This window comes from Halichoeres trimaculatus, unplaced genomic scaffold, assembly GCF_033239565.1.
Source record: "Halichoeres trimaculatus isolate MK-OKI-2021-1 unplaced genomic scaffold, fHalTri1.1 fHalTri1_scaffold_2, whole genome shotgun sequence".
In the NCBI taxonomy this organism is placed as follows: domain Eukaryota; kingdom Metazoa; phylum Chordata; class Actinopteri; order Labriformes; family Labridae; genus Halichoeres; species Halichoeres trimaculatus.
In genome coordinates this window covers 13,857,576-14,137,500 of record NW_027437180.1, presented here as the reverse complement: position 1 = coordinate 14,137,500, position 279,925 = coordinate 13,857,576, and the positions used below count along the sequence as shown (strand labels likewise).

Here is a 279,925-nt window from a genome sequence, read left to right as displayed (position 1 = left end):
AACAGTCTGGAGAAGGCCCAGTTTAAGTGTAAGGAGGCAGAGAGTATCACAGCTAACTACAGGAAAGTCAAAAACAGCCTGCAGGTAAACTCTACTTGCACCTTTAACCAGAAACAAAGTTTGCGCTTATTTTTACTTACTGCACAGATTGTAGGACAGTGTTTTTTACAACTATTTTAGCATTAAAAGCGCTGTTATGCTTATGTATTATGTCACTTTAGTTACATCTTCTTGTCTTTACTTAATCTCAAATGGGTTTATTTGCATTGCAGATATTCCAGTCCAGTACCTTAGAATCATATACTTAACACTTGCTTCATGTTTCTAATATTTCAATCTTGCCTCAAGGTGCAATAATGTTTCAGCCTTTTTCCAGACAAAACAATACATTGTGATAAGTTATTACTTAATGCAAAGCCTTAGTGTATTGTTTTTCTTTTGCCAAGCTCTTCAGTGTTTCTTTGTTTGTCTCTGTGAAGCACTTTGAACAGCCTTGCTGCTAAAATATGCAACATGAACTTGCCTTGCCCTATCTTGATTTTGTACTCTACAGTTTTTCACTGCCACTCTTTCCATTGCTATTTTCGATTGCTTTCAGCTTCAGCCTCACTTTTTCTCTCTAGTATGAGGCTCTTACCTTCCAGGGCCAGCTGGACAGCCTGGAAGCAGAAATCCTGAAGCACAGGGAGGAACTGATTAGCATGCAGTCCATTAACTCTGTCGCCCAGCTTTCCAAAGAACGTGCTAAGGTGAGGTTAAAGTTGAGCTATGAGAGGCATGCTTCTTTCACATTTTCTTCTTAGTTATATTACAAAGCAAAGCTCAAATTATATTAGATCTGTGCTCTTTTTGGGGTTTATACACCTGTGCCCTTTTCATTTCCAAGCATTTACCCTTTCAAGTTAAGATATGTTTAACCACCTCTTCACTTCTTCACCAACAGCATCATTTTCCTGAAGTAATATCTAAAATAGAGAAATAAAAAGAGTCAGTATGAACTGAAATCCAGCGTTTTCTTAGTCTCCATATCTTCCTTTGGTACCCAGAGGCTCAGTGGTAGAGTGGGTCATCTCTCATTTGAAAGGTTAATGGTTAAATCCCAAGTCTATAAGCCAGTGTATCCTTGGTCAAGATCCCAAAAGACTCCTGAATATAAAGCCTTCAGCATGTGAATGTGATAAGTACTTATAGGCAGTGAGAAACTTCACATTGAGTGTGTGTGAGACACTCTAAGTGGTGCAGCACATTTATCATTACCTTGAACCCTTGCCTCCTCGCCTTTCTTCTCCCTCTAGGCAGAATTGCAGCAGCAGGAGGAACTGTTGTACAAAGAGCGCAAGGAAAGAGAGAGCATTGTAGCCTGCTACAGAAAAAAGGTTGAGGAGCACAGGGCCCAGGCTGAAAAGGCTGACAGAAGGGTGAGATACAGTTTTGTAATATCAACAAATACAAAGCACTGTAAATGCACATTGAGACTGATTGAGTTCATGGATTTACGCTGTGCCATCCTCAGGGTCAGAGAACCGTGATGCAGCCAGATGAGATGAGCAGTGAGGCTCAGCGAAGCACCCCCAGGATTGCAGGGGAGGAAGAGAAAGTCATCTCTGCTTTTGAGGAAGCTTTTCGACGCATCAAAGAGGCCACTGGAGTCACAGATATACAGGTAGAGATATTGAAAGACATATATTTGGTGAACCCAGTGTATTTATGAGATACCAGTTTGTTCATCCATGTTTTTTTTTCTTGAGTCCAGGAGATAGTGGAGCGCTTTATCTCACAGAAGGAAACACACCAACATCTTGAGAAGCTGAAAGAAGAAAATGCGACGGTGCTGCAGCAGCTGAAGGAGCAAAAAGAGCTCCTGAACCAACAGTTCCAAGACATGAAATATTCAGGCGAGGCTAAACTCTCCAGGTAAGACAGTCAAACAGATGTAGTTTATGAAATGCATAAAGCTGTGTATTGTTCATCTTCTTCAGCGTCTACTCTTTCTCTGTTTTATTAGTGACCAACAGCTGCTGGAGGAGTGTGAGCAGCAGCTACAGGCTCAGCAGCGAAGGTGTGACTCCAGTAAGGAGCACCTGGATTGTCTCATTAGAACCCTGAGCACTGTCCGAGCCGGGGTGGAGCATCTCTCTGACAAGCTGCAACACCTCACGCTGGTAGTTATGACTATTATTTGAAATTTGCCATAAAGAATAAGCAATTTCTTCAAAACTGTCACCTTTTCTTTTAATTCAATATGACAATACAGACTTTGCTTAGACTTTTTTTTACCCATTTTTGCTCAGACTGAGGACACAGAGGCTGACGTGCCTCCAGATTCTGATGAGTTTGTGGTGGAGCTGATGACTCAGTGTGAGCTGAAGCTGCAGTCTCTGCATGAGGAGCTTCAGGGAAAGGATCTGGCTGCCATCATGAAGGAGATGGAGGAGGACGAAGTGAGTCAAAAACACTCGTCCAGCATCATTGTGCCTTTAAAAACACATAAGCTGAGCCTCAACCGTTCAAATCTGTGTTTACTGTGTGCAGTTAAATGCATTACAGTCTAGATAACTTGTGGTTTCAATGCATATTTGAACTGAGTTAGTTGGCTAACACTGACACATAAACAGCTTTATCTGATAAATGTCACATGAAGGCCATGGGACCAGTACAGTTCCCTGATAATGTCTTCAACTGATGACACTAAAGGACATAGAAGCAGCATAAAAAGTCTCCAGATATTCATTCTAGTCTGATCTTAGTAATAAATGAAATGACTTTTTGCATAACCCTTCACTACAGAGAAGGGACAGGTGGGCATGGAAGCATGCATGATGCTGTGCTTTCTTCACTTATCTGGATGAAACAGCAGCCTTTATGGGCCCTGAAGTGTTAGCTCTTCATTAGTTCTGCCTGAAATCATCTTCCTCTCACTCTGAATGTATCAGGGTGGACCACAGGAAACACGTAACAGCCATTTACTAATGGCATTGACTTTTAACAGTCAGGTCCAAATATAGATGGATTAATCTTTTTAGCTGATGTAACTGACCTGATTGTTTATTTTTAGCTGTGTCTGCTTGACTCTAACACACATCAGGCATCATGACAGTCAAAGTCTACAGAAGTGACAGAACAGTTAGAGTCAATGCAGCTATGTTAGAGTTGTTTTCATCTTCTTATACCATCAAACTCTAAAGTTATTGCCCAATAACCAGGAGTAGAGATCCTAACAAAACGCTGCCATCTCCCATTGATTACATGGATGTTAAGTTTTATTTGTATGATGAAATCAAAGATGCTCTAAGAATAGAAACAACTTTATTGTCATTGTAAAAAATACAACGAAATTGAAGTCACAACAGCAATCAAGAAAACAAAAGTAAGAAAGTGTATAGAAAGGGAAAAAGGTCCATAAGAAAAAATATGATGACAGCTTGTCCATCATTGTCCAGTTTAGCCAGCCTCCACCTCCACAGGGTCCAGGACTGAGCTTCTTCAGCAGTCTGTTCAGTCTCTGTCTCCTGGATCCTGTCTGCTCACAGCAGGTGAAGCTCTTCCAATGTGGCGTTGGTGTCTGGTGTTAGCTCCGTTAGCCATGTCTGTGAATAGCATGATGCTACTCTGCCCTCTGGTATTCCCTCTGTTGCTGAGTTAGCATGACTAGCTCGTCCATCTTATTGGAGACAGATCTTACGTTCCCAATGACGATGGATGGAAGGACAGGTCCATGTCGTCACTTCTTAGCTCACACCTGAGAACCAGCACGTCATCCTCACCTCCTTCTCTTCACCTTGTGGGAAGACATCAGGCCTTACACCAGTTAGCATTGACATGCTACAGGCTGCTAACAGCTGAGTTCGCATGTAAACAATGCAGCCATGGTTACATGTAGGATCTCCAGACAAACACAGGAGAAAAAGTAGTAAAAATATCACTGAAGCCACAAAAAGTTTGGGGTTGATGACCAATAAATGAGTCGTACAAAGTAATGATCCACTCCAAATACATAATAACGAAAAAAAGATGAAAAAAAATTACAAGAAACGGACAAAGAAGAGAGAGCTGCTTCAAAAGGCAGCCATAGCCAACAGGGCGGCGCCTGTCAACCTAAATAACCTTGCTTTAAAACATGAAACGAACATCGGTATTGCACTTCTAGAAAAATGTTGTACTTACAATTTTGTCAAGTACAGTATCATAAAAACATGTTTTGTTGTGTAACAAGCATTTAATGAAGATATATTTATAGAATCAGGTAACTTTGGTGATCACATAACATGGAAAGGAATAAATCCCAATATCGTCAGTATGTGTCTTGTTTTTGCTTTGAGCAGTTCCATGTCAGGATTGAGAGAAAACTGCCAGCCTATAACACCCGTGTCAAGTTACCTGAGGACCAAAATCTGGACCCTTTCCAGGATGGTAAGTCCGGATAATGGTAGGATAATGATAAACCACACACACAAAAACTCAGACCTCTAAGATGGTGCACACTGTCTAAATCTATCCATTCCAAACTCTTATTGTGTCTCAGAGAATGAGAGTGAAGGGGATGAAGGGGACATCCTATCACGAGAGGCTCTGAAACGTCAGTCTCAGCTCATCGTTGACTCCAAGTCTAAGAAGAAACCGTGGAAGAAGGGAAAAATTTGATCCAGCAACAGGGTCTCAAGATTAAAAAAATGAAGTATGAAAGCAGCTCACTTGCATTGTTTGATTTCTTTTTTATTGTTCAAAAGATAAGCTTCTGCAATAATTACACTTAGAAGTACTTTCAGAAGTTGCAACAAAGTAAACTACTGTGCAACAACGAACAAGAAATTGTACTTTTAGACACGTTGAAAGATGAGAAGAATTTAGTCAAGGTTAAAACCTATAAATAGATATGTTTTCTCTTTCAACTCAGTTAGGTGTTGTATGCTCAAGCTTGTTTTGACAACAGTAATGTTCTCTGTCAGGTGTCAACGACACTCACTGCTGCTTCTTCTGTCACTGCTCAAAGTTCAAACCTCTGTCTCAGGGAACCTAATCAACACATTTAAAACTTGTTTTTTTTATAAACCAAATGATGTAGAAGTAGGTTATCTGTTGTAATTTATGAAGCCTGTCACTATTCGTGGATATGTTACACGGTATAATATACATAATGGAATCCAGCTAATCAAAATGTCATCTGACTGACTCTGAAGATGTGCATTCGTCTCAGTGCAGAAGTCAATGTGTCACCTGTTTTGCTTGTAGGTATGCAGTAAAGCCAAAACCAACACTTGGAACATCTCTGCTATGTGTATCATGTGAAGTGTGTCTCAGCTCTTCTTGTGAAATGTTTCTTCCCAGCAGTGCAGTGTTTCCCATACCAAAATGTCAAGTGGAACCTCTGTCATTAACACCTGCTTGATTTATCACATGGAACCACTGTGATAACCAACAAACACAGCTTCAGGATTCAAACAAACCGTTCACCCTGTAATGTCTGTGTTGTGGGTAAATGGATTTAATCAAACCTTTTTTTTTTTTTTTCTGGAAGGGCTTTAAAAAAGTTGCTTCTGTCAGACTGTCGTTTCCTGTGCTCCAACATGTTGAACTCAAACCAATTAGGAATCTTTACCGATGCATGATTAGGACAATATTTTTCATAGTTCCCTCCAGTTTACGAGTGATCCCTTGGAAAGGTGACTGGCTCAATGGTTGAGTCATTTTCTTTAAGATGGAAAGTGGGGGTTTAATTCAAGCTCCGTCAGCCACAAGGATACATGTCAAAGTGCTCTTGGGACTCTGATTGTGTATGAATGTGATTAACTAATCCTGATGGTCCATTGCTTTAACAGCTTCTTCCATCACTGTGTGAATGTGTCTTTCAGAGATCGTTTCATCTTCCACTTTTCATTAACTAAAGTCTTACACATGTTTTGCATTTTACATATAAGAAATGTTTGAGACACCACTTTTTTCAGGAATAATTGAGGTGAAACATAAATAAAACATTTTATTGATAAAATAGTTATCCCTGTGTCTAATGTTTGACCTCAGAGTTAAAACACACCTTGAATTTGAGGCCTGCTCTTAGAATGCCAGACTTGATAGTAGTAATGATAACTAGAAATTTCAAATTTTTTAACAAATTTATCAGACCTCCTGTTATAAAAATGAGCTAATGACCCAGCATCATGTAGTGCTTTAACTCTGACTCTTTGTTTTTCAGAGATTTTCTTTTGCTTCACCTTCTTGAGGCGGAGTCAGGGATTTTAAACTGATTTTATGTTTTTATGCCCAAATTTAAACAAGAAAACAGCAACTCTCTAAGAAGTCAAATATTTATTGAACAGAACATCCAACATGAACACGTTTAACACATTGAATTTAACTTATTTGTTCTTGGAAAAAATAATTATTCGCTTTATTTTTTCTTCTTGTTTGTAAAAGAACAGTACATTTTACAATGAATGGATAACAAAAGTGAGCATATTTCAGCAATAAATTTATAATTTTGATCAAAGAGCTCACACACTGGTGGAATAACCATTACAAAAACATAAAAGTCAGCAGTAATGGCAAACACCTTAATGTGGGTAGTGATCTAATAAATTTGTCAAGCAGGGTATGTGTATTATGTTCTGTCAAAAATAACATAAACTGACTTAAGTAGATTCTATTATAAACCAATGAAGAGAAAAATCTAACAATGCTTAGAGTTATTACTTATTTGGTTTGTTTAGACATGGAATCATACACAACAAGAACAAAGAGTAAAATAAAGTACAATGAAATAGTATGAAAATGAATAACTCAAAAGAAGAGCAGATAAACTGTAAGTTAACATCACAACTTTTAAGATACATCTCATAAAAGTAAGACGGATGTTAAACAACACCACAGATTTGTATTTGTCCTACATTACAAATCTTAATAAAAGTGGTGACACAGAACTTCAACTATTAGTGGCCCACTAACTCATATACCATCATATAAAATGAATCCTACACAGATACTTCATCAAGCTGGATAAATATAAGACAACAAACCTGTCAAGGAATTGCAAGTAAATACATCTGTGCATGTGCACTGTACTTTGGTTACGCAGTCTATTGTAGTGTGTGGAGGAGCCGTTTCATTGGTGTTTTGTTTGACCAATCAGACAAAGGGGGCGGGCCTACGCGGCCTGCTGCAGGTTTTGAATGGCTGTCAGCAGGTGAGCGTGCTTCCTCACCATGTGTCACCTGTCAGGTGTGTTAAAAACGTTTTTTTTATGAGTTAACTCAAGAAGAACACTGTCCCCTCCCACATCTACAGGTGAGAAACACTTAATGCTGAGAAGGTCCATCAGCAGACTTTTAAACACCACGAGAGATTTGTTTTAGCATTACAGAATGAGCGTGGGCCTCAGTACACAGCCTCTTCGTGGTCCCTTAGCAGATTTATGTGTTAGCTTCTCTGCCTGTATCCCTCTGTGATGAAGGTGTTAGTGGGGACAGGGAGGTGGTGCCTCGTCGTAATGAAGGGGGGCAGTGAACCGGAATGATTGGATGCACAATGCTATCAAAATGGGACACAATCATTTATGGGAGGAAGACAAACTGGGAGGAGGAAATCTCAGCGCACACACTCACACACTCACACATAAACATGCGCGTAGAGCATCATCCACCCCCACAAACACAGTACAATCAGTTCTTGGAGATAAATGCTAGAGTCTCTGCAGTCCAAGTTTCACACTGTCTCTACATGAATGCTCTATCTGGACAGACACAGATCTGAACATGGACTTCACTGAGACTCAGGCAGCACGGATCTAACTGGAACGAGATTACAGTTAAGTAGCTTTTTTGTTTAAGGTTTATGGGGTTTTCAACTTATTTTGTGCTTCATTTAGATGCTTGGCTCTTTAAATTTTCATCAGGAATGCTGTGAATGAAACATTTTCCTCCATGTGTATGGATGTTGGTTAGAAATTCATGATGAGTGTGTTAAATGTTGGTCTACTCTCTTTTTTTTCTTTTTACAAGAATAATTAATTTTGAGCACGGCCATGAAATGTTTCTGATTTTGATAATTTTGTGAGTCAACTTGGATAAAGAAAGATGTAAATCCTTCATTATGTGCTTTTTATTAAATTTCTATACTTTGCCGGCATTTTAATATCATATCTGGTGTTTTAATCTTAGTTTTTTGAGCTAAGAATCATTAATTATTGATTAAAGCTAACATGATTTGTTAAATGGGGCTGTGTTCTTCGGAATGAGTCAGGTTAGGCTGAATAATACAGCTATTTGTGGAAAAACATGATTAATTTTACCAGTTATTCAGCTAAAGTGCATCTGATGAGTTTTGAGGCCCTACTTTAAAGTGGGCTTCAAAGAGCAGGATTGCGTATTGCTGAACACATAATCTATTGTACTTGTGACTTGGACTCTTCTTTATAAAAGCCGAATTTAATATACATGGAAACCAAAGTGATTCAGGTGCAGCTACAATACATAATGTTTCCATGCTCCTCTGTGGCACAGATGAGGCAGCCGTTGTGGAGGAGATCTGATGAGGTGTGTGGGCCTGTAGCGTGACACAGAGTGGGAGATGAGGACCATTCTTCCTGTGTGTGGAGGTGGGGATGGAGGGGAGTCCCGCAGCCTCCGCAGCAGGGTGGGCAGGATGAAGAAGCTGCTTTGGCTCAGGCCAAGTCATTGCGTCACCGTCCATATGGACATGGAGCCTGGTGTGTGGCTGACGAGCTTCCAGCTGTTGGACACTGATGGACGCTATGAGGTGAGTGGATCATGTATGAGCATGCAAGCTTGAATCATTGCATCTCACTTTATCTGAAACTCTCATCAGAAATTAATTTAATTATACAAAAGAAGGTACATGAGCTGTGAAATATTTACTTTGATTGAGGTTGGTTGTGAAATGAGCCTGTGTGGAAACAGCTGGAAGAGGACATCAACGAACTGTGCAACAACAGTTTTGGTCCAACCTGAGAGACAGATGCACACAGATCAATGGTAGCTGCTTCATCATTAAAATATCAAGTAATCAAACTTTAAGGTGTACTCTCTGGTGCTATGTAATTATATTTGCATCTTTTAGTGAACTCGAACCATTTCAATTGTTTCATTCATTTAATTGAGATTTGGGTTTTGAATTATCCTCACAGACTGTCTGTAGTGCTGAGATGTCTGAGGCTGTAATGTGGTTAAGAGGCTGATTTTACACTTCTGTCTGAATTAGCATCAGTAATGAGTCCACATGGCCTGCTAAAGGCTGCAAGTGATAATTATTTTACTGTTTGGTAATCTATTGATTTGTTTCAAGACCCGCTGTTTGTTCTTCCAAATGAAACGGCCTGATACTTAAGACAAATGGGTAACACACTGGCCTTAATTTCCTTTCTTTTTAATCTCATATTCATGATCAATGCTGTTATCAATAAGCTGTGAACTGTTTTGCCACAAGGCTCGGGGCTGTTTTTGATTTATGACATCCATGATTTGTGTTTTTGTTTTTCTCCTTTGCTGGATGTGTGTAGTCTAGTCCCTTGATGAAGACGTCATGAACTGTGAATTATTAGGGGTAATCAGACCACTGGGCACCTGGCACCGGGCGGCTGTTGTATACAACCTGTGCTGACGTCAGGCTCCTTCCTGGGAACTTCCAAGATTGTTCTTACTGAGCTCTACATTTTTGTGTAGGGGATGTCATCCAGCTCTAGACACACTTAAAAGGAACTTTGTCAGACTCTCCAGGAAGAATACCAGAAACCTGTGACAGTGCCGGGTACTTCCTGCTGACAAGAAGCCTTTGTGATTGTGTAAGCTTGTGATAAACTCTGACCAGCAGGTTGTGGCATCAACTTGCTGGCATGCTTTTGCTTGTTGGTTGTCACCACCTCATCAACCATTCATGTGCTTAATGGGCGCTAATTGAGGATCCCTCCTGGCCTTTTGTTCAGCTGCTGCAGAAAGACAGAGTAGCCTCTGCAAACATGGTGGTAGATTTTCAGTCGAGAAAGAAAAAGCAACTCATTAGAGAAACAAAAAGCTCATTTTTTTATTTGAGCTAAAAGAGCAGTGGACAGGCAGGCTGGGAAGAGACGTGCCATGTGCTCAGCCTTTTGGTGTTCCTCACAGCATGTTGCTTCTTGTCAGCTTGAAATTTATTTCTTACACCAATTCTAAAAGCTTTTTATTAATAAATATCTTTAGTTTGTGCTTTAATTTAGTCACATAGTCAGAAGTATTTAAAGGTGTAGAGCAGACCTGCTTTATGTGGCATGTCTTCCACGCCCCTGACACTACTGGAAGGAACATCAGCTGGAGACAGGCGAGAAAAACCAGATTCCAGACTGGATTCTTCAGCGGTCGGGGTTTTCAAATGCACTGTTCACAGCTTGTTGATTTTCTCACTTCAGGGGAGATAAAACAACTCAAGTTGCACCTTGAATTTAAAGAGCTCCTGTAAAATAAACACTATGATGTGTTTGTAACGTGAGAATCAACTTTTTATGAATGAATAGACAAGTGAATGAAGCTACTACAGGCTGAAGAGTCCGTCTTTCAGCCAGAGGAATAACTTGAGGAAACTTTTATTATCAATTTGTGATGGCCCCACAGTTTGTCCACCAGAGGTCACAGTATTGTCTTTGCCATTAATTTCTGTCCTATATAAATTTAGGGTAAAATAAGTTGACATTAATAAAATCTATGAAAGTCATGACACTGCCCTCATTTGCGGGGCTTTTGTAATGTATGTGTAACTCCAAACAATTTTACAGATGCTCTCACAATTCACTTTACAGCTCAAAAAAATCTTGTAATAAGCTGCAGTTAAGACCTGCTGAGATAGATTGGTTAAAAAATGTATATTTTTAAATAAGTTATTTCGTCATACTATGACGACTGAGTAAATCCTTAAAGATTTTGATACATCTTATCTTTTGTGAATGAATTAAACAATGTCCAGGGCCCTCAAAGAGCATGATCATATCATTAGATTATACTAAATTAAAAAATAAAATAATACAAAATTATTATTTGTTGTTACACATTAAAAATGGCCTATATGTCAGTTGTGAACTACTTTTTCCTGCAGCATTCATCAAGAAAGAGGAGGCTTCTCTAACTATCTGATACTATACCAAGGGGGGAAGAAAGCTTAGGTGTCTTCAATTGAAATGCGATGAAATAGAGAGCTCTCAGGTTGCCTGTTTACTGTCTTAGTCACTAACCTACTTGTGGGAACTATGCAAAACGTGATTTTTTTTTTTTCTTCAATTATAGCCTCATATAGAAAATCTGCATTAGAGCGCCTTACCTCTCTGTCCTCATTGGCTGACATCTTAAGCCCCGCCCACACAGTGCCCAGAGCCCTGCCCTGTGATAGGCTGCTCGCGCTCAGTGTCCTGACAGTCTTTCTCCTCTGACTTTATCAGCCACTGTCACTGATTCTGTTCAACCCCAATGACTGGATACTGTCCTACTCTTTTTATTTTTTGAAAATGAAAAACTCCGACAAAAATCCGATCAACAGCTGCGGAAAGGCGGGCCTACAACCCTTAAATCTGAACCGTGCTGGGGGACAATTTCCATAGGCGACAGCAAGCTAACTTTAAACTGTTTCCAACTTCTCTGCAAGAGCTAACATGGGAAAATGGCACTTATCGATGGTAGGTTAAAATACAGATTCCCTGTCTTGTTTTGTAATGTGTTATTTTAAAAAAGAAGTTTTACTTCTTGTTGCTTTTTGGTCACATTTTTTATTTGCTTTGCCGATTCTTCTATGAGCCTTTTCATAGCTCATAGCAGGTACCTTCATTTTCATCCAGAAGTAATTTATCGTTGAGTTGTGCAGAAAAAAACTTGGTTTCTTGTCTGAGTTTCTATCATGTGATTGCAGGTGTTTCAAAGCATGGTGCACCTCTATTGTTGGTACAATATTGTGATTACATAAAGTCTCTTCGGACGAAATACCTCAAGCTTAGTCACAGGCTTATTCCATGACGGTGAAACCAATGGTCTGCTTTTATTTTGTCATCAGACCAGATATCCATCAGTTGGATGAAACCATGTGATGATACTTTTTTCAGCCCAGATTTACTTTTAATATGTTGAATGAGAGCCTGACTTGGTTTGAAAAATGATATACTTTCTATGATGCCATTGATATGTAGTTTGACTTAAAACCTCTGAATTGTTCAGATCACCAATCAAAATAATACTGGTGTCTATTGTTTTAAAGTTTTAAACTCATGACTATCAGGGATAAGTTATGATTTTGTAATATTCAGATAACATTTTTGAAATAAGACATTGGAAATTTTGTGTGAATAATTTCTAACTTAGAAATGTTATGTTTATTGTTTTCACCGGCCCATGTCCATAAAGTGATATAACTGCCAGGCGGTGGCATTTTTGCCATTAAATTGGAAAAAAAAAAAAAACTTGCTTAGAACTTAATATAACAACAACTTGCAAGTAAAACAGAACTGGAGAAGAGAGTTACTTGTGAAAAAGTTGGACCAAAATGAGGTTAACAACAGACTTTGCTCAGTAAAACTAGGCCATATGTAGCTAAAATCCATTTATAAATGAAATCTTACCAGCTTCCAACAACTTCACGCATTCATTAAATGCATCTCCATCTCCTGATGTCTGCGTTTTATTATTTAGCAAATAATAAAAAAGTAAAATGTCTATCAAATGATACTTTTGCCCATAATGCCCATCCCCACTGGCTATGTGCAACAATGTATTGTCGTTTTCAATTCTATCCGTGAAAAGAACATTGTTTCAAGTATGAAGAAAAGCTGCAAACTGTGTCACGGCTCAACAAATTGCTCCTGTGTTTGTGGACATAAACAAATCACCTGTTACCGCGTCTGCGCCGGCTCAGTGTGTGAGTCACCAGATGTCTGTGGCGTCAGTGAGCAAGGCTGGGTCACAAGCAGAATCTGAAGAATGAGGTTGATTGACGTAAAGCTCTAACCTTAATGCACATCACAATAATCAGAAATGAGATGAAGTATTTATGTTATTCTGTGAGTAAAACAGATGTAAAGAAGTCCTTTTGGTGCAGGGATTTGAAATGCTTCTCTCCAAGTTCAGCAAACATCTACATTCTGTTCTCAGCTCCAACTCCATATTTAACCTAAACGAGGTTAAGGTTGTGTTCATGGGTAATTGTTTGTCAGAGCCTGATGAAACTGCATTCTCCTCTTCCAGGATCCAGTGCAGGAGTGGGGAGAGGAAGAGGAGAATGGGGCTGTGTATGGCATCACGCTGCGCAGGGAGCCTGTCCTGCAGAATTCAGACATGACAGAGCTCCCAGCTTCATCTCACTTCGCCCAGTACCACACAGTCAAGGTTCGACGGCTGAAGGCTGGCACCCTGGAGCATCTGGTCACACACCTGCTCACTCCAGAGCCCCAGGAGCAGGACTTCACACACATCTTCTTCTCCACCTACAGAGCCTTTACGTCCACCAGCACTGTCATCGAGCTGCTGTTTCAAAGGTGGGGAACTCACTACACTGTGGCTTGATGTGTTCCTGTGTTCATGAAAGCAACAGTTGTGAGTTTATCAAATTATTCAAACTGGAGACTGAGGGAAACAGTTTGCTTGGCTCATTTTGGAGTAAACAACATTTGCCAAAATTTTCTCTGAGGCTCCAGCTTCGAGATTGTTCCTGTTTTATGAAAATGACAGTTTAAAATATTCCACATTTCCTTTCCCTTAGTTTCATTTCTTTTTATAGTTGTGATTAAATCATGAAGAGTGTTGTGTTCAGAGCTGCAGATACAGTCGATGAACCAGACTAGACCTTTTGTTTTATTTGTTTTGAGCATGTTTGTGGGGATAAGTTCACAAGTTGCAAGCTGTAGCATCAAATACAATATAAAGAGGTTGAAGTGATATACGTTTTTCCGGAAATTTTTTGACTAAATTTGACCTAAAATCTCAAACTTTACTGGAATAAGTCATTAATAGCTTAAAATTAGCCAGAAGACTGGCAGGCCCAAACAGACACCTCTGGGTTAGTGAAGCAGGTTACAGGTATTTGTTTGATAATACTTCTGCTTTGTAAAAACCTAATATAGATTAAAGTGCTGTGATATTTTTACTTCTCAACATTGGTTTGACATTTCATCTTGTGGTACTTTTTTTAAGGTTGTCACTGTTAGAATATGGGAACACTAACACATTGTTGAACATGGTTATCAAACTCTCGTTTTAGGTCACTGCAGGTATTCACAGAGCACTTCTCTTTGACGCTGCACAGGTTTCTATGACAGATGATATCGTCATAGAATAAACAAAGAAAGCTGCAGCTTTGTTCCATACCAGAGTGGTCATGACTACACCCTCCACACCCAGAGGTGCTCCTCCACCTAACCCTGTAATGAATGTGCTGAGATTTAAAGCTCATACTGACCTACTGTCAGTTAGAGCTTAGCCACAGAAAGACTTTTTACTTTTAATGCTTCCTCAAAGCAGGAAACAGGAAACGGTTTCTAATTAATTATATTTTGTAATTGTCTGACCTGTATCACCAAACTTATTTCCAGACTCAAAAGGGAATCATTGAAAGAAAAGAGTGACATCTCTGAAGCAAAAGTGCATTTTTGAACAGATTAAGTCCGTGTGCCAATCTGTACAATGTGCAGCTGTTGCTGAACAAAAGTGTTCACATGTAAACTAACCAAGTCTCAAAGATTTATGCTTAAAAAAAACCCAATCAGGTCAAGTGTGCTCTCGTTAAAGATTAGACAGCACATCAGTTTGCTTACTTCACTCTTCTGAAGCAGCACAGCGTAGAGTTATTATTCAGTTTAATACCAAATGTCTGTTATTCTCAGTATGGATTTCATTTTCTAGTATAATTTGAATTAATAATATCAATGTGGTAATCTGATATTATAAAAAAGTTGAAAATACAGTGACCGTAACTGAAAAGCGATTAACAAATCAACCACCAATCAAACCTAAACTTTTATTTACACAATCATTCAGTTAAGTACCTGTACAAGCTCAACCTGCTGTAGTGGTTTAAGCACACCTGTCTAAGCTCACTGTTTAATTCCACATGGTTCAAGTCTGACTGAAGTGAGCATTCAAACACAATCCTAACGGCATTATGACTTTTCGAACTCTAACCTGTTTAAATGTACCAAAAGTAAGCTATGAATAATCATCTTAGTGTTTGCTTTAACCCTTTTGTTTTTTTTTACCAAGTTAGACTTGGTTAGCTTGGTCTTTTGTCTCTTTAAAGAGAGGGTATTATTTTTTTTTATGGTTTATACTCTTTCTCTGGTACCACTGTAGTAGCTTTGTATGATTTATAACTCAAAACAGCTTTCATTTTCTCCTCACACTGATGTTTGGAAAGCCCTTATTTCAGCCTCTGCCCTAAACATTTTGCTTTAGCTGCTGTCTCTTTAAGACTTCCTGCTCCTCTGATTGGTCAGTTCCATGGAAGCCTGTCTGGGACAGAGCTATGTGCAGACCTTAGTGTTTGAGACCCATCTCTTCAACATTTCATGAACCAATCAAGATATCTTCATGTGAAACCTCATCATTTCAGCTTGTTAGAGCAGGCAATTTTATCAGTTCACAAACAGATTCAGATTCATTGAAAATCCCATATACCCCCTCTTTAAGGTGCCCTGTGAAACTGTGGCTTTTGACACATTTTATGAAGTATTTATCAAACAGTCACCCTCATATTCGTGACACTGGTAGCAACAGGAGCTTTGTGCGGGTCAGTCTGTGTTTCTCCTCCTCTACCTCACAGGATCTTCTTCAGGATGCAGCTTTTATTTGTGTCATTAACCTGTAAACCTGCTGTACTGTAGCTTCATTGGGGGCTGTATAAAGGGAAATTTTGAGTCTTATCAGCTGTTCAAACACAATTTTCCTGTTTATAATTCCGCCCCTGGATGTGACTGCTAACTATCCTCCTTATCTTAGGTCCTCTGACTTTTTGTTATGGTGTTGGCTTGATGAGCAGTCACAATATTGTGAATATCTAGGACATGAAGCCTCAAGTTGAAGTGTTTTGTTTGTTTCCTTCTTTCACAGAGATGATTTAGCTAACCTGGATAATGCTGTTAGCTCACGCAGGTGAGATCTTTTTACTCCATACCATCACTACAAATTGAGATTCGATCACTTGGTCTCACTCATCTCAACTCATCAGTTTTTCACCTGTTTGCTATAAATTAAACCAATGTTTAAAAATGTTAGATCTCATTGGATTCATCTGGATGACTGAAGTATAATTAGACCATCAAAGTTAAATAATTGCCCTGGTCTCCCCCTCAGCACCTTACCACCAGTGATCCGTCTGTGGCTTGAGGAGTACAGTCAGGACTTTCGTGATCCACCTCAGTACGAAGCGCTCCGGTTTTTGTGTGCCCACTTGCGTCGCCGTCTCTGTTTCCGAAGATTAGCTCACACTGCTGAGGCGCTCCTGAAGAGGCTCCAAGAGCAGGGTATGAAGAAATCATACATTAATTTGATCATTTAGGATTTATCTCAGCCTGCCAACCCAGTGAGGATCATGCTGCTCTGATGTTATGGTGACATCTGTGGACCAGCTGAAATCTGTTGACACATTTTTGACATTTATGATTTGGTGTGTTTTACAGATTGCAGCCAGCCTGCATTAGCACACCGCGATGAGTCATCTCAGCAACAGCAGAGTGATCTGGAGGACAGAGTTGAGAGGTTCACGGAGGACGAAGACAAACACAACTTTATGCTCTTCCCAGTGAGAGAAGTGGCAGAGCAGCTGACCAGACTGGACGCTGTAGGTTTCATTGTTTTCACGATCATTTCTGTGTCGTTCTGCTTGTTTGTTAACCTGTCACCCTCTCTTCTCCAGGACTTGTTTGTCAGAGTGATTCCTTTCGATTGCCTGGGCTGCGTCTGGTCGCAGCGTGACAAAAAAGAAAATCGAAACATAGCGCCCACTGTGCGAGCCACCATCTGTCAGTTCAACGCCGTCACCAACCGTGTCATCACCTCACTCCTCTGCCCGTCCTCCCCGAGCCCTTCCACCTCCTCACCAGCTTCATCTCCAGGCTCCTCCTCCGCCTTCCTTTACCAGTCCACTGCCCCGAGCTCCCCTGACTGTGCTCACACCAGCCCCGCCCACAGGGCACGCATCATCGAGCGCTGGATCGCCATTGCTCAGGTCAGAATCAAAAATAATGTTAATCTTATTTAGGGTTTGCAAAATTACACAAAAGATGCACATTGGTGAAGTTAAAGACGCTTATACTTGTATTTTTTTGTCTCTGCAGGAGTGCAGACACCTGAAGAACTTCTCCTCTTTGAGGGCCATCCTTTCAGCGCTGCAGTCCAATGCTGTGTATCGCCTCAAGAAGACCTGGGCTGCTGTCTGCAGGTCAGCAATGAATTAAATCACACAACTTCACATGAAGCCTGTAGGAGCAAGACCTTTGTACAAGCACCACTGTGGTGCTTTTTAAAGATCACAATGTAAAAATGTCAGAAAGAGATTAATATGATAAAGAGGAGACAGGTGGACAATTAGTCCCACAGTTTGCTTTTCTGACTTGTTTACATCTTTAACCTTTAACAGTAAGTTAAACTGTCTGTCCTGATAGTCTGAATTTGTTTGGTTTCAGGGAGAGCATGGCCACCTTTGACCACTTATGTGAGACTTTCCTGGATGAAAACTGTGTGCTAACCAGCAAAGAGGACTTACTGGAGGTAACTTCTTGGGTTCCTGTCATAAAACACACAAAGCAGATACAAAGATCTGTGAACGTATTGTTTTCAGTTTTTCACCCGGGGCATGGGTGGAGGTGTGAGGATGGAGGTGTAACTGCCTTGGCCTGTTTACTCTAATACAAAAGAAATCTTATAAACTAACTGGCAAAGGCACAACAACAACAAGCAATTAAAAAGTTCATTCTTGGTATGAAGCACAGCAGCTTTCTTTGACGCTCTAATGCTCATTCTCTCTAAATTTAAAACATTTTTTTTTTATATTTTTATCAAGATATTTGCAGCAGCATTAGAACATAGCTGTTTTCCATTAAGACCAGATGCAACATTTACTTGTACATACCTTTAAGGGCAGATGGGACAGGACAGATGGTGTCATCATTTTCTAGACATGTGACCAATGAAATATGCTGTGATTTGCTGAATCACATATGGAGGGAGTAGAAAAGTTTGTGTCACGTTTTATTTCTTTCTAAAAATGGCTTTTTGGCAACTAAGTTTTGACTCACTCACCCTTAAAGGAACAAACGCACTGCCCTTAAAAGTATACAAATGCAAATGTTGCATTTTTCAGTCAGCCCTTCTCAATCAGGCAGTTTAGGTTTAATCCAAGCAGCAACCTCTGGTCTAAGAATACGAGACAATGCTGAAGTGCTAAAATCTGCTGTTTCTCAAGTGTTCGCTTGAGGCTGGTTACAGAGGTACCAGAAGTCACATACACACCAAGACAAAAAAAGCTGTTTTCAAACAGAAATTAACCTATTTACAGCCTGGTTAAAAAAATGTCTCCTGCCTGAGTCGCTAATTTTACTATCATCACACACTGTACAGGGGGTGAAATTTTTTCTAACTGCAGTTCAGAGGATATCAAGATCACGCGCTCACCCAATCAGAGGCACAGCTCAGGTCATGTGACTGACAGGCGCCCTATAGCTGTACACGAAGCCCTTGCTACTCCCAATATGGCTGTGATAGCCGCTCTGCTTCATTTTCCGTTTCAGAAACAGACGGGTGACATTAGGGAGACTACGTCCATGTGTTATACAGTTTATGGTTTGATCCCAGATCCCGATATTCACATGCTCATGGTGTTAAACTTCCCAAACTGCCCTGAGTCGCTGTATTAGCAATGTGGGAATGTGGGGTCAGTGGGTAGCTGTGACTTTTAGTGTGAAAGTGCTTAGAGCTGTGAGAAAACAGGAGGAAGTTTTATAGTAATTCCATCTGAAGGTGTTTGTTTACCAAAATTTAGTAAACAAAAAATTCAATCAACAAATGGGCAACGTCAAGAAAATAGTTGATGAGTGTATAAAACAAAGTAGCACAGAACAAAATGGAGAATCAGAGTCGAAAGAAAATCGTGGCCTTTTTTCTGAGTGTGAGAATTGAAAATATGCCTCTTATAAAAGGCAAAGGAAGAATTTTACAGTATTTAGTTTTCCAGTTGTCTTATAGCAGGGCGTTTTTAAACTAATCTGAATGTGTATTTAGTGATAGCACCCATAATGAGAAGCTGAGCTCCTGTTACATAATAAAAAGGCCTTGTTAGCCTTTAAAGCAAATAAAACTTCTAATTAAAGCAGCCGGAGGAGGTCCACTGCTAATCACCAGTTATTTCATTAAATTAAGCGCTAACTTGTGGTGTTGTTTTAAACAAACACAAACAGTGCACACCTGAGGTCACAGACAGCACAAAAGGCTAAAAGCTTGTGGTTGTCTTTGTCACACAGTGAGCGGACTGCAGAGGCAGCCTCCCACGCCTCGTAGCACTCGCTGATGGTGCTCAACCCTGAAAAGAACAGTTATATAATAGGCATGCCTTTTAGTCACATTGAACTGGAGTTTTTTCTATTAACAACATGATCACAAGGCATTTTAATAGCACTAAAGTTGACAAGAGAGATGTTTTTGCTCTGCAGGATGGGAGTCTTCCTGATGGCATTTCCACACCGGGCTCCAAGTCAGCCCAGCTCTGCTCAGTCTCCAGACAGACGGTAAGGAAACGGTCGTCATTTTGTTTGAAAATAACCTCCACAAATAAAGTTCAGAGCAGTAAAAATGAAAGGCAGAGGTCAGTTTTCCTCTGCCTGGCTCAACAGTTCTGCTTCCTCTTAGTCACATGTTTTCCAGCTGTTTTCAGTCTGTATTATTGTCGCCTCAGTTCCACTTCCCTTTTCTTTTTCAATCTGCTCGTTTGATGGAAACGTTGACACAAGTCACCATTAGATTTTCCCCTGAGGTTTGAAGGGATAATAAAGCTGACATTAGCGCAAAGGTCTGATACTGAGGAAGTTTGCACAGCCCAGGTGGAGCTGTACGTTAGAGTTTTATACCCCCATCTTTCTTTGTTTAATGGGTGAAGGTGCTGTGCTGTTCTTTTGGTTGTTTACAGTCGAGTTAAAACTGACATCACATGAACCTCAGGCTTCATCTCCCTTTCTTTTATTTATCCAAGCTTGATATGCAAATATTATCTCATTGTCCAACAAGTTAAACTCACAAAGTTTAATAATACAATTTCCAAAAATATTTGAATTAAATTTTGAAGTAATTTGTTTTTTGTCTCTCGGTTTGTGTTCTCAGACGTTCAGCAGCGGTGTGGTGCCATACCTCGGCACTTATTTGACCGTCCTCACCATGCTGGATACAGCGCTGTCTGACACTGTGGAGGTGAGCACACAGCAAGGTCACAACCCCACCTGAGCTGTCTGGTTTTTTTTTCTTTGATTTCATAACACTCTGATTGAATGATGTCTCCATGTTTGTAACACTGCTTGTTTCTTGTGTCCATCAGGGTGGACTCATCAACTTTGAGAAGCGCAGACGGGTATGTGTCACCCCCTAGTGGTGTCTTCTATAACTGACTGACTGAGTGTTGTTGGTGTAAATGACCTGTTTGTAAGTTATTTGCTCTAACTCAGGCATTAATTAATGTTTTAATGCAGGAGTTTGAGATCCTCTCTCAGATTCGTCAGCTCCAGGCTTCCTGCTCTGCTTACAAGCTCCCAGTTAACACGTACGTCACCACCTGGCTGCAGGCACACGCTCTGCTCACAGATCAAGAGAGGTGAGACACACCACAACACTGTTAAAATGCAAAAATTAATTTAACAAGCAGAATCAGAAGAATTTAAAAAAAAAACACACTTCCTTTTTTTTAAACTTATCTTATTTGTCTCTTGAAGCTATGAGCTGTCTCGCGACTTGGAGCCTCCAGTCGACCCGTGTCCCAACTCCCCCAATTTATGGAGCAGCCGCCTGCTCACCAAGAAACTCACCTCGTAAGTCCAGAAAGGATTTTAGATATTAAAATCTGTTCTGCCAAGAAATCTTTGGATTTGATTTTTATGATAGTGATAGAATTATCTATGCCTAGTCTGCACCTGAGCTGTATTTGTCATATGAAAGGAAAAGCAAACATCTTCTGAAAGTTCTATCAAAACATAAAGACCTATTTACCCGCCATCTTTGGAAATGTAATTTCAGCTGTGTTGGGACACAAACACAGCCAGACTTAATCGTCTTGTTTGTGCAGGTTGCGTACGTCCTGTGACGGCCCTCACAGAAAGACCCACGCTGACCAGATCAGCGTGTCGTCTTCTGGCTCCAGCTCTTCAGACATGGAGGACCTCTCCGCCCCGCAGTCCTCTCCCCTCAGACTCAAACTCAAGGTGCGAGCCCTCAGCGGTCCCCAGCATCATGTAAAACTTAAAAATCCAGTTTACTGAGATTTACTTACTCATGAGAACTTCCCTCCTCCTCCTCACCTTCCTCAGTCTTTCTCGGGCTCGCTACACAACGTTGCAGAGAACCTTTCCTGCAGCTCCATGTCGTCCTCTCCCAGCCTCTCCAGCTCCTCCTGCAGCTCCTCACAACCAGACCTCAGCTCTCCTTCTCTGGTACTGAATCGCGAGTCGTCATCGTCCAGCTGCTCTCCTCCATCCGTAGCGCTGCCAGTTTACAACAAGCAGGTTGCCGACTCGTGTATCGTCAGGGTCAGTGTGGACTGTGTCATCAACGGAAACGTCTACAAGAGCATACTGGTAGGGACAACGGAAAGTCAGCAGGTCGCCTCTGATATGGATTCAGTCAGCTGGAAACTGCAGATGACTTTAATTTACAGTCATGATTAAACTCTTACTCAACTTGAGTAGTTATCATCTGAATTATAACTAATAAAAAAGAAGCTGATTTTAAAAATCCTCTTGGAGTCACTTTACCTCCAGGTGCAGACTTTGTGTTTTGACATGTTGCTGTCTGATTTTTCTCCAGCTGACCAGTCAGGACCACACGCCTCAGGTGATCCAGAGAGCCCTGGAAAAACACAACATGGAGGACATCAGCTGCCGGGATTTCAGCCTCCACCAGATGCTCAACAATGGGAAAGGTGATTGTTTTCTCCTCTGGGTGTCTGACGCTTCCTTACGCCAGCTCTGACCTACTCTCTGAGGAAGACTCTTTTCAAGGCCCACTTTTACCTGGCAATACTTTCCACCCCTGTTTCTTTGCTCCTAACCCTAATTGAAAATAAAAATAATAATTCTGTACAACTTTGAGCCTAATTTTGACCTAAATAACAAAGCTAATGTAATAACTTCAAACTTTGCGTAAAACTCCTCCTGACTTTGAGCCTCATAGGTGGGTAGTAGTCAGTCCTCTGGTTTATTTTTTTCTAAAAGACAAAAACCTTGAATTTTTCCATCTGACTGAAAAGTTACTTTATTGTAGTTAGATTTTTATTCTGAAACAAAAAGGCTTTTAAGGAAGCAATTTAACCTCCTAAGTGTCACAGTCCTCTGGAAACTACAGTACACAAAAACTCTCTACATTTTTTAAAATAAACTCTACCTTAATTTTAATAATAATAATAATAATAATAATAATAATAATAATAATAATAATAATAATAATAATAATACATTTTATTTTAAAGCACATTTTTCAGCACTCAAAGACACTTTACAGCTCATTAAAAACACAATAATAAAGACGATCACAAGAGAAATAAATAACACTAGGAGACAAACAGGAGTGACAAGAGGCTAAACAGAATCAGAGAAGTTGGAAAAGGCAGATTTTACTTTAGATTGTCTTAAATAATAACACATTCCTCACCATAAAGAGTAAAAATGAACTCATTTTTTAAACTTACAGCTGTGTTTTTAAACTGGAATTAAATAAGTAACATTAGTCTGACAGGAATGAATCCCCAGCCTCTAATCTTTTTGTCTTTCTTCACCAGAGCTCCGGATCCCAGACAACGCCAACGTTTATTACGCCATGTGCACGTCTTCAAACTTCGACTTTGTGTTACGACCACGCTGGAGGAGACACTTGGCCTCTTTGACCAGTCCTGGATCACACCGCAAGAACCGTCATGCCAAGTAGAAAGCGTCTGTCCTGGGTGACTGTTTTGATTATATCTTTAAGGCAGAGGAGCTACTTATCTGCTAGAGAAGTTCAGAAACTCGTCAGGAGATGTTTGTATCTCCTTGTCACAGGGACGACATGACTGGGCAGCAGAAAGGAGCCTCTGCACCGTGAGCAACAGGAAGTTTGTCTTCACCTGGACCAACACTGAAATGTTTCATTTTAGAAATAATCAGACTGCACTCAGAGAGGGGTTCAAATGTGCAGAAAAAGACATCGAGAAAAAACAGGAGCAGGTGTCGCCTGTTGGAAATCTTCATCTTTGGATAAGTGAATTCAGCTTCAGCCAGTCAGCCAAATGGGGTAGAACGAACAAAAGCACTTCAGGTTGTTTCTGCTGTGACACAGAGAAAATGAGGAGGAGAAACGAACGTGGGGGACAGATTTTAGCTGCAGAGTCGTGCTGCAGCAGACAGACTCCAGCTCGTGGTCTGGGACAGGTTACAGCAAGCGTGGGACTTTCTTTTAGCCTCTTCAACCACACAAACACAGTGACTCAGTAAAGATGCTCACTGTCAGCTGATGACTCAGCGTTCCCCAGTGGATGTGGGTCAATGTGAAATCAGTCAGTTTTCATCGTGCTGAGCACCAGAAGGATGAGACAGTGTGTGTGAAGCTCTGTGAGGACTCCAGCCTATCAGCTGTGGCGATGAAGTTTTAATCTTCTGACCAGTCTGTTAAAGATTTATATATATTTTAATTTAACTTAAAGTCATTTTATCAGTTTTAAATTATTGCATTTCAGTATTCAGCATCTAGAGCTTATATGTATATGTGTTTTTATTTTGTTCCCTCTGTTATGGATTCTTTGTCTGTATTTAATGTCTTAAATATTTATAGATAAAAACATATACTTACTTTGGTATCTGATAAGCTAAGAATGCAGGAAGCAGACTTTTTACTTTTTTTTAAATGAAGGAGTGATTTTATGTGAGCAAAGTGTGCACAAATGTTAATTGTCTCTCTGACGGACTGTGCCATGAGAGGATTCACTCTGCTGACTGTGTTTTGTTCTCGTTGCTGTAATTCAGGTAAGGTTACAGTTTTTATATTTGGGCTAATTAAAGAACAGCAGCCCTTTTCAGTGAGTGATATGTAGCTTTTGCACAAGACTGTGAGGATCTAAAAAAGGGGTTTCTGTAAGTGCAAACAAAGTGTGATGGTATGTCAGTTTTCTTTGAAATGAGAGATCAGCTCAGTGATGCAAATCCTTCTCCACAAGCTCTTGATGCAGCACTTTGGGAGCATGAGAAAGGAAAAGTTGTCAGAATAATGAGTCATTTTCTTTGGAGCATGTCCACTGAGTGACTCAAATCTCTATTAAAAACTCCACACAGCGGTGACACGTCCGCTCAGTTGGACGGAGGAGTTTGTGTCTCTGGGTGCAGCTTCAGTGCTGCTGAAGTTTTCTTTGTGACATCAGGTTACAGGTTGGTAACAAAGGTATGGCAGCTGCAATATACACAATGAAGGAGTCTCTAGTGTTACTTCTGTTATGTCCTTGTCAGATATATTATATTATTATTAGTAAACCAGTAAATTTTCTTTAATCATGCATTTGTGATATAAGCCAAGTTGTAATGGTTATAACTCGTTATCTCAACAGATTCTTTATTTTTCAAAGTCGAGCACTTACTGTTCTGTGATAAGTATCAAGTGTCCACTAATAAAGACAATTTAACGTTATCACAGTAATGTTTGTGAAGTCATTTGAGTTTTCATCAGTTGTGTTATTCATGGTTTGACTTCTCCCTGAAAATATCAGAGTTAATGTTTTATCACATCACAAGTTTTAATTAAATATATTCATCAGCTTTCAGTGCAGTTTAAAGAAAGGGAGTATTGAGAGTTTAGCAAATGGACCTAGAAAGGTGTTGTGTTAAAAAATCACCACTAGGTGGAGCCACATACTAGTGAGAATGTGTTCTGCTTTCTCCTCATTGTTGTGGTTACAGATTGAATAACTGGTTAACCTTTACCATTCAGGTCAAACTTGACCCATTTTGATGTTTAACAGCAGTAAAAATTCCCTTAACTTCATTCTTCTGCCTGAAATTTGTTGACTTCTCCTAAAGTGATCCAAAAAACACGAAAAAGAAAATCTATTTAAATACTCCAAATAGGTCTGTTGATCAAATTTTTCTGAAGACACAACACGGGATGAATTGATCTATGTCGAAATTGACACAAACCATTCTGTGAAGAAATAAATATTAAGACTTCACATCATTTATTGAGTGACCTGCACAACATAACACTTGTGATTAATTTGTAAGTCAAAAATGTGGGTAACTGTGAAAGAAAGATGTGTCGTGAGCAGCAGAAATTTAGATTACCTAGAGAGGAAGGAGGGTCCGGTCAACGGGGTCGTTCTCTGTGCTCTGTGCCCCCCGGGTCAATGGTCAATACTCAGGGTCAAAGTTCAAAGGAGCTGTGTGTGTGTGTGTGTGTGTGTGTGTGTGTGTGTGTGTGTGTGTAAGTGAGAGATCATGACCCGTCTAGCCAGCTCAGCTTCATGTTGCCCTGTGTCCGTTTCTCACGTTCTCCACTTTCACTCTGTAACACCTGAACTCTCTGTGGGAGAGTGTTGAGGTTTCTAACAGCTTAGTTTTCCGTGTGTGTGTGTGTGTGTGTGTGTGTGTGTGTGTGTGTGTGTGTGTGTGTGTGTGTTTGTGTGTGTGTGTGTGTGTGTGTGTGTGTGTGTGTGTGTGTGTGTGTGTGTGTGTGTGTGTGTGTGTATTCACATGTCTGTGTTGCAGGTTCAGAAACAATGATCACTCTGAGCTTTTTCTGCTTCTTCATTTTGACCATCTTGTTCATTTATTTCTTTCACTTCCACCCTTTAAATCTCTTTAATGGTGTTTTGGCTCATTCATGCTGGATTCATCTGAATATGCAGTATGTTGTGTTGTGTTGTGTTGTTTTGTGTTGTGTTGTGTTGTGTTGTGTTGTGTTGTGTTGTGTTGTGTTGTGTTGTGTTGTGTTGTGTTGTGTTGTGTAATGTTGGTGTTGATAAGTTAATCTTCATCAAATGACCATGAAGCTCTCGATCATATCTGTGAGATTCTCTGTATTGATTTTGGTGGATGTAATTCCACAACCAAGTCACATTTTCCTTAACTGACCGCTCTAAGGAATCCCCTTGTGTGCCTGTGTGTGTGTTTGTGCCTGTGTGTTTGTGCGTGTTTGTTCTAAAAACAGTTAATCAGACTCTTCTCCTCAGGCTGGAGCGGTCTCTTTTTCCTCACACGTGGTTTTGGTTTCTCTCTGTCCTCATCTGCCTCAGAGCCTCGGGGCTCATTAAGTCTTAAAGCTTTGAGGTGTTCAGGGCAGATCAGGTCATGCTTTCCATGAACCTATAAAACTGTTCCTGAATGGAAAAGCTGACAAACATCAATTTCACTGGTGTCATGTGAGCAACAAGCACAAATTGGCCTCTGTCCCCCCTTGGGTGGAAGAAGATAATCTCTGCTAAAATTGGTTTCAAGTGATTTGATTTGAGGTTTCTGTTTCTGAACAGCACAAATATGCCTCAAACTAAAAGAATTATTTTAAGTTTGTTTTTAGTGGCACTGTCTGTGACAGGAAAATAAAAACGTCTGGAGGGAAAAAATAAAACTGTAATGTCTCTTATTTGTTAAACTCTCAATGAATCAGGGACACTGCAGCTGTGTGCATGTGTGTTTAGATATACTAGCGTAGTATAAATAAAGTCATGTCTACATGCAGTTACTGAGTTATAAAAGCCTGTCAGGATTTTTCCTGAAGTGTTTTTATTTTCACATGGCAAGAACAAAAAAACTGTTACCACCTATGTTACCACCAAGCAGTCAGGTTCGGTTCAGTACGGTTCACCATGGTTTGCTACAGTTGAGCCTAATCCCGTTTGCGTTTCCACAGCAAACAGTGCCCTCTCGTGGTAGGCGGTGTGTAAGCCAAATGCCATAAACCGCAGCTGTTAAACAACAGCGTGACGCCGTAGCAGCGCGACACAGTGTACCATGCTAATAAATCCAACGAAGAAGAAAAACGCGACACAGTAAACAAAGAGCATAGATAGAAGACATCCAGCATTTCATCCTCTGTGATTGGCATGTAGCTCTTTGATACAAAGTGCAATCAAGCTTTGTTTCAGAGAAGTCTGTGTGCTGCCTGGACAAAATGCAGCCGCTGTCGTGGGGTAAGTGACGATTCTTTTGACCAATCAACGGTCTGCAGTGTTGTAGCTCCACCTTCCGAGAGCGGATCGGTTCAGTCTGGCACCCATAGAAGGGGTCCCAAAAAGTGGGACGACTCGCCTTGGTTATTTGGGGATCTGTCCCGGGATAAGTCAGTGGAAACGCTACAAAATATGCGGTGTATTGAGACGAGCCAAACCGGTCTGTTTGGTGGAAACGCAGCAGAAAAGAATAAAACTAGTACTGAGATGTAGCTGCATATCATCAAGTTTATTTATTTACTTAGTCAGTTAGATGGTAAAATCTAGGGTTGTTTGGGAGAGAAGGATTGACAGGATATACCAGCAGGGGGTCCACAGGTGTGGCTGTCTAGCTGTCATCTTGAAGTGAAAAAAAATGACCTGCAGTTACACTGACTGACCACTTAAAGAACCTCAATGAAGAGGATCAACCATAGACTGTAAAAAAAATGGACGTAAACTTTGCTCGGCTTGAAGTGAGGTCACTACAAAACTGCTCCCCCTGGTGGCTGGCTGCAGTATAGGTCAAAAAATCCAGCTCTCCAGTCATTCCAGATGGGCTGTGGTCAAACTTTAAAAAATTTACACATCTTGTAGAAATATTTTTCACGCCCGATTGTTGTGGTGATTTGAAGATATCATTTGGCTGCCTTGTATTCGAGTCCTCATTTTTCAGAAAAGTTTCAATTTCATTAGTTATACAAGGTTAAAAACAAGGCTTTACGCCACATTAAACGATGATTGACGGCTGCCGTTCTTATGTAATTTTTTGGGGCATTGTAAAATATATCAGGCGGTAGAGCCGAGAAGTGATAAAACTCTCATAAGAAAAAAAAAATTATTTATTATTTTTAGCACCCGGCTCCACTCAGATTTTCCCTCACAGTCTCTACAGCGCAGATACTGACTGCACAACTGCTACCAATGGCTGCACCTGTGACGGGGGTAAATTTTGGTTCCGATACCGTACAATGGTAAATGGCGGAGCCGCGCTGTCCACTCTATATACAGTCTATGGGAGCAACAGGGAGCACTCTAGAGGCTGATAAGCAGTTCCACCATAGAGACCACTGAAATTAGGAGGAAATAACTTAAATAGCTGAACACTGCAGTCTCCATTATGCACCAGATGGTTGAATAATGCATGGCTCACCAATAATTATTCATTGGATGAATAAATGCAGGATACCTCATCAAGTCCTGGACAAAATGACCTTATTAAATCAATGTAAATTGATGTACCATTGATAGAGGAACAGTAACTTCATACGTTCTGATCTGGACCACATTAGTTGCATATATATGTTTCTTTTTCTTTTTTTATGGTTTAGCCTTTTTGATTATATAAATGATAATATTAACATTTTATAACTATTTACAACATTTACTACAAGTCCCAATATTAGATTACTAGAATATTAGATTATCCGCCTTTTTCTATGTTCATTTAAATAAAAAGAGTTGAGTTTAACCACATGATTATGTATTTCTGTTTCTTGATATTGATTCAACAGTCTTATAAGTCCCCAAATAAACCCATAAACTATTTAATCATCATTACTGTAATCAGTGCTGCTAAAGCTCAGAAGAGCTTAGATGTGACATTTGTTTTTATCCACACTAAAACTTTTGAAAACTCAATTTTCTCTCATTATGAAATGTTACTGCTAAAGAGGAAGTCCTTTTTGCCTTTAGGTTGTTTTAAGTCATAGAGTTGTTCTGGATGTTTGATTTTTTTTCTTGCACATATTATTTGTAATCAGACCATCACATTTACACGTTCATAATGTATTTCCTGGTCTCTGTGATTAGTGTGTGTGAGCAGTAACTTTGTGTTTTGTCTGAGAATGTAATCTCTACTAGATTAAAAATTAAAGTTAGAAATTTCTCACCGAGTTTAAAACAAACAAACAACCAAGCAAAACTCAGGAGTTTCAGAAGATATAGATATAGATATAGATATAGACATAGATATAGATATAGATATAGATATAGATATAGACATAGATATAGATATACCTCAGTGAGGCGTCAGAGCCTTGTTGACTAAAATGTCATGTTAATTTTTTTTCTCAGTGTTTATCAAACAGGACCAAGAAATAGTGACAGTGTGGTCTGAACTCAAATGTGGTTTAGAAAGATGATAACATCAAAAGTCAGGAGTGTTTTCGTTAAGCTGACACCCAAAAAATTAAAGATTTCCCTTGATTCGACATGAGAGCATCAACAGATTTTATCGTTTGGAGAGGCACACTTTCATGTGTGCAGTAATTCTAACATTTTTTGTGTGTGTGTCTTGTGCAACTGCTCTTTTGTAACTTTGTCCCCAGCCCTGTCCCCAGTTATCCCAGTGTCACACAGACACACACACACACACACATGCCCTGACACACTTAAATATTTAATCTAAATCCCTCCTTACAGACAGCTGTGTCCACAGTCACGCGTCTCTAACTCCACCTCCGTGTGTCAGTACTGTACTGGAGCTGAACATCTCCTGTTCACTCAACTGGCCAACAGATAATCACAAATTACAGTGTGTGTGTGTGTGTGTGTGTGTGTGTGTGTGTGTGTGTGTGTGTGTGTGTGTGTGTGTGTGTGTGTGTGTGGCATGTGAGTCAAAGGCCACTGAGTGCGTGTCTACTGTAAAACATTAACATGCAGTGTGTGTGAGCACGAGAGCATTACACAGTGCGGTTGTGTTTGTGTTGCACTGCCCGCCCAGTCATGCAAAGTTATGTAGTACAGTGGGTCAGTAGGTGAGGAGTGTGTGAGATAGTGTGTTTAAACTGGTTGTTTAGTTGTAGGTCAGTGGAGTAACAGTAGGCAGATGGGGAAACAGCTGAGACAAATCTAAGAGGGTTAATCCACTTATTCACCACCACAAAGAAGCGCAGGTTACCTCACACTCTAACAGCTCCAACATGTCGTCTGTCAGGCTGCCGGGGCTTCAATAATGTCTGCTGAGGCTTATCCAGGAAATGCAGACTGTGTGTTTTTCCTGATGAAACAGCACAGTATCAGCTGTGTGCACTGTATGTGCACAGCAGTGTTTACCTATAGATAGATCTGTGTGTTGAGTAACCGGGTCTGAATGTCTACAAAAAATCAGCTCAGTAAAATACTTGTACATTCAACAAAGAATCATTCGCCCTGTACGTACTGGATATCGGGAAACCCCTCTTAAAACTGTTTTGATGTGAAACTCCTGTTTCGCTCTTTGATCACAGTAAGCATGGAGTCAGGTGCACACAACAAGGAAGAAAAAGGAAAGAGGGTTTATTTCTTCAAAGGGCCTAACTTTAGGAAGAGATCCATACTTTCAAAACCCAAACTGCTAAAGCTGTGTTGTAATTATGATGCAAGAAAAAAGTGTCAGATAGTGCAGTTTTTTGAGCTCATGGACATTACAACATAAAACCCTGATTTCACAGCAAATCAACTTGGTGGTAAATAAACTTTTTTGTTGGAGTTACATGTTAAGAGTGATAAGTAAAACATTTGCATTGTACACTCACAGATACCTTGAAGAAAAGTAGGAGATCTGAGTCAGCTTTCTCCAGCACTGTCTGTCTGCACACACAGAGTTATCATGATTGGGTCTACAGTAGATCATTGAGCTGGAATTTTCCCTTGTTATGTGTCATTTTATGGATTGTGCTCTGTAAACTTTATTTTAAATTGTGTTAAATCAAGTAGTCTTCGATTCTCGAATGTCTTTGAAAAGAAACTCCTATTTAGAGCTCCCCCAAGTGACTGACTGTAATATAGGTCATGCAGGCTGCCTGTCTTAATACAATGAAACAGAAATATATGTCATACATTTCTTTCTCAAACTTAATTTCCGACCTAAGAATTAGTTTTTCATCCTCAAAAGAGACCTGGAACAACAACAATCTGTAGGGAGGCTCAGGCCCAAACAGCTGATACTACCTTAAATAACGGTTTGTTGCAGGCTTATGTAACCTTTGCAAAATGAAATAATACAACAGCTGTATACCTGACAGTTGTTTAAAAAGTAATGATGCTCAAGGAATTTTTTTTCACTGTATTTGGGAGTGCACCAGTCAAGGTTATAATAGTTAACTAGAACGAAACTAAAAACGAAAACTGAAATCTAAAATACATTGCAGTTAACTCAAACTAATAAAACCTAGAAAAGAAAACAAAAACGATACGTAAACTAAAACTGTATCTTGTGTTCACAAAACTAACTGAAACTAACTAAAATGATAGACAAAAGTTATAGTTTTTGACAATATTAATAGCCTTTAGGATTTAAATTAATCTCACACATTTTCCCAACCAATTTTAGACAGTTTTCGGCAGTTGTCAGAACCGTACAGCACCATCACAGCGACGTACTGGGACGAGCTTGTTTACTGTGCGCTGTGCTGCGACGAAACGTAGTGGAGCAATGAATCAGAGCATCTGTAATAGTTTAATTGTTACAGAGTCCAAGTTTTTTATTGTATTTGAGTCTGCCTTTATTCTTACATAGTCCAAGTTTTTATTTTATTGAAGCTCATATTATATTGTTTTTTTTAATAATTTATGTTAATATTATTTTTATGTAATTTATGTTAACATTGTTTTGACATAATTTATGCCTATATTTTTTATACTAAGTTTATATTATTTTCATGTGTTTCAGGCAGCAGCCAACACTTCAGTATCAGCATTGACTGAGCAGTGAGCACTATGTTGGACTTGAAAATAAACAGTATGACAAAATATTTACTCTGACCTTTTTGAATCCTGCACCGGGTTAATAAGGTATGAAAAAACTAAAACTAAACTGAAACTAAACTGAAACTAAACTAAAACTAAACTAAAACTAAACTAAAACTAAGCCTTGTTGCAAAAATCAAAACTAAATAAAAACTAGAATGCTCTCTCTAAAACTAATTAAAACTAAACTGTAATGGAAAATAAAAAGTCAAAACTAACTAAAACTAAACTATAATGACAAATCTAAATCTGTTATAACCTTGGCACCAGTAAAGTCAGGGCTATTCTGTCAGCAGGGACTCTATGATGATGTTGTTGCACTTGTATCCAACTGTTCTCAATTTAAGAACTAAACAACACGAGTTTATTGATTTTTTCCAAAACACCGGCAAAACAAACACTGGCCTTTAACTGAAAGAAAACTGAGGCTCCAACAACAAACATATGGCACAGAATATGTCAACAGACAGGATAATGTTTGTAACCAAAAACTATAGAGGATCAGTGGCTGACATACTCCATCAGGGGGTGGAGATCCCGTCTGTGAAACAAAACTTCACAGGACTAAGTCCCATGAATCCATAAGCTGGTTCTGTTTTTTATACCTGATTAATCAGAAACATTTTTGGAAGAAGAAAAAAAAAGATGTGCGTGTACATTTACAAGGAAGGTATGATTATTTGTTGTTTATATACAAGTTTTGATTTTTTAAATTTACTTTAGCAACATTATGCAATCAGACCACTTTCACTGAGGTCGTATTGGCACAGCCTTATGTGAGCGGCCTGGGTGCAGAGACGACGTAACTTTTAGAAACAGCCACGAACTCTAGGTTTCCATGTCACCAACCTCAGAGAGAATGCATGAAAAATACCTTTAATAGGTGGGTGTAAAAACATCCCACACTGAGGCCTCTGCTTTGAGGAGCAGTTCTTGGAGCTCAGATTTTACTTTTTGGTATTTCACACAGATAGACAAAATGAAAGAGATGAAATATTAAATTGTTTCTCTGTGCATAAGTGGTAGCCTGAATTATTGAGAGAGAAATTGGATACTTACAAGTACAAAATGTATACCAATCAGTTTGTTTTGAAATATTTGATTTGCAAAAAAAAAAAAGTACATTTATGCTTTGCTGAGTTTTGCATGCTGATTTGTGTGCGAGAGTTCATTTTCCTAAGAAGTGTTTCTAAACATTCAGCTCCTGTTTCACTCTTTACTGGATTAGCAGAGCAAAATGAGACTGCCAAAAGAAAATGTAACAAACACACAAAAACAGCTGAACTTTTTACATCCATAAGCGTCTGCTTTGAAATCATACAGAATCTGTTCTGGAGTCCTGGAAGTCACAGTATAGCCCTCACACAGAGTCCAGCTCTTAACATGGTGTCTGTCAGGGATTACATGCAGAGACAGATGGATCCTATGGAGCCAGCATCTAGAGGAGATCTGATTTTCAACATCTCAAAGATGTTCGGAAGTTCCTTTGGAAACTTTATGCATACATACCTGGATGCAGTTTTGAAGGTAAAGGGCTGTCACACCAAATACAGCACAATATAATATTTACAGAATTGTTTGACACCTGCCAAAGACTCGTGCTATATATATTTCTGCAACTGTGCAACATTAACCAGCTACATGGATTAGCTTTGTATGGAAATCGAATCATAAGAGTCTGTATCAAATGTGCAATGTAGCTCTATGTGCTAGAAAATGTGTAGTTTATTTTCCCTGAAATGATTTTTGCTAATATGATCATATGTATTATCACCATGTCTGCGCTTTCTTCCAGAAACAGCCTCCAAGTGAAGCAGTAAGCATCAAGCAGGCACATGAAACAGACACACAGTGGGTCATGAAAGTCCATTCCAAGCAAGCTACCCTCTCTCTTCACACACACACACACACACACACACACACACACACACACACACACACACACACACACACACACACACACACACACACACACACACACACTTACAGATACATACGCAAGCGAGCTACTTCCTGTAGCATAACTGCAACAGAAATGGTAATGGGACCCAGGGGTGGTTTGGCTTTGCATAACACAGAGCTGATTCATCCCCTGCATTAACGCATGAATACACACACACACACACACACACACACACAGACAGAAAGAGAGAGAAAGAGAGAGAGAGGGACACACACACACACACACACACACACACACACACACACACACACACACACAGATAGTTATTCTTAGTGGCCTACTTTCATTTCAGAAGTTCACGAGAATCTTATGTCCTATTTTTACGTTGTGATGTAAATGCATTAAAGATGTGTGTGTTCCTGTCTTCTGCGGCTTGTATGTCCGTGTGTGTGTGTGTGCACATGCATGTGTGTGTTTGAGAGTTGGATTGTGTCACATGGTAGTCTTTCAATCATTGTTGAACACACACATCTGCAGCAGTTTACACACATGAACCCACAAGCACACCCTCTCACACACAGACATGTACTGACCTATTTAACGGAGCAGTGTGGGACAGGAGCAGCACAGACTGAATGGGTCAGGGCAGGCAGCATAACTCTCCCCTGAACCGCAGCCAACCAAGCGTGTTCGACAGGGGAGTCAGTTTTCAGCTCAGCTGGGTTTGCTCTTTCAGAGTTTTTATTAAAATGTTCATAATCAGAGTTCATCGTTCTCATATTACAATGAAAACCACACTGTGACAAACTGAGCAAACTTTTTTTGTAGTGGTAGCTTACGTGATTTTGTTTCCTGTGACTCTGAAACTGGGTTAAGCTGAAACCTAAAACATTTCAGAGGTAGATGATACAAGTGAACATGCATAACATTAAAGGTACTTGAAGTTCTTTCTCCCAAACTCCTCCCAGGTTGAAAAAAACATCCATCAGTTTGTAGCTCCCTGTACTCTGGTGTCACGCTGTGTATGAGTGGCCTTGTTTGCATTCTAAATAACCCAAATCAATATATATATATATATAATTTTTAAAATAACCTTATCTTTAGTGTCGAACATGTATGCTGAGTATTTGCATAGTTCTGATAAACACTTGAAGTTAGTATGCTACATTTCTAAGAGCACAGAGCTGCCAGCTGCGCTAAATATCAACGGCTACTGAACTACTTACAAACTGACCGTGTTTACTTGTTGTCACATTAGCCTACAGATACGTCAGAGCGCTGGGCTGATGATGTTGCCTACGTATAGCTGGCTGCTACAACGTTTTCTTGATGTCACGTTTCCAACTGTAGCACTACGTAACCAAACTGATAAATACCTTATCCCCACGCGTTGTATCTAGTAAAAGTTTTTCTTGAACAAAGAAAATTAGTTTTGATCCGATCTTCATTTAACTCCAAAACAAACACACACTTCACTAAAAGTAACTTACGACAGTGTGTGGAGACTCCAGGCCACAAGGTGGCGTGGGAGTGCAATTAAAGGGATAGTTAGGGTTTTTTGACATGAACCTGTATGGCATCCTCATCTATAGTTATGAACATCAGCGCTGTCTTACCCCTGTCAGCGTCCTGTGACCCGAGATCTGGTTTGGTTTTGGTCCAGACGAAAGTAGTCCGGCAACATGGCTGGGGTCACGAAAATAAAGCTTTTTTCCTCTCACAACAAATTGTGTTCAAAAGAGTGATAAATTTGCATCACAAAACTGCAAACCGGAAAAAAGTCAAACTCCATTATCGATTGGCACTACTTTCTGGTGCGTATCACTGCGCCACTGCAGTGATACGCACCAGCTGCCCGGCGAGCGTTGACACCGTCATTAAAACTTAAAAAAGTTAACGCTAACATGTCTGACTACGACCCTGATGAAGATGACATTACATTTAGCGCAGAGCCAAGGGGATATCTTTATGAACCCGAATAAACTGATGTTGAAATTCATCAGATGGCGTTAGAACGGGTAGAGAGAGAGACGATCACAGTCATGTCGCTACTGGAGCCACAGCTGGAGCCGTGAAAGAGAGAGAGAGTGACAGACAAATGCTGGTGCACTTGTCAGAAGTATGAAGTCATGCCGACAGAGGTGGAGTGCTACTGCTGCCACGAATGTAACCTCATCATGCCACAGATGCAAGACCTTTCAATTGATGAGGAGGCCAGCGTTGCAGCTTCTGTCTGCATCACAAACAATAATGACTTCCCTGCACTACTGAATGAGGGTGTCTTACAGAACTTTTTTCACGTATCTAGGTACGTGGAAAAAGCAGTAGCACTCCACCATCCGCTCTTCTCCCTGGAGGTATCCTCAGAGAAACTGTCATCTCTCTGAGGGTGGGGTTCTTCCCCAGACTATGGAGATCAGGGATTGCCCCTCATCTTGATGTTTCTCTGCATTGAGATTGTCTCTAAGGATGACAAGTCTTGTGTCATCAGTGAAGGAGATGCTCACCACACCATCAAATTCAAAATAATGCCACAAATTGGTTTCACAGAAAACCAGCTTGAAGCTGCTTCATCTCATGGGCCCTATCCAGATCAGTCAAACATGTCACAGAGGGCTTTCACACCGACGCGGCTCTGTGCCTGTTCTGGTACTCTAGCTTAGTATCGAACCTGCTGATGTGCTCAGATTGGGAAAATAAGGTTTGGAATCAAAATTAAGTTGGTTAGTATAGATAGAATGAGCAGGAAGTCAAGGTAACATCCTCCCAATTTTTTCCTGCTTGAACAAGATGAATGTGGGCTGGTTTTTCGAGATCTGGGAATCAAGAATGGAACCAGTTCCAATACCAGAACGGTGCAGATGTGAATGGTGCCTCTGAGTCGGTTCTTGGAGCAGACACATATCAACCACCAAGTTGGGCCCATGCTCACAGGTGATGCTGACCAGTCATCTGATCAGCATCACCTGGGGGAACCAGCAGCTCACAACAAAAGTCAGGAACAACAGCAGAATAAACTGTTTGGCAGCTTTTTATGGGTACAACCAACATACCCAGCTCTGCTGCAAACACTTTTTAAACTATGTTTATTATGATGTAAGTCTGATATAAATAAATTCAAAGGTTGATACAAATAATGTAATGTAATAGATTTTTTTCCATGAAGATGGCAAGCTTATTGAAGTATAGCTCTGTCATTAAGCAAGTTCATGGATGCAGTTAGGAGTCTGTTTCCTGGAAGTCTTTAAATGAATCATTATCCCCATGTTTAAAAAAAGAACTGTAAAGGTTAGGACAACATCTGATCATGTTCCTCATCACTGACTGCTCATCATGACTGCACGCTGTAAAGTTTCCTGTGAAAGGTCAACAAATCTTTTTTTTTTTTTTTTCTGACAGATCTTTTTTTAGTTTGTTTTTTTATTTTTACCTTCCAGCACACTGGCACTGAAACTAAAATAAGGTCTTTTTTTAAAATGATGATTTCAGCTGATGCATCGTAGGGCAAGAAGCCACCCACATACACACCTAAAGCTGGGTCACTTTAGCTTTATTTACAACAATGTTACAACAATAAGATGTCTGATGCCTTTTCCTGCTGCCAGCTTGTGAATTCAAGCTTTCCTCAGGGAACAATATTTGCCATCAGCCCAGCATCCTGTAAACTGTGCATTCACTGCTCGCAAACGAGTGTCAGAAATGATCCAAACCTGAACAAAAAAAAAGAAAAAACGTGTGAACAGATCCACTCATACATAACATCACATAGTGCAGCACAATCCTCAGCTTCATCCTCGTTACCCCATCCCTGCCTCTCCCTGTGCTGCTGACCTACATACTGCAGCATCCCAGTTACATAACCAGCCGAGGCTGTTGATCACTGCAGGCTGCGCAGGGCCAACACCCCCCTCTCTGCTGCTCATGCAACTTACACGCTTTCACACATATAACACACACACACACACACACACACACACACACACACACACACACACACACACTCCTCGCAATTATTCACTTGTTCTATTTCTCATGGAAAACAATAGGAGTAGGTTAAATTACACACTCATACCTTCACTTCTGAGAGCACCTCATGCAGACAGAGCTTTTATGGTGTTTTTGCATAAAAATCAAAATTAGGTCAGACAAAAATATGCAGAGTTTTGTACCTGAGAGACGGCTGGCAGCTGGTAACGTAACCTGTCTGTGTTCCCTTTTTTTTCTTCTCCTCTCACCCGAGCCCCAAATAATAGATGAAACCGAACAAACTGTGTTTTTATGTAGGTAAGCTAGATGTATGCTCGAAACAGAGTTTTCAAGAAGATGCACCCTTTCTAGAAGCGTTTGTCACCCTTGTACATTTTTTTTTCCATGGTTGATTATGTTTGTGTGCGTGTGTGTGTGTGTGTGCGTGTGTGTGTGTGTGTGTGTGTGTGTGTGTGTGTGTGTGTGTGTGTGTGTGTGTGTGTGTGCTACTGACCTGCCCCCTCAGGGTAGTTGACAGAGCGAGCTTCTCTGTGAGTAGTTTGCTCAGGCTTACACTGTAGAGGCATGTGATGTAACTCTTTCTCTCTCTCTCCCTCTCCTTCAGTTCCTCTCCCTCCCTCCCTCCCTCCCTCCTTTCCTCTCTTTTCACTCAGAATAACCCCTCTCTTTCTCTCTTGCGTTCTCTCCCTCTGTTTTTTTCCTCACTCCTTCCCCTCCTTGCTGACCTACTTTCACTCTTTTGGCCCATTTTCACAAGCCCCCACACAATACGCAGCATCTTTCACAGCTCAAACATGATTTGGACAAAAAGGAGGGCTAAGTAAGAGCTGGAGACATGGAACAAGGAGGGGGGGTTATGTAAGATAGGTGATAAGGAAAAGGGTGCAGTATAAAACGCTGCAGTTTTCTTCGCTTTGTCACCTCGTTGCTGATGATAGTGGTGGTTGCAGTTAATGTAATTTTTGTTGTTGTTGTTTGTTGGTGTTCAATTTTTTTTTAATTTGAGGGTCAGCTGCTACCCTGAAAGTAATCCCTGTTTCTGAACTTGAACTATCTAAAAAAAACCTTCTACTTAGGGAACACAAGACCTGATGTGCATGCAATGAATCTGCACCCAATTCTTTTTTTTTAAGTGTGTCGTACTCTTGTGAAATCTGACAAAAAAGCAAATCAAAGTGTTTTTTCCCCAAAAAAGCTTAATCCAGAATCCTGTTTTGTTGAAATTGCGACACCTCCATAGCTGCATCTCAGTGACTATAAACGCTCTTACGTAAGCCTCATCAGTGGCACACTCAGCCCTTGCCAACTTCTTGTTCCCATTGGCCATTGCTCCATTAAAGGCAGGGTCAGAAGGAGGCTGCCATGCTCGGTGTGACGCAGTTTTCTCTCAAAGTAGTTGTGTAACATGTTTTGCTTGTTTCACTCTGATACATTTTGTGATTGTTTCCCTTTTTTTAATTCAACTTCAGCACATCTGCTAAAGTAATAGTCCTCAGTGTTAAGCAATCTTGCATTCGATACAGGCCAAAAAGCAGAGTGTAGTATTACTTTGTTGTGATGTAATGGCTACTTGATGAAGGTGTTAAGATGTTAGATTGCTCCTGCTTTTAAAGCTGCATTTATGATCCCACTAATGTTTTTATGTACAATATACCCAGTGCATTTTCATTTTTAAATTACCTCTCTCCTGTTTTGTTGTATTTTAAATGTTATAAGTGGTTAACTTTGCATTATTTTACTTTTTACTGGAAGAAAACGAAACATTAAGCTTCTTATTTCTATTTTCCACAGATTTTCAGTCTTTAACTGATTTGTTTCGGGCACTAGTCAAACTTGAGATTCTAACATTTTCTTATCTTTAAACTCAGTTACAGCCAACTCCTCCAGGAGCTGTTTCTTTGACATGTTTGTCATTTATTCAGCTGTTTGGTGATGAGCAGGTAAAAAAGGCTTGATTGAGGCTGTGACGTAGGAAACCTAAACTTTAATGCAGCAGGTTATCAAACCAAACTGTTGATGCTTTGAAGACTTAGACAAGCAGAAAGGACAAAATGCATAAACTGCCTTTGTCTGTAGGTTTGTCCTTTAGCGATTCAGTAATCCATTTGTATGATAAGGGTATTGATAAGAGCAGCTTTTTCTTCAACACTAGTCAAGACTTTGTTTTCATTTCTGGACCTAAACTGACAGCTAGATTAAAAACTCAAGGGTCTGGACTCTGCTAACAAACAATAAAAATAATATATATGGCTTAAATGTTTTTAATGACTGTGTGGTTCATACTATACAAGGATGTTTCTGTCGATGAACTGTAAATCAGCTGTTTGTGTGTTGTGAGTCTCAGGATACTGCAAAAGTACAGACACATTTATGATTCAACAAACTTTTATTTTTTTTCCCCATTTTGAGTTCTAAACAATCAAAAATGAGTGTTTTTGTAACCATTTGCATATCCACATGAAGTATAGCAATACATAATCACTTCTGGACAAGCCTTATTCTTTTTTTTCCATTTTCAGAAAGCCTTTTGGCGAACAACAAAAGTTATACAGTAACACAGAGTACAAATGGTAACTGGGGGGAAAGGAGCATGGGTAAATACACAGCACAACAGGAAGAGCATAGAGCAAAATGACACAACAGGATAACAAAAAAAAATACACACGACAATAGCCAAAATAATAAATGAATATAATAGAAAATTACAATATTATTAAAATTATAATAAAATAATGACAGCAGTATACAAGAGATAGAGAGACAATTTTACATTTATACATAGTGGCCAGAGGCAGGCACCAGAAAGTGAAACAGTTAAACTCTGATGACTGGATGGTCTACCGTAGCTAAAACAAGTCAGTGCAGGCGTGAAGGGATCGTTAAGACATTGGCTGAAGTTGGGACGAGGGACAACACAACAAAAGAGGCACCTTATGTAGAAAGAGCAGCTTTGCTGGTTTGCAACTGGAGAGCCGTTTCATTTATTCCACAGACACGTGTTGTCTCGAAATGAGGGTTTCATGATTTCTTTCAGGCGAACAAGGCTTGCCCCTGTGCTTGTCAGGTTTTGCCAACAGCAACGTGTGACTGCATAGCCTTGACTGATATGCGTATAAAATGGCCTTGAGTGTTTTGACGGCTTTGAGAGTCAAAGAGCTGGGATCACCTGAATGACGCCATAGACCTGATCCAATAGTATGAAAAAAGGGTACCTTTGTTTCTTTGCCTTTTTTCTTCACAAGTTGTGGCTCTCAGTTTTAGCTAAGAAAGAAAATTTGAGGCATTTTCTAGACAAAGGGACTGTACAATGTGTCTCTACAAGAACAAACTTATCACTCCAGTCTACGACCTCCAAATCCCAACCTTCTATTTTTTGTTGTTTTTGCCACTTTTTTTCTTAAAATATATATTCCATATATGCAAATTTATATGTCACAGTAATATACAATCTAAGTGCTTTAAAAGTGAAGGGAGCTTGTGTGCAGATGGTTAAAGAGGGTATAAGATGGCGTGGTAGAGAGAGGAAGAATGTAACTCTTTGCAAAAAAGGGAGATGCTAAAGGAAGAATGCAAATTCTTTGGTTAAAGGAATGTTCCCATAATGCCACAATAAGTGCTGGCCGGCCACAGAGGCAGTTCACAATGAAGATTTGAGTAATGTTGAAATTTCCACAAGGGAAGTATCCCAGACTCCAGCTCTGCAGAGTTTCATTCTTTCCCCTCTCTTGCATGGTGAAATGTTATTTTGGCTGAGGATGGATGTATGGGTGGATGTATGGGTGGATGGATAGATGGGTGGGAGGTAGGAGAGAGTTGAGTAAAGGGGGAGCAGGTGACACAGTGAAACTTGATGGTGATATCACATCCTAACTACACCTTACAAGGATTTCTCTCCTGTCTTGATAGGTGGTGATGCGAGTCATATCTGCAGTTGTCTGTCTACAGTAGACAACAAAGAGGTGACTTAAAGAGCTGCTCATGTTTGTCCTTAATCGCGCCTCTTACTGCGCCCGACCCTACTGCTGGATCCCTTCTTTCCCGCCTCCTTTTTAGCCTCCGCCCTCTCATTCACCAGAGGCTTGGCCTGTTCCACAAAGTCAGTCTCATTCTCCACCTCTTTGCTTTCCACGCTGGCTTGGCTGCCCTGGGGGTTGCTGGGAAGAGCTAGGTAAGGATGCTGAGGCAAATTGGGAGAGGGGGACAAGGAGGTGTTCACCGGTCCTTCCATCGGCGTTCCTGCTGCTCCACTGGACAAGGCTCTGTACTTGAGGCGGAGCTTGTGGGGCAGGGCGGTGGCTTTGACCTCAGCTTGGCACTCACTGTGTGAACCAGCAGCTCCCGCCACCTTCTGGTGGTAGTTGCTAATGTCTGAGGAGGACGAGGAGGGCGACTCGTCATCTGTGGAGCCTTCCTTGTCAGAGCTACGTGGGTCTCCGTCGCTGGATGAGGTGTCTTTAGCGGAGGAGTTCTCCTGGTAGAAACCATCAGCCTGAGGGCCTCCCTCATAGGTGAGCACTGGGGGCTCTTCATCCAGTGGGTTGAGGTAGCTGTTGCGCTGTGGGAAAGAGGCCTTGCCTTCCTCAGTGTTGTGGATCAGATCAGGGGCAAAGGGGTTCTGGTGGTTTCCTGCATGCTGGAGACCGTTCTCGTGAACCTGGTAGCTATAGTTCCCATGATGGCCCTCACGTTGCTGTTGCTGTTGAGCGCTGACGAGGTACCTCTGCTGAAGCTCCTCTGCTGGCTCAGAGTGATCGTTGATGTATTCATACTGAGGGGAGTCCAGGGTCTTTGTCCTCTCCAGCTTCTCAGCGACCTCCGTGATGGTCACTGAGCAGTCTGAGAACTTGGAAGTGTGCTGCACTGGTCTGCTCTGCTGGGACTGCTGGTCTTCTGGCCTCTGGCTCTCCATCGGGTAGTAGCCGCTGCTGGAGCGGTACAGGATAACGCTCCTCTGTGCAGAAGTGGCCTGAGGGGCGGGGCTGGAGGCCTCCATGTGGCACTGCTGCTGCTGCTGCTGCTGTTGGTGGTGCTGGTAGTCCATGGCGCTTTCAGCCAATGGGGTGTTCTGCTGGTGAGTAATGTGGTTGCCATGGTAAGCCCCACTTGATACACCATTGGGCATCCCGTTAGTGATGCCGTTGCTCTCCAGTCTGGCCATCTCGATACCTGAGGGCTCCGTCTTTATGTTGTAGCCCAGGGGCTCTGGGCTGTCCCTGGAGGAGGCATCAGACAGGTCGGAGACAGAGCCGCGTGGGGAGTAGCTGTGGAGCGTGTTGTGGCGCTCTCCACGGCTTGACTGCTCAGTTTCAGAGGAGTCAGAGTTGAGCATGACCTGGGATGCACTGGAGTAGCCGCTGCTAGAGAGGTAGGCATTACTGTTTGGGGTGCCGTTGTTGCTGCTGCCGTTGCTCATAGCATTTGCACTGGCAGCACTGTTGGAGATCTGCTGACTCTTCTCCATGTAGGAAGCTGTACTGATGAGGCCAAAGCGCAGTTTGAGCTGCAGGAGTTCGGTTTTCAGACGAACGTTCTCCTCATTCAGCGCCATGACCCGGTTCTCTAGCACCATGTCATTCAGGCGACGCTTTTCCCTTGAACGCTTAGCTGCCTCATTGTTCTTCCTCCGCTTTTCCCAATAGGAAGCATCTTTCTTCTCTTCAGAAATGAACTCTCTCTTGCGACGGCATGACACATTTGGCTTGGAAGATTTGTTCTGGCGGCCGTTCCTCGCCGCACCCTCAGGATTAGGCGAAGGAAGGCCTGCACTGTAGGGCGATAAAGGGTCAACCTCCATGGAGCTTGTGTTGTTTGCAGATGGGAGATGTAAACTCAGACTTTCCATTTTTTCCCAGCTGGGGGCCAGAGTCTAACTCCGGCAAAGGGCGAGGGGGGTGAAGGGAAAAGATTTAAAACTTTGTAAGACTTCTGCTGTTTTTCACTAGAGAGTTTGACTTATGTCGCAGGATCTGCAAAAACTTCTTGATGAGGTATTTGTGCTCCTCGTAGAGATAACCTCATTGATTTCCTTTTCTTAAATTCAAGACAAAATCGTTCAAGTGTCCAAATTAGCCAAGAAGATTAAAAAGAGGTGGAACTCGACAAAAACCTCAGACATTGGTTCCGTGTTCGGAACAAGAAACCTATAAAAAGAAGCAAGTTTGTGTTTGGAGCGAAGAGTCTCTGCTTATCTCTTGGCAAATGGATCAAAGCAGTCTCTGGAGTTTTGCTGGAGGTGATACAGAGTTCAGCTGTGTCTTCCTAAATCTTTAGCAGAGCTGTGATGCCTGTCAGGCGGCTGCCCTGCTTCTGTGAACGTCTTTCAGAGGATGTAGGTCAGTCCGTCTACTTTGGGGCTCCCTGAGGATCCAGATTCAGTGCTGCTGCTTGCTGACCGCTAACTGTTAGAGAAACAAGAAAGAGGGGGAGGAGAGCAGAGAAAGACAGAGTTAGATCACACGTCGACCAGTTTACTACAGTACATGAATAACTTTTCAGTGAGGACAAACATGGTTTATGATCTGTGATATAAAGCTTTAGCGGTGGTATAATCTCTATGACATCAGATAAATACCAAAATCTATGACATAACTCTTTATGTTGTTAAAGAAACCTTTTCTGTCTGGTCTTTGTTTCCTTCAAAAGGAAGGTAGATGCACATTATGTTTGGTAGCACCACTGTGAATAAACACGCTGCATGTGCTGATGCTACTTCAGGGCTTTTGTGTGCGACAGGCTGCCGTCACAGTCACATAACAAGGTCTGAGGCAACCTGACCCTGTGCCAACCCTGCAGAGACTGACACAGGAAAGGCTGGGGATAGAAACAGCATGCCTTATGTTTATCCCTATGTTGTTTCTGTGTTAAAATGTAAATAACATAGAACTAATAATCTCTGCTTTTAAAAGTCACTTCATTGACCCTTCATTAGGGATTCAAGAAGTAGAGTTGTGAAAACACGAGGTAGCCGACCACTGAAAACAGCTCCTGGGAGCAGAAACACATCTGTGTTGTCTTTGTGTGAGTGTGTGTTTCTATGGGGGAGGGGAGACGTCTCAGTTACGGCAGCATTGCCTCAGTTTCTCTGGTAGCCGTCAAACTGTCTGAGATTACACAACAGCACAAACTGCTGAACTTCCCCATGCAGTGTTGACGATACAGCACAAAAGGAAGCTTCGCCCTCTTTATTCGCCCCACACCAGAAAATTTAACATTGCCGCTGAACGCAGCGCAGATGGATGTTGAGTCCTGCATTACGTAATAACTTCATGCTTCTGCTCTTGTTTTAGACCCTGATTCCTCTGGTTTTCTTTCTGCACATTACACTGCTGCTGTTCAATAATTAGTAACACAACATTACGCTAACCCCCAGAGTCCATTACTAACATGAAAACATCTTTTTATGACACACACACAGGGAATGTGAGAAACTAGGTCAGTGTGCCGGAGGGTAACAATGACTCCTCTGGTGTTGATTTCCCAACGCTGGAATCAACCACGGAGTAAAGAAAGACTTTAAGCTTCAGTCATTTGTTTTTACTAACCTTATTTCAAAAGAAAACATTCAAACATCCAAACATAAAAACATCCAAAAGTAAAGTCTGACTTAAAAACATCAGCTGATATTCCAGATTTAACCAATCTAGTATTTTACTGATCTTCCCCCCTGTGGGGTGGGAGTGCCTGAAGTAAAGTTGACACTGATGTCTGAGAGCAGTCGAAGCAGATCAGCACAAAGGAGCTCAACTACTCTCATTATCACAGAAAGAATTGTATTCTTCATGCATCACAAAGTGATTCTTCATAACTCCCTGCAAACAATAATCTAACTTAATGTGTGTCATCCTCTGCCTGGTTACTGCACGTCTTCCCACAGAGTCAACAATCCGGTTATGTAACACTCACAAAACCACCATTGTGACCTTGAAACAGCCTACTGCTTTGAATCATCATAACTTCATTAATCCACTTTGGTGGAGCTGGGTATGATTTATGTTTCCTTTTCCATTTCTCACTTTGAGTTTCCCCCTAGATACCACACAACAAACTCTAACCTCCTCTTTGTTTGTCTCTTTCCGTCTTAGACCTCTCGTATGGCTTTGCTGAACAGAAAAGGATTTGGACACAACTACCAACAGATGTGGAAAAATGTGGGGCCAACAGCCCTCCCCCCGTCTGGAAAAATCCCCCCCACCCTGTGCGCGCGAAACAAAGGCAGAGGGAGGGAAGGAAGCACGCACACGTCTGAGCTGTCCCACTGACCTAGAAACGACGCTAAGCAGTAAACACTCCTCCTGTCTTTGACGGTGCGCCATAAAATAGGTCAGTAGGACTGCAAGAGAGGGAGGGCAGGAGAGGGAAGAGAGTATTAGAGTGCACTCTAAAAATAGAGCAAGAGAAAGAAGTAAGGGAGGGAGGATGCAGAAAGGGGGTGGTTCGACGTGAGGAATTCAGTCGGTGAAAATGAGAGGAATTTTACAGAATCTGCAGCAGGAGGAATATAAAAGAAAGGAGCCGTATACGTCATCTGCCTCAAAATCTGATTATGAAAGCTCCAGCGATTTTCACGCAACATTAATCCTGGTTCGCTCTAGAAACCCTCCGACACCTCAGACATAATATGCATTAGCTGCAGATGAAAAACAATAGTGAAAGATAGAGATGGCATTGACGTCAGAGCACACACCCATCTCTGCAGCCAAATTCACACATAACAGGCTCTCTCCGAGGACTGCATGGGGAGGGGCTGCTGTTGTTGCTCGTAACGTACGTGCTCTGAATCTCTCTTGTTGCGGAGCTTGTGTAACGTATGCACATTACAGAGCAGCAGGAGCTACAGGTTACTGTGTGTGAATGCCTTACATGTTCTCCTTATACCCTGGTCTCTGTGCATCACATAAAAGAATATGCACTCTACAGGTCCTAAAATAAAAGCTTCACTGTGGTCAGTGTAAGCTCTTTCTTTGTGTTTCCAGCTTGGACACATGTCCCAGACACTTGCTGGATGAGGAGGAATGCTTCACCTTTGACCTCCTCTGAGGCAAGTGTGACTTAAAGTTATGCCCCCCCCCACACACACACACTCCCTTGATCTTTAAGGTGATCCAACACCACACGTGGAGGGGCCCACGCAAGGAGCCTCCATTTTGCCCCACGGCTTTGTGTCAAGAAACAAAACAGAGAGACAGGACTCCAGACATTCCAGGTCAGTCTCAGAGGTACATGGCTGAGCGCCATTTAGTGTTTCCTCTCAGAAATATTTGACTTACAACACTCTTACCTTTCCTGTCCTACTAGAGGAGAAAAAATGTTTGCCAATACATATTTGAAGAGAGAATAACAAACATGATGAAGGGTTGATCTGCTATCAACTAAGACCCTATTATGAACTTCAAAATCGCTAAATTTCATTTTTATTAGCGCTTGGACTGTTCAGATTTCTTTTTATTACATTTTTTAATGCTTTGACCAAACCTTCGAGAGGAAAGCATCACATGAATAAATTTAGACACTGGTGTAAACTGGAACAGGGAGTCATAGTGACCAAAGTGTGTGTTGTGAAATTCCTCAGAGCTAACAGCAGAGTGGTTTCAGTCATCCACAGCTTTCCTTGAATACCTTATGTGTCACCAAGCCCAGATACAGGTTTGACCTATATTCACAGAGTTGGCTGGGACAGAGCAATGCAGACCAGCTGGCAGCAGGCGGACTAAGAGCTCACCAAAACTCTGCCTGCCTTTGTCAGACAGGAGTTTCCATGGATTGCATCACATCCTGAATGCTCATTTGTTATTTTAATTTTACAACAGAGGCCGCAGCAGGACCACACAAACTTGAGACACAGGTTGTGTATCAAACCAAATGAGCTTGTTTCATCTAGGTCACCCTCAGCTCCACCGCTTCTGTTCCATGTTTTCTACCAGAGGACTTGTTAAAAATAGCACACAGACATCAAGCAGTCATACATCACCGAGAGTGAGACTGTCTCTGGTTGGGATCACCTTTCTGAATAAACTCAAGGTAAAAGTGCATTTAAATAGTTATTTGCTTGCTTTATACTGTTTCATTTCATGAAGATAGTTTGGTGACCAACTGGGTATAAATAAAGAGAATAAAGCACAGGGTGTGAACAGGAATCAATTACAGGCCTCTGTGTCCCAGGAGAGAGCTGCTGTTTATTGCTTCTCCCTGCTGCGTGCTGGTTATGTCATACCCTCTAACTCCCTCAAAGCAAAGCTCTGTGGTTTATTAACACACTTTGAGTGGGTAAAAAGAGTCATCCAAGGACTCACACTGGATGCAACCTGGCAAATTTTTACTGTTTTTTGCACTTCTACTCCAAACTTCAACATTTATAAATGCATACGATATAACCAAGAAACAGGCAAATCTGCTGCCCATTGAACAAATGGTCTACCAAGAACATTTTTTTTTTAAAAAGCAGTATTTTTTTCTGGATTTTAGTTGCACACAGTAGCCTTTACCTTTGTAATTCTCTTGTGATTTTTTAATCAAAATTCAACTTTATTTATTTTTTTGTTTATTCTATGCCACAATAAAACCTGTTATTTTGCGAAAATTCTCTTTTCTCCATATGTACATAAGTCTTTTCAGAGATCCTTTTCAGACCTTATATGAGAATTTAAAATGTTTTATTGAAAATATCATTGTTATTTGGGTAGGTTAATTTTTTTTTTATCCTGAAGCAAACCTTCCAATTTTTTTTAAATTGGAAAATCAAAAGTATCTATCAATATCCGAGCAACAAGACTGAACTAGTGACCTACATAATAGCAGCATAGGATGCACATAGCAGCATGCCACGTGCAGAAGCTAATATAATAGGCTACACTGTCTGTCTGTGTAAACCAGACAACACAGCCCAAGTGCAGCAACAGCAGCCCCCATTCCCTGGAAAACACCACCATGAGGGAAACAACCTCGCCTTGACATTGAGCACATAATGAGGGATACAGCTAAGCACGTTTTCACCCCACTCCGAGCCATACTCGCCAGAAAACAGGGCAACAAAATGCACATTTACAGTGTAAAACGTCGCGCAATAGCCCCTACGAGTCCGTGTTAATGACAAAAACAGCCGCAACCGCCTCAAAGTCACGGGAGCGCGGATCCACCGGCAGAGCCGCGAGTCGCCATGTGAACAATAACCGGCTATGAGCACCATTCTCATTTCAGGAGACACGGTCTACAGACACACAACAATTCACAACGGGTAGAGAAATTACAGTTTAACACACAAGCAAACACAAACACTGAAAGTTGATATCAGAGAAAAGGAAACGGTACCTTGCCATGTCCTGGAGGAGAAAAATAGCAAGCTTCCCGGACACAAAAGCCGTCTCGCTCTCCGTTTCCTCCTTTACTACTGCTTCAAGAAAGCTCCAAAAACCGAAAAGTTTTCTTCTCCTCTTCCTGTCGGTGTCCCGGTCAGGTGTGGTTTAGTCTGTGGGTCGGGTGGATTGCTGTTTCCGTCTTTTGGCTCGGGCTGCCTGTGTGTGGTATGATGCTGGACGCTTTGCTCTAGTTTCTCGGCTCCCTTTCTAGAAATATGTGTTAGTAGGTCAGTGGTTGCATAACAGCTCTTAGGCTGCCTAGTCACGTTTTTGTCCTCTATCCCTCCGCGCGAGACTCTCCCTCGCCCTCTCCCTACCTCTCTCTGTTCATTTGCCCTTCTGATTTTTTCCACTACCTTATATCCGACATCTTTACCTCCCTCTGTCGTAACCAATATCAAACAATACCATGGAGGAATGTACTGTGTTTGACTGTCTGAGAGCGTGTTTCATGAAACATGTTCTATGTGGAATAGAATATAATAATAATAATAATAATAATAATAATAATAATAATAATAATAATAATAATAGTTTATACATATATATATATATATATATATATATATATATATATATATATATATATATATATATATATATATATATATATATATAAATATATATATATATATATATATATATATATATATATATATATATATATATATATATATATATATAACAGCACATGTCTCTGCCATAGTGTGAACGTATTCTCTGAGAACTTCAACTCTTATGTTTTCCCTTTCTTCTGCAACTCAAGCCAAATGCTCTTTGAATGTGCAATAGTTCTGTCCACTTTATGTCATCTTTCACTCAGAATTGCTGTATTGAGTTTATGTACAGACTTAGGAGGGTCAGTCTTTAATTTTTAATTTTCCTTTTAATTAAAACAGTTACCTTAATCTCCTCATGATGGCTATATTGATGGCTATTCTTATCCTTATGTTGCATGGGTTATGAACATATCAATTCTTTCATAAGTCTATTTTTCTATTGGGCAGGTGGGGGGGGGGGGGGGGGGGTATCAGTTTTATCAGTCTTTGGGGTTAATTTGTAACTACTGCCTTAAATTTCCCTTGGGATCAACAAAGTATCTATCTATCTATCTATCTATCTATCTATCTATCTATCTATCTATCTATCTATCTATCTATCTATCTATAATATTGACTTTGTAGATATCTTGTTTATTTTATTTTGTTTTTATATTTTTTTTATATTTATTTCGTATTTATTGTTTTTAACAGACCATTTAGTTTACCTAATATTACCAAATATTAATGTTTTGAATTTTCTAAAATGAAAACTTCAACCTGGACGCTTTCATTTCCCTTTCTCTTTGACAACAAATTGGGAGGTAAAAATATTGACTGGCTCCAAGAGTACTTTCCAATTGGAACTAAGAGCAAATCTTAGCTTGTTGCTTCCCAATTAAGTTTTAATTGTGTTATTCTCGTTTAAAAACATTTGAATTTTTCTAAAAGACTGGTATTTAGCATTTTCTTCTAACTCTATGAGAATACTCTATGTAATTTAAAATTAACCATTTCATAATAAGATTTTAGTTTAAAAAATATCTTCTTGCAGTTGTTTGTTAATTCTTTGAAAATTACAATATAAAAATTTACATTGCAAAGTTTTTTTTTTCTTCATTTAGTTTGTGGTATTTTATTTTTATCCCACAAAGAAGCTTGTTGTTCTTATCACTAACATACTCCATGAGCTCCCTGCATTATCCCTGTTTTGTGTCACATTCAGCTGCAACCTATGCCCCCACCCCTTTGTCTACACACTCCACACTGCACCCGTTCAACACACACTCACACACACCATAACTATACCACCATTGTCAGACCATGGTGGAGAAACGGTAGCCTTGAACTTGTCTAGCTCCTCCCCCCACCAGTCCTCTATATTATTACTACCAACCCCCAACATGCTATTCCCTTGGCAACAGTGGTGTGGTGGTGCCTGCCTAGCAACCAGAAGCCACTCATGTTCTCCTTCATGGCTCATGGTGCTGAGTTTGGAGACTGAGCAGAAGACAAAAGATTTCTCTGCATTACTGGCTCTTACTGTTGCCTAAAGGAGTGACCTTTGGAGCTGCACCAGCGGTTACTCGGGTCATACAAATGTTAAATAAGAAAAAAAAAGTTAAACCATTAATTTTGCATTTTAAACATGGGTCTGCTGTTTGTGTGATTTTAAAACAGATGTTTTACTTGAGCAGCAGGGGGATTCATGGTGAGCAAAAAGTAGGAGAGCACTTCAGTAGTAACACTACTGGGAATGAATGAACAACTGAATGAATCTCAGGGATCCGAGTTACGTAATGAAAACATTTGGCGCCACCTGGTGTTGACAGAAAAAAAGATGTAAGAATACTGAAGGACATTCTCATAATCATGCTAAGTAACAGAGTAATGACATTTAATGGGGTACCTCACATCCCTCTATGAATATATTTGAATGTATCCACTGCAGTTTTCTGACACAGATGTTTGTTTTTATCTGATCACCTCTAACAACTGCAGACTTGGACTTTTTCCAGATGATAATGTATTCTGAACCTGTATCCTTCAGTTCCATATGGGCCAATCAGTCTCTACCGCAGCTGCTTGAGCGCTAAAAATAGCTTCATACTGCTGACGTGATAGATGACTCATGCAGAGTCTCACTCAGCCTCTCCTGCATCCCACATCACCCCACCCCACTCTCCTCTGCAAAATCCTGCACCCCATTGCCCCAGCTCACTTTAGTGACCTGTCTTACTTTCACCTGGATGGTAATTCATATTGAGAGTTTTTATTCATAAAGAACACAAATTAAATTCATGTAGTCTCCGATTAAAAACACCGTCTGTTGTGTATCCAGTGTTGTGCACAGTGCACCTCCTCACTTTTGCACTTCACTTAAGGTAACTCTTTGCTCCTGCTTGGCTCTGTTTTGTGCACCAGCTTATGATGTAATACAAAATGCAGCTAAAAAAGCTGCAGTCTCTTCTGCATGTAATTCATTAACGGCTGTACCAACATAAAAGTCATAACAAGGGTAGCTCTCAGGAGTGTATGTAATAACTGCTGTAACATCAAAATAAAGATGGTTCATTATTATTAGTGAAATAAACAGAAAGTACAGAAAACAGACACTTTTTTGTAATATAAATATGTCTTTATTTTTAAATTAAGTCACCTCAGTTTTCAGACAACAGTGAAACATGTGAAGGTATATGGCTTGCCCGATAGCTTAAATAAACCTGATACAGTAAACAACAGATACAGTAAACATGGATTTTTTTTTAATGTAAACCTCATATCTGTGCTTCTTATCACCACTGTTTACCTAAACCATGGTAAAATAAATATATAGTGTTTGTGCTGAATGGCTTACACTTTTTTATTGTCCAACAGAAGACAAAAATGGTATTTTGACATCGGTGACCTTGGTAGAAACATGGTGTTGATGTGTGTTGAATCCCTAAAATGTAATTCTAGTGTTCCTTAGTTTTTAACATTGTACAGGATCCACTCAACACCAAGGACTCACACATAACCCTGAGTGCACCTGTGTGTTGGTGGGCTGGTGTCTTTGTAGTTTTGTGCTGATCCAACAGCTCAATAAAACACATTTGTCACTTTGGAGGTAGCTATTTACACCGGAGCTGAGCTTTCCTGCGGAAACGTGCAGTCTGTAAGAGTCTCTGTTCAGAATGATGTGGGATAAGATCTCTTCAATGTGGACTTCTTCCTCTTGTGCCCAGGACCTCAGGGCCTAGTGAACAGCTGCTGAGAGAAGAGCTTCTTGAGTTGAGCTACTTCCTGAGACAAACAGCTTATCTGGGTCCTGAGATGTGTGTCCTCTGTTAAAAGGCTAGTGTCCCCAGATTTCTGCAAAGAGTTATATGACACAGAGCTCTGATACTGCCGCCCAGCGCCACCTGTAGTCAGGCTCTCTGTCGGACTGACCCAACCCACCTGTTGGTGGCACCTCTCCTGGATGTTTGGCCCCACTGTGGCTACAGGAGGTCTGCTTTGTCTGCTATCAGAGGATAGAGATACGTCCCCCCCTGGACCTTTAAAACGAAGCTTGTGTGGAAGGCTTCTCAGGATCTCAGGTGACTCTTGTTTATGTGGATACAGGCTCTCTTGAGTGCCTTGGTCCTGTTGTCCTCCTATCAGCTCCCTTGGAGAAGGTCCAACATGCTCACTCATTGTTTCATCTAAAAAGAAAGAATGGGCAGCGATGTTTGAAGGACATGAGGTTGAAACACCAAACTCAGACACACTTTGGCTTGAAGCTCTCCTCTGACCATAAATGGCTCCCTGCTGCACAGGGTGAGGGTGGAGGCTGTTGTTGCTGGGGTTGAGCTGCATGTTTGGGCACGGTGATCCATTAGTTTGAGGCTGGTAGAAATGTGTTGCAGTAAGTGATGCATGGTGGGGTGAAGAAAGAGGCAGCGCGGACACATTGGATGACTCTTTGACCAGGCCAAAACGAAACTTCAAGGCCAACAGCTCAGCCCTCAAGCGAGCATTCTCCTCCAGCAGTCCCAGAACCCGACTCTCCAGCACCATGTCATTGGCTCTGCGTTTCTCTCTGGATCGTTTGGCTGCTTCATTGTTTTTCCGCCTCTTGTCCCAGTATCCCTCATCTTTCTTCTCCTCAGAGATTAGCTCTCTTTTGCTACGTGAACTGTTGCTGCTGTCTTCATTGCAGCTACTAGCAGCCTTATCTTCTGGATGGGAAAGGTTGTCTTTACTGTTCAGGGCGAAGGAGCGACCCAGGAGGGTTCTGGCCAGTTGACTTGTGGAGGTCAGGATGGAAACAGCCTCATCACTGAAGGACCCAACTTCACCCAGATGTCTGAACTCCTGTTCCTCTGCTGCCAGCATTGAGGGCACAGCAAGGCCCTGAATCATGCCTCCGGCAGTCTGAGGTGTCATTCTTCAACTCTTAGTGTGAGACTTCAGAGAGCTGTGGCAGGGGAAGTATGCGGCAATTCCACCACCTAGTGGAAAAAACACAGAGGTACATGAGTTTAGGTGATCATATGTTTACATGATTGCATAATGTTCTACCTTTAATATGCTGTATGAGTGTTAGTTATGAAGTATTGAACATTAAGAATAGACCTTAGAGGAGTGAAGTGTAATGAAAAAATAAAATCTGTTTCAGTAATAATGGGAACTACATTTGGTTACAACAACAGAGAAAACTGACTACAATCAGTATCTCTGATACAATGAGGAAAATGTGTTATTTAGTGTATTATTGGAGTAGTTTTGAAAGACTGCTATTAGACCACCCCTTGACTATTATTTTTGCTTTGTGCCAGGGTTATCTATAATAAATAAATCACATATAACACCAAATGAATGTAGCCAAACCTGTAAGTTAGAAAGCAATATACTTTCTGGTCTTATCAGATGGATGATGGGACACTAACACTTCTGTGTATGCACATGCAGTTAAGTTCGATAAAGGGTTGCATACATGAACTCTGACTTTCCTCCGAACTACCCTCTCTTCCTGACAACACACAAAAACTAAATATAGCCTGATAATAAAATTAAGAATCTCCTCAAACTGAAAGAAAAATATTACTTACAGTGCGATCAGTTGCTAAGACTTCTGATTATTCTGCTCTTAGATAAAGAAAGGATGACGAGCTGCTCAACCAGATGAGTGCATGTTTCCGCTCCTCAGTAACTCCGCATCTCTCTGTTGTGTCTGGACCTGCTCATTGGTTCAGTCGGGGTTGGTTCCTCACCCCGGGTGACCCCCTTTCAACCCAACCCACTCTCCCACCTCGTCACACTTCCTCTTACTAGGAATTATCCAGCAGAGCCGAGCGCGTGGACGCACAAAGATCAACTGCACGAGGACCTCGTAAAAAGACCTCTCACCAAGTTATTACGGTAACTTGACTGTCAGTGGCAGGCGTCCACTCTGTTGGTAGGATACACGTTTTCCTCAAAACACAAACTTAAATTCCCGTAACGGCTGAAAATAGGTCCACTAAGTGATTGCTATAAAAAATGATAGTACGATTCTTTTCCTTTTATAAACAGACAACGTTAGCCTTTCTTTGGCAGTTAAAAATGACACGTGGTGCACCAGTTAGATAATCGGCCTATGGCAGCCAACCACTGAACAAAAATGAAAACACCAAGTAGTCCAAAGGGGTGAGTTTGAAGGGCTTAATAACTTCCAACCCCAGGGAAGCTTTTCACACTTGTGGGGACAGTACCGTAAATAGATGAGTTCAGCGCACTCTTGTTTTCCCCCCTATCTACAGCAATAAGGATAGAACAGAATAGAATAGAATAGAATAGAATAGAATAGAATAGAATAGAATAGAATAGAACTTTGTTGTCATTGTAACAAGTAAAACAAAATTGAAGTCACAGCAGCAATCAAGAAAACAAAAATAAGAAAGTGTAGGACTACAGAAAGTGCAAAAAGGTCCATAAGAAAATGGATGATGACAGCTTGTCCATCATTCTCCAGTTCAGCCGGCCTCCACCTCCACAGCCTCTAATGTGGCATTGGTGTCTGATGTTAGCTCCGTTAGCCATGTCTGCGAATAGCATGTAGCTACTCTGCTCTCTGGTATTCCCTCTGTTGCTGGGTTAGCATGGCTAGCTTGTCCATCTTATTGGACATACGTTCCCATTAACGATGGATGGAAGGACAGGTCGATGTCGTCACTTCTTAGCTCACACCTGAGAACCAGCACATCCTCCTCACCTCCTCCTCACCTTGTGGGAAGACATCAGGCCTTACACCAGTTAGCATTGAAATGCTACAGGCTACTAACAGCTGATTTCACGTGTAAACAATGTAGCCATGGTTACATGTAGGATCTCCAGACAAACACAGGAGAAAAAGTAATAAAAATATAACTGAAGCCACAAAAAGTTTGGGGTCGATGACCAATAAATTAGTCGTAAAAAGTAATGATCCACTCCAAATACAAAAATTACGAAAAAGAGACAAAATTTTTTTACAAGAAACGGACAAAGAAGAGAGAGCTGCTGCAAAAGGCAGCCATAGCCACCAGGGTGGCACCTAGCAACCAACAGGAGATGTATACAGTTAAATGGAAAACAGTCTGACACTTACTGTCAAGCTGAGGTCAAAAAGTAAGCTCAGCCAGACCAAAGACTATCATTTTTTTCTGACAACAGAAAACACAAAAGATAAACACAGAGAACAAAATTACATGTAGCAAAGCCTACTTATTAACCCTGTAAAGCCCGACCCAACAAAAAAATGGCCAGAAAATTCTTCTTTTTTTTTCTTAAACTGAGATGTTTATTACCCCTTTAACAAAATCCAGGAGAAAAATATTACTATAGGCCTATCATTTGTTTATAGAATGTTTTTTTTTCCATATCGCATCTGATCAATTGGGCAATAATATGAATTCTTTCAATGTAGAGAATGAGTTAAAAAAAACTCGAGACATTTTTCTAGGGCCACAATACAACTTCAGCTGTCCATAGAGGTATGACAATCCTCAAGGGGATGGAATACTTAAAAAACAAAAAACAAAAAAAAAAAACAGGTTTTTATGGAAACTATTCATCATGTTGATGAGATAGAGCTCTTTAAAACAATGCAGAAAATCTGACATGTTTGGTAATACAAGGTAAAGATGCTTACCATCCAACTGTTTCAGGAGCAATAACTCAACCAATGAAAATGATCCTTTTTCTACTGGGCCAACAGGATGACATTTTTTTTAAAAGATGAATCCCTACTTCTTACATCTCTCCTTGCAGCTGTCTACCTTGTTGTTTTGCTTCAGTTACTTTAAGTGATGGTCTATCCTGGATGCCTTCAAATCATGATAAAATCATTCATATCAATGATGACCTTTAGAGAATGTGAATACTGTGACCTTCAGTTGTTTTTCTTGTAGATGAAATGTCAACTAAGTGCCCTTTGTGTTTTTTTTTAGCATTTAGAATATAATAATGCACTTTCTGAGTTGTGTTGTTTTTTTTTCAGTGTATTAGATATAGAACAACAACCTTTGTTGTGAAGACATGATAGGCTGCCCTTACTGATCATTTGACCTGATAAGACACATTTTGTTGTGATGCAAGGTTTATGGTTAGATTTGATGCTCGAGAAACTTGTTCATGCTGTTGGTTTGTTGTAAAATTAATCAGCAGAACTTAATCTGTTATTTATTTTAACGTGTTACATAAAACTATTAATTTCAAAATGAACATGTGAGGAAAATTAAGGATGTAATCTTGCCAGAGTTTCTCCTACAGTTGGTTTTTCAATGGTGTAATAAGATTATTTGTTTTTTAACTGTAACCTGAAATTCTCACCAGAATGCATAGACATGCATTAAATGCTTACAACTTCCTGGGGGACTTCCTATTGTACCTCATTAAAATTAACTCTTTTCTCTGGATGTCAGGCGTTCATAAAACTATTCCAGTTCTGTAGTCTTCAGCCTTCCTGCTCAGGTTTCTTATTTAAGTTTTTACCAGCCCACTCTAGTTTTTGACAGAACTAGACTCTGAGAAAAAGAAAACTAAGCAACTTTCAAAGTAAAATGTTGCTGGAGGCAGATCTTTGTTGTTGTTTATTGTGCACTGTGCATGTGATACGTGCCTCTTTTTCCACCCCTGCACCTCAAACAGCCCGAGTACACCACCGGTTAAACCCGGCCGTAGGAAATCGTTCACCACTCTAGAGTGATATAATCTTCACCTTAGGTAAACTTTATTAATTATGTAATGAATTTTGAAACAAAGGTATTCAAAAAGAAAAAAACAAGTAGACATTTTAATATATGCTTTGTGAATGAAATATATTTCTCATAGTGTTTACACTGCATAGTTTGTTGCTTATTTAATGGGTCATATTTACAGGTTCCCCTCTTATCACTCTTTTTACATCACAGTGTTTCATGAGGTCATGTACTTTACAAAAGCCTGTGTGCACAGCCGTCAGGGTGGCTAATGTTGTCCTTATTTGCCCTGTGCAGGTGAGCACCCATAACAAGAGGTAAACCTTTTCACCGAATACACATGATGTGTCTATGAACAATTGTTTTACTGCTTCTTAACAAACACTGATTAAAATGTGGTTATATATACATGTTTTTCCATAACAACACTGCATTAAAAGCATGCCTGGTGCTGCTGTCAAAGAACTCAGGTGAGGTTGTTTAAGGTCACTTGTCTTATATTCCCATTTTTTTCCGTTTCTGAGACTGTTAGCCTAAACAAGTCAGGTGAAATAAAACCACTTGATGTGTCACTACGCCTGTGAGTTAATGTATAAATTACATAACCCTGGAGGTCATACGAGGAATGTAGAGACACCTGTACATGTGAGTCATTTGAATGCCACTTGATAGTGTGAACAGAAAAGAGAGCGGTTACATAATACGAACCGAGTGAGGGAGCATTTCAGGACTGCTTGGTGCTGGAAGTTCAACCGGGGTGAAAGCAGAGAAAAAGGCACATTGTTCCTGAGCGATCTGCTGGACAGTGAAACTTCCTCCCTGCACATGGAAACACTTCACACTAGACCTCTTTGTGTCTGTATCAATCTCACTGCTTCTTATTCTTCAACAAGCTGAAGGCTTATCACTCCATGTTTATCTAAACTCTTTTGCTTTTGAACAATTTCATAACAACATTACCACTGTGACCCAAGCAGATCAATCTGTGCATTTTGCAGAACAGCAAACTTAGAAATCAGCATCAGTAAAGAGAAAAAAAAAAGATTGATGTAAGTTTATTTTGTTTCACAAAGTAGTGCTCAAAGTATTCTATAACCTGTGAATCAAGTGTGTCATTTTCTTTAACTCAGACTTAAAAACAATGCAGATTATTGAAGGGAATTCCTCTTTGGGTCTATCTATAATTAAGGTTTTATACAAAGTGATGTCTTGTTATTGAACATAGCCTCATTAAAATGTGCTGTTAGTTAGCAGAGTGTCATAAACATGTAAGTGCACCTGAAGCTACAGAATAGAATAGAATAGAATAGAATAGAATAGAATAGAATAGAATAGAATAGAATAGAATATGCTTTATCTATCCCTGAGGAGAAAGTCAGGGAAATTCATATATTTGAAGCAAAGTATGGTGGCCGATAGGTGTCAGCAGATGTGCAAAAGCAACAGCACGAATGTTAACGCAGCAACACTATGGAAGTACAGCCACAATGGAAGTTAGAGGACAGTTTTCCTAAAGGACACAGAAAAGTTGTAAAAGTAAGTTAATGATTGTTTTCTTTTGTAAGTTAAGCCATGATAAATATAACTCTAATGCTAAAGTAAACAAAGAAATATAAGAAGGATATCACAAGGTGACACCCCTACTAAGTTATATTTATCATAGATTAAGTTATTCATTAACTTACTTCTTCAACTTTTCTGTGTCCTTTTGGATAAGTAGCCTCTTTTAACTTCCATTGTGGCCGTACTTCCGTTGCATTCATGTTGTAGCTTTTGCCAATCGTCTGACACCCACCGGCCACTGTAGGGCAAAGGATTCTGGCACAACATCAGCAACTTCCAAGGTGCACAGAGAGGAAAAATGTCTAATTGTTTTTTCTCTTAGCAATAGAGGTCTATAATCCTGCTCTGGTTCCCTCAATACATTTTAAAGACAGTAATTCAAATATTGTTTTGTTATTATTTTGTATGCTAATATTTGTGACTTTACATTAAATACATTTTGAGTAGTTCAGTGACAAGAAATGTATCAGCTAAGGAGAACTGAAGAGAAAAAAAACGCAATGATAATAATAATAATAATAATAATAATAATAATAATAATAATAATAATAATAATAATAATAATAATAATAATAAAAATAATAAAAAATTCTTTATTGTTTTTATAATTAATTGATTTTATGAATTTTTAATAAAGCCAATTTGTTGTTTGTTTTATGGCTCACAGCTGATAAGGTGAAAAGAATGGCAGTTAAACTTTTTTCCCAAAAAAGAAAAACAAAAATAATATTCCAGATTGAATTTTGGGCATTTTGGACTTAATTTAAAAGAGCAGGATAAACCATACAGGAAATGTTAGGAACTTGTCACAACTTGAGGGTCAATGATTTAAGAGGAGGACCTAAGACTAACATAAAATGTGTTTAAAAAAAAAAAAAAAAAACACAGGAGTACAACAGCACTTACTTGGTTAAACACAAGGAAGACCACTGGAATACACGAGACCATGGCAGTAGGAGGCGAACTGACAAAGACGTAGAGAAACAGATGCTGTTTCTCAAATTGGATACTTCCATTTGTACACTCACATGAAGTAACCCTGCATGCAGTGCACTGTGTACTTACTAGAGCAGTGCACAAATTTTAACTTAGTCTCATTGCCTCAAATCAAACACTGTTGATTCACACTTGTTGGAAAGGACAATCACATTTCTCAACCTTTCACAAGTGTTCCTCTGCCATTCATAAATTGCAACTGTCCTCCATTGTTTGATCTGTTCCTGCTCCTTCATCTATGAAACCAATATGGCGACTGCTGATTGTGAGAAGTGTCCCGCTCAATGTTTTGACTGGTTTGAATGTTCCAGCTGGGAAACCAGAGTGCAATGGGGTTTATCCAGACTGCCGGCTTGAACACAATAATGTACCGAAGTGAAATTAGGAAGTACAGAACTCAACAGTGGCACTAACAGAAGTATCTGATTTGTGACACAGCAGAGCTCTAAAGCAGGAGACCAAGGGTCAAATCCAACCTGTGGTGTTTCCTCACTTTCATCCTGTTTCCTGCTCACTGTCCTCTTCTTCCTGAAAGCATAGGAATCCTGAAAAATAACTTTGGAGAAAAAAAACCCAATATGAGTCAGTTGCAACAGTGAAATAAGACATTTGGCATTGGCAAAGAAGATTTGGCAAATTTTCATACAGAGCTCTGCTGCTCATCACATGAATGCACTCTTCTTATAAATGTTGCTCAGTTTTAAAGGCAAATAAACTGGTTTTCCACAAGGATAAGATTGATAAATTTACTGATTAATTATGTTTATATCATACTTCTGGAATGAAGTTAATTAACGCTGAAAAGGACAATGATTAAATTTTTACTTTGATGGCTATTTGAGAGTAAAGACCAGGATTTGGCATAATAAGACCAGGGTATGATTAACGTTGTTAGTAATTTGTACTTCATTGTTGTGATGATGAAAGGATCCCAGTGTCACAACTAAACTCCACAAGGTGTAGTTTTCAGCCAGTGAAACACTTGTTTTGTGTCACTGTAGCTCAGGAGTAGTTTTAAACAGACTTTAAATCACTTTAAGCAGAAACAGACCACTTAGACAATAAAATAGGCTGATGTAGCAGAGTTTTAATGATCTTCCCAACTGTAAAAGTAAATCATTGCACTACCTTTATGGTTAAGGTCCAGGGTTGTTGTGCAAAAACAGGTTTGAAAGGTGGAGTTCATCAGATTCTGGAAAATGAACGTAACTGAAGTACCTGACTGCTGGAGCAGAGAACAGACAGTGTCCTCGTATGACCCGATGTGTTCACACAAGTTCATCTGAGGGGAAATTCTCCTCACCCCTCCTCTCCCCCTCTTTCTCTTTTTACATCACTCGATCCACTTGGACTCACACTCAGCAGCCTCGGTGCTGCAGCAGCTTTCACCATTCTAATCCTCATCCTGCTTTGGGACAGAAAGCCAAGATTGTAATTATGTGAGGTTGTATAATAGCAAACAATCATCCACACAAAGTTTCTGCTCTTTCAGTTTGATGACAAGAGACTTTGAGTCAGAACAGAAAGTTATACAGACAAATGTTTATTAAGTAATCCTTACCTCTCCTACCATATGGAGGGTTGCTATTGGCTGTCCATGGATTGACTCCCACAAAACACAAAGTAGGTACATGCAAATCTCAGCTCTCAGGTTGGTACCTATGCTGTCCTGAAGTGGCTAGATAAAAGAAAATCCATTTATGGATGCTCGCTGAAGGGCCCAGAGTTTCTTGAATATTAATGCCACAGCATACAGTGTCGTGATTGCTGTCTGAGTGTGGGTTTCTGTGTGCCTGTGTGCGGGACTGATGTTTGTCTGTTGTACCCAAGTGGTCCTGTGTCTGTGTCTAAGACGTCCCTGCTTCCTTCAGTGACTGTGGTTGGGTTGAGTAAAAACTCTGCTGCTTGTCACTGTGTCTGTGAGATGGAGGAACAATTTAGTGTTTAAGGGAGCTGCATAGATTTAACAATAACATGGGGGCAGCTTTTAACACGACCTGCATAAAGCATACAATGAACATACCCATGTTGGTTTTTAAGTTACTGTATTGACTTTATATTGCACCCTCTGTATTCTTGAGTCAGATCCTTCTTACATCAGATCATCGCCGTATTTATACAGTGATGGCAGAGACTGCTATAGATCCATCAGTAATAACCAATCCCATTCACACATCCCTGGCACAGCCACACGGATGATCATTTCTATAGTTTGAAATGTGTATTTTATGCACACCTGGTGTTGTAACTCTGGTGCCCTTTCGGTGGGAAACACAAACTTTTTCTTGTTGTGTCCCTTTCAGTTGAGAAAATGTAAAAAAAAAAAAAAAAAGTAGATAAGATGTCGGCAGGTATTCTCAGGGTGCCCTTTTACCAAACCAATAGTAAATAAAGCGCCCTCTGGATACCCCTCCAAAGGATTAAATCCAACAAAGTGCCCACTTGATGCCCTTCCAGCCAATAAAAACAAAGTGCCCTCATGGTGCTTCTTTGGTGGATTGAATATTAAAACGTGATGTCTGGATGCCTTTTCATGGAGTCATTCTCTTGATAACATGCAGTGTTTAACAAACTGATGAGACATCCACCCGGTGTCAGGTGTTACTGTTGCAACCCTAGGTTAATAGTATTTTGATGCTTCAGTAACAGTTAATCCACCATCATGCACCAGCTCTGTTATAAAATGATATTTTGAGCTCTCTCGCATATGGTGAAGTCATTTTCTTCAAATTGCAATGGTCTTTGATTCTTTGATCAGATTTTTTTCTTTATTTTATATATATATATATATATATATATATATATATATATATATATATATATATATATATATATATATATATATATATATATATATATATATATATATATATATATATATATATATATATATATATATATATTATTTATTTATTTATTTATTTATTTATATTCACTTTTTCCCCCAGAAATGTGCAGACATGTATAAGGGGGCTAAATTGCTCATTAAATATTAAGTACAACACATAAAGTTCAATTTTGAGAGAATGTTTTAAAAGCATAAAAATAAATAATAATTCATGCATCACCAAAAACACACATTTTTACATGATTGCAACTTCTAAAAAACAAGTATTTGTTGTAAATTCAGTTTGAAATTGGTTATTCCTGTTCAAACAATGAGGCATTTCATTAAGCCAGATGGCTTTCTTGATTTTTACAAAGCACCAGTGTTTGCACATTAGGTTGTCATTTGATATTTATGAGTTAAGATTCCAAAAAGGCTCCAAAAAGCAGTTTTCTAATGAGTGTATCCTGAATATTTGACTGGATTCATATTAAACTATTTGATTTGAAAACAAAAGTAAAATGAATTAGATGTGAGCTTCATTCAGGGAGCTAAAGTCTCTATGTTAATTATGCATCACTGATTTTGTGCTTCCCTTTAACCTCACTAATATTCCACAGACTATCACAAATGTTCAGGTATTATGGAGGAAGACTAGAGACCCACTTCTTGATGCCAATTAAGGTGCCAACATGTTTTGATCTACTCTGAACTGTGAGTGTCAGCTGTTTGACAGAAGGTGCCCTTCCCATTTTTGTTTCACCCTTGCCTCTCAAGCAGCCTAAATAAGCCACAGACCCTGAGCACTCCAGTTCCAGTGCACACAGTTTGGTCTTTTTTCATGTTTTAGTGTGTGTCCAGGCGTTGCTGTCAAGCAGACCGTCATCATACTGGGCAGCTGTGGGGATACATCAGGATACAGTTGACCCAGGATCCTGGGTCATCAAAAAAGGGAGATAGTGATGGGTTCTCACCATGTGTTGGGCATCATCAAAGTTTTGACAGAAGTTGCTTCAACTTATGGTTTTCTTTGTAAAAAACACTCCAGGTATACACTCACTTTGAGTGGTGCTAAAATCTCTGCTGATTTTAATAATGTGACACCATGGTGATCTGTATGAAGTAAGGTTTTGACTTCTTCCTCGGTATAAATGATAACTCCATTTGTGGGTGCAGGGGGAGGTGTCATTTATGTGTACCCTCTCTTGTAAAACCATCAAATAAAGATACAATCAGAATGGGTCCATATTGCCAATGCTTTGTATACAGTGTTATACAGTATAGCAGCTCTTTGGCTGTGGTTACACCATAGACTGTAAAAAAATTGAAGCCATCTTTGCTCGGCTCAAACGTAGAGGTCGCCACAAAAACTGCTCCCCCTGGTGGCTGGCTGCTGTATAGGTAAAAAAAATCCATCTCTCTGGTCAGTCCAGATGGGCTGTGGTCAAACTTAAAAAAATTGATACACCTCGTAGAAATGTTTCTTACGTCCAATTGTATTCAAGTCCTCTTTTTTTTATGAAAAGTTTTGTTTTCATTAATTGTAAGAGGTTAAAACGAGGTTTTATGTCATGTTTAACAATGATTGACAGCTGCTGTTTTTGTGTATTTTTGGGGGGAATTTAAAATATGTCAGGAGTTAGAGTCAAGCAGTGAAAAGACTCTCTGAAAAAAAAATTGCTATTTTTGTCACCCAGCTCCACTCAGATTCTCCCAGAATCCCTCATCGTCTCTACTCTGGCTGCACAACTGCTACAATAGCTGCGCTTGTGACAGGGGTATTTTGGCTTTGAACCCAGACAATGGTAAATGGCAGAGCCACGCTGTCCCCTCTGTATACAGTCTATTGGTTGCACAGATAAAGCACAAAACAATCAAAGCATGTAGCATTTAATCTCCACAGCTTAAGGCACTTAAGTCAAAAATGCTCTAAAACTACATGCAAGAAGGTAGTAGGTAGCAAAAAGGTCTAAAAATGCTCTTTCCATTAAACCTCACAGCTAAACGGTTCTGTGCATGAAACCTGTAAGTCTACACAGAATCTGTGACTTGCTCTTAGTAAGTGAATTAACACTAAACATTGCAGTTAGAACTGTCCATGCATTGTTGTGACAACATTTAAAGCCTCATTCAGGTTATAAATACTCACACTCCATCTGCCTTTGTTACCTTGATCTGTTTCCAGAGCCCTGTTCCTCTGCTCGCAGACAGAAAGGACACTCATGTATATTTAATGCTCATATATTTAATGTCTGGTTCATGCCTCAGTGCTTGTTTTGAATAGAACTATAATTGCGTAAGGGCTGAAATGTACTCTCTGTGGAGGTAAAGTATTATGTAAACAGGGAAGGAGGAACTAGAAAGTGGAACTAGAAAGGAGTTTGCTAAAAAAGTTTGTTTGTTCTGTTTCGGGCACTGGAGGACAGAGATCCTGTCCTCATATCACCCCTGAATCGTTTACCTTTGAACACCGAGGTTAAAAAAAGAGACACCGCTGTTGAAGCTTCATGAAAGTTTTGTGGATGAAACAGCTGATGTGTGATGTCTTGTCTTGTGTGATTACAGTCTCACTTTATTATTAATAGTGTCAGCAGAGGAAATTTGATGTGTTTATGTGACGTAGGGCAGCTGAAGTGAGTGTGTGGCGGTCAGTTCAACCACGGCCACACTGGTATGATGAAAAGTTAGACATAATCTCTAGACCAGAGTGTTCATAAATCCATCTCAGTGGGAATGAATGGACCCTTTTATACCTGCTGTGACCCTTTTTTCCCAGAAAAACCCTGGAGAAATTCTTAAAGGGGCACTGTAGTGTGTGTGCTTTGCATGCTGATAAAAAAGGGACTCACTTTAGACACAAGAAAACTTATGAAATTCACACTTCATCCATATAAAATAATTGTTATGGGACAACTTTTCTTGGGCCCAATGAGCAGCTCTTCTGAGGTGAAATGGGGGAAATCTTAAACATCGTTCAAACTAATCTCTCAGTGATGCTCCGCTCCTTTCTTTACATGCAAACCATGAAAATTGAGTCCCTGTGTTTGAAACATGTCCCTTAATGAGCTCTCTGTCTTTCACTCTACATTAGTCTTCATGGTGAGTGTGTGTGTGTGTGTGTGTGTGTGTGTGTGTGTGTGTGTGTGTGTGTGTGTGTGTGTGTGTGTGTGTGTGTGTGTGTGTGTGTGTGTGTGTGTGTGTGTGTGTGTAGCGCCGAGAGCTCCATAATGTGATGACCGCCTCCATCATCTGACATAATCAGGATGAATCAGTGGGTTCTCAGTTGCATAAGCAGATTCTTGTCCTGACCTCACCCACACCCAGATTAGAAACACAGTAGACAAAGCAGCCAACAGCCGGCTGAGACGGCCTACGGGCATGAGGCCTGATACTTTGACCAACGACCGCCCCCTAAAGCCTAAAGAATGACATTACACTCTTTACGAACCTTCCTCACTTTCCTTTAAGTCCCTGGGAAGACTTTTTTAGTGATCGAGATGGATGGATGGATTGTCAAAAATAAAAAGGAGGTCAGGGCTGAAGAGAGCTTAACAGGAGATTGACAGAGCACGGGCTAAAACATCAGTTAAACTGTTAATGATAATGTTGATTCCAACCCACAGTCAGCAGTTATTCTGCAGTGGTCTGTTCAAACCTGAGAGTCTATCAATAAAATGAAGAGTGAGGTTATGTTAGCTCTGTTTGATGAGGTTAGAGTTGGTCGATGAACATTGGTAGAACAAAACCAGGATTCACTAATGCTACACGTTACAGACACATCTCAGAGCACCAGACTGTGAGGAGCATTAAACAGATAGTCTGCTCACCTTCTGGATACTACACTACACTATAAACTCAGTTAACAAAGTTTGATTGCAGTCAGGTTTTAAAACAGTAGCCAACCAAGGTAAAAACACATAAGCACACTACCTCATTGCTCTTTATCCTGATAAAAGTTGTCTTGAACAAAGAAAAGTGTTAATAAAAAGACCTACTCTCCATTCATTTGCTTCAAAACAAATGTACACCTTGGCAAACGTCACATTCTCACAGCATTAGGTGCTAGTGCTCATGGGAAAATGAGTCTTAATATCAGAAAAACACTAACTTAACCAGATAGTCCTCACAGCTCCTTTAAGCTGTTGTGGAGAACTCGATAGATCTCATTTCTATCATGATCATGTCCTGGACATGCACAGTGCGATATTTTCTAATATTTTTCATAAACTCGTTGATTGCTTCATTCTCACTGTGTAATGTGTAATTCACCTTGAACTTTGTCTTTAAATACACATATCAATGCTGATTTTTAGCTAGTTCAAAGTTACTTGCAGGAACTTCATCCTTTGTCTGTGATCTAAAATAGCTAGATGGTTTCAGGTTTTATAAAACAAATCAGGTGTAAAGATCTCAGCTGCTGTTACAGGCTACTGACTGGCTCATATAGAGTAAAGTCTTAAGTCTAGTTTGACTATTGATTTTTAACTCCTTAACATGATAGTGCATCGTATTCAGTTTTTACAGCGTTAAAGGTCTTTATTAAAATCATGACATTGAAAACAACTTAGACTTTGAAGCGCTCTTATTATGACAAAAAAAAAAAAAAGAATTACATTCTATCAATAAAAAAGCAAATAAATATGCTACTCATTGCTAATAAAGAAGTGTGAAAGTTTAGGATTATTTACAGTTTTGAATTCTGCTTGATGAGAATCAAAAAAATCTGTGTTCTATAAATTAAAAAAGCCCAAACAATCACAAATAAAGTTAAAGTTGTTTATATTATGATAAACAATCTTAAAACTTCTCATACAACAGATATCAGATCATCTAAACATTAATGTTTCTAATGAGTCATGATATGTTAAACGTACCATATGATCATACAGAATACATTATTACTCTACTGTGTTTTAAAACTTCACATATGACACACATTTGAAAGCGGTCTTTTGTCAGTGTTTAAGTTTTCTGCCCACACGCACACAGTGTGTACAGCGTTTGTCAGTGTGGTCCTTACTTCCAAAAGAATTCAAATGTTGTCACCTTGAGGATGTAACCCTCATAAAGCTCTCCCACTTTGAGCAGAAGAGATGAATATTTAAGCCTGCTGTGCTTAGGTCTGTGTGTGTTACTAACCAGCCAGACAATGCTGGAGACATTTTTAGGAGATCTCTGAGATTGCAAGGTCCCATATGACACACAATCAGAGTATGTCAGTTATCACAATCTTCTAGCTGTAATTCTTCTGAGTAAAAAGCAGTGTTATGAACACATGTATGTGCATATGTCTGTGTTTGTCAGCATCATGTGTGTCTCTTCATGTGCAGAGCCAGGTGGTCAGAGCGGGAGAAGGCCCTCTGGCACAGCAGGCACTGGTACGGTTTTTGGCCTGTGTGCTTGCGGTAGTGGCGCGTCAGCTCATCTGAGCGGGCAAATTTCCAGCTGCAGCCTTCCCAGGAACACTGGTAAGGCTTTTCACCTGAAGAGGGAACACCAAAGCTATTTGTTAATTATTAGAAAGAGAAACTGTGAAAATGCATTATGGTTATTATTATCATCATGATGATGTTAATTCTCTGTTTAGTGGGGTTTACCTGTGTGTGTACGGAGGTGAGCCTTGAGGTGTGAGCTCTTGGTGTACGTCTTACTGCAGCCCGGGTATTCACAGCTGTGGACGGCAGGCCTCTTTTTACTAGCAGGCCTTCGGCTACGCTTCCCCTCAGTGCCACCAGGGGGCAGCTGTGGGCTGATCAGCAGGGGCTGCTGGTGAAGGGGCAGATGAGTGGTGACCTGACAGTGGGTATAGTCACAGTAAAGGTTGCCGTTGGGGTTAAAGTGAGGCATGTAGCTGTAGTGTCGGGGGTCAGAGGTCACAGCTTGTGGTGGTATGAACCTACTGCTGTGGAAGCTAACCATGGAGGCTGTGGGGTAGTAAGGGGTAAAGTCACATGAGGAGACTTTACTGTGATTTTCTCTGCTGTGCCTCTCCATGTTGCTGCCCTGGGAGAGGCCAAACTGATCTACACTGGGAACACTGGGGAATGAAGTGAGACCTGTCTGGTCTTCATGATAACCATGCTGGTAGAGCTCAGAATGTACCACCACCGGTGTTTCAGGAGGGAAGAGGAGCTCTGCCATGAGGCCACCACAGTGGTCCTGTCCTTGAGGGTCTTTGAACAAAGCTGCCTCCTGGTACGCTTTGTTTGGATTTAACTGCAGGAGCTGCTGCTCATTAGTGTCCATAGAAGGATTGACGTCAGATGATGGGCTGCTCCAGTCAGACAGCAGGAGCTCAATATCCCAGGATACTTGGCTGTCACTATCCAAGAGCTCCTCTGTCGCTCTTTGAGAAACCTGCAGCTGCTCTGAGCTGAGCGGTAACAGTTTGTTACTCTGAGAATCCACAGGAAGAGAGCCATCCTCAGACTGCCACACCTACGTGATGATACAAAATAAATAAATAAATAAATAAATAAATAAATTATTATTAATATTATTATTATTATTATTATTATTATTATTATTATTATTATTATTATTATTATTAATAATAATAATAATAATAATAATAATAATAATAATAATAATAATAATAATATCTGTTATTGTCTATAATGATTTACATCATTCAAACCAACCACTGAGAGGTGGTGTCACAAAGAAATAATGGATAACAGGGTACATGGCTTCATTACTGCAGTCAATGCATGGAGACTGGTTAAGCTCCAATACAAGTCAAAATTGCTCTGGCAAAGTATTATTTGAGTTTAAGTTTGGAGTACTTTCTTATAAAAAAAAGAAGCTAATTTATTCAAATTAATTTTAAAGAATATGAAAATATTGAAAAAACAAAAAGAGTATCTCTGCTTAGTTATACTGTATTTATTTAGAAAACATGAGTCCAAATGAGTCTATACCATGGAATAACAAAAGCAACTAACTTAGTATAAGAAGTGAAAACTCAGTTTAAAATGTTCATTTGGGATAAAACATATGTTAAGCTTCATATTTCAACATGCTTTCTCAGCCCGGACATTTCAAAACTTCATCCTCAAACTTGAATGAAGATATGGTTCTCATAGAGCTTTACTGGTCAGCATTATCAAACCATCTCCAGAAACGCTGTTATACCAGGAGTTTTGTGCTAAAAAAGACAAAATTGAAAGGAAACCTTCATTGTGTATGAATGTCCGACTGATAAAGCTTCATTTTAGATTCAGTTAAGCTTAAAACATAACTACAAGAAGGACTGTCAATCCTGTTGTTAACATCCTAACTGTACTTTAAAGCAATATTTAATACTTTTTGATAAATGAAAAGCATCTACTTTGTCTCTACCGACCGTCTTCAGTTTCTGATCTATCATCTTTAGCTGACACAACTCTGAGGTAATGTCCACGGAAGCAAGAGCAACATTTCCAAAACAGTTTCAAGTGTGTCCTCAAAAAACCTTCCATTAAATTTAGTTTTAACGTCCTGTCTGAGGGATATCTAAACTATCTTTTTGAATAACTCAAGTGCCACAAGCACAAGTGGAAAAGCTCCTGAGACCTTGAACTAATAAGAGCATGGTATTTTACAAACATTACAACAGACACTCTAAATTATATAAGTTTGCTGTGTGGTTAAATAATATTCATGAGCAGGACTTTCTGCCAGGAGCTTTACTTTGGAGGATCTCTACTTTCACAGATGTGTTTACGTCTTCAACTCTTAAAAACCCAGGACATGCGTGAGACTCATGGTTGTAGCAGGTAAGGTTTGAATGTTTAATTATTAGTCATATGAGATAAGTAATAAAGTACCCAGTCTTGTGTACAATGATGTAAATGATACAAAGAACACTTTGGAGGAAAATGGGATTTCAACCAAATACTTACTTGCATGTTGTCTCTGGAATGAGCAAGGCTGGAGAAGGAGCTGAAGGAAGGGAGCACCGTCTGTGTAACAGCCATCAAGGAGTTTGAAATTATGTGGATTCACCTTAGATGTTACAAAACTAAAATTTCTTTTTTCAAACTTTATCACCAGACAGCCCGCTTGCAGAAAGTCATAACCCAGTTAACAAGGCCACCTTTCACCAAAAGGCCACAGAAGCAGGTTTTTAAAACTGTCTCTTTTCCTCCATTCCCCTCCTGTCTCATCCCCTATCTCCCCCTTCCCTCTCTTGTCTATCTTTGTCAGCTGCAGGTCTTACTTCAAATCTCTCTTTCTCATGTAGGTTTTGACCGTTGGGAGGTGGAGCGTAAGCATGGGTTACGTAGCTGTCCCCCTTTTTTTTCTCTTGGAAATAATTCAATTACGATAACTAAAATACTCTTACAACTATAAGGTATAAATCATAATAAACATTTTCGACAGGTGGTAAAATAACAAAATAAACCAGGATATTTGAATAAATAACTACACAATATACATTTAAAGTATTTAAAATGTTAAGAATAATGTCTCTGTAAATTAAGTTGACTGATCTAACCACTTTGTTATGCATAAAACTGGAAAAAAAATCCTAACCCTGTACAGCAGAGGAGGCTCCTATGTTTGTCATTCATCACTCGTCAGCTCATCCAACACACCACAGGAGCAAATGTGTTGAGTGTCATTTAGAAAAAGATACAATAAACCAGCAGAAAGACATGTCAAAGATTTTTTTTAATCACTAAGCTTCTTATGGATACTTAACATTTACAAAAACTAAATTTTGGTAAATAACAAGGATTGAGAGGTTTTGTTTGATTGTTTTATGAAGTCTGCAGTTCAAATCTCATCTCTTTTATTTTAATGGGAATAGTTCTAGTCAGCCACACACCAAACATTTGACTTTACATGTCAGCCTCTGTCCTGGTAAAGGCCTGCAGCTTTGAGTTCTGAGAAAACCTGTGTTGAAGGTGATTATACTCTGGCTTCTGTTTATCTGTTGACGTGTGTAAGAGACAGACTGCTGTCTTCATACAGATAATGAACTTCTGACTGCTGCTGATCCTTGATGACTTGCCCACCACTGATAAACACTCTCTCTCTCTCTCCCTCGGAGACATAGCCACAGAAGACCGAAAGCTGTGGTTATCTTTTTTTAAAACCATTTTCACACTCAAAAAACTTTAAGATTAAAACTTGTGCGTATTATTCAAACTTATCAAGAGATACAAATTTTGCCTTTGGCAGAAAAGTCTTTCTCAGGGGGTCTTGGAGTAACATTGGTCTTGTCCATGTGTGTGTATGTGTGTGTGAATACAAAACAGGAAGCACGGAAGGAAAATATGTCTGTAATATTTCCGTTTTAAACTGAAAAAATAAAAGCCCCTAAATGTAAAGTTGAACTTTTTAAAAACATAAGGAAATGCAGATCTAAGGGCTTCACATAGAGCCTAACAAATCTTTCATACACACAAGAAGTTTATCTTTATCTGTGACTTATATTCATTTATTTATTTTTTAATACTTGCATTGGTTTGTATTGATCAAATAGCTTATTATTTTCTTTTGTATTTTTTTTTTTTTGGCCTCGGTTTAAGGAATGATCACTGACAGGAGGATGTGGATAGACAGTAAAGGTGTTTGTTTTATTTAATGCCAGGTGACATCCATAGACTCGCATGAGGAACACATTAACACTTGGTTGAATTCAGAGCTCATAAAACTTATAAAGTTTACTGCGTAAAATTGGTTCTATATAATATTTGTGCATGTTTCTATCATGTGGGATGTGTACTCACTGAAGGTACTACATTATCTTTGTCTCCCTCTAGTGGTCATTTGTTGTAACTGTGTTCGGCTCTTGCTGAAAACAAAGTTGTTTTTTATGTTCCAGGCACTCTCAGGCACAAAGTGTTAGAAATTTTGTCCTCGGCTTTTGACGGTATCTTTTTTTAAAAAATCCGTAACACGTGTGATAAAGGTCTTGTTACGCTAAATGACGGACAACGGTGTTGCTATAGCAACAGACATACAGTGCTGTTTCAGGAAGTGGACCTCGAATAAACGAAGGCCAAAATTACATTTTACGAGGGACTACACAAGGAAAGAAGACTTTGCGTGAGTTTTCACATTTTTACTTAACATTTCTTTAAAAAAAAAAAATATTTGAGCATGACCCTCGATTTTAATCTTGTCAACTAAACATTGAGGCAGTTTGGTTTCCTGTAGACAGTTCGCCTGTTGTTTGGTAGCTATATCAGGAGGGAATTTCTGAATATAATTTTGTTGAACGTTTTCCTTTCAACTTTTAATCTGAATATTTCCCTTGACATTCAAACACGATTTCTCCATCGTAGTCAAATAATTATGGGTCTTTACTTCAGACACAAAGAAGAATTTAACCGTAGGGACTGATGGTTGTCACGTGACTCCAAGGTTACAGATGGAGGCCTCAGCAAAGAACAGGACTGGCGGGGGACTGTGGAGCAACCCCAGAGTCACCCAGCACAGCAGAGAGACCCAGGATATGCTGAAATGTGAGCTCGCTGTGTTGATTTTACAGTGTAAATTGTAATAGAGCAGCTTGTATGTGTAGGTAGACACACAGCTGTTTGCATTCTTGTAGTGTGAACAGTAAAATGTTTATCCTTCTCTCCTGGTGCTCAGTAATGAGGCAAGAATCAAAGCTCAACAACCTACAGAGAAAGAAGACCAATGAAGGCCTCCGGAGTAAGTTTGGCAAGTTTGACGTGAAATTATCGATCCAGCTCATGTATGTGGTTGATAATCCAGATGATATATTTGTGATAAGGTAAAAGATTCAAGTTGCATTTGTACCTGCTTCTACTTAGGAATAACCAGCTGACCTTCTCTGTGAATATTCAGTGAGCTTTATCTTCATGTTGCTGGGGCACTTATCCCTTAACACACATTTGGACCATTTAACACAACTTAATGTTAGTTTGACTTTAAGTTTTTGTGTTGCTTTCCCTCACAGATGGCACACCACTCCAGCTGACCTCTGATCCTACATTATCAGCTTCCCCTCCCAAGGCTAAACCCTGTAGACCTGCTCAGAAAGGCTTTCCAGGCATGCCTCAGAGACGAAGTGCTGAATCTTGTCGCTCTGGAGACAGCTATACAAGAGAAAAGTTCCGTCCTGGTCCTACAAGTGCGTTTTTCATGTGGCATGCCTGTGTTTCTCTCCAATAAATCAAAGTGCCATCATAGAATCTAGAGGACCATTTGTCATGTTTCTTCTTTGAGCCATATTCATATACCTCTTTTTTTATTTCACCCAAGGAGACTTAGAGAAAGAGAAGAGGAGGCTTCAGAATATTTTGGCCACAGGACAAGAAGAACCCAAAGCTGCAATTTCCCAAAAAGTCTCTGCATGTCAGGAGCCAGAGGAGAAGGACAGGTGTCTGGAAGGTGAGGCTGACTGCACCATAACAGATGAGTTACCGAACACATGAAAGAGGATATCCTAAGTGAAGTTGTTCTTCTGAAAGGCGTAATTCATTGTGCTCACTTTAATGTTGCGGGTTGCTTTTATTGAAAACAACTTGTGTATTTTGCAGTGCTGGATGAGATAGAGGAGAGGAGACAGTTTCTGGCAGATATGGCCTCTCTGGGCCAGGAGCAACAGTATATCAACCTGATCAACAGTGAGATATCACAGGTAAGGAAAAATAGGTTTACAGAGCTGTTTCATACATTTGTGTTTGGATCTGAGAAGCTTCTAGAAACACATATTTGTTTGAAACTTGAGTGTCCCTGGATATTAAAGATCTCATCACAACTGATAAAAAGGCCATATTTCTTAACTTGCTTGTTCTTCCTTACTCCTTTGCTCTACCAATAGTTGGGTCATTTTTGTTAGCTTGTTTTTTGTGTGTATTTGTGATTAACTGTAAAATTTTAAATGAAACGACAATTTAAATTCTTTATCATTTTATGTCCAACAATAGAAAATTCGGGAACTGGAGATGTTGGAGAGGAAACCAAGTGCAAAGATGGATGAATGACATCTGAGGACAATGAAAACTGTGGCCTTAAAGAGACAGTGATCGAGCGTCACTATGAGTGACTATGGACATGGACATACTTGGAAATGTGAGATGCATGAGTGATCACTGTTAACAAAAGCATAACAATAAAACACATTCACTTATTGCATTAAGTTATTTATTACTCGGCCCTCCAGTGTCAGTATTCTTTAGAAGCTTACTACTGTTTTAGGACAAAAATTGGCGCGACAGAAGCCTTTGTTTGCAGCTGCACATGAGGGCAGGCACAGAGAAGAATCAGATAAACCATTTAAAATGGAGGACAGAAAGACAATGTTGACGTGAGAACAGAACAAGTTTACATATTAACATTTACAGGATCTTAAACACATGAAGCTCAACATAAGCAGTTAAATAAATGGCACTTTACAGACAATCGTAACATGGTTTCCTACCCACCTAAAATAAGGCAAAACATGGAAACAGAGAAAGGCAGAGTAAAACATAAATTAATGATTGCATATTCAGGTTTTTCCCAATAGCTGAAACTGTTGTTTTGCTACTGCTGTTAGAATACTGTATATCTTTAGTGTAATTTAAAAACACGTTTGACCTTCTATAACTTGAAACTGCCAAAGTTGACAGTTACTCATTTGATTTGGAGGAATACGTCCAGAGCTCGCAGTTTTTACACAAGCTGATTTGAGTCTCTGGATTTTTTTTCTTACATAAACTGCAAAAACTGAAATCTAAGTAAGTGTTAGTGTCTGATTTTGGGATAAATAAGAAAAAATGGTCTTACTAGATGTTATATGTAACCTAAACGCACTCACTTCCTGTGTCATTCCCTTCTGCCCTGGCATGCTCACACCAGCCACCGGGCAGAGTCGAGAGATTTAGCCACTACAGCACATAAGAGGCGATCAAGGAGTATCACGCATAGTCAATTTGACCAATAATCTTCAAATGTGTAGAACTAATTTACTATCATGAAAAGCTTCATGGGATCTGTTCTGTTGTTTGGTAATAAATGACAGAACAATTTGGTCTTCTGGTTATCATGATGTAACCAATGTAGATTTATTACGCATAAAATTAAATCCCAAACTGAAAACATTCAATACTGAACAAACGCATTGTAAAAAAATTCTGGTTCAAAGCCCTCACAGGAACATATCTTTAATTAGGTTATTACACCTCTGTGCGCTGCAGGACTGAGAGATATAGAAGATTGTTCCTCCCTGCAGCCATTAAAGTGTATAATTCTTTAATCGGAAGATGAGCCCAAACTACATGAATTTCCCTTCGGGGATGAATAAAGTATATTTTATCTTTATCTTTTATTAAGAACAAATGGTGCCTCAGTTACTTGTAGGGAGTTTAAAAAAATTGTCAGGGGATACGAAAAATGTCCCTGTTTATTTGTTTGCATAAAGACATAATTTTTATTTCACCAAAGGTATCAAGATTTTTTTTCTTACCCCAGCAGTAGATTTTTTTACTCTCTTTAAGCAATTCAGGCATTATTTCTGTTTTCTTCTATCTTATATCTATTATTTTGGACTTGTCAGGTGAGTGCGACTCATATTGAATCTAATAAGACCAATTTTTACTATAAATGAGACAAAAACGTATTCAGATTTTAGTTTTTGCTGTGCACACCGACACACATACACACTTACATAAGCTCTTCCTCTCTCTCACACACACACACACACTGACACACACAGGGTAGTATTTCATCCAGGGTGATATGCATTTACAGAAATGACTCCTTCGTGAAGCTACCACCAAAAAAAAAAAAAAAAGAGAAAACAAATCAAACCACCGTCCTAATATAGCAGCAACAGGGGCGTTAACTCTTGCAACCGTTTCAAGGGTAAATGTTGAGAAATAAAAAGCAGAGTTCATCAGAAGGCAGAACTTTTTCATCTGTACCATAGTTTTAAAACATGAAGTGAAACCTTGTCAGATATCTCTACTGACCTTTGGAATCAATGAGGAGACAGGTTTTCAAGGAGTGCCAGTCAGAATCAGGTAAAACAATGTTAAAATTAAAAAAAGTTAAAAGATATCAGGGATGAACTTTATCCAAAGGTATATAATGGATCACACCTTCGGGGAACTTTGATAAAAGGCCTACAGGGCAGAGGTGCGATGCAGTTTGTACAGCAAAGCAACATATCAGTGCATTTACCTTGGTGTACTTAGCTTGTGTCAAAGGCTGGTGAACAAGCATGTCAGTTCATGAAGCAGTCCACTTGTTAAACATCTCTTAAAAACAGAAAGGCGACTGATAATAGTCTTTGAAGTTAGATGTGAGGCAGGGCTGGACTCTTTAAGTCATTAATTACAGCTGAAGGAGGTCATCTTGATGTATTTTTTTTACCTCACATCCTTTATATTCTCTCTAGTTCTGTTAAAACTAAAAGCACATCCTCTTGGAGGAGTACTGGTCTTTTCTATGGGGACTTTTCTTTGCGGGGGCTGTGGCTTTTGCCTGGCTCTCCTTTATGGCTCAGCCTCTTGAGAACTTTAATGGGTTTGAACTTTGCACTTTTTTTCTTCTGCTGCTCCACCTCAGGCTCCTTATGGAAGTCTGACAGGGACAAAAAGAAAAAGACAATAAGCTTAAGATTGACATTCTGAAAACAATTAAGTTGGAGAGAAGCATTTATATTTTCTGCATAAGCACTGCTTTCATTTCAAACATGTTAAAGCTGCTGCAGTGGCACTGCTCTTCATCTCACCTTTTTTCTTTAGCATGGCCTCCATGAGTTTATCCTCCTCTTCTTCCCTGTGGCAGAGTAACTGTTAGTAATTCAAAGTATAATGACAGTGACAGCACAGGGTTAGGATTGTCTATCATTTATTGGTCACCTCTGTCTGTCCTGGTCCATGTTGTTGACAATTTGGTTTCGTTGTTCAATGATGGTAACCAGCTCAGCCATCAGCTCCTGCTCCCGACTCTTGTCCTCCTCTGTCCAGTCTTTATCTTTAGGAGGAAGGGATGATAGTTTGTTATTTCTTGAATTTTCATTGCTTTTGTTGCGTGGAACAGTGTTATAATTCTTTAAGTAAAAGAAAATCATCAGTATAACATAAATGTACTAATTTCACCAACCTTTCCATCAGGAATAGTTACCCTTTTTTTTACAGAAGTTCAGGCAGTGTACAAAAGAACTATAGTAATGGATCCAATCTTTAAGGAAGTTTTCTTTAAATATCAGCAAAAACACCTTTACTTGTACCATGGTTTTACTATAATATCTTATTTTAAGTATCTTTAAGGTCTTGATTTTACCTTATCTTTGGACAGTTTCATATGCTACAAACCATCTGTGGGCCCAGTCTTACATTCTTTGTTTACTAAGAAAACCATCTTGTGTCAAGGTTAAACTTTCCCCAGTTTTTACTAACTTTGTCAACAAAAGGCTTGTAGGTTTTTTTCCTTTTTGAAACATAAAAACAATATTGTGCAAAAAGTAAAAAAAAAAAATCGTACTAATTTATCTTTGTAATTGCTTTTTTCTTCTGGTTTTGTTATTCCCTCTGAATGCATTGATTGTTGGTGTAGTTAGGCTGTCCACCTGGTACAGCATAGACTACAAATCTCTGCTTTAACAGCAACAGATGAAACTAGCCACCCTAGTCATAATGGAGTGTGAACCAGTGAGATCTGCTTTTGCTCAACAAGCAAACAAGGGAATGCAGGAATTACATGATGTTTTCCCTTTTTAACAAAAGCACAGCCATCAGCCATCTGAGAAAGAAATGGATCATTTGGTACATTTTCAAACTAAATTAAATTACTGGAATGTAAAAATGAATCGTAATTAATGTCTGCTTGGTCTAAAAGTTTTAACAGCAGAAAAACATCTATGGAGAGCCTTATATGACTTGAATCTACTCACATTGCCCCAAACTCACCTGGTTTGTTGAGGAGGCACCTCAGCTCATACTCCACATCTGCTTGCCTCTCTTCTAGATTCTGCTGCTTTGCTCTGGAGAAAAAACAACACAGCACTCTCAAAACACTCAACTCTAAACTAAAATCTTTTTTATTATTCTTGATGTTAAGTAATGAACTGTAATAGAAATGATTGCAAGCAATTAAAAAAGCTCCCTAACCGAGTAGTCATTCGCAGTAACTCTGTTGCATCACTGAGCAAAACTGTAGACCTGACTTAGAGTAGATCTGCTCTCAGGCACTGATCCTTTCAGTTTTCAAACACTTACGTGTAGACCAGTTCAGCTTCTCGTCGTACCAAAAGGTGTTTCTCATGGATAAGAGTGAACCAGTCCACCAGCAGGTTCTCCTCATCCTCATCTGTAAACATACAAAAGAAACGGATGCACTTGTTTCTATTATTCATCTGCTTTAACTGCACTTGTACCTCTAAAGGTTTCTGAGATAATATTCCAACACTTTCTTGAACTCTTTACTCTTTAGAGCAGACACCATATGTTTCTAAAACAGTCTGTTGTGTTACCATTAGGATTGTCTCTCAGCTTCTTCTCCAGCTCCACTCCTCTATGCTCCAGTTCATCCAGCTGCTTCTCCAGCTGACTCATCTCCCCGTGGATGTCCTCCACTGGGATGTACTGGTCTGACTGAACCTGGACAGATGTTGGGATCATTTAAGTTCTTCTGGGCTTGACACACAGATCTGAGTTCATGTAGTGTCTATTTATTCATTTGAAGCTTTTGGGTTCAGTGCGTTTCTTCCAAAGAGTTGTACCTTGCGTTTAATCAGAGGGAAGCCGTGGCCTGGTGCAGGGGGTCTGGCAGGTCTGGGGCCTTTAGGTGGTTTGGTTTTGGACTTAGAGGGAGAAGGAGAAGCTTTCCTATTAAACGGATTCTCCTTGCATATGCGCTGAGATGAAAAAGGGAAATACAGCTGAAATGTAGCAGGCAATGTGTGTTGCTTTGAACTGTTTCACTGGTTGTTGTATGTTACCTTGTTGTGCGAGTGGCTGGCTCCAGAGGCCAGTGGACTGGGTGTGGTGGGAGGTCGAGGGGGGGCTCCGGTCCCTTTGGTCCCAATGCTTCGACTTGTCTGTGGTGTAGCTGGAGCTGAGCTGGCATTTAACGGCACAGGAGAAGGCTGATGGCCCTGGGAGGGCTGAAGAAGATGCTCATTCGAGGAGGAAGAGGGGGCTGTGGGGTCACTTGGGGAACAGATGGAAGGCTCTGAAACACTTTTGGTGAAGGCGTGCTGCTGGTCACTGCTGGCGCTGCCTCTGGATGGGGGCTGGGAGGAGCTATGGTCTGAGCCAGAAGACAGGCTCTCTGTGCTTAGAGCTGGAGAGGGAGAGCAAGAGGAGGGCTGAGAGGGAGAGAGAACTTAAAGGGGGAAGGTTTGGTACAAAGCAAAGAGCAGATGGAGCCCAACAGGAACAGAACAGGAACAAAGAAGTAAGAACAGGGTGAGATTGAAGGCGTGGGAAAATAAAACAAAAAACAAAATCAACACCCATTAAAAAAACACCTCGCACTTTCACTTTCACTTCTTCACTTTACACAGCTGTACTTTTAAACTCAGAGGTGTTTAACGAGATCAGTACTAGATGTATTTCTTCAACAAGAGACAGTGTGAAGGGTGTGATCTGAAGTGTGATGTTTGTGGGTGTAAGGTAGCTGTTGCTGTGTGTCAGCAGAAGTTCATGTCAGTGGAGAGCAGGAGGAAGTTGTGCTGTCAACAAAGCAGAATATGATGAGGTTGAAAGATTTAAAAAGCTGATATAATACCATAATCAGTTTAAGAGGACTTTTCTGTGTCATGATGAAATCTATTAAAACAGCCTTGGCATGAAAAATATCATTATGTCAAAAAGTTTTGTCAGGGCAGAACAAGTCGATCATACGACCTTAATCCGATAAAGACTGGATAGCATTGGCTGGACTGAGAGACTTTGATCATTCAGATATTTATCTCCACCAAGAAGCTTATGTTTTTGGGAGCTTGTCTGTTTGTTTGTTTGTCCGTGAACGACATAACTCAAAAAGTGACAAACAGATCTTGATGATATTTTCAGGTAATATTCAAAATGAGATAATGAAGAAGTGATTAAATTTTGGAGGTGATCTGGATCGCCGTCTGGATCCAGGACTTTTTAGGTTTCTTTATCATTGTGAGATAGGGCCATTTTCAACATATGTTTATATAAATCTATGATAAATGGTTGGATTGCTTTGCAAAACAATACAAGACAAGATCACCATAATTTCTGACAGATTCAGTCAGGTAACAAATTAATGGTACAAACCTGCAACTAACACCAAATTGTATCAGACAGTCTGCTGAAAGGGAGTATAACATTAAAGTAGGACTAAAGTGTCGCACGACAATCATAATATGCTTGTCGGAGGTCTGCGCTCTATGAGTGCCTTTCTAGTTGTATAGGAATTTAGAAGTTGACACTTTTTCTTCAAAGTTACTCCAACAAACCTGATGTGCTTTAAACATTTACATGTTACAAAACATACAAACAAACAGGTAAACACAGCTCTTCTGGAACAGGTAGATCCGGTTTGGAGAGCTAAAAAGAACATGATTTTACTTCAACCAGTTTCAAGCTTCTACATTCTCACTGAGGCTTCATCTCTTGCACGCAGGTAACTGCTTGGGCAAAAAAAAAAAAGGTCAAACTGCTCATCTCATGAGTGGAAAGTCAGAGTAGTTTGTGTTCAAACTGACCTTGGCTTCCTGCAGGTGGCCGTGGAGCTGGAGGCGCCGGCCGTTTTTTACTTTTGCTGCTCCCCGGGCTGGCAGAGCGGGACGAGCTTCCTCCACTTGAAGGACTTTCTGCACCTCCTGCATCAGCCGCCCGGGTGATGCTGTACCATGGGTGAGAGGCAGCGACTGTAGCTGGTATCACACTTCCTTCTGGCCCCTCTTCTTCCTCTGCCTCGTTATTTTCATCGTCGTCATCGTCAAACGGGTTGGAGGGTGGAGGGGGCGTGCTGGATCTGGAACCCTCTCCTTTAAGAGAGGACACAGAGCCTGTGTTTGGGGGGGTTGCCAGTCCGGCTGGGGGAGGGGCAGGGGCTTTCTTCTTCTTGGGTTCTGATTGGACCAGGGCGAGCCAAGGTGGGTCTTTGGGTTTATGGGTGCCACTGGACAGGCTGGACAGTGATACACAGACAGGGATGGAGGGGTCACAGTGGGGAAGACAACAAAATGCAGCTCAATGGAAGCGTGAAGGGGGAACAATGATAACACATGCTGTTAACAGGTCAGGAATGTGAGTCATGGTGTCAGATAAAGATGACAGGGAGATGGACAGAAAATTTTTTATTTACAAGTCACTCTGTACCTTCCAGGAGACTGCGATCTCTCTCGAGGTTTGGGAGGCATAGGAGGCTTCTGGTTTTCACCTGTGATTACAATCAAACCCAAACGGTTATTATCAGCTGACCCTTTTCATCAATACTCCTTCATACTCCTGTTTGAGGACATACCAACTGAAAGACTGTCTCCTGTACGCTGCAGCCGTCGAGGGGCAGGCCGAGGAGGAGGGGTGTACTCTGAGACCTTGCGGGGTGCTGGAACCGGCCGAGCAGGAGCTTCATGATGACTGATGTTGGCAGAGGGCAGGTCCCCGTTTGTTGTCAGTTCAGCTTGTGTTTTGGTATCCTGCTCTTTCTCTTCCTCTTCCTCCTCTTCATCACTCTCATCAAAGGGGTTAGGAGGAGAAGAAGAACGTGGCGTCTCTTCTGTCTCTCCAACACCCTCCACGTCCTTTGCTTCTTCCAGTGAGGATAATTGGTCTGTTGTAGTAGCAGAAACTGCGACAGAGTCATCCTGATGTGTGTCAGTATTTGCTTGTCTAACTGGAGAAGGAGTCTTTGCCTGATCCCTGTCGGGGGGCGACATGTGAGAAGCTGGGCTGCGACCAATCCTGGCAGACTGAACCACTGCTGGTTTCCTGCTAAGATCTGGTCGGCCATTCTGATTGGCTAAAGGGTTCCTTGTAAGGTGATGAGTGCAAACCAGGGCCCCAGAGTTGCTCCCTAGTTTGTAGGATCCAGGAAGCAAAGTGCTGTGACATTCTGTGCACCTGAGAAAACATTGAAAACAAAGAGCAGTGTTAATATCTTCAACAGCCAAGACTGTTAAATTTAACAACAGGAGCACATAAAATAAAATCAAGAGCCAGCAGTTTCTCAGGTATTTAAGAAACACGCAGGTCGGTTTTCACCTGAAGCAGTTGCGATGGTAGAGCTTTCCTTCCACCAGATATCTCTGCACCAAGTGGACGTGTTTCTGGCAGGCGGCACACGTGCTGCTGAGTGTGACGCGAGTGACTTCTGCAGCCGCTCCCACACCTATCTGCGCAGGCTTGCTTGGCTAGAGCGAGTGAGGATGTTGTTTGCAGACAGAGGACAGGGAATAGACATCAGGGGAACAGGGGGAGGAGATGGCCGAGTAATGGGGAGGGGGAGATCAAACACGGAGTCAGGATTTCAGGATGCGGATCATTCATTTTGTTGAGCTAGCTACATCTACAGCGCTAATTTAACATCTACAGCTCAATGAATTGCGTTGTTCATCACTACATTTCTTCACAGCCAAAGCGTCATTTGACGGATACCAAAATGTATGTCAAGATATAAAAAGATGCATTAGTGAAAGTTCTGCAAAGCTTGGGTTAGTTACTCTGGGAATCACACATTTTGGGCATGATTGATTTAGGATTGGCATATTTCTTTCAGGCATTCCTTTGGTAGGTAAAAAAGGGATAAGCAGCAGCGTATTCCAAAATTGGCACACAGTGTTAGCTAGCACTAGTGTTAGTATTCTATATTCAAGAGGTGGTTAAAAAAGACTGATCCTATGGCTTTGCATTTACCTCCAAAACACCCTCACCCCCACCCCCACCCTACTGCCTAGGCTCAGGACCAGAGAGCGGAGGGGGGATGAGATGTGAAGAGGAAGAAGAGCAGGAAGAGGAGGGAGTGGAATGGATTTCCATCTGAGGAGGGGGGTTGGGGGCTGATTGTTGAGGATGCTAGTACAGTGGAGTATGTGGATGGAGGAAAGAAGTTGAGGGCATGCAAAGAAAAGAGAGACAGGATACAAAGGCTATCTTTACAGACTTGCTCTACCTCTGTTGCTTCTATTTTCCCCTGCTGTGCAACACAAAGCCCACGACAGGAAGTGGTAGTCATAATGCACTTCTATACTGTGCATTGTTGTGCTGCAATGGCAGGATGGGGTTTGTGTTGTCCAGATGTGATGACTTAATACCCCCATAGAGCGCATGCAGAGTTATGCTGAGATAATCCAAGGCTTAATATGGGCACCAATTTCCAGAAACCAGGAAATAGAGGAGGCTTCAGTGGACTTATCTAGTTAACATAAAAGCATTGTCCACTACATTTTCCTCAAAGCATGAGGCTATTAACATGCAGTATCAGTGATTCACTTTGGACAGTGATAGAAGAGCATTTTAACCGGTACATGCTCATCGCTGTGTGTATTTGCACATTCTCCTGGTGACAACTGTATCTTACCTCAGACTCAACTTTATCCTCCAAGAGGGCTGCAGACCTTTTCTGCGCTGGTTCAGTATGACCTGCAGAACTTAGCCTCTTCATGCAAGGAGGGTTTGCTGTGGAAAAAGAAATAATCATTTAATCATGTGGCCTAATTATGCAAGTTGTTGCAACACCCAGAGTTTCTCATTCATGTGCAGGAGGTTAAAAGTTTTTATGCTGCTAATCTCATATCTATATACAACCAGATGAAGGACTTCTTGTCAGTCAAAATCATCAAATGGATTTATCAGTAAAATACAGGATTTAGTTAAAGGATAAGTTCGGTTAATACAGCTTTTACATTGTTTATAGAATGAAGTAGAACAAAATATTCACCAAGAAGGTTTTCCTGATCCAAGCAGTGCTTCAGGAGATATTTAGATCCAAAATCGGGCAGCGGACGTCCGTATAATGGGATTCATCGGGGCTTAGACAGTGCCGCTCCTAAAACTGCATCAATTGTCCAAAAACTCGTGTTTTTCATCAATATTCCATCATGGTCCACTCAGGTTTAGTCCTCTGCTGCAGTCTGTGTCACTCCAGACAGTGCTGTGTAGCTGTACTGACCCCTGAATATTTGTTTACATTTGCCCCTCAAAGAAAGGAGGAAGTGGAGTCAGCTCTCCAGAGAATACTGCAAATGCGCGGAGGGGCAAACGTAAACAAAGTCTTCGTCAGTTCAGAGCTCATTACAGCCACACAGCGCTGTCTGGGGTGACACAGACTGCAGCAGAGGACTAACCCAGAGTGGACCATGATGGAATATTGGTGAAAAACATGAGTTTTTGGACAATTAATGCAGTTTTAGGAGCAGCGCTGTCTATTCCACGATGGATCCCATTATACGGACGTCCGCTGCACGATTTTGGATCTAAATCTCTCCCGAAGCACTGCTTGGATCAGGAAAACCTTCAGGGTGAGTATTTTGTTCTACTTCATTCTATAAACAATGTAAAAGCTGTATAAACCGAACTTATCCTTTAAAATATAAGTACATCAATGTGTGTCAACATTGTTTGAAATGTGTTCCTAAAACTGGTGGTACTGACCTTGGGACTTGTTGTTGAAGAAGTTGTAGTACTGAGAGACATATGTGATGATGCTGAGCCGGTCGGGGACCTTCATGGACACCATGTCTTCTGGATCCAGCAGGGCTGGAATCCCCAGCTGTGTCTCAGCCACTTCAAACGCCTGTGACAGAGAAACAACAGAGAGAGGAGGAAGAGGAGCAGAGAAGAAGAGTTCAAGAGTGAAAATTAATTCTACTTTAACTCTAAAATATGACAACTATTACAATAATTGTTATTCCAGAGTTGTTATAAGAGTTATTGCTAATCGATTATCATCATCATGGAAATGACAATACATTTACTGCCCATCATAACAACTCAATGATTGTTTTACTGAAACCAGCTAAAAAATACTTAATTAGGAAGCATAATTGACTATTTATGACTAAACAAGCCCGGAGAATGCCTCTGCTTTTTAACTTCTCTCATCCTCTTCAGTGGATTTAGTGAACTCCTGTGGAGTGAAGTGGCTAAATGGGGGAAAAACAGCTGGAATAAACAGAAGAAGTTGAAGGGAAAAGAAAAGTCTGTGTTGGCTTTCAAATACTTGAATATGTCATCGTCTAAAAGCACACACACACGTGCCCTTTTACCTCAAAAGTTATCTTAAGTTAAAACCTGATAAAGGTATTGAGCTCAGTAGCACAAGAGGTGAGTGCAGGTGTGCTATGTTTGGGAAGCAGAGTGACTGCACACGCTGAACATGTTTTACTCAAACTAAACCCGCCATCTAGTTATTTTAGGTATAGTCTCATGTGTGCAGGTAAAAGAGAACGATGCCTGCCACAGGTACACAGCTGGTACATGCTCAGTGCCCTGAATAATCTTCCTCTGCTGCCAAAATATCAGTCATTTGATGATAATGTCAGGTTTTGTCCTTTTGAGGATAACCATCAGCATAATGAAAAATTCCACAGCAGAATGAGAGAGGAGCAGGGTTTACAGCACGGAGCACTGAGATAACGCGTGCTGAAAAAAATCAAAAACTTTACATAACTCAGTCCTGGTTGACAGACAAACACTCACTTAGTTAAGTCTTAGTTTAAATGACTAACTGTCCTGTAGTTTAATAAAGAGAAAGTAGTTATCTATAAACTAAAAGTGGTCAGTGGTCTAGACTAGGGATGTGCGCGACTAGTCGTTTAATCGATTAACCGCCTACTCATTTATTAAACGTTTAGTATTTTACTAGTCGGTTAATCGCTGCACGCTTCTGCCTCGGCTGCTTTGTATACAGGGAGAGAACTGCTCCTTCTCTCCTCCCCCCATGCTCTCCCCACACGTCACGTAGGGGGCAGGGCATCAAAGTTTGGGGAAGAAAGTTTGGAAAGGTGAAGTGGGGCTACCGCGCAAGAAAATCAGCACAGTTTGTCTGTATTACGACGCAGCAGATGACAACAAGGTCGCCTGTCGGCGGTGTAAGCAGACACTCGCTTATAACCACTCTACCGGAGCGATGAGAAACCACATCCATAGTAGACACCTCGATGTTGACCTGCAGGGCGAATATGGTGAGACCGGGCTCGGTCACACGAAAACACCGCTAAATAAGGCTCCAGTTCTCATCGTGTCTCTTCGTCCTGGCAGACTACCTGCGTTTGTTTATATCTGGCACGCCGCGCGCGCGGACTGATAAACTAAGCGGCGAGCGCCTCGTAGCCAGCTGTGGCTATATGGCTATCTGCGGAGGTAGCAGAAACCGGCAGAGGAGCAGGGAGGGGGTGTTTGGTGCGAGCACTCTGGGCTTCTGCTGCACAAAAACACTGCTGTAGGGGTAATTTCTGCCCTAAACCTTGTGATAGGACCTAACTTGTTCCATCCCGGAGGATCACTTTAAGTGCCAGGGTTTTCAGGGAAATTCTATTCTAGGCTACTATATTGTATGTTTGGAATTGTCATGCTGCTGCATCCAAGTTTCATACTGAAACAGAATTCATAATAAATGCCATGCATTGCATTGGCAAACGCATCAGAAATGGATTTCTCTTTAATTTGTTCAACTTTATTCAGTCAGTTGTTGTTACATCAATAAAATTTAAATTAACAGTTTGTCCTAAAATAGCTCCTAAATACACATTTGCATTTAAAACTTTTAACTTAATATGTGTATTAAATTGCAAGTTTTTCTTTTTTATAGACTAGTCGACTAGTCGCAAATAAAATTTGAGACTAGTCGGCTAGGAAATTAGTCGAAATTCCCATCCCTAGTCTAGACTAACAGCATAGTTTTCAGTCCCAGCACAGGCTGCTCAATATGAGTCTGGTGCTGCTTGAGGTTTCTACCTGTCCAGATGAAGTTTGGTCTTGTTCATCGTGGATTAAGATAAGACTGAATCATGATGTTTGGTCTTTGTAAGTAGCACTGTAGGGGACCATTTTCAGATACCATTCTTATATAAAGTGATACTCCGGGGTGGAACAAGTTGGGTCCTATCACAAGGTTTAGGGCAGAAATTACCCCTACAGCAGTGTTTTTGTGCAGCAGAAGCCCAGAGCGCACGCACCAAACACCCCATCCCTGCTCGTCTGCCTGTTTCCTCTGCACTCAGACGGGGCCATATTTTACTTGACCAAAAACACAAATAAACAGACTCCCACAGAAAAAAAAATCTAACATCGGTCTGCATTCACGCTTTATTTAGAGAATTTTCAGCGAGTTACTTTCACACAAAGTCCGCACGCGCGGACTGATACACTAAGTGGCGAGAGCCCCGTAGCCAGCTGTGGCTCTGCAGCAGAGGTAGCGCCGTTTTACGCCACAATGAGAACTAGAGCCTTATTTAGTGGAGTTTTTGTGTGAAAGTAACGCGCTGAAAATTCTCTAAATAAAGCGTGAATGCAGACCCATATCAGATTTTTTCGGTGGGAGTCCGTTTATTTGTGTTTTTGGTTAAGTAAAATATGGCCCTGTCTGAGTGCAGAGGAAACCGGCAGAGGAGCAGGGAGGGGGTGTTTGGTGCGAGCGCTCTGGGCTTCTGCTGCACAAAAACACTGCTGTAGGGGTAATTTCTGCCCTAAACCTTGTGATAGGACCCAACTTGTTCCATCCCGGACTATTACTTTAATTGGCACTTTATGAATAAAGATTTACTGGTTGATTCATTGATCCATAGTCAAACAGTAATACCTTCAGAAAGTCTTGATTTACTTTCTCTTAACAAATCAGGATGCTTCCATGTGTCAAACTTTATCTGTTCAGACAGAGTGAAGTGGGTCCAAAGTAACATTTGACAGTAAAGACAAATGTCAAAGGGTCACCTGCGTTATGACCCTCCATCAGACCTCAATGTGTTTGCTAGTTAGAGGTCTGACCTTCTGATAAAAGACATTTGAGGACTGAAGATAAGAGGGTTGTGTTTTCATTTGAAAAACAGAGTTAAGATTCATAATTTATATCTATAATAATCAATGATATCACAGAATTTTCTCAGTGAGCACTAGGACTAAGATTTTCTCTTAAATGAACATGCTGAGGGCACTCTCGTCAGGCTCTTTAATATTCTAAACTGGATGATTCAGGCTCCTGCCACGTTCACAATAACAGACTGAATAACTGCCTCCACAAGGCATAAACCTAAATTAAAGCTGCAAGCAGCGTTGGACGGGTCCTCGGGGCTCATGCCGGTTTTACCCCACTGTCACGATATTAGCCCCAGTGTGTCCAACAGAACAAGATGAACATTTTGGTGGTGGTTTTATCTCTCTAGGACATTCCTAGCCCCAGTTAGGGCTATTTTGCTGTGCATAGGTGGAAGTGAGCCTAATGGCTCTGAGAGAATATTATGGGATGTCAGGGAGTCAGTTGATACCATGGCAACGTATCCTCTGCTATGCTGAAGAGAAATAGCCAACTTCCTGTCTGGGAAAGGTCAGGGTGTCAGCAAATAATTTGTTCGTCTTAATGAGATGAACATTTTGATGTTGGTTTGATCTCTCTAGGACATTCCTACTGGCTGCTATGGCTGTTTGAATGTTGTAGATGTGGACAGAGAGCATATTATGGGATGTTTGGTATTATATTGAAGAGTTTGATGCTTGAAATGTGTGTGCTGATTTTGGTGAGTTTTTGAGCATGTTCAGGGGGTCTAATAAGCACTTTAATGGAGGAGAGAGTCATTGTTTCCTCTGCTGAGTCATGTGACCAGCTGTGTGGAACCCCTAATCAGTGTGTGACATCATCACAGAAGTGCAGGAGGATGAAATTGCCTAAATGAAGAAACTAGATCAGAATGTTGACCTAATCTGTGTAAAAATACAAATCTCTTGTATGAAATTTTGTGAGGAATCCAACCATGTGAATTTTAAAGCTGTGCGACTTTTACTTTTTTGTCTAGAGGCCCAACTTCTTCACTGAAGCTCCTCTCCCATCTGTTTACATTGCGTGGTCGGCGACTTTGAGGGCTCGCCATTCGAAAACCGGGCCCGAAACAACAACTTCCTCCACAACTTTTGTAGAACAGGGTCTGGTCTATCATGTGATGCAATTTTCAAACCTGTACCATTTTTGGTTATTGACAAGTTAATGTTTGTAGAAAGGGTAAAAATTCTGAAATCTCTTATTTTGGCGGGCAAATTGCCGGCTTCCTGTTGGAGCTACGCGAAAATACCTCCTATATTTTTTGTGCGTCTCAATGAGATGAACGTTTTGGTGTTGGTTTCATGTCTCTACGACATTCCTAGCCCCAGCTAGGGCTGTTTAAGTGTGTGTTTTAGAGGTTTTTGATCTAGAGAGATTATTATGGGATGTTGGGTGTTAATTTTTTAATTTATCAAATTTTTTGGCAGTCACAATATGTGTGCCAAGTTTGGTGAGTTTTCGAGCATGTTTAGGGGGTCAAATTAGCGTTCAAAGCGCGTGTGGAATAATAATAATTAAAGCTGCAAGCAGCGTTAGACGGGTCCTCGGGCTCCTGCCGGTTTTCCCTCCAATGTGTCCATCAAAATAAGACGAACATTTCGGCGTTGGTTTCATCTCTCTACGACATTCCTAGCCCCAGTTAGTGCTGTTTTGGTGTGCATAGGGTGAAAGTGAGCCTAATGGCTCTGAGAGAATATTATGGGATGTCTGGGAGTCAGTTGATACCATGGCAACGTATCCTCTGCTATGCTGAATGACATCACCTGCTGCATGCTTGGAATTCTAATTAGCGTGACACCAGTGTGACTAGAGGCTGGAGGGAGTTTTTATCAGCCATGTAATGTAAAGAAATCCTCACAGAGTCCATAATTTTACCCCAATCTGTGTCAAAAATATCATATTTGATAGTAGAGCTTGTCAGGAATCAATTTTTGGCATTTTTAAAGCTGTACGAGTTTTACTTTTTTCTCTAGAAGCACAAATGCGTCACAAGACAGATGGAAGAGTGCTGGAAATGGATTTTTTATTTATGAGAAACGTTCGAACTACTTGTCCTGTAGGTCACAATGTTGGCTTAATCTGTGTAAAAATATCATGTTGTTGTAGGGGATTTTGTCAGGAATCCAACCATGTAATTTTTAAAGCTCTATGACTTTTAGTTTTTTGTCTAGAGACCCAAATGCGGCACAAGTAGAAGTACTAGTAGTGAGTGTTTTGACCTGAAATCTGTTCTCCTCATCTGCTAACATGGAGAAATCCTAAAGCGGCCAAAAGCGGTCGGCGACTTTGAGGGCTCGCCATTCGAAAACCGGGCCCGAAACAACAACTTCCCCCACAACTTTTGTAGAGCAGGGTCTTGTCTGTCATGTGATGGTAGTCTCAAACCTGTACCATTTTTGGTTTTAGAGGAGAAAATTTTTGCAGAAAGGTTTAAAAAAAATTTTTTTTTATTTTTGCGGGCAAATTGCTGGCTTCCTGTTGGATATAGGTCCGGGGTAGCAGCGTATGATTTTTGCGTCTCGATGACACGAACATTTTGGTGTTGGTTTCATCTCTGTACGACATTCGTAGCCCGAGCTAGGGCCGTTAGCGTGTGCCTAGGTGGCACTGTTGAGCATATTATGGGATGTCTTGGGGTCATGTTTGGTATCAAAACGTAATTTCACGCGATCCTGATGTGCGTGCCAATTTTGGTGAGTTTTTGAGCAGGTTTAGGGGGTGTAATTTGCGTTCTCGGGGCGGGTGGAATAATAAGAAATTAAAGCTGCAAGCAGCGTTAGACGGGTCCTCGGGCTCCTGCCGGTTTTCCCTCCAATGTGTCCATCAAAATAAGATGAACATTTCGGCGTTGGTTTCATCTCTCTACGACATTCCTAGCCCCAGTTAGGGCTGTTTTGGTGTGCATAGGGTGAAAGTGAGCCTAATGGCTCTGAGAGAATATTATGGGATGTCTGGGAGTCAGTTGATACCATGGCAACGTATCCTCTGCTGTGCTGAATGACATCACCAGCTGAATGCGTGGAGTTCTAATTAGCGTGACAGAACCCCAAACAGAGTGGAGACTGAGAGTTGATCAGGCATGTAATGTAAAGAAGTCCTCACAGAGTCCACAATTTTATCCCAATCTGTGTCAAAAATATCATATTTGATAGAAGAGCTTGTCAGGAATCCATTTTTGGCATTATTAAAGCTGTACGAGTTATACTTTTTTGTCTAGAAGCCCAAATGCGTCACAAAAACGCTGTAAAAGCGCTGGAAAAGTGCTAGAAATGGATTTTTTACTTTAGAGAAATGGCCGAACTACTTGTCCTGTAGGCCACACTGTTGGCTTAATCTGTGTAAAAATATCATATGGTTGTAGACAATTTTGTCAGGAATCCAACCATGTATTTTTTAAAGCTCTATGACTTTTAGTTTTTTGTCTAGAGGCCCAAATGCGGCACTAGTAGAATGTGTGTTTTGACCTGAAATCTTTTCTCCTCATCTGCTAACATGGAGAAATCCTAAATCGGCCAAAAGCGGTCGGCGGCTTTGAGGGCTCGCCATTCGAAAACCGGGCCAGAAACAACAACTTCCTTCACAACTTTTGGAGAGAAGGGTCTAGTCTGTCATGTAATGGTAGTCTCAAACCTGTACCAATTTTGGTTTGAGAGGAGAAAATTTTTGCAGAAAGGGTTAAAAAAAATTTTTTTAAATTTTGTGAGGCAAATAGCCGGCTTCCTGTTGGAGATAGGTCCAGGGTAGCAGCGTATGATTTTTGCGTCTCGATGACACGAACATTTTGGTGTTGGTTTCATCTCTGTACGACATTCGTAGCCCGAGCTAGGGCCGTTAGCGTGTGCCTAGGTGGCACTGTTGAGCTTATTATGGGATGTCGGGGGTCATGTTTGGTATCAAATCGCAATTTCACGCGATCCTGATGTGCGTGCCAATTTTGGTGAGTTTTCGAGCATGTTCAGGGGGTCTAATTTGCGTTCTCGGGGCGGGTGGAATAATAATAAGAAAAAAAAAAAAAAAGAAACGCAGCAGGAACAATAGTGCCCTCGGCCTTCGGCCGAGGGCACCTTCTAGCCCTGCTAGAAGGTGCCCTGGCTCAGGCCGAGGACCCTAATTAAAGCTGCAAGCAGCATTAGACGGGTCCTCGGGCTCCTGCCGGTTTTCCCTCCAATGTGTCCATCAAAATAAGACGAACATTTCGGCGTTGGTTTCATCTGTCTACAACATTCCTAGCCCCAGTTAGGGCTGTTTTGGTGTGCATAGGGTGAAAGTGAGTCTAATGGCTCAGAGAGATTAAAGCTGCAAGCAGCGTTAGACGGGTCCTCGGGGCTCATGCCGGTTTTGCCCTACTATCATGGTATTGGCCCCACTGTGTCCAACAGAATAAGACGAACATTTTGGTGGTGGTTTCATCTCTCTAGGACATTCCTAGCCCCAGTTAGGGCTTTTTTGCTGTGCATAGGTGGAAGTGAGCCTAATGGCTCTGAGAGAATATTATGGGATGTCAGGGAGTCAGTTGATACCATGGTAACGTATCCTCTGCTATGCTGAAGAGAAATAGACAACTTCCTGTCAGGGGCAGGTCAGGGTGTCAGCAAATAATTTTTTCGTCTCAATGAGATGAACATTTTGATGTTGGTTTGATCTCTCTAGGACATTCCTACTGGCTGCTATGGCTGTTTTAATGTGTCAGAATGTGGACAGAGGGAATAATATGGGATGTTTGGTATTTTATTGAAGAGTTTGATGCTTGAAATGTGTGTGCTGATTTTGGTGAGTTTTTGAGCATGTTCAGGGGGTCTAATAAGCACTTTAATGGAGGAGAGAGTCATTGTTGCCTCTGCTGAGTCATGTGACCAGCTGTGTGGAGCTCCTAATCAGTGTGTGACATCATCACAGAAGTGCAGGAGGATGAGATTCCCAAAGGGACAATTTCTCATCCTGTAGACCAGAATGTTGACCTAATCTGTGTAAAAATATGATTTTCTTGAAGAACATTTTGTGAGGAATCCAACCATGTCATTTTTAAAGCTGTGCGACTTTTACTTTTTTGTCTAGAGGCCCAACTGCTTCACTGAAGCTCCTCTCCCATCTGTTAACATTGCGTGGTCGGCGACTTTGAGGGCTCGCCATTTGAAAACCGGGCCCGAAACAACAACTTCCTGAACAACTTTTGTAGAACAGGGTCTGGTCTGTCATGTGAGCCACTTTTCATGCCAGTACCATTTTTGGTTTCAGTGGGTTTAATTTTTGCAGAAAGGCTAAAAATGCCAAAATCTCTTATTTTGGCGGGCAAATTGCCGGCTTCCTGTTGGAGCTACGCGAAAATACCTCCTATATTTTTTGTGCGTCTCAATGAGACGAACGTGTTGGTGTTGGTTTCATCTCTCTGCGACATTCCTGGCCTGAGATAGGGCCGTTTAAGTGTGATTTTTGGGTTTTTTGGCTCTATGGAGATTATTATGGGATGTCGGGGGTCATGTTTGGTATTAACTCGCAATTTTTCGCAATTCTGGGATGCGTGCCAATTTTGGTGAGTTTTTGAATATGTTTAGGGGGTCTAATTTGCGATCAAAGACGGTGCGGAATAATAATAAGAAAAAAGAAACGCAGCAGGAACAATAGTGTCCTCCGCCTTCGGCGGAGGACACCTTCTAGCCCTGCTAGAAGGTGCCCTCCGCTCAGGCCGAGGACCCTAAATATTATGGGATGTCAGGGAGTCAGTTGATACCATGGCAACGTATCCTCTGCTGTGCTGAATGACATCACCTGCTGCATGAGTGGAACTCTAATTAGCGTGACAGAACCCCAAACAGAGTGGAGACTGAGAGTTTATCAGGCATGTAATGTAAAGAAGTCCTCACAGAGTCCACAATTTTATCCCAATCTGTGTCAAAAATATCATATTTGATAGAAGACCTTGTCAGGAATCCATTTTTGGCATTTTTAAAGCTGTACGAGTTATACTTTTTTGTCTAGAAGCCCAAATGCGTCAAAAACGCTGGAAAAGCGCTGGAAAAGTGCTAGAAATGGATTTTGTACTTTAGAGAAATGGCCGAACTACTTGTCCTGTAGGCCACAATGTTGGTTTAATCTGTGTAAAAATATCACATGGTTGTAGACAATTTTGTCAGGAATCCAACCATGTCATTTTTAAAGCTCTATGACTTTTAGTTTTTTGTCTAGAGGCCCAAATGCGGCACTAGTAGAATGAGTGTTTTGACCTGAAATCTTTTCTCCTCATCTGCTAACATGGAGAAATCCTAAATCGGCCAAAAGCGGTTGGCGACTTTGAGGGCTCGCCATTCGAAAACCGGGCCCGAAATAACAACTTCCTTCACAACTTTTGGAGAGCAGGGTCTAGTCTGTCATGTGATGGTAGTCTCAAACCTGTACCATTTTTGGTTTCAGAGGAGAAAATTTTTGCAGAAAGGGTTAAAAAAATTTTTTTAAAATTTTGTGAGGCAAATAGCCGGCTTCCTGTTGGATATAGGTCCAGGGTAGCAGCGTATGATTTTTGCATCTTGATCATACGAACGTTTTGGTGTTGGTTTCATCTCTCTACGACATTCCTAGCCCGAGCTAGGGCCTTCAGAGTGTGCCTAGGTGGCGCTATTGAGCATATTATGGGATGTCTTGGGGTCATGTTTGGTATCAAATCACAATTTTTTGCGATCCTGGGGTTCGTGCCAATTTTGGTGAGTTTTTGAGCATGTTTAGGGGTTCTAATTTGCGATCAAAGACGGTGCGGAATAATAATAAGAAAAAAGAAACGGACGAAATACAATAGTGCCCTCGGCCTTCGGCCGAGGGCACCTTCTAGCTCTTGCTAGAAGGTGCCCTGGCTCAGGCCGAGGACCCTAAAAAGAAACGCAGCAGGAACAATAGTGTCCTCCGCCTTCGGCGGAGGACACCTTCTAGCCCTGCTAGAAGGTGCCCTGGCTCAGGCCGAGGACCCTAATTAAAGCTGCAAGCAGCGTTAGACGGGTCCTCGAGCTCCTGCCGGTTTTCCCTCCAATGTGTCCAACAAAATGAGACGAACATTTCGGCGTTTGTTTCATCTCTCTACGACATTCCTAGCCCCAGTTAGGGCTGTTTTGGTGTGCATAGGGTGAAAGTGAGCCTAATGGCTCTGAGAGAATATTATGGGATGTCTGGGAGTCAGTTGATACCATGGCAACGTATCCTCTGCTGTGCTGAATGACATCACCAGCTGCATGCGTGGAGTTCTAATTAGCGTGACAGAACCCCAAACAGAGTGGAGACTGAGAGTTTATCAGGCATCTAATGTAAAGAAGTCCTCACAGAGTCCACAATTTTATCCCAATCTGTGTCAAAAATATCATATTTGATAGAAGATCTTGTCAGGAATCCATTTTTGGCATTTTTAAAGCTGTACGAGTTTTACTTTTTTATCTAGAAGCACAAATGCGTCACAAGACAGATGGAAGAGTGCTGGAAATGGATTTTTTATTTATGAGAAACGGCCTAACTACTTGTCCTGTAGGTCACAATGTTGGCTTAATCTGTGTAAAAATATCATGTTGTTGTAGGGGATTTTGTCAGGAATCCAACCATGTAATTTTTAAAGCTCTATGACTTTTAGTTTTTTGTCTAGAGGCCCAAATGCGGCACTAGTAGAATGTGTGTTTTGACCCGAAATCGGTTCTCCTCATCTGCTAACATGAAGAAATCCTGAATTGGCCAAAAGCGGTCGGCGACTTTGAGGGCTCGCCATTCGAAAACCGGGCCCGAAACAACAACTTCCTTCACAACTTTTGTAGAGCAGGGTCTAGTCTGTCATGTGATGGTAGTCTCAAACCTGTACCATTTTTGGTTTCAGAGGAGAAAATTTTTGCAGAAAGGGTTAAAAAAATTTTTTTTTAATTTTGTGAGGCAAATAGCCGGCTTCCTGTTGGAGAAAGGTCCAGGGTAGTAGCGTACGATTTTTGCGTCTCGATGACACGAGCATTTTGGTGTTGGTTTCATCTCTCTACGACATTCCTAGCCCGAGCTAGGGCTCTTAGCGTGTGCCTAGGTGGCGCTATTGAGCTCATTATGGGATGTAGGGGGTCATGTTTGGTATCAAATTGCAATTTCACGCGATCCTGATGTGTGTGCCAATTTTGGTGAGTTTTTGAGCATGTTTAGGGGGTCAAATTAGCGTTCATTGACGGGGCGGAATAATAAGAAAAAAAAAAAAAAAGAAACGGACGGAAAACAATAGTGCCCTCGGCCTTCGGCCGAGGGCACCTTCTAGCTCTTGCTAGAAGGTGCCCTGGCTCAGGCCGAGGACCCTAACTAGAAGGTGCCCTGGCTCAGGCCGAGGACCCTAAAAAGAAACGCAGCAGGAACAATAGTGCCCTCGGCCTTCGGCCGAGGGCACCTTCTAGCCCTGCTAGAAGGTGCCCTGGCTCAGGCCGAGGACCCTAATTAAAGCTGCAAGCAGCGTTAGACGGGTCCTCGGGCTCCTGCCGGTTTTCCCTCCAATGTGTCCAACAAAATGAGACGAACATTTTGGCGTTTGTTTCATCTCTCTACGACATTCCGAGCCCCTGTTAGGGCGGTTTTGCTGTGCATAGGTGGAAGTGAGCCTTGTGGCTCTGAGAGAATATTATGGGATGTCCGGGAGTCAGTTGATACCATGGCAACGTATCCTCTGCTGAGCTGAATGACATCACCAGCTGGATGCTTGGAATTCTAATTAGCGTGACACTAGTATGATCAGAGTGAAGAGGTGGAGTTTATCAGCCATCTAATGTAAAGAAATCCTCACAGAGTCAACAATTTTACCCCAATCTGTGTCAAAAATATCATGTTGATAGGAATTTTTGTCAGGAATCCATTTTTGGCATTTTTAAAGCTGCACGAGTTTTACTTTTTTCTCTAGAAGCACAAATGCGTCACAAGACAGATGGAAGAGTGCTGGAAATGGATTTTTTATTTATGAGAAACGTCCAAACTACTTGTCCTGTAGGTCACAATGTTGGCTTAATCTGTGTAAAAATATCATATGGTTGTAGGGAATGTTGTCAGGAATCCAAGCATGTAATTTTTAAAGCTCTATGACTTTTAGTTTTTTGTCTAGAGGCCCAAATGCGGCACTAGTAGAAGTACTAGTAGTGAGTGTTTTGACCTGAAATCGGTTCTCCTCATCTGCTAACATGGAGAATGGCGAAATTCGTCCAAAAGCGGTCGGCGACTTTGAGGGCTCGCCATTCGAAAACCGGGCCCGAAACAACAATTTCCTTCAGAACTTTTGTAGATCAGGGTCTGGTCTGTCATGTGAGGCAATTTTCAAACATGTACCATTTTTGGTTTCAGAGGAGAAAATTTTGGCAGAAAGGGTGAAAAAATGTGGGGAATTTTACTTTGGGGGGAAATTGCCGGCTTCCTGTTGGAGATAGGTCAAGGGTATCAGCGTATGATTTTTGCGTCTCGATCATACGAGTGTTTTGGTGTTGGTTTCATCTCTCTACGACATTCCTAGCCCGAGCTAGGGCCCTTAGCGTGTGCCTAGGTGGCGCTATTGAGCTTATTATGGGATGTCAGGGGTCATGTTTGGTATTAAACGAAAATTTTTCACGATTCTGGGATGCATGCCAATTTTGGTGAGTTTTTGAATTTGTTTAGGGGGTCTAATTAGCATTCAAAGCGCGGACGGAATAATAAGAAAAATTAAAGCTGCAAGCAGCGTTAGACGGGTCCTCGGGTCTCATGCCGGTTTTGCCCTACTATCATGGTATTGGCCCCACTGTGTCCAACAGAATAAGACAAACATTTTGGTGGTGGTTTCATCTCTCTAGGACATTCCTAGCCCCAGTTAGGGCTATTTTGCTGTGCATAGGTGGAAGTGAGCCTAATGGCTCTGAGAGAATATTATGGGATGTCAGGAAGTCAGTTGATACCATGGCAACATATCCTCTGCTATGCTGAAGAGAAATAGCCAACTTCCTGTCTGGGAAAGGTTGGGGTGTCAGCAAGTAATTTGTTCATCTTAATGAGATGAACATTTTGATGTTGGTTTGATCTCTCTAGGACATTCCTACTGGCTGCTATGGCTGTTTTAATGTGTCAGAATGTGGACAGAGGGAATATTATGGGATGTTTGGTATTATATTGAAGAGTTTGATGCTTGAAATGTGTGTGCCAATTTTGGTGAGTTTTTGAGCATGTTCAGGGGGTCTAATAAGCACTTTAATGGAGGAGAGAGTCATTGTTTCCTCTGCTGAGTCATGTGACCAGCTGTGTGGAACTTCTAATCAGTGTGTGACATCATCACAGAAGTGCAGGAGGATGAGATTCCTAAAGGGGACAAACTTCTCATCCTGTAGGCCAGAATGTTGACCTAATCTGTGTAAAAATATGATTTTCTTGAAGAACGTTTTGTGAGGAATCCAACCATGTGAATTTTAAAGCTGAGTCACTTTTACTTTTTTGTATAGAGGCCCAACTGCTTCACTGAAGCTCCTCTCCAATCTGTTAACATTGCGTGGTCGGCGACTTTGAGGGCTCGCCATTCGAAAACCGGGCCAGAAACAACAACTTCCTCCACAACTTTTGTAGAACAGGGTCTGGTCTGTCATGTGAGCCAATTTTCATGCCTGTACCATTTTTGGTTCCAGAGGAGAAAATTTTGGCAGAAAGGCTAAAAATGCCAAAATCTCTTATTTTGGCGGGCAAATTGCCGGCTTCCTGTGCGAGATAGGCGAAAAAAGACCACCCCCGAAGTTGTGCGTCTCAATGAGACGAACGTTTTGGTGTTGGTTTCATCTCTCTCGGACATTCCTGGCCCGAGCTAGAGCCATTTTTGTGTGGTTTTGAGTGGATTTTGGAGGTTTTTTGGCTCTAGATGGATTATTATGGGATGTCGGGTTTAACTTTTTTTATTTTATCAAATTTTTTGGCAGTCACAATGTGTGTGCCAATTTTGGTGAGTTTTTGAATATGTTAAGTGGACCTAATAAGCGTTCAAAGCGCGTGTGGAATAATAATAATAATAATTAAAGCTGCAAGCAGCGTTAGACGGGTCCTCGGGCTCCTGCCGGTTTTCCCTCCAATGTGTCCGACAAAATAAGACGAACATTTCGGCGTTTGTTTCATCTCTCTACGACATTCCTAGCCCCAGTTAGGGCTGTTTTGGTGTGCATAGGGTGAAAGTGAGCCTAATGGCTCTGAGAGAATATTATGGGATGTCTGGGAGTCAGTTGATACCATGGCAACGTATCCTCTGCTGTGCTGATTGACATGAGCAGCTGCATGCGTGGAGTTCTAATTAGCGTGACAGAACCCCAAACAGAGTGGAGACTGAGAGTTTATCAGCCATCTAATGTAAAGAAATCCTCACAGAGTCCACAATTTTACCCCAATCTGTGTCAAAAATATCATGTTGATAGGAATTTTTGTCAGGAATCCATTTTTGGCATTTTTAAAGCTGTACGAGTTGTACTTTTTTCTCTAGAAGCACAAATGCGTCACAAGACAGATGGAAGAGTGCTGGAAATGGATTTTTTATTTATGAGAAACGTCCAAACTACTTGCGCTGTAGGTCACAATATTGGCTTAATCTGTGTAAAAATATCATATGGTTGTAGACAATTTTGTCAGGAATCCAACCATGTAATTTTTAAAGCTCTATGACTTGTAGTTTTTTGTCTAGAGGCCCAAATGCGACACTAGTAGAATGTGTGTTTTGACCTGAAATCCGGCCTCCTCATCTGCTAACATGGAGAAATCCTAAATCGGCCAAAAGCGGTCGGCAGCTTTGAGGGCTCGCCATTCGAAAACCGGGCCAGAAATAACAACTTCCTTCACAACTTTTGGAGAGCAGGGTCTAGTCTGTCATGTGATGGTAGTCTCAAACCTGTACCATTTTTGGTTTTAGAGGAGAAAATTTTGGCAGAAATGGTTAAAAAAATTTTTTTTTAATTTTGTGAGGCAAATAGCCGGCTTCCTGTTGGAGATAGGTCCAGGGTAGCAGCGTATGATTTTTGCCTCTCGATGACACGAGCGTTTTGGTGTTGGTTTCATCTCTCTACGACATTCCTAGCCCGAGCTAGGGCTCTTAGCGTGTGCCTAGGTGGCGCTGTTGAGCTTATTATGGGATGTAGGTGGTCATGTTTGGTATCATTACGCAATTTTTCGCAATTGTGAGGTGCGTGCCAATTTTGGTGAGTTTTTGAGTATGTTTAGCAGGTCTAATTTGCGTTCAAAGACGGTGCGGAATAATAAGAAAAAATTAAAGCTGCAAGCAGCGTTAGACGGGTCCTCGGGCTCCTGCCGGTTTTCCCTCCAATGTGTCCCACAAAATGAGACGACAATTTTGGCGTTTGTTTCATCTCTCTACGACATTCCTAGCCCCAGTTAGGGCTGTTTTGGGGTGACTAGGCTTTAGTGAGCCTACTGGCTCTGAGAGAATATTATGGGATGTCAGGGAGTCAGTTGATACCATGGTAACGTATCCTCTGCTATGCTGAATGACATCACCTGCTGCATGCTTGGAATTCTAATTAGCGTGACACGAGTGTGACTAGTGCCTGGAGGGAGTTTTTATCAGGCATCTTATGTAAAGAAATCCTCACAGAGTCCACAATTTTACCCCAATCTGTGTCAAAATATCATATTTGATAGTAGAGCTTGTGAGGAATCCATTTTTGGCATTTTTAAAGCTGTACGAGTTATACTTTTTTCTCTAGAAGCCCTTATGTGTCACAACACCGGTGGAAAAGTGCTCAAAATGGATTTTGTTATTTTAGAGACATGTCTGAACTACTTGTCCTGTAGGCCACAATGTTTGCTTAATCTGTGTAAAAATATCAAATGGTTGTAGGAAAATTTGTCAGGAATCCAACCATGTCATTTTTAAAGCTCTATGACTTTTAGTTTTTTGTCTAGAGGCCCAAATGCGGCACTAGTAGAATGTGTGTTTTGACCTGAAATCGGTTCTCCCCATCTGCTAACATGGAGAAATCCTAAATTGGCCAAAAGCGGTCGGCGACTTTGAGGGCTCGCCATTCAGAAACCGGGCCCGAAATAACAACTTCCTTCACAACTTTTGGAGAGCAGGGTCTAGTCTGTCATGTGATGGTAGTCTCAAACCTGTACAATTTTTGGTTTTAGAGGAGAAAATTTTTGCAGAAAGGTTTAAAATGAATTTTTTTTTATTTTGGCGGGCAAATTGCCGGCTTCCTGTTGGAGATAGGTCCAGGGTAGCAGCGTATGATTTTTGCGTCTTGATGACACGAGCGTTTTGGTGTTGGTTTCATCTCTCTACGACATTCCTAGCCCGAGCTAGGGCCCTTAGCGTGTGCCTAGGTGGCGCTACAGAGCTTATTATGGGATGTCGGGGGTCATGTTTGGTATCAAATCGCAATTTCACGCGATCCTGAGGTGCGTGCCAATTTTGGTGAGTTTTTGAGCATGTTTAGGGGGTCAAATTAGCATTCGTTGACGGGGCGGAATAATAAGAAAAAAAAAGAAACGGACGGAAAACAATAGTGCCCTCGGCCTTCGGCCGAGGGCACCTTCTAGCTCCCGCTAGAAGGTGCCCTGGCTCAGGCCGAGGACCCTAAAAAGAAACGCAGCAGGAACAATAGTGTCCTCCACCTTCGGCGGAGGACACCTTCTAGCCCTGCTAGAAGGTGCCCTCTGCTCAGGCCGAGGACCCTAAAAAAGAAACGCAGCAGGAACAATAGTGTCCTCCGCCTTCGGCGGAGGACACCTTCTAGCCCTGCTAGAAGGTGTCCTCCACTCAGGCCGAGGACCCTAATTAAAGCTGCAAGCAGCGTTAGACGGGTCCTCGGGCTCCTGCCGGTTTTCCCTCCAATGTGTCCAACAAAATGAGACGAACATTTCGGCGTTTGTTTCATCTGTCTACGACATTCCTAGCCCCAGTAAGGGCTGTTTTGCTGTGCATAGGTGGAAGTGAGCCTAATGGCTCTGAGAGAATATTATGGGATGTCAGGGTGTCAGTTGATACCATGGCAACGTATCCTCTGCTATGCTGAAGAGAAATAGCCAACTTCCTGTCTGGGAAAGGTCAGGGTGTCAGCAAGTAATTTGTTCGTCTCAATAAGATGAACATTTTGATGTTGGTTTGATTTCTCTAGGACATTCCTACTGGCTGCTATGGCTGTTTTAATGTGTCAGAATGTGGACAGAGGGAATATTATGGGATGTTTGGTATTATATTGAAGACTTTGATGCTTGAAATGTGTGTACTGATTTTGGTGAGTTTTTGAGCATGTTCAGGGGGTCTAATAAGCACTTTAATGGAGGAGAGAGTCATTGTTGCCTCTGCTGAGTCATGTGACCAGCTGTGTGGAACCCCTAATCAGTGTGTGACATCATCACAGAAGTGCAGGAGGATCAAATTATCCAAAGGACAAACCTCTCATCCTGTAGGCCAGAATGTTGACCTAATCTGTGTAAAAATATGATTTTCTTGAAGAGCGTTTTGTGAGGAATCCAACCATGTCATTTTTAAAGCTGTGCGACTTTTACTTTTTTGTCTAGAGGCCCAACTGCTTCACTGAAGCTCCTCTCCCATCTGTTAACATTGCGTGGTCGGCAACTTTGAGGGTTCGCCATTCGAAAACCGGGCCCGAAACAACGAATTCCCCCACAACTTTTGTAGAACAGGGTCTGGTCTGTCATGTGAGCCAATTTTCATGCCGGTACCATTTTTGGTTATTGACAAGTTAATGTTTGTAGAGAGGCTTAAATTTCAGAAAACTCTTATTTTGGCGGGCAAATTACCGGCTTCCTGTGCGAGATAGGCGAAAAAAGACCACCCCCAAAGTTGTGCGTCTCAATGAGACGAACGTTTTGGTGTTGGTTTCATGTCTCTCGGACATTCCTGGCCCGAGCTAGAGCCATTTTTGTGTGGTTTTGAGTGGATTTTCATGGTTTTATGGCTCTAGATGGATTATTATGGGATGTCGGGTTTTATTTTTTTTATTTTATCAAATTTTTTGGCAGTCACAATGTGCGTGCCAAATTTGGTGAGTTTTTGAGCATGTTTAGGGGGTCAAATTAGAGGAAACGCGTAGGAGGGAATAATTAAAGCTGCAAGCAGCGTTAGACGGGTCCTCGGGCTCCTGCCGGTTTTCCCTCCAATGTGTCCAACAAAATGAGACGAACATTTCGGTGTTTGTTTCATCTCTCTACGACATTCCTAGCCAGAATTAGGGCTGTTTTGGTGTCAGTAGGCTTGAAGTGAGCCTTGTGGCTCTGAGAGAATATTATGGGATGTCAGGGAGTCAGTTGATACCATGGCAACGTATCCTCTGCTATGCTGAATGACATCACCACCTGCATGCTCGGAATTCTAATTAGCGTGACACGAGTGTGACTAGTGCCTGGAGGGAGTTTTTATCAGGCATCTTATGTAAAGAAATCCTCACAGAGTCCACAATTTTACCCCAATCTGTGTCAAAAATATCATGTTTGATAGGAATTTTTGTCAGGAATCCATTTTTGGCATTTTTAAAGCTGTACGAGTTTTACTTTTTTCTCTAGAAGCACAAATGCGTCACAAAAAAGATGGAAGAGTGCTGAAAATGGATTTTTTATTTATGAGAAACGTCCGAAGTACTTGTCCTGTAGGTCACAATGTTGGCTTAATCTGTGTAAAAATATCATATGGTTGTAGACAATTTTGTCAGGAATCCAACCATGTAATTTTTAAAGCTCTATGACTTTTAGTTTTTTGTCTAGAGGCCCAAATGCGGCACTAGTAGAATGTGTGTTTTGACCTGAAATCCGGCCGCCTCATCTGCTAACATGGAGAAGGCCCAAATTCGGCTGAAAGCGGGCGGCGACTTTGAGGGCTTGCCATTCGAAAACCGGGCCCGAAACAACAACTTCCTTCACAACTTTTGTAAAGCAGGGTCTGGTCTGTCATGTGAGCCAATTTTCATGCCGGGACCATTTTTGGTTATTGACAAGTTAATGTTTGTAGAGAGGCTTAAATTTCAGAAAACTCTTATTTTGGCGGGCAAATTGCCGGCTTCCTGTTGGAGCTACGCAAAAATACCTCCTATATTATTTGTGTGTCTCAATGAGACGAACATTTTGATGTTGGTTTCATGTGTCTACGACATTCCTGGCCCGAGCTAGAGGCATTTTTGTGTGTTTTAAAGGTTTTTTGGCTGTAGAGAGATTATTATGGGATGGCGGGAGTCATGTTTGGTATTAAACGAAAATTTTTGGCACCCATAATGTGTGTGCCAATTTTGGTGAGTTTTTGAGCATGTTTAGGGGGTCTAATTAGCGTTCAAAGCGCGTGTGGAATAATAATAATTAAAGCTGCAAGCAGCGTTAGACGGGTCCTCGGGCTCATGCCGGTTTTCCCTCCAATGTGTCCATCAAAATAAGACGAACATTTCGGGGTTGGTTTCATCTCTCTACGACATTCCTAGCCCCAGTTAGGGCTGTTTTGGTGTGCATAGGGTGAAAGTGAGCCTAATGGCTCTGAGAGAATATTATGGGATGTCGGGGAGTCAGTTGATACCATGGCAATGTATCCCTCTGCTAGGCTGAATGACAATACCAGCTGCATGCTTGGAATTCTAATTAGCGTGACACTAGTGTGATTAGACTGTAGAGGGAGAGTTTATCAGCCATCTAATGTAAAGAAATCCTCACAGAGTCCACAATTTTACCCCAATCTGTGTCAAAAATATCATATTTGATAGTAGGGCTTGTGAGGAATCCATATTTGGCATTTTTAAAGCTGTACGAGTTAAACTTTTTTCTCTAGAAGCCCTAATGTGCCACTAAACCGGTGGAAAAGTGCTCAAAATGGATTTTTTTATTTTAGAGACATGTCTGAACTACTTGTCCTGTAGGCCACAATGTTGGCTAAATCTGTGTAAAAATATCATATGGTTGTAGGAAAATTTGTCAGGAATCCAACCATGTAATTTGTAAAGCTCTATGACTTTTAGTTTTTTGTCTAGAGGCCCAAATGCGGCACTAGTAGAATGTGTGTTTTGAGGTGAAATCGGTTCTCCTCATCTGTTAACATGGAGAAATCCAAAATCGGCCAAAAGTGGTCGGCGGCTTTGAGGGCTCGCCATTCGAAAACCGGGCCAGAAACAACAACTTCCTTCACAACTTTTGGAGAGCAGGGTCTGGTCTGTCATGTGATGGTAGTCTCAAACCTGTACCATTTTTGGTTTCAGAGGAGAAAATTTTTGCAGAAAGGGAAGAAAACGGGAGGCATCTTATTTGGACGGCCAAATAGCCAGCTTCCTGTGTGAGATAGGTCAGGGGTAGCAGCGTATGATTTTTGCGTCTCGATGAGCTGAACGTTTTGGTGTTGGTTTCATCTCTCTACGACATTCCTAGCCCGAGCTAGGGCCGATTTAGTGTGTTTTTTAGAGGTTTTATGGCTCTAGAGAGATTATTATGGGATGGCGGGGGTCATGTTTGGTATCATTACGCAATTTTTCGCATTTGTGAGGTGTGTGCCAATTTTGGTGAGTTTTCGAATATGTTTAGCGGGTCTAATTTGCGTTTTCGGAGCGTGTGGAATAATAAGAAAAAGAAAAAATTAAAGCTGCAAGCAGCGTTAGACGGGTCCTCGGGCTCCTGCCGGTTTTCCCTCCAATGTGTCCAACAGAATAAGACGAACATTTTGGTGGTGGTTTCATCTCTCTAGGACATTCCTAGCCCCAGTTAGGGCTGTTTTGCTGTGCATAGGTGGAAGTGAGCCTAATGGCTCTGAGAGAATATTATGGGATGTCAGGGAGTCAGTTGATACCATGGCAATGTATCCTCTGCTATGCTGAAGAGAAATAGCCAACTTCCTGTCTGGGAAAGGTCAGGGTGTCGGCAAGTAATTTGTTCGTCTTAATGAGATGAACATTTTGATGTTGGTTTGATCTCTCTAGGACATTCCTACTGGCTGCTATGGCTGTTTTAATGTGTCAGAATGTGGACAGAGGGAATATTATGGGATGTTTGGTATTATATTGAAGAGTTTGATGCTTGAAATGTGTGTGCTGATTTTGGTGAGTTTTTGAGCATGTTCAGGGGTCTAATAAGCACTTTAATGGAGGAGAGAGTCATTGTTGCCTCTGCTGAGTCATGTGACCAGCTGTGTGGAACTACTAATCAGTGTGTGACATTATCACAGAAGTGCAGGAGGATCAAATTCCCAAAAGGGACAAACTTCTCATCCTGTAGGCCAGAATGTTGACCTAATCTGTGTAAAAATATGATTTTCTTGAAGAGCGTTTTGTGAGGAATCCAACCATGTCATTTTTAAAGCTGTGTGACTTTTACTTTTTTGTCTAGAGGCCCAACTGCTTCACTGAAGCTCCTCTCCCATCTGTTAACATTGCGAAGTCGGCGACTTTGAGGGCTCGCCATTCGAAAACCGGGCCAGAAACAACAACTTCCTCCACAACTTTTGTAGAACAGGGTCTGGTCTGTCATGTGAGGCAATTTTCATGCCGGTACCATTTTTGGTTATTGACAAGTTAATGTTTGTAGAGAGGCTTAAATTTCAGAAAACTCTTATTTTGGCGGGCAAATTACCGGCTTCCTGTGCGAGATAGGCGAAAAAAGACCACCCCCAAAGTTGTGCGTCTCAATGAGACGAACGTTTTGGTGTTGGTTTCATCTCTGTCGGACATTCCTGGCCCGAGCTAGAGCCATTTTTGTGTGGTTTTGAGTGGTTTTTAATGGTTTTATGGCTCTAGATGGATTATTATGGGATGTCGGGTTTCATTTTTTTTATTTTATCAAATTTTTTGGCAGTCACAATGTGTGTGCCAATTTTGGTGAGTTTTTGAATATTTTAAGTGGACCTAATAAGCGTTCAAAGCGCGTGTGGAATAATAATAATAATAAGAAAGAAACGAACGAAATACAATAGTGCCCTCGGCCTTTGGCCGAGGGCACCTTCTAGCTTGCTAGAAGGTGCCCTCTCCCGTTGGCCGAGGACCCTAATTAAAGCTGCAAGCAGCGTTAGACGGGTCCTCGGGGCTCATGCCGGTTTTGCCCTACTATCATGGTATTGGCCCCACTGTTTCCAACAGAATAAGACGAACATTTTGGTGGTGGTTTCATCTCTCTAGGACATTCCTAGCCGCAGTTAGGGCTATTTTGCTGTGCACAGGTGGAAGTGAGCCTAATGGCTCTGAGAGAATATTATGGGATGTCAGGGAGTCAGTTGATACCATGGCAACGTATCCTCTGCTATGCTGAAGAGAAATAGCCAACTTCCTGTCTGGGAAAGGTCAGGGTGTCAGCAAATAATTTGTTCGTCTTAATGAGATGAACATTTTGATGTTGGTTTGATCTCTCTAGGACATTCCTACTGGCTGCTATGGCTGTTTTAATGTGTCAGAATGTGGACAGAGTGAATATTATGGGATGTTTGGTATTATATTGAAGAGTTTGATGCTTGAAATGTGTGTGCCGATTTTGGTGAGTTTTTTAGCATGTTCAGGGGGTCTAATAAGCACTTAAATGGAGGAGAGAGTCATTGTTTCCTCTGCTGAGTCATGTGACCAGCTGTGTGGAGCTCCTAATCAGTGGGTGACATCATCACAGACGTGCAGGAGGATCAAATTCCGAAGGGACAAACTTCTCATCCTGTAGGCCAGAATGTAGACCTAATCTGTGTAAAAATATGATTTTCTTGAAGAGCGTTTTGTGAGGAATCCAACCATGTCATTTTTAAAGCTGTGCGACTTTTACTTTTTTGTCTAGAGGCCCAACTGCTCAGTGAGGGCTGCTCTCCCATCTGTTAACATTGCTTGGTCGGCGACTTTGAGGGCTCGCCATTTTAAAACCGGGCAAGAAACAACAACTTCCCCTACAACTTTTGTAGAACAGGATCTGGTCTGTCATGTGAGCCAATTTTCATGCCGGTACCATTTTTGGTTATTGACAAGTTAATGTTTGTAGAGAGGCTTAAATTTCAGAAAACTCTTATTTTGGCGGGCAAATTACTGGCTTCCTGTGCGAGATAGGCGAAAAAAGACCACCCCGAAAGTTGTGCGTCTCAATGAGACGAACGTTTTGGTGTTGGTTTTATCTCTCTCGGACATTCCTGGCCCGAGCTAGAGCCATTTTTGTGTGGTTTTGAGTGGATTTTCATGGTTTTATGGCTCTAGATGGATTATTATGGGATGTCGGGTTTTATTTTTTTTATTTTATCAAATTTTTTGGCAGTCACAATGTGTGTGCCAATTTTGGTGAGTTTTTGAATATGTTAAGTGGACCTAATAAGCGATTTACTGGAGTGCGGAATAATAATAATAATTAAAGCTGCAAGCAGCGTTAGACGGGTCCTCGGGCTCCTGCCGGTTTTCCCTCCGATGTGTCCAACAAAATGAGACGAACATTTTGGCGTTTGTTTCATCTCTCTACGACATTCCTAGCCCCAGTTAGGGCTGTTTTGGTGTGTGTGGGGTGGAAGTGAGCCTAATGGCTCTGAGAGAATATTATGGGATGTCGGGGAGTCAGTTGATACCATGGCAACGTATCCTCTGCTAAGCTGAGTGACATCACCAGCTGCTGCATGGAATACCTAATCAGTGTGTGTCATCATCACAGGAATGCAGCAGCCCAAGGGGAGGATCAAATCCCCACAAAAAAAGGAACAAACATATCATCCTGTAGGCCAGAATTTTGACCTAATCTGTGTTAAAATATGGATTTCTTGTATGAAATTCCGCGAGGAATCCAGCCATGTCATTTTCAAAGCTGTGCGACTTTTCCTTTTTTGTCCAGAGGCCCAACTGCTCAGCGAGGGCTGCTCTCCCATCTGTTAACATTGCGTTGTCGGCGACTTTGAGGGCTCGCCATTCGAAAACCGGGCCAGAAACAACAACTTCCTTCACAACTTTTGTAGAACAGAGTCTGGTCTGTCATGTGAGCCAATTTTCATGGCGGTGCCATTTTTGGTTATTGACAAGTTAATCTTTGTAGAGAGGCTTAAATGTCCGAAAACTCTTATTTTGGCGGGCAAATTGCCGGCTTCCTGTTGGAGCTACGCGAAAATACCTCCTATATTTTTTGTGCGCCTCAATGAGAGGAACATTTTGGTGTTGGTTTCATCTCTCTACGACCTTCGTGGCCTGAGCTAGGGCCGTTGAAGTGTGTTTTTTGGGTTTTTTGGCTCTATGGAGATTATTATGGGATGTCGGGGGTCATGTTTGGTATCATTACGCAATTTTTCGCAATTGTGAGGTGCGTGCCAATTTTGGTGAGTTTTTGAGCATGTTTAGTGGGTCTAATTTGCGTTTTCGGGGTGCGTGGAATAATAATAAGAAAAAAGAAACAGACGAAAAACAATAGTGCCCTCCGCCTTCGGCGGAGGGCACCTTCTAGCTTGCTAGAAGGTGCCCTCTGCTCAGGCCGAGGACCCTAATTAAAGCTGCAAGCAGCGTTAGACGGGTCCTCGGGCTCCTGCCGGTTTTCCCTCCGATGTGTCCAACAAAATGAGACGAACATTTTGGTGTTTGTTTCATCTCTCTACGACATTCCTAGCCCCAGTTAGGGCTGTTTTGGTGTGTGTGGGGTGGAAGTGAGTCTAATGGCTCTGAGAGAATATTATGGGATGTCGGGGAGTCAGTTGATACCATGGCAACGTATCCTCTGCTATGCTGAGTGACATCACCAGCAGCTGCATGCTTGGAACTCCTAATCAGTGTGTGACATCATCACAGGAATGCAGCAGCCCTGGGAGAGGATCAAATTTCCAAAATGCCTAACTACTCATCCTGTAGGTCAGAATGTTGACCTAATCTCTGTAAAAATATGATTTTCTTGAAGATCATTTTGTGAGGAATCCAACCATGTCATTTTTAAAGCTGTGCGACTTTTACTTTTTTGTCTAGAGGCCCAACTGCTTCAGAGAAGCTCTTCTCCCATCTGTTAACATTGTGCGGGCGGCGACTTTGAGGGCTCGCCATTCGAAAACCAGGCCCGAAATAACAACTTCCTTCACAACTTTTGTAGAGCAGGGTCTGGTCTGTCATGTGAGCCAATTTTCATGCCAGTACCATTTTTGGATATTGACAAGTTAATGTTTGTAGAAAGGCTAAAAATTCTGAAAACTCTTATTTTGGCGGGCAAATTGCCGGTTTCCTGTTGGAGCAACGCAAAAATACCTCCTATATTTTTTGTGCGTCTCAATGAGACGAACGTTTTGATGTTGGTTTCATGTGTCTACGACATTCCTGGCCCGAGCTAGAGCCATTTTTGTGTGTTTTTGAGTGGTCTTTAGAGGTTTTTTGGCTGTAGTGAGATTATTATGGGATGGCGAGGGTCATGTTTGGTATTTTATCGAATTTTTCCGCGATTGTGAGGTGCGTGCCAATTTTGGTGAGTTTTTGAGCATGTTAAGGGGTTCAAATTAGCGATCATTGACGGGGCGGAATAATAATTAAAGCTGCAAGCAGCGTTAGACGGGTCCTCGGGCTCCTGCCGGTTTTCCCTCCAATGTGTCCATCAAAACGAGATGAACATTTCGGCGTTTGTTTCATTTCTCTACGACATTCCTAGCCCCAGTTAGGGCTGTTTTGGTGTGCATAGGGTGGAAGTGAGCCTAATGGCTCTGAGAGAATATTATGGGATGTCAGGGAGTCAGTTGATACCATGGCAACGTATCCTCTGCTATGCTGAATGACATCACCACCTGCATGCTTGGAATTCTAATTAGCGTGACACGAGTGTGACTAGAGGCTGGAGGGAGTTTTTATCAGGCATCTAATGTAAAGAAATCCTCACAGAGTCCACAATTTTACCCCAATCTGTGTCAAAAATATCATGTTAATAGGAATTTTTGTCAGGAATCCATTTTTGGCATTTTTAAAGCTGTACGAGTTTTACTTTTTTCTCTAGAAGCACAAATGCGTCACAAGACAGATGGAAGAGTGCTGGAAATGGATTTTTTATTTATGAGAAACGTCCAAACTACTTGTCCTGTAGGCCACAATGTTGGCTTAATCTGTGTAAAAATATCATATGGTTGTAGACAATTTTGTCAGGAATCCAACCATGTAATTTTTAAAGCTCTATGACTTGTAGTTTTTTGTCTAGAGGCCCAAATGCGGCACAAGTAGAATGTGTGTTTTGAGGTGAAATCGGTTCTCCTCATCTGCTAACATGGAGAAATCCTAAATCGGCCAAAAGCGGCAGGCGGCTTTGAGGGCTCGCCATTCGAAAACCGGGCCAGAAACAACAACTTCCTACAGAACTTTTGTAGAGCAGGGTCTCATCTGTCATGTGATGGTATTTTCATGCATGTACCATTTTTGGTTTCAGAGGAGAAAATTTTTGCAGAAAGGGGAAAAAAAAAATTTTTTTTATTTTGTGAGGCAAATAGCCGGCTTCCTGTTGGAGATAGGTCCAGGGTAGCAGCGTATGATTTTTGCGGCTCGATGACACGAACGTTTTGGTGTTGGTTTCATCTCTCTACGACATTCCTAGCCCGAGCTAGGGCCCTTAGCGTGTGCCTAGGTGGCGCTATTGAGCTTATTATGGGATGTTGGGGGTCATGTTTGGTATTAAACGAAAATTTTGGGCGCCCATAATGTGTGTGCCAATTTTGGTGAGTTTTCAAATTTGTTAAGAGGACCTAATAAGCGATTTACTGGAGTGCGGAATAATAATAATAATAATAAGAAAAAAGAAACACAGCAGGAACAATAGTGTCCTCGGCCTTCGGCCGAGGACACCTTCTAGCTCTTGCTAGAAGGTGCCCTCTGCTCAGGCCGAGGACCCTAATTAAAGCTGCAAGCAGCGTTAGACGGGTCCTCGGGCTCCTGCCGGTTTTCCCTCCAATGTGTCCAACAAAATAAGACGAACATTTCGGCGTTTGTTTCATCTCTCTACGACATTCCTAGCCCCAGTTAGGGCTGTTTTGGTGTGTGTAGGCAGGAAGTGAGCTTTATGGCTCTGAGAGAATATTATGGGATGTCAGGGAGTCAGTTGATACCATGGCAACGTATCCTCTGCTATGCTGAATGACATCACCATCTGCATGCTTGACATTCTAATTAGCGTGACACCAGTGTGATTAGAGAATGGAGGGAGTTTTTATCAGGCATCTAATGTAAAGAAATCCTCACAGAGTCCACAATTGTACCCCAATCTGTGTCAAAAATATCATGGTGATAGGAATTTTTGTCAGGAATCCATTTTTGGCATTTTTAAAGCTGTACGAGTTTTACTTTTTTCTCTAGAAGCACAAATGCGTCACAAAAAAGATGGAAGAGTGCTGAAAATGGATTTTTTATTTATGAGAAACGTCCGAAGTACTTGTCCTGTAGGTCACAATGTTGGCTTAATCTGTGTAAAAATATCATGTGGTTGTAGGGAATTTTGTCAGGAATCCAACCATGTAATTTTTAAAGCTCTATGACTTTTAGTTTTTTGTCTAGAGGCCCAAATGCGGCACTAGTAGAATGTGTGTTTTGACCTGAAATCGGTTCTCCTCATCTGCTAACATGGAGAAATCCTAAATCGGCCAAAAGCGGTCGGCGGCTTTGAGGGCTCGCCATTCGAAAACCGGGCCAGAAACAACAACTTCCTTCACAACTTTTGGAGAGCAGGGTCTAGTCTGTCATGTGATGGTAGTCTCAAACCTGTACCATTTTTGGTTTCAGAGGAGAAAATTTTAGCAGAAATTGTTAAAAAAAATTTTTTTTAATTTTGTGAGCCCAATAGCCAGCTTCCTGTTGGAGATAGGTCCAGGGTAGCAGCGTATGATTTTTGCGTCTCGATGACACGAACATTTTGGTGTTGGTTTCATCTCTCTACGACATTCCTAGCCCAAGCTAGGGCCCTTAGCGTGTGCCTAGGTGGCGCTATTGAGCTTATTATGGGATGTCGGGGGTCATGTTTGGTATCAAATCGCAATTTCACGCGATCCTGATGTGCGTGCCAATTTTGGTGAGTTTTTGAGTACGTTTAGGGGGTCTAATTAGAGTTCAAAGACGGTGCGGAATAATAAGAAAAAAAAAGAAACGCAGCAGGAACAATAGTGTCCTCCGCCTTCGGCGGAGGACACCTTCTAGCCCTGCTAGAAGGTGTCCTCCACTCAGGCCGAGGACCCTAATAAGAAAGAAACGCAGCAGGAACAATAGTGCCCTCGGCCTTCGGCCGAGGGCACCTTCTAGCCCTGCTAGAAGGTGCCCTGGCCCAGGCCGAGGACCCTAAAAAGAAACGCAGCAGGAACAATAGTGTCCTCCGCCTTCGGCGGAGGACACCTTCTAGCCCTGCTAGAAGGTGCCCTGGCTCAGGCCGAGGACCCTAAAAAGAAACGCAGCAGGAACAATAGTGTCCTCCGCCTTCGGCGGAGGACACCTTCTAGCCCTGCTAGAAGGTGCCCTCCGCTCAGGCCGAGGACCCTAATTAAAGCTGCAAGCAGCGTTAGACGGGTCCTCGGGCTTATGCCGGTTTTCCCTCCAATGTGTCCAACAAAATGAGATGAACATTTTGGTGTTGGTTTCATGTCTCTATGACATTCCTAGCCCCAGTTAGGGCTGTTTTGGTGTGTGTGGGGTGGAAGTGAGCCTAATGGCTCTGAGAGAATATTATGGGATGTCAGGGAGTCAGTTGATACCATGGCAACGTATCCTCTGCTATGCTGAAGAGAAATAGCCAACTTCCTGTCTGGGAAAGGTCAGGGTGTCAGCAAGTAATTTGTTCGTCTCAATAAGATGAACATTTTGATGTTGGTTTGATTTCTCTAGGACATTCCTACTGGCTGCTATGGCTGTTTTAATGTGTCAGAATGTGGACAGAGGGAATATTATGGGATGTTTGGTATTATATTGAAGAGTTTGATGCTTGAAATGTGTGTACTGATTTTGGTGAGTTTTTGAGCATGTTCAGGGGGTCTAATAAGCACTTTAATGGAGGAGAGAGTCAATGTTGCCTCTGCTGAGTCATGTGACCAGCTGTGTGGAGCTCCTAATCAGTGTGTGACATCATCACAGAAGTGCAGGAGGATCAAATTCCCCAAAGGACAAACTTCTCATCCTGTAGGCCAGAATGTTGACCTAATCTGTGTAAAAATATGATTTTCTTGAAGAGCGTTTTGTGAGGAATCCAACCATGTCATTTTTAAAGCTGTGCGACTTTTACTTTTTTGTCTAGAGGCCCAACTGCTTCACTGAAGCTCCTCTCCCATCTGTTAACATTGCGTGGTCGGCGACTTTGAGGGCTCGCCATTCGAAAACCGGGCCCGAAACAACGAATTCCCCCACAACTTTTGTAGAACAAGGTCTGGTCTGTCATGTGAGCCAATTTTCATGCCGGTACCATTTTTGGTTATTGACAAGTTAATGTTTGTAGAGAGGCTTAAATTTCAGAAAACTCTTATTTTGGCGGGCAAATTGCTGGCTTCCTGTTGGAGCTACGCAAAAATACCTCCTATATTTTTTGTGCGTCTCAATGAGACGAACGTTTTGGTGTTGGTTTCATCTCTCTACCACACTCCTGGCCCGAGCTAGAGCCATTTTTGTGTGTTTTTGAGTGGTCTTTAGAGGTTATTTGGCTCTAGAGAGATTATTATGGGATGTCGGGTTTTATTTTTTGTATTTTATAAAATTTTTTGGCAGTCACAATGTGTGTGCCAATTTTGGTGAGTTTTTGAATATGTTAAGTGGACCTAATAAGCCTTCAAAGCGCGTGTGGAATAATAATAATAAGAAAAAAGAAACGCAGCAGGAACAATAGTGCCCTCGGCCTTCGGCCGAGGGCACTTTCTAGCTTGCTAGAAAGTGCCCTCTTCCGTAGGCCGAGGACCCTAATTAAAGCTGCAAGCAGCGTTAGACGGGTCCTCGGGCTCCTGCCGGTTTTCCCTCCAATGTGTCCATCAAAATAAGACGAACATTTCGGCGTTGGTTTCATCTCTCTACGACATTCCTAGCCCCAGTTAGGGCTGTTTTGGTGTGCATAGGGTGAAAGTGAGCCTAATAGCTCTGAGAGAATATTATGGGATGTCTGGGAGTCAGTTGATACCATGGCAACGTATCCTCTGCTGTGCTGAATGACATCACCTGCTGCATGCTTGGAATTCTAATTAGCGTGACAGAACCCCAAACAGAGTGGAGACTGAGAGTTTATCAGGCATGTAATGTAAAGAAGTCCTCACAGAGTCCACAATTTTATCCCAATCTGTGTCAAAAATATCATGTCTGATAGAAGATCTTGTCAGGAATCCATTTTTGGCATTTTTAAAGCTGTACGAGTTATACTTTTTTGTCTAGAAGCCCAAATGCGTCACAAAAACGCTGGAAAAGCGCTGGAAAAGTGCTAGAAATGGATTTTTTACTTTAGAGAAATGGCCGAACTACTTGTCCTGTAGGCCACAATGTTGGCTTAATGTGTGTAAAAATATCATATGGTTGTAGGGAATTTTGTCAGGAATCCAATCATGTCATTTTTGAAGCTGTATGACTTTTAGTTTTTTGTCTAGAGGCCCAAATGCGGCACTAGTAGAAGTACTAGTAGTGAGTGTTTTGACCTGAAATCTGTTCTCCTCATCTGCTAACATGGAGAAATCCTGAATTGGCCAAAAGCGGTCGGCGACTTTGAGGGCTCGCCATTCGAAAACCGGGCCCGAAACAACAACTTCCTTCACAACTTTTGTAGAGCAGGGTCTGGTCTGTCATGTGATGGTAGTCTCAAACCTGTACCATTTTTGGTTTCAGAGGAGAAAATTTTTGCAGAAAGGGAAAAAATGCAGAAAACTCTTATTTTGAAAGGCAAAATAGCCAGCTTCCTGTTGGAGATAGGTCCAGGGTAGCAGCGTATGATTTTTGCGTCTCGATGACACGAGCGTTTTGGTGTTGGTTTCATCTCTCTACGACATTCCTAGCCCGAGCTAGGGCCCTTAGCGTGTGTTTTTTTGTTTTATTTTTTGAGGATTTTTGGCTCTAGAGAGAGTATTATGGGATGTCGGGGGTCATGTTTGGTATCAAATCGCGATTTTTGGCGCTGGCAATGTGTGTGCCAATTTTGGTGAGTTTTTGAGCATGTTTAGTGGGTCTAATTTGCGTTCTCGGGGTGCGTGGAATAATAAGAAATTAAAGCTGCAAGCAGCGTTAGACGGGTCCTCGGGGCTCATGCCGGTTTTGCCCTACTATCATGGTATTGGCCCCACTGTGTCCAACAGAATAAGACGAACATTTTGGTGGTGGTTTCATCTCTCTAGGACATTCCTAGCCCCAGTTAGGGCTATTTTGCTGTGCATAGGTGGAAGTGAGCCTAATGGCTCTGAGAGAATATTATGGGATGTCTGGGAGTCAGTTGATACCATGGCAACGTATCCTCTGCTATGCTGAAGAGAAATAGCCAACTTCCTGTCTGGGAAAGGTCAGGGTGTCAGCAAGTAATTTGTTCGTCTTAATGAGATGAACATTTTGATGTTGGTTTGATCTCTCTAGGACATTCCTACTGGCTGCTATGGCTGTTTTAATGTGTCAGAATGTGGACAGAGGGAATATTATGGGATGTTTGGTATTTTATTGAAGAGTTTGATGCTTGAAATGTGTGTGCCGATTTTGGTGAGTTTTTGAGCATGTTCAGGGGGTCTAATAAGCACTTTAATGGAGGAGAGAGTCATTGTTGCCTCTGCTGAGTCATGTGACCAGCTGCAAGGAACTCCTAATCAGTGTGTGACATCATCCCACAAGTGCAGGAGGATCAAATTCCGAAGGGACAAACTTCTCATCCTGTAGGCCAGAATGTTGACCTAATCTGTGTCAAAATATGATTTTCTTGAAGACCATTTTGTGAGGAATCCAACCATGTCATTTTTAAAGCTGTGCGACTTTTCCTTTTTTGTCTAGAGGCCCAACTGCTCAGTGAGGGCTGCTCTCCCATCTGTTAACATTGCGTGGTCGGCGACTTTGAGGGCTCGCCATTCGAAAACCGGGCCCGAAACAACGAATTCCCCCACAACTTTTGTAGAACAAGGTCTGGTCTGTCATGTGAGGCAATTTTCATGCCGGTACCATTTTTGGTTATTGACAAGTTAATGTTTGTAGAAAGGCTTAAAATTCTGAAAAGTCTTATTTTGGCGGGCAAATTGCCAGCTTCCTGTTGGAGCAACGCAAAAATACCTCCTATATTTTTTGTGCGTCTCAATGAGACGAACGTTTTGATGTTGGTTTCATGTGTCTACGACATTCCTGGCCCGAGCTACAGCCATTTTTGTGTGTTTTTGAGTGGTCTTTAGAGGTTTTTTGGCTGTAGAGAGATTATTATGGGATGGCGGGGGTCATGTTTGGTATTTTATCGAATTTTTCCGCAATTGTGAGGTGCGTGCCAATTTTGGTGAGTTTTTGAGCATGTTTAGGGGTTCAAATTAGCGATCATTGACGGGGCGGAATAATAATAAGAAAATTAAAGCTGCAAGCAGCGTTAGACGGGTCCTCGGGCTCCTGCCGGGTTTCCCTCCAATGTGTCAAACAAAATGAGACGAACATTTTGGCGTTTGTTTCATCTCTCTACGACATTTCTAGCCCCAGTTAGGGCGGTTTTGCTGTGCATAGGTGGAAGTGAGCCTTGTGGCTCTGAGAGAATATTATGGGATGTCAGGGAGTCAGTTGATACCATGGCAACGTATCCTCTGCTATGCTGAATGACATCACCTGCTGCATGCTTGGAATTCTAATTAGCGTGACATGAGTGTGGCTAGAGGCTGGAGGGAGTTTTTATCAGGCATCTAATGTAAAGAAATCCTCACAGAGTCCACAATTTTACCCCAATCTGTGTCAAAAATATCATATTTGATAGTAGAGCTTGTGAGGAATCCATTTTTGGCATTTTTAAAGCTGTACGAGTTTTACTTTTTTCTCTAGAAGCCCTAATGTGTCACAACACCGGTGGAAGAGTGCTCAAAATGGATTTTTCACTTTAGAGAAATGGCCTAACTACTTGTCCTGTGGGCCACAATGTTGGCTCAATCTGTGTAAAAATATTATGTTGTTGTAGGGGATTTTGTCAGGAATCCAACCATGTAATTTTTAAAGCTCTATGACTTTTAGTTTTTTGTCTAGAGGCCCATATGCGGCACTAGTAGAATGTGTGTTTTGAGCTGAAATCTCTTCTCCTCATCTGCTAACATGGAGAAATCCTGAATTGGCCAAAAGCGGTCGGCGACTTTGAGGGCTCGCCATTCGAAAACCGGGCCAGAAACAACAACTTCCTTCACAACTTTTGTAGAGCAGGGTCTGGTCTTTCATGTGATGCAACTTTCATACCTGTACCATTTTTGGTTTCGCAGAAAGGGTTAAAAAATTTTTTTTTTAATTTTGTGAGGCAAATAGCCGGCTTCCTGTTGGAGATACGTCCAGGGTAGCAGCGTATGATTTTTGCATCTCGTTGACATGAACGTTTTGGTGTTGGTTTCATCTCTCTACGACATTCCTAGCCCAAGCTAGGGCCGTTAGCGTGTTCCTAGGTGGCGCTGTTGAGCTTATTATGGGATGTAGGGGGTCATGTTTGGTATTTTCTCGAATTTTTCCGCGATCCTGATGTGCGTGCCAATTTTGGTGAGTTTTTGAGCATGTTTAGGGGGTCAAATTAGCATTCGTTGACGGGGCGGAATAATAAGAAAAAAGAAACGGACGGAAAACAATAGTGCCCTCGGCCTTTGGCCGAGGGCACCTTCTAGCTCCTGCTAGAAGGTGCCCTGGCTCAGGCCGAGGACCCTAATTAAAGCTGCAAGCAGCGTTAGACGGGTCCTCGGGGCTCATGCCGGTTTTGCCCTACTATCACGGTACTGGCCACTGTGTCCAACAGAATAAGACGAACATTTTGGTGGTGGTTTCATCTCTCTAGGACATTCCTAGCCCCAGTTAGGGCTATTTTGCTGTGCATAGGTGGAAGTGAGCCTAATGGCTCTTAGAGAATATTATGGGATGTCAGGGAGTCAGTTGATACCATGGCAACGTATCCTCTGCTGTGCTGAATGACATCACCTGCTGCATGCTTGGAATTCTAATTAGCGTGACAGAACCCCAAACAGAGTGGAGACTGAGAGTTTATCAGGCATCTAATGTAAAGAAATCCTCACAGAGTCCACAATTTTATCCCAATCTGTGTCAAAAATATCATATTTGATAGAAGAGCTTGTCAGGAATCCATTTTTGGCATTTTTAAAGCTGTACGAGTTATACTTTTTTGTCTAGAAGCCCAAATGCGTCACAAAAACGCTGGAAAAGCGCTGGAAAAGTGCTAGAAATGGATTTTTTATTTATGAGAAACGTCCGAACTACTTGTCCTGTAGGTCACAATGTTGGCTTTATCTGTGTAAAAATATCATATGGTTGTAGACAATTTTGTCAGGAATCCAACCATGTAATTTTTAAAGCTCTATGACTAGTAGTTTTTTGTCTAGAGGCCCAAATGCGGCACTAGTAGAATGTGTGTTTTGACCTGAAATCTCTTCTCCTCATCTGCTAACATGGAGAAATCCTAAATCGGCCAAAAGCGGTCGGCGGCTTTGAGGGCTCGCCATTCGAAAACCGGGCCAGAAACAACAACTTCCTTCACAACTTTTGTAGAGCAGGGTCTAGTCTGTCATGTGATGGTATTTTCAAGCATGTGCCATTTTTGGTTTCAGAGGAGAAAATTTTTGCAGAAAGGGAAAAAATGCAGAAAACTCTTATTTTGAAAGGCAAAATAGCCGGCTTCCTGTTGGAGATAGGTCCAGGGTAGCAGCGTATGATTTTTGTGTCTCATTGAGCTGAAAATTTTGGTGTTGGTTTCATCTCTCTACGACATTCCTAGTGGCGGCTAGGGCCGTTTTTGTGTGTTTTTGTGTATTTTTTTTTTAGGTTTTTTGGTTCTCTAGAGAGAATTATGGGATGTCAGGGGTCATGTTTGGTATTTTCTCGAATTTTTTGGCGATCCTGATGTGCGTGCCGATTTTGGTGAGTTTTCGAGCATGTTTAGGGGGTCAAATTAGCGTTCATTGACGGTGTGGAATAATAAGAAAAAAAAAGAAACGGACGAAATACAATAGTGCCCTCGGCCTTTGGCCGAGGGCACCTTCTAGCTCTTGCTAGAAGGTGCCCTGGCTCAGGCCGAGGACCCTAAAAAAAGAAACGCAGCAGGAACAATAGTGCCCTCGGCCTTCGGCCGAGGGCACTTTCTAGCTTGCTAGAAAGTGCCCTCTTCCGTTGGCCGAGGACCCTAAAAAGAAACGGACGAAGAACAATAGTGCCCTCGGCCTTCGGCCGAGGGCACCTTCTAGCCCTGCTAGAAGGTGCCCTGGCTCAGGCCGAGGACCCTAATTAAAGCTGCAAGCAGCATTAGACGGGTCCTCGGGCTCCTGCCGGTTTTCCCTCCAATGTGTCCATCAAAATAAGACGAACATTTCGGCGTTGGTTTCATCTGTCTACAACATTCCTAGCCCCAGTTAGGGCTGTTTTGGTGTGCATAGGGTGAAAGTGAGTCTAATGGCTCAGAGAGAATATTATGGGATGTCAGGGAGTCAGTTGATACCATGGCAACGTATCCTCTGCTGTGCTGAATGACATCACCTGCTGCATGAGTGGAACTCTAATTAGCGTGACAGAACCCCAAACAGAGTGGAGACTGAGAGTTTATCAGGCATGTAATGTAAAGAAGTCCTCACAGAGTCCACAATTTTATCCCAATCTGTGTCAAAAATATCATATTTGATAGAAGACCTTGTCAGGAATCCATTTTTGGCATTTTTAAAGCTGTACGAGTTATACTTTTTTGTCTAGAAGCCCAAATGCGTCAAAAACGCTGGAAAAGCGCTGGAAAAGTGCTAGAAATGGATTTTGTACTTTAGAGAAATGGCCGAACTACTTGTCCTGTAGGCCACAATGTTGGTTTAATCTGTGTAAAAATATCACATGGTTGTAGACAATTTTGTCAGGAATCCAACCATGTCATTTTTAAAGCTCTATGACTTTTAGTTTTTTGTCTAGAGGCCCAAATGCGGCACTAGTAGAATGAGTGTTTTGACCTGAAATCTTTTCTCCTCATCTGCTAACATGGAGAAATCCTAAATCGGCCAAAAGCGGTTGGCGACTTTGAGGGCTCGCCATTCGAAAACCGGGCCCGAAATAACAACTTCCTTCACAACTTTTGGAGAGCAGGGTCTAGTCTGTCATGTGATGGTAGTCTCAAACCTGTACCATTTTTGGTTTCAGAGGAGAAAATTTTTGCAGAAAGGGTTAAAAAAATTTTTTTTAAATTTTGTGAGGCAAATAGCCGGCTTCCTGTTGGATATAGGTCCAGGGTAGCAGCGTATGATTTTTGCATCTCGATCATACGAACGTTTTGGTGTTGGTTTCATCTCTCTACGACATTCCTAGCCCGAGCTAGGGCCTTCAGAGTGTGCCTAGGTGGCGCTATTGAGCATATTATGGGATGTCTTGGGGTCATGTTTGGTATCAAATCACAATTTTTCGCGATCCTGGGGTTCGTGCCAATTTTGGTGAGTTTTTGAGCATGTTTAGGGGTTCTAATTTGCGATCAAAGACGGTGCGGAATAATAATAAGAAAAAAGAAACGGACGAAATACAATAGTGCCCTCGGCCTTCGGCCGAGGGCACCTTCTAGCTCTTGCTAGAAGGTGCCCTGGCTCAGGCCGAGGACCCTAAAAAGAAACGCAGCAGGAACTATAGTGTCCTCCGCCTTCGGCGGAGGACACCTTCTAGCCCTGCTAGAAGGTGCCCTGGCTCAGGCCGAGGACCCTAATTAAAGCTGCAAGCAGCGTTAGACGGGTCCTCGGGCTCCTGCCGGTTTTCCCTCCAATGTGTCCAACAAAATGAGACGAACATTTCGGCGTTTGTTTCATCTGTCTACGACATTCCTAGCCCCAGTTAGGGCTGTTTTGGTGTGCATAGGGTGAAAGTGAGCCTAATGGCTCTGAGAGAATATTATGGGATGTCTGGGAGTCAGTTGATACCATGGCAACGTATCCTCTGCTGTGCTGAATGACATCACCAGCTGCATGCGTGGAGTTCTAATTAGCGTGACAGAACCCCAAACAGAGTGGAGACTGAGAGTTTATCAGGCATGTAATGTAAAGAAGTCCTCACAGAGTCCACAATTTTATCCCAATCTGTGTCAAAAATATCATATTTGATAGAAGATCTTGTCAGGAATCCATTTTTGGCATTTTTAAAGCTGTACGAGTTTTACTTTTTTATCTAGAAGCACAAATGCGTCACAAGACAGATGGAAGAGTGCTGGAAATGGATTTTTTATTTATGAGAAACGGCCTAACTACTTGTCCTGTAGGTCACAATGTTGGCTTAATCTGTGTAAAAATATCATGTTGTTGTAGGGGATTTTGTCAGGAATCCAACCATGTAATTTTTAAAGCTCTATGACTTTTAGTTTTTTGTCTAGAGGCCCAAATGCGGCACTAGTAGAATGTGTGTTTTGACCCGAAATCGGTTCTCCTCATCTGCTAACATGAAGAAATCCTGAATTGGCCAAAAGCGGTCGGCGACTTTGAGGGCTCGCCATTCGAAAACCGGGCCCAAAACAACAACTTCCTTCACAACTTTTGTAGAGCAGGGTCTAGTCTGTCATGGGATGGTAGTCTCAAACCTGTACCATTTTTGGTTTCAGAGGAGAAAATTTTTGCAGAAAGGGTTAAAAAAATTTTTTTTTAATTTTGTGAGGCAAATAGCCGGCTTCCTGTTGGAGAAAGGTCCAGGGTAGTAGCGTACGATTTTTGCGTCTCGATGACACGAGCATTTTGGTGTTGGTTTCATCTCTCTACGACATTCCTAGCCCGAGCTAGGGCTCTTAGCGTGTGCCTAGGTGGCGCTATTGAGCTCATTATGGGATGTAGGGGGTCATGTTTGGTATCAAATTGCAATTTCACGCGATCCTGATGTGTGTGCCAATTTTGGTGAGTTTTTGAGCATGTTTAGGGGGTCAAATTAGCGTTCATTGACGGGGCGGAATAATAAGAAAAAAAAAAAAAAAGAAACGGCCGAGGGCACCTTCTAGCTCTTGCTAGAAGGTGCCCTGGCTCAGGCCGAGGACCCTAACTAGAAGGTGCCCTGGCTCAGGCCGAGGACCCTAATTAAAGCTGCAAGCAGCGTTAGACGGGTCCTCGGGCTCCTGCCGGTTTTCCCTCCAATGTGTCCAACAAAATGAGACGAACATTTTGGCGTTTGTTTCATCTCTCTACGACATTCCGAGCCCCTGTTAGGGCGGTTTTGCTGTGCATAGGTGGAAGTGAGCCTTGTGGCTCTGAGAGAATATTATGGGATGTCCGGGAGTCAGTTGATACCATGGCAACGTATCCTCTGCTGAGCTGAATGACATCACCAGCTGGATGCTTGGAATTCTAATTAGCGTGACACTAGTATGATCAGAGTGAAGAGGTGGAGTTTATCAGCCATCTAATGTAAAGAAATCCTCACAGAGTCAACAATTTTACCCCAATCTGTGTCAAAAATATCATGTTGATAGGAATTTTTGTCAGGAATCCATTTTTGGCATTTTTAAAGCTGCACGAGTTTTACTTTTTTCTCTAGAAGCACAAATGCGTCACAAGACAGATGGAAGAGTGCTGGAAATGGATTTTTTATTTATGAGAAACGTCCAAACTACTTGTCCTGTAGGTCACAATGTTGGCTTAATCTGTGTAAAAATATCATATGGTTGTAGGGAATGTTGTCAGGAATCCAAGCATGTAATTTTTAAAGCTCTATGACTTTTAGTTTTTTGTCTAGAGGCCCAAATGCGGCACTAGTAGAAGTACTAGTAGTGAGTGTTTTGACCTGAAATCGGTTCTCCTCATCTGCTTACATGGAGAATGGCGAAATTCGTCCAAAAGCGGTCGGCGACTTTGAGGGCTCGCCATTCGAAAACCGGGCCCGAAACAACAATTTCCTTCAGAACTTTTGTAGATCAGGGTCTGGTCTGTCTTGTGAGGCAATTTTCAAACATGTACCATTTTTGGTTTCAGAGGAGAAAATTTTGGCAGAAAGGGTGAAAAAATGTGGGGAATTTTACTTTGGGGGGAAATTGCCGGCTTCCTGTTGGAGATAGGTCAAGGGTATCAGCGTATGATTTTTGCGTCTCGATCATACGAGTGTTTTGGTGTTGGTTTCATCTCTCTACGACATTCCTAGCCCGAGCTAGGGCCCTTAGCGTGTGCCTAGGTGGCGCTATTGAGCTTATTATGGGATGTCAGGGGTCATGTTTGGTATTAAACGAAAATTTTTCACGATTCTGGGATGCATGCCAATTTTGGTGAGTTTTTGAATTTGTTTAGGGGGTCTAATTAGCATTCAAAGCGCGGACGGAATAATAAGAAAAAAAAAGAAACGCAGCAGGAACAATAGTGTCCTCCGCCTTCGGCGGAGGACACCTTCTAGCCCTGCTAGAAGGTGTCCTCCACTCAGGCCGAGGACCCTAATAAGAAAGAAACGCAGCAGGAACAATAGTGCCCTCGGCCGAAGGCCGAGGGCACCTTCTAGCCCTGCTAGAAGGTGCCCTGGCTCAGGCCGAGGACCCTAATGAGTAGTCTGTTGATCTATGAAATCCAAATGACAGTTGGCACACAGTATTAATTTTTAGAGCTTAAACCAGCTCCCTCACTTTCCATAAGGCTGTTTGATAAAAAGAATGTGAACAGCAGCAAAGAGCTGCTAAAGCTTAGCTCTGACTGAAAGTGTGGAGTCTCCCATTTGGATCTGTTTGCTATAAGATGACAGGGAAAAACCCAAAAGGGGGAAGAAGATAAAAAAAATTTCTTCCAATCCTCTCTGACTTACAATAATCTGTAAATTCAGCACTTTTGCTGTTGGAATCCTCTTAACATGGTCTCTCCACGGGCTTATGTCAAGATTTTTTTCAAAAACCAAAGTGCGTCGGCCTCCTCCCTTTCCTTCTCCCCCTGCCAGGCTCCATCCGTGCTTCTCTCTACCCCAGACAGTCAAATACACTCTAGTCCCACCCACCATGACTACATGTGGACTTTAGGCTTAATAATTTCATGGCTGAAGGAGCATATTCAATAACAGTGCTGGCCTGGCACTTGGCTACAGGTAGAAATCAGTTCATGACCTGATTTCAGCCTCTTCCTAAGAGAAGATTTTTACACACCAAATGTAAAGAAACAACGCGCTTACATGATGACAGGCATGTTTAACTTTTAAATCATGATGCTGTAAAGTTGACTCACCAGTTGGTTGTTCTCGTAAACATTTTCTTTGGACAGGGAGCAAAAGTCTCTGTAATAAAAAGAGAGTAAAAACAGTGAATTAAATCATTCAAGATAATCACCGGTACAAGAACACCATGTGCAACAAGTGAGCCTGCATCAACAGCATTTCATGTTGATTTGATGTATCAGAACTACTGAAGAGGACTACAAAGAAGTCACTGTCCAAGCCATGCTAACACAGGCTGGTACTGTATTTAGCCCGCTGACCCTTTTCAACTTACAATATGTTAGCAACCATCAAAAAGCTATTATTGGCCTGACAGCTTCAGAAGCAAGAGCAGTGAGCAGCAGAGCTTCCAAGCACCTCCGGTTGTCCATGAACAACTTCTGTAAAACCGCTGGAACAAAAGGAAACAAGCTCCTGCATCAAACAGGAGGGATGAGGCTGATAATTAAAGGGCCCTGCTTTGAAAAGCCCGGAGCGAGGAACCAAAGCCAGGCCTCTCTCCAGTAAACATCCTGCAGTAAAAAACGTCTGAGGTGTTCTGGAAAGGAAAGTGTGGCTGTGTGCTTAACATGAAGAGGACAGAGCGTGGCAGAAAGAGCACCATGACCCCAGAGAGCTTGTGGAGACCATGTGGAAGTCTCAAGAAGGCAAAATCCCATAAATGAGCTCCGTGTTGGAGCAACACAAAGTGACCTCTGTTCTCTCTAATCTAGTTCCCATGGTCACAAACAAACTGAGCAGCAGCTGTAACGTCGAGATCATGTCACAACAAGCCTGCTCTGTCAGATCAACCAACAGCTCCAGATGAAACTGCAGAAACTTTACATATGTGGATCCACTATTGTGAGCCCGACGTATTGATAGTGACTGAAAAGACGGGGACACACTCACACTGATGATGTGCTGCCATGTGTGATCTGAATTACGAACCTAATCCACCGTGACTCAGTCGCACCCAAAGGTTTATTTTGGGAAAGCGGACTGCTGTGAGTGTGAGTGTGTGTCCTGCTTGTCAGCCATTTAAAATCCACATGATCAAACCTGGGTGAGCCGGTATGGCTGCTAAATCTGGTTCAGTCACAGGGAAAAGTTTGTGCAAGAGCATGCAGGATTGGGATTTGGTTATTTTGTTAAAATTTTAATACATTTACACTTAATAGATTTAGTAGAAGTTGATGATTTGGATGTTTCCTGCACAATGTAGTTTGACAGAGAGCTGCATATCTATAATTCTTATACAACCCTGACTGCATCGCCCAATTGCAAATTCTTTTCCAAAGCCAGGGATTAAGCGCTTGCAGAAATATCCTCTCAGACTACTGGGCTGAGTAACAGTACCAACATCATTCCTCCGTGTTATTGTGGGGTGTTTTGATGAGAATACATAAACAGCAGTGTGCACTACAATATCCCAGCGCTGAGGCTGAATTCACTTTGACAGGCGGAGGTCTCAGATGCAGATCAGCATGACGGACTGTCAGTGTGGATGAGAGCTAGTTCTTCAGGGCCACTACAGCTACACAGGGTGCTGAACAGAGAGGCATGATGGGACATAAATGAAGAGGCAGGGCACAAAAAGCTGGGTGTTTCAGATTTGTGCACTGACACGGTTCCAGCTCACCGCTGTGCAGCTTGTTTCCACCTGACTGGCTTGTCCTTTGGTAGCTGGTGTTTCCTACCTTCAAAGGATCTCAGGACCACCTGAGATGTTGGCTGCATGATCAAAATGCTAACTCCCCAAAACCTTTCTGTACCAGTAACTGTTTCCCACAGGCGAAGGAAGAGATATAAAGTTGGACTGAATTGGTAATGTTAAACAATCACTATACACAACCAAGGTTATAATAGTTAACTAAAACTAAACTAAAAACGAAAACTAAAATTTAATATACATTGCAGTTCACTCAAACTAATAAAAACTAGAAAAGAAAACAAAAATGATAAGCAAACTAAAACTGTAACTTGTGTTCACAAAACTAACTGAAACTAACTCAAATTAAAGACAAAATGCCCTTAGTTATAGTTTTTGACAATATTAATAGCCTTTAGGATTTAAATTAATCCGACACATTTCCCAACCAGTTTTACGACAGTTTTCGGCAGTTGTCAGCGCCGTACAGCACCATCACAGCGATGTACTGGGGCGTGCTTGTTTACTGCACTGACTGGCTGTGCTCTGTGCTGCGACCAAACGTAGTGGAGAAATGAATCAGAGCATCTGTAATAGTTTAATTTCATGTGAGTCTAACTTAATTGTTACGGAGTCCAAGTTTCTAATTATTAAAGCTCATATTATATTGTTTTATCTAATTTATGTTTATATTTTTATATTAAGTTTATATTATTTTCATGTGTTTAAGGCAGCAGCCAACAGTTCAGTATCAGCATTGACTGAGCAGTGAGCACTATGTTGAACTTGAAAATAAACAGTATGACAAAATATTTACTCTGACCTTTTTTAATCCTGCATCTGGTTAACAAGGTATGAAAAAACTAAAACTAAACTAAAACTAAGCCTTGTTGAAAAAATCAAAACTAAATAAAAACTAGAATGCCTGCTCTAAAACTAATTAAAACTAAACTGTAATGGAAAATAAAATGTCAAAACTAACTAAAACTAAACTATAATGACAAATCCAAAACTATTATAACCTTGATCCACACAGACATATTGTGCCAGATAGGACCTGCTGTACTTCCAAAGATGTCAGTCACACACAGATACAGTGTGTGTTTAATACACTGACATTTTTACACTCAAATCCAATGCTTCACCCACGTGTTATCCACTATTCCATTACAGTGTCTTAAAAATGGCATTCCTTCATCTCCTTATCCCAGTGGTTTTAGTCACACTGACACTGCAGTGTTGTTTGTTTGGCTCCTCTACTGTAAGAGGTGTAAAATCCACAGGAGGGGTGTGTTGTTACAGACAGGGCAGGGATTGTCCGCCTTAGTTAATTACAGCACACTGGCTCCTCATCATGCAATACTCCTGATAATATCTGTATGGATGTGTTGGCTGTAACAACTCATGAAAAGTAGTTTTTGAGAAAAGCAGTCTGTTACACTTTGAACTTGTTATAGCTCCGTTAGAACAGTTACATATGTGTCTGTTCTACTGTAGTGCCTTGAGTGTGTTATTGAGGATCATTAAAAACTTACAAAATAACATCAATGCTGACTGAACTGTAATTAAAAAGATGAACTGAAAAGAAGTGACTCTTCAGCCAGCTGCTGTGTCCTGAGCTCCTTCCCTGTGGTAACCCCGCATTACCCTTCACATAAGCAGTTTAAACTGTTCCCCTTGCATTGGCTTAGTAGGTGTGTAACAGTAAATGTTCGTTCTTCATTTTACTTACATGAGATCTGGTCTGAATCGATGGATTATGGCACAAAAAGCCAAACCGTCCCGAAAGGACGAGGACATGTCCTTAACTTCCACATCGTTGTAATTTTCACACTGGATCCGACACCACTCCTGGAGAGCTTTCAGAGACCCCATGTCCGAACAATCCGAGTGTTTTCGTCAAATAAAAGGAGTTCAGTCTGTATTCCTGGCTTTACAGAAGACGAAACAAAGTCTCCTCTTTAGTCATACACGACTCATCAGCAGCGTTTCAGTGAAAACCGCGTCAGCCAGACAACACCCGATGAAGCGGTGCGGTACATCCATCAACAACCAGTGAGTCACGTTTGTAACTAGCATGGCTTGCAAGAAAGCTAAATGTTAGCTAACTTTTGCAATAACACAAAGCATTGTTCTGCATGCTTTCTACTGTACACCGTACAGCCTACATTTAACTGGACCAGAGCGGGAACTTTGACCAGCACCACAGGGATACAACACGACAGATAGTTAAGTTGATAACGGTAGCGTCCTAACAACAAAGTTCTTGACGTAGCCAACTTGGCTAGCTAGCAACGGTGCGTTCCCCGGTAGCGAGCAAGTTTCTGCACTTTCACTGAGAGATGGTCCAGTAAATAAAGCCTTTTCCAGTTAAGAGCAATGTTTCAGTCGAAGCAGGGGTGACAGTTTCCTCATTGACGTGGACCACGGGTGTTTTCTGGTGCAGAGGCTGCAATGGCTGTTGAAAACGCTGGATTAAAAGTCCGTTACCCTGCGAGTGACTTGCAACGCCCTCCAAACAACAAAACAGTTGGAGCGTACTGTTAAATAAGCACGCGGAACAGTTTGTATCAGTCTGAGCAGCACATTAAACCATCCTCGTAGCACTAAGGGACGCCTTGTCGACCTGCCTGCCACAGTCTGCTGAATGTCATCGGTTGTTTCTCATCACGCCCAATCGGGGGAGCCACAGAGCGTCCAGGGTTGCCAGATCTGAACGACAGGCTGTTTTCCAAGCCGTCCTCTACTTAATACATATGAATGTAGTAGGCGGTTTAGGAAACAGCCTCAATCCCAAGCCCAAACACACTACCCTGTGTTAGGGATACTATAATAATGATAACTAAAAATTGCCTAAATCTCAACCTCTCGATACACTCATGTTAACATCATTAACTTATGCGGAACAAGGAACACAATCAATCAATGAATAAAGAAAATGTGTAACACAAACAACATTGCAAATGCTCCATCCACCCACTTCTTCATCAACTGCATTGATAGGTGTGTGTCATATGTTCCAGTCCTCACTTCACAGTCGTTTTAATCATCCTTTGCAGTACATATAATCTGCACTGCAATTGGTTTGAAATCTTGCATACAAGGAGTCGTGTGTTGTTGTTGTTTTAGTTGTTGTTTTTTTCTTTAACAATCATGCTCTGATATCTGTGCCATAAAACTTGGAACAAGCTTTGGAGTCATCCTATTGGACAGGTGCAATCCAAGGTTTAAGTTCTGGATCAGTCTCCTATTCCTTTCTGTATAATTTCTGTGTATTTTATTAGAAGAAAAATCCCTCAGGCCCAAGCACGTGGCTAGGTTGGGGTGCCAACAATTGACATTGTCCAAAACCATTTTACAATGCCGCTTGATTAACCAAACACCTAAAGAAAACACTGGTTCTTGATGTAAATTTGGACAGATTCTTTCCATATAAAAATTAATGAACTAATAATGCTGAATGGTGGTATAGGCACATCAGGCAATTGAAAAATGTAAGTCTTTACTTTTTACTTCATAATGAAAACTATTCCATTCATTATGTCCAGAATATTATCAAATGACCCGCAAAATGTTGTAAAAGCAGTCCAATTTTATCAACCCTCAATTCTATTCTACTCTATTTTTACCAGCCAAACGTCACTTTGGGTCAAAAGGTGGCCAAAGCAAGCAGAAACCAGCCCAATCTGGCAACACTGAGAGCATCGCCTCCGTAAGAAAATCACGCGATATGTCACAAAATCACGCGGTAGTTGACACTTGTTTAGAATTCCCGAAAGATGGCGGCGGCGCCTCCAGATGAGGCTAGCCTGCAGTCTCTCATCAGTAAGTCCCCTTTCTTTGAATTATGGGGTTTTCTGTCGATTGTAAAGCAGTGGTGTACGCGACGCAGGGGCGTTACATTAGTAAAATGTGACTGTTACAGTCTTAAGCCCTCCCATGGGAGTAGATTTGTTTTTGGGGCTATGAGTGTGAATGACATCAAATGAAGAGTGTAGACGTCGACAAGGAAACAAGTCGGTCATATATCGTATCGCCTTTACTACAATGCCATTGTTTTTATCTTATTGACCGTTTTATTATAATGCGTACTCAATAACGGGACTCTTTAATTTTAAACAAAGAGTAATATCCATCTGAGTATTGGAAAACCAATTAGCTCGTTGGCCCCGTCCTCCGAAGGACGGTGGCAAGCCAGGTGATCTAAGCCCAGACCAGGAACCTTACGGAATTTATATTTATTGCTAGTCATTCTTACAAATAGGAGCAACTTCCTTTGTGTACTCCAAAAAAAAAAAAAATCTTTATTTCTTTTAAACGCATAAACCCAAAGCTGACATGGTTTGGTAAAACATGATATGTAAATGTTTGCTACTGAAAGGACTTAGTATGAATTAATACCTGTAATAGCTGCCTAATGTAGAGAAGGCATGCTGGCATACAACGAAATGTTTAAGTTCAATTTGAGTAAAATGAATAAAAGATATTTATATTTCTGTCGGGAGCTGAACTTTGGCGATTTTTTTTTCCTTTCCTACAGACAAGTCTACCAACCCCCTGAATAAAACGACTGACTGGGACAGTATCCAGGGGTTTTGTGACCGGCTTAACAATGAACCAGAGGGGTGAGATGATGTTGACAGACACTACACTGAATTTGAATTGGTTCTGTCTCAGTGTAGCAAAACTGGGAAGCAAATCACTGCTACTCAATCGTTGAACTTGATTTAGCTGCTCAGCTTTGACTGAATACTACATCATAAAAACAACTACATTATTTTTATTTTTTACTTTTCTTATGCTTCCCAATGCCATGCGCATCTACTCTACATGTAATGAAATAACTTGTTTTGGTATCAAAACTGAAGCTACATTTATGCAGCATTTCTGTTTTTTGGTTTGCTGATAAAATGAAAGCAAACTGATGTTGTTTTTTGTGTTTATCAGCCCTCAGCTTGCAACCAGACTGCTGGCCCACAAAATCCAGTCCCCACAAGAATGGGAGGCTATGCAGGCACTTATGGTAATGCTTGTCCTGCATGCACTTTACCCATCCAAATCTTTATTTCTACACCTACACAGCTGTGAAGGTTCTGTGTATGAAGATGAATCTGTAAATGCCAAACCAGAAAGGACCACTAGTCATTATTTTCACACTGCAGAGTTTTAGGTCATTTAAGATCTTTACTACGCTAAAACAAAAGTTGTTTTGAACTTTTCACAGGTCCTTGAGACTTGCATGAAAAACTGCGGAAAGCGATTTCACACTGAAGTGGGAAAGTTTCGCTTTCTCAATGAGCTCATCAAGGTGGTTTCACCAAAGGTAAATGATCATTTTTGTTTTATGCAGTCATCTCAAGTTTAGCTAAAAAATAACAACATTTTCAGAGTTCTTCAAGCAGTAAAAGCAGAATTTTCAAAAAAGAGTGAGCAACATCAGGCCAGCTGTGAGTGTTTTCATGGAGTAGTGAAAGCATTAATTTTCTCTTTGTTTCAGTATTTGGGATCTCGAGCTCCAGAGCCAGTGAAGAAGAAGGTGCTGGAAGTCGTGTATAGCTGGACGGTTAGCCTGCCAGATGAGACCAAGATAGCAGAGGCCTACCAGATGCTGAAAAAACAGGGTGAGCCACTTCACTAGTTAAAGAATGTGAACAACCACCAAGATAAAGTTCTCTGATTAGTTTCTCAGATTTACCTCTGTCATTGTGTTCATAGGAAACACTGTAACTTCACAGAGTTTCATACATGCCCTGTAGTAGACAGTAATGAGCAAATGTGTTGATCCATAAATCATCACAACTGTAGTGAATGTATTTCAGTTTCTTTATTTTACCGATGTGGTTTTTGGTTCCCTGTACTTTCTTTGTTGAACAAATAGTGTTCAGTGTAGTATCAGTTCTCCTTTTTTAGAGGGATGAGCCACAAGCATGAGGCAGACACTCATAGTCATGCTTAGTCGAGTCTTGTGTGATTTCAAAATGCAGTTTTCACCAAGTTTAATCACACTTCCAAAAAAAAAACACATATCCACTGTGTTGTTGGTCACTACTGTTGTCAAGCTTCTGTATCATTAATATCTGCTGCATATTGATTGATTGCAATACAACTGGCTCTCCATTTGTTATATGATAACATTTATCCCGAGGAATACAAGTGTGATGTTTTCTTGGTTTAAAGAATTGATAGACAGATAGACAGAGCTCTCAGACACAGGCGACCAGGTTTATTAAACAGAGAAATACATCCAGTGAAAATAAACACAGGATCTCTTGACTTGAGGTAAAGGGAGTCCTCCTTCTCTTCCAGGCATTGTCAAGCTGGATCCTGTGCTTCCTGAGGACAAGCCCCTCCCACCACCTCCACCCAGAGCCAAAAGTGTCATCTTTGAGGATGAGGAAAAATCCAAGGTATGAAGTATAGGTGATGATGAAGATACACCAATCTCTTTGAGTAAGTTTGTGAAAGAAAGGACATTTCTCTGATCACCTTGAGTGTAGATTTATAAATGAACCCCACAGCTACCAAATCCTTTGACGTCTACCTCCCAGGGGGATTTATGAAGCAGTCAATCGTTTACAAATTTCTTTCCTCTCCCTCTTCTGTCCTATCCTGTTTTTGTAGATGCTGTCTCGCTTGTTGAACAGCACTCACCCTGAAGATTTAAGAGCAGCAAACAAGCTCATTAAGGAAATGGTCCAGGAGGTGCGTCATCGGTGTTTGTTTACCAAATGATTTTGACAGTGTTTGCCCTCACATGCATGTGTGTCTTGCTTTTTGTACTGCTTAAACAAATAAACCCATTACCTGATTCATGCCAGATACATTAAAACTAGCCTGACGCGACTTGCAAACAGTTTCATTTGTCATAAGACAGATGAATGATTAGATATGGGTTGTTAACCTCGTCTCCATCAAACAGTGGCAGCAAGTACAGAATGCTTCACTCTGTAGTTATGAAACCTGAACAACTTGTTATAAGAATATACAAAGAAAAACTTGTTTACCAGTGAAATCATATTGTGTTGTCAATTACATGTAAACAGGCATATTTACAAAAAAATGTTTTCATATTAGAAAGGAATGTTTGTGAAGATATATATTTGTATATAGTTCATTAGAATAATGTAGAAAACCTACTTAACCTACTTAACTTAACTTTTAGTACACAAAGTATCAAAAGAAATTAATGTACAACTGAATCATCATGCTCTGAGTTATTAGAAATGAGCTCTCTTTGTTCTTTTCTAAGGACCAAAAACGTGTGGAGAAGGTATCAAAGCGAGTTAATGCCATCCAGGAGGTGAAGGAAAGTGTCAGCCTGCTGAGCCAGCTGCTGGAGGGCTACAACAAGGAGAGCTGCTCCCAGAGCAACCAGGAGCTCATTAAAGTTAGCACAGCTCAGCACAATAAAACTAGCTCCAACCCAGTCTCTGAACCTGCTCGTGCTTCTCATTGAAGAGGTAGTTCTGTGTTTTCTGACATGTATCTGTCTGCAGGATCTTTACCAGCGCTGTGAAAAGATGAGACCCACGCTTTTCCGACTAGCGAGTGACACAGAGGACAGTGATGAAGCCCTGGGTACGTTAACTGATCTTATTTTTTTCACTCCACGTTACAGAGAGCATGAACTCAGTTGCACTCAGATTAAAAACTTCATGTAATCAGGCTTCTTCTGAGGATTAATTGGATTTGCAAAACAAAAACTAGTTTGGTGTAACTAATAAGCTGCTTCTGTGCTTACAGCGGATATCTTACAAGCCAATGACAGCCTGACTCAGGTCATTAACCAGTACAGACAGCTGGTGAAGGGAGAGGACGTGTCAAAAGATGATATAACCACACCTTCACAACCTGGTAAGCATGTGCTCGTGTGTTGTTCAGCTTAACTTTCATCTGTTACAGACTGTGAAATCACACACGAGTATTCTCTGTCCAAACCAGCCGACAGTAGCTCAGCTCTTGTTGATCTGATGGGGCTGAACGCATCAGCCAGCACAACATCATCCACTCCAGAGCCCTCCACCCTGCAGACCCTGACTCAGAACATGGGCATCAGCCTCCTGGATGATGAGCTCATGTCGCTGGGTAAGCACAAAACACCCAGATGGCTCGTAAACACACCGGTAGATTACCACGCTTAACTTTTTAACAAGCCAACAAGCACAAGTCAGCACTGTGAGCTCAACTCAGTCTACTCAGCACAGTCACTCTGTGTTTCCACGAGACCCCTGACTGGTTAGCTGTCTGAATCCCATCATCCTTTGAGGCAGGACACATCTGGCTAAACCACAACAAAGCTTCACCCACCCACAGCCTTTTTTTCATTTTGCTGATCATTAGACAAGCGCAGATCAGAGTTCAGAAAGAGTTTTGACTGTTTTTTTTGTTTTGTTACTAAAAATATGACAAAATGAAATGAAACCTCTGCTGTCTCTTGATTTTTAGGCCTGAACACCACAGAAAACTGTGACCTCCAGAACGCTTTTCAGGTGCCAGCTGTAAGTTGATACCGCTCCTCTCCTCTTCTTGTGTTTAAAGTTTTAAGATTTCTGACTTTGATGACTTTTTGTTGAATTTTCACAACAATCTGACTTACCAAAAAGGGCTCAGAGACTTTTGTACTTTCAGACAAATTTACATCAATTATTTATCAACCAGTCTTCATCAGTATCTATCCATTTAGCATCAAGTCATAACAAACTTGGTCCCAAGACACTCTTACAAGAAGAGCAGGTCTACTCAGTTCTCTTGGTCAGGTTTATACACTGTTTGACATAGAAACTTGAAATTTGTGTTTTAGTTTTCTGATGGCAAAGAATCATCTGCTCCACCGCTTCCTGCTGCAGTGTTGCTACCAGATGTCACAACAAAGCAGGCTCCACCAGTAGAGGGGCCCATTGCTCCAAGTAAACCCATGGAAGAGCTGGATTTGTTGGGGAGGACCTTGTTACAGCAGTCTTTACCTCCAGAGAACCAGCAGGTCAAATGGTAAACAGGCTGGAGGATGGGAAGTCAACAAACTCAAAGCTGTTTGATGAATTAACCTTCACAGTTTTCATCTTTAACACTGAAGTTAACCACTTTCTTCCAAACATGCATTAAACTGCCCTTTAACCTGTGTTTTGTATTCTCCTCTCTACAGGGATAAACTCCCGCCTCAATCCAGAGTCTCACTACGAGATCTGCAGAAGTCCAGCACTGGCTCCAGAGCTGCTCCTAATGCAACCACAGCCCCCTCTGGTCCTGCTGCTCCTGCTGCTCCTGCAGGGGCCATGCCCACACTGGAAGTCCAACCAGAGCAAACCGACTCTCTACTCCTCTCCAATCTCAGTCTGGCAGCTGCAGAGAAAAGCTCAGTAGCTGCTGCTGAACCCTATGACAACATCTCACTCGCTGAGGTTACTGTGCCCCTCGAATCAATCAAACCCAGTAAGCATCAGTCCTAACACCAGACCTAATGTGTGGGTGTAGATGCATTTTTTCCTCTAAGAGCCCACATCAGTGTATGATCTTTGGTTTCTTTACTCATTTTCAGGCAGCTTGTTACCAGTTACTGTATTCGACAAACACAGCCTCCGGGTTTTGTTCACCTTTGCCCATGACTGTCCTCCTTCCCGACCAGACGTTCTGGTGGTGATCATCTCCATGCTGTCATCAGCTCCCATTCCTGTCACCAACATCCGTTTTCAGGCAGCAGTACCAAAGGTAAACCTGCTTATGCAACAAAGAAACTCCATCATGTCTGAAGTTGTTCCTCTTAAGTCCTGAAAGCCATGTGAATCTTAAGTTTGAATGTTTGTATTTTAACTAGCCTCTGAGGTCTTTATGTGGATGTGTTTTGTTGCCAAGGTGATGAAAGTAAAGCTGCAGCCTCCCTCTGGCACAGATCTCCCAGCCTTTAATCCCATCCTGCCTCCAGCCGCCATAACACAGATTCTGCTGTTGGCTAACCCTCACAAGGTACGCAGTCGCTGCATCACCTGAGTTCATAATCCAATGAGAAGTCAAGCAGTTGCCTGAAACACCAACCTCTGGAGGGTTTTTTTTATACTGTTTATCCATAAATATCACTTTAAGAGGTGACTGAGGAAGTTACTGATAGCTAGGGGACAGGGATATTTTTAGCCAAAGCTGATGATGTAATTAACATCATTACACCATTAAATCAATAAAACTCTGCAATCCAACATGTTTGATTTAAATGTATGAGAATCTTATACAGTACAGGAACAAGCTTAAAAGGTTTGATAGCTGTTTTTGCAGCTCCTGTCATGTGTAATGTAGAAATAAACCCAGCTCTACCAAAAGAATAGAATAGAATAGAATAGAATAGAATAGAATAGAATAGAATAGAATAGAATAGAATAGAATATACCTTTATTGTCATGGTAAAAAATACAAAGAAATTAAAGTCACAGCAGCAATCAAGAAAACAAAAGTAAGAAAGTGCAAAAAAAAGGCCCATAAGAAAATAGATGATAGTTTGTCCATCATTGTCCAGTTCAGCTAGCCTCCACCTCCACAGGGTCCAGGACTGAGCTTCTTCAACAGTCTGTTCAGTCTCTGTCTCCTGGATCCTGTCTGCTCACAGCAGGTGAAGCTCTTCCAATGAGGCGTTGGTGTCTGACGTTAGCTCTGTTAGCCATGTCTGTGAATAGTATAATGCTAATGTGCCCTCTGATATTCCCTTCTGTTGCTGGGTTAGCACAGCTAGCTCGTCCATCTTATTGGAGATAGATCTTGCGTTCCCAATAACGATGGATGGAAGGACAGGTCGATGTCGTTACTTCTTAGCTCACACCTGAGAACCAGCACGTCATCCTCACCTCCTTCTACTCACCTTGTGGGAAGACATCAGGCCTTACACCAGTTAGCATTGACATGCTACAGGCTGCTTATAGCTGATTTCACATGTAAACAATGCAGCCATGGTTACATGTAGGATCTCCAGACAAACACAGGAGAAAAAGTTGTAAAAATATTGCTGAAGCCGCAAAAAGTTTGGTGTCCATGACCAACAAATGAGCCAAACAAAGTAATGATCCACTCCAAATGCAAAAATTACAAAAAAGAGATGAAAAAATGTCAAGAAACGGACAAAGAAGAGAGAGCTGCTGCAAAAGGCAGCCATAGCCAACAGGCCGGCGCCTAGCAACCAATAATAATAATCACCAAAGGAGAGGTTAAGACGTCTTAACCTTTTAGATCTTGAGGAGGCGCACAATTTGTCAGTGAGTGACATTTCAATAGTAGAAACTATTTTGTGTTATATCAAAGAAATCTTTGATATTTGATATCTGATTTGTTTGTGATCATTGACTTACAGTGTATTTCACTTTTTATTTTCTATAGGAAAAGGTACGTTTACGGTACAAGCTGACATTCAACTTGGGAGACAGATCTCACGATGAATCTGGTGACGTGGACCAGTTCCCTCCTCCGAGCACCTGGGGGAACCTTTAGTGGGAGTGACCAACCTGCTGTCATCTGATCTGCTGCTGCTTCCTTTAGATTTTGGTTGAAGTTGTCCCTCGTTGCTGGTTTGAGGCTCGACGTTCTCCTGTCTTGACCAGGGACCAGCTGTGGGAACCAATTTCTATCTTGTGCCTTCCTGTCCTTATTCAATCATTTCTGTGTTTCCTGTGTTCAGTGTCCTCTTTTTTTATGCCTACAATCAGTTTAACACAAACTTAAGGCAAAATGTCTCATAAATGGTATCAGTGCAGTGGACTGTGGGGGAAAGGTGAAGCCTTTTTTAAAAAAAAAAATGAATGTGTGAATTCTTTATTTGATTTACAAGATACACTGGTGTCAAACATAATTTCTGTTTTTCTAATCTGATAACTCTTGCTGAGTGGGAGAAAGCTGTTCCCATGTTCAGAGTTTGCCAGTGTGGGAGTGATCAGAGTATATTATATAATCTATCAATAGTTCAAACTTAAGTCTGTGAAATGCTTGAAGGGATGTATTCAACTTGTGTATAAATTGCTAAAACAGCTGTTGGTTTAATTTCTGATATAGAATATTTTCACAGGATGCCTGGAATTTGACAAAAATCAAGGTAACAATTTGGCTCGTCGTTAAAATAAGTTCAGTGAGATTAATGGACACTTTACATTTTGATTATCTGAAAACTTGCTCGTGTTACTCCATGCCAATATTTTTTTAACGTTCAGATACAGAGGAACACTATGACGTTTGATGTTATGAACACATAAAACCATTGAAATAGTTTAGTTCTATCCATTGGGGTTGGTTCAGAGAAAGTTGGTGTGCTGCTTTTAAGTGTTGGTTTTAATATTTGTGCCACGCTTTGGGCGGATCTGGTCGAGCAGTGAGAGTTTCTAAGCTGTGACAAAAGACTTTCTTTCCACAGCACGTTTTGACCAATTGTGGAAAAGCACAGGGGTCACTCATAACTCATGATGTATAATTCCTCTGATCTCAATGTAACAGTTTAACCAGCATGAACCGTGAAAACTTCCCCTGTTTACTGAAGCAGCTCTCATACGTTACATATGCCTGTGCTCCTCTTCAGGGTCAAAGTGCTCTGTGGAAAATGACTTTGAAGGAAGGGCTGGAAACCGCTGCCCTGGTCATAAAGAAACTACGAAATGTACCTTTTAATTTCTGCACTTTTCTTTGTGTCTTAAAGATTTGATTCTTTTTACTTTTTTCACTCAGGATGTTGATTTGAGAGTTATATTACACAAACCTGTTTAAATTGTGCACACTTTATTTGTTAAATACATTTGTCTTTCTTTTTTTTTTTTCCATTTTTCCTCTGTTATCAGCCCAAAGAGGGACATGTGAAGTCCTGAGGTGACACTGCTGGCATCCAGTTTGATTCTACCACATGTGCCTGGGATGAAACTTTTGATATTTTTGTTATGTACATATATGTATACAAATAATGATTTGACCTTTGTTTCTGTTATTGTTTGTTCAGCCCCTTATCTGAATAAGGACTAATAACACGTCATATGGTGTCGCGGAGCCACCCTAAAATTCATCGATAACTTGTGGTCACTTCATCGCAAAGACTAAAATAAAAGGTGATTCAAGGCAGACTGGTTCCCCCTGAGACATGTGATGTGAAAATCAGACCCAGTGAACATGTAGGGAGCCTGTGATGAGTTTCACTGGGCAATATTCAGCTTGACAAGGGGAAAACTTCAGAGGTACAAAGAACCACGGCAGTACTTCTTTATTAAACCGTAAACCAGCTCATTTATGTGCAACACCGGAAGGATTATAGCAATAAACATTAAAACACCATCTCAGTAACCATCTTACTACTCTTCACAGCTCCAGCAGATTGAAGATATCAAACATTTTGCTCTTCCAGCATGATGTACTGTAAACTATGCATTGACCTCACTGTAAAAAGTTCGACCATCCCTCTACATGTATTTATTTCCATCCTTACTGCGAAAAAAAACAACAGAGATGCTTCTTTAAAAAGTGGGATGATGATAGATTTTCATCCTTGTGATCCCAGATTGAGCCAAAAAGAAACTCACGACTGCACATTTCCATCAATGAAGGAAAAATGTCTCTTTGTCCAAGATTTGAGGGAGGTGACTCATGTCAGGACGACATGATGCTATTTGCTTTCTGACCCCAGTGAAGTGCCATTAACATGATGCTAGAGTTCTCCACTAAGCCACGCAAACACACACATACTCACAGATCCATATGTTTTAGGTACCCTGATTTTTTTTTATTACCCTATAAGAAGTCAAAACAAGACCCAGTCCTTTGCTTGCATCCTGTCACCAAAGTCCCACAAACAACTTGGGGAGCCACCAAGGAAAAGATGTCCACAAGAAAAAAAAAAGGTGACATTATTCACCTACCTAAATGTATTTCTGTTGGAGGGAAACTTCTGTAAATAAAATCTTTATGTCATTGTGTATATTGATCAGCAAAAGTAACTCATGTACAAACTGCTGGATACAAGCTGAGAATGTCCAAATGTGTTTTTAAACAAATAAACTCACTTCTACAGGAAATGACATGTATCACGTGTGAGTGATTCTGTCAGGAAAAAAAGTCTAAGTCAGAAACTCAGTTTTGATCAATTTATTCATGAAAAAACACGTTTATATAAAAAACACAATGAAAGAAATAAGATAATCAACATTTTCCAGTCTCTCGATAAACTGGCCATTCAAACAATAAGTGAGTAAAGCGGTTATATGTTCTTTAACAGGACGTTTGTTACAACACAGGGAGAGTTAAAAAGCATGCGTTACAAAAAATATCTAAATCTTCTGACAGTTTAAAAGGAAAGAAATAAGTTTGATCAAAGCTAAAGGAGAATGGTTTGAACTGGGATGCACCACAGCAGTATGTGTTGATGATGCGTCATCAGACTCAAGAGAAAATAAGGAGAGGAGTGAGTGAAAAACTGAGACTACCTCAGAGAATAAGAGTCAAAGACGAGTCCTTTAACATGTGATAAAATTAAAGGGAGACACAGCTCTGGAATGTGACTGTTATTTATTACTCATCAGTTATTTCATGACGAGCTCCCTCGAGGATTTTCTACCAAGACCTGTGAGAAGCTGATTTTCATTGAGATGAACGTCATCATAACTGGACTTTCAGACCGCACAACTATACTATGATAAAGAGAGAGACTGTTCATCGCAGAGTCACAATCCAGGCTGAAAGAAACAATAGCAATTCATTCTTTGTATGAAAATGTGTTTTTTCAGTTGTGGGATGTATTCAAAGTACCAAAACTGAAGCTATAAGCCCTTATCTCCTGTGATACACACCCTCCGTAATCTCCAGCTCTTGGACACGAAAAGAGTTGAACAGTAAAAACAAAGTATCGCTAAAAACATCAAGTACAAAAAATGACCTCAGTACTGCTGGTCTTTACTTCCTAGGAGGTGGAGGTCCAGGAGGAGGTGGAGGAGAGGAGAAGGCATAGGGCGGCTGCCCGATGAAGCCCATCAGTGGAGGCTGTGGAGGAGCAAACTGCTGAGCCATCAGAGGCTGCGGCCCTCCTGCTGGAGGAGGAGGAGGAGGAGGAGGCTGGACAAACGGACCCTGCATCTGATTTGGCTGATCCCGACCTCCTCCCCCACCTCCACCAGGCTGGGCCCCACTGCGGGAGTTGTAGCCCCCGCCGCTGCTGCTGCCGTAGCCCTGGTACTGGTCTGAGCCTGAGTTGTAGTTGTCCCTGCGGTCCCGGCTTCTGTCCCTGTAGGAGGAAGTGGATCGGTCGCCATCGCGGTTGTTGCGGCTGTCACGGTTGAAGCCACCTCGGCTGTCTTTGCTGCCGCCACCCCCACCTCCACCTGAACGCATACGGCGGTCACACTCATCCTGGTACATGAGGTTGGGGTTGTTGGCGTTGCTGCCACGGTAACGCATCCTGCCGCCTGTGACATAAAAGAAATGTAAAGAGAGCATGATTAAAAAAAGCAGATTGCTTCAGCCTCTTTCTGTTGATATGACTGACTGACAGTCCTCTTACCACCTCCTCCTGCGCCACGCCCTGACTCCACCAGCTGAAGCAGTTTAGGGTTGATGGCTTGCCGGGCTTCTGCCAAAACCCGCACAAGATCCCGGGCCTGCCGCAGGTTCCCTGGGGTGAAGAAGGTGTAGGCAGTGCCCTTGTTTGTACTACGTGCAGTACGCCCGATACGATGCACATAGTCCTCAGAGGAGTTAGGATAGTCATAGTTGATGACGAACTTGACATCTTCCACATCTTTTTGGATGAAGAGGAATCCATTTCAAAGCACAGGGAGAGGGACAAGGTGAGAATCCAGGAGTAGTAAAAGCTGCTGGATGATGATAGTATTTGAAGATATGAAAAATTAAAAGTCTGGAGTACTTACCTGCTTTATCCAAAGACTCATTACATAATTCACAGTTTCTTATTTCAATTCTACAAACTGAATTTGACGTCAGCTTTCATGCTCACTGGCCAGCATGACACTGAGGTGTTCACATGTTTTGGTTTAACACCAGTGAATTAAGGGGTCCAAATGTGTGAAGACACAAGTCTGTTTCTTATTACAGAGACATGGGGCTCTGACAGCACTGCAGATCAACAAAACCTCCTCCCGTCATAAAGGAGGGAAACCTTTCAATCCACCGTGAACTAGGAGATAACTGAATGACCATGAGCTCTGTGTTCCTTTGACCTAATATGAGCAGGATGAAGGTTCCTGAGTGTTTGTTGAGCTAATGAGCAAATTAAGAGAAAGGGGCGGTGAGGTACTTACCCCCTTCATGCTGTTTTAACAAAGGTAGTCAGTCCCCCCTGATCAGTCCTGGTTTATAGGGAGGGGCTGAGGGGGGAGGGAGACAGGATTCATCCCGTCCAGCAACGTCAGGTGGGAGCAGAACCGTTTAACCTCAAGAGATAGACACACAACGGCTGGTTCTGTTGCTCTCGCCGCATTGCAGGGCCCTCCTCAGACCCTGGCCAGGACTGGATCCAGACGAGCCCGTCTAACTCTCTCTCTCTCCTGTCTGTCTGCTCTTTGGAACGGACTGATGGGCAGACATACAGGCACCTCAGGCTGCTCCCAAGGAAGGCTCGTTGGATTTACAAACAATACTGTGCAGGGGGGGCCTTAGTTAGCCAAGTAGCATAAGGGAGCGTATAACCCCTTTGAAACTAGCCGAGCTTCTACTTTAACACGACTGAGTGGGCAGTGACAGCAGCGCAGACTGTTACAGCTGCCGTGTGCTGCCAAACCCTGAGAGAGAAGAGGGGAAAAAGAACAAGGAAACGGTCAAGTCAAAGGTTCTTCAAGTGCCCCCTCTTCTCACAGTTTTCCTGCCGTTCAGTTTAATCTCAGGTCTGTGATCCTCCTCGCACTCCTCTTGTTGGGCCACAGATAATTCAGCTGTCCTACTTATATGTGTCAGCTAAAACTGAGAGCAGTGGAACAACAGATAAGGTCTGCAGGATCATCTACCCCACATCACCTTCTTTCAGGCAGCGTGCCAGAGAGCCCCGCGGTTGAAGGAAGCATTATAACTGCAGTAACAAGAAACAGACTATAAACCCAGCAGACCAGAAGCCTAAAGGCTACATTAAGGACTTTGAGATTAATAACGTCACCTTTTAGCAAGAGGGAGGTCCTTAAATACATGTAAGATCTGATATATTCAATGTACATCTTAAAAATCTTAATGGATTAGTGCCCTGGTGATTTCTTAAACTCCTAGTTAACTGAAATACTTTGAACAGGTGTTGGTATCAATGACAGAAATCCAGAAAGTAACTAAAGTCAGTGTTTCAATAATACTTAACATCATTCACAGCTTGGCTTGACAAGATTCAAAGACAGACAGGTCTGCACTGAATTTTGTGTTAAAGTAACTATGTGTATAACTCACCTCTTATCACTTACGGGATAAAATCAAACAGTGAAATGTGAGAAATTATGCAGCAGATATTGTGTTTGAGCAGACATACCCAGACCACGAGAGGCCACATCAGTTGCAATCAAGATGGGAGCTTTACCACTCCGAAATTCTGCAGGATTGAACAAAACAGGAGAGGTCAGAAATGAATGAAACATTTAACATTCAAATCACCGGCCCCACTCACACACAACTCAGGGATTAATGAATGAGTAAAATCAACACGAAAGCCACCTGGTAAGACTCAGCCTCGCAGGAAGGAACAGTACGTTTTTAACACCTGTCAAACACTGATTTAGTCTCACGATAAGAGAAGTTGCAGCACTGCATTATTAGCATTCTTACCAGTGAGCACCCAGTCTCTTTCAGGCTGGCTCTTGTCTCCATGGATACACATGGCTGGCCACCTAAACAAAAGACAAAGCAGTGGTGAGACAAGTGATCGCTCTCAATAGCTTCTGTCTATCAAAAATTTGCATCGTTCCCTCCAGAACTACAGTCATTTTGTTTTTTTGTCAAAACAGACGACAAATCCTCACCCGTCCCTCCTCATCCTCCTGGTAAGATCATCACAACGCTTCTTCGTCTCCACAAAGATGATGGTTTTGTTCTCTTTTTCTGCCATTATCTCTTCCATCAGCTGGAACAATCTGCAGAAGAGGAGGAGGACTCAGATTAAAGTGAGCTTTGGTTAAACAGTGAAAAGAACGGCTCTCATGTGATGTGAACACACATTATTATTGCAGTTCAAATAATGTTTTAGGCAGACGTTTTCTCACTTACTTTTGGTCTTTTTCAGTCTCCATGCAAACATCAACAATCTGCAGGATGTTGTGGTTTGCACTGAGCTCCAGAGCGCCAACATTAATCTGGACGTACTCTCTCAGAAAGTCCTCAGCAAGCTGTCGAACCTCCTTGGGCCACGTGGCACTCCACATAAGGGTCTGTCGGTCAGGCTGAAAGACAGACAGACAAAATAAACGGCCAATGGTACAGAAAATTCTTCCACATTGTTTTAGTGTTCTCTCATGAATCATCAGTCCTGGAGACTGAGTACTTGTCCTACCCTAATTTGTTCAACTATCTTGCGAATCTGCGGCTCAAAGCCCATGTCCAGCATACGGTCAGCCTCATCCAGCACCAGGTAGGTGCAACGTCTGAGGTTCGTTTTCCCAGCCTCCAAGAAGTCAATGAGGCGACCAGGAGTGGCGATACAGATCTCTACACCTGGAGCAATACACAGTAAAATAAACAACACACCCACACACACACAAAACAACAGAAATAAAGACAAACGACACTGATGCTCTGAGAATTCATTTCAAGTAGCGCTGTTCTGTCATTGTTTAAGTAGCTGTTAATGTATGGCACAAATGCAGTGCACACTACACCAGCCAGCAGCCACAGAGGACAAACAGGAAATAATTCTGTTTATATTTGATCAAAAAGGTCACATAAAGAACAGGAATACAAGGTCAACTGTCTGAATAAAGCATGAGGTTTAACTTGAAAATCACAAAACTTTTATATGAACAATGACTGGATTCAGATATTTTTCATCAACTATTAAAAATGGACTTCTACATGAATGTTTTTAAACAGTGATGACACTGGAATACAGAATTTCTGAATGTCACTGTGTTAACTGATGACTTCCTGACTTATTTGTACTGTACTGAGTTGGTGAGACTGTTTGCTGTAACTGTGTGATGCTGCTGTTGTTCAGGTCCCCCTTTGATAAAAGAGATTGTCTGATCTCAATGGAACTATCCTGGTTAAATAAAATAAAATAAAATAGGACACCAGTCAGACACTGTGCCAGAAAAACATCTTTCACCTCTTTCAAGATCTCGGATCTGTGGTCCTTTTGGCGCCCCACCGTAGACACAGGTGCTTTTGATACGTGAGGACTTGCCGTAGTCATATGCGACCTGCTGGACCTGTTGAGCCAGCTCTCTGGTCGGCGCCAAAACAAGACACTATAAAAAAAGAAGGAGAGAAAAGATTTCACTGACCAATTCATGTACATCATTGGGTTGTATTAAGACAGAACATTCCCTTTAATAGCACAGAGGGAGCTGTTACAACTTACTATTGGACCATCTCCCCTCTCCAGATAGGGCTGGTGGTTGATATGCACAATAGCAGGGAGAAGATACTACAATGGGGGTAAAAAGAAGTTAAGCTAGTGTTGTTTCATAAAAAATGTACATTATGAATATTTTCATTAAATATTTAAGAAGAATTCATCAACACCCAGAGTCATGACCACACACACTTACAGCCAGTGTCTTTCCAGAGCCTGTCTGTGCAATTCCAACCATGTCCTTGCCGCTAAGAGCCACAGGGAAGCCCTGAGACTGGATGGCTGTTGGTTCTTTGAAGTTTTGTTGCATCAACACATCCATTACATACTCTGCCAGGAGGGAAAGAGGGATAATAATAAACAAGACAATAACAGAGCTAAATAGCTTTCTGTTAATTAGCCTTTTACAAACAGAAGGATCACATCTGAAAATGTATCCATTCCTTGTACAACACATTTCATTAACAACACCTTGTTAGTAGGAAGATTCTGATTTTTTTTTTGCCTCCGATTTGCAATCCAAGGGTTTTTGACAAAAGTGGTTTTTTTTTTTGGAAATGTTGTGCACTGGTTGCACACAGTTACTGATATTCAGGCTTCTGTTATCTGGAGACAATAGAATGGACAATATAGTTTCAGGTGTGTGTCTTTAACTTACGAGGAAACTGAGCCTGGTGAAAAGCAGTTATGGCTTTTGGACAGCCAGAGCCCCTGATTGTGATCTCCTTCTTTCTGCGAAACTCATCCATTTCAAACTGAAGACATTGAGGAGAAAAAGAAGCTGATCAGGCACATGGATAGTTAAGCAGTCCATACACAGATATGTTTAAAATGAGTAGTGCATCTGAGCCTGTAAAAACATACCTGACTCATACGTTGGAGTTCCATGTGTTCATTATAGAAGTTCTTTTCAAACTTTGGCAGCTCATCCAGGTTCCACCTCTTCTTGCGAAGACGCTCACCTGGATTCCCAAACTTCATCGGTGGGGGTCCACTGCGACCACCACCCATGGCCCCAAACCGTGGCCTGAGAAATGGATACAAGTGGGGGGAAATTAGGATGATGTTCTGTAAAATTCTATCAGGTATTTTATGACACCTCTGAAACAGTGACTTGCTCACACACTACAACCTGATCGGACCCCAGAGGTCAGCAGGGGGAGTTATTTTTAACTGTCCAGAATACGAACAAAGTCTAGTAAAAGGGTTTTTAGTTACTGAGGTTCATTTTAGGGATGCACAATATTGGATTGTTGCCGATATCCGATATGCTGATATATCGAAACCCTTTTTGGCCGATGCCGATGCCGATACCGATACCGATACCGATGATCACAAGTTTGTTTTTTTCACTGTAAAGAAAGCTAAGTCTATCCTGTACTGGAATTTATATGTTCCTCTTATTGTGACAGTCTTATTTGTTTAAGAAACACACATAAAACAAGACAAAAAATATTTGATTTTACCATAAATAAGAAATGTATTATTTTTTCAAACTCAAGACATTCAGTATTGAAATACAGAAAAATAATTTCTTTAGATCACATTAACTTTAAATGTACGATGCATTTTTAAACATAACCAAGTTGCATTTGATTATTTTAGAGCTACTGTAACAACCTGGTGACAGACACAGAGCTCTGCAGAGCAAATAAATGAAGCGCTACATTTTATTTAAGGAGCTTATTTTTCAGATGGAAAATAACAATAATCCTAACTGAATAGCACCTTATCAACTGTGCCTATCGGCAGAAATTTTCATATCTGCCGATACCGATAAACAGGTTTTTAAGCTTTTATCAGCCGATACCGATATTGTGCCAATAATATCGTTCATCCCTAGTTCATTTTTCAAAAAGAAAAAAAAATTACATTAGATCCATCACAACTGATACCCCGTTTAAAGCCAAACTTAAAACTATGTATTTATCAAAGCTTAGGAAAAGAAATACTTTAAAAAGGTAAAACTATTAATTATGGCATACCTAGTTGCTTGCGAAGCAACATTTTTCAATATAATTGTTCCTTATGTTTCTTCATTTAAACTGTCAGGTAATATTTGATTTTCATTCTGCTAGCAGCTGTTTGTTGGGTTTTTCTCAATAATTATATCAATTCCAAGTAATCATTATTTATTATCTTTTTTTATTTCTAGTGTGTTATTAAACTTACATTTATTAAAATGAGCTTTATAAATACATTTTCTATTCCCATAGAACTCCTCTAGATTTCGCTTAGGATAGCATAAAATGGTCAGAGGAAGAGTAGTTACACTATTACCACAGACCCGTAAGTCAATATTTATTTGTGCTGCAGGCTACAGACTTAAATATAAACATGATCTTTGCCCCGGTATCCCCTTGAAGTCATAGCTATTTTACAGCGGTTCTCCAAAGTTAGTGGGGGGGTTTTGTATCTCCAAATCTAAACTGAACTGAGGTTTTAGCTGTTATGCTTCCGTGTTCAATTTCAGGCCTACTACTAAGAGAACACTAGGATCCCAAATCGGCAATGTTCTTGAGTCTCAGTTGCAGAGACGTGGAGCTTTTTGCAACTTACTGCCATTATAAGTGCGTCTAATTCTTTCCACATAACCCGACATTTACCTGTCTCTTCCACGGTCTCTGTCTCTGTCGCCATAAGAGGAACCTCCTCTCATTTTGATAACAAACAACACTCTTCCCCCGCGGTTTTTTCTTCCGTAAGCTTCGACGTTTCCCAGCGGTTGGAGTGGGCTGCGTTATTCTAGACAAAAAAGTAAGACTGGTTAACACTTCTTAATGTATTTTATACGCTATATATGATGATAGTAACTATACAACACGGATTTTGGTATATACTTATTCTGTGCGTCACGTAGATAAACAGTCTGGTTGCGCCTGCCCTCCCTGCCCTCTTTCAGGACGTAACTTTAGGTAGTAATTCTACGTATAATTTTTTATACGCAAGTCTCTACGTAAAAATATTTCGTAAGTGTCATTCGTGAATTTGAGTCGATGACTGTCATTTGTGCTTTTTGACAGTTGGTGGCGATGTGTCAGAAACTGCGCATGCGTCTTTCTTATAAGCTGTAGAAGAAGACAGACTTCCAGGAAGCTTCAAGTCAGTGAAAGATGTAATAGACACGGCTGTGTTTATAGCTTTAGAGAAAATAAAATTATGAAGTCACTTCTGTTAATGCTAGTTATATGAAAGAGAGTTGAATTTAGATTGTAGATCGCCTTGGTTTTGGATATGCCTTTGTTAATTCAAAACAGAGGACTTGGCCGCATAAGCTCGACAGCGGAACTGTTCGACAAATATCCACATTTACAGGTTTGTTTCCTGAAAACAGGCTAAATTTAGATCGTTGAGCTGCCATCACTTTATCAGCGCGTTGTAGAGTAGACGGGGAGTTAGATCGTAACAAAGCAAAGAGATGCAATATTTGTGGCAAGCATGTGTGGGAACAGCTAACTGACTTTGGTATGTGACAGATAATTACACCAATGTGGCATTTTTTTTTTTATTATCATTATTATTTTTTTTTACAATTCTAACGGCAAGTAATAACCGTAATGTAATTATATCTTCAACGGGGCTATAGGCACAAAATTGAAATAGCATTACATTCGTTTTGGTTAAATATACAGAAATCCGACCTGTCTTAATTTAAATGCAACAATTAATAATCTTACTAAATATATTTGATAAGATTTCGTTAACACTTTTTCATTGTTTTGTTACAGGAAAGTGCAAGAACATTTAGGTCCAAGCCACTTGTTGATGTTGACCCAAAGTGCCTTTTGTATGTCCAGCAAAGAGAGTTTGCTGCAACTACACCAGCAGACAGTGAGTAAAGCCCAGTGATTCCAAAAATGTTCAACTTTCTGTTTTGTCTATATGGGAGCATTTAAAAATCCCACATTGTTTTAGTCCAAAGTTTGCTGTTTTTAAAAGAGCATTTGTCTACAGCAGTTTTACGTCACATTGATATCTTAAATTCTTAATTGTGTGTGGCAGACTGAACAACACACACAAGCCTTAGTAAAAGGAAATTTAGTGATATTGTTTTGTGTGTAAGTGTTTTTTTTAATGTAATATTGAGTTTCTGGTCAGACAGTAAATTATTAACAACAGAATCTCCTTCTCAACAAAGTTATCTTTTTATATGCAGCTTGAATTGCAGCAGTGAAGCCCTAATAATCAGTATGTAACTTAGATTAATTAGTTAACTTATAAATGCTTTTGTGTCTTACCCAACACAGACAGTGTATCAGTGATTGGATCTGATGATGCCACCACCTGCCACTTAGTTGTACTGCGACACACTGGTAATGTTTCTTTCAGTGGATTTACAATGTGTCTTTTTTGACCATATTTACAGTCATTATTGATACATTTGATATGGCTGCTATGTTTACCTTTCTTTGTTGCTCAGGAAGTGGAGCTGTTTGCCTTGCTCACTGTGATGGTTCCAGCACCTGGTCTGAAGTCCCACTCTTTGTGAAGGCTGTCTCATCACTCAGTAATGTTTGTAAGGAGGGAAGGTATGAGATAAAAACAAGTGACATGAAAAGCACACCATTCAAGAGCTGTGTGATTGAGTCTTATCTAATCTCCGTTACGTAGATTGGAGCTTCACCTTGTGGGAGGATTCAATGATGAGACAAAGACATCCCATAAACTCAGCCTTAACATCCTTGGTAAGGTTTACCTTTATTTTGTCTTTAATTAAATTGGTCTTCTTTTTTGGAGTATTTGAGCATTGTAGCACTTTTTTTTTCAACTTTATAGCCGCGTTCCAGAAACAGAAGGAAGAAATTCATCTGGAGACGTGTTGTGTCACAGGTAACTTGAATACTGTCAAATACAAGATGCTTCTTTCTTTGTTCTGAACAAATGCCTGGATTCATTTGATGTTTATTTTCTCTTTTTACAGAACTAAATGACAATGTTGTTGATGACACTCATAGACCTGTAGTATATGGAATAGGTAAGAAATGAATTTTTCAGAGTGGGAGATGCAATGTTTTAATGGCAGGTTGTATTGTGAATACCATCCTTTTCTATTTCTATACAGGTGTAAATGTTAAAACTGGGGAGGTGTTCCCATCATCATTTTCTCATAAAGGTCCTGCAGAGCAGCTACGTTCAGCAAGGACCTTCACTGGGGGACAGGTACAATCATATATATGTATATGATGTTTTCTTTGTGAAGGTATCAAATATTTTTTGGTTAAAAACTGTCATAGTAATATAATTTCAAAGCTCAATTTTGTGCAAATAAACAGATGTCCAAGTATAATGGAATTTAAATCCCCAAGAGATAAAGTGCTGATGTACCCAGTCTCCCAAAATTAGTCATTTGCTAACTGTTCTGATGCCTAACCTATCTGAAAATGAAAAATAGCTTTATCCAAAATTTAATTCAAAAATTGTAATCTATTTTCTTTCCCATTGCAGATGGTTGAGGTATATGACTCAAGTCAAGGACTTGTTAAAATTGGCCCTTGCAAGTGGTCTCCAAATCTGGATATTGCCTTCTGGTTGTCACAGAATGATGACACAATTTTAAAGGTATGTTTTCTAAAGAAGTAAATAGTTCTATGAATTTGACTCTCATTATTCTTTGGTATTTCTCTCTCTTTTTCATGTTTCATCCGAGGCTTCAGTGTTGTACATAAACTCTGAAAGTGTGAAGCAGCAGTTCACTAAGTAACACAACACATCCGAATATAACTCTGGTAATTCTCTCTCATGCACAGTACTTGTCCACCTCTCCGATGGCTGAGCCTCCACACTTTGTCCAGCACATGAAATCCACCATCCGGTTCCTCTTGGAGCACCCCAGCTCTGAAAGCTTATTTCCTGGGGGTCAGCCACAGTTTTACCACAGGACTGAAAGGGGTGACTGGGAGAGGGCTGGCTCATCATGAAGCCCTTCTCCTATCTTTCACTCGACCTTAACATGGAATTTTCCCATTTTTGCCTCTCCATTCAACAGATACACTATCACAACCACTCAGTATTTGCTTTTTTGGGTTCATTGTGTCTTAACATGAAGGAAACTTCCTGCTCGGTTGTGTTTTGTACGGCTCTGATAATTTGCCTGCTTGGTCTGGTAGAGAGGATTTGAGAACATATAAGGGATTCTATTCTTGTTAGTAGCAGTGATTTTTTTTTCCACTCTTGTGATGTGGTGCAAGTTCTGCATCTTACATTGTCTGCTGTTTTTCGGTCAGTCAAGATTAAGGTCCAACTATGTGGGGTCTGTCTGCTTATTGAAAGACATAATTAACACTGTTGTCTTAAACTCAGTTTAGGGACTATGATTTTTTTAACCCGTCCAGCTTCAACAGGCATTTGTAAGTCAAATTTTTACATTGCATATATATATATATATATATATATATATATATATATATATATATATATATATATATATATATATATATATATATATACATACTTAAGTCAGTAAAATTGCTTGATTTTTTGATGTTATAAAAACTGCCTTTGTAGTCACAGCCAGTAAGCTGATGTTGCTGGTCACTCTGATCTCAAGGTAGTCAAATCTTCTCTATATTACAAGCAAGTTTTAAGTCAGAAAATATTGCTTTTTTAAAAAAAAAAAAAAAACAGGAACTTTAAAATGAACCATTAAAATCGCTTATTTGCACTTTATGAAGTTAATACGCTGAACAATGTAAAACAACACAGATGGGCTTTAAATATAGAGCATTAATGCACTGTTCAGGAATACTAAAAAGGGGGAACTCTGCAACAAAGAAAAAGAATATGTTGTTTGCTTAAACCATATAACAGAAACGGCTAAAAAGGACTTGATGTAAGCTCTGTGTTGTTGCAAAGCTTTAACAAAGTTTAATCCTGTCTAGAATTGCACCTTTCTGTTGATATTGGAATCATATTTTCACCACAAACTGCTGTATACTGCATTCAGACAATATAATTTTCAGCAAGGGAGAAAATTGGATTTGAAAAACATCACCAATTGTTTAAGGCCTTTCATAAATTGTTAATTTGTAGGTTGCAGGGTGCTTAAAAGCATTATGTGCAACCTTTTGCAACTGCTATTTGATGCTAAATAAATGTAGATAATCATATCTTGCTTGAAATGTCTGAAAATAACAGCAAAGATAAAATATAATTTTGAAGTTAACCATTTAATGTGAAGATTTATTTTTTTGCAGTCGTTATTTTTCAATGCCAGTGTCTTACTATTTATTATATCACATTACCAACCATACCAGCCACAGCCTGACAGTCTCATACGGCGAATAGCGGCGTTGTGTTTGCTCCGCCTTTCTCCTCCCCTCTCTAGTACATTCTGCCAGCAGCTGACTTCCTCTTCGACGTCAAAGGGGCGTAGTGACTGTACGTAGAATGAAGGGACACGGACAGAGGTGGACTCTTGTGCCGGGTGTTGGTCGGTGAGCGACAACCAAGTGTCCTATCTGAGCTGGTGTTACTGTTTTACGCTTAAATGTTGAGAATATGCACTCTTTCTAGACAATTAGCTTTCAAAGCCTGTATTGTTGAAACCGGTCGAAAACGTACACAATTAGTGATGCCACGGAGACCTTCAGACTGAGATGATTCCCGGGACGATCTGCTAGGTTGACGTTAAATAATTCAGACACATCATTTTGACAAATCTGTGGCGGATATCGTGGGACTTATTGTGAAATAATGCGGGAGGCGTTTGTCAGGCATGTCCGCCGTTTTCCGTGGGTCACTAACGTTACACTGTACGGTTGTCTATTCGCTGGAGGGGACTTCGTCCACCAATGGTTTTCGAACAAGGAGAAAATGAACTGGGTACAAACGCGGAACGTCGCCGTGGTCGCGTTCAGTTTCCATGGTAACTTCAATTTCTTCTGGATGCGGTTCCTGGAGCGGAGGTTTCCCGGGAATTCTGCTGGAATGGTGATGAGGAAGCTGCTACTGGACCAGACTACAGCGGCACCCCTGGCTACCAGCGTCTTCTACACAGGTCGGTGGGTCCTAAAACGGCTGCTGCCTTTTTCTTCAAACGCAGCTTTCGCGGGCCACAGAGTCTGTGGGCTGTTAATGGCTAACCAGTCAACAGATATCTGTCAAACTGTAACGTGACCAGAGTCCTGCCAGTCCTTATATCTGGTAGAACAACAATCAGCAGACTTTTTGTTCTGGCGGAGGTCATTTGAAAGGCATTGTAACTTTGTTTGTAGATAACAATAAACTATATAATAAAGTTAAGCGGAGTGATAATCCTGGACCATACGTTACATGGATTACTTGAATATTTTCTTTTATACCCTACAGCCTATATTTATACTCTTAAGACATACTGAGACAAAGCTTTAGAAGCCTAAATTGATAAAGTAGATTTTTCATTCTTTTTATAATAATCATATATTATGCATTTACAGCTCAAATGTGAAAGGGCTCACTGCTGACGATGACGTGGTGGTGATAATGTCAATAATTACTTAATCCTCTGTGGTAAGATGTTGCCTCTAGGCAACATAGTTTTTTTTTTTTTTTTGCTTTGCACTTAAGACAATACATCTCACTGCAATCCCTATTTTTCTTTCTTTTTTCCGGTTTTTGCATTCTTTCTCACAAAGACCAACTCAGCCATTTCTCTCCACAAAGTTATCTGAAAACTTTTTTACCTGGCCTTTCTCAGTTTGGAAAAAATGTACACATATTTAAATGTTGGTAAAGCTTAATTTTTAATAGTTTAATGTACTTTTTTTGCTAATTAAGTAATGAAAATATGTAAAAATGCAAATGTTGCTTTGCAGATTCACCATAACATCATTTTGGTGTTGTTTCTTTAGATTTATTGTTTAAAAGAACAACAGCCTTGATAACTTTGGTTTTACCTCTACAGTTTAACTTCAATAGATTTGATGTTAATAGTTTTAGTAACGTTCAGGCTTTTACTGTTCACTGCAGGCTGTTGTCTAAAGTGAACTTTGTGAGCTTTCTTTTCAGAGTTATATTCTTAACACACTTTTCCTTCATTTACAGAATGAACACAAGGCCACTATGTGGCTTTTCAAAGAAACAGAAGGTAGAACTAGCAGTTTCAGCTGATGTCAGTGAGGATCAGGTGAAATTGAGTAGGTATGATGGTGATAACAATCTATGAGCCTGAAGAAATGGCTCAGGAGGAGGACAATAAAGGGAAAAGTGCAGTGACAGGTATTACTAGTATAGTTAGGTGTTAAATACATTCATAATTCATTAGTCACTGCATTTTCTTCATATTGTCATTACAAGCTCAGGACATCACATTTGTTGTTTTCTGTTTCTCTTCTTCTAAAGCGCCTACAAAGGGCTAAGAAGCTGCGGTGTATCAATTTAAGGAGCTATCCTCCAGTCCCACAATGGAAATGCAGTCTCCTAAAAGCTCCAGAAAAAAATGACGTCTTTTGTTTAACGGTTGAATTGTGAAAAATAGTGCCTTGGATTTTTAATGATGTAATCCGTGTGAATTGTATTACTTATTTGCATGAATGGACCAGACAAAGAGTAGTTCCGGCCTAGGTAGTATTTAATGTGGATCCAAATTAACAGCAAACAATAACCGACCCATGACAAAACAAGCAAAAGCAAGTTGGTCTATAGGTCCCATTGCTGCCTAAATCTCAAAAATCTAATGCCAAAAAAGGAACACTAAAAGAGTGCAATACACATTAAAACACTTCTCACGTAATTCCACCATACAGGTGTATTTAGAAACTAATGTGTTTTGTGTCCTGTAAGGTGATGTGTTAAAAATTATGTATAAAAAAATACATTTTTATAAATCATGACAGGAAACATTGCTACAGTGATTGTTACCTCATATTCTAAATATGACAGCTGGACTGTGTTGGTGTCTTAGAAGTCTACTGCTTCTTTCTATGAACTGTCAGTGAAACTCCTTTCCAGCTGACTTCACAACACAAGCTGTCATCTTTCTTTTTGTCACCCAGGTGTCAGCTTCTTGGAGGGCAAGGAGGACATCACAGAAGACTGGAGGGAGAAGTTCCTGAACACATACAGGGTCAGTAGCACCAGCAGCGAGTGGCTGTCACATCATGAGTGTGCACCTAACTTCCCCCCCTTCTGAAACCTGGTGTCAGCATTGATACTGTATCATGAGGAGAGCCCTACTGTCTGCTCCAGATGAACTTATCTATCTGTGATGTAATATGTCTCTCAGGATACAGAGTGAGAGATTATGCTATCTGTAAATGATTTCTCTTTGTTTCTTTTCAGACGGGGCTCATGTTTTGGCCATTCATGCAGGTAAATATTGATTTCTTTCAAATGGAGGTGTTAATTCTTAACTTTGGGATCAATACACAGTGGAAACAATCTGTCTGCTCTCCAGTTAATCCAAGCTTTCAGTTACATTTTCAAATCTCTGTGTCCACCTGATGTGTCTGTGTGTGGACTTTTTGGTATTTGTTGTCTTTACTATCAAATTCCTGTTCCTCATATTTTTCTTTTAATATAAATAAGAATCAAGTATTACTATTTTTGCTACTATGATGAATTAAAAAATAAAAAATTTACCAGGAATATTGGACATTTCTCAAAATTTCTCACATAAAACTGTAAGTTTTAACTATCTAATATAATTAAAAAACAGTTTTTTTTTGAGTTGGTAAGTAATGGACATAAAATAAATTGCTATATAAATAACATATTTATGAGCTAATGCACTCAATCAAGCTTTAGCAGAGGATTGTGCTTCTGTGCTTGATATCAGCACAGCTGTGATTACATTTGGCACTCAACCTGCAGACTCATGCCTATGACTGAATCTCAGCCAACACAGCAGAGCTAACAAAAAAAGGGCTACATTATAACATTACACCTTTAAAAGATAAGTTTAGTTTATACAGCTTTTACATTTGTTATAGAATTAACTAGAACAAAATACTCACCCAGAAGTCTTTCCTGATCCAAGCAGTGCTTCGGGAGATATTTAGATCCAAAATCGTGCAGCGGACGTCCGTATCATGGGATCCATCGGGGCAGAGACAGCGCAGCTCTTAAAACTGCATTAATCGTCCAAAAACTCATGTTTTTCACCAATATTCCATCATGGTCCGCTCCGGGTTAGACCTCTGCTGCAGTCTGTCACTCCAGACAGCACTGTGTCCGCTGAACGATTTTGGATCTAAATATCTCCCAAAGCACTGCTTGGATCAGGAAAGCCTTCTGGGTGAGTATTTTGTTCTACCTCATTCTATAAACAATGTAAAAGCTGTATAAACCGAACTTATCCTTTAAGGAGTCTGTGTATCTGATACAAGGTATTTTTTGCAGAGAAATGATGTCAGAAATGAGTACTGACAGATATAATGTAGGCAGTTTATTGGTTGGTTGTTGATATGGATTCCTTTCTGTCTCTCTTAGTTTGTGAACTTTGCCCTGGTGCCTCTGTATGTCAGGACCACCTTCACTGGCTGCTGTGCATTCGTCTGGGCCACCTTCCTTTGCTTTTCTCGTCAGAGTGGTGACGGCACAGCTGGTGCTGCTTTAGCGTGGTTGTTCCCTTCTGAAGAGGGTGAAAAAGAATCCACACAAGAGAATTCAGCATCTAAAGAGAAGATAGATGTTCCCAAAGAGGTAACAGTAGCATCTAAACCTGCTCAGAAGTGAAGGAGGCATCGTGGAGGGGGACAAAAAGTCAATACAAATGTGTAACAGCTGCTGTGACAGTGGCTGTACTATCACTGCCAGGGCCTGAGTTATCTCTTACTGGGGTTAAACTGAGAATGTGCTTCCTCGTGATCCTGTTGGGTGGTTTGGTGAACAGTGTCCAGAAGTGGAATGTACGTTACATTTTTTAAGAACTATACAGCATATCAACACAGACAGAAGGTGTAACTCATTCCTTGTACTTTGTGCCACAGCAAGCCATTATCATACCATGTTTTTTGTTAGGTTCTGTTTTTTTGTAACCATAAATGCCGTGTCATGACCTCAATGTGATCTCACATCAGGGACAACAGAGTTTCCTTATTCAACTGGACCATGCTTAATAGAATTGCACTGGTTCCTGGGGATCTGTTGGCCTCGCACAGTAGCCGTGTTGTTGAGTAAATGATCCACACTGCTCTGTTTGACATCAAAATCAAAAACTGAAAGGTTAGTGGGGAAAAGTCATTTCCATCATGTGGACTGGCAGCTACAATATGAGCTTTGGTTTCAAACTTTGAACTTGATATAATTATAAATAATTATCTCCTCTTCCTCTCATTTTAGTAGAGAATGTTAGACTGTTATGTGTGACCATTTACCACGTCAGAGTCCCTGAACTGAAAGGGTATTCATGTTATGGTATGGAAATACAAATGCACAGTAATACCATTAACAGGTGCCAATGAGATGTTGATCTAGGTACTTTATACATCAGTTCCTGTTAACACATATCTAAAAAATCATAATTTAGCCTTTTACATCCTTGTTGTGTTAGTGTGATACTACTGAAGGTTCCTTTGAGTTTTTTTTTTTTTTTTTTAATTCAGGATACTCATTTAAGTTGTCTCAAACATCCATTTACTTGAACTGGAAATGCTGCCTGCCTGTTTTCATACATCATGTTAACATAATAATGTGGGTTGTTTCCTCTTTGTTTCCTGATTTTTTTTAACAGTTTGCAATCTTTGAAGTGTTGTTTTTATGACCTCTATGGAAATTATTACAATTTTTAATATTTATTTTTGTAATGTAAATGTCAGATGCCTCAGCCATTATCTTCTGCATGTTCATGAGCTCATTGTTTTTCCTGTATTCTGTAACCTGTAAATAACTTCACAGGTTCAGGGGGATGACTACTCAGGCAGATTAAGAACAAAAACACTTTAATTTATTTGTTTGTGTAAGAGGATGTGTCTGTTTCTATTAGTTAATATAGTCTAATGTATTTAGTTTTACAAAAACATTTTCTGAAATTGTCCCATTATTTTACCAGTGAATCTCACAGGTATCACTTTATTATGTGAATGTGACGTGTTTTGATCAGGCTAAAACAACACAGTTTAATGTTTTGATCCTTTTAATATTGTACATTTAAATTGAATCCTTGAGTGTGGTGCATTAGTGTTCTTTGTAATGCATAATTTGTTTGCGACTACTACAACACTGGAAATGAGATTTCAAATTATTTAACCCATTTGTTCATATCAGCGACTGTATATTCTGCAGTCCTGTTGTGATATTTGGCTACTTCTTTAATGCAATCCTAAATTTTTGTTCTACAATTTTGACATTTGCCTGCAGCAATAAATGCAAGTTTGATCACCTCTGTTAAATTAAGTGTTTCCTAAATGATTTGAACACATTGCACATACATTGCACTAATAGTGTGTGAGAAAAATATTTATGGTTGAATAAATTGAAAACATTACATTTTCTTGATGTGTGTCTTTTTATTTAGCTTCCAGTGAATGCAAGCCAAAATAATTCAGGTAGAAATAATTTCAAAGTCATTCCACATATAAAGACTGTTATGTGGTAGAACATTTCACAATGGTTTTACTTTTTTCCATTCCTCAGGTTTTTCAGTCAGCTTTGCATCCTGTGCACTGGCTTAGCTTTAGGCAGGCTTTACACCTTATTCATTACTCATGTTTAGATGTAAATGCAGATCTGTTTGTGCCTCATGTGGGTATATTTTGCATACAACATGTACTCTGAAATTCCTGATTACAGCTGTGGGTTTTAATTTTCCCTGTTCATGTTTCTCTCTACTTTACCTAGATTATCTTTACCCTCTTATCTGGTTTCAAAAACAATTCAGCACTGAATCTTATTTTTTCACATCATTATTGTTTATACAGAAAGGGAAGATCCTGATAGTCTGATTTAACATATGTAACAAAACCCTCTTTTGTGGAAACACTTGCCACTTTATGTTGGAGCAGTTCTGCCAGGAAAACACGTTAGACTCAACATAGATTGATTAATGATCTGGTTTAACATTGGAGTTTTGACATTTCGAGCAAGGATGTCAATAAAACACTTTATAGTACTTTGTGCCCGTTGTGCTATTTTTAACATTGTCTCGTTGCCACTGGGTGTCTCCCAATCCCCTCATCCCTGCCCGCACTGCGCATGCTCTCTACATCCTCACCTCCATCCACACGTCGAGGGACTTAAAAGCCTGAATAAAGATGCTCAACGTCTTGGGTCGCTGGAGCTTTGTCACCGGGTGAAATTGAGTTTACTGAACAAAACCTTAGAGAGGAAAGACGCCGGTTTAACTGAAAGACACAGTATTAGTATATGCACGCGGGCACCTCACCGAGATGGAGCTGAAGAAATCTATTTCGGACACCGAGCGCGCGCTCAGGAGCTACGGCGCCGTGTCGGAAACTGCATGGACCACGGACAAAGGTTAGCTCAATGCTCCCGAGTGTGGTGTTATTTTACAGTCGGTGTGTTTCTTTAACCATAGTTATCATGCCAGAATTGTATCTCTTTGTTTCACTCTGTGGCACCCTGCGAGAGGCGAGCAGTGAAACGGTTAATGCGTGACTCACAAAGGTATGGGATAATTCAGCAGCGATGCTTTAGAGCTAAAACCCCTTTAGTTGCCCCCCAGATGCACACTATGAGCATCAGACGGCTTGTGAATCAATTTAGAGGGAGGAGCATTTATTCTTAAACAAACAGCCCATAGCAAGCACAGGGCACGCTTTAACTTGTGATGGTTTCTGTCAGTCAGGGCTGATGCAGAAGCAGAATCTGGTCCTTTGGTATCAGAGCACATCTTAGTCCTCTTAGTTAAAATAACTATTGCTTTGCAAAACTTTTGTGCACTCCGTCTTTTGAAAAATATAGTTTTCTTACATTTAAATCATTAAAAGTGAAGCAAATCGGTAAACTGTCCCTTAAACAATAATTATCCGACATATTTGTCATGAAAAATAACAAGCATTCAAACTGAAAAGACCAACAATTAAAGACCTTAAATATTTGAAGATGAGTACCAAGCTGAACAATTCAATAATAGTTAATCTCCAGACCCACTGACTTTGACATCCCTGTATGTCCTTCATGTTACTTGTTCTATTCATCTTATTTGGGTTGAAGTTAAAAAAATAGTTAAAGTATCACCTGATCATTTGCATAGAAACATGCCTATTACAACACCTCAGATTTGACACAAAGTGTGAGGTACTCAAGCACTCCTGAACCTCGAAGATATCATTTTACTTTCTCACTTTGCGGAGGTTGAAGAGAAATATTGTTTTGCATTTCAAAGCTGTGCATCATCTTCTGTCAGCTGACTCCTGCATTCATTTTCTGTGTCTTTAACATGAGGCTAAATAAAACACCTGAAAGGGGGGACATTACGGACTGAAATCCACTGCACCTGATGTTTCTATTATCGTCCCTCTGATTGAAACAAGTGATGGAGGAAGCTGAATGACGCATGTGTTGATGGATGCAACACACGTGTGATAACATCCTAAACATGTGTCATGGTTGGTGCAATTTGGGATGACCCGTTACAGGACAACAGGATGTGAACTAAACTTGCAGATCAAATGGAAAAAAAGAGGGGAAATAACGAGCAGGTATTTTTAGACACAGATCAAACCATAGCTCTCTCCCCTCTCTTTGCCTCCCTGTACCTCTCCACTGCAAATAAGACAGAAACAGTGCACCTGTCCTCTTTTTTCCTCTTTTTTCCCTCCTTTCTTTTTTTCAATCTTGCTTCTATGGTCGCTGCAGCTGCAGCTGCAGGAGCAGAGTGTTCGTACACTGTGACTGCAGGATGTGTTGGGGTATAGTCTGGATTGAGTGTCATACAGATGCTGACATTTCTCTTTCATGCGTCCGCTGCACCACTCACAGTCCAGGCTCTCCGGGCTTAATCCTCATTAAATCATAACCCAGGAGTGCACTGATTATCCTCTTTTGTTTTAATGAAACAGAGCTAATTTAAGCAGCTTAATTATGTGTGTGAGGTCACTGCTTTACATCTGCAGGTGTTGTGAGGAGCAGTGTTGCTTGTGTTGGCCTGGAACCAGAGAGATAAGCTCACCTATCCCAGGTGGAAATGCAGCTTTTAATCAGGAGGTATCACTGCTCTTCGTATCTTGTGAATGTGTGTGCGTATGTGTGAGCAGCTTGCTCAGAGGGGAGGGAACTGTTAGAACATTATGGCTCTTCTTCAGCAATGAGACTTAATGCAGCTAGGTGTTATTGATGCGGTCACGTGGCTGCTAATGAAACAGAAGTGTGCAAAGAAACACACAGGAGCAGCAGTGGGGAAGAAGGAAAAGTCTGTGTTATTGCTGTGTTTTTGGGTGTTACAGTTTGGGGCATGAAGTTTGGATTTTACGTCAGCACCCTTTGACACATTTGTGTGATGATTCAATGTCAGTGATGCACTAACAAAGTGAGCCCTCCTGTGCAGACTTCTGTCTGCTGTGGTGAGTCAGCTCTGTCCTCAGCAAGCAGCCATGAAAAGACACACACACACACACACACACACACACACACACACACACACACACACACACACACACACACACACACACACACACACACACACACACACACACACACACAGCAGTTTATGTTTCTGCAAAAGGACAGAGCTGATCCAGTTCCACAGAAACATGCAACACGCTGTGGATAAATGTCAGGCTTTTTATTCATCTCAGGACTCAGGAGTAAAAACAGTAGTTTGTTTTTCTAGATCTTGTGAAGTTAGAGGCTTCAACCCGGTTCTTAAAAGAGATGCACTATATTGGAATTTTTTGCCAATGTCTGATAAGCCGATATATAACAGCTCATTTAGCCAATACCAATACTGATACCGATATTTTTTTCTGTGCATATAATTGCAGAGATAACTATTTCTCTTCTGTAGTAGATGAAGCGTTTTATACAATGGTGCATATTATCACATTTGATGTGTATTATCTTTTTCTTGTTTAAAACTATATATTATCTTTTTCTTGTTTAAAACTATATATATATATATATATATATATATGGTCATATTCATATGACCAATCGAGAAAAATGTCTTGTTTATAGTTATTTAAGGACAAAAATGAGGTCTGAATTGCTCCTAACCAGTAAAAAAATCTGCCAATGGAACAAGAGAAAAGTTACTTGTATTAAGACATTATTCTAGTCTCAAGGAAATTTTCAAGCTGTTTTTTTCTTGTTCCAATAGCAGATTTTTTTACTGGTTACAGGCAATTCAAACCTCATTATTGTACTCTGATAACTTGAAACAAGACATTTTTCTGGATTGATAAGTTGAAAGTGGCTCATATCGAGTATAATAAGACGATTTTTACTTAAAAAAAGACAAAAACACTTGATAAGATTTCAGTCTTTTGCAGTGTATATATCTATTTATATATATATATATATATATATATATATATATATATATATATATATATATATATATATATATATATATATATATATTATTAGGGATGCACGATATTGGCTTTTTGCCGATATCCGATATGCTGATCAAAACCCCTTTTGGCCGATACCGATACGGATACCGATAATCACAAGTTTGTTTTTTTCACCGTTAAGAAAGCTAAGTCTATCCTGTACTGGAATTTATATGTTACTCTTATTGTGACGGTCTTATTTGTGAAACACACATAAAACAAGACAAAAAACATTTGATTTTACCATTAATAAGAAATGTATTATTTTTTCAAACTCAAAACATTCAGTATTGAAATACAGAAAAATAATTTCTTTAGATCACATGAACTTTAAATGTACGATGCACTTTTAAACATAACCAAGTTGCATTTGATTATTTTAGAGCTACTGTGACAACCTAATGACAGACACAGAGCTCTGCAGTGCAAATAAATGAGGTGCTACATTTTATTTAAGGAGCTTATTTTTCAGATGGAAAATAATAATACTCCTAACTGAATAGCACCTTATTGGCTGTGCATATCGGCAGAAGTTTTCATATCTGCCGATACCGATAAAAGTGTTTTTTAGCTTTAGCTTTTATATATATATATATATATATATATATATATATATATATATATATATATATATATATATATATATGAAACTGTATATTCCTTTATGAGGATTGCTTTTGAAAAAAAAAAAAAATCAAAAAGATAAAAACTACTTGAAACCAGCCCATTATTTTATGGGTTTATTATATTGGCAGAATTTGGTGTGTTTGCCGATATCCAATATTTTATTTTTAAGCCATTATCAGTCGATCATCTGATAATGTGCTGATAATATTGTGCATCCCTACTTCTTTAGATCTGAAAGATATTTATACAGCTTAGCTCTGCTGAGAGGAAGATGAAAAACAATAACCAAGTACTTGGTTCTGTCATCTCAATACGAGTTTTTTTTCACAGCCCCTCACCTACGACACAGTCAGTTTGGGTTTTGGGCAGTGGGGTTGAAATGAGATGTTAAAGATAAAACCTTGGATTCCAAGTTATTGTCATGGATACCTATTGTAATCAGTTGAGGCAAAGCTATATTGCCTTGTACAGGTTACACCCAGTTCCCCAGATGCTAAAATAAGCCAGCTCATCTGGTCCTCATTAAAAACTGCAGTTTGTTGAGAGTTTGTTTGAGGCTGGCTGCAGAAACTCCAAACACACTAAGCTGCTACAGCCGATTTTACAGCAAAAATAAAACTGTTTACAGCTTGGCTCAGGATTAAAAGGTTTGAGTCTGAATAGCTCATTTCTCTGTCAGCACACACTGGGGTTGATTTTTTTTTCATAACTTTTTATTAAAGTTAAAAGTCTTTCCCACTTATCTGTGATGAGGCTTTACCTCATTCAATCTCAGACAAAACTTTGCCATTTCCAGTATGGACCTGCTTCAAAACTCTGCATCAGAAACAAATAGGTGACATCACTTACTCGATCTTTTAACCCCACCACCTGTTTTCCATCTATGTGCAAAATGGACAGTGTTCCTGGATGATTTGCAGAAAAGCAATACAGAAATATCCATAGATAAAAGACCAATGACCTGCACATGTTTTTTGTATCAACAAATCAGTGTTAGAGCCTGTATGTTACAAGATGCTGAAAGGGTCAGTCGATTGATTCGTGAAGTAAGTGTCGACCTGTTTGGAAAGTGTTTGTCAGTGTTTAGTGGCAGATATGGAGAGTGAGGTCAGCGGTTCACTTCAGTGAGGTATAAACCAATCAGCACAGAGCCACAGCTGCTTATTGATCCATGTGTGAGAAAAAAAACAACATCTACACAAAAGCATCACACTTAATTCCTCCTTTAAAATAAGAATCTAAGAGTTTTTGTATCACCAGGCAAATTCACAATTGAAAACTTTCAATAAAAAAAAAGGAAAACACACATTTGCGCCTGCAGCACTGCTGTGACTGTACGCCCCTTTCTCTATTACACATTCTGCCGTCATCTGAGATATCACATTCCTGGCTGGTGTGAGCTGAAACGTCACAGTGCGATAAGATGTGATGAGGGACGTGTTTGCCAAGAAAGTGACTCCACAAAAAAGAGGAAGGAGAAACACAAACATTTGGATGCACCCTCTAGAAAAATTAAAGGGAAATAAATTAAGGGCTGTCGTCTTGAATTAGATCTATGTGCCACTAGAGCCTTTAATTTAACACGTTTTATGATGTCTGTCATTTAAAGCTCTAAAAAAGGTTGGTACTTTTAGGCAGCATCATGGGTAAAGTGAGGTGTGCATCATGCCTAAAACATGGTTGGAGAAAAGGAATCTGTCATTTGTTTACTTTAAATCTTTGTTATGTCTCTTGAATTAATCTCCTGTTATCTTTCTTCCACCCCAGGTCATTCAGACGTGTCCATGGCAGAGAGCACCATGGCTCCAGAGGAGATCGAGGTGGAGATGGCTCGGATCCAGCGCCTGCGTGAGGTCCTGGTACGCAGAGAGTCGGAGCTGCGCTTCATGTGAGTTCCTGTTCCTAAATTGAGAGTTTTTGTGTTTTTGTGTTTTGGTGTTTTGGTTACATAAAGCTTCAACGAGTGCAAGCAAGATCTGATCAGCTCGCTGTCACAACAATTTCTGCTGCCGTCCTTGAATGGATGATTAGGTTCTCTGGGTTGCCATGACACAGTGGACACTCTCATGACGCACTCTGTGTGTGTGTATGTGTGTGTGTGTGTGTGTGTGTGTGTGTGTCTTATGATATTACTTGCTGTTGAGGATGATACTGGGACAGGCAGGCCTTTTTGAACTGAATATGCAGAGGACGGCTTGACATGCCAGTAGTGGCTGAATGAGTCACTTTGATGACCTCACGGCTCCTTATCAACATCATTATCTTCAAGGACTGTGGAGGAAGGATGCCATTTTTTTTTTTACCTCTCCTGTCTTCATCATGACAGCCAGAGAACAGGGCAGCTTAATGATTTAATGATTTAATGATTTAATGATTTTGTGTTGTTTCATTCAGGCTGCAACTAACAATTATTTTCATTATGCTCCTTTTTCTCTGTAACAACCAGACCTGGAGTCACAAGAACAGATTTCATTGGTCACACTCATTTATTTCCATACAAAGGAAAAAAAAAACAGACAACTGTTTTTATTTTTATAATGTGCTTTATATGATTACCACTTTTTTTCGGTATTAATACATTTTTTTTTTCCTCGAAACAATGGTAATCATATGGAGCATATTATATAAATAAAAACAGTTGCCCAATGTAAAATGTTTATTCCTCCTATGTATGAAAACTTATGGCCCATCCTCTACAGGAGCGTGTTAGCCTTTAGGAACTGAAAATAAAACTTTCTACTCAAAATGTGGTTGTTAAATGCTTTTGCTTTGTCAGGAGTTATAGTTTGTCACCATCTTTGATAGAAAGGAAGTAAGAGTTTAGATCTGTGGTGCATGTATAGTACTTTGTAAAACAACTTAAAATGAAAAATCATGAATATTTGATGTGAAATAAACCACATTCATGAAACTGACTTGAAAGAGGAAATGTGAGCCTCTGTCTCCGGCATGGATCATTTTTTTTTATTGTTCAGAGCACCGCAGCATGTGGAGCTGTGCGGCTTTTCATCAGCAGTGTGACGGTTTAGAGGTCGGATGAAGCTGATACACATCGTAAAGAGCCCTCCTCAGTTTATAATGTTAGTTCATGACTTAGTGGAGGGTTTTATTAGGCCACTTCTTTCTAGTGCTTATGTCTCCATCGTCAGGCACAGTGAGACTCAAGATGTCAAATAAACACGCACTCACACACTCACACACTCACACACTCACACACTCACAGACAGAGAAAGTGTCAGAGAGCAGAAGCTGCTGGGATACACAGATAGCATTGAGAGAGTGAAGCACAAGGAGGAGCGAGGGAGAGAAACAGACAGAAGGAGTGAAACAAGCTGAAGGGAGGGGTCAAGGGTGAGAGAAAAAGAGGGGGAGGTGTAAAACGGTGCAACAGCTAAATGCAGAGGGAGGAGGAGGAGGAGGAGGCTATGGATGAGTCACCGTCCTGATCTATCACAGTGAGAATTAAATGTGCTGTAGCTGTCACTGCTCCGCAGAGAGACACAGACGTGGATTTAAGGAGGAAGAGGGGAGAATGTTGAGGCCCCGTGGGTGACACATCAGGCTGCTGGAGGCTCACAGAGCAGCCGGAGATTTATGTTGCATGTTTTTATTCTGCACACGCCTCTGATGTAAATTATGACACATCTGAGCCTGAGGCTGTGATTTTCCAGTGACACTCCTAGTGTCTACAGCACAATGTGGGGAAGTGCAGAAAATGAGTCGTTCATTAATCAATTATTCAGCTGGCTGGAGATGAATGCAAACATCTAATAGTGGATTATTCAATTAGTTTAACGAGGGCTGTCATGCTTATTTTTCTCTCACATTCATTCCACTAGTACAAATGAATATCTCAGGAAGACGTCTAAGTTTTTGGCACATTTTTGCTCTGTAAGCAGAAACACTAAAAAATTTTCAGCAAAAGTAATTCCAATAAATGATTGGATTTAAGATTTAAAAGAAAAAGCAATTTTAATTCTGTAAATTTCAAAATAAAACTTCTCATACTGGTTTCTAACTGAACTGATTTGTTACATGATTAACTGATATGTTGTTTGGTAAGATATTCAAAACCTGGAAACCCTGATTGTTAGAAATCAATTATCAATCATAGACTTTGGCTTGAAGTGAGGTCTCCACAAAAACTGCCCCCCTGGTGGCTGGCTGCAGTGTAAGTCAAAAAATCTGGCTCTCCAGTCATTCCAGATGGGCTGTGGTCAAACTTTGAAAAATTAGTACACCTGGTAGAAATGTTTCTCATGTCCAATTGTTGTGGTGATTTGAAGATAGCATTCGGCTGCCTTATATTCAGGTCTTCTTTTTCCGAAAAGTTTCGTTTTCATTAGCTATAAGAGGTTAAAAATGAGGTTTTACATCACATTTAACAATAGTTGACAGCTGCTGTTCTTGTTTATTTTTTTTGAAGATTGTAAAATCTGTCTGGAGGTAGAGTCAAGAAGTGATTAGACTCTCGAAAGAAAAAAATATATGCATATATTTTTGTCACCTGGCTCCACTCAGATTCTCCCAGAATCCCTCACAGTCTCTAATGCGCTCTGGCTGCACAACTACTACAATGGCTGCGCCTGTGACGGGGAATTTTGGCTTCAAAACTGTACAATGATAAATGGCGGAGCCACGCTGTCCACTCTATATACAGTCTATGGACATAACCCTAACTTAAAGTGTACATGCAGATAGGATCACCATAGCAACAGGGAGGCGGGGACTTTAACCAAGGAGTTATAGCATGTTTTGTAATAGCCTCAGAATGACAAAAAAAGATAAATAATGTGTTTTTTTGTTTGTTTTTGTTTTTTAATAAACCCTGCTCTTAAGCTTTGATCATAGTGGATACAGATCTCTGATTTATTACCTTCTACAGATTTTTGTTGCTACAGGACATTGCTGCTTAGGACCATTTTATTGCTTTTCTCACGTATTTTTCACCCCCCTGCCCTTCCCCTGATTTCACTGAAAAGTATAAGTCTGCCTAAAATCCTCTCATGTGAAGCGGAAGCAGCAAATAATATCTGTCATTTTTTAATCTGATGGTAGCCTGTGATTTACAGCGTTCTCTCCCTCTCCTCTCTTTCAAGGATGGATGACATTCAGCTCTGCAAAGACATCATGAGTTTAAAGCAGGAGCTGAGACAGATTGTGGCAGTACCAGGTACGGTTCAAACACATTTAAACACATATAAACATCTTTAGTCTTTTGTCATCGTGAAGAAAATGAGCTGCAATCATATCAGATGATAAACCACTCAGAATTGATCCTCTGTTGGGGTTATGGGCCGTGCTCCTTGTTTGCACTCTTGGCAGAAAGTGCTTCTGTTTGCACCCGCCACCGTCCTATGAGCTCAGCAGGCGTCATGATGATTCATAGGACTTGTCATTACACTAAACCATGCAGGATCGATCGTACGTCTCAGACACACGCTGGAGTTATGAGGAGGAGACAGTCATACACACACAAACACACATGCTTCATCACTTTGAAAGTAAACTGAAGGGAGCTTTACTGGCAAAGTGTGCAATATGGTTTTCAGTAAACAGCTCTTTTCCCTCCCTGGGTGTCTCTGTGGTGTGTTTGTGAGGCATCAAATATTGGTTTAAATCCACCGTCTGCTCCGGCTTTTACTCCATCTAAAGCAGAGAGGATGAGCTGAGGTGGTTCACCGACGTCAGACGCATTAAACATAGAAACACACTCATGAATCTCTGCATCAGAGACTCATGGCAACAAGAGCGAACTCACCTCCTCACTGAGTGTATCTTTGTGTGTGTGCGTGTGGAGGGGAGGGGCTGGTGTTGTATTCAAGGAAACACACACACACACACAAGCGCACACACGCTCACAGTAAAGAGACACGTGGATGATCAGCAGCTGTTTTTGGAGATGAACCAGTGACCTGTCAATCACAGAGCCTTTTTTAACCATGTTACAACCCTCCCACAGACAGAGGAAGAGGGAGAGAGAGATTACCAACAGCACATCATAACATTATCAGTTTCTACAGATCTGAAGCTTTGTTTTTAACAATGTACTTTTAAAGAAATCTCATCTGTGGCGTTGCTTACATTGATCTGATCAGGGCATCAGAAAGGATGAAAATAGTAGGAGGTCATGACTTCCAACCTCTAAACCACCCAACTCCTCTGACCCCAGATACTAGAAAAAAAAGACGCTGACAAGAAAACCCAAGGTTATCCTGAGTACCTTTGCTGTCTCCGAGGGGATTGTTGTCACACTGAGTAGTGCAGTTTAAGGTTTAAAACGAGCGTGACTAACAGATTCAAGAACTAATAAAACTGTAATTCGATCTGTAAAAGACAAATCAAAGACACAGGAACCAAATAAGGATAGAACAAAAGAATACATTTTAATATCAGAAAATATAGACAATTTTAAAAGGAAGTTGTCGGTTAGACCATGAAATAAAAACAGGTTAAAAAATTAAATTAAATTGCAACTAATAAACCTGAGAAACAGGGTTTCAGTCAGGAACACTTGTCATACATTGAACCATTTATTGCCAAATGGATACAGTTAGAATTGGCGTTACAGCGCTGCTCTTCAGAGTACTCCCTGGGTTAGCTGAGCAGCCTGCTCGAGCCCATTCGTACATACAGATCAGAAGGAGGCATACATATCAATAGGATATATAAAGAGTCTTAATAGGAGGAGGCTGGGGTGGAAGAGAAATTATTAAGACAGCAGCAGCTGGGTAGGAAAATGGTAGCAGGGATCTGACAGAGGGATGACATGCTTTAAATACGTTGCCTTGTTGTTAAGACACACGCTGTGATTGGTTGTGAGCGGTTAGTGATTGAACCTCAGCCTGTCAGCTGATCACAGCTGGGCGTATGACTTTTGTGTCCTGCATGAACTTACGCTAACTCCATTAAAACCGGACAAATAAGATTCTAAGGACCAACAGCTCTTACTGAAAACTTATCAACCTTAAAAGTAAGGTACCAATGATCTATTTGTTAAATATTTCTTTGAGAGCTGTAAAAACTCAACCACTAAGGACGTGGTCACACTGGCCAACCATGCCGTGCCTAAGCACGCTTCAGTACGGTGGCCCTGAAGGTCAATGCGAAAAAACATTTCAAAATACACAAAAACATTTATGAATGCGCAAAAACATTTCACAATCTGAAAAAAAAAATCACAATCTGAAAAAATATTTATGAATGCACAAAAACATTTCACAATCTGAAAAAAAAAAATTTAAAATTTGAAAAAAACATTTATGAATGCACAAAAACATTTCACATTGCACAAAAACATTTGAGGAATCATGAAAAACATTTCGAGAAACCGGAGAAGGTAGGACGATGCTGCGTGTCTCTGATTGGCTTAACTAAGCCCATCAGGCATCAATCTTACATTACTGTCTGTTTACGCTGGATGACCGTTTAAGCTCAGCCACTGCGAAAATTAAGGTGTTTTCCAGGATGGAAGAGGAGGTTACATTGATAGAACATTACTTTAATAAGGGACATACATATAGTGTGATTCTACAAATGCTTTCCACATATTACGACATACACATGTCTCTTGGAACCCTTAAATCACGCTTAAAGCACTGCGGATTACAGAGAAGGGGTGGATATTCCTCATTGGCGGATAGGAGGGCAATATCATCAGAGCTGCTGGGGCCTGGGGGGTATTCCACGACGCTGGTTAAAGAAGGCTGGGCTATTGCCGGTAAGCGTGGCTTGAATAAACTGCCACTTTAATCTGAGCTGCGACTCGTTCCACTAATGAGGCTCAGCTGATTTTCAGAGACGCTTATTCCCCCAACTCTGACCCTGCTGACAATTGTGCTTAAGCACGGCACGGTTTGGATGGCCAGTGTGACCGCGCTCTAAGTGTGCTCAGACATACTTGTGCCATCATCACAGACTGACGAAACCATCTTTCAGGTGTCTCTCGATTCCAGATAACCAGTGATCAGTTTTCTGCTGTGTTATATGTGGACATGCACTAATCAATCAGCCAATCAATCGGTGCCGATTTCCTTAATTTTGGGGATCAGTGATCCGTGATCAGCCCATCCTTATGCATGAAACTGATCTCATATACCTCCGGGAAGGTCTGAAAGCCAGGCATTGTTGCGTTTTGCTCTTAGACCCAAAACTTAGGACACTTTATTGATTGTTCAAATTAAAACATAAAGATTTCATTGTTTCACTGGTATTGTTCAATGATTTTCCTTAAAATAAAATTGGAACATTGAAGGTATATGCTGTCAGATATAGAAAGTAAAAAATTGTATTGGCACAAATCGGTATCGGCACGTCAGGCTTTTTAAAGATCGGTGATAGGCCAGAAAATTGTGATTGGTGCACCCCTGGTTATTTGCTGTGTAAACATCAGCAAACTCTGCTTCTGACCAAGGAAAATGTTCTCCATTAGAGGGAGATATGGGGAAAACATGTTATGATTTTTCTATGGCAGGATCAGGATCTGAAATTTATCAGGATTGTTTTTTATATTCAGAATATTTTGATCTAAGAACATTTTTGGACCCAATATTTCACATCATGGATTCTTACCCATATTAATGCACAGTTTCATAACTTTAACCTAGTCCTAGTCTAGTCATTTTCACATCATGATAAATACATTGTTTTTAACACATTAGCTGTAAGAGTTGTTGAGTTTTTGCAGAATGCACAGAGCTTTAGCTTTTTACAAGTAGTCTCAGTGAGGTGTTACAGGATATACTTTGATTTTATTTGTGCACTTGACAGAAAATTTAAATACATTTTTTTTAAAAGAAAGCACAGTTAGAACATGATTCATTTTATTGCCATGATTAACACTGTGTAAAAGACCTCAGGCTCTGATTGGCTCTGAGTCCGGACATACCTGAGCTGAGCGGTCAGTGTTAAAGATGAAGCAGACATTCCCTGTATCTTTCCTTTTTCCAAAAATACATCTTAAATGTTGCATCAAGGTTAATGTCTGACAGGCTCTGTGGTACTGTAACCGGCTCATTCTCTCAAACACTGTCCTCACAGCTCTCTGCTACCAGCTCCAAACCACCATCTGCTCCTAACCCTGACCAAGTGTCTCACTGCCTGTATTATACCAACTGGGATCTTACCCTGCCGCCCCTCCTGCTCCTGTGACATCATGATTTACGGGTTGCGACCGTGCGTCCCCATAATTATTTTGACCTCCGGAGGATACACACTGCAACTGCACAGCTGCACTTCATTTCTGCATGGGGGGAAGAGCTGATGTTTGCAGTAGTTCTTCAGAGCCTTGTTTTCCTTATCCAGCCTTAATAAACAGTGGTGCCAGACATCCTACCTCTGCAGCTGTCTGTGCATGCGTGTGTGTCTGTGTATGTGTGTGTGTGTCAAATTGCTTTGGCCAGTATGTCCCTTGTTGTGCTGTCCAGGGTGAAGGTGAGGACAAAAGACACAGCAAAGAGCATGTTGCATTCACAGATGTCTGATGGAGAATGCACAAACAGAGCTCTCCAGAGTTAGCATAATGAAGTCAGCGTCTGTTTGTTATAAATTATACATGGAGGGGGAATAAAGGGTCTGCTGCTGACGCGCCTCAGTCTTTGAGATCCACCAGTCTCTGCTGCCAGTCGCTTGATATCAGTTTTGTAAATAGGATTTTTGTTTCCTCTCTTTATCTGACCATGTTTTTATTTGATCCTGACTTTTCTTCTATATCCACTCTCCTTTCCTCCAGAGAAAGAAAAAAACAAGAAGCACCAGCAGCGGGAAGAGGAGCTTATCCTGAAGATCCATAAACTGGTTCAGAAGAGGGATTTCCTGGTGGATGACGCAGAGGTGGAGAGATTAAGGTAGAGCGATCCCACGCCCAAACACAGTTCATATTCAGGAGCTCATGCTCTTTTTGTTTACACACACACACAACACTAAACTTTACTGATTATTTATTTTCTGTTTGTCTGTCTGTGACAGTCAGAGGAGGGCTGAGGAGCAGCGGGGAGGAGACTCATTAGGAGGAAATGTTTGGAGCAAATGTGAGAATGACTGGTACCAGGGAGAGAGTCGCTTGATCATCACAGCACTGCCTGCTGTTTGTGTGTGTGTGTGTGTGTGTGTGTGTTTATAGAAGGCAGAATGACTAATGACCGGGGCTCTGTTGTCATTTATGCTTCCTCCTGCTCTGTTCTTACAGAGGAACAACAGAAGTGGCTCCATGACAGCCACGATTTAAAAAAAATGTAAATCCAAAGCTGGATAAGCAAATCTGAGCACTTCCTACTAAAAATGTTAGAATCAGACTGTAAAATGTAAAAATCTGTTTTGTGAAAATTATGTTTCTGAGTCATTAAATAAAACTGTTCAATACACAAGTTGCTATAAAACTGCACAGCAGCTTGTGTGTCTTAAAACTTCTTTCTTTATGACGAAGGTTCCCTTTTGTATGACTGTGGTGAAACTAAACCTTTCTCAATAGAGGTGATACATCATTAACCTAAATGTCCAGTGAAAAACAGGGTAAAAGGCATTTTTACCTACTGCATTTTCACAAACAGTAACTAGTTGGGTCATTTTGGAGCGAAAGTGACCGCGGCGAGCGAAGGTCTCAATGGATTTGTCATCGAGAAGGGCTAAAAAACAAATTTAGTCGGGGTGTATTTTTTAAAATGGCGGGGAAAATTTTTTAGAGGCCAAAATCCAAAATGGCTGTCATGGAAATGATCTCTTTAAAGGCTCGACCTACAATGATGGACAAGACATGTTTTCAGATGGCTTCAAGATGGTTTCAAGATGGCTGCCACTTTTGGTGTTTTTATAGGGTTTTTGGGGGGTGTTTTTGCCACATAGATGATGATGATTTGTAACGGTGGGACAGCGGCATTACTAGTGTAAACCACTGCCAAATATAGTATGACATTTTACCATTACATTCTGTATTTCACCTCTATATTTCCACCACCTTAAATTTTCCCGCTTCACCTCATTCTTAATACTGTATTGTGTGTGTGATGTTTATCCTTGATGTGTTTTTTGCTTTTAAGTGGCCCTAAAAGGCCATTATACACCGTCACAAAATGATAAGTAATTTCTCTCAGAAATAATAAATATTCTCTACCGCTGACTGTTTCATACAAAAAGTTGCTTCTGGCAGTATTTTTGTAGATTAATAACTGAAATGTCAACATGTCGACTACTCATGGTTTGTTTTGTACAATCAAAATTAAGTATGAAAAATAAATCGTATGTAAACAAAAAAAAAACAACCTATTTCCGCTTCGCTACAAAATAAACCTAACAGAACAGTCATAGTACATGCTACATTCAAGTGAAGTATGCAGTGCCCTCTACATACTACTTTCATACACAGTATGTAGTTGGTGAATTCAAAAACGGCCTGCGTTTTCCTTGTGACAACTCACATATGTCTTTGACTCCATTCATTTAAATGGAAGCAAAATAAAGGAATCTATTCATTTCCATTGGCCTGAAACTGCAAAAGAATTTAATAAAGCCAAAAATATTGTGATATAGACCTGAAAAGTCTTTTCTGTTCTGTTTCTGTTTTTTCTGCATAGTCCTTTGTAATGGGAAATGGGCAATCAACAAGGGTTGTTTACAAATAAACATCTACTTTATTGACTTCAGATGTTATTTCTGTGAACTTTAACTGCATATTATTTAACTCATCATGAGCAGAGCTTCCATTATAACCCTATAGAGACTATAACAATACTGAAAAAATATGCCCCAAAACGGCAAAAACTCCCCCAAAATACCCTAAAAAACACCAAAAGTGGCAGCCATCTTGAATGTCCATCATTGTAGGTCGAGCCTTTAAAGAGATCATTTACATGACAGCCATTTTGGATTTTTGCCTCTACAAATTTTTCCCCGCCATTTAAAAAAATACACCCCAGCTAAATTTATTTTTTAACCTTCTAGATGACAAATCCATTGAGAAACGGACCTTCGCTCACCGCGGTCACGTTTCGCTTCAAAATGACCCAACTAAACCTCTTGTTACTGCACAGCAGAAGTTACACCCGTGCTTTTCTGCAAATATTGTCTCAAAATGGTATAAATCAAGTAATTAAAGCTATAAAGATACTGAAAAGCCCAATTAGCTGCATTGTTTCTGATGGACAGCTGTGTTTCCCTCTCAAACTCAGGGAGCAAGAGGAAGACAAGGAGATGGCCGAGTTCCTCAGACAGAAGCTGATGCCTCTGGAGAAAAAGCTCAAAGTTACACAAAGTGAGTGACGATACCAGAAAAAACACAGACACACCGTCAGAAAGGGGGCAGGAGTGTTTTTCACTCTTATGCCAGCTTTAAAATGATCTCTTTTTCTCTTCCTTTCTGACAAGATCCTCCAAAGCCCAAACGACAAATCCCAGAGCCGCCTCCCAACAAACCATCCATCACCAAGTCAGGAGCAGCCATCATTAAGGATTGTTGTGGAGCCACCCAGTGTGCCGTCATGTAACTGAAGCAGACCTCTGTACGACCCGATCCACCCGTCAGAAACAAAACACTGGTCACATGACATACGCCATACGCCACTTCCTGTTACTCAGAAAATCTCTGCTGTTTTCCAAATCAATTGAATTTGATCAATGATTAGGTTTCACCTCAGGGTTCAAGAGCTCCACCCTGATAAGGAGAGAAATCTTTTATTGAGACGCCTGTCCTCAGTGAATATGAAGGACACAAGACTTTAAAGGGAATTCTTAATGAAAATCTGTTAAACAGGCATGTTTCATTTAACAAGGTTAAGATGTAACACTCATTTGGGATGGTGTGGTTTAATGTACAACTATGAGCACAATGTACAAAAAGAGATCACAAACACTGGGGTTCTCTGTCTGACAGGAAAAACACACATCTGTCAGCATCTTACCATGTCTGATACTTTGTCTGTGCAATATTAGTTCTTTTACTTCAATCAGCGATCCTCTGCCACTGTCTGAAGACTTGAAACTGCTTTTTTTACTTACTTTGTAGGTGGCTGCTAATCCTAAAGTTTGTCATTTAAAAGAGAGCAGTTACAGAGATGTGGTAGCAGTGAGTGATTCTGCACTGCACCTGAGCCTTCACCTCCTGCCTTGGCTCAGTTTCTCCCTAGTGTTATGTAATATCTGCTTTATCAAGAGGAAAATTAAAAATACAGCGCTGAAGGTTACAAAATGGGTTCATGTACAGATTTTGATCTAATGCAGCAGTGTTTACCTGGACTGTTTGTTTTGGTTACTTCTCATCAGACTCAGTCACCACGTCACCGTCCATCCTCATCTCAGCCGTCAGCTGCCAGGCGCCCTGACTCTGGCTCTGTGACATCCTTCATAGTTATAATTATGGATATTTCAGACAAACAGCTTGCATCCTCTGAATTTAGTCTTGCATTTTTATTATAAACTACAGGACGTGAATGCAATTCTCTTGTAAATGCCTACAGTAGACGGTGTATGTTTGAGTATATTTAGGACATTAGTGACCCACGTAAAGCAAAGTGTTGCTCTTTGTCCCTTTTCCCTTTCCTCTGAGAAGTGATGAGTTCTGTAGTGGTTGTGAATTTATGAAAGTCTTAACGTTGACTACTGAACACAATATGCAGAAAATTAACTGAAACTACCTGTACATATATGTTTGAATAAAGAGCATCTTTCAGGAACACGCTGGTGATGTTACTGAGTCAAACACAAAAAAAAAACACAGACCACCGGTTTAATGCATGTGAATTTAATCTGGATATCTTTTGGTCCCTTCAACAACATCAGACTGTTACAGCAACTTCTGCATCAGCGGAGCAACAAAACTCTACAACAGAGGGGAGAGGGTGGGACAGAGGAGAAACATCAGCGAGACAACTGTTGACAAAGAACGTGGAAAAAAAAGGCAAACGTTTAAGGACACTGCTGGATAAGGTGTTGATTAATGACACTGAGCGAACAAGAAGTGTCAGGAAAAAGGAGCAACACAAGACATCCGACATGTTTGATCTCCGTCTTCTTACATTTAGAGTACACAATCAACCAAAACTATGCAAACTGCATATTTTGTCTGAACAAATAGCTTCTCACTGATGTAACCAAAACAAAGAGAAAGCTTTATAGACATCTGAAGTTCTCTGTGCGAGTTAGCTGACCCTGCAGCGCTCAGAGGGAGAGCTCACGTTAGCTCAAAGTAATTCATTCAATCCAAAGTTATAACTTGACTTTCTCTTCTGAGCGCTTCACGCTTCCCTTCATCACCAACACAGTCACTTCTTAGACTGGTTATTTAATGACAACTACTCATTCTTAAATAAAAAGGTTTTAAGATAAGCTCTGTTTACTTCATGAGAGACCTGGAAATAGCATCCTTATAAAAAAACATTTCGATTGGCTTCTCAGACGTGTTTGTGTGTTCGCAGGTGGAACCTCAGCTCCGAAGGCTTTTCACACAGTCAAAGTCCAGTCTGACAAATACACTGTTCCAACAATCACTGCTTTAGAGACAAACACTGAAACTAGACACAAACTGATAAAATGGGCCCTTACCCATTCTTGAACCGTTAATCGTAACAGTACAACAACCCCTCACTTCAGGGCGTGTTAAACATTCCTCACAGCCGACATCGTCAGGTGGCATTTCAGCAGCCAGTCGTCCTGTAGGACGGAGGGGACAACGCAGAGACCAGCACACGTCAGTAAGTACAACTCCTCTGTGTGATAGGTGAGAGGCTGGGAGGTATGTTGGCGATTCCTTTAGGTCCGAAGCAAATACAAGCCATTGTAAAAGCCCGGCAGATTCCAGAGAGCCTCAGAGGGTCCTCTGTGCGTACGTCAGTCTGTTCAGAGGCTTCAAAAACAGCCTGCCACCTCCCAATCCAACTCTTTCCCCTAAAACTCACCACCAGTCACCTTTCCATTAAAATCAAAACTCAGGAGTGCTTCTGCTCCTCCTCGCAAACTCTTTAACTCAGGCAGTTTGGACATCGCCACAAAAACAGCATCAGCAACATCAGCAACAAGGTTAACTCAAAAAACCTTGAGCTTAATGCAGCGACTCTGAGGGCGACGCCAACTCAAAGACCCCTAAAACATGATGGAAATTAAAGAGTGATCTTAAAGAATGTTTTACCATCATCTGATCCTGTCTGCTCAGTCTGAGCGCACACTATGCATAATCTCAGTTATGCACACCACTCGTATTACACACCACCTACTTTAGTTAAGAGGGCACACGATAAACATACAGACATATAAAAGAAAAACACACCGGCTGCTGGATGAAGCTGAAGGATAAAGAATATTACAAATGTCTGGCTGGAGTCTTGTTAAATCTTTTCCCTTCAGGTACAATCAGTGGCGAGAAAATGGGCCAAAATCTCTGCTTTAAATCAGGTGAAAGTACGACAAGAATGAAAACCCTGAAGGCCAGCAACTTTACAGAGACTTTGGACTCAGAGGAACAGTTAAAACAAACGTTCAGGCCAATCACTGAGTAAGCTCTAAATACATCAGACACTGAGGCCGAGGTCTTTAACAAACTGCAGGATACTCAGCACAACATTAAAGTAACTGAAAATATTTTCCTCAGGCCGCAAAAGAGTCAAAGAACAAGAATACAGGTGACAGAGATGCTACCTCTCGATGGAAAGAAGCCTGAATCTGAAAAGAGTCAAAAATGAATGTTTGAGATTAAACACTCCGTCTTTGCGGACAACACAAAGTATTGAAGAAGGTTTCAAAGTGTGTAACATGAACAAAATGTCTACAAACATTCAATCTGTCAGTTTATAAGTTGGTGATGAAGCGAGCACATTTTTTCTTATAGCATTGAGAACTCAGCCATCCCTCACCTTTCTCCTAAAGTTTGTGTGTCCTCTACACAGACAACCAACCAACCTGTTTTCAGACATTCACTGAAAGCCAACGCAGCTCTGAACTGAAGATACACGCTCAGGAATATTTTTCTCTACTTCCATCCAGATGAAATCAAACTCAGGTTGCAAAGATAATGATGATGGACTTGATTGTGATTAAGTTGAAAAATGAAAGTTGCAGAAAATCTGCAAGAAGAGAATCATAGGGAGGTGAGCATCATCAGGAGATCAAGAAAGAAAACAAACTTAAGGAACAAAATGACAGAAAAGTGATGGCAGAAGCAGAACGTAACAGCCTGGAAGGATGCAGACGGGACATTACCACCACTGCTCTGAGGTGTGACTGGTGGATTTGATCAACTCATGTTATCAGAGTTATGCTGTGAAAAGTCGTGTGAGTGTGTGTGAACAGGATCAGAGGCCTGCTGGGAAGGAGAAGTTTGCTGCTAGCTTAATTCTGCTGCGTGTGGCTCTTCTGCTGGGACTGTCTGTTGACGAGTTTGTCTTAGTGTCAGAGGGCTGGGAAGGTTTGGAGACTGATGAGTCGTCTGGGATGTCAGGCTGCTCCGGAGGATCAGGGGGACCATCAGGACCTGCTGTGGCATCCACCTCAGGTTCATCATCTACACACACACACACAGAGTCTGAGTTTACTCTTTATGAAACAGAGATTACAAATAAACTTGTGTTTTTGTTCCTTTTTGCTTCAAGCAAGTGTTTTAAACCAAAATAAAAACCAGAAATAGTAATATAAAATTTGACAGATCCACTGCAGGTCTAAAAGATAGAAAACGATTAGAGAGCAGCTTTATAGTCTTTTCAGGTTTAGAAGAATAGAAGTAAGCCAGACCTGAGGGAGGCTATAGAGAGCTGCAGGGATACACAATGTTTCCAAATGGCTCTGTTTTCATTGTAGTTGTAAACTGAAGCAACAAAAACAAACACTATCACGGTTACATTAGTTAAGTAGCATCACACTTGCACTTCCCTATGGATCCAAGTAGAAGTCATATTCAACCTCTCATTCCATCCTTTGGTTGACAAGAGAAAAAACCCTCCATTAGTGAATATCTTTTCTAAACTGGATGGTGCCACTTGGTCTCAACTGGTATTCTCTGCTGGTTCTTTCAAACTTTAAAGTCCTGCTCTCACTCAGTACAAGAAGTTACTCAGATTAGAGGGCATCAAATAATTACTTCAAATACAGATTACAAGCCCAAGCCCTTTGTTCATTGACTTAGCACTGACCTTGTAAATCCATGGGCTGATCTACAAGCACAAGGGACTCAAAGGGATAGTTTAGTTTTTTTGAAGTGGGGTTGTATGAGCTCTATGTAACCACTAAGGACATTAGATACAGTAGAAAGTTGTCTCCTCTCCCTCAGTAAGACACAGACTGTAATCGATGGTGACGAGGAAATAGACGCTAACAGGGAGAGACCGTACCAGATTCAAAGGCTATTTTCTCTGCCTACAAGAACTCAAATCAAAAAGTAATACCACAGTTTAAGAGTACGCTACATAAAATATTTTTTAAGTACATTAAGTCTTCGGAAATATAAACATTTATTAACATCCATGGATGTTTCCTTTCAGTCGCCATCTGTAGCAGCTCTTCTATGTAGCTACTCCGGTTCATACAGGAATCCTTTTGGTTCCAAAGTGAATGAAACTTCCTCGTCGCTGTCATAGTCACTCATTTTGAATTTCCTACGCTGCCTCACAATCCTTAGAGTACAAACAAAAGAAATACGATACTTGATCAAGCTTACACGAGGCTGCAACCGGTGCCCGAAGCATAACTTGTTTACATTCCCTACAGCTGAAAGGAGGAGGGGGGACGGAGCGCACTAGCGCTGGGCAGAAGGATACATGACCAGTTAGTTAGGTCCAGATAAATGTTTATATTTCCGAAGACTTAATGCACTTAAAAATTATTCTATGTTGCGTTCTCTTAAACTGTGGTATTACTTTTGATTTTAGTTCTTGTAGGCAGAGAAAAAAGCCTTTGAATTTGGTACCATCTGTCCCTGTTAGCGCCTATTTCCTCCTCACCATCAATTACAGTTTGTGTCTTACTGAGGGAGAGGAGACAACTTTCTACTGTATCTACTGTCCTTAGCGGTTACATAGAGCTCATACAACACCACTTCAAAAAAACTGAACTATCCCTTTAATATTTAAATTCTCGACTTTAGAAGTACATCCCTGTTTGGAATGGGGGGGGGGGGGGGGGGGGGGGTTATAAAACTAAGGGTTTGTTTAATTTTCAGCACACTATTTCAATTATGAATTTCATTTTGACATATTTTTTATTCCTCTCTGTACAAAGTAGGGATAGACCAATTATCGGGGCCAATATTTGGCATCTGCCTTTTTTTTAATCCAAGCACCGATATGAAACCCATTCAAAACTGTGTTTTTTTTGCTCTGATGCTTCTCTGCATAGAATTTCTCTTTCTCTACACTATGGAAGCCCTAGATGGTCATTTAAAATCAGTCTTGTAAAACCAAACAGAAAATGAATTCAACTGAATTCCACGCCTGTAAAAGGCAGTACAAACTCAATTCTGTCCAGCTTTATTGCAGTTACATAGAAACTTTGGAAAAACTTATTTACTGTACAAAACTTAAGCTATTTATTTTAAAGTTTTCATTTAATTGTATATAACATGCTGCTAAGCGTGGGAGCTGTTTAATAAACATATGCTTGAAGGCATTTGATTGCAGTTTAGTGATGGAGTTTGTATTGTTCAAAACTTTTTACGCCAATATTTTCACTTTGACTGCAAATTAATTTTTGCTTCAAATATCGGTTATCTGCCTCCTTGCCTACTAATAATTTGTATCAGCCTCCAAAAAATCCATATCGGTCTAGCTCTAGTTCAAAGCTCCTTATTTTATCTTTTTTTTCTTACTACTTAAGCTCAAATTTTGTAATATTTAGTGTCTGTTTATAATAACTGTACAGAGAGAGTGAGGTTAACCGGAGTCAAATTCCTTGAATTCTCGACAAATAGAAGAGATTCTCAATCTAATTGTCGAAAGATATCCTACTTTAAGTGCCAGCACTGAGTGATACAAGTTGAAATGCAGCACAGACACATGACACAGACCTGGTGGTGTAGTCTGAGTCCTCTCCTCAAAGTGAATCAGGTCTGTCTGCTGGAGGAGAACAGGGTCTGGGTGGAGCTGAGGTGAAGGCAGACAGGATGGAACAGGACCACACAGCAGGTCTACTGGTGACGTCAGACACAGCAGCTCTGACTCCACCACCACATCACAACCTGACAAGTAGGAGATCATGATTGTGTTATTGTCAAATCTAGAATCAACTCATCTTAAAAAAAAAAAAGGATTGAAACGTGACTGGCTAATTAAAGTGTAAACTGTCTTACCTGGACTCTGGGCTCCAGATGTTGAGTTACTAATGGGACTGTCTCTTGGACTCTCTGTGTTCTCTCCAGGCTGCGGGCTGTTAGGGACTGAAGAGCTTGACCTTGCTGAAAACACACACGCAGAAAAACATTTAGAGATCCATTTCCTTCCTGTAAATGTATGATCATTGCAGTTTGCTGTTGTGATTCACTGGATGTGTAAGTGCTGATAATTGCAGCAGATTAGAAGCTTGCATGGATGAATTTCCTCCAGAAGAAAGAGTGATCACTTTTACCTTTCATATCATTTTTCAAAACGATAATCCTCTTATGACCGTGACCTTTGATCCACACCACCTGAAGACACCACAGCATGGAAAACAGTGTTAGACAAGAGTAACAAACATGATGCAATATGACATGCCACAGCCCTACAGCTTAACCACTGGGTTAACACTGATTAAAACCTCAGCCTTGGGCGGTCTACATGGTTGATAAGTTGTGGAGTAACTTTGTTTTTGTGTTTAAGAACTGAAGTTTTGCCGTACCTGTGGAATGGCTCCAAGCAGCTCGTCGGTGCTGATGTACCCGTACGAGCGGGGTTCAAGGCTGTAGCCAGTGAATTTGCAATAAGCTCCGTGAAACTCTGTGAGGAAGATCTGGTTGTAATGGTAGGTGTTGAGCAGAGCACGGACGTTACGGGCAAACAGGTAGAGCCTGGTCAGCCTCACCCACTCCTCACCCCGCCCACTGGCAGCTGTGCTGCTCTCATCACTGTCTTCAGTGTACAGCTATAAAGAAAACAGGATGAATCTGATTTAGTCGATGCTGGAAAACAGGTCAAATTGAGCTTCATAAAGCTCATAATCCAAACTGTTTCTGTCACCTCGACCAGGTACGGCAGGCTCTTGAGCAGTTCACTCAGGGAGAGAAACCCATATTCACAAGGGTTGAGCGCAGCACCATGGATCATCTGGTACTGCTGGCTGAGCACTTCAACTTTGAGACCCTTGGTGACTTGCTGTTCTTCTTGGGACATGAGCAGGCTTAACAGCTGAGAGGTCAGGGAGCGCAAAGACTTCCTGTTGATCAGCTGTACTTCCCGGCCCTCGGCGCCATCTACCACCTTGACATGGAAACAAAAGTGTCTGAGCTCCACTTCAAACCAACTTTACCAATTTTACAACTGGAAGAAAATAAACCTATTTTATGCAGGTCACATATTCAGAAAGCCAGGTAATAATCTTATAACAAATTATTTGGATGTGTCAAAAACTCGAGTCTGATTGGTCAAAATCCATCACCACTCCTTGGTAACTCTTAATAGAAATGAAGATACTCTGGATCACCAATATCAGTATGTGGAAGGAATTACAGCAAATCTTGTCAGTATTCCCACTGACAGTTAAAACAAAAGGAACAAAATAATTCAGACAAAAACATTTCTATACATTACTTTTGTTAGGACAGCACAAAACTTTAAAGGTTAGATATTAACTAAGAACAGCACAGGAGGAGCAGAGTGAAATGGGTTTCACTTGTGTCAGCTTGTTAGTATGTTCAGCTGATCAGATAAAGTTATCCCTGGATGTGTTCTTTACCTTCACAACATGACAGAGTTTGGTGAGCAGCGCTGGCAGTGAACCAGCATCGTAGTCTTGCAGGCGCAGACCATAACCAAAGGTCTTGCTGTATTCAATGAGCAGCTGGCTGACAGGGAGGCTGGAGTTTTTCTGCGCCCGAAGCAGCTTGACCAGCTGAGCGGCGAGTGCTTTGACACGCTCAACTTCTGTAAGAGTCAGCACTTTTTCCTCACCGCACTCCAAAACCTGATGCAGATAGAAGTGGAAGAGGATGGCTTTTTAATGTCTTTCAGCAGAGACAAAGGGAGAAGCAGCTTAATTTAACACTGGGTTGTTTCAGTTAATTGAGCTTTTGAGGAGATGAAAAATGGCAAAAGTATTTTAAGAGTTTTATTGAGGAGGAATATCATGATGATGATGATGAGCCGTTACAGATGAGGACTGAACTGTTAACAGTCTTAATTCTCTCACCATGAGGATGTCGGGGATCGCCTCAAAGAGCTCCATAAGCTTGGTGAAGCCGTAGTAGCTGAGCTTGCACTGACGACCGAAATGATGGTGATACGTCGGGATGAACTTGCTGAAGGGCATCCTGCAGTGAGGCTGGTGACGGAGAAGGTCCACCACCTCCTTTCCAAACTGCTTAGTGCGCTCAATTTCCTCCACTGTCCGCTCTGCAGGCAAATGTGAGATAAACAAGTGAAATCTAATTCATGAAAAATCATCTCCAATTATCTGCCTAAATTTATCAAAATGTGCATGTAAAACTTGCTTTGTGACGCAAGCTACCTGACATCTAATCTAATTTTCCTTTTATTTTTACGGCTGGCTCAAACTGACCTCTCTTGGGAACAGATATGACTGTGTCTGCGTCCTGTTGTGTGATAGTGATGGTGGTATCAGGGATCTCAGTGAGCAGGTCCATTAGGTCACATACACCATAGTCAATTACCCTCCAGTCTCTAGAGAAGCACCTGAAACACAGTATCAAAATACATCACTCAACATCCACAATGTGTTTCAGACAAAGCTTTCTTCAACCGCAATAATGTTATCAACAGTCCTGTTTACCTTGTAATCATATCAAAGTCAAAACATATGAGTAACATCACACAGACAGCTTAAAGTGATACTCTGGGATGGAACAAGTTGGGTCCTGTCACAAGGTTTAGGGCAGAAATTACCCCTACAGCAGTGATTTTGTGCAGCAGAAGCCCAGAGCGCTCGCACCAAACACCCCCTCCCTGCTCCTCTGCCGGTTTCCTCTGCACTCAGACGGGGCCATATTTTACTTGACCAAAAACTCAAATAAACGGACTCCCACCAAAAAATCTGATATAGGTCTGCATTCACGCTTTATTCAGAGAATTTTCAGCCCGTTACTCTCACACAAAAACACAGCTAAATAAGGCTCTAGTTCTCATGGTGTCGTAAAACGGCGCTACCTCCGCTGCAGAGCCACAGCTGGCTATGAGGCGCTCGCCGCTTAGTGTATCAGTCCGCACGCGCGGCGTGCCGGATATAAACAAACGCAGGTAGTCTGCCAGGATGAAGAGACACCATGAGAACTAGAGCCTGTGTGAAAGCAAAGCGCTGAAAATTCTCTAAATAAAGCGTGAATGCAGACCGATATCAGATTTTTTCAGTGGGAGTCCGTTTATTTGTGTTTTTGGTCAAGTAAAATATGGCCCCGTCTGAGTGCAGAGGAAACCGGCAGAGGAGCAGGGAGGGGGTGTTTGGTGCGAGCGCTCTGGGCTTCTGCTGCACAAAATCACTGCTGTAGGGGTAATTTCTGACCTAAACCTTGTGATAGGACCCAACTTGTTCCATCCCGGAGTATCACTTTAATGCAGTGTTGACTGACCAATGATAGGCTTGCATGAAGTCCTTTATCGCCACTTGTTTACTGGCTTGAAATTTCAGCAGTTTGAGCAGGTCCTGTGTGAAGCGCTTCACTTGCGCTCGATGGGTCAGAGTAAGCAAACGTTTGGTTCCCATTCCCAAAATCTGACAGTGGACAAAACATTGCAGTTAAAATATGTGGAAAATAAAAAAAGGCACATTTGGTTATTGAATGAAATGTTTTCTACAAACTAGTGTTGGTGTACTCATCCTAATTATCGTCCATACCTGCAGGACATGTGGTACGGCCTCCAGAAGCTCCAGCAGCTTAGAGTATCCATAGTCAGAGACGCGGCACTGCTTGGCAAAATTATGGTGGTATGAGGGTATGAACTTGCTCATGGGCATGACACAAGAGGGCTGACTCTTCAACAGGTCAATGATCTCCCGACTGAACTGGATGAGCTGTGGGTTGCCAACTGGACTTTTGCAGCGCTGGATCCATGGTTCTGCGTTCCGATGTCAACAGTAATATCTCCATGTCAACAATGGGCACATCATCGCAGACAGAGGAAAACACAAACAATTCAAGTTAAAATGTCAAACAGAGAATTTTCACCTTACCCGAGTTCAGTGCTGGTGGTTTGTTGTGGATCCATTTAATGACTTTAAAGCCATTCTGAGCGGTGACTATTGTGATACTGGGAACACAGGTGATAAGATGCTCCAGGGGTACGCCACCTTCCAGCGTATCATTGCCCAGCTGCAGAGGACTGAACTTGGCAGCGTAGCAATCTGGAAAACTGTACAGAAATATACCACATTGATCAGATGACTGCAGTTTGGCTAAAACAACATTTACACAGGGGTTTAAAGGTTAAGCTGTCACCTGAGTAAAGGTAGAGTTCCTTCATGTGACTGGAGCAGACTGTGAATCTCAGAAGCCAAAGTGTTCAGAGACATCGCAACAAAAGGTATTTTGTAGGAGTCGGGGTCAAAGTCAGCCTCACTGAAAAAAAAGGAAGAAATGACTGTCAGTTGAGATCAAGATGGGTAATAAAATTCCTAAAGGGGCTCGGGTATGAAGATTACAGGCTTACTATTACTGAGCTACCAAATTCAGTGCATACAAGCAACAATTTAACCAAAAAGTCTATTAAACACTGTGTTACTTTTTAAAATTACTATTAAACAAAATATATAAGCTGTCTCATATTTCTTTCTGCTATGTAGTGTTTGAAAAACTCTGCTCACCTGAAGTCCTGCTGTTTGTAGTGTTGTCTGCAGACAGGGTCATGGTACTCCAGCTCCTCAAACACCACAGGGCTTCCACTTGCAGATGAGGAGCCCTCCTGGGACTGAGAAGATCCAAGCGGACTCTGACGGACCTGACTGCTGGGCAGAAGGCACACTAGCCTCGAGCCTCCCTGTTCTCGCAAGGCCACCACCTCTGGGAGCTTGTACAGATCTCCAACCACAATCTTACGGGAATATCTGAGGGGGTTGAAGAAAGGGCATGTTATTTGTGAGCTAAGCAGTTTCACAGGCTGTCTTATCTGGGGCTTTATTCTGAGAGTTAAGAGCAAAAACATACTTCTTCTCATAGATCTCTGTGAACTTGAACAGGGGAAGGCAGTTGGCAGGTGCGTCCTGAAGAATGCTGATGATCTCTGTGCTGTATGAAGAAAAAGATGAAACTTACAGCCACAGTGTAAAGCAGGAGTTTAACCTCATATCTTATCATCTAAGTTTGAAATCCCCTGGGCCTTAAACCAGACTGTGTTATTATACCTGAGCATGGCGAGGGATTTGCTGCTGCCTGTGACCAGAGACACCTGGATGCGCTTTCCACCAATCTTATAGCGGTGCAGACCACTGATTGCACTTATGGCCTGCTGAAGGGACAACATCTGGACTGTGGCCTTCAGCTGGTAGTCGGTGTGCGGGCTGAGCTCCACAGCTTTCACCTGGACATGAGAAGTTTTACAATGTGAGGATATGACACAGACAGGGGTGAATTTTATTGCAACAAACATTTAATCTTCAGAGATGTTTCTGTTTGGGAATCAGAAAAATTTGATCCATGACTTGTCAGGTAGCTTCACTGGAGTTAAATACATACCCGCCCATAACGTGAAAACGTGTCATGAAGCGCCTGCTGCAAATCTTTCCGGAACATTCTGTAGTCAAGGTTGGCCACCTGGACCTCTGCACCATCTGAGAAAGGCTCGGCAGAACGTTCAGGACATGGGCTACACGGAGCAGCCAAGAGGGGAGACGACCGGCTTGACAGGCAGGGGGACGCACTCCTTATGGTTACACATGGTGGGACATGTTCACAGTGTTAGCAGAGAGGAATAAATAATCTGAACAAATCTGAACACGACTGATTTCAGCTAAGCATGGTACCTGGATGACCAGGAGCCTTGGGACAAGACAAGGGGACTGAAGCTCCTGTGAAGGTTCAACTTGCTGAAAGCGGAGGGTGTGCTTATCTGGAACTCCCCTGAGACTCTCTCCCCTTGGTCCACGGGTGATTCAGTCCCGCTGCGAGGATTGGAGCCTTCTCTTCTACAATAACAAAAGAGAAACTAAATTAACCCAAACTGCAGTGCAGTGGTGTTAAATTCTTATAACTAAATAAACTGTTAAACTCCTTCTGTGTGCCTGTGCTTTGCCATTGAGTAGATTGTGACAGACAAGGCTGTGGCTGTTTGAGCAGACAATGTTTCAAATTTAGATGATGATGCAAGTTTAAAATACTAATTCTTGGTTGCTTCAACCACTAACCCTTAGCTCGTCAGCACATAAGGTTCAGTTTTCTACCAAATAAAAAATGCAGGTCAAAACTTTTCATTTAGTTCATGTAAAATAAACTGAATCAGTTTATTTAAATTTTTTTTATCATTGTTCAAGTTTCTAAGCTCTCTTTTCTTCATGGCTGTAAGACCATTTATAATCCTACTTTTCAAATCTTTAAGCTTGTTTTTTTTTTAAATCAACTAATCTTGACCCACAAGAAATCCATCTGATGATTATTTATTGAAAAGTAACAGACAACAGGAGGTATGGTTCCTTCTGCTGGGAAAATGTTATGCTAAAGTTAGCACTTTTAAAAAACACAATAAATAGATGAAGGTACAGTGTTGGAAGTTGTGAAGCATTATTTTCTTTCAATACCTCCTCCTATACATGGATTCTCCAGTAAGGCCAGGCTTGGGCAGTCGCTCCAAGGCTCCAGTCTCACCATTACTCTGGGGGGAGAAGGAAGCAGCTCGTCCTTTTTCCAGGAGGTTGAAGCCTGTTCTGGGCCTACCCTCCAAACCACCCAGCTCCTATATCAGACAGAAATAGCAGACGTTAACACTGTAGACGTTGACTGGATGGGCAGCCTTTTTCTGTCCATGCGCATACACTTGTTCCTGAAGCTTGACAGGAATAATGAAATAAGAGGTGGACACTCCAGATCCAAGCTGGAGCTGAGGATCAATACAGTGAAAATGTAAATTTAAAATGCAAACCTTTATGACATTTAAGCCAGCTTAGGTTCGTCATTGTGTCTTGTCATTATGTCATAATCGACAATCACTGTACTTGGGAGCTTTTCGAAACCAGCTGACCCTGGACAGTGTGTCTGACATAAACTTCTTTGATGATAATATTCCCAAAGGAATGTTTGTAATTTGAGACTCTATTCAGTAATTAATCAGATGATCATGGAGTTTTAATGCTTGTTTTATTCGCTGGAAGAGACAAATGATGGATACAACTATCATCAAAAGTTCCAGTTTTCAAAATGCAGCTCCCTCACCTGAGTCTCAAACTAAAATCATTCATTTGATTACATTCTGTTGTGTCCTCATCTCACTGAATTCTTGTTATAAAACAGAACTAGCTAGACAATCATTCCATTGACAACGGAAAACTGCCAGAGCCAAAAAATCAGCCACAGAGTAAACAGGAGAGCGGAGGATGCCAACAACAAAAATCAGGAGCAGCTTATCAGCACTGATAAACTGCCAGAAGAATACATCAATGCGTTCATGCATACAGAGGTAGACAGATAAGATGGGATTGCTTATGGACATGCAGGACAACAGACTATACATGGAGCACTACCACCAGCTACACATGCTTAATGCTGGCACAAGCACACAAATGAATCAGAGCAAGCAGGATGTTAGTTAAAGCGGCAGCTAAAGAGGACACGGGCAGAAGAAGCTACGGTGATTGACAGAGCAACCCAAACAACAACACAACAACAAGGGCAATGGAGGTTAAGGGGAAGCAGGCACTGACGGAGGCTGCTGACCTGATGGGGCTTGGCTGAAGCACCACCGGGAGGCCCACTGCACCCTCTCCTGGGGCTGTAGGGCCATTCAGGCACTGGGCCTGGAGTGTTGTAGGAGCGGGTTGCTCGTCTGGGTCTCCTGGGTGACCGTGGTTTCTCCAGGGGCAGAAAAGAGCAGGAGGGCATGGCCGGGGTAGGGGCAAACTGAAAGTCTCGGTTTTGATAGGTTTGGGGCAGAATCTGGGGCTGAGGCAAGAGTTGGGCCCTAGACTGTAGCTCAGGCTCAGGACTTCCTTCATCTCTGGGTCGCGGGGAGAAGGAGAGGCTGATTCGACGGCCGAACACATCCTCATTTTCCATTCGCTTGCGAGCACGTGAAGCTGCCTCAGGGCTACCAAAACGGAGGACTGCTGTGCCCTGGGACATACCCAGCACCTTGCCACCACAGTTGTCAGACAGGCGGCGGAGCCTGAGCTTCACAGCGTTCCGCAGGCTCTTGTCACAGTTGACAGGGAGGTTGTGCACATAGAGGAGGTTGTAACTGGGCTGAAGGAGGGGAGGAAGAGACAGCGTGCCTGTCTGGTTTGTATTGATTGCACTTCAAATAATGAAACCAGAACTCTTTGGCTCAGTAAAATGAGATGTTTGCTTCAGCTTTGGATCAGGATAACTTTTGATGATCCCCTATAGTGAACTGAATACACTGATAACTGTTAATGATCAATATGACAACAAACTGCCCTGCTCTCTGTGCTCACTCTACAGTAAAAGTCATTGGTTACTTTGCCATGGTCTACTGCCACATGAAACACAAAGGAGAAAAAATACAGGTCTGAACATAGCATTGATGAGACCTACCTGTTCTTTGACTAGAATACGTGGTGGCAGATCAGCAGTGATCTCCTGAAATGCCACATGGCAGTGGGCGTGCTGTAGCAGGGCTGAAGATGTATGGTTCCCATGGACCAAGATAACCTGGAAACCATGGCGATGGCGCAAATCGCTCAGCTCACTCGCAAAGTTCACATCAGCTGTTAATGAATGAAAAGAAATTCATTCACTTTCACAGAACCCTAGAGAGGTACAGAGGCTGGGACTGATCAGAATGAATAAGATTTGAACTCACAGGACACTAGTACGACTGTCGCAGGTGCAGTGTGAGTCTCGGCAAAGCGTCGCAAGCTTTGCCGCAGCTTGTCGTCAGCTGCATTTTTGGCTGTGGCATTGATATGTGCAACGGTAACCTAATAAATGAGAACAATGAACACAAACCCTCAGCTTTTCCACATTTCTCTAAACAAATACTTCTCGTCGATGTCATTCAAAGCATGTTTCTAAGTGAAGAAGAAACCGTTTTAATCACATCATCCAACTGATTTAGTCCCAAATGAATTGCAATAGTTCGTACTGGCTATGTCATCAAAGTTGAAAAAAGAACTTTTGATGAAGCCACATAGGAAGAAAAAAAGAAGTTGTGAATGACTCAATGTTTTCGTGGTTCTGATACTGTATTATTTTTGTACCTGGCAGTTGTTGAGCTCTTGGATGACAGCTTTGCTCTCCTTGCTGATATCACAGACACAAATAAATTCTGCCTCACGATGTCCCTGAAAGAAACGACTTCGAATGCGCTCAACCACTGCCCCTGCAGAGCGACCGCTGGGCACACTGCAGTTTTCGATGTCCCAGAAGACACCCACAGGAGGGATGTTCTCAGTCTCTGGGGAGCCTGGCAGAAAGTAAGGGCAAAACAACCACTAAAGGAACCTTTGATAGATTTCATGTGTAACAGCTTCAAAGTATTAAAACTCAATTCATTGTTTTTGCAGTATAAATTGAAATCACATGTCACATAATCCCTTAAAAAGCCTGTAATTTATAGCAATCCAACAAAGTGCCATGTGAATCAATTTGACATAAAAATCAGATTTTCAGCACATGTGCAGGTATTCAAAATTATCTGTATAGTCCACTTACCATACTTCTGTCCAGTTTTGCCGAGGTTGGTGGATGGCATAAGCAGCATGCCATCAGAGGAGGTGCCACATCCATTACAGATGGGGATGGGGATAGGAGCGGTCCGGGGAACAGGGATATTGTGCCACACCTTATCAGACTCTGTCACAGTCAGATCATTTGAAGGCTGAATAAAAGAAAGCACAAATCATTGACAAGACATTGACAACAAGCAACATTCTTTACTTGATGCATGTTAATACTGACACAAATACAAAGCCAATCTCAGTTTACTGATCCATGCTCATAGGATAACATGGCCTAGTGATCTTCGTGGCATACAAATACTCAACAAAAAGCTCCACCAACCTTCAACAGGCACTCCTGGCAGTAGTGAGCCCCCTTCACACACACCGTGCGTTCTACATTTAGGTGAACAGGATTAGAAAAGAAGTGTGCTGAGGTGGTTGTAGTTGTGATGGTGGTGGTTGTTGGGCGATCACAGAGTGTGCTTCTCTGGGATCTTCTGGCTGATGGGCAACAGTCTACACCGCAAGGGTAGTAGCTAGAAGAAGCCAGGCAAGAACCATGCAATGGTGCAGAAAGAGAGGAAACACAGGGCAGAGTGGAAGCCAGAGGTGCAGAGGAGGGAAAAAGGCTGGACTGGCTACATGGAAGAGGTACAGATGGGTTGGTGCAGAGAGGCCCTGAGCAGCAGGAAAGGTAGGGGTGTGATGAAATTGGCTGAGAGGTAGCAACTGAGGAAAGCAGCTGAGGTTTGCAACTAAGACCTGGCAAATGATCCAGAACTTCACCCTCACTTCGACAGCTCAGGTCATGTTTGTACTGATGAACAGATGAAGTTACAGAACAAAGGCCAGATCTGCCAATGCTGCTGCTACTTATGGGCGCTCCCAGGGTGCCTGGGTCCATGTAGAGTGAGACAACACCAGCAATACTACTACGGCCACCAACAACACCTACACCACCTAACAACCCATAACCACCTGTGCTGCAATAGTCACAGTGAGAACATACTTGATTGCTTACTTTGGGGCTACCCCCCTCTTGTTGTTGATCTAGTGGTGGCTGTTGTTGGAGGGAGTCTTGCATAATCTGAGGGGGATGCAAGCAGGGAGAGGGCAAAGGAAGAGGGGCAAGAGGAAAGGGCTGGGATGGCTGGGAGGAAGAAGTATGCTGTGGTGGAGGAGGGACATCTTTCAGTTCCAAAATAGTTCTTCTGTTGTCCATGTAGTTGTTCTGCAATATAGCAAACAGAAAAGTATTAGACATAAAGCACAATTTCAGACAGTGAAAATCTGATGCACAAGTTCCTTTTTTAATAGAATTTACAGTAGTTTTACCTCAGTAAGAGGAACAATCAACCAATTTTCTCGTTTTGTTACAAAAAGGAAAATAAAAAGCCATATTTTGACAAGAAGATGTTTAAAAAACACAGGAAAGTGACTCAACAGAAACTTGGTCTCAGAGTTACATGAAAAATCTGTTTTTAACCTATTTGGAATAAACTGCTCCCCATTCCTTCACTCTCTCCTGAATGCTAGTATAAACGTGTACAGATACCAGTCTCAGTGCACACAGTGCAGACTCATAACCCACTTCTTGATCAATGCGAGGGAAGGAGGTAGTCTCATCGGTGGAGAAGCAGTCCTTCAGTTTCCACAGCAGGGTTGAGGGCTCCGTTTTGGGTTGATTGGGCCATGAGAGGGGTCGAGAGCTACATATGGATCTCTCCTTTCCCAGTCCTTCCATCATACATCCCGGAGAGGTCTTTAACCACACTTTCTTCTCTCCTCTCTCTCATGCTAATCCACACAGAGAAACGAAAGTTAAAATGTTTCAGTTAGTTGCTGTTTGTTACATCATTCCTCGATGATCAGGTGCTTAGCACTGCTCAGTTACATAACCCGAATAAGTGAGTAAAACGCTGAAGCAGGTATCAATTCATAACGTCGAAAGCGCAGGTCTTGACCATAGACTGTAAAATAAATCTTGACAAAAACAGCTTTGTAAAGGCTGTTAAATACAGACGAATTAGTCCCTCTTGCTCGAAGACAAATACGTAAGTGTTTACTGCTGAACTGAAGTGAGCCGATACCAAAACAAATTATGTTTGGTGAATAATTAACAACACAAAGTTAGCAAAAAGGCTAGCTCACGTCGCATTGGTGCATTTACAATCGGCGATTTCTTGGATAGTTCGATAATTAACGAGCTAGACTGCCAGATACCTGTTAAGCTAATTACACGTTAGCAGCTGCTTTTAACTAGCTCTAGATGTAAGCTAGCCGTGGCTGCCAGTTGTTAGCTTATTAACACACACACCTTCAGGGTGTCTGAACGCAGACTACAACTGTCTTCCCACCAAAAGGAAATACTCAAAATGGTCCGTGTCGATAGTTTCTCAAAAGTATTTATATATTTCGCTACCTGAGAAGGTTTCCTCTGTCACATCATCCTCAAAGCACTGTTCCCCCTATTTGTCTCCCCGAATACCCGCACCTTTTTGTAACTGCCTTTTACCGCAAAGTACTTACAGCTGTCGCAAAATGGTATTGTTTTGTCTAACGACCATAAGTCTGAAAGCTGTTATGCAGTAGTATGTCAGACGATTGTCTATTTTGCCAGAATTTCACATCTTCCACAGAAAATTTGTTCAAAACACTGTATCTCATTTTCCTCCAGTAGCCATAAACCTTTAAAATCATAGAGTGAATAATACAAAAACTGGCATTTTTTTAACAGAAAGCGTGCGAAATTGTCGCAAATGCTATTGTTGACAATATCTCTTTACATGTACGTTCAGTAGGCTCAAATATAGGGATGCTTCACAGTATATAAACAATTAATGGTGTGTGTGTGTGTGTGTGTGTGTGTGTGTGTGTGTGCGTGTGTGTGTGTGTGTGTGTGTGTGTGTGTGTGTGCACGCGCGCGCGCTTGTGTGCGTTCTTTATTTAAAAAAACACCGCCCGAATACCAGAAACCAGTAATAATGAATGTAGTTAAAAAATAAATGAATAAATAAATAAATAAATTAAAAATAAAAATTGGTAAGTCATAATAATGAGATACGATAGTATCTCATTATTTTGACTTAGTACCATAATCAAAACTTCACATCTTAAAATTATGACTTGGTGTCTTATAATGGGACTTAGCATCTGGAATTGTGTCATTTTTTTCTCATTATTATAAGTTAGCGTCTCAGTAACACCTCAACAGTATGAATAAGAATCTCATAATTATGATTCACCAATTCGTCAAATTAAGTATCTGTTAACGATTAAAATTGGCTTCCAGAGAATTCTGAGGACATGAACACAGAATTTTTTTTTTCATTATTTTAATTACTTGTGGAAGTACCATAAATTAAAATCAGTAAAATGCTGCCGCTTTGTTGTAGACACAACCACAACCTGTGCTTGTCGGTAAGTTCATGGCTTAGTAACGCCCTCTAGCGGTTGACACTTTGCCATCGCCCTCTTCCTCTGTGTGATATGTGGGGTATGGCAGCAGGATAGCAGGAGCAGGTTTAGTCCCAGGCACTGTTGACTCGCGATGGATTGCTAATAACGGTTCTGCGTTTCTTACACCATTCTTTCATCAGGAGTTTCCTGAACTGAAGCCTTAAACTATCAAATTCAAACGCACTTTAACTTAGCTATTAAATGAACAGACGGTAAATATTTCATAATTAGACAGTACCGGCTTTTTGTTTCCATCAGCCATGGCGATTGCTCACGTCGCTACCGAGTACGTTTTTTCCGACTTTTTGTTAAAGGACCCCACGGAGGCGAAGTACAAAGGCGTGCGTCTGGAGCTGGCGATGGACAAGATAGTCACGTTTCTAGCAGTTGGACTGCCGTTATTTCTCATCTCTCTCGCTTTCGCGCAAGAAGTATCAGTCGGTGAGTTTAGAAATGTGTTTCATTATTTGAGTAAATATTAACTCTAATTGTTTAAAGTAAGTGTATGTATGGGGATTATTTGCATCTCTACCGAAAAATACTTTTGCTACCCATCTGATTTGGTAAATGCAGGGGTAATTGAGGTCAATATGACGACAATAAATTGGGGAGAAAAAGAGAGGGGTGTGAATACCGAGGAAGGTGTGGTTTATGTCTCCACCCTTCTAGCTTTCTCACGCTGGACACTGATGCTCTGCTGCTGATGCTGATGATTGGGACTGGTCTGGGCAGACTCCCTTCTTGCACTGAGCCTTACTAACTGGCTCAATTTATGTTGTAGTTACAGTAAATATGGAACAGACAAGCAGAAGGTAACCCCATTGTTTCTTCAGTGTGAAACAAGATCTACAGCGACACCGACAATCACAGCAACATAATCTTCTTAGATCATAATGCGCACAGTCTGCTGTTGTTTACATTATCAGGAAGTAATGCGCCCATACACTTTCAGGCCCAGACTTTTTAACAGGCTATATAAACCTCGAGAGAACTTTGAGTATAGTACCATGACTGATATTTTTGTTTCGTTTATGAAAAAATGTTTTTTTTTTTTTTCAATGATAATCTTAAATTTTACCAAAATTAAAAATGAATCAGATTTTGACTGGGCTGTCAACATCTGTGATTGTGATGGCAAACAAATCTGTTGTTCAGATAACAGCCAAATTAAATTGCACATTATCTCAGTTTTTGACTCTACTGTCAATATATGTGATATTGATGGTAAACAAACCTGCTTTGCTAACATAGCAGCCAAATTAAATCCGACATGATTAATATTATCTCAATCTTTGCAATCACTGTTACATGACAAAATTTACTCTATAAAGTAGTTCAAATAGGGATGCACGATATTGGATTTTTGCTGATATCCAATATGCCGATACAGATACCGATAATCACAAGTTTGTTTGTTTTTTTCACTGTAAAGAAAGCTTAGTCTATCCTGTACTGGAATTTATAGGTTACTCTAATTGTGACGGTCTTATTTGTTTAAGAAACACACATAAAACAAGACAAAAACATTTGATTTTCCCATAAATATAAATGTATTATTTTTTCAAACTCAAGACGTTCAGTATTGAAATACAGAAAAATAATTTCTTTAGATCACATGAACTTTAAATATACAATGCATTTTTAAACATAACCAAGTTGCATTTGATTATTTTAGAGCTACTGTAACAACCTGGTGACAGACACAGAGCTCTGCAGTGCAAATAAACAAAGTGCTACATTTTATTTAAGGAGCTTATTTTTCAGATGGAAAATTATAATAATCCTAACTGAACAGAACGTAGCGGCTGTGCGTATTAGCAGAAATTTTCATATCTGCCGATACTGTTAAATGTGTTTTTAAGCTTTTATCAGCCGATACCGATATTGTGCCGATAACATCGTGCATCCCTAAGTTCAAATCTTGTGATCTAAGCTGTATTAGGGAGAATCCTCTAAACTCGGTTTCTTTCCTATATAAATTTACTGAAAAACAATGTTGTTGTTGAAGTTTGCCTCAAGGTTTTAGTGTGTTATAACAATATAAAACAAAGTATGATGCATGTATGATTTGTAAGCAGATGATTAACCCTAACCTAGATTCTGGGAAGAATGGTGCTTCATGACCCAAACATGCATCCAAAAATTGCTGACTTGATGTAAATTCTGTTTTACCTAATGACACTTTTATTAATGAGGCTTTTTGGGGCACAGAGTGCACCACAAAACTTCTGTTAGACAGGGCTCATTATCCTGTCATATCAATATGACTAATATCTATAGCCTATATGGGTCATTTGTAAATTATGCATGCCTGACTGATCTTTCCATTGTACACCCACCATATAGGAGAAAGCACAAGTGTGTCCACAAAGTATGCCGTAAACAACTCATTAACACATTACTGGGCCATCACTGCAGAGAAGGGACTAACTTATTATAAAGTGTTTGTTTCTTTTTGCTGAATCACCTTAACACCTGTCCTGTCTGTAACTATTCACCCTCTTCATCCAGGCAGTCAGATCAGCTGCTTTGCTCCCACTAACTTCTCTTGGAGACAGGCTGCATATGTGGACTCTTTCTGTTGGGCAGCAGTTCAGCACCAGACTGACACTTCACAACTATGGCTACATAAGGTAAAACACTCCCCATAACATATGTAACAAAGCAGCAGGGCTGACAGTGGGGTTACTCAGGTAAAGGGATGTAATTTTTAGAGTTTATATGAATAACTAAACATTTTTCACTTCATATTCTTTAAGAAGTTGTTCAGTCTAAAGATGACATATTTCTTTTTAAATGGCCACAAATTCCTCACACTGTCACTGTCCAGGATAAAGATTTGTTGACTCATTGTCCCTTCAGTTCTTCCCATACATCCTGCTCTTAGTGGCCATCCTCTTGTACACCCCAGCCCTGTTCTGGCGTTTCACTGCTGCCCCACACATTTCCTCTGACCTCAACTTCATCATGGAGGAGCTGGACCGCTTCTATAATCGCTCTATTAAACTGGCGAAGAACCTGGTGTCTTTGGATAACAAAGATGCATCTGAGGACTGCCAGAGGTAAATACTTTTCTGTTACCAGCCTCTTAATCTACCCAGTAATTGCTCATGCTATTGCTCATTTGATAATAATGGTTGTGGTAACTACATACACTAAAACCAACAGAAAAAAAGAAAAGCTCTTTGTTGAACTTTTAGAAGACATAAATTGTTTTTGTGTTGTGTTGTACTTCTTGTAGATTTTCCTGTTGCTTATTTCTTGACTGAGTATCTTCTCTTTTGCATCCTTCCCCCCTCATGTTGATTGTTGTGTATTTTTTTCTGCTGCAGTGCTTTGGAACTCACTGAAGGTTGTTTTAAATACCCTTTGGTGGAGCAGTATCTCAAGACCAAGCGCTTCTCTCACTCCCTTGTGGTCACGTATCTGTTTTGTCGGGGTTTGACTCTGCTGATCCTCCTGCTGGCCTGCATCTACCTCGGCTACTACATCCGCTTGGCCTCTCTCACTGATGAGTTTCCATGTGACTTGCGTACAGGGGTGCTAAGAAACGACAGCATGGTGCCATCCGCAGTGCAGTGTAAGCTCGTAGCAGTAGGTGTCTTCAGGCTGCTCAGCTACATCAACCTGATAGTGTATGTGTTTCTTGCTCCACTGGTGGTGTATGCTGCTCTGAGGCCAGCTCGACAGAGCTCTTCTTTTCTCCGGCCTTACGAGTTGCTGCCAGGCTTTGGCACTTTGGGTGTTGTCACACCTGTCTACAATGACCTCAGTATCTATCTTCTGTTCTTGCGGGAGAACCTCAGCGAACTCAAGTCATTCAAGTGTTTACAGGTGGGTCACAGCAGCACAGATTATGTGGGTTCAGTTTGTTGTTAAAAATTGTTGTCACTTTTACTCTGAATGTGCAACATTTTTTTTAAAGGTGCTTGAGTTGTTGCAAGAGGCTGGTGAGGAGGGGTTCGACACAATGTGCCTCCTCCAAACTTTGGGTCAGGTGAAGACTGACGTGCTCGACAGCAGGAAGACGTGCCCACTGAAGAACAACAAAGAAGAAACTGAAGCGGAGGCATAATCTCTCTGAGGAGGGGGCCAACATTTGGTCCTCTGATAGAAAGTGTAATGTAAATGAAGTCAGTATATGATGGAGTCAACCTTCAGTATGATTGGTTTTCCTCTACATGCTGCTGCCTTGTTGACAACTGTCATGATGATGGGAATGAAGATTGCTGTGGTGGAGAAAGGAAATTGAACGGTAATGCACTTATCTTTGTCTGAGGTTGAGTTTAGCTACTGGAGTCAAAAAGCTGAGAGAGTGGTGAAACTCCATAGATTGACAAGCAGACATTATACCTCATGGACGTCACATTTTTAATACAACACGATAACCTAAGTAACCAAGTCTAAAACGATAGCTCAAAAAATAACAGTTTTTTTACCTACACCCTGTTGTCCTCTTAAAGTAGGTGGAATCATAAATTCACGTCATTTTTTACGTCAAACCCTCAGGACTTCCCTAAGATGAGTTGAGATCTCTGTAAAGTTGAGTCTGGTTCATAGAGGTGTTGTGAATGTCTAAGGGTTGAACATGTAAAGTTAGAATGAAGCTGAGGCTTTGTAAGGTATTGGATGAGCTGTCAAAACATCTGGGTCTGGGCTGTATTATGTGAAAATTTCTGGGCATATGTGCTTTCAAATCTGTTACTAACACTATGTGCATGTTCAAGTTAAAAGAAGACCCTCTGATGATTCATGTATAGATGAATGAACACTTGGGGGAGAATAATATGTGACTGCCAGTTATTATCAGTTGAGTATTAAAGAATCTTTACATCACCCATTTCTCTGTGGAAGCTTTAATTACTCTAACATCTTTTCAATTGAGTAAATTATGACCATCTATACTTAACATCTTTTCACATGACAGCGCAATGAAACTTAATTTCAAATACATGTTTCATTTATCTCATAAGGAATGGGGAAAAGCGAGTAATTCTGGTTATGAAGTGTCAAACCAGATTGGCCCAGTAGGGATAATACTCTTTCAAGTATTCCCTAACAAGTACTTCCCATTGTATTTTAAAGTGTTTCTCCAATGATTTATCACTTTCCATTCTCAGTCATGTGCAGGATGCAGTTAGGATGAAGTAAACTACATCGCTGTATTGCATTCAAGGTGAATTAAGGTAAATTGGGACAGTTTTTGTAATACCACCCTGTAAGCATATTCATACTTCCTCAATGTGTCTACTTTGTGTAGAGAAATTAATTATTTACTAATATTTTTAAAAATTGTAGCTTAAGCTGTAGTTGACATAACATTATTATTCAGTGATGTGTTTGGTAATCTGGGAAAACAGGTCAGGTATATTAGGACACATGTTATTATTGTGGACCTTTGCCTTAAATTCTATATATTGTTGCAAAAAAAAAAAAAGTATCAAACTGAGTGTTTTTTGCCCTGCCTTCACCACTCCTCTTTGCTCATCAGCTGATGATATTTTCTGCATTCAGCTAGTTTTAAGTTTTCTTCCTTGCAATCTTCTCATAATTTTCCACCCTACTTGTAATAATTTTCACCCTACCTGCACTGTAATAAATCAAGTATGGTTAGAGGTTGAACCATATGAAAAATGCCACCAGTTAACCACCAGTGTTTAAGAGGCAAAACACACTGGCTCCTACATTCAGTTGTTACCAATGCTTTGCCACCACTTTCACACTTTATTCTGAAGTTCTGTTTTGGTTGCAATACAGCCAAGTAAATTATGAGGGTTGTGCTACAAAGTTAATTTTTTTGTCTGCATCTCTGTGAACCGGCGCTGATAGAGATGCCAGTAACTCTAGTGTCTGGATTCAATATTTGAAGTATGAAAATAATGGTTAAATAATTTGGAAAACCAAGAATTTGTCCAGATTTATAGAATATAAAAATACTTTGAACATTTTTTGCCTTATTTTATGAAACTTAGGCATCATACACACTTTTGTATACTTTCTCTTTACAATATTATGAAAATCAAGACAATGCATTTTTTTTTTCTACTTAAAATTTTCAAGGTCAGCTGGTCAGCTCCCACTTTAGTGCCTGTCACAGGTTCCCATGGATGTCACCTTTTTCCATGCATTCCATTGGTCATCTTTTTTCCAATACCCCGCGAGCAGAAACACTTTACTGTTGTCCCAATTGCCTGAATCTGCCCAACGGAATAATCAGTAAGATAAAAGGTCAGAAGCACAAGAAATATCTTCAGAAATTTACCATAAATTAATTCCTTCCTCTGCTTATGTTTGGTAATATAATTTCTGCGCACTGAAACATCACATTATCACGTTTGCTTGTGTTATAAAATGTGTTAATTATGATGTAATGTGTAAATGAGGGCTTTAAAAAGTACCAGCATCACCTCATAAATTATCACAGAGTAAGAAAAAAGCACTCAACTAACCTTTCACAGACTCATGAAATCGTGAGTAACATGTAGATCACTGTTGACGCTCTATGCAACAGATAACAGGGTGGAGTTGTTCGTGCCCGCCTTCCGTGACTCTGCGTTTCTTGAGTATGCGATTGGTTCACATTTCTATAACGTCATCTCCATCAACCAATAGCGTGCGAGAATCGGATCTTCGTTTGGATTTGGTTAATGCTGGGTCAACCCCCGTCCTGAGGTGAACGTTTTGAGAGATTACTTTGTGCAGTTTAGGTCCGTGTCTCAAAGCGGCTGTAAAATCTTGCTTATCCTCGGAAACATCAACCTAGTTGTAGGATGTTTTAGTCGTTAATTTTACCTCAGGTGAGTCTGCGTAGTTTCTGTTTTCATGGTGCAATAATTCTGCTTATGTCGTTTGCTAGCTACATTAGCTTAGCTTAAAAGCTTAGCCTTTGGAGACTGCAGCACCACTTAAAGAGTATCAGAAGCTTCTGATTAGCATCGTTACGTTTCTGTGCTACATGGAGGCAGTGAAAGCACAAGTATATGTTGTCTGACTCTTCTCAGACTTGTCCACTGGGAAAATGTGCTGTAGAATGCAGCTAGTCTGGTTAGCATTCACACACTCAAACAGTTGGAGTGCTCTAAATGGGGACTTTGTCGGTCTGCTGATGGTGGAGAAGGGCAGATTTTAAAGTTAAGTGTCTCACTTTTCAGGTAAGTCGCCCAATCAGTAGCAGATATGTTGGAACCAACGACACGCAAATTCACATCACTAGAAGAGGAGCTGAGCTTCTGGAAAGAGCAGGCACAGAGACATCATCAAAGGTAACAGCATAAAACTATTCTCAGATCTACTTTTACTGATATGTAGAGACTCAAAAGCAGGAGTTTGGCCCAGTGTATGTTATGCATGGCTTTAAGTTTAACCTCTTGTCGTTGTCAGGGCTGAAGAGGCTCAGGAGGAACTGCAGGAATTTCAGCAGATGAGTCGAGACTATGAAGCAGAACTGGAGACAGAGCTGAAACAGTGTGAGAGTCGAAACAAAGAGCTGCTTGTAGACAACAACAGACTCCGCATGGAACTGGAAAACATAAAGGTAGAGCACCTTGAATATAAATAGACCCATGCCCCTGAGGAGCAGGACGCGCATTTGTGCCCCAATTAGTTTGAAGGAATATGATGTTACTGTTCCAGCTAATGTGTTATAGAAACAGTGACATGCATACCCAAACAGACTGTCAGAGTGCCCCCTGCTTAAAGGGAACTGCTTCACAGATATAAGGCAGCTGACTGCTATTTTTGTCCAACTGTCCATGGGGAAAAGAACAGCAATAGAAAAAGTGAATGCAGGATTATTACATTAACTCTCTGAAAGCTTGAAGGTTGTGGGCAGCAAGAGGAAAAAGATAACTCAAGGGTATTTTTTGTGTCATGAAAATAGACTCTTCATTGATACGTCACCACGCTCCTGCAGAGCAGCCATTGTCAATGTCATTTGATTTCATGTCTGTGTGCTGTTTTAGGAGAAATTCGAGGTCCAGCATTCTGATGCGTTTAGGCACATCTCCACCTTAGAAGAAGATCTGGCGCAAACCACAGCAGTGAGAGATCACCTGCAGAAATACATCAGAGAACTGGAGCAATCCAATGATGACCTGGAGAGGACAAAGAGGTCAGTGTCTAAGAGGTCTTATGTAATTATCTCATCGGCTTCATCATCCAATGACAAGATAACTGGCTAACTCTCACTTTAGCGTGCTTGCACACACACACTCTCACTCACACACAGAATTACTGTGGCCAGAAAAAAAAAACACATTCAAAATAAAAGCAGGTTTATAAACCTTGACAACCGTTGCTCTTCTTGTCCCAGGGCTACCATTATGTCACTTGAGGACTTTGAGCAGAGGATGAATCATGTCATCGAGAGGAATGCCTTCCTGGAGAGCGAGTTGGATGAGAAAGAAAACCTGTTGGAGTCCGTTCAGAGGCTCAAAGATGAAGCCAGAGGTAAATATTCAAACATGCTGGTTATTCTGATTCAGCACAACGCTAAATTTGTTCAATTTGTTGACTGTGGAACTGCACAACATGTGTAGTTGCAGAAGAAAATTTCTGTTTTTCAGTATAAATCTAACTTCTAGTTGAGAACACTTGTCAGTTTTCAATGTATACAGGGTTCCCAGGAGAACTGGAAAATGATTGATGAATTTTCCAGTCTTAGAAAACATATGTAAGATGTGGAGAAAAGGTCAAAAGTCCAGAAAACGGTTCAGTTATCCTGGAAAATTATTTATCCTCCCCCAGCTTTGCAAGCAAATGCAAATAGGTAAAGAGTTATGGGCGTGCATGTCGTTAGAATGACATAAGTTTGTTCTATATAAAGACCTTTTTACACTGGAGGATAAAATTTTATTTTGCTTTGTAGTTATATTTTTGACAGTTCATGCTCCGCTTGGCTATTCTGACTGTGATTTTGACTTTTATCATTTTTGAGAAACGCAGATGACAGACGTGTAAACTGAGTTATGCAATAAATTGAGATGAAATAAAGATTTTTTCAGGGATTAAATAAAAAAAATAGAATTCTATTAGAGGAAATGCAGAAGAGAAAGAACATTTTAAATCTATTTTGTCATGCAACTATTATAGTGCTAGGCTGTAATCTGTGGGTGTGTTTGCATTATTTTGTGATACATGTGTCACAATATTTTTTCATATATAGAGTATTGCTATTAACATAGAAACAATCTGGGTAAACTCAAGTCACAACAGTAGAAAAGGACACACTTGTCTCTGTAGCGGCTAAAAGTGCTGCGGAAACGTCCTGAAAAATAATTCCAGGGAAAAAGTGAAAATCCTACAATGTACCTGACAGAAACAAAACAAACAGGGAGGAGATTATTTTCATTCATTTCAAGTGTCTGATATTTACGGTGCTGTGCAGAAAACCATGCCTCTGTATTGATGACATCAGTCACTTGAATCTCTGTCATTTTTCAACCTGTGTGCTTTGTGTGGTTGCTCGTGTCAGACCTTCGCCAGGAGCTGGCTGTGCGTCAGAAGGAGAGGCGGCCATCCAGCAGCTTGGGCAAAGACACTGATCGATCAGATCTGTCATGTCCCTCAGCTGCCAACCCATCCATCCCCATCACACCATCAAAACCCATGAGCTCATTTGTCACACCTCCTGCTTCCAGTATCAGAAGAGGTAAATAGAAAAAAAAAAAAAAACTCAGTTACACTGAAAGTAAGTCAAACTTATCTTTTATCAATAATCAAAATGCTGCTGCTAATATCTGTGTTTGTTTCAGGTGATGGACTAACAGGGACTCCTCTCACTACATCTGCCAGAATATCAGCACTCAACATTGTCGGGGAGCTGCTCAGAAAAGTTGGAGTAAGAGATTTTAAAATGATCCCCTTTTACTTCACGGTGGAAAAACAAGCTCTGCAGATAACTGTGTTGTTACTGGTACATACTCTGACTTTTCATGCATGACCTGATGTTTTTTTGTCTCTTATTAACTCACCCATCAGAATCTTGAGTCAAAGCTGGCATCATGTAGAGACTTTGTGTACGACACTTCAGTCAGCGGACCAGCACTCCCAGCCCCTGGTAGTCCGTCTGGTTTGGATGGAGGCTCTGAGCTCCAGGCTGCAAACATCATTTCTCCCCCTCAGTACGACAGGTGAGTTAATGAACCTGCTTTTTCCTTTCTGCCTTTGTGTCTCTGTTTGTGAAAACTCATAGTGAGGAAAGCCTCTTGAACTTCTGCTCCCTGTTTTTTTTTTTTTTTCAAATATGCCAGGAATAAGCAGTGTTTTGAATTTTGATGTCCTATTTTCTCATGACTTATTGTCCTCTTTGTCTTCCAGTTTAGTGAAGCGGTTAGAGTTTGGACCTGCGCCTCCCAGAGGAGTCTCTCAGGGTGCCCAGTCTCCACAGGGAGGGGTCAAGATTCTGCTATGAGAGGAAAAAAGAAGGCCTCCGTGACTTCATCTCTGTCCGCTCTCCTTCTATTATAACCTCCAGCACTGGGATTTTAAAATGAGCTGTCTTCCTGTGTCACTATGTGCCCTGCTGAACTCTGAACAAGAAGGCTACAGTGCTTGCTCCTTGCCCTACGTAAGCGGTACATGTACTTCTGCTGCCTCAGGCTAGTATCAAACCATATCTATCACATGAAGCATCTCTACAGCTTCAGTAAAAATTGAAGAATGAACAACCTACTGTACACGTGTTCACTTCTGCTGTGTCTGTTACACTGTGATGGTAGCTTCACAAAGATTCACTTCACTTCTGTATCTATAGATTTGGTTGTTGTGAATGAAGCACAAGAGGGCTGATTCAAGCATGGCTGCTCCCACAAAAAGTGTTAGCGTTGGTTCCTGCAGTGCCCACTTATCATACAAATAAAACAAATTATTTTAATGACAGCTGCCTTACAGGGCGCTGATACAGGGACCAAAAACCTGAGGATGAATAGCATTCTTTATGAAGAATGAACCAAAGTTTGGATGAATGGAAATGATCAACTCTGAAAAATTTGGGTTCATTTTTTCCCTCTTTTAAACTTTGAAAATCACAAATTTCACAGACGTTTGATTTTTACAGCTTGAAAAATGTAGCAGAGGACAGCACTTTGACTCTTTGTTGGTTGAACCTGAGTCTGAACTTTCTGTTTGTTTCTGGTGAGACTCAGTTTGCTTTGGATTCTGCAGAAAGTTAAAGACTGTGTGGACCACTTGATGCCATGATTCGACGTTAGCGTATTAGCCATTGCTGCCTTCATCATTCTTTTTACCTCTTTAGTTTGTAGGCCTTGCTTTACTGTGATAGTTTTTCTAAATGAAATGCAGCTAAGCGTTGAGTGCTATAGACCGTCACTCCTTCAGGCAGGTTTGACCTGCTCCTCCTCTTTCCTGAAAAATATCATAGACATGTAAAAACTAGGAATGGAATAATTTTCTGCTTCTGAACCTAAATGATAGCCTGTAATCCTGTAGTTTAATTATCTTATGTTCCTGAAACTTTTATACAGATTTGAGTTGACTGTAGAAATTAGATTGTTACATGTTCACTACTGAATGTATAGAAATAATTCCCTTACAAGTGTGAGACTGCCATACAGGGTTTGTTTAAAGGAGGAACTGAAGAGCAATAACAGATGTAATGAAAGAAACTGAGCACAGTAAAAAAGCATATTTGTGTAAGTATATATTAGAGCCTTTATCGAATACCCTGTCCTGCCTTCTAGTGACTGACTGGTGAATGGGAACAAAAGAGTCGTCAGAGTGAAAGCTGAGCATTTCCCTGAAATGTTTCTGGTTGATCAGTCTCTGCTGTAATCCAGCGTTTAATAAAGCAGATACTGCAGTTTATATCTCAATGTCGTACTGAAACAGCTGTCAGCACTCTTCAAAGTAACTCCTGGTACATATCTGAACTTTCCTGCTTTTTTTTCCCACCATTCAACTTTAAACTGACTGGATTATCTAATTAACAGACTTCTAAGTGTTTGTGCCTAAGTTACTCGACTTTTCTGTTATTCAGCCATTTGTTTTTTTTCCTATCGACTCGGGAGGTGGTGGTGATGTGTTGCTGTGATGATTCCAGTTTGACCTTTGAACTGACCAAGACTGAAACAATAAAAGGAGAACAGGTGTTTTTTTGACATCTTTATTCATTGTGCAGGTGGTTCAAAAATAATAGATAGAAAAGGTGTCATTGTAAACATCCGCTGGTTACATATTTTACTTGATCAAATAACTCTGGTTTGTTTGAGGATGTTTGGGGTATTTTCCAACATGTACAATAAATCTGGACATAAAGGAGGAGGGTGCTGCTAAGTGCTATATGGTTTATTTTTGCTTGTGATTTAGTAATCGAACGTTCTCAGACATTAAACATTCTTACAGTATTTGGCTTGATGAGAAAGGTGCGATACAAAACAGTGACAGAAAATGTTAACAGCTAAATATTTGTAGTTGGAGCAGCAGCACTGACTGGTGGCAGATGGAGGACAGAAATGTCTTTCTACACATTCAGTCTGTTCATCATCAGCAGTGCCGCTCTAAAACACTAACAGCAGTCACAGGCAACAGAACAACAGGCGCTGACTAAAGTTACAGATTCACAGATTTACACAATGATTCTGCTTTAACTTCCTACGTGAGTCGTTGGCAGGTCGGCGGGGTAATTAGAGGCGCCTTTTGTCGTGTACAAAACCTTGAAAAGGATCAGTCATACAGTGCAGTACAAAACAGTATAAGTAGAAAAGTATATGTGTAACAGCAAATCACACATGAACAGAGCCGACAAACTACATTCCTGTTTGACAGAGTCTGGGTTATTTTGTGCAGAGAAAAGGTGCTCTAAGTAAAAAAGAAAGATCAGTAAACGTTTTGAAATGAGAGGCTTTATATATCGGAGAATTATGGGAGGGCTAGATAGTGTAACAGGTCTTGAAGTGATTTTTTTAAAGGGAGTCCTGATACTGGAAAGCTACTCGGATACTTGTAAGATCCTCTAATCAGCAGACTTTGTTCCATTGAAGTCGCTCTGGGAGTCCACCTCCTCCTCTGAGGCATCCTCAACCACCCTTCTGCCTCCACCGATACGCCGAGGTGTGCTGCTAAAGGAGGGCTCATTTCCACGCCTGAAAGGCCACAGAGATAAACACGACAAATATAAAACACAAACAAAATCCACGCAGTGAGAGGAGTGGCTGTGTGAAAGCTTTTGAAGGTTTGAAGTTTTGTTTGAAAACCACTCAGGTGTTGATGAAAGAGAGGATGTTCAGGTTGTGCTTTGATTACAGGTCACGCGCGCTGGTTATCTTTGTAACTCATATGACTCCTGGCTCAGGAGAATGAGTTTGGTTTATGGCAGTTAAACCAAGCACTAAGAAAAATACAGCCACCATTTCTCTCTCAGATTTCACAGGAGAGTCCCTGGATGGTTGATATTTTGGGGATTTCTTGCTTGTGTCTGATGAGCTGTATTTCTCTGAGTCAGGCTAATGAAGAAAACTTGAGCAGCAGGAGTGTGCACAGGAAAATGCAAAGTTCTGGTAAGCTAATCAGAAACGGTGATGGGGTAACTTTTAGGCGCAGAGGTACCTGCTGTGTTACTCCTTGGGTTCAGGGTTGCCTCTGGAATAGAGATGGACACATTGTTGTGCTTGTGCTCAGCAACGCCAACTTACTGAATGCTTCAAGTAAGAGGTTTACAACCCTCTGAAGAGGATTTTATTTATGTTTACATCAGGATTCAAATGTAGGAGTGAACTCTGACATCAGCCATCTTTAAGGGCTGTAAACCTCTGTTTGCTGTAACTCTTACACACACATTCACCAGACTGTCTACCACTCTGTGGTGGTTTTACTGCTGTGTTTGTGTCTGGTTGTAGCTCACAGCAAAAGGTGAAAAGGAAAACTCAAACACGCCCTGTAGCTCAGGGGAAAGACTCTTTGCCCCCGTTCTTTACCTGAGTTTGCTCTTCAGAGAGTTGACCTCCCGGCTCATGGTGTCGTTGGCCTCAGTGGCTTCATCCAGCTCCCGCTGCAGCTTCCTGCGGGCAGCTGTGGCACGTTGAGACTCCTCCTCTGACTCCTCCAGCTGCCTCTTTAGCTGCTTCATGCGAGTGTTCGACTTCTCTGCCTGGTGAGGGTACAAAGCACACAAATACAGAGTTACACAAACAGGACTACAAGTGGTGACCTTATAAAGAATAAATAATAATGTGTGAAGTTGTGCACCTGGTCTTTGTACTGCTCGGCCTGCTTTCTTTCATCTTCCACCTGCATCATCAGGTCCTTGAGCTTCTTGTCCTTCTGGCGCAGGCTCTTGGCGGCTGTCTGCTTATCTCTGAGGAAGAGCAATAAGGTCAGTGACTTACAGTTACAGCTGAGCTCCTCTAGCACACACACTTTCTCTGCATGCAAACCTGTTCTCCTGCTCCAGCTGCTCCTCCAGCTGTGCCACTTTAGCCTCCAAGGCAGTGATGGAGGACTTGAACTTGGACTTGACCTGGTTCTCCATCTCATGCAGCTTGGCCTTCAGCTCCTTGTTCTGGCGCTCCATCATCTGCCGAGCGCTCTCGTTCTTCTGGGAGGTGGTGCGCTCCGTCTGTAGCTCGTTGTTCAGCTGATCCACCTGAAGAGGGAGCATATGCATGGAGAGGAGTGAGGCCTCTGCACTCTTTCATCCCTTCAGTGTGACTCCAGTTTCTGCTGCTGTCTGCTCACCTGCTGTGAACTCTTCCTCAGCCTGTCATTGAGGATCTCCATGTTGCTCTGCTCTTCCTCCAGCTCCTCCTCCAGCTGAGCGATCTTAGCTTCCAGGCGACGTTTTTCCTCTGATAAGGCTGACCTATGAGTAAGAAACATGCCAGGAGCAAATATAAATGTAAAGTTCATTTTTGTTACCATACAAAAACACAAAACAGTCAGATCTCCACGCACTTTCCAGAGGAGTTGCTGGCCAGCTCATCAGACAGCTCGTCTCTTTCAGCCTCTGCCTGCTTACGCGCTCTCTCAGCTGCAGCCAGATCCTGCGAACACGTCAGAGATCATTTAGTCATCTCAAACCTCTGCCATAAATCAAGTTGCCGTCTTGTTCAGAATTAAACGAATAACCTCTTGAAGCTGCATCAGCTCAGCCTCCAGACTCTTGGCCTTCTTTTCGCTCTCCTTTGCTGTAGCCAGAACCTCTTCCCTGGCAGCTCGTGCATCCTCCAACTCCCTCTGGAAATCCTTCATCTGGCCCTGGAGAGAGGATGACAAAATTCAGAGACAGACATAGAGCAAAGAGATGATTTTTTGAGCGTCACATTCATGGGTTACCACATGCAACGCAGCACTGGTAGACTCTGCTCTCACCTGAAGCTTGCGGAGCTGTTTGATGGCCTCATCTCGTCCCTTACTGACCGTCTCGATCTGTCCCTCCAGATCTTTGATGTCTGTCTCCAGCTTCTTCTTAGCTCCTGCTGCCAGAGCTCTCTGCTTACGTTCATCTTCCAGCTCAGTCTCCAGCTCCCGAACCTGCAGAGTAAGCATCATCAGCGTGTGTGACTTTCTCTGATGCTGGATTAGATGACAGGTTTAGATCTTTCAGGTGTGTTTACCTGCTTGATGAGCTGTCTCTTCTTTTCCTCTCCCATCTCATCCCGTCCCTGGAGGTCCCTCTCGAACTGCGCCTTCAGAGCCTGCATGTTGACCTCTAGACGCAGCTTTGCATCTTCAGCTGCCTGCAGCTCGTCCTCTAGCTCCTCCAGCTGGGTCTTCATCTCCTCCACCTGGGCCTCCAGGCCTCGCTTGGACTTCTCCAGCTCGTGAACCTGCCACCATATTTTGCCAGATCACACACATCACCAAACAGAATCAAACCACAACATGGACTTTCTGAGCAAAAACCACGTCTATGACACATGTAGTGAAGCTGGGAATGAAACAATTTTCCAACCCACATTTTTCCCAACATCATCCTTGGAGCTGATCAGGTCTTCCATCTCGATCCTCAGGGCTTTGTTAGCTCTCTCCAGCTCCTCTCTGGAGTCCTGGGCCTCCTCCAGAGCTCTGGCCAGAGACAGAGCCTTCGTCTCCCTCTCTCTGGCCTCGGCTTCAGCCCGATCTCTCTCATCTGCGTATTTACTGGAGATGCTCTTCTCCTCAGCCAGCATCTAGAGATCAGAGAGCACAGGTGCACAGGTGTAACCAGTAATACAAATAATAACAAACATTTATAAAGACAGTGGTGAAACATGTTGTGCTGCTAACTGACCTGATCAAACTTCTTCTGTTTCTTCTCCAGGTTTGACACAATCTGTCTCTGGTTGTCCAGGTCCATCAGTGTGTCCTCGAGCTCCTGCTGCAGACGGTTTTTGGTCTTCTCTAACTTATCGTATGCAGCAGCCTTTTCTTCAAACTGTGTGTTTGCTGCCTCCAGATCTCTCTGCAGACGCTTCTTGCCTTCTTCCAGAAGCTCGATGTTTCCGGCCATTTCCTCCAGCTTCTTCTTTGAATCTGACAACTGACAACAGAAAAATACTCTTTTAAGATTGTGTTCAAGATAAAAAATCAACCTTCTTTCAACCACCAACCTCTAGTTAAACTGCGACTGACCTGGACGTTGAGGGTGGACACGTGTCTCTCCACGTTCCTCCTGGCCTCCATCTCCTCTTCAAGCTGCTCCTGTAGGCTGTTCTTGTCGTCCTCGGCTTGGCGCAGCTTCGTAGAGAGCTGCAGTTTCTGGCGCGTCTCCTCAGCCAGCAGTTCCTGTAGCAGCACATCAGATTAATCTGTGCTTTAACTCTGAACATTATGAGGTGTTTTAATCACCACTGAGAGGTTACAGGCAGACAATATCTGATTTAAAGAACTGAAATATAACTGTGCTGTACGAGTCCAGTTACCTGTGTATCCTGGAGTTGGGAGCTAAGAGTGGACACATCTTTGCTCAGTTTGATGTTCTTTCCCTCTGCTTCATTCAGAAGATTTGTCACACTCTCCAGTTCAACCTTGAGGAAGAAAAAGATCACTGGTGAATATTTTCTTAACAAAGTGATGACTCATTTTCAGCATGTAATGACTCATTTACTGTAATCTTTGAGCAGCGCTCCCCCAGCTCAGCCTTCTGCTTCTCGCTGTCGTTGAAGCGGGACTGTAGATCGGCCACTTGACCCTCCAGCTTCTTCCTCTTGTGCTCCCCGTCTTGTTTGGCCTGGGTGAGTGAGCGGACCTCTATGGTCAGGTCTGAGGTCTCTTTCTCCAGAGCTTGTTTTGCCTTTTCCAGGTTTGACTTCACCTGAACACAGAGGAGAGGAATCATGATTAGTAACATCCACATTTATAGAAAGAAAGAGGAGTCATCCTTTTAGAGGCAACATCAATTTGAATAAAAAAGCTGCTATTGGGAAGACGGTGTGAAAAGTTACAGGCTTACTCGTTTGGCCTGCTCCAGCTGCTCTGTGAGCTCCTCTGTAGCCTGGGTGTGTTTCTGTCTCATCTCGTGAACCTGGGCTTCATGAGTCCGGTTCTCCTCGTCCATGGCTCTCTTCAGAAGTGTCACCTCCTGCTCACGTTTGGCCCTGGACTCATCAACATTTAAGACATTTATGATATTTCACATAAAGTGATCGCCTCTGTCTTACATCCTTATTTGCCAAAAAAATCCAAGAACAAACAAATTTCAACAAATTTATTATTCATGTTTTTGGATGAATTTGAAGTTACCCATACATTCTTAATATGTAGTCACAACCAATCGTCACTGAATGTGTGTTCCTGTAAGTCAGAGGTGCATGGCTGACCTGAGTTCCTGTTGAGTGGCTGTGGTGTCCAAAGTGTCCTCCAGCTCAGATTTAAGGGCCTCCAGCTCCTCCCCAAGATCCCGTTTGATCTTCTCGGCCTTGTTCCTGGCTGCCCGCTCAGAATCCAGGTCCTCCTGCAGATCAGAGATATGTCCCTCCAGCTCTCTGATCTTCTTCAGAGCATTGTTCTTCTGAGCCGTTTCATCTTCTAACCTGAAAGCAGGAGGCAACACGGACACTGTCTGTGAGCATGATGGAAATGATTATCGGGATAAACTGAAGATGTTGTGTTTATACGCTTTATGGATTCAGGTGTATTCATTGTGAATTTGTGATAAGGTCTCAGTTTTATCATTCGTCACTTTACCTGGCCAGTGCGTTCTGTAACTCCTCCTCTTTCTTTGCCAGCTGGGCTTTGAGTTCAGCGATCTGGGCCTGCAGGTCAGCTATCTGCTCTTGCAGGTCATTTGACTCTGCCTCCAACTTACGCTTAGCTTTATCCAGCTCCTGTCGACTTTTCTCCTCCTTTTTCAAGCGGACTATGTGTAAAGCAGAGATAACAATGGGCATAAATGTTTTTTGCGGAACTCAGGATGTTATCTCTTGCATTGAAAATGGATTTGATGGTCCAGAGTACCTTCTAGTTCAGATATCATTGACTCATGTTTGTTTTTCAGCTTGGTGAGGTTCTTTGACTTCTCCTCTTCCTCAGCCAGGTTGGTACTGTAGTCTGAAATCCTCTCCTCCATCAGCTTTCTCTCCTAGACACACACCAACAGATCAGCTTCTTGCTTTTTTTTCCAGACAGTATCTCTGTTCGTCTTTTTTTTTTTTTTTTACCTTGAGTAGTTTGTTGTTGTGGTCCTCCATCACCAGAATGTCATCCTCCAGCTTTTTGATTTTCCCCTCACATGTGACCTTCTCCAGCTGCAGCTTCTGACGGGCATCCTCTTCCTCCTCCAAATGCTCCTCTAGTTCCTTTAACAGGAAAACAGAGGCTTCACCTTCACATATTATCAAAAATATCACAGCTGAGGATGAAAATCAGAAATAATCACATGTATGGACCTGCATCTGCTGTTGCATTTTCTTCTTGTCCAATAATAACGTCTGAGCACGCTCTTCCTCCTCATCCAGCCTTGCTTCCATTTCATGGAGAATCTCCTCCAACTCCTGCTTTTTAGATGCCAGACGAACCCTCATCTCCTCCGCCTCTGCATACAGCTCTGTCTCTGCCTGGAGCTGCTCCTGCAGAGCGTTCCTCTCCTCTAAAACCTGAAGGCGCAACACAAGACAAGATCTTTGGCATTGTTTCACTGTGAAGAAAGATACAAAATGCAAAAATTGTCAAAGATTTTTTTCATTACCTGCGTGTGTTTAAGGGTGACCTCCTTCAGTTCACTTTCATACTTTCCAGCAACTTCTTTGGCCTTCAGCAGTTCTTCCTCCTTCAGGCTCATCTCCTCCTCCTGACGGGTCACTTGCAGCAGAGGCTTGACCTGTGGTTCAGGAGGATGAGAAGCACCAAAAGTTTAAACTGGGATGTTTCTAATTTACAAAGGTATAACATTTCAAACCATGTACAGTAAAAAGTTTGAGGTTGTTTCATTACTATGATGAATAATTCAGTCACCTTTGTGAAGAGCCTCCACCACTGCCAGTTCCTTAGTTTGAGGTAGGCGGCACAGTTCCTCTGGATCACTTTCATGGCTGTGAGTTGCTGCTGTCTCTTGGCAAATGCCCTTTGAAAATATGACAGCGACACCAGTGGACAAAGTGTGAAAAAAAAGCTGAGAGTAAAAAAGTACAGGAGTCATATACAGAATCTAGCAGAGGTATCCCTTTAAAGGTAAAATACTTTGCACTGAGGGGAACCTCATTCAACCTGATTTCTAAGTCAGAAAAAGAAAATAAAAGCTTAAATGAACCCTGATTCTTTAACAGTTAAGCCTTATTGAAATGCTCTCTGAAAAGACAACCAGAATACGCTGTAAAAAGAGAAATAAAGAGACGAAGGAGTTGTGTGTGTTCATACTTTCTGGCCAGGAAGCCTCTGGCCTGAGCCTGGAAAGCGATGATGACCACAGTGATCTTCAGATCTCTCTCCTCCTCCAGCTGAGCCAGCACTCCAGTGCGGAAAAAGATCTTACTCTGTCCGATCCTGTACAGGTTGGGGTCCAAGTCTAGATGTTTGATCTAAACACACAGAGATCTGTTTGAAAGAGGCTCATGCAAACAAAGAAAGACTGCTCGCAAATGTCAAATACTTGTTATCATGGAGGGAAACGATCATCTTAAGTTTTTTACCATGAGGCAACAGGCCTGCTTGCCGTCCATGAAACCTTTGGGGATAGCGTTTGCAGCCAGGATCTCGTAACTACCAGACAGGAAAGAGAGAGGCACATATCAGGCTGTAAATTCTGCATTAGGTCAAACGAAACATGAAAACTTCTCTTTATAAGTATTTACAAGTCCTTTTAACACCCACTCACCGCTGGCGAAACTCCTGGAACACAATCCTGTTGGGAAATCCTTGTCGGCAGATCCTGATTCCCTCAAGCACACCGTTACATCTCAGCTGCTCCAGGACCAGGTGAGCATCCAGCTTCCCCGCCTGAGGAGAACCAGCGTATAGTTAAGGAAATTCACTTGATAATGACTGTTAACACAAAGACACAATGTACATGGCAAATGAAATAAGAGAGATTCTGATTTTATATTTCATTTCAACATCCATATGTAAACTAATTCCCCTCCAAGGCTGCAGACAGTTCGTAGTAATACACGTAGCAAAGACACATCACCAGTTTTCCAGTTATCTTGATGGATTTTTGCGACCTGTTCCTGCCATGTCTGATTTAATCTTGAAAGGTTTATCTGTCAGTGGTGCTAATGATAGCTTGTTTTGCTCACCCTCTTCTCGTGGTTGGGGATAATACATCTGACAAAGTTGGGCTGGGTGTTGTGCAGTGTGGTCATGAGTTTGGCCAGAGACTCCTTGTAGAGCTGCCCCACAGTTCGAAACATCCCCTTCTTGGTCTTGGAGCCGCTCGGCATGGAGCTGTCCGACATCTTGGCTATAGTGTCGAGACCCACCACTCTGTCGGCTGAATAAAACAACACATCATTAAAGTGTTCTTGTAGACTAACATGGCTGTAACTGATCCTTTCTTAGATTATCTTTAAACCAGCAAAGTCTTACAGTCTTTCCAGAGGTCTTGCACAAACTGGCTGGAGGAGTTGTTGAGCAGCCCTGTGACATTGTCATTCAGGGGGTCCATGTTCTTTGTCAACCAGGCTGTAGCGTTGTAGTCCACCTACAAATAACACAGCATCACTTCTGTTTGATCTTCTGTTAAATTTAGCATTTTATAATACATAAGAGCAATAATCACAGGAATATTGCTTTAACTGAAGTTACCAAATTGAAAATGAAGTATTATAATAATAAACTTTAGTCCTGTAACACATGTCTCTTCTTTCTCACCTTCCCAGCATAATGTAAGATGGAAAACTCTGTCTTGTCTTTGAGTTGCTTTGGTTTTGCAAACTTCACATGGCTCCCTTGAGTGTTCATAAGTTTCTCAACAAAAGAGATGTCTGTGGCTTTGGGGAACCAGCACTCTTCATCCAACAGGGCCAGGATGCCTGGAGGGTTGTTCTGCAGAAAATATGCAATAACAAGGAGATTTGAAATGACACACGCACAATGATAATTCTCGAACTATCCACAGCGGGCAGAGTAACTGTGTTTTTAAATTGTAATACATTTTTTATTGAATCAAAGCCACTCACGGGTCTCTCAATAAGCTCGATGCAGGGCTGCAGATCCAGCCCAAAGTCGATGAAGTTCCACTCAATGCCTTCTCTCTGGTACTCCTCCTGCTCCAGGATGAACATGGTGTGGTTGAAGAGCTGCTGCAGCTTCTCATTGGTGTAGTTGATGCACAGCTGCTCAAAGGAATTGTCCTGAAAATTGGAAAAAGGAAATCATAGTTCCTCAATGAAGTGAATGTCTTTTTCCTTTTGTATAAAATAAGCTGTTTACAATATACTGTATCACATTGTGTGTAGTCTAGAGTAACCCTTTTTTAATCGGCTGAATGTGCTTTGTAATTTTGGTGCTTCAAACCATAAACACAAGAGTGTTTGCTTTATTAGTTTAACAGCACTGTACTGGTTTCTGACTAACAAGTGTTCAGTAATTCATACCTCAAAGATCTCAAAGCCAGCGATGTCGAGGATTCCCAGGAAGGACGCTCCTTGCCGTTTGGTCTTATCTAGGGCCTTGTTGACTCGGGCCAGGATCCAGCGGAACAGCCTCTCAAACACAGCTTTAGCCAAAGCCTCAATAGCAAAGTCAGCCTAATGAATCCAAACAAACACACAGCAGATATCTGATGAGAGACCAAAGTAATGAAGTTTGTTTAAACTCTGCAGAGAAAGTTTGGGAAGTTTTTCATTACATGCGGTATTTTGTTTTATTTGTTCCTATGTTTTCACACTGTGCTCTCTCCCTGCAGTACCTGCTCTTTGGTCTGCGCCTTCTGCACCACCTCTCTGCCCACTTTGATACGAGGGGTGAGGATTGCTCGGGTAAAGTCTGTCACATTGATGCCCTGCAGGTGACACACCTTCTGGGCAGCTGGAGAGAGGAAAGGAATAACATGTTGGCTTGGTTTATTTTTTCACTTTTTATTTGTTATGATGAGGGGCTGTGGTCTCTGACCTGTGTTGTCTGGCATGGTGGCCTGCTCCTGGTTCCTCTCTTTTTTAAACTCGATGTTTCCCAGCTGCATGACCGTGGAGCACACCTTTAGGATATCTTTCAGAAAGAGACAGAAATGTAAGAGAAACAACACCGGCCTCTTATTGCATTTAACTCAGAGAAGATCAATGTGATCACTGGTACCAGTTCTCTCTTCCTCTGTGAAGCCCATGATCTTCATGGCCTCCATGGTCTCTTCAAACATCTCATCATCCTGCTGGCCTGGGATCTGAACATGGGCCGCGCTCAGGAAGCGGTAATTAGAGAAGGGCTCCAGAAGAAGCTCCTCTAAAGATATTAAACAAAACAGTTTATAACTCACCACCATAAATCTTCCGTTCTTCGTCTCCAACTTTTGCTTTTATCACTGAATTTTAATGAACAATAAATGCACAGCAGCACTTCATCGTCATGAACCCCGCCCAGCCTCGAACTGCAGAAGTGAAATCTGCACATGATCAGCTGCAGCAACAGTGCAGTGGGATGTAAAATTAACTCATTCATCTGAAGGAAACACTGAGTGTATGAACTCACCGCGCAGTTTGTCCATCGCGCCAGCAATCATGTAGTAGAAGATGTGAAAAGCTCGTTCTGTCTTTGCTTGTCTGATGCAGCGAGACTTCTCCAGCAGGTCTGAGACACGCAGCCGTTAAAGAACACACACACTTGTTGTATAATCAGCATCATTACCTTTCTCCAGCTCCGTGTGAAGATCAGAGTAAAATGTTAAAGTGTGTAGAAAAAAAAGAAAGTACAATGGCTGCTTGGAAGTGGAGTCTGTTTATCCTAAATAATTTTTTAGTCAACAAAACCTGTGTCCAGGATACAAGTTTCAATATTGGCACCAACAATGTAGCCGGTCACATCAAAGTTTATGCGGATGAATTTACCCTGTAAAGAGAATAAAACTTCAATAAATCATTGTAGTAATGTTGTCAGATATACTGAAAAAAAAACATTGAGTCACAAGTTACCGATTGCATGAAACTTACAAATCGGGAGGAGTTGTCATTTTTGATGGTTTTGGCGTTTCCAAAGGCCTCCAGGATGGGATTGGCCTGCAGGAGCTGCTTCTCTAGCTCCCCCTGGTGACAGTAACAGTGAAAAACAGAAACATCAGTTTTATAAACTTCATGTCGGCTGAGTCCACGGTGCAGGAGGTGGTGATTGGTGGGGATAGAGAAGTTTAGGTTGGATTTGGGTCACAAGAAAGTCCTCTGTATGCTATCACTGGTGTATGAAATACTTTTAAATCAAATTCTATATCATGAGTTAGCACAAGTTTTTGAGTCCTGAGTTTTATCAGCTGATTTTCTTTTAATCTATACTGTTACACAGATGAATGAGCTAAAGACTTATGTATCTGTTTTGGCAGGAATTGCAAAAAGCCCTGAATGATTATGTGGCAGGAGTAGGAGTGAGGTTATTCAGGGTCAGACGAGGCACCTGACTAATGTTAAAAGCATAAAGCCTTTGATGAAAGTCTCAGCATTCAGTGTGTCAGCATGTTAAAATGATTTTGATTCATAAACAGGGATGTGGGACGTGATTTTCTTCCAGTATGACTGCAGAGCCCGGTGGGTGGACCTGGGTGATGGTCTGTAAATGAGGCAGACACCCCGTCACTCTGCATCGGGCTAATCCATCTGATCAAAGGGGCCCATGTTAGCCTAGCATCAAGGTCAGGTGCTGTGGGCTTCTACCTTGAATACTCTCTTGCACAGAAACACTCCCTGTAAACGAGCTAAAGCCACAAAGCAGTAAAAGCTGTTTAGTAAGGAAATAAAGAAAGGAGGGATAAAAGAGACGGTAAGAATAACACGGCACATTATCATTTATTTGCTATCCTGTGTTTTTTTCACCAAACTTCATCTTTAATTATTTGCAAATGGTTTCTTTAAGTGATCAAAAGTTAAATCTTTTGTGGAGAAAAAGCAGGAGAGATACAGACCAGCTGAAGAAGTGAAGCTGAGAGTTGGCAGAGCAGAGAGGAAGGTCTTGTTCATTTGAGTCACTAAAAGAAAGAAAGAAAGCAGAGAAATAGAGCCAAGAAATGGAAAGAAGGTGATCCCACGTAAAGAGGATTGTTGAACAGACACCTTTGAAACTTAACACTTCAGGATTTAGCAAATCCAGTTGATTGATGAGTAACACAGTGACTACAGAAGAGAGAAAGAGCAGAGGGGCACAGGGGGAGCCTTCAAGGTCCAACTGAGGGCAAAAACTACACAGTTTTTTAAGAGTCCTCAGGGTGAGTGAGGTCAATTGCAAAGGGAAACCAGCGCTTTCTGGAACCTTCACCGACGTTCAGGGTTTTGAGAAGTTGAAATAGTTTCAGGAGTTTTAGGATCTCTTCGTTCAACCGTTTCCAAAACAGCCAATGCTGCACTAAAGGGACAAATGTGGGATGCTGAGGAGGCTGAGGAGGAGGGGGAGAGAAGAGGAGGAGGGCAGTGTTTGATAGATCAGGACAGAGATGGACATGCTCACACTGTGCTGTGTTCTCTCTGTGAGACCCTTTTACTGCCGGACAGGCTCTGACAGCGTCTCCTCTGGCAGTGAGAGGGTGTTCACGAGAGGATGGACGACACAAAACTCAACATGATTATCCACTTCAAGAGTTTTCTACCACTACACGTCCGTCACTGATCATTCGGCGGGTTTGGAAAGAACTACGATGATGTTCATGCAGTCTAAGTAAGCTCTGGTTGGGTAATCAGCTCTAAGACAGTAAGATCCCAGGATCTTGCCCCTCGGTGTCAGAACGATGATTAAAAAGTTCATTTATGAAACTCAGTGCCACTTGTTTCATGCAGTTTTCTATCCTAAGGAAAGAACACACACAAACACCACACACAAAAACACACTCCAGGTTTCTTCTTTACTCACGTAGGCAAACTGTGATCCTGATTGTTGCTATTTGGAGGAAATGGCGATATGTACAGAATTAAACTGAGCAGTTTCCTACATTTAATGAAGAGTCAGGGAACTGGCTGAGAGATCCAAACTCATTTTTATACAATGCTGTCTTTTTCACACATGTACTTACAGCGCTGCTGTCCTTTTTGCCTTTGTGTGAAGAGGCCACCACAGCCAGATACTGGATGACCTTCTTGGTGTTCTCTGTCTTCCCAGCTCCAGACTCTCCACTGGTGAAGAAGAGACGGAAAGGGATCAAACGATGTGGGGAAGAGATAGTGAAAGAGAATGAAAGGGGAGATGAAGATAAGAAGCACAGGCAGGTAGTCTGTTCACAGCTCAATAAGCCAGTTTAATTGAATAGAAATCATGTGCAGCAGAGATAGCTGCACCAACACCTGACACTAAGCATAATGTTATTGTTCAGTCTGCTTACTACACACTGATCCCTGTGTGCTCAGATCCTCTTAACAGCTACCATAAGCCCTCGCTAGTCAGCAGGAGTATGATTTAAAAATCTGAAACTTAATCCTCGTTGCTTGCATTACAGATTAAAAGAAAGAGTTTAAAACAAATGGGAAACAGCGAGCTCAGATCAAATCAATCGACGCCTCGATAAGGTGGAAAATAACTGGGCAGAGAGACAGGGGTGTATCACATGAAACAAAGCTGGTGTGTGTGAGATTTTACATATTCCAGTTCCTCAAGCTAAAAGACCAGCTAACAGACTGCTGGTTGAAGTAACTTTATATACAGAGAAGAAGCCTGTAATTTGATTTACAAAAAACACTGTACATGACTCACACCCCAAAACAAATCAAAAAGTCAAAGATCCAACATTTTTTCAGAAGAAATTTATATCTTTCACTTTTTCCAAACAGAAGCAGGAAGACATTCCTTCCAGAAAACCATCTTGGATGTTTAGAGAGACAAAGCTGACTGATACCAGAACCAGCAGCCAGCAGTCCAATAAACAGCCTCAGACAGCAGCCCATATTAGGCATGGGATGCTCCATGTGTTAGGATTTGGCAGCTTTGAGTGGAGTCTAATTACTCCATCATGTTCAGGTTAAGTAAGAAAATATGATGACATCCAGGTTCCTGCTCCGGTCAGCTGTTAGCTCTGAGTAAACTCTGAACTGAGTCTTTCTCTTCATAGACGTGGTCAAACAGTCTCTGCCTCTGCAGTCACTGACAGTTTTGAAGGCTAGTTTTGATACATTATTCATGTCGGGAGACAGACCAGAGACAGACCAATTATCGGCCGGGCTGATTATCAGGGGTCGATATTTGGCATTTTGAGGTATATCGGCATCTGCGTTTGTTTTTAAAAATCCGACAGCTGATAAGAAACAAATTTAAAACTGCGTTGTTGTGGCTCTGCTGCAGCCGCTGTGCTGTCTGCAGTCACTACTCAGTCCCCAGCACTGATTCACCCATGGTACCATCTGATAGGTTACAAGCAGAGTCATGGCTCGGGTAACAGCCAATCAGCAGTGCAGTTATTACAGTTATTGCAGTTACATTGAAATTTTGTAAAACTTTGTTTACTGTGGAAAACTTCAGCTATTTATTTTTTTAAGTTTTCATTTAACTTTATAAACATGCTGCTAAGCCTGAGAGCTGTTTGATAAACTCATGCTTAAAGGTATTTGAATGAAGTTAAGCGTTGGAATTTGTATTGTTCAAAATTTTGACACCAATATTTTCACTTTGACTGCAAATTAATATTGGCTTCAAATATCAGTTTCGACCTCCTTGACTACAAATAATCGGTATCATATCGGCCCGGAAAAATCCATATCGGTCTATCTCTAATGCACAGATCAACTTTCCCTAGTTCCGGTACCTGGGCTTTGGGTATTGACTGATACTGGTTCTGAACTGGTAGATACATGTGTTAACCCTTTGATGCCTGTTGTCGCAAATTTGCGACATACCCTATTTGCGACCTAGGTCTTGCTCTAGCTTAAATGACCTTTGTATCTCGTTATTACCTACTGATTCATTTTCTAAAGATCATATCAGATCCACTGTGTCACAATATATTGGTCAGGGGATGAACTCCTCATGTCTATATACATAATATAACTTAGTTATAGCTATTGTGTACTATACTCAAATTTACATTCTTCACCAAATCTAACATCTATAAGAATGCAAAATCACACAAAAAATCTATTTCAATAACTGTTAATTAATTCAGACAGTAAAGGGTTAGATAATAATCTGCATGCACTACTGAGCATATGGAATTACTGAAGTTAATGATTTTCTACGCAACAAAATATTTAAATGTTTACCAGCAAAAAAAATTTAAGAATGAACAGAAATCACAGACTGTGCATCAGAGGTAACATCCCAAATCAAGTAGCTGAGAGCACCAGAAAAAAAGGCATGGAGTCGCCTGGATAGGCACCATGAACTGGCCCCTTCCCACAGATACCGATCCAGCTCTGAGAGGCATCCCTAATTTCTTGTGGGTAATTTTCTTGTTTTTAAATCATTAATACATTAAGATGTTTTTAAAAAAATAGTTGCTCACAGAAATGAGACCAAAATTTAGACCACACAAAACGTTTCATGTGTAGTTGCCTGCAAACGTCTTAGAGTCTCCAGAAACTTCATCAATACATTTCCTCTTTTGACAGAAGTGTTAATTCAAGCTATAGCCAACAAAAGTATAAATAAGGTTAAGGAATCTGAAGTTTTAAATAACATCCTGAATCTTTGCAGCTGTCATGGGTCTAGTTGGTTGCAAAGATTATTGAAACAAGGAAACCAGTGACCCTGAGTTGACATCTCTGAGTGGAATCAGTTGATTCAGAGCTGTTTCCCATCCTCACTAAAGGGTGAAGAAATTCAAAGAATTTAAACACTGCACGGACAACCAGAATTCACTGAGACGAGAAATACAAGACTCTCTCTGAAAACTGAAGAAGTCCAGTTGAACATCTCTGTAACGCAAGCTGTAAATCTGTCTGTGGAGAGGCCCCCACAGCCCTCAGATTGTATAGAGGTTATTTATGTGAAATATTTATAAAACAAATGTTTGAATGAAGGTTTTAGATTCATGTCATGTTCTTATACCTAGCCTGGTTGCATAATGACTTAGTCATACTTTGTAATACAAATAAATCGATGTGTTTGGAAAATTATTTAACACACATTGGTTCTACGTATACATGCTGTTTGCATATTTTAAGTTAAAAAGGATCATTTCAACCACAGCATTCAAAATCCCTAGATCCCTGTAATGCAGTCAGTTTTTAAAGACATTTTAGGGTCAGATCATCGACTCTCACTCAGGAAATGAAAGCTTTGAGGAGTTTTTATCAAGGGTAATTAAAACTCCTTTATGCACCTTTTTATTTACTGGGCCATTGTTTTTTTCAGTAACTGTCGTTATACCACACAGAGGTCAGATCTCCATCAACACATGCAAAGACATGAATTATGATAGTTTTTAACACATTACTACAGTTTTATTAAGGGATGCTGGGGACAGCTGCTCTACATGGGATGCATAAATAACAGCCTTTACTGATCATCTTGTTTGTTGAATTTGTAAGTCTATGTGGAGACATTTCAAGGTCAAAAAGGGGATTCTAAAAAACATTTTAACATTTAACAACAACATTAAAGATACCACTAAGCTTATTTTAAACTTAATGCTACACAGATGCAAGGCCTCTGTGGAGGATAGCCATGTAAACCAAAGCACCAAAAGCACACAGTTGGAGCAATTAAACACATGTGAACATACATGTAGACTGAGAATGTCATGCATGACATTCCATGAAACTTCTCTCCCATATAAGGCTCCTGAATCCTGCAGAGACGAAGAGCAGCCATAGCTCAAAGTGAAATCTAAAGGTGTCTGCGTGAACCTGACTGATGTTCCAGAGGAATAGAGGGTTTGTTTTTCAGCTCTATGATGACGTGTTAACCCCAGAGTGTTGCTTTACACGACTCAGAATATCACTTCATGCTAGTCTTTATCTTCCTGTTTGCATCAGTGGGTACACCAGAATGGTGCACCACCACTTTCCTTTAAAAAGGATAGATAAATACTGCCAAACTTCTCTAGAAGTGTATAAAGACGTCTTAATAGTTGAGGAAATGAGCTGCTGTAATCAAAGAAACGATTGCATCCTGACTTCAGTACTCTAAGCTTAGAGCAGAAAGAGCCCAGAGGGTGGAAGAGCTCTTCATTCATTTCCTTTACTGCAACTTCTGGATGCTGGGCAACAAACATGCTTCTGTTTACGCAAAACTCTGACAGGAAAGACGGAAAACTTGGTGCTAGTATGCTGAACAGCTTCTTGATATCATTCAGTCAGTACAAAGAACAAATGGTGGGATAGATCCCTGCAGGGTGCCACTGAGATGTGCTGTTTTATGCTTCTACTTGTATTTGGTCCAGCTTCACTCATCTGAGTCAGTGCATACAAACCCTCCCTCCTGAAACAAATATCCCTTTGAATAAGTTTTTCATGGATAATTGTTTCAGTAAGAATGGCTGGGGTCAGATATAGAGCACAAGCCAGTGGTATCTGTAATTTGCTTAAAAGAAGCAAAGAAAAATGGTAATAATTAATATAAAAAGGAGACGCAAAAGAGCCACAAAATCAGAGTTAAAACAGGAGTAAGGTCACTGAAACATGGGATGAAAAGTAAACTAATGGTTAATTTGTTTTCAGTGAATTAAATTAAAGTTTATTCTTGTCTACAGACATTTTCTTTCGCCCGATGCTGCCAGAAAGCAGGAGCCTTATCACTGACTGACTGACTGATACCCCAGTCAAAGTTTTCAATAATTAGTTTGAAACAAATAAACAAACAAAATGGAGCCCAAACATTTGGAGAGCTAATCTGGTTCTCCCATCAGGATGCAGGGCACACTTCCTGGCCCAGGGTTAGAGAGGAGGGCAAGGCCACAGCCCTCTGGGAGCGCTCGTCCAGAGTGGCTCCGATTGAATACAAAACAAGAGCAACAATAATCCCAGAGAGCAGCTTTCTGCATTAAGTCTGTGAGTCAGTGACAGCGTCTAAAACCCCCTGACATCTTCTAAATGACTTTTATTTTTTATACGATGAATCTACGAAATGTAAGACCAGAGACATGTTTATGCAAGCATTATGTAACTGTTCTTCCACACATACACAAACACAGCCCTCCTTCTAGTATTAATGTGATGTCCAGGGAAAAGGTCAAGTAAAGGAGACAAAGTGAGAGTTTGAAGATGAGGAGTTTTTGCTTACGTGCAGAGAATGGACTGGTCCTCACGATCTGTTGACACAAAGAAAGTTTACAGTGTTAGGTAATTGAAGTCAGAGATGTGGAGTCAGTGAAGAACGAGGATTTCGTGTTTTTCTTCTGGGGTTTAAATGCACTGTATGCCACTTTTTTGTCACATATGAAAGAAAAGTCCCTCCAGAAAAAAAAAAAAATCTTGACTCCAGACTCCAGATAGGACTTTGTTTAAAGTTTAATGGGGGCAGCGTGATCTGTGACAGGTTCCCACTAAAACCCAACCTTGAAACTCAACTCTGAATGTGCTGAGCAGTGAGTCATCAAAATGTCTCTGGGGAGAATACGGTGAGTCCATGTAAGGCTATTTTGTGACTGCACCCCCTATAAAAACCCCGAGGGAGTGCATCGAGCACTGCTGAAAGGAAAGATAACCTTTGCCATAAAATCTTTCAGTAGATGACTTTCTGAGAGCGAGACACTGATCTAAAAAAAAAAAAAAGACCCAGCACAGCACATTCTCCCTCAGTTATCATCTTCATACAGTAAAACACATCATTCATGTACAGCACTGACCACTTTATCACACCACCCACACACACACACACACACACACACAGTTACAGTGTGAAGTCATCCCTAAACTGTAAACTTATGCTGTTTCTGTGTTTGGACTCAAGCTCCTTTTTCATTCATTTCATTCCTTGCATACACTCACAAATCTGAGCTCGTTCCCCCTCTCTGCACTTCCTAATTAAGGCACATGGAGGTGTGTGTGTGTGTGTGTGTGTGTGTGTGTGTGTGTGTGTGTGTGTGTGTGTGTGTGTGTGTGTGTGTGTGTGTGTGTGTGTGTGAATGTGTGTGTGTGTGTGTGTGGGGGGGGGGGGCTTTCTCAAAAAATCCACACCCAGTTTTACACCAGACACTCAGAGCAGAAACTATTGTTCTTTTTTTACAGCAAAATCAGGTGCGTCTTTGCACCTGTCTGAGGTACCGCTAACACACCCTGAATACAGAAAATCAACACACCATCATCTGCCGTGAGAGGCAGAAACCTCCCTGTGGGAATTTGCACATTTTTATCTCAGAGACATCAAAGACTGAGGCACAATTTTAAAGGAACGGGATCCCAGCCAAGATTGGAAGAAGAATGTTTTTAAAGCTTAGGAGATTTATGTGGATTTGCTGTGGTTATGCCCCACTTCCACTCTAATATGTGAACTGTTGATGCTGTAACACTGGGTGTAGAGCAGCCTCCATCATTAGTCACCGCTCCATGGGAAATCTCACTGAAGCATCAACAGCAACTACTCTCCCCATTCACAAGCTCGTATAATAAGAGCTTACAGAGGGTTTAGAGATGTGTGGATGACGTCTTAACCTTTAAGTTAAGTATTTATACTGCACAGAGACTGAAACACTATATTATGCTTTTGGTTCTTGGATATACATTATTTATCAAAGTGATTCTCCAGGATGGAACAAGTTGGGTCCTATCACAAGGTTTAGGGCAGAAATTACGCCTACAGCAGTGTTTTTGTGCAGCAGAAGCCCAGAGCGCTCGCACCAAACACCCCCTCCCTGCTCCTCTGCCGGTTTCCTCTGCACTCAGACGGGGCCATTTTTTACTTGACCAAGAACACAAATAAACGGACTCCCACCGAAAAAATCTGATATCAGTCTGCATTCACGCTTCACTTTGCTCGCAAAGTGAACGGCAGGTCGTCCTCGCTCTCATAATCACTCATCTTTACGTTGTTATTGCATAATTCGTCCTGGCAGACTACCTGCATTTTTATATATCTGGCACGCTGCGCGCGCGGACTGATACACTAAGCGGTGAGCGCCTCGTAGCCAGCTGTGGCTCTGCAGTGGAGGTAGCCCCGTTTTAGGACACGATGAGAACTAGAGCCTTATTTAGCAGTGGTTTTGTGTCAAAGTAAAGCGCTGAAAATTCTCTAAATAAAGCGTGAATGCAGACCGATATCAGATTTTTTCGGTGGGAGTCTGTTTATTTGTGTATTTGGTCAAGTAAAATATGGCCCCGTCTGAGTGCAGAGGAAACAGGCAGAAGGGGTAATTTCTGCCCTAAACCTTGTGATAGGACCCAACTCGAGGTGTCCCAGTCCGATATTGATTTTGGATATCGGTCCGATATCAGCAAAAAAACAAATACCGGTATCGTATCGGAATGCATCTAAAATCTCTGATATAAGCAGTCCATTCCAGACCCTGCTCCGGCTGTTTTTATTTGATTTATTTGGGTTATTTTCTGGGTCTTCTAATTTATTCTTTATTTTATTCAATTACTAGTATATTCCTATGTTTAATGTTATAATTTCTGTTACCCATTGGTTAATGATAAATGGGTCAATTTTTTCCTCATACCTACTGTTCCTTGTTTGAATATCACTTCATCAAGCCTTTTCTAACATGACAGACATACTACAAAATAAGTAATAAAAGTATCCATGTTTAATGCTGATATCGTATCAGATTAATATTGGTATCGGTCAATACTCAATGCTGCAGTATCAGTATCGTATGGGAAGTGAAAATATAATATCAGGACATTCCTAGACCCAACTTGTTCCATCCAGGAGTATCACTTTAAGGCACCTTAGAGACACAAAAATCCTGTACGCTAACAGAACTTTTTTTAATTTTAATCCCAAAGTCTAGAAAATTCTTCGTAATTATCATCATCATCAACAACTGCAGCAAGTCCACTGAAACATGGAAAATAAAGGCACTGAACCTCATCTGTGTCCACACTTTGCTAATGGTCAGCTCTGTCTAACTGATGAAATGTGTGGATGAAAAACAGGAAGTGATCATATTCCAAAAAGCTATCAACAATCATGATGCAGCTGTTATGACATTACTGGAATTGCAATCTTTTGTCATTTATTAATAAACATCTCAAAGTAAGCGTTAAAGGTTTCCATCAGTATGTCGTCTGTAGGACCCACTTTGGTCATCCTGCTCTTCTCTTTCTTGCACCCACGGATGACAAAGCTGTTGTGAAACACCTCCGGCTGAATTTATTGCTTTTCACATTTTAACCTTTAAAACTGAACTGGTGGTCAAATGGCTTTAGCTTTAGCTGTTTGTTTAGCCTGAAATCAGTCAATGCAGCATTGACTGTTCATTTTCAAGTGCACACAGCTTCGGACGGGGTGGTAATGTCTGATTTTTTTTTTTTTCATGAGCCAGTCTCCGTCTTGCAGCTGTATGGATTCTTCTGCAGGAATGAACAGCAGAAGTGTAACCCAAACACCCTCATAAACACCAAGCAATCCGCCTCTTTCTTGTTTACTTGTGACTCTGTGTTTACACAGTATGACTGCAGCCGAACATACAACAACATCCTGTGTGCCAGTCTTAAAAAGCACCAATGTAAACATATTAAACACAGTTGCATTTTTAAAATTCACTCAATCAGCAGTACCAGAAGCCCAGGGCAGTTTGGGTTATTAAAAACTGTGAGTCAGAAAGAACTGGTCAATTATAATCATCATTCATTGTGGAGTAATCCATTCATCTTTTCTCCAGTGTGTCCCAATGAGAGCAGCTTTATGATCAGTCTGTGGTGTGACGTGTATTTGATGATCATTAATGTCCACTCTCTGCAGTCAGAGGGTTATGATGGTACATTTTTGAGGACCAGATAATCCTACCTCCTTTAAACTCTCAAAAACAGTTGCTTCCTGACTTAACTCTAAGTCCTGTCAAAACATCAAGCTTCACTGGGAAACTAAACAAACCAGAAGATATTAGTGCAATCTTAAACCCATTCAGATACATCTCTATTGCAAAGATAAAAAGTCAATGAGTTTACACTGAAAGTATTTTTTGATTTCATTGAAGAATGAGGAGGAGGAGGAGGAGGAGGGTGGGCTACTGGAACAGGAAATGTTTTACTGCCCTCCACCCATCCCTCAATCCAGATGTCAACTCCTCTGAGAGACCATCCTCACGTCAACATGACGTCCAGTGGGCATGACCCCCTGGAAGCATAAGAAATAGTTTCTATGGGAAAGCAGCCACTCTGAAGTCGTACCAGTCCAGGGTTTTCTAAGAGCCATTTACTGTAAGCACGACTCTGCCAGGGCCAGTGTTGTCACCTATACGAAACACTGACTCTCAAATAGTCCATAAAGTGCTCGTTTAGATTTGATTTATACTAGAGCTGAAACGATTCCACGAATGATCCGAGGTACTCGATTACAAAGAATACTCGAGTAATTTTCTCTGCCTCAAGGAATCGTTTAATTTTAAAAAAGATCAAAGAGTGGTATTTCAAATAGAGCTGAGGCCATATTAAGAGAGTTTTCAGACCCCTCAAGCTACCTCTTATACAAAATAGCAACTAGCAACAAACCTAGCTTCTTTTCTGGAGTTTGGAGACTAATGGGTCATTCTACAAAACGGGTGCCATTTGGGTCCGCAACATCTGATGAGATGTACAAGGCACAAAAAATGTCTCAAAGTGTGTTGACAAATTTTGGAGCTACCAAAGCGAGTGCTCTTATTGACATGCTGTATCAGAAAATTCTATTTCTTAAAGAGAAAAATTTTCATTTGAAAAATAACTGCTCTTTAACTAAACAAAAATATATTTTATCCAATGACTCGATTAATCGATGGGATTTTCAGTAGAATACTCAAATACTAAAATATTCGATAGCTGCAGCCCTAATTTATACCTTGTTGGCACACGTAGAGGAGAACTTGTGACAGGCAGGTGGAGCTCTGAAACAGACTGTGCTGAATAATAAACACAGTTCTGTGTTTCAGAGCATCAGCCAGGCAGGAAGGCTGGTTTGTGGGTTTTATAAACCACTTTGTATTCATGACATGGGTCAGATGCTGTCGGCTGTCATCACAGAGACAGAAGTGAGACTTTTACCCCAACACGATCTCACTGTAAGCTCACAGCTTCAACTGCACGGGCCAAGGTGTTGATTTTTCACGAGTGGTGTCATTGAGTTCAAGTGTCCCTTATTTACTTTATCCAATTCCTTTGGTATTTGGCCCACTCAGCTCCTGTGATATGAGTTTGCAGCCTTTAACAGGATGTACCTTTAATTTGTGGGACACTCAACAAAACAGAAGTGATACTACTCTCCATCACAGGACAGAATAGAGAAAAATCAACGTAGAAGGGCTGGAGAGTTGGAGATAGTCCTACCTTGCATCATGTTCCTGTAGGCGTTATCAGCGATAGAGTAGATGTGAGGGGGGACTTCGTGTCTTTTTTTCCCTTTGTACATGTCGATGATCTTCTCTGAGTAGATGGGCAGCATTTTGTAAGGGTTCACCACCACGCAGAAGAGACCAGAGTACGTCTGAGGAGAAAGATCAAGAGGAAGGAAGGCGTATGTGAAGACTTTCTGCACTTGTCTTTGTTCTTTTCTTTAAAGTGATACTCCGGGATGGAACAAGTTGGGTCCTATCACAAGCTCTGGGCTTCTGCTGCACAAAATCACTGCTGTAGGGGTAATTTCTGCCCTAAACCTTGTGATAGGACCCAACTCGTTCCATCCCGGAGTTTCACTTTAAAGAGAACAGGACATTTGACAACTCATAAAATGTGTTTTCATAATGAAAAGAAAACTGTTCAAATCTAAACCAAAGTTAAATTAATATGCTGCCTCATGTTTGAACAAACAGCTGTGTGGGAATAATGTTTTCACTGTATACTCACATAAATAAGGCCAGAGAAGTACCTCTCTCGGATATTGTGCAACACAGAAGCTTCGTTCAAGCAGGTGAGCTCGGCCATGTCCTCCACCTTGCTGAACTTGGGAGGGTTCATCTTCTGGATGTCATCCTTGTTGACTGTCACCTTCTTGGCGTTGTCAGCCAGCTCCACAAGCACCTCATCACCGTGCTCCTCCTTGACGCTGGCGGCCTCGAAGCCATGCCTCTCTGACGGTATCCATACCAGCTTTTTGGCTGCCCAGTCAGCCTGAGCCATGGGGCTGTTCAGAAAGTCTTTGTCTACGAAGAGGAACTTCTCGTCCTCGCTTGGGGCCTTCTTGGACATCTTTGGTTAGGGTGAAGGGCCAACTGTTGGGAACAAATCATTCACATGTTATAAAAGAGTCAGTGGGAGAGCAGGCAAAAGGCAGAGGGAGGGTGGAAGAAAGGAAGTAAAGAACCCAGGAAAGAGGAAACAGAGAAGGGAAGGAAACAGATGCAGGTTTGATAGAAAGTTAGTTAAGTATCAAAATGACAGTGACATCTTAGAAATTATGAAAGTAAAATGATGCAATGTAATGTTTCAGAGTTACATTTAACAACCACACCTTTATAAAACACATCATACTTCACATTAACTCCTCCTCAAGCTTGTTTCTGTTTTTCTTTGAGGGTAAAAAGACGCAGGTTGCTCAGCTTCATCTAAATACTGCTGTAAGTGATCAGTCTTTGGTCTAAAGGCCAGGTTACTGGAGTGGTCTTCCTGTGATTGTAACTCAAAGGGTTAACATGTTTCATCCATCGGGGAGTTCCAGAGAGCAGCCATTCTCACAGACCTCCACCCCCTCGAAAACCAGCACTTTCACACACCCCACATGGGAGACACACACGACGCCTCCCCCCTCTTTAAAGATGGTCAGATTGAAGCTGTGAAGTTGATATTAATCAACTCAGTCAGAGAGACGAGGATGTTTCATGAAAAACTCTATCTGGAATATCCCAAAACACAAATGTTCACAGGTAGTTACTCAAACTGAAACATTTAATGGGTGCTTAATGGACAGCATCCATTTCTTCCACGTCTTTCCTCTTCCATCTTTCTCTCCCAGTCTCCTGCTAGGAGGCTCCAGTCTCGTGCTGTGATGACCATATAAGGGCCCCTTCTCTGGAGCAGGACTCTTTTCTGTGGACCTAAACAGCAAGGCAAGTGAACTCCCAAACAAAGCCCATATAGGGAATAGTATGTCTCTCACTGGCTTCGTCGTTTACTCCAAAATGATAACAGCTAGGCAGAGCCTGAGGGGGGGCGAGGGGCTTTAACAATCATGCTTCTCATGGGCCCCTATCTGCAACAACTTTTACATGCATTGGACTGTGGCTTGATCATGGAAAAGGTCTGGGACTCAGCTTTGTCTGCAACGAGTGACACCTGCACTTTAAACTACAAACAGGACCAGATACCTGAATCTGTTTCAGCATACAGGTCAGAGATGTAGCTGTGTGGAAGGTATTTCAAAAATGTCATCATGCCCAACAATTTACATAAGATTTGCTAAATTGGTTGAGCGAGTCTAATACCAGGCTTAAACCATATCATGATATGTCAAACTGGATTAGCCTCTGAACCGCTGAGGATAAAGTTTAGTAGTGCATGGATTACAGACACTGAGTCAATCCTGTCCACAGGCTGCTCACCCCCCCTCCCCACAACCCGTCTGTACTCTTTACACTGGCACACAGTGTAATTGAGTGGGAACTATGTAAAACAGCCACTGAGCCTCCTGAGAAAGCCTAAAAATGTTCTCCAGGGAGCAGCCAAACCAAATCACCCAGAGACTAATGAAAGATGTCGCATAAATATTAACTGGAGATGGAGACAGACACTTCCTTATTCAAAAACTGCAAAGCTGGTGGATAAGTGCAGCGAGCCAAGCAGGAGTCCCGAGGAAACGAGGAGGAGGAGGAGGAGACCAGCTGATGCTTTGATGATCAGTGATTTCTGGAGATAAAAGTAAACAGACTCTTCCTGACACTCCCTGTGTTTGAGTGTGTGCAGCCAATCCAGAGACCCTTTAACTCTCCTCACTGCTCTGGTTGTTACCTCTCTAAGGCCTCTTCTCTCTTTCTGTGTTGTCAACACTGCTTTGCTCAGACAGGGTATCTCCAAGAAGTCTGTCTGCACTGGAGTTGACGAGATAACAGGTTGTTAGAAACGGACTGGATACTGAAAGCATGGCCAGGGCTTCAGCCATCACAAGGCTGTTGGTCGACGTGTGCATCTCCTGCCTCAAGACTTGACAAATACTCTATCATAATTACATGAAGAGAATATGAAAAGAAGTAATTTGGTGTAAATCATGCCAGAAAGGAACAACAAGTGCACCACACAAACTGACACTGGCCAGAGTCCACTCAAAGATGTACCATATCCCTCTCAAACTCACTGAAGCCTTCGTTGGTTCCAGTTTTAGCTTCAAACACATCAACTCAAGCAACAATGCTGAATCTCAAATGTGTCAAAAAGTAAAAACCTCGCCTTGAATAATAAATAAACAAGTAGAAATGTCACCCAGGAGACTCAGTGACCTTTCTATTTATGGGTGAAAGTTGGCCTGAGGGGCCTGTGAAGGACTTTACTCATTTCCTCTCTTGGCTGCTTCACAAACATTCTTCCAGTTATCCTCTTGTTTAAGACCTGTCACATTAAGATTCACAAAGTGGTCAGGATTAATTCATAAAAAAGGATTAAACCATAAAGCAGAAAAAAGTCAAGTTGGTGATAAAAATTTCATTTTTTGACAAGGCTTTTTAAGCTCACTCTAAAAGTTGGGCCTGTTTTAGTGCCAGGGAAATTATCACAAAACCCATAGAATGAAAAGAGTTTGACTAAAATAACACCGGTTGTTAAAAATGGTCTACATTTTTTTGTACAGAACAAAAAGAAAAAGGAAAACAGTTCATCTGAAAGTTTCACACATTACTGTAAAGCATCCTCTACATGTTTCATTGGTGTCAGTGGAAACTGTCACATGTGAATTCTTGCTGTAGTGTGTGCATCTTTAGCCTCAACTGTGTGACTGTCGAGCAGCTTTATACAACCATATTTGGGAAACAGGAAACTCCATGGTTAGAGTCATGCCTGCATCTGTTTTAGCCTATTCAGACCAAACTTCCCCTTATTTCCTTTTTGCTGCAGTCAATGCACCATCATTTTCAATGTATTTGAAAAAGGCTCCCTCCCAATAGGACTGAAAAATAACAGCAAAGTATAAACAAACTGACTCCTATTGTTCATGCATTTTTGTTCTTAAGCACAGGGCTGAAGTGGACACTACCTGAATTTTCTAAAGTGGTTATCACAAAAGTTATGCCTATTAAAAACAAAAACAAACCACTGAAAACGACAATATACGCTTTATTTTTTCCACTTTTGTATTTTAGACAGTAAATTAGTTCTGAAGTTCGTTTTCAGTTCGTATTTAACTAATGTAGCCGCCCCAAGCGTACGCTGTTAGACTTAGCAAAGAGTCAAAGGGATACAGTTTGACAGGTGCACCAAAGCATCATTATTTTAAAAACCACCCTCCACAGCAGGATTCATGGCATACTTACATGTTGTTGAGAAATTTGATTTCAGGGGAGTTTGGACTTGAAAAGTCAGGGTCTGGAGCGTCGGGCGATGACGAAGTACTCCACAAAAAGCACAGTCCAAATGACCCCCGTCAGAATCAGAACCTTACCATTTAAACTGCGCACTGCTGCACGAGGGTGGAGCAGCACGAGCTATCCCTCCTCCTCCTCCTCGCGCATCGTCCGGCTGCAGGCTCCGTTAGCATCATGAGCGGGGCAGGAGGCAGAGGACATGCGCAGACAGGTCCGCAGAGTCACGGGGGAGGCATCATGGGAATGATGGGGCGCTGAACGGGAGCACAGAACACAGATGATCAAAAATGTAACTGTTAAAGGAATAATAGAGCCTGTCCGAGAATACAGGTGTGTGTGACAACAGAAGAAACGTGTCAGTTTCCTGTATTTATGCTACTTACCACATAGAAATTTGACTTGGTAGCCTTTTAACTACCTGTTTGAGAATGAAAAGCAATTTTATGTACATTTGTTAAATGACTAAGCTATCAAAATGAGCTAAACCACCAGCCACGTCAAAACTAAATTGTATGAAGAGGCTACAGATAAAATACATGGTAATACTGCATTGTTCGGTCTACTGCTCAATGATTATTGACAATGAATATTTGTTTTTAGGTAACTTTATTTGTGAAGCACATTTCATACAAAAGGGAACTTGGTGCACTTGACATAAAAAAACTCAACAGTTGGTTAAACAATTACAATATTTAACCTTTAAATTAAAAAAGAGATTTAAAAATAAATGTAAAAACATAAAAATATTACAGTAAATAAATAAATATTTCAAACCAAGTACAGAAAATAAACAGGTGAAGAAGGGATACTAAAATAGATCAAAAAATAGTATTGCAGCACTGAATAATGACTAGTTGTCCAAACATTAGCAAACCTTACAATGCAAATGAAAGATAATAAAAGCACTTCAATCATAACTTTATGACATTTACACTCAGGGTTGACATCAGCTCTGTTGGTAGCTTGTTGTGTTGACTTCACATTCGTTCATGCATTCACAATGAAGTGTTAGAATTACAACAAACTTCATGCTTTAATTCAACGCCCCATAGAGCTTTTCAATGACGCAATCTGCTCTGACTCCTCATAAGGCGTGATATCCCCATGCACAGGAATCCCCCTTTACTGTAACAGCTCCAGAGAGATTCCCCAAAACACATATTTCACACGATAAATGTGAGGTCATGAGTGTGTGTTTGTGTGTGCATGAACGTCCCACAGACATGTCTCCTATCATTACACACATCACATTCCACCTCCACAAACATCCCTCCACCTCTCTCTTTCTGTTTCCAGTGTCTTTCTGATGGAACTTCCTATATAAGGACACCAATCTATTAGCTTCAATAAATCAAGATGGCCGGGGCTGTTTTGTGCCAGAGAAGCACACACTGCGTGGTTGTGTGTGGAAACTGATGACAAACCAGGACATTGAGGAGCTCCGGGCTCCCTCTGGTCAACATCACGCAGAAGGGGGTGGTGTTCACGGGGAGAAAACTCTGGTTGAAACCTCAGGGAGTCAGGGTGAGAGACAAGGCAGAGGGAGGGATGAGGAATGAGACAGGGAGGAGGAGGAGGAGAGATGGCGACAAAGCAGCAGATACACTGAGCAGAGAGGTTGCAGTGTGTGCCATATAAGGACAGTGGGGTCTGTATGGAATCTCGGGAGCTTTCTATGTTACTTTCAAAGTCTTGCACAGACGAACATCTCCCAGACCAAGTGACTAAATATGGTGCAGCAGCAATAGCAATGCTCAAACAAATATAGTTGTTTCTTTACGTGAGGTTAGCAATAAAAAGGCATTATGACTTCTGAAGTGACAGTTTACAGGGACACGGTGAGGACATTATCCAAACTTCATATCTCTGTCCTGTGGTATAAAGTTCACTACAAACATACACCATCACTGCACAGAACTAAATGATGCTTTCTGTGATGATCCCCCTCTGGGATAGGATCATACTTTATAACTCATGTCAGAGGAAAGGTCAGATCTGTATTTTTTATGTGATAGGTGGTGATCCATGCTTAGGGAAAGTAGGAGGGGTACTTAAAAAAAAGTGGAAACATTTGGGAACTATGTGCTGACAAGAGGAGTCTTGACTCAACTTTGGCCAAAACATTCATCGTCCCGGGTCGTGTGAGACAGAGTAACTGCTTGTAACTTCTCAGAAAAATGAATAAATGGGTGACAAGATAACAGTGACGAGTAAGAGAGACTTTGCAGTGCATATGCACAAAATTATGAATGTTTAACACATCATTGTTCAGCCAGAAGGATGGAGTTTATCTAAATAAAAAATGTTATCTAAAAGAAAAAGATAGATTGGATCCACATTCAAGAAACAAAACAAACAGAACTCACTTTAACATTCCTCAGAACAGCTAAACAAATGGCTTACATGTGTGCTGTGCTTCATTATGCACAGTACATTTTCAGTCACACATGACCAGCGAAGCACAAATGTGCAACATATAGGATGCTTAATAGTTTCTCTAACCTCATGTCCATAGATGGCCATGTATTGGAGAGAAAATATGTTTATGGATACGTTTGACTCTCGAGGAATGCAATTGGATTCTAATCTGAGCTCAGGGGCAAACATCAGTTCACTGCTCTGCATTTACACTATTTATACAGCTGTCTCTTTTATAACCAACTCATTTATACAGGAGAGGAAAAATGCTGCCCATTAGAAGGTAATCGGACAACTCTACAATCATGTGCCATTGTTCAACTTCCTCTTCTTAAAAAGCTATTTTTAAAGGAACACTCGCACCTGCTGCCAATACTCTGTTCACCCCTTGACCACAGTCTTTAGAGCAGAGGTTTGCTCTGAAGAAATGATATAAAGCCAGACTCCTGATACCTCAGGCCCACATTGGCATAGAACAAGGAGTGGAAAAAGTACTAAAATATTAAACTCAAGCAGTGAAACAGTTACTTTTTTAACATCTTATAGTACATAAATTTAAAGTACTGAATACTTACCTTTAACTTATGACGATGGAAGTGAGAGATGTGAAGACATGCTGTGTGAAGTGATCTCATTGATACTACACCTATCCACGATGAGGCTACTGAATATTTAGCAGCATCTTTTGTCGGGTTTGCACTTTGTACATGGTTATACACCAAGCCAAGGCTGCCTGTGCGAAAATTGCAGACATTTTTTAATATATACATATTTTAAGGAGGTTAATTATGTTTTTTGATCCTGAAATATTTTGAGTAAAGATTTATATCTGGACCTGTTGTGTCTTTGAAGCTTAAATTAGATGTAAAACGTATTTTGACCACAACCAAGACAAATTCACTGGGTAAGATTTGAGTTTCATGCAGTGTAGACATCATCCCATTGGTTGATTGCCATGCATTTGGCTTTTTTGTTTTTGGTGCTTTTTCACTCATTAGATAATGCTTTGTAAAATGTAGTGAAGTAAAATTTTTGTCTGAAAAAAATGAAAGAACTGATTTAAAAAATATCATAAATCTGCAAGTACAGACTAAAGCTTTGTATTTACAGGGAATAAAGTAAATGCATTAAGTTACTTTCCATCCTGCCTGGAACACACATGCACTTAATAACAATGTTCTTTAATAAAATTATAACAATCAATAAATTTCAACTCTGTTCAAAGTTAGGTGCACTTTACAACTTCTTGCAAAAGCTGCTTTGGTTAAAAATGTCAACTTTTCATCTTAACTCTCCCTGCTCCACTAGAGGCTTCAGTAAATCCAGCAAAACACTCCCTGTGCTACATTATTACCTCATTCAATGAACTAATTTGAGCAGTATGATCTCATCTATCAAACTCTGTACAACAAAGAATGGCAGATATAATACGGCCGAGGGGAAAAAGGTAAAAATGACTCCTGAATTCTAAAACAGTTACATATGCATTATGTTACGGAAGGAGATGCATCTTGAAATCAGCATCAGCGATCAGGCTGAGAAACAAGCTGCAATACTCTCACATAATCAGTTCCAGAAACTGAGGGCTGTGAAGTTGTGAGAGATAAGGAAGTCAAGTTTCCTTAAATGGTGAGAAAGGAACTGACATGCAGAAAGTACAGGCTTGTTGTTTGTGTTCCCAGCACAGGTCTGGTCTTTGTATGTAGGCCTGTGTTTTTTGTGTGTCTGTAATGTATGCACATTTTTTGAAGTTCTTTTAAAAAAACATCTTATCTCATCCAACAAAAAAGTTAATTGCAAGCTACTTCGTGGGACCACCCAAAAGTATCTTAATAACCGTTTTATCTACGATAAGTTCAAAGTAGCATTACCAAGCACATCTGAGGCAAGCTTAGAGCAAGGGTGACGACGCAGTGTGGGTGGGTTTGACCAATGAAGCAACACCATGAGATTCAACTTGATCAGGAACAATCGCAGGAAGAGAAGTGAATATTGGTTCCTCATTAAAGCACTACTTTACTATGTTGTGGTTGGAAAAACACCAGTAAAGTTGATCTTTTGTTATTATTATCATTATTAAGAATAATTTCTTTTTTAGCTTTAATGAAAGTTACCTGCAGATACTGTCAATTAAAGTAATTCATTTTAAGTCTGCAAATATTTGAAAAATAACACTAAACTGATAAAATTCAATTGATTATTACTCTACCTAAACCATTCATGAATGCTAAAAGATGCCTCAGTTCTTTGAACAATGCCAAATGTTGGCTAAAAATGCATATTCCATCTGATACATGCAACCTTCCCATGTTTTCCTCATCTTTGGCAAGGTCGCCACCAAGTGGTAGTCAGCATAACAACAGTTCAACAAATCATTTTCGCTCTCATATTTTACTTTATGGTAAAAGAAAGAAAACTTTTATTTCTCAACATTTTAAAGGTAATATAAAAGTATACAAAATATGTACATTCAAAAAGGAACATATCAAGGTAGGAAAACTTCATGTAGAACCACAACGTCTCAAACAAAAAAACATTTTTGAACCTCCCGTGCAATAAACTCTGGGAGTAAAAGAAAACCTGTTGAGGATGCAACGCAAAACTACAAGACGCTGCACACACTGTATGTCAACATTAAAGGAGTTAAAGTGTCTTATCAGTCCATGAGTCAGCCCATCAGCTCTCAGGCCTCCTGTCGAGGTTCTGTGCTGCTAGCAGGAGTAGCACCTGGCATAAAGGCTCCCCTCAGAAACACCTTTCCACTCTGATCACTATTCATAAAATGGGACACCAAGCCATAGAGAAGAGGTCTGAAAAGTAAAATACAATCAAACAAACAGTTTATTACAGTTTATTTTCAAAAGTGCAAGTTCCATTCACATTATTCACCAGTAAAAGTAAATGCTTTGCTGTTATGTTTAAAAATTGTAAGAAATATTTCCTGATCATACTCCCAGAGAGGTAAGTGAATCACTGAACACTGCTTGCTAGCACGCTGCACTGCACTTACATGGACTTGGAGCTTGTGTCCTCTGTGACCTTCAGCTCATTTGCCAAGAACTGTCTGTCCAAAGGAACCTCAGGTTGGCCGGACTCTGAGAAAAACATCATATTGGAGGTTTTAAACTTTGAGCAAAAAATGGAAAAACAACTTTGGGTAAGTTGAGTTGAAAAATATTTGCCTGGATGAGCCTCACAATATTGTAGCAGTAAAAAAAATCTGGCACTTGAGACAGTAATTAGTTCACCCACCTGCTGTCAGGACAGATGCTGTGTATCTGTACTTGTTGAACTCCAGATACTCCCGGATGAGCTCGTTGATGAGCAGATTTTCATGGGACAGCGCTGGACGAGGTTCACGCTGGTCATCCAAGGCACTGAACACCTCTGCCCGGATACGAGCTTTCAGCTGGCCCAGGACACCCCGGAACTCCAATGTTTCTCTCACAGCTACAGCATTTATATTTTAATAGATTAGACACAGACTAGCTTCATAGCTGAAAACATTTGTTTACTTCGCACTGAATATTAAAAACTCTCTTACTGTGACTTAGTAAGCTGTTGCACAGTCATTACTGCACTTCAAATTGAGATACTTGTAAGCATTGATTTCAAATAATGCATTTTTTACATCATTAAAGGCCAAATAGCTAACAGCGCTGTAAACATGATGCTGAAGGAGGTATATATTCACAGATTTCAATTTGCATTACTTGTTTTGAAACAATGCCCTGTTCCAAAAACCACTGGACTTAGGTCAAATCTTGACTAGGTTATCTAAAAGTCTACAGACTTTTTCAAACCTTTATTCTGTTTGTGAAAAAAGAGAAGAATGGGTCATTTCACTACTTCCTTGCTGTTAGAAACACTATGGACCAGGTTCTGATACAGAACCACTAAAACCAATGCTTCCAGAAAGGCTGAAGGTTTTTTAAATCACAGTTTCAGACTTATAAATACTTTATTTTATAGGTAAATTATATATTTTTCTGTATTTTTCACTGCTAGACCATACTGGTCCATACCAGTTTCTGATCTAGAGCCACAATACGACTTTTCATAACTAGACTTAACTGTTCTACATAGGCTATAGAGTCTTTGAAGACAGTTTCGTTTAAATCTTTACTTAGTTTGTGAAAATGCAAGGTAGGGTGATTTAACGGCTGGCTTCACCCCTCAAGATGTTCATTAAACATTGCCTTTTTTATAATGCTGTTGATGAAATCACCTTGTTTGGTTAAATAATATAAAAAAATACAGTTACCTTGATTCAATGTGATAAAAAAACTGTTTTTGGTCGCAAATGTAGACCCAGGTCTCAGGTTTTAAAACTACCCTGTGTCGTTGCCAGCCCAGATCTGAAAAGCCAAAGTGATTTTTTTTTTTTTTACTATATAACTTTTTGGTACCTGGTCCAAAAGAGCAGATGTTTTATGAAACGTTAAACTTAGGGCATGTTTTCAAAATGACTCTTTGCAGTAATTTAGACCGGGCCCTAAAGCCTCTGTGCATAATTGTGGATGGAAACCTGGTCTGATGTGATATCAATAATGAAAGCAGAGGTAATGTCAGTTTTAATTCTTCACTAGTTTGTAGACACTCTTAGATAAGGTAGTCCAGTTAAATCCAGCGTTGAGTCCAACTTACATTGTATTAATGTACGCCGAAGTGAAAACTGCTGAAACAGAACACCTAATACGGTAAAAGTTAACGTCCATACAGTCAAATTTCTGAAAACATCAGCAATTTTGCTAAATACTATGATTATAGAATGGAGACACGCGAAGATGTGTTCACTCGAGGCTCATGCTGGCTCAGACAATCAGTTTGACTTTCAGATAAACGTGGTCGTCTCAAATAATATGTCCGTCATCGTCTCTAGCTTGATTTAAGAATGAAATAAGAGAGAATATGTTGAATTTTTCAGACGCTTACCGCACTTCAGCTCTGTGATGGTCGCCATTGCAACAAGTGTCAACAAACGGTAGTTCACTACCATCCTAATTGTAGACTACAGCCATCTAGTGGCTGCATTGATGAACTACAACGTAATGATTAACCAAAGCCTGACTGTAATATTCACAATTTCAAAATTATTTGTAAACGTGACCATGTTTATCTCCTCTTAGTAATAATTTATAACCAGGTAAAATGTATCTCTAATTTAAAAGATCAAAATGTTTTTCTCACCATTGTTATTAACCAGATTTAATGTAATCAGAGCTACTCACAACTTTACTAATCAAGCTTCCATTTTTCTTGCCAAACATAATAAATATTATACTTTCGTAAAAGGCTGATTGCTCTCCTTTTCATATAACTGTTGAATAAATACTCTTAAATATTATGTAAATTTAATTAACATTAGTTCTCTTTTGTGATATAACTTTGGCAAAAACTTGTTGCAAATGATTTTGGATGGGATTTTAAAGTCAACAGTCATCTGAGGGACATGTTATTTCTTAACATGACATTGATTCAAGCATAACCAAAAAGTGGATTCAGATAAACTTTTATTATCCAGCAAAATGTATGAATCAAGACAGTACATTAATGATAAAAGTTGATGAAAAATAAACAAGCTTGTTATAAAAAGTATAAATATAATACAATCCCTTTAAATTCAAGGACACTTAATACATTTTGTCTTATGACATAAATAAACTTTGGGTTTCTCTGAGAATATATTGTCTAAACCAGTAAGACAAAAAAACAGTAAATGTCTCTTTTCTTTGAAGAGTTCATTCAGTTCATCCTTCGAATTGAGTCTAAAGGTCAACTTGGACTATTTACAGTCTGTTATGTAAACACCGAAAGAACAATACAGTTTCTTTTTTTTTCTTTTAAAACTTTGCATATGTGTGTATGGCCTGAGATGTGCGGTAAGGCAGAGAGACAATCACAGAAACATTTATCACCCTTGTTTTGAAGAGGCATTCTCTTCATTCATTGTGGTTTTCACTACCGGTGTCAGGTTAAATCTGAGGTCTCTATTGACTTTATGTGTTTACTTAGACAGAAATAAACAACAGCCACAACATAGTTGGACAGCTGCTAATGTCTTGCCTCATTTCAACCTCTCCCTCTTTTTTTTCTAAAACTTATAAAAACTTTCAACTGGCTGCTTCAAACTGATATTTTGAAAGCAGTGAAAACCTCACTTCCCTTGTGTTTGCCAGGGTGAACCTTTTAAAGGTTAGTGTGTCAGACTGTTTCCTGTCCCAGTTTCTGAGACAGGAAGGCAAAATAGATTTCTATCAATTTACAATTACGAAACTGCCTCTTGCTTGGTATACAAGGATAAAAATAAGAGTAAACATCAATGTGAAAGCCTGAGACAACATCAGAAAATATGTCATGTGCTTCACACTTACAAAAACTACAAAAATAGTACAGCTCCCATTCAAAAAGAGAATGAAATTTTTAAGATTTGTGCCACTCTTTCATTCCAGCTCCTGACAAAATCCCTTCATGGAATAAACTGGCTCCACTGCTCTATGTACAAAATGTGTAGCTTGATGATTCTCAACCATCCTCCAAAGCTTTCTTCATGCTCATCATCTGAGGTTAAGGAGCGTGTATCTATGTTGAAAATCAACATACTCTGGAGATTCATTGACAATGCCCTTATTGGGAGGTGTTTGAGCTGCCACAAAGCTTGGAATGGTGAGATTCGATGTGTGTTTGAGAGCCACACAAATAAGGTGCGACATCCTTTCAGGCTCTTAGATAAGAAGCACAACGGTGACCTAGACCAGCCCAGCTTCCCGGCACATCCGGTAGAACTGTCCCCGCTGAGTGATGAGGTTAGCTGGTGAGTCCATTTCAGAAATGTGGCCTCTGTCCATGACGATCACTCTGTGGATCGGCAAAAGCAGCAAAAGACTGGTTTAGAATCCAACACTGAAATTATAACCAATCAGCTGTATTCTATAAATGTGAAATGAGACTGCTGGCATTTGATTTACACACGGTTAAACAGAGTTATATGATTTATGACTGCAGAAATGACCTTTTTTAGAAAATGTTTAAGATTTTTTTTTCCCTTCTGAGGGAATAAAACAAAAAAGAAGCCAAATTCTCAGCGGTTTTGGTCAAATGACCTAGAAAAATTGCAGCCGGTGCTCACATTTTATAAGCTGGAGCTGTTAAACCTTTGGTATTTCCTTGATGAATTACTTTAAATGATTACTTTATGATTCATTTATTAGATCCCTGTTAGTAACTTCAAGGCAGATTGAAGTACCTGGTGTAGTCCATGATGGTGTTCAGGCGATGAGCGATGGTCAGGACGGTACAGTCTCCAAACTGAGTGCGGATCGTTGACTGAATGAGCGTGTCTGTCTCCAGGTCCACAGCAGCTGTCGCCTCATCCAAAACCAAGATCTTGGTTTTCCTCAGCAGGGCCCTGGCCAGGCACACCAGCTGTCTCTGACCCAGACTACTCAGACAAAGGTTTGGAGAGAGAAAACAGGAGAGATATGCAATCACATGTTAGATTCTGTCTGCGGACTCCCTGTAATACTATTCCAGAGACTGACATAGTGAAACAATGGAGTGTGTTATGCATTTAAGATGATGATATAAGAGCACTCATGTACCTGAGGTTTTCTCCTCCTTCTGAGCATTCGTGGTTAAGTTTGTCAGGAAGATTAGACACAAAGTTTTTGAGATGAGCAAGCTCCAGTGAACGCCACACCTCCTCATCAGTGTAGGTGTCAAAGGGGTCGAGGTTCATGCGGAGGGAGCCTGAGAACAGCACAGGGTCCTGGGGGAGGGGGCAGCAGATAAACATTATGAAACAGTCCAGATTCATCTCATGATTATCATCTTACAGCGTCTTGTTCTACAGTTTATACAGAGTGCAGCTTTTAAAAACAGTTTATGTGATGAAAGCCAGGGCTGAGTTTCTGTTTTTCTTACTGTCCTACCTGAGGAATGATTGTAATGCGAGATCTGAGGTCATGGAGTCCAATTTCTGCAATGTCGACTCCATCAATGAAGATCTTTCCTTTTGCTGCCTCTAAGATCCTGAAGATTCCCAGGGCAAGTGAGGACTTTCCTGCTCCAGTCCTACCCACAATTCCAACCTGGGAAAGAGGTTTTGAGTCAGAAATTGTGTAAAACAGGCAAACATCCATGATCCAGGATAAAGGTGAGGAAGGACAGCAAAGTGCTTCTGACTCACTCTCTCTCTTTCGTGAATATGCAAGGTAATGCCCTTCAGAGCCAGCTCAAGACCTTTACGATACTGCAGACCGTAGTCCTGGAACTCCAGAGTGCCTCTTTGGGGCCAGGCTGGGGGCAAGGAGCTGCCCTCTATTGTCCAACTGGCCTAAATAAGACAGACGCAGATTGAGTGGAGAACAACAAAGGCCCTCTTTGTTCAACACAGTTAGATTTTGGCCACAGAGGAGTGTTGTGTTTCTGGTGCAATGCATGTTTAAAAATCTACCAAGAAAATACACCGTGTGCTTGTACATATGTGTATTTGAGGGAGTACTGACCTCTTTTTCAGTTTCAGCATACTCGCTGACTCTCTCCACGGAGACAATATTGTTTTCTACATCAGTCCAGGATCTTACAATCCAACTCAGGATCCCAGTCACCTGCAAAATCCAAAGAAATTAGGGTTATGGAAAAGCTGGTTTTGAGCTGCTCTTGAAACACTTGCACTGATACTGCTGGAGAATGTGTGTGTGTGTGTGTGTGTCTTACCTGGAGCGAGTGTGACACAGCCAAACCAACGATGCCGGGGCTCAGGGTGCTTTTTCCCATCACGGAGAGAATGGCAGCAGCTAAGACCACTCCATTGCCCACAAACTCCAGATTGACAGCCAGCCACCTAAAGATATGATGTTGATTTAACTATGGGCAGTGTTACCGAAGCCAAATGTATTTCTGTAACATGTCACATAAAGCAACCAATGTAAGTCATAGCGGTATAATTTACGCACAACTGAGAAAATAAACATGTATATATAAATTAAAGACATAATAATCATATATGGTCTCACCGAGTTGCCACAAATCTAGGGAAGTAGGATGTCTGATTGAAGTCCACCCTCTCGTTGGCCTGCAGAATGAACCTGGACTGATCACCGAAAGCTCGGATCACGCTGGCGCCCTGCACCGTCTCATTGAAGTGGGTGTAGATGGGTGAGCGGCTCACAGCTTCCAGCCTCCGCAGCTGACAGGATGTGGCAACGTAGAAGCTCTGTAGCCCACAGTGGAAAAGTAAAATACCGGCTCAAATGAGTAAAACCAACAGAGGGAACTGAAGGCTTTCCCATAATTCACAGTGAATGTGAGTAACATCTATGTCAGCAGGTGTGGAACAAAACACAAGTGAACAGCAAAATCAGCAGGGTTGGTTTTGGAGCCCCGAGCTTTCCAATAACACAGTGTCATAAATATCAGCTCTAGCTTAGCCACCTTTGAGCTCTCAAAGAAGTAAAGATGAAAGTCATCAGAATGTAACTGCAGAGGAAAACTCTACCTGGACAAAGGCGTAGAGGAACGCCAAAGGCAGGATGATGACAGCAGCAAAGGGTGTAGCCATCAGCACGATGATGCAGACCTCCATGAGCTTGAAGACGTAGCTCAGCATCATCTTCAAGCCGTCGGGGACCATGCAGTCGATGGCATCGATCTCTTTGGCGAAGCGGTTGAGCAGGTTGCCGCTGGGGGTGCACTCGAAGAAAGACATGGGGGAGCGCAGCACGTTGTTCAGCAGGTCCATGTGCAGGTGTCGAGAGGCGATGATGCCACAGATAGAGATGGTGACAGTGGTGCCAAAAATTGCAATACCTGTAGAGAGTGAAGATTCAATATTTTGTGTTTCTTTTGGAAAATATTTATTTAATCTTGCAAAAGTCTCTTGTGTTCAATCTTTTTTTCTTGTCATTTTTTGTTCTTGCTAACTGACCTTGTACAAAGCCAAGAGCCCCAAAAACAGTCAGCTTCAGGTCTGTATCAATCTGGGTGCCGTTGACGACGGGGTCGTCAGCCCACATGCTGAGCCAGTAGTTGTAGGCCAGTGAGGCGCCCTGCTGGAAGGCGTACAGGAAGACGATGGGAATGATGATGGCCAAGCCGATGGTTTTGAAGTACTTCTTGTACATTGCCACCTTCACCTGTTGTTAAAAAAAAAACAACTATAAAAAATAAAGTCAAGGTAAGAAAAGGCTTAGCTTTTCCCTTGATGTCAACGACTTAGTTAAGTTTGTTACTTTAAGTGGCTTGGAGGCAGAAACAATATATAAACAAAGCCCTGACACCCTCAAACTTTTTATGACATACTTATCACAGAGGTGCCATTTAATAAGAAGCTGAAATACTGCAGGCAGAAAAGGGGGCAGCAGGGCTGGTTGGAAATACTCTGTCGGTTTACTACGACCACAAACAGGCCTCTCGCATACAAGCAGTCTGGAGATCCACAGTTGTTTTTGAGATGTTGTTAGAGCAGCTGCTAAGAAGGGATGCAACAAAGGCCCAATATGCAAAAACCACAGATTGGATCCAAAACTACGTCCAGACTCACCCGTCCAGTGCGAGCCTTGTCAGCCTCAGTCAGTTTGCCCAGGTCCTCTGGTATCTGTTCCTGGTCGGTTTCAGACACAGGCTCCATATTTTGCAGGTTGGTATTAGTGGTGTCACCCCTGGGGGGATTTTTAGAGTCCAGAGGTCAGGTGTGTAAAAAATGATGCTTGGGATTCCAAACATCTTCATGGCATTTAGACAATTTACATGTTTGCTCTCATACCCAATGAGCTGCTCCTGTGACAGGTCTCTGGAGAACGGCATGAAGTCCACCATGCTGAGGCGGGCATTAGACCGTCTGGAACCAGCTGCATAAAAAAGACAGGTTTTTCATTTTCAATTCAAATAATTCTCTTTTTTCATCAAATAATAAGTAATTTCTATAAACTTATATTAATTTCTTTTTAAATCTTATGTCAGAACGTCTTTTGTTACCCCTCTGTATGGCGCTCTCCTTTTTCTCAGTGTTGGCGAAGGTGTGGATGAAGTCAGCAAAGGCGCCATGTCGACTGAGGAGCTCTTGGTAGGAGCCACTCTCTGTGATTTCTCCATCTACCAGGACCAGGATATGGTCAGCCTGCGGCAGGAAGCTCATCCCGTGGGTCACCAGGATGCGGGTCTGTAAAGTAAGCCACACAAGTCAGAAAAATAGGATCTAAGCACAATCCAACACCAAATTGAGGCTTTCTTTAACACGTCAGCAAAGTGGTGGTTTCCATATTATGATAACAATAGTGCAGGTCGCATTCCTTTAAGCGGTTTAGGTGTTGTAACACCATGTTTGGGCTCTTTGCCGCTGGGGTGAACAAGGTGAAACACATTTTTCTCATTTTGTCACAAACATCACCTTGTCTCTCAGGACTCCTTTGGGTCCAATGACCTTGTCGAAGATGTGCTGACCCACGTGTGCATCAACGGCTGACAGCGGATCGTCCAGGAGGTAAACGTCGGCCTTCCTGTACACAGCCCTGGCCAGGCTCACTCTCTGCTTCTGACCCCCTGAGAGGTTCAGTCCCTGCATGGACAGAGGTTGTTTCAAGTTATGATCAAACTTGAAGAAACTGAATCAAATGTTAAGACTTTTTCTTTTTTAATACCTTTTCTCCTATTTCTGTGGCGTCTCCAGCAGGCAGGATGTCCAGGTCAGGCATCAGTGCGCAGGCCTCCAGCACTCTGTTGTACCATGACTTCAGTTTTTCACGTCCAAATATGATGTTATCTTGGACTGTGGCGTTCTGTATCCACGCCTGCTGGGGCACATAGGCCACAGATCCCTGTGAGGACAGATGTTGGAGGGAAAAGAGTCAGTATTTATTAAATAAAACCCACATCTGGGAACAAAACTGACATGTTGAACCAAAGCTCAGCACCTTGACAGTGACACGGCCGCTTCTTTTCTCCGTCTCACCGAGCATGGCTGACAACAAAGAAGACTTTCCACTGCCCACATGTCCAACCACAGCAACAAGAGAACCGCGTGGCACGTGGACATTAATCCTGTCAACAAAGAGCCAAACTTTCCTGTAAGCGCTCCTGTGTTTTCAGAGGGGATGTTATTTCTTGTTTTTATACATTTTTTTGCTTAATCATACCTTTTGAGACATGGCTGTCCCTCCGCTGACCAGCTGAAAGTGCCGTTTTCTATTGCCACGTCTTCCCCATCTAAACAGAAGAGAAAGATTGAGGGTAATGAACAAAACCTGCAATAGAAACCAAAGACAGCACATGTTCGGTCCACCTGAGCGACAAACAAAATTCCCCCTTGAAGTCAGTCGTCAGAGCGCAGCCTGGGCGTAATTACAAGTAAATTTGCTTAATCATACAAATTACAGAGCTCTTGCTTTTTCACAAGCTGTCTTAGGAAGTGTTGACAGATTACAGACAGAAGAGTGCAGTATTTTTTTATTCCTCTATGAATCATACGTCTGAATTCATGCTGTGATTTACGTTCAACCACTAAATGGAAACATCCTATAATTACCCTGTCTACCAGTCAGCCCGAGACCCAGGAAGTGACAGTGCACATGATCCATACAAGGCTGTGGTACTCCACAGATATAAACAACAAATCTGGTGGGAAGCTTATATTGATTATGACAGCCTATGATTTGAGGCGGTGTGCACCATGTAACGAAATATGGAATATATAGAATTGAGCGTGCATAATATGAGTTTGTTTATTCTATGTAACAGTTTATGCATAGGTGGGGCTCTCACCAGAACTCAAAGGAGCCTTTGAGACATTGTCCACTTTGAGTTCCTCAGAGCACAGGTACTTTCCCAGACGTCTCAAAGAAACCATAGCCTGAAACAGAGTCAGTGGTTAGCAAAGTGACCTATATCCACCATATGTGACCATGAACATAAACCACAACTGGCACAGGAGATGGGAAAAACGTTGCTTTGCAATCATAAATATTCAATTAGGATGTCACCTACCTGCATCGTCGTGCTTATAGCAAATGGAAGTTGACTTAGCGGGGTCTTCAGGATGTTGATCAGCGCCATCGAGACAAAGACTTTCTGTGCATCCAGGACGTTCCTGTCATCCAGCATCACGTAGACGCCAAACATAGAAAATGCAATCTGGGGGACAAAAATAATGTGCTGAATGTTAGCTTTGTGGCCAAACTGTGGGATTGATGATCTTTAAAGATAGAATTTGCAGGATAAGAGTTAGTATTTTTCTGATTTTCTCTAATTGTCTAAATATCCCATGAAAAGACCAAAAAAACCATCAGTCTGCATCTGTCTCTGTCTGTCTCTGAGAACTTTCTTCCCCACCCTGTCTGTGGCACTCAGCCCAAGGCTCATTTCACCCCACTGAAGTCTTAAGTCTTTCAAAACAGGTTACAAGTATATAATTTCATTTTTTTGTTTCAGATTTTGCCACGCTAGCAAGGCATGGCAGACACGAAATATCTCAACAGCTATTGGAGCGATAAAAATCAGCTTTGGTTAAGCTGGTGGAGGTCTCCAGAGAAGAAATTATTCTTTTTTTTTTTTGGAAGTTCAATAATTTTACTTTTATTACCAGCTTTGCATTTGTAGTTTTTACTGAAACTCTCGACAACTGTTGGCTGGGCTGGTACATACATCAGCATGATAGCTCTAGCATGTCCAATACTTGACATTTCCATCTGATTCCACTTGTTTTTTACCTTCTCAAAGCTTTGATGAAAGCATTCAGCCTATGGGGCAGCGACACCAAGACACAGCCTCAAAATCCACTACTTTTTAAGCTCAGACCATAAAGCTAGCTTAAAGTCAGACAGATAAACTTACCAGGAAAGAGGAGGAGTTGAAGGACGCGATGGAGATGGAATACAGGATCTGTGACTTCTTCAGGGCTTTGAGCTCTTTTTCTCGGTGGCCCAAAACCTGCTCTAGGAAGGCTTTCTCCCAGGCGTAGAACTTCAAGATCTTTATCCCATTCAGAATCTCATTCATCAGTCTGATGCGGCCGTCCATGAACTTCATTTGAATCTCCTGTTGACCGGACAAAGACGACTTCATGTGTAATAAATCATCCCAAGCTTGAACTTTGGCACAGTGGGTGAATACATGTGTTTGTTTGCTGTTGTGTCAGTTGTGGTAGTTTTCCTGCACATCATGGAATTTGTTTTAATTCAGAAAGAATTTATAGCTCGTTACGTTTCAGTATCTTTTTTATGACGGAGAAACAACAAAGGGCAAGGGATGTGGTTACTGTATTCAGAACGAATTTCGATTAAATTGGCATCCAAATTTATAGATCTGTCTGTTGTTTTTCCAAAGAAATGAAAAATTATGTCTTCCTACTGCCCACCCTTTCCTTTCATTGTTTTTCAAGCACGTTATATGGGGCGGACATCAAAAGGACAAGGGAGAATGTATCATGCAGGCCAAACACCCACACAGCTCCTCAGCCACTATCCAAACCAGCTGTGGCATCCCTGACCTAACAGATGTCGGGCTACTGGAGTGAAAGTGTGAAGGATTTCTCTGAAAGCTTCTCACCTGCAGCTTGCTCCTTTTCTTTGCAATGAATCCATTGAGTGGAAAAATGAGGATGACGGTGGCAATCCCTGCCAAAGCCGAGGGGCCGAGATGCTGCGTAAGGAAAGAGGAGAGAACGGTGTCAAGGTCATCTGAGTTTGAGTGTGGCTGAGTATGACTGGGCTGTATTTTACAACCTGACTTACCTGCCAGAGGAAGAAGAGACAAAGAGCAATTTCAATCGGAGCCAGCCAGACAGCGTTGAAGTACACCACAAAGTCCATGAGCTTCTGAGTGTCTGCTGAAACCAGGTTCACAATTTCCCCCACAGTGCACGTCCTCCTGGCAGAGCTGTTTATCACTAAAGACTGGATCAGCAACAGGAAGAGAAAACATTCAAGCTCAGCACAGAGGTATTAAAGACACATCATGTTTTTCTAAAGGTTAACATTAAATACAGGCAGACCTACCTTCCTGTAAACTAAGCCCATAACAGCAGTCTTCACCCTCATTCCCACAGTGAAACACGTGTACATGTACTGATGGTTAAAGAGGGACTGGAGACAGGACAGCAGGAACATCAGAGTGGCGTAGAAGTAGCCTTTCCACAGTGGAGCGTCTTCATCTCTCATGAAGCCAAGAAGAAGACTGTGAAAAAACAGAAGATAAAAACAAAATGTGGATCTGGGTCATTTCTTTCATTTCTATGTATGACTTTCCCTGGAAAGCAGTAAAAGATACGACTCAGATGCAGCTTGGTTTTACCCAGTCAGCATGACTTCTTTACAGTGTTTTTCATCCAAATCAAATGATTTAACTTTCAGTGTGTGCCTGAAACCAGCAGCCTTGGAGTGCTGCAGCGGCTGCTGGCTGACTGGTCCACACAAAGCAGCTCGAGTTGCACAACAGAGCTCAGCTTGTGGCCGGGCTGCCCTCACACTTGGCCAGCGGTGCTCTTATTGTGGTGCGACGACATTTCTGCCATTTAGAGCCTCCTCTCCCTCGCTGCCTGTCCTGCTTACTGGAGCTCAGAGGGCTGCGGTCTCGTCTACTTTTCTTGCTCGCAGCTTCATGACCGTAATTAACACTTCCAATGATTCTGTGCTGTGCATCACAACAACATTCCAGTCTGGCGAGTGGGATGGCGCGGCTGGTGGCAGGTCAGCCATGACCTGTTTTTCACTTCTGCCAGATTCTGGTGTTATTTGGCTGTCTGTGTCACAAATCATTGTCAATAGACCAGTGGGGATAATAGCTGAGGTACGAACCAAGGAGCTGTCTCGATAGTACGTCCCCTTCTATTGGCTTTGCCACAACCTCCCAAACAAACATTTCTTTAAATTACTACATCACAAGGTCCTTACTCTTTTACCTAAATCTCCAAATTAAACTGGACAGTTCCTCCTTTAAATACACAATGAAACCTATATGTATACTGTAGTTTAGGTTGCAATCCATCAAGGTAATTTCAGTCTGAGCTTTGGGGTCAGAAAGCATTGGCTGCATCTTTTTGTAACACAGAGCACGCAATGCTGTTTGGTTTGTGGGTGTCTGAGCAGTGAAACAGTTATATTTGAAAAACCAAACATTAACATTTCTTCCTAAATGACACAATATCTTGCAACAGTCAGCTTTTTGATGACAGATGTGTTTAAAAACAAAGTCCTGCTGCCTGTTTCTATCCCTATGCAGAAAAAGACCACCTGTAAACAAGAATGTTTATAGATTATGTTTGTTTTTTGGGGAGCTGTCGTATCCTCAAGCCTGATGCTCTGAGCTCCAGTATACTATGTTAAATCTAACATTTTCACACATTTAAAATCACAATTCAGATTCATTACAAGATCTCAAGCAGATAAGATGTTTGTGAACTTCTCCTTCAAGTCGTACCTGAGGACCTGGGGTATGGCGAACATGAAGGCATCATGGAATATGATGCACAGGGTGCCAGTCAGAAAGTATGGACCAAACTTGCGTGCGAGGGTCCTGAGCAAGAAGAAACCAGAGCTCTGTTCCTTCTGCAGCTTCCTGAGCAGCTGAGCCTGGTCTGGCAGTCTGCTCCCCAACGCTGCACCTGAGGCCAAGGCCTTCTCCTGCCTGCCAGAGGGAGAGAACGGAGTTAGAGACGAGACATCTGTGTCAGAGATCCCTCAACATGGTGCCGGGGCTGTTTAAGACTCTAATGTGAAACAGGCTGTGAAGGAAAAATGTGTTTTTTTTTTTGTACCATCACTGATGGACTCAGGAATTCGCCAGCAGCAGCAGCAGCAGCAGCAGCAAAAGGCATTGTTCAGTCCCATTTTTATTGGACATGGTGACAGAGCTTCAAAGAGCTGGATCTTGTTAACAAGCTTTGAAATGACACATACAGCACTTGTCTTGGTGTTATGGTACTGAATGTCCTCAGGGGACTCCTTCAGAGCTATTCCCGGCCTCTGCTGATGAGTCGTCCCGAAATTCAATTTACCGCAATCATGGCCGTGTCATGGTCTGTTTAAGTCGTTAATTCAGCCAGCACAATGCCAACGTTTTGCCACATTGTAATAAAACGGATTTGATTTTTTGGCTGTTAGGCTTCGACAATGGCGAGAGCCGCGCAGATCACAAGCGTGAAACAAAACAAGAAGCTGCGCGTGCCTGAGGGAAGAGACGACGAGATGTTTATTTCCTGCACGTGTCTTTTTCCTTTGAAGGGTGGTGATGTGCCTCACTGGCTGAGTGGTTTTTAGTGCCTGCTGAATAATTAAAACATACGGGTTTCTCTTTAAACTGTCGGCTTTGCCACAAGTCAGAAACTCTCCTTCTAACTGTTGTGGTTTGGGCGAAAAATGTTCCAGAAATTAATCTTTGGGCTGAGTTTATTCTTCAATTGTTAGCTAACATTTAGAGGTCTTGTGTACTTATTTCAAGGCTGGTCAGATAGACAAACTACATGGATCATTAAACCTGTCTATTACCAGGCCTGAAACACATCCTCTATAGATTTACACTTTTTTTTTTTAAACAGATGTTCATTGCCCCCAGATGTTGACTGTTTTCTTTTTACTTAACAATTTAAGCTACCATGAGAAATCTTCTTTTTTTTAAATGAAAACAATGAATTACTGTTGGATGGAAGCTGTTGTCCAGCTTGTGAAACTTGTTATTGTTATATTTACTGAGCACTAACATGTTACTGTGAACATGTTACTGTCCAAAATCAGATTTCACAACTTCTTACTTTTGTATTTTGGCACATTCAGCTGTCCAGTCCTCTTGCAGCTCAGAGATGATCTTACTGGATGTGTCTTCCTCCCTCAGAGTCCAAAGGTCTTCAGCTGCCAGCGGGGTGCGATATCCTTTCACAACAAGCCTGAGGAGGGAGCGCAGAGATTACTCACTCACTCCATCGTCAACAAAACACACGTATTATCGTAAACAAGTACAAACTGTTGCTGCAGTGAGTCAGCAGGAGCCTTATAAATGACAGGGTTTGGAAGAACCATCTCACCCGGTGAACCACCAGAAGAGGATCTTCGACAGGAAAGAGGCATCTTTGACGGGACAGGGATTCTGCAACAGATTAAAGACCAGACTCACTCTCATTTTCGCAATAAATCTCTCACAGTTTAAAGGCTTTTGAGTCGTACACAGCTCCACAGGCGGTCGGCTGAATGGTGCACTTGTGAGGAGTGTGTTTAAGGACGCTAATGTGTGTAAACAGTGCTCTACAGTCTGGTGGTCCATTGTGGAGGGCAGAGGCCATGAACTCCCACAAGCACAAGCAATAAATAGAGTTCAGTGTTGGCTCTGGGAGAATGATGACGTTTTGAGGTCGAGCACAGACAGAAGGGAAATGTGTCATCATAAACTCTACAAGTGGGTACACACACACACACAAACACAAACACAGAAAGTTTGCCGTCGCATGCGCACTTTATGGCATCTCTCCGCCCTGCCACCCCCTCACCAGGGTATTTGCGCTCTTCATTACCAGCCCTCTCGCGCTTCATCCCATCACTTCCTCTCTTCCTGTGAGTAACTCTAACCAGAGCGTGGGTCGGAGGGGAGGAGGAGGTAGAGGGAGAAGTGGAGGACACACCAAGAAGCAACCAATGGGTGTGTCGACCATGCCAGAAGCCAGACTGCGGCTTTGCACCCTCGACCTTCTCACCATGGGCCATGGCTTTGGTAGGGAGTTTTCCTGCTGTTTTGATTGTTTGTCACCAGGGAAATGTTACATAACAAGCTGTTTAAATGTTGAAAGACTCATTTTCATTCACCTGTCAGCCGCCCTGAATCAACTCACTATTTTGAGTTTGAAAACTTGTTCATCAGACTTGAGATTGATGCGTTAGCGAAATCCGTATTATGTAATTCCTGTGCTGTTGTTTGGTCACAGACTCTAAGCAGCGTTGATGATGTTATCTGGGCTGATGTAAGTGAGTCTGGTTGAAGATATGCAGGAGTACAATGTCAAAACACACACACTCATTCACACATCCTTAGTAGGTATAAAGCAATGGCGTGAGAGTGTGAGAGGAAGCTGGGTGGTGAATCACATCATCTCCTCCAAAAGGGGAAAGTGTCTTCACAACAAAAGTTGAAAACCACAAGATAGCTGTTGGAGCGTTTTCTTTCCTGGGTACTGAGTAGGAGCGGGTGTTTTTCAGCGGAAGTGGGAGACATTCTCCTCTGCCTACCTTTTCCAGGACGGTTTTCCCCTCTGGAGGCTGGTCAGCAAAACAACACAGGAAGAGCTGCGCCAGTTGGATTGTGAAGTAGGAAAAGAAGGCGAGGTATCGCACAATGTCTGAGGCAATCCCCTGTGGAAAGAGATAGACACAAAAGAAAGCAGTTTTAAGCCTGAACACATCACAGTCTCAAAGGAGTAGCTCCATTTTTCAAGTCAAAATAAAGAAATTGTGTGAGTTAACTTTCTTCTTAAGAGGATGCAAATAATCAGCTTCACTGTCAGTCAGCTGAGTGTTGAACTTTAATCTTGCTCCAAAACATGAGCTCAAAATATGTTTTAAATCTCTTTCAACATCTATTAACAAACCCACAACATCCTGCGGGAAACATTTATCTTTGGCTTTGTGCCCTGCTTCGTAATAAAACTAAATGTTTTTTCCCCCCATGCTCACACATTGTATAGCCGTGGACACAGTTTACACACGGAGATCACAGACACATAAAGTGTATTTTGGACCTTCAAGCTAAATCAGGGTAAAACCCAACGTCTTTAATGGTGTACTTCATATAAATGAAGCAACAGTAAAAACCGCCTCTCTGTCACGCTAACAGCCTGTATCTGTAAATAGAGAGATTGTGGTTTTACAAACCAGAACACTTACATTCAATCAAGGCAGCAGCTGCAATATTAACCACTAAGGGACTTTTGTGAAATGTAGGACTCGTGTGTTATTCTTGACGTACAGAAACTGCGGGTTTTGGCAGGCACATTGTTTACCAGTGGGTCAGTGCCACTGCCACAGCCAGAGTGTTGTTCAGCGGTATGAGTATGAATAAAAGTCAGAGCCATGGTAAACAGTAAAATGACTTTCTATGAAAAGTGTGGAGCACTGCCCAGAAAAGAGATATGAAGGGGCCAAATGGATCCGGCCACACAGTAAAAAACTGGGTCAGGATGGTCGGAGAGTGGGTGGGAGAAATGTAGGTCGAAGGACTAAGAATGGCAAAGGGTCTGCAAACATGAACCCTGTCAACTTGAGCTATTAACATTTCAATGTGAAGCAAACGTTAAGTTTAAAATGTGTGGAGAAAGTGTCCATCAAAGGTCTGTGCAGAAAATCTGAGCTCTGCCGCTACACATCTGAGATATTATCTATTTCATTTAACACAAATCACCAAATTTAACATCAGTCAATGTTCATCAATTGCAAGAGATGTTTTTAACAACTGACCAACAAAAACAAACAGACAACTTTTCCAATGCATCAGAGTTTTAGCTTGAGTTATTGGTTGTTGGTTATTTCTTGCGGTGCTCTTTTTCCGAGCCACTCCTCGCAGAAATTTGCTTGGCTGAGTAAAAACATCATCAATATTTCCCCAATGCCTCTTAATTAAAAAGAAAAAAGAAAGAAAAAAAAAGAGAAAAAAAGAAAAGAATACAGGTCTCCTTAAAATTTTACAAGTCACGTCACATCCTAATTTTTCTATCAGTGACAAATAAAAGCAGAATTTTTTTTTTTTGGGGGGGGGGGGTGATTTTAAGGAGCTTGTGTCCTTTTGTATTTGCTGTTATTTTGAATATTCCATCTCCCAGTTTCAAAGTGATGTAGACCATTTATTTACCTTTTTTTTTTTAATGTCTCCTTTATTTTACTTTCCTCTTGCGTAATCAAGGAAATGGTACTTGGTGGTATTCAGACCTCAAGAGGAACAGATGTACAGACTCCTCATGTCCCAACTGCAGTGGTTAATCAAAATGTGTTAGTACAGTATTGTGGTAAATATATGGTGAGTTTATGGGGTTGTATGAGAGGGAACGATCTGAGTCTGTTTTTTTAATTGCCCTGCATTATGTGCGGATGCATAGATTTCCATCTGGCTGTGTTTACAGCAGTGTAGGCCAATAAACACAGCGCTGACGTTCCTCTGGTCTGACCCTGGGCTGCCATGTCTCACCAGCATTTATCCCAGGGCCATCATTACTCTCCCCCAAGCAGTGTGGGAATGTCACACCGAGGACGATAAAACAGAAATATGGATGTGTGTGTCTGTTTGGATGTTTTTTATAGAAATGCAAATGCGACAGCCCCACGGCAGTGAGCACATAAATAGAAACTTACCCCATACAACAATGATTGCAGTGTCTGACAGGATACACAGGAAGAAAAGGAAAACTTAAACACACACATGCTTGACCAGAATTGGCAGTGTCATCCTCCAACACTTAGTTAACTTTAGGTTACTTTGGTTAAAATAGGGGGATGAAATAGGAACCCTCCGCTGACAAAGGCTGTATCTCAAGCTGTGCAGCTGGAGTCTTGTGTCTAGACGATGGGTTCGACTAAACCTGATTAGATATCTCCTCTACTGTATTTTGACGCGGCAGGTTCACTGAGTTCAGTCTGGACTCACACCTTCGCTTTGGCTCTGAGTGTGTTTCTTCAGTAGGCTAAAGAAAGCAGGGCTAAGAGTGTGGATGCAATGGATTCACAGCACAGTCTGTTTAAACATAGAGGACAATGTGGAAATCATTTCTTTCTGATGTTAAGTTTTATTGTTAATCCAAAGACTGGAGACGTACCTCATCCATGGCCAGCTGGATCTTTGCTCTGAGTGGTACCAGGGAACAGACGACAGCCAAAACCCAGAACAGGAAGAGGAATACAGAGGAGCGACAACCTCTGACTCTTTCAAACTGGATGATGCACAAAGCCAAGATCTAGAAACAGATGCAAAGAGGCAATTAGACTTAATCCAGAATTTATACTTTCAAGGCAAAACTTATTCCCAAACTCACAGGCTCAGAAAACACCAAAGCTAAAATGTTCACTTAATTTTTGTTACTTGAAACTTGGAAAAAATGTTTATAACTCCAAGTTTCTCTTTAGTTAACCTCACTTTGATTCATCCAAAGAAAAATAAGGCACCATCTCCAAATATGAGGGGGTGATGTTGTCAATGGAGCTTGGAGGTTTTTTAATCAAAGCTAGTGCTGATCCTTTGCAGCTGATGGTGGTTTTGAGAAAGACCTTGGGCTCGGGATTTCCCTGGCCACAGCCTGCGCAGATGTGATCTGACTGACTTTCACCCACAGAAAAAAAAAAAAAGAGGCAGGCTGCGTATGATGCATGTTCCTGCCCATGTTACTTAACCTTGTTTTACTGCGTATTTTGGAAAACAAAACAAGATTACACAAAAAAGACTAATTTTGTGTTTAAAAAAGGCAGTCCACCTCAGAGGAGTCACTGAACCGTTATAACAGGTCCCTGTCTGAGTAACTGACCGAGTGAGACGTCACTTTGTCACGTCAGCTCGTCATCAGGTCTGTAGAGAGCAGCTTTAGGTTTCATAATGACAACCACACTGGTTACTTTAGGATGAGCCACAGTGCTGTCCTCCCATAAACTACAGCGGTCTGGTAATTACACAAGATGTGGGAATCAACAGACTTATTTATTCTATGGAAAGACGTGTACACAACTCTGTGAGGTCGAGAGGGGCAACTTAGATAAACAACATTTAGGCTACTCATGCGTTTTCTTAGATAACACACTGCTGAGTCTTTCTTTTGTTCTTCTTGCTTTTTCTTTGTCAGTCCTTTGAACGATGAAGACTTGAAATTAAACCTGTGAGGACTCAATCGCCTCCTGTCCATCTGAATTAAACATTTTCAACATAAATTGCAGAATTAAACTTGGCAACTCAAGCTGTAAAAAAAATGACTCGGTATCACCAAACATCCACGCCACCTGAGGCAGTATAACGTTCACATAGAGATGGAGATGCTTATGTCCTGCTCCCTACCTCAACCCTGTAAAGCCCAACCATCAAAATACATAAACGGAAAATTATTCTCAATTGAGATGTGTATTAACCCTTTTGACGAAATCCACAAAAATATTGCTTTATCATTTTGTTTCAGTCTTTTGTATCTCATTTGAAAAATTGGGCAGTGTCATCAACTTTTTTGGTAAAGTTTTTAGTAAATATGCATTCTTTCAATACAGAATATACTTTAAAAAATTAGTGACAATTAAGATGATGTTACTCTTTTTAAAATTAGAAAAAAAATAAAAATAAAATTGATTTTCCTGAAAAAAAGGTGTGTAGATGGTTTCATGAGAGCAGCCATTAAAAAAAAAAAGCCAAAATATAACTTCAGCTGCCTGTAATGGTGTGATTCTTAAGGGGGTAGAATACATTTTTTAAAGTCTTTACAAAACTTTTTTTTATCATGTTGATGAGATAGTGGTCTTTGAAACTCATACAAAAAATGGTCTGGCATTGTAGGGTTAAGAGGCTCAAACTCATTCTTTATTTTCTAACTCTAATTTGGGCTCCAATAGTGGAAGCACCAGAAGACACTCAAGTCTTTGGGTTGCATATCTGGTTCCTCTCTTATCTGTTTTACCAGCAGTGTGTCAGTGTGCTAGGGACTCTATGTCCTCTCCTGGTACAGAACTTCAAGTCCTGAACTGATGAGGCTGAGGCTGCATCAGCCCCAAACCAAATCTAAAATGTAAAGCTGACCTTGGGTCAGGGAGTGAGGGTAAGAACCTTCCTATTCCTGGCCTTCCGCTCTGACTTTTCATATTGCTGCAAACCATCAGTCCATCTGTTTGTACAAGTCAGTGGGTGGAACTAAGTCTATCGCTAAGCCCCGAATCAAAACCCTACCTTATAATTACATGGGAAGTGTGCAGTGGTGGGGAGGGAAAAGAGCTTTACGTCATGGTATTTCTGATTATAGTCAGCATCATACGTGTACTTTTCATCAATAGCGACCACGGTTTGTTCCTAACTTGGAGTAAAATGGTTCCCATACATTAAGTTGAGGTGAAGGGCAACAAAACAAGTTGGTCAAAGCAACAAGAGCGCAGTGTTCCCACCGGTGCTGGTGGGTGGCTTCAATCTGCATCAGGGAAATTACAACCTTTGTTAAAGATAGGCCTGCTGAATAGATGTAAAGATTGATGTCAGCCCTTAATGGGATTTACTGGCTGTTTGTTGTCTCCCCCCTGCTGTGATAAACGATACCCTGAAAATAACTGACCTTTTTTGAAATGTAGCCTCGCTACAAGAGATGTCTCAGTATACTTTTACCCCAAAAACGTGCTGCTATTTACTCAAGAGTCTGAGAAGACCACAGGTGGGCAAAGCTGTCTGACTTGGAGAAAGTGAGACTGTGCAGGAGCTGTGAGAGGCTGCAGAGAGAAAGAGGGAGCTTTGTGAGGAAAGCTGAACTCAGTCAGCTCTAGAGGCTGACGAGCGAACAACACCAAAGTGAGCGTCTTCTGTGTTGTAATTCTTTCGTCTGCTCAGGATAAACAGAATTTTGATCCTGCCTTGCCACCCATGCTCTGAGCTGCACCCCTTTTCTGTTTGTTCCTACTCGGCAAAGTATCATTTAAAATCTGACGAAAATGAGTGGGATCAATGTTCTGAGAAACATTCCCAGCCTTTCATCAAAACAAGTCACTCTGAAACATTTTCTCTGATTACAAACCAGCCTTTTTCTTCTAAAATGTCTCACAGCCCACCCTATATGCCACCCTAAATCACGTGGTGTTGCTCTAAAGCTCGACTGAGGATGTTTGGTGAAGGAAAGGAGAGCATGGGGACCGAATGAAGAAATCATCAGCACCATCATATGTTTTAAGATTATTATCAGGAGAGTTGTTGCTCCTTACATTAAGATCAATCTGTATGTCATGGATTCTTGTTGATTCATAAACTTCAGCTTTCTTCTCCAAATTCATTTAATTGAGAGTTCTCTATCCTTTGTCTTTTCTTCCTCTCTGCAGAAGCATCACACGTTGCACCTTAAATACAGTTTTGGTTGGAACAATGGTGCTCAAGAAAAATTGGCAACCAAACTGTTGGTCCAGCAGCACACCTGTAGCCTATATACAGACTCAACCTTTCTATGTAATTAGCTCTGACTTAAGCTACAATTGTGTATCATCACCTTTGTATTTGGTGGTTGGGTGCTTTTTAAAGATGAACCAAAAGTTTGGAAGACCTTCAAATGAACTTGTATAAATTGAGGGATTACTCAGGATATGTAGCAACAATAAAAAAATGTCTGTTTGCATTCAAATAAATGTTTGGATTTCTTCCAGTAGCCTCGTGGGTGAGCAACGTTTATCCCCACAGAGTAAAAAGATAACTCAAATGCTGTAGTTTATATCTGATCTGCTGTGAAAAACAGAGTAGGAAAAACACACTGATACACCTCAGCTCCTCTTTTGCTTTTTCAAAATGACTCGTGATCTCTCACGTGCACACACCGATCACATATTTGTTGGATTGAAATGTTCCACGTACGTAGCTGCATTCATTCCACATCAAATAGTGAGTGATGACACGACATATGTCCTCTGCGCTCTGATGACTGATGGTCAAACACAAGCTGTGTTTGCAGGGTGCTGTGATATTTGCTCTGCCTGCAGCACTGTAAATCTACTCCCTGTTGTGCATCTTAGCACCTCGGTGTCTGGCCAACATACTGTATGTAGGCTATATATTCTTTCATTTCTCTGCACTTTGGGATGTGAGCCAGCAGGAAGGCTCAGGAAAAATGGCAGATGTGTTATTGTAGCCACAAATCAGGGGCATAGCAACATAGCATGAACTGTATGAGAGAAGTGGACCTGGTCCTTTTGTGTCCAAATTGAAAACAGAAGTGCATTAACCCTTTAAACGGCATACTGGTTGCAACACCTTATTGCTTTAATAAGCATTTTATCCTTCATTTATACTCTTATTGCTGGTTTTTGCTAATCTTCAGTACTGTTATTTTCATTGTGTAAATTAGTGTCCCATTTAGAGCTAAATCAATTAATTATGCCGTGTAATTTATCTACCTATGGTTGATTAGTCAGTTAAATGGCAACCCTTATGATTTGATATGACTTGTGTGCACTCTCGTGACTAGATGTGATTTATAGGCCAAATGAAGTGGAAGGAACAAGTTTTTTTATACACTGTCTTTTCTGTATTGTTAAGTCTTTTTTAGTGAGCATTTGCTGGGACTACTGAAGGGTTAAAAACTTGTTTGCTCTGATTCCTCTTGAATTCTCTGGGTATTTTGACAACAACTCATTAAATCTGCTTTTCAGCATTAAATTTTCAAACTGCTATTCATGTTCAATACTTCCTATTAATCAGATTTAACATTTGGCGTTTTTGATAAACATTTATGCTACATTACATTTTTTTAAGTCCAGTCCAGAAACTGGCCTGAACTATCACCTGTGTTGATAACAGACCTTTGTCTAATGATTCATAGCTCCAGTCTTTGTTTAATGAATCAGCAGAAGTCATCCTCCCTTGATTAAGTTGTGTAAGTGTCCTAAGTTTAGAAGAGGAGCTTTTAGGTTTTAAAACCCCAAATTTACCCTAAATGTCTGCGGACTGATTCATGTTCAATGTGTTGGACGGTTAAAATAAGTAGGAAAGAGTCTCTTTATTTACCACGGTCATACTGCGTATTATGGGGCTGAGGAGGAAGACCATGTGCTGCTCGATCTCCTGGCTCCTCTCCAGCAGGATGTAGAAGAACTCCACAAAGCCAAACGATGCCAGCAAGAAGCCCAACACCTGAACAGGACGAACAACGCAGACAGATGAAGAAACCACAGAGCAGTATTTTAAATAACAGAGGTTGAGTTGAGAAATGGAGCAGACATTTGTTTTTTAATGTTTTGAACAATGAGCGTAAGCCTGGCCAAAGTCTACGTGATGTCTCACCATCTTGGCGGTGCACAGGCAGGACATCTGAATGCGTCCGCGGTCATGGCAGTAGAGGTGAAGACAGTAGAAAGGGGCCAACAACCACAGGTAGATACAGGGGACCCACACCAGCACCGTGTTCTGGAAACACTGGGTCAGGTCCGGGTTGGCGGTGTACCACGTACGGTTCCAGTCCTGCGAACAAAGAGGAGGTCAAAAGTTCAGATGGAGGCAAAATGATTAAGACTCAGAATCTGAGGTAAAGCTGTGAGATTATATCCATCATCTGAGAGACGGAGCAGGCAAAGGCCAAGTCCAGAGACTTGGTCCAGGTCCCGTGTTTCATCCATGGAGGCAGAGGGGAGAGAAACCGCAGCAGGTAAACAAAAAAATGTGTCCGTGCCCAGAGCTGAGAGCGGGTGAGCTGGAATAATCTGTCTTTTGTTAAAGAGCTGAGTCAGTTTTGGAAAATTTTCGACCACGTCTCTAGCTTGTTACCTAATTTCTGCAGGACAATATACGCTGTCAACATATTAAAAAGTGAGGTCAGGGATTATGCTAATAATAAAACCTGTAAACCTTGCAGACGAGGTGTGTTTGGCAAATGCTGCCAAGGGTTTGTGATTATGTAATAGCCACAGGAGCAGGAGAGTTTGCCTTCCATTAAAAAAAAACAGTTGCCCTCCAGAAGCTAAGTGGCTTGTTGTTGTCTTGCATCCCTTGTTTATCACCTCCCTGGTCTAATGAGGGCAGGGTGTCTGGCTGCGCTAACGACGCTGCCCGGCGGACTCACCACAGGAAGTGGTTTCCAGCATGGTCGAGCAGTCTGGCCCTGCTGCTGCTGGACTTCAGACTGGTATAACAGAGCGAGGCCACAATTGGTGGCAGCAGCAGGATCATTATATAAAAAGTGCCCTCCCACAGCCCTGCTGGTAAACTACTGCAGGATAGATGACCCTCATTGAGAAATATGCTCAAACAGAGAAGCTGGCAAGTCTTTTCAAGAACAGTGATTAAATCAAGTTTACCATAAATCTGTTTGTCCTCTCTGAAACCACGAGGATCTGAATCACGGTCTGACTGAAAGTGACTCAATCATGTCATGCTTGCATTATCTCTTGCAAAAATTCACACACAAAGCTCACCAAACTCAGCGGTTACGGTTACATAATTTGTGAAGAACTTTTGCACCAGCGGTATTCTGGTGAGCTTTATGAGCTCTGATGTACCAAAACCCATCCCAGTGATAAATCTCTTGAGGGGCAGTGAGTAGGAGGCTGCTTTCACAGACCCTTCTGACTCCTGTGGTCAGTGACAGGTAGATGAACTTTTATGCAAGAAATTTCACTTGTGAAACTCTCTTGAAGCATTTTATCTCACATTCTGTTCGCTACCAATCCTGTAACTTTGCCGACAGCTTGGAAGCTGCAAGGTGTCTATTTTAACCTGTCTCCTCACAGTGATGTGAAGGAAGTACAGACATCTGCTATGATGCCAATCCTCTAAATGTGCCGCAAATGCAAGTGCCACATATAGTGCCAAAAAATATGGTGCATGTCTCTTTAAATAGAGCATTAAGTTTGAGACTTCAAACACTATAAATGTGGTGGCCTTTGATCACTTTCCTGGCAGCTTCACCTCGACTTTGCCTGTTACTTAGAATTGCACGATGACTTAACATATAAAAAAGAGAGACACTGAAAATGCAGCCAGTTTCTGAATTAGCCCGTCTCAAATTTGTCCACCCTCAACACTTTACAGGCTCTGTTATTCTGGGTCAGCCGTCTCCTGAGCTGAATTGTGCATGTGCAGCTCTGCATCAGTGCCAAACAAATTCCCACTGCTACCCCAAGGCTGTGACCAATGAGCGAGCTATGACGCTGCTCCAAAAGCATGTGAAAGGTTGATTGCCACACTTAATAACTGAATGTTCAGTGCAGCCAAACAAGACAAACACATCTGTTGAAAGATGATCCTGTGTTTGTGATTGATGCAGTGTAGATCAAACATTGCATTTGTTCTTCAAACTTCCATCACACAGAGAGCCAAACAAGAAGAACCACTGTTTACTTTCACTTTCTCAACAAAGTTTTATGACTAAGTTGAGGTTTTTGCAGGAGAAAAAAAAAGCTGTAATGAGAAACAGAAACAGAGAGAGTTTGAGGGAGAACTGGGCCGGCTGAGAGTGAGCGTTCAATAATGTTGGAATTCCTGCTGGATTGGGGCCATTCTCTTACTTTCGAGTAGGGATTCAGAATGTAGAGGCCTGCTACGATACAAGACTATAAAGCCTTTCCTGCATTTGCAGTTTCCTCAGTGTGACGCACCTCTGCTTTTCAGCATTTCCCAGTGCTGAATCACACGGCAGAGTGACGGTAAATGCAGCACTGATGTGCATCAGAGGTAAAGTCTTTCATTCAGACTCGCTTTAGGTTAGATTTCTAAAGCACTCTCTACAGGCTGCAAATTGAGAAGGTCAGTGTGTACCACTGGGGTTTTCTTCCTCTGCTTCTGAGTGCTGCTAACTTACATTTCCCCCCACCACACACAAACTTAATGCTTCCATCCTATTACTTATTAATACTGAGTGAAACTGCCTGATGCACATCAGGAGCTTGGGTTGTTGACAAAAGAGCAGCATGCTAATGTTGCTGATGCATCACTGAAACACGTCAGTGAAGAGCAGATATGCATTAGCATTCACTCACAGTCTATGCCAGATGGTTAAAATTCAGTGTTTGAAACACAAAAACAAAAGTTTTCAGCAACATTTACATAAACTTGGCTTAAACATGATGAGAAGAAACCTAGCATACTGGCTATGCACTCAAAATGTGTGTCTTTAGATGTGTTTTTCAAATTGATTGTTCTCAGAAAAACAAGGCTCATACATGAACTGTCACATGAACACACATTAAGGTGAAACTGAGAGTTCAGGGTCAGTGAACTCATCACACACTCACCCACAGGGGGTCCAGGCCGCTGAGTCTGCAAAAGGCATCCATCCACTTGCTCGCTCCTTCCTCCCTGATGCTCCACTTGTTGGGGTCGGTCAGCCCTGCTCCTCACCCTGGGTGGCACAGACTCAGCACTAGCACACTGTTTTTCCTGTATGTGTGTGAGAGGCTGTGAGAAAAAGCTCAGTGAGTGTGTCCTTATTAGACTTTTCCTCTCAAGCTAATGTAGGTGTATATTTTGGGTTTAGCCTGCTCCTGGCTGTCTGTCTGCTCTGTGTTTATAAGTCTGTGTGTGTATGTTGGAGTGTGTCTGTGTGACTTTTCCTCCCCTTTAATAAAACATCGTCTCTCAATGAAACTCTGTTTCTGTCTGCCAGGCTGTTTGAACTGCTGCTGCCCTGAGATGTGCCTGTGCCTTTCTGCCTCGCGCTCTGTCTGCCGGCTGTTTATGAGTGTGTCTCCTTGTTGGGTGGGTGGAAATCTCTCCCTCTCTCTCTTTCTCCCTCCCTCTCTCCTCTCTTTGCTCCCACATCTGCTGGATTTCGATCAAAACACCACAGCTACTCCCCTCAATGGGATGACAGTCCCACACCCAGACACACTCCTCCCACTTTCACTAACTGCCCCCTTACCTCCTTTCTAGCTCCTTCTTGCTCCCACATCCCAAACCACCAGTCGTCTGACCATACTGCGTCTGTTTGTTCACATACCTTTAAAACTGAGACCAACAACACTTTAATTAGACAAATTGAAGAATGTTGCTCCCTTTAGCAACCTTGATTGCTGCTGTATTTAATCTGTTCAGTTCTATCACCAGTGGCATGCATAGTTTAAAACATCAGCATGCAGATGTGAAACCTGAATTATAAATGTTTTTTCAGTCCAGATACATGTTTATGATTTGTCTCTTTCAAGTGGAAAATGTAGAGTTACCTCATTGGTGTCAAGTATCACATGCATTGTCAACAGCTGCACAAAAAACATGCTGACACAGCCAAAAAGGAGAACGTATTGGGTTAATTAGTCATCTTATTAGACTAAAACTTGCACCGTTAAGAGGAAAATGTAAAGCCATCATGTCATCATCTTTGTCACTTGACATCACAGGTTATAACAGACTTAACTTTGAAAGTTTTTGAACATTTTGCTTGAAAGAAATAAACAAGGGAGTGTGATGACTTTACCAGTAAGTCCAGTACTGGTTATAATTCAGACCAACAATAACCAGGCATGCTTGTTTTTGACACCCACTGTACAAGCAGAAAAACAAGAGAGCGTGTGCTCAAAGCTCTTTGTTGTCTGCTGGAAAGCATCATCGAATGGCACGACGATGATGGTCACTGGTGAAGACGCAGGGGAAAACACCAGCTCTTCAGCTGCGCAGGAAAGTATGACACCGTCTGAGCACCACCTCCATCATCACCGCAGAGAAGAAGAAACATGGAAAGTTCGGCAGAGAAGCAGACCACCACCAGGTCCAGTGTCTCGCCATGTGCAAATATTAGATTATTATTCTTTGAAGAATGACTCATCACTTTGCGTCTCTGCTGCCGGCTCCTGGAGCAAGTGCTTTTTTATCCAGCACTTCAGCTACATCATGGTACTAAAAGAATTATGTAACTTGACACGTGAATGCACTTGAAAGAGAGCTTTAATTTTTAAAGCTGTGTTCTGGATGTGTTTTGATGCTAAGGCAGGAAGATGGATCCATTATTCTGCTGAAAAGTGTTGGTCAGGAATAAATATTTGGAGCTGATGTGCTGTGAGTGTTCTTTGTTTTGAATTGTGGTCAGAAATTTAGAAATTTGAACCTGACCTTTAACTGTCTGAGGTTTTCTCTCTGCTGGTTTAAACACAGATAAAATGAAGATAAAGTGACAATAAATGATTGTATAAAATCCTGGAATGACCGTCAGTGAAATCTAAACTTCCATGGTCCGTGTTGTGTTATGTCTCGGTGCAGCTTAAGTTCAGTCTCGCTACCACCATGAAATGGTGCGAAACACCTCAAGGAGCGTACCACAGCCAGTGAGGTGGGCGGTGTGTTTAAGTGTGTGTGACTGTAACACGGGCAGCAGTGTTTACTGCACACCTTTGTGTCCCAAATACACACTGTTGGATTTCACGTAACTGACATGCTTGTGTCTCTGTGGTTGGTTGTGTTTGTGCTTTCTAATCAACAGAAGAAAGATGTAAACATCTGTTGCTTGGATGCAGGAGGACATTTTTAGGGGTGTGTGAGAACTTTTCTTGAAAGGGGCCCATGTGCAGCGCCGTCTCCACAGAAATGAGTCTGTTTGTAAATGTCAACCAAACTCAGTGGGTTTTATGATCAGAGGAGGGATAGAGTAATATCTCCCACTGTTGCCTCTGGAGTTAGCTTCAAGCCCGACTTCATCAGCTGATCACCCAGGAGACAGGAGATGTCACAGTTCACGGACTAAAAAGTAGCACAAAAAAGCAGGAATGCACAGCAGTGGACATGCAGTACAGTGCAAAAGCTGAGCAAAAATACAGGTATAGGCCCAGGATGGGTTAACATACACAAACACACACATTGGCCTGTAAATAGGACCCGAAATGAGCCTCGTGCCAGACGACGGCCAGACTGTTTACTCCAATGGGGGGAGGGAAGGCTCCCTGCAAGGCCCCGATGGGAGGCTGGCTCATGAGTAGAGCCACATGTGGTCATGGGGTGTAGTAGTAGTAATGTGGCCCTGGCAGGCAGTGGATGCAGAGGGTGGCTGCGGGGGCGGCAGTGCCCCAGCCAACCCGTGGTGAAGCAGTGGTTAACCAGTCTAGGTCACCTACACTTCCTCTGGCCTCTCCCCAAGGGAGGAAAAACAGTCTAGTCAAAATAATGGTGTCATTTTGGCTTCTTACGTTTGAGCAAGAGGGAACAAATTTAGCAACAGCAAAGCAGAGGGAGGGGCATCGAACAGATTAAGAAACAAGTGAACAAAATATCTCCTCTGTATTTTTTCTCTCTCTTAGCTCTTAAATAACATCTTAAATGAGTGGTGCAGCTCCAGTGCAGCTTGTAAATTCAGATCTGTCGGCCCACGCAAGCAATTATAACGAGGCTCTGTGTTCCGCTTCTCTCTCCTGCTTTTGCCCACAATGCCATCTTAGTTTGTGCCCGCCACTTCACTCTGTCGTCAGGATTAACCTTTGACTCAGACCTACTTCCTGCCTGTCAGCAGGACTGCTGTATTGCACAATTTTTCTAGATATGATGAGAAAGACGCCTGGTTAAACCTATATGCGTGTGTATCCATGTGTGTGTGTGTTTCCTGTGTCTGTAGACTTCAGACCGGTCTCACATGCCTCTGTGAGTGATATGAGCCTGAAAGTATTTACCACCCTGCTGCGCTGGCAGAGAACTCATTCATAAGAAGCCTGAATACTCCCAGCTTGATTCCTCATACACTGTTTAAGTAATAGTCTGATACCATCTCATAAACAAAATAATCTCATCCTAGTGCAACATACCACTCAAAGTCCTCTTCAGTGAAGGAAATAGGTTTTCAGACACTTAGAGCAACTTCTGTGTTTGAAAAAGCATCAAATGTATGAATTTACAGACACATTTAGAAGTTAAAGATGCTATAAGGATGATCTGTTTTAATTGCAGTCCCTTGCCACCTTCTGGCCTAGAGTCTCTGCACACTGTCGTAAACTACTATTAGTGAGGTGTGTGTTTGTTTTGGAATTAAATGGAGATTGGATCAAAACAACTTTTCTTCATTCTTTTTTCTTTTTCCTGGAAACAACATGCCCATATAAGGTCTTTATCGGTACAGTTACACAGCTCTGTGGTTTGAAACACGACATCAAGCAGACGTAGCAGCCGGCTATGTTAGCCCGGTGTTCCGACATGTCTGCAGGCTAACATGAAAACAAGTAAACACTCTCAGTTTGTAAGTAGTTTAGTTGCCATTTGTATTCAGTACAGCTGGCTGTCTGGTGTTCTTAGACAAGTCCCTAATGTGTAACGTTGGTAAATCCTGGTTAGCTATGTCAATCATCTACCAAGCAGAGCTAACGTAACCTCACTTTTCACCTAAAGGCTAATTAGCCTTTAGCTCGGGCTCTATCAAGCTTTTTCTGCCTGACAGTTAGACTCCTGTGTCCACCATCACTACAAAATTAGTCATAGAAATTGTTTTTAGCAAAGAAAAATGCAGATCTCTGTATTTTATCCCTTCTCTCAACTTAACTTCCTCAGCCAGTGTGGTGTTGTCATAGAGACCCAGATGTGCCGTAAATCAATCTGGTCCTGCTTGACTAAGAAGTAGCAATTTAATATAACCTGTAGCCAGTAATATTGGCGCTGATAATCTCATTTTAAAATGTGGATTATGATCAGGCATATATCTACAAGGGAGACTTTTTCAAACTCATCACAGCCCCTCTAAGTTGACAGGGTACACTGGTTATAGCTTAAGTTATATATATATATATATATATATATATATATATATATATATATATATATATATATATATATATATATATATATATATATATATATATATATATTCAAACAAAGCCAGTCCGGTTTAGATCATTACAGTTCGGTAGGGGTTGGATTGGTCGAGCCTGATCCTGTTTGTGTTTCCACAGCCAACCGTGCCCCCTCTTGGTAGGGGGTGTGCAAGCTGGATGCCGATAGCCACGTCAGTTACATAGTAGTGTAACGCCATAGCAAAAAAAAAAACTAACTAGATCTAACTGATGTCCCCCTGAGGCCAGTACGCTAACACTTGGTATCACGTACAACCCTATCTCCAAAACAAGAAAGAAAGAAAGAAAGAAAGAAAGAAAGAAAGAAAGAAAGAAAGAAAGAAAGAAAGAAAGAAAGAAAGAATGAAAGAAAGAGAAAGAACAGAAAGGAAAAAAAAGATTACCATCCATTAAAATGAAACAATCTGCAGCAAAAAACTTTGTTATGAGTCTAAATGTGTCAGCTGAATCAAAACACTGTTGAAGGACTGTATGAATCTTCTTCATTAACATGTGGTGACTGAGGTGAAAAGTCATTTGTTGCTTCAAACAGAGAGAGGTGGATATCTACCTCTCTCTGTTTCCATCTTTTCTGCTTTGGCTAAGCTATGAGGCTGGTGACTTGTGTGTTTGCTGTAAAACTGTGAAGTGTATTCTCAAATATTGAAATACCACATGAAGGACCGACCTCAACAGAAAAACTTTGGCCTTTCCAAACTTCTCTGTGGAAAAACTATGTATTTTTGAACCGTTACATTCGGAGACAGTAGTCACATAACCAGTTGTTTGTTTTTTTTGTTTTGTTTTGTTTTGTTTAAAGTGCGTGTGAGTAATCTAAACCAAACATCTCCAGACCTCAGCTGAAGCTGAGATGATCTTTTTTTCCTCAGACAGCAGATGGCTTCCCAGCATTTTCTTAACAGTCTTGGAAGCAGAAGGTGTCTAAATGAGATTGTGCTCTGATTACCCATCAGAGGAAAACCACAGGGGATGACAGCCTGCTGAAGGAGTAGCAGGGGCTGTGTGGGATTGGTTTGGAGCGCCCACTTTCATTCAAACCATTTAAATCAACACTTCATTGTGAGCATTTGCAACATTTTGAGTGCTTGCTCAGTGCATTGAAACAAGGTGATAATTCTCTTTATGTAAAGCTGAAACTTTCATATTGTTAAAAACAACTGAATTTGATCCCTGCAATAGATAAGAGATGAGGATAAATGTGTTTGCCACTCGGTTTTGAGTTATATGACCTCTTACGACATTAGGACTGTGTAAAAGAGGAATTAAGAACAGTCATCAGTGTGAGTGACTTTTTTTTCCTGACATATATATTTTTATTTTCTACTTCCTCATGGGTTTCATCACAGACTCCAAAACTGACAGACCTGTTTAGCAATGTGTCAGCCATTTGTGTCATGTGTTAATCTCTTCATGAAATGAGTTTATTGACTGTTTCCAGTCCTGAAAGGTTTGTGTGTTGTCTTCATGGTCTACTAAGTTGCAGGGACAAGGGAGGTTGTATAATTTCTAATACAGTTTGTGTATTTTCTCAGTGAATTTATCACTTTTTTAAATTATACCTCTACAAAGTGCTGATTGAAATCAATTATTGTTTTTTCCCCCCTTATATTGCTTATTCCCTTTAGCTAAAGATAGATCATGTTTAAACAATGGACTTCCTCTAAAACACTTCAGCATGTCCCCTAATGGCCCTGTTTGGAGTAACTTTAAAAAACATCAGTCTGACTAAACTACAAGTAAACATGATAGCTTTCTGTACTCTCATAGCTAGAAGCATAATATTACTAAAATGGAAGGAACCAAGGCCACCTTTACATGGACACTGGGCAAGAAAGGTCACGTACTATGTCCAACTGAAAAAAAAGGATATACTGTAAAAAGAGTTTAACTCAGAAGTTCAGTTGAAACTATGAAGGTGGATGTAACTAAATTTTAGGACTTAGTGTGCAAGTGTTTATTCTGGCAATCAATCTTTTGTTTATTTCTTCCCTGAAGTTGTATTTTGGAGGGGTGTTGGGTGGAAAACACGTTTAAATAGTTAATGTAAATGAATTTATGTTATTGCTTTTCTGTTAAAAAACAGACCTTGATCAAACTATGTGCCTCCAGTGGTGAACTGCTCCCTGACAAAATGTTACACCATCAAACAGGAAACACACAGAATTTGTATTTCCTTACTTTTTGGGAGATTCAGATTCAGTTTTTGTTTAGTTAACAATTGTGTTTCAATAACAACAATAAATAGGTTGAGAATTGTATAATCAGCGATCAGTATTGACTCCAAGAAAAAACTAAACATGGCCGATTCAGCAAAATTTTTCACAGTCTGACAATAATGTTGGAGATACTTTTTTAAGAACTAATTTGAAGTTACAGGCCCAGCTTTGGGTCTCTGTGCTTTATGTGTCAGTCAGTGGTTAGTTTTGGTTGGGTCTGACCTGCCTGTGCCTCACAGCTGACCAAGCCACAGTCCAACTGGGTTTGGAGAGCCTCTAAATAGAGTAGAGATGCTGGACGTGAGCCAGTAAACCACAGCATGTCTGGACTCCTGCAGCTGCAGGCAAGAAATAACAGCGTAACAATCGTACTGCTTCATTTCTGGTGTCCTGCCTGGCCTGGTGCCAAATTAAGACATGGTTTGACATCAAGACAAGATGATTTATTTACGCTCACCATCGTTTTAGAAAAACTTTAGTTGTTCTTTCAGTCTTTTGATTCCAACATGTATGGGTAAGTGCAGATTATGTTTCTACAGAATGTGGGTCAATTTAAAATCCATCTATCCATTTTGCTGTAAATTTATCCATCCATTTGTTTCTCTGTTACATTTATCAATCTATTGCTCTGTCCATTCATTTCTAAATCTGTCCATTCATCCATCAGGTCCTGTCAGTCCACTCATCCGTCAATAGATCTATCCATCAGTTCATCATTTATCTGTGCATCCATCCATACATTTAAACAGACATTATCTATCTGTCCATTTGTCAGTTGTTCATCTATCCATGTATCTCCATGTTTAACCGTCTATATTCCATCAGTTCACCTGTTCATCTATCACTTTATCCATCCATCCATCCATCCATCCATCCATCCATCCATCCATCCATCCATCCATCCATCCATCCATCCATCCATCCATCCATACATACATACATCCATCCATCCATCCATCCATCCATCCATCCATGAAACATCCAGCTTCACCCTGCATCTCAGTTTCCCCCATCCCTCCATCTTTGTTTACGTTGTCTGTGCCTTATGATGCATCTGCAGAGGTTTAGAAGCTGCTGTTTAACATGGCAGGCCCTCTGAGTAAACACTGCAAAATTACTTTAACAATGCTTAATAGGATACTGTGGCTTCTCTTTTAACTGGAAACAGACCTGCTACCACCCTAAAATAGCAACGAGTGGAATTCACGGGACCGTCCCCCGTCACTCGTTGGCCAATAACACTGGTGACTGGCTCCCCCCTTAATAGAGCTCGGAGCCAACTCCCACTCACTCTGGCCTCTCGTGACGTATGGAGGCATCAGCTCATCACGAGTCACCACACTGAAGAGGCGAGAAGTGCATCAACAAAAACAACTTTCTGCCTTTTTACTTGGGGACTGTGGACAAACCTCTTCCATAAATAATCCCAAGAAAACTGAGGGGGAGGTTGAGATGGTGGTCATGACATTTGTAATGGAATCCTCCCCTCCCTGCATGCTGTAAAAACATTGTGCTTTCCAAGGTGGAAAACAAATGGGATGAGTACAATGTGGTAGAGTGATGAAGTGATGACCAGTAGATTTTTTTACTCCAACTTTGTTGTTGGAGAATATTTCAGTGTTTGAACTACCACAGAATTTAACCACCACTTTAATGCTGTTGTCCCTCTATTTTTTGATTCCTCTGGGCTTGCTCCCACTCTTTTCAGCACTCTCCTGAGTCTTGGCTGCGTCACAGTAACAGCAATAAACAATTCTGCTATCAAATTTTCATCTATACATCATATTTGTGCTAGGACTCACGTTACAAGTCTTGTGCCCTCAAACCAACCAAACTAGTCAACAGAATTCAAATACATCTGGAGATCTCCGCCTTAATCATCTTCATTTGTATTCAGCATCACACACACACACACCACAGGAAATCACATATCTGCCTACACGGTGTGTACTAAATTCCACAGTAGCACTCATCACTCAGCTTCCTATTACAACGCCATTTGTTTAACAGTATGTATGCACCCACTGGCAACCAACAGTTAGCACTCTGTAAATCAGAGAGTACAAACGCTACTTCCGGAAATCCATACGGGACAGCATAAGTCTGAATAGCAAAGCAAGCAGAGCCACATCCTGTGGTGACCAGCAAATACTGTTTAAATAACAGGTTTCATAAATGAAAGGCTGCTCGGTTTAGCCATCACACCCTGTAAATGGATTGCTTCCCAAAATGTATCTATGCTCCAAAATCAGTATGAATGGGCAAACCCTGCTGCCTCTACCCTCAGAGATCTTCAAAAATATGTAAAGTTTGAACTATTATTCAGAAGTAAACACAGATTTACCTGAAGGGTATCACCTATGTTCGTTTTTTCCACAACAGAAAAAAAGACTTTCCCTATGTAAACTAGCAGATGTGTCCCAGCCTGCCATTGAGTCGAATCTAATTTCTGTTGACAGGGCTGTACTTTTGACTCATTTTCCCAAGCTTGTTTACATGCTTGCTCTAAATAGTCTTGTGTCAGGTGGCCTGCATGCGGCTCCTTTATTGGCTTCCTATCTAAAATAGAGGTTATTATCCGGCTGGTTCATTCAGAAAACTCACTTGGTGTCTTCAGGAGGGTTGTCTGAACCTGCATCAGTTTTCACATCACTGCAATACAGAAAAGATTTAAATGTTATCTCCTGTTCATCTGGTGTTAAAAAAAAATATCATTGCAAAGACAGTGCCAGACAGACA

At 41.3% G+C, this 279,925-nt stretch overlaps 18 protein-coding genes across 29 annotated transcripts in view; 9 read left to right on the top strand and 9 right to left on the bottom strand.

Moving 5' to 3' along the window:
* The window catches only part of odad3 (outer dynein arm docking complex subunit 3), a 7,205-nt gene extending 1,266 nt beyond the window's left edge, over window positions 1-5,939 (top strand). The window contains exons 5-13 of the mRNA XM_074696734.1: window positions 1-84; window positions 624-749; window positions 1,296-1,418; window positions 1,514-1,663; window positions 1,754-1,914; window positions 2,006-2,162; window positions 2,292-2,441; window positions 4,323-4,410; window positions 4,523-5,939. The exon at window positions 1-84 is cut by the window's left edge and continues 18 nt beyond it. Of these exons, the coding sequence (XP_074552835.1) occupies window positions 1-84; window positions 624-749; window positions 1,296-1,418; window positions 1,514-1,663; window positions 1,754-1,914; window positions 2,006-2,162; window positions 2,292-2,441; window positions 4,323-4,410; window positions 4,523-4,641 (1,158 nt within the window). The 3' untranslated portion in view covers window positions 4,642-5,939. The remainder of the gene's footprint in view (window positions 85-623; window positions 750-1,295; window positions 1,419-1,513; window positions 1,664-1,753; window positions 1,915-2,005; window positions 2,163-2,291; window positions 2,442-4,322; window positions 4,411-4,522) is intronic.
* A 1,475-nt stretch (window positions 5,940-7,414) lies between these two features.
* rgl3a (ral guanine nucleotide dissociation stimulator-like 3a) lies at window positions 7,415-24,832 on the top strand. 2 transcript variants are annotated; one of them, XM_074688149.1, is made up of 18 exons: window positions 7,415-7,797; window positions 8,493-8,748; window positions 13,200-13,489; window positions 16,056-16,097; window positions 16,299-16,468; window positions 16,625-16,785; window positions 16,861-17,172; window positions 17,282-17,385; window positions 17,630-17,714; window positions 19,652-19,726; window positions 20,316-20,402; window positions 20,527-20,559; window positions 20,678-20,799; window positions 20,918-21,013; window positions 21,268-21,403; window positions 21,509-21,775; window positions 22,005-22,119; window positions 22,975-24,832. In XM_074688149.1, exons 2-18 carry the CDS (start codon window positions 8,560-8,562, stop codon window positions 23,118-23,120), a joined length of 2,430 nt encoding a protein of 809 aa, XP_074544250.1. In that variant the 5' UTR covers window positions 7,415-7,797; window positions 8,493-8,559; the 3' UTR covers window positions 23,121-24,832. The 2 variants fall into 2 exon arrangements, with proteins under 2 accessions (XP_074544250.1, XP_074544259.1); XM_074688158.1 differs by lacking the exons at window positions 7,415-7,797; window positions 8,493-8,748 and adding an exon at window positions 11,412-11,644.
* A 15,532-nt stretch (window positions 24,833-40,364) lies between these two features.
* On the bottom strand, window positions 40,365-49,703 carry nfil3-5 (nuclear factor, interleukin 3 regulated, member 5). Its single transcript, XM_074661923.1, has 2 exons — window positions 49,286-49,703; window positions 40,365-44,379 (listed from the first exon to the last, which is right to left on the bottom strand). The coding sequence occupies exon 2, from the start codon at window positions 43,821-43,823 to the stop codon at window positions 41,970-41,972; it is 1,854 nt and encodes a 617-aa protein (XP_074518024.1). The 5' UTR covers window positions 43,824-44,379; window positions 49,286-49,703; the 3' UTR covers window positions 40,365-41,969.
* Window positions 49,704-52,914: 3,211 nt separating this feature from the next.
* Window positions 52,915-54,289, bottom strand: LOC141786134 (nuclear factor interleukin-3-regulated protein-like). Its single transcript, XM_074664870.1, has one exon. The coding sequence runs from the start codon at window positions 54,279-54,281 to the stop codon at window positions 53,103-53,105; it is 1,179 nt and encodes a 392-aa protein (XP_074520971.1). The 5' UTR covers window positions 54,282-54,289; the 3' UTR covers window positions 52,915-53,102.
* Window positions 54,290-68,349: 14,060 nt separating this feature from the next.
* klf1 (Kruppel like factor 1 (erythroid)) lies at window positions 68,350-71,506 on the bottom strand. The gene is made up of 3 exons (XM_074663034.1): window positions 71,324-71,506; window positions 69,038-69,878; window positions 68,350-68,922 (listed from the first exon to the last, which is right to left on the bottom strand). Exons 1-3 carry the CDS (start codon window positions 71,396-71,398, stop codon window positions 68,747-68,749), a joined length of 1,092 nt encoding a protein of 363 aa, XP_074519135.1. The 5' UTR covers window positions 71,399-71,506; the 3' UTR covers window positions 68,350-68,746.
* A 1,888-nt stretch (window positions 71,507-73,394) lies between these two features.
* Window positions 73,395-75,819, top strand: cunh22orf23 (chromosome unknown C22orf23 homolog). Of its 2 annotated transcripts, none has more exons than XM_074689945.1 (7): window positions 73,395-73,478; window positions 73,797-73,897; window positions 74,028-74,090; window positions 74,359-74,532; window positions 74,664-74,792; window positions 74,942-75,042; window positions 75,332-75,819. In XM_074689945.1, the coding sequence occupies exons 2-7, from the start codon at window positions 73,804-73,806 to the stop codon at window positions 75,386-75,388; spliced, it is 618 nt and encodes a 205-aa protein (XP_074546046.1). In that variant the 5' UTR covers window positions 73,395-73,478; window positions 73,797-73,803; the 3' UTR covers window positions 75,389-75,819. The 2 variants fall into 2 exon arrangements, with proteins under 2 accessions (XP_074546046.1, XP_074546055.1); XM_074689954.1 differs by having other exon boundaries at window positions 73,417-73,478; window positions 73,745-73,897.
* A 1,929-nt stretch (window positions 75,820-77,748) lies between these two features.
* Window positions 77,749-130,795, bottom strand: micall1a (MICAL-like 1a). 4 transcript variants are annotated; one of them, XM_074689905.1, is made up of 16 exons: window positions 129,868-130,795; window positions 126,517-126,565; window positions 85,964-86,105; window positions 84,891-84,988; window positions 83,576-83,724; window positions 82,836-83,434; window positions 82,691-82,751; window positions 82,072-82,499; window positions 80,332-80,717; window positions 80,113-80,247; window positions 79,864-79,990; window positions 79,610-79,700; window positions 79,301-79,374; window positions 78,251-78,365; window positions 78,121-78,167; window positions 77,749-77,969 (listed from the first exon to the last, which is right to left on the bottom strand). In XM_074689905.1, exons 1-16 carry the CDS (start codon window positions 130,008-130,010, stop codon window positions 77,833-77,835), a joined length of 2,781 nt encoding a protein of 926 aa, XP_074546006.1. In that variant the 5' UTR covers window positions 130,011-130,795; the 3' UTR covers window positions 77,749-77,832. The 4 variants fall into 4 exon arrangements, with proteins under 4 accessions (XP_074546006.1, XP_074546032.1, XP_074546025.1 ...); XM_074689931.1 differs by having other exon boundaries at window positions 80,113-80,193; XM_074689924.1 differs by having other exon boundaries at window positions 80,332-80,675.
* Window positions 130,796-131,850: 1,055 nt separating this feature from the next.
* Window positions 131,851-142,120, top strand: LOC141801168 (ADP-ribosylation factor-binding protein GGA1-like). The gene is made up of 17 exons (XM_074684126.1): window positions 131,851-131,960; window positions 132,676-132,760; window positions 133,083-133,158; window positions 133,360-133,458; window positions 133,633-133,756; window positions 134,442-134,542; window positions 134,757-134,837; window positions 135,385-135,522; window positions 135,632-135,713; window positions 135,879-135,989; window positions 136,077-136,220; window positions 136,581-136,633; window positions 136,936-137,123; window positions 137,278-137,564; window positions 137,671-137,840; window positions 137,985-138,095; window positions 139,488-142,120. The coding sequence occupies exons 1-17, from the start codon at window positions 131,915-131,917 to the stop codon at window positions 139,596-139,598; spliced, it is 2,007 nt and encodes a 668-aa protein (XP_074540227.1). The 5' UTR covers window positions 131,851-131,914; the 3' UTR covers window positions 139,599-142,120.
* Window positions 142,121-142,205: 85 nt separating this feature from the next.
* Window positions 142,206-150,557, bottom strand: LOC141801177 (putative ATP-dependent RNA helicase DDX17). Of its 2 annotated transcripts, XM_074684139.1 has the most exons (14): window positions 150,465-150,557; window positions 150,231-150,369; window positions 148,489-148,651; window positions 148,283-148,379; window positions 147,821-147,954; window positions 147,631-147,696; window positions 147,376-147,517; window positions 146,605-146,765; window positions 146,322-146,494; window positions 146,078-146,188; window positions 145,884-145,945; window positions 145,591-145,650; window positions 143,629-143,865; window positions 142,206-143,533 (listed from the first exon to the last, which is right to left on the bottom strand). In XM_074684139.1, the coding sequence occupies exons 2-14, from the start codon at window positions 150,281-150,283 to the stop codon at window positions 143,025-143,027; spliced, it is 1,968 nt and encodes a 655-aa protein (XP_074540240.1). In that variant the 5' UTR covers window positions 150,284-150,369; window positions 150,465-150,557; the 3' UTR covers window positions 142,206-143,024. The 2 variants fall into 2 exon arrangements, with proteins under 2 accessions (XP_074540240.1, XP_074540248.1); XM_074684147.1 differs by lacking the exon at window positions 150,465-150,557 and having other exon boundaries at window positions 150,231-150,458.
* A 122-nt stretch (window positions 150,558-150,679) lies between these two features.
* ntan1 (N-terminal asparagine amidase) lies at window positions 150,680-154,730 on the top strand. Its single transcript, XM_074684155.1, has 10 exons — window positions 150,680-150,939; window positions 151,353-151,455; window positions 151,872-151,937; window positions 152,045-152,153; window positions 152,236-152,309; window positions 152,401-152,454; window positions 152,546-152,599; window positions 152,687-152,784; window positions 153,070-153,183; window positions 153,372-154,730. The coding sequence occupies exons 1-10, from the start codon at window positions 150,859-150,861 to the stop codon at window positions 153,540-153,542; spliced, it is 924 nt and encodes a 307-aa protein (XP_074540256.1). The 5' UTR covers window positions 150,680-150,858; the 3' UTR covers window positions 153,543-154,730.
* Window positions 154,731-154,956: 226 nt separating this feature from the next.
* Window positions 154,957-160,979, top strand: LOC141801199 (mpv17-like protein). The gene is made up of 4 exons (XM_074684164.1): window positions 154,957-155,620; window positions 157,596-157,666; window positions 157,882-157,911; window positions 159,031-160,979. The coding sequence occupies exons 1-4, from the start codon at window positions 155,317-155,319 to the stop codon at window positions 159,274-159,276; spliced, it is 651 nt and encodes a 216-aa protein (XP_074540265.1). The 5' UTR covers window positions 154,957-155,316; the 3' UTR covers window positions 159,277-160,979.
* A 751-nt stretch (window positions 160,980-161,730) lies between these two features.
* On the top strand, window positions 161,731-179,344 carry bmerb1 (bMERB domain containing 1). Its single transcript, XM_074684177.1, has 6 exons — window positions 161,731-162,015; window positions 167,451-167,571; window positions 170,783-170,856; window positions 175,414-175,528; window positions 177,845-177,927; window positions 178,041-179,344. The coding sequence occupies exons 1-6, from the start codon at window positions 161,928-161,930 to the stop codon at window positions 178,157-178,159; spliced, it is 600 nt and encodes a 199-aa protein (XP_074540278.1). The 5' UTR covers window positions 161,731-161,927; the 3' UTR covers window positions 178,160-179,344.
* On the bottom strand, window positions 179,200-197,150 carry marf1 (meiosis regulator and mRNA stability factor 1). 4 transcript variants are annotated; one of them, XM_074684090.1, is made up of 27 exons: window positions 197,041-197,150; window positions 196,210-196,415; window positions 194,959-195,849; window positions 194,611-194,776; window positions 194,157-194,362; window positions 193,760-193,877; window positions 193,492-193,664; window positions 192,655-193,179; window positions 191,523-191,677; window positions 190,752-190,913; window positions 190,465-190,651; window positions 190,134-190,309; window positions 189,937-190,017; window positions 189,597-189,836; window positions 189,232-189,351; window positions 188,967-189,145; window positions 188,631-188,851; window positions 188,365-188,507; window positions 187,341-187,474; window positions 186,972-187,174; window positions 186,519-186,746; window positions 185,804-186,043; window positions 185,466-185,708; window positions 185,214-185,274; window positions 184,939-185,043; window positions 184,657-184,827; window positions 179,200-182,163 (listed from the first exon to the last, which is right to left on the bottom strand). In XM_074684090.1, exons 2-27 carry the CDS (start codon window positions 196,363-196,365, stop codon window positions 181,955-181,957), a joined length of 5,493 nt encoding a protein of 1,830 aa, XP_074540191.1. In that variant the 5' UTR covers window positions 196,366-196,415; window positions 197,041-197,150; the 3' UTR covers window positions 179,200-181,954. The 4 variants fall into 4 exon arrangements, with proteins under 4 accessions (XP_074540191.1, XP_074540199.1, XP_074540208.1 ...); XM_074684098.1 differs by having other exon boundaries at window positions 195,628-195,849; XM_074684107.1 differs by having other exon boundaries at window positions 195,640-195,849.
* Window positions 197,151-198,112: 962 nt separating this feature from the next.
* On the top strand, window positions 198,113-202,908 carry panx1b (pannexin 1b). Its single transcript, XM_074695419.1, has 5 exons — window positions 198,113-198,518; window positions 200,589-200,710; window positions 200,940-201,139; window positions 201,410-201,911; window positions 202,003-202,908. Exons 1-5 carry the CDS (start codon window positions 198,338-198,340, stop codon window positions 202,150-202,152), a joined length of 1,155 nt encoding a protein of 384 aa, XP_074551520.1. The 5' UTR covers window positions 198,113-198,337; the 3' UTR covers window positions 202,153-202,908.
* Window positions 202,909-204,706: 1,798 nt separating this feature from the next.
* Window positions 204,707-210,336, top strand: LOC141809756 (nuclear distribution protein nudE homolog 1-like). Its single transcript, XM_074696937.1, has 9 exons — window positions 204,707-204,874; window positions 205,229-205,339; window positions 205,458-205,611; window positions 206,039-206,187; window positions 206,389-206,525; window positions 207,550-207,726; window positions 207,830-207,915; window positions 208,056-208,207; window positions 208,395-210,336. Exons 2-9 carry the CDS (start codon window positions 205,254-205,256, stop codon window positions 208,486-208,488), a joined length of 1,035 nt encoding a protein of 344 aa, XP_074553038.1. The 5' UTR covers window positions 204,707-204,874; window positions 205,229-205,253; the 3' UTR covers window positions 208,489-210,336.
* Window positions 210,337-210,715: 379 nt separating this feature from the next.
* On the bottom strand, window positions 210,716-238,271 carry myh11a (myosin, heavy chain 11a, smooth muscle). Of its 3 annotated transcripts, XM_074696926.1 has the most exons (43): window positions 238,090-238,271; window positions 234,482-234,846; window positions 233,966-234,122; window positions 228,783-228,810; window positions 223,648-223,747; window positions 223,488-223,514; window positions 221,591-221,683; window positions 221,426-221,489; window positions 221,133-221,231; window positions 220,743-220,886; window positions 220,560-220,655; window positions 220,357-220,475; window positions 220,043-220,195; window positions 219,626-219,799; window positions 219,318-219,491; window positions 219,033-219,147; window positions 218,744-218,937; window positions 218,323-218,444; window positions 218,138-218,207; window positions 217,866-218,026; window positions 217,464-217,572; window positions 217,198-217,329; window positions 216,899-217,105; window positions 216,671-216,808; window positions 216,468-216,591; window positions 216,198-216,369; window positions 215,831-216,043; window positions 215,464-215,608; window positions 215,119-215,325; window positions 214,934-215,038; window positions 214,644-214,796; window positions 214,303-214,551; window positions 213,989-214,201; window positions 213,647-213,859; window positions 213,402-213,563; window positions 213,159-213,287; window positions 212,985-213,073; window positions 212,769-212,892; window positions 212,468-212,676; window positions 212,280-212,388; window positions 212,009-212,181; window positions 211,641-211,673; window positions 211,042-211,177 (listed from the first exon to the last, which is right to left on the bottom strand). In XM_074696926.1, exons 2-42 carry the CDS (start codon window positions 234,821-234,823, stop codon window positions 211,649-211,651), a joined length of 5,832 nt encoding a protein of 1,943 aa, XP_074553027.1. In that variant the 5' UTR covers window positions 234,824-234,846; window positions 238,090-238,271; the 3' UTR covers window positions 211,042-211,177; window positions 211,641-211,648. The 3 variants fall into 3 exon arrangements, with proteins under 3 accessions (XP_074553011.1, XP_074553018.1, XP_074553027.1); XM_074696910.1 differs by lacking the exon at window positions 211,641-211,673 and having other exon boundaries at window positions 210,716-211,177; window positions 238,090-238,270; XM_074696917.1 differs by lacking the exons at window positions 211,641-211,673; window positions 223,488-223,514 and having other exon boundaries at window positions 210,716-211,177; window positions 238,090-238,270.
* A 667-nt stretch (window positions 238,272-238,938) lies between these two features.
* cep20 (centrosomal protein 20) lies at window positions 238,939-245,565 on the bottom strand. The gene is made up of 4 exons (XM_074693949.1): window positions 245,494-245,565; window positions 243,811-244,008; window positions 243,569-243,653; window positions 238,939-243,368 (listed from the first exon to the last, which is right to left on the bottom strand). Exons 1-4 carry the CDS (start codon window positions 245,555-245,557, stop codon window positions 243,242-243,244), a joined length of 474 nt encoding a protein of 157 aa, XP_074550050.1. The 5' UTR covers window positions 245,558-245,565; the 3' UTR covers window positions 238,939-243,241.
* A 669-nt stretch (window positions 245,566-246,234) lies between these two features.
* On the bottom strand, window positions 246,235-270,864 carry abcc6a (ATP-binding cassette, sub-family C (CFTR/MRP), member 6a). Its single transcript, XM_074692750.1, has 31 exons — window positions 270,450-270,864; window positions 267,505-267,681; window positions 267,229-267,354; window positions 262,334-262,471; window positions 259,761-259,883; window positions 258,569-258,630; window positions 258,299-258,430; window positions 256,969-257,175; window positions 255,549-255,726; window positions 255,285-255,446; window positions 255,100-255,192; window positions 254,386-254,589; window positions 253,540-253,686; window positions 253,318-253,405; window positions 252,693-252,762; window positions 252,471-252,597; window positions 252,198-252,374; window positions 251,948-252,115; window positions 251,536-251,719; window positions 251,324-251,408; window positions 251,102-251,219; window positions 250,487-250,694; window positions 250,058-250,368; window positions 249,576-249,775; window positions 249,277-249,403; window positions 249,066-249,167; window positions 248,747-248,893; window positions 248,490-248,648; window positions 248,160-248,326; window positions 247,805-247,999; window positions 246,235-247,416 (listed from the first exon to the last, which is right to left on the bottom strand). The coding sequence occupies exons 1-31, from the start codon at window positions 270,489-270,491 to the stop codon at window positions 247,308-247,310; spliced, it is 4,533 nt and encodes a 1,510-aa protein (XP_074548851.1). The 5' UTR covers window positions 270,492-270,864; the 3' UTR covers window positions 246,235-247,307.
* Between the last annotated feature and the right edge of the window lie 9,061 nt (window positions 270,865-279,925).

What these genes read in the sequence shown, in the direction of transcription:
- rgl3a (XM_074688149.1), top strand. Translation starts at nt 8,560, where the DNA reads ATGAGGACCATTCTTCCTGTGTGTGGAGGTGGGGATGGAGGGGAGTCC. An exon ending in ACACTGATGGACGCTATGAG is followed by an intron (nt 8,749 to 13,199) that starts GTGAGTGGATCA and finishes CTCCTCTTCCAG; the next exon opens with GATCCAGTGCAGGAGTGGGG. An exon ending in GCTCAGTCTCCAGACAGACG is followed by an intron (nt 19,727 to 20,315) that starts GTAAGGAAACGG and finishes TTGTGTTCTCAG; the next exon opens with ACGTTCAGCAGCGGTGTGGT.
- nfil3-5 (XM_074661923.1), bottom strand. Translation starts at nt 43,823, where the DNA reads ATGGAAAGTCTGAGTTTACATCTCCCATCTGCAAACAACACAAGCTCC.
- LOC141786134 (XM_074664870.1), bottom strand. Translation starts at nt 54,281, where the DNA reads ATGACACCTCAGACTGCCGGAGGCATGATTCAGGGCCTTGCTGTGCCC.
- klf1 (XM_074663034.1), bottom strand. Translation starts at nt 71,398, where the DNA reads ATGGCTGTTACACAGACGGTGCTCCCTTCCTTCAGCTCCTTCTCCAGC. An exon ending in ATTCCAGAGACAACATGCAA is followed by an intron (nt 69,879 to 71,323) that starts GTAAGTATTTGG and finishes ATCATCACGTAG; the next exon opens with GTGTGGCAGTCTGAGGATGG. An exon ending in TCACCTCCGTACACACACAG is followed by an intron (nt 68,923 to 69,037) that starts GTAAACCCCACT and finishes TTCCCTCTTCAG; the next exon opens with GTGAAAAGCCTTACCAGTGT.
- cunh22orf23 (XM_074689945.1), top strand. Translation starts at nt 73,804, where the DNA reads ATGGAGGCCTCAGCAAAGAACAGGACTGGCGGGGGACTGTGGAGCAAC. An exon ending in GTTCCGTCCTGGTCCTACAA is followed by an intron (nt 74,533 to 74,663) that starts GTGCGTTTTTCA and finishes ATTTCACCCAAG; the next exon opens with GAGACTTAGAGAAAGAGAAG. An exon ending in GAAGGACAGGTGTCTGGAAG is followed by an intron (nt 74,793 to 74,941) that starts GTGAGGCTGACT and finishes TGTATTTTGCAG; the next exon opens with TGCTGGATGAGATAGAGGAG.
- micall1a (XM_074689905.1), bottom strand. Translation starts at nt 130,010, where the DNA reads ATGGGGTCTCTGAAAGCTCTCCAGGAGTGGTGTCGGATCCAGTGTGAA. An exon ending in TTTACGAGAACAACCAACTG is followed by an intron (nt 86,106 to 126,516) that starts GTGAGTCAACTT and finishes TCTCTGTCACAG; the next exon opens with GCGTTTGAAGTGGCTGAGAC. An exon ending in CTTCAACAACAAGTCCCAAG is followed by an intron (nt 84,989 to 85,963) that starts GTCAGTACCACC and finishes CTTTTTCCACAG; the next exon opens with CAAACCCTCCTTGCATGAAG.
- LOC141801168 (XM_074684126.1), top strand. Translation starts at nt 131,915, where the DNA reads ATGGCGGCGGCGCCTCCAGATGAGGCTAGCCTGCAGTCTCTCATCA. An exon ending in CTTAACAATGAACCAGAGGG is followed by an intron (nt 132,761 to 133,082) that starts GTGAGATGATGT and finishes TGTGTTTATCAG; the next exon opens with CCCTCAGCTTGCAACCAGAC. An exon ending in TGTTGGCTAACCCTCACAAG is followed by an intron (nt 138,096 to 139,487) that starts GTACGCAGTCGC and finishes TATTTTCTATAG; the next exon opens with GAAAAGGTACGTTTACGGTA.
- LOC141801177 (XM_074684139.1), bottom strand. Translation starts at nt 150,283, where the DNA reads ATGAGAGGAGGTTCCTCTTATGGCGACAGAGACAGAGACCGTGGAAGA. An exon ending in AACTCCAACGTATGAGTCAG is followed by an intron (nt 148,380 to 148,488) that starts GTATGTTTTTAC and finishes CAATGTCTTCAG; the next exon opens with TTTGAAATGGATGAGTTTCG. An exon ending in TCACCAGGCTCAGTTTCCTC is followed by an intron (nt 147,955 to 148,282) that starts GTAAGTTAAAGA and finishes CCCTCCTGGCAG; the next exon opens with AGTATGTAATGGATGTGTTG.
- ntan1 (XM_074684155.1), top strand. Translation starts at nt 150,859, where the DNA reads ATGCCTTTGTTAATTCAAAACAGAGGACTTGGCCGCATAAGCTCGACA. An exon ending in AATGTTTGTAAGGAGGGAAG is followed by an intron (nt 152,154 to 152,235) that starts GTATGAGATAAA and finishes TCCGTTACGTAG; the next exon opens with ATTGGAGCTTCACCTTGTGG. An exon ending in ACCTGTAGTATATGGAATAG is followed by an intron (nt 152,600 to 152,686) that starts GTAAGAAATGAA and finishes ATTTCTATACAG; the next exon opens with GTGTAAATGTTAAAACTGGG.
- LOC141801199 (XM_074684164.1), top strand. Translation starts at nt 155,317, where the DNA reads ATGCGGGAGGCGTTTGTCAGGCATGTCCGCCGTTTTCCGTGGGTCACT. An exon ending in TACCAGCGTCTTCTACACAG is followed by an intron (nt 155,621 to 157,595) that starts GTCGGTGGGTCC and finishes TTTGTCACCCAG; the next exon opens with GTGTCAGCTTCTTGGAGGGC. An exon ending in AGTTCCTGAACACATACAGG is followed by an intron (nt 157,667 to 157,881) that starts GTCAGTAGCACC and finishes GTTTCTTTTCAG; the next exon opens with ACGGGGCTCATGTTTTGGCC.
- bmerb1 (XM_074684177.1), top strand. Translation starts at nt 161,928, where the DNA reads ATGGAGCTGAAGAAATCTATTTCGGACACCGAGCGCGCGCTCAGGAGC. An exon ending in TGCATGGACCACGGACAAAG is followed by an intron (nt 162,016 to 167,450) that starts GTTAGCTCAATG and finishes CTTCCACCCCAG; the next exon opens with GTCATTCAGACGTGTCCATG. An exon ending in GAGTCGGAGCTGCGCTTCAT is followed by an intron (nt 167,572 to 170,782) that starts GTGAGTTCCTGT and finishes CTCTCTTTCAAG; the next exon opens with GATGGATGACATTCAGCTCT.
- marf1 (XM_074684090.1), bottom strand. Translation starts at nt 196,365, where the DNA reads ATGATGGAAGGACTGGGAAAGGAGAGATCCATATGTAGCTCTCGACCC. An exon ending in AACTCTGTCATGTTGTGAAG is followed by an intron (nt 186,044 to 186,518) that starts GTAAAGAACACA and finishes TTCCATGTCAAG; the next exon opens with GTGGTAGATGGCGCCGAGGG. An exon ending in ATCTGGAGCCCAGAGTCCAG is followed by an intron (nt 184,828 to 184,938) that starts GTAAGACAGTTT and finishes CCTACTTGTCAG; the next exon opens with GTTGTGATGTGGTGGTGGAG.
- panx1b (XM_074695419.1), top strand. Translation starts at nt 198,338, where the DNA reads ATGGCGATTGCTCACGTCGCTACCGAGTACGTTTTTTCCGACTTTTTG. An exon ending in CACAACTATGGCTACATAAG is followed by an intron (nt 200,711 to 200,939) that starts GTAAAACACTCC and finishes TTGTCCCTTCAG; the next exon opens with TTCTTCCCATACATCCTGCT. An exon ending in AGTCATTCAAGTGTTTACAG is followed by an intron (nt 201,912 to 202,002) that starts GTGGGTCACAGC and finishes TTTTTTTTAAAG; the next exon opens with GTGCTTGAGTTGTTGCAAGA.
- LOC141809756 (XM_074696937.1), top strand. Translation starts at nt 205,254, where the DNA reads ATGTTGGAACCAACGACACGCAAATTCACATCACTAGAAGAGGAGCTG. An exon ending in GCACAGAGACATCATCAAAG is followed by an intron (nt 205,340 to 205,457) that starts GTAACAGCATAA and finishes TGTCGTTGTCAG; the next exon opens with GGCTGAAGAGGCTCAGGAGG. An exon ending in TGCTTCCAGTATCAGAAGAG is followed by an intron (nt 207,727 to 207,829) that starts GTAAATAGAAAA and finishes TGTTTGTTTCAG; the next exon opens with GTGATGGACTAACAGGGACT.
- myh11a (XM_074696910.1), bottom strand. Translation starts at nt 234,823, where the DNA reads ATGTCCAAGAAGGCCCCAAGCGAGGACGAGAAGTTCCTCTTCGTAGAC. An exon ending in CACAGAGGAAGAGAGAACTG is followed by an intron (nt 220,656 to 220,742) that starts GTACCAGTGATC and finishes TCTTTCTGAAAG; the next exon opens with ATATCCTAAAGGTGTGCTCC. An exon ending in AGCTGGAGCAGGCCAAACGA is followed by an intron (nt 215,326 to 215,463) that starts GTAAGCCTGTAA and finishes CTCTGTGTTCAG; the next exon opens with GTGAAGTCAAACCTGGAAAA.
- cep20 (XM_074693949.1), bottom strand. Translation starts at nt 245,557, where the DNA reads ATGGTAGTGAACTACCGTTTGTTGACACTTGTTGCAATGGCGACCATC. An exon ending in CATCACAGAGCTGAAGTGCG is followed by an intron (nt 244,009 to 245,493) that starts GTAAGCGTCTGA and finishes TAAATGCTGTAG; the next exon opens with CTGTGAGAGAAACATTGGAG. An exon ending in GACACAAGCTCCAAGTCCAT is followed by an intron (nt 243,369 to 243,568) that starts GTAAGTGCAGTG and finishes TTTACTTTTCAG; the next exon opens with ACCTCTTCTCTATGGCTTGG.
- abcc6a (XM_074692750.1), bottom strand. Translation starts at nt 270,491, where the DNA reads ATGGATGCCTTTTGCAGACTCAGCGGCCTGGACCCCCTGTGG. An exon ending in TCAACTCCTCCTCTTTCCTG is followed by an intron (nt 253,687 to 254,385) that starts GTAAGTTTATCT and finishes TTTGTCCCCCAG; the next exon opens with ATTGCATTTTCTATGTTTGG. An exon ending in GCGGCCGTGTCACTGTCAAG is followed by an intron (nt 252,375 to 252,470) that starts GTGCTGAGCTTT and finishes CTGTCCTCACAG; the next exon opens with GGATCTGTGGCCTATGTGCC.